The following is a 268,159-nucleotide window of genomic DNA, read 5'->3' on the forward strand; positions in this document are numbered from 1 at the left end:
TTGTTCTTCCATGTGGGTACGAATGGACCAAACCAAGGAAGACTACAAAGCCCTGGGGGAGCAAGTGCCCAAGTCGTCATCTCCTCTGTTTTACCAGTTGGAGAAAAATGGGCGGCCAGTAACAGACGAATAATGCAAATGAACTCTTGGCTACGTGGCTTGTGCTGTCATGAGGGTTTTCCCTTTTATGATAATGAGACTTTCCCCAGCAACCATAGCTTGTCAGGGAGGGATGGAACCCACCTGTCTAGAAGCGGCAAGGAAATCTTTGGCAACAGCTTGGCCAAATTGGTGAGGCAGGCTTTAAACTGAAGGACTCGGGAAGCAAGGCCCAAAGTGGCAATGCTCATGCCATCACATCCAATGGAGAAATAAGCCAGGCCAACCAGAGGTGCCTTAGCTGCCTCACAAGATGACAATCGGAAAACCAACCACCTCAAGGGTGTGTATGGCCATAGTGAATCATTGTGCATCCCTCCAGGGAGACAGGTGTGTTCTGTTTCCTCTCTGAAATGCCTGTACACCAACACACACAGCATGGGAATAAACAGGAGGAACTAGAGACCTGTGCAGTCACAGGGCCACAATCTCATTGCAGTTACAGAGACATGGTGGGACAGCTCGCATGACTGGAATGCTGTCATGGATGGCTATGAACTTTTTAGAAAAAGCAGGCTGGCAAGGTGGGGGAGTTGGTCTTTATGTGAGGGAGCAACTGGACTGTATCGTGCTCTGCCTAGGCATGGAGGGAAGACAAGTCAAGAGCTTATGGGTAAAGATCAAGGGGCAGACAAATATAGGTGAAACTGTTGTGGGAATTTACTACAGGCCACCTGATCAGGAAGAGGAAGTTGACCAGGCCTCCTACAGTCAGTTGGAAGTAGCCTCAACTGCAGGCCCCGGTTCTCATGGGGGACTTCAACGACCCTGATATTTGTTGGAAAAGCAACACGGCGAGGCACGCACAGGAACCAGGAGGTTCCTGCAGAGCGTTGAGGATAACTTTCTGACGTGGGTGGTGGAGGAACCAACGAGGCAAGATGTGCTTCTAACAAACAAAGAAGGTCTAATTGAGGATGTGAGGGTTGGGAGTAGCCTTGGCTGCAGTGACCATGAGATGGTGGAGTTCAGGATGCTGTGTTGTAGAAGCTGGACAAGTAGGATTACAACCCTGTACTTCAGGACAGCTAACTGGCCTCTTCAAAGACCTGCTTGGACATTCTAGAGCCATGGGTTAGGGCTCTAGAAGGCAGGGGGGTCCAAGAGAACTGGTCCGTATTCAAGGACCACTTCTTCCAGCTCAAGATCGGTGCATTCCTGTGAGGAAGAAGTCAAGCAAAGGAGCCAGGAGATGCACATGGATGAGCAAAGGGTCTCTAGAAAAACTCAAATGGAAGAAGGAGGTTCACAGTATGTGGAAAAAGTGACTTGCCACTTGGGAGGAATATAAGAACGTCAGGGTATGCAGAGGTGCAATGAGGAAGACCAAGGCCCACTTGGAACTAAATCTGGCAAGGGATGTCAAGGATAACAAGGGCTGCTTCAAATACATCAGTAGTAAAAGAAAGACTGGGGAAACTGTGGGCCTCCTGCTGAACAAGGTGGGTGATCTGGTGATACAGGGAAGGCAGAGCTACTGAATGCCTTTTTGCTGCAGTCTTTACTGCTAAGGCTGGCCTTCAGGCATCCCAGCCCCCAGAGGTGAGAGAGACAATCTGGAGGAAGGAGGACTTTTCCTTGGCTGAGGACGATTGGGTTAGAGATCATTTAGGCAAACTGGATCCTCACAAATCCATGGGCCCTGATGGGGTGCATCCGTGACCGCTGAGGGAGCTGGTGGATGCTGTCACCAAGCCACTCACAATCAACTTTGAGAAGTCGTGGAGGACAGGAGAGGTGCCCAAGGACTGGAGGAAAGGAAATGTCACTCCAGTCTTCAAAAAGGGCAAGAAGGAGGACCTGGGAAACTACAGGCCTGTCAGCCTCACCTCCATCCCTGGAAAGATGATGGACCAGTTCATTGTGGAGGTCATCTCCAGGCATGTAGAGGAAAAGGTTATCAGAAGTAGTCAACATGGATTCACCAATGGGAGGAGCATGCTTGACCAGCAGGTCCAGAGAGGTTATCCTCCCCCTCTACTCTGCCCTAGTGAGACCACATTTGGAGTACTGTGTCCAATTCTGGTCTCCCCAGTTCAAGAGAGGGAACTACTGGAGTGAGTGCAGTGGAGAGCTACCAAGATGATCAGGGGACTGGAGCATCTCCCTTATGAGGAAAGTCTGAGACACCTGCGTTTGTTCAGCCTGGAGAAGAAAAGCCTGAGGGGGGATCTTACCAATACTTACAAATATCTAAAAGGTGGGTGTCAGGAGCCAGACTCTTTAGAGTGGTTCCCAATGACAGGCCAAGGGGCAATGGGGACAAGTTGGAACACAGGAAGTTCCACCTCAATATGAGAAAAAGCTTCTTTCCTGTGAGGGTGACAGAGCAGTGGAACAGGCTGCCCAGGGAGATTGTGAAGTCTCCTTCCCTGGAGACATTCAAAACCTGCCTGGATGCATCCCTGTGCCCCCTGCTCTAGGTATGCCTGCTCAAGCAGGGGGGTTGGACAAGATGATCTCCAGAGGTCCCTTCCAACCCCTACTATTCTGTGATTCACCCTGCTAATGTTTAGGTATTGTATTGGACCCAAACCCCAGAAGTCTAGCTGGGAAACCTAGTTACCTCTACTCACTTATTAACTATTTTAAGTCTTTTTAAGAAACTGGAGGTCTTGTGGAGCAAAACATCCTTGTCTGAAGAAAAAAGGATAAATATGGCTCTTCTACATCTGCCTTCAGTCTGTTTGATCCAGCTCTTTCCATCTGAAAACATCCTCCCAGTACCATCAGTTTGTAGCTGAAAACAAAGCCATGCAGGAATAATACAGAGTTCCTACACTTAAGTTTTTTTGGCCAAATTCCTGATTACCTTGATATAAAAAAACAGATGAGCCCCTATGGGCAGCATTCAGATATTTCTAAGAAGTCATGCTTCTATGGTGTAAGGTGGCATTGGCCTCTTTTGAAAAGTGGTCTGAATTTCTTTGGGTTTTTGTCTCAACCTTGAGGAAGATGGGGTGCCCCCTAGTCTAATAGTTGTTGAGGACAGTGGGAGGATGACTGTTTTCTACTAAGCAGGTGGAACTTGCCATCTGTGACACCTGACATGGTCGGTTTGGTTGAAATAGACCCCAGAGCTCAAAACTTATTACAAGATAACGAACATGCTTACGCAGTGTGATTGCTTAAGCTTGGTTTCTCTGGGGAGCCTGGTTGGAAATACTCACCAACACTCATCTTTTTCTCCACAGGATTAGTCTCCCTAAAATCTTTATGCCCCCTTTGAAGAAATGAGAAGAGCAATGACTGAGAGCTAGTTCTTAGAATGGAAAAAATACTGTGTGCTTTCATAGTATGCTGACTATATAATTTTAATGGGGGGGATCTTGAGTGGCTGGCTTTGTGTCTTTTTTTTTCTTTTTTGTCTGTTTTTTATTCAGAACTGCGATGCCTTGCTGAGTGAGGAGCCAGGATGTACTCCAGTTGAAAGGGATTTTCCTTTTTATAGGTATCCGATTTTCAGCAGGAATTGTTCCAGACCAGGAAAAAAATTTATATACAGCCCATTGTGGTTCTAATTAAAGAACTGTCGTGTGTGTTAACCCAAGAGATAAAGGATCCATTTTTTTTTTCCAACCAGTGTTAGCTGACAGAAGCATATACACTTTGCTGCATAAGCAGTCCTGTGCCATTAGTAGCTTCTGATACCTTAGTTTTTCTTGCTGGTCTTTACCTATGCAAGAGAGGGCAACAGCCTACAAGGGAAGAATTCCAGTCGAGCAACTTAGAGACTATTTTGAGGGCTCATTACTGTTGCCCCTTGAATGCTTCTAAGCAGCCTTTTCTTTCACAACTTACATCCTTCTGAAACTAGCTATCTGGGGAAAATAAGTACTTAAGAATGATTGAAGAGTTTGTTGTATGTAGGGAATGTTTTCCTTTATTGCATGTCCAGTGTTTTGCAGGAGGGTCCTACAGGGTGGTAGGAAAAGATTTGAATATCTCCTTTAAGTAAGTGGAAGCAGGCTCATAACTGATGTGGGCCAGTTTCTGTTACAGTACTTGTATATCATCCTCTGATGGTGCAAGTCCAAATAGAGGCCTATTCTTTTGGGTCTTTAGGTGATTCTGCAGCTGCAGAAAGTCTTCTGTCTGTATGATGAGGTGGGACTTAGGAAGACAACAAAAGGTGACATGGGAGAAATCTTGGGAGCTGGACTTTTTCTGTGAACTACATTGTGGTGAAGGTGTTCTGTAGTGGCTGTGCGTGTGTGACAGAAGCCAGTGTAATATGTAGTCTTGCAAATCTCTTAAGGCTCAAGATAATAGCTGGGCCAGGATAAGCAGTGCATATGATTAACAGTGTAGAAGAAAATTTTTATCTAAGCTTTGAAGGTTCAAAACCAGCTGACTTGCAGGTGATAAATGCTTATGAAGTGCTTCTCATTTCCTCCAAGTTAAAAAAAACACCTCCTCTTCCACAGGGAAACCAACACAGCTTGGCCCCTTGTGTATGCTAGCAACTTCCTAGTTTATGTCTTTTCAGTATTTTTCACATAAGTGAACCCACTTTTAGTACTCCTGATGTATATGATCTCTTTTCTGCAGTACCCAGGGATACAGAAACCTGTGAGCTGAGAGCCAAATTCTGTTCATGGAGTGGAAGGCACTTTGCTAACATTCAAGAATGTGAGGCATTGTCAGGATGCAAGTTTGAATTTATGACATCCACTGATAGTCAAGTCAGAACAAAGCTAGGGGCAAACATAACTGGTTTGTGTCTGTTAGCATGGCTGAAGTGGAGAATCTGTTCTGTGCTGCATTCCTAGTGCCATTGATCTTGGCCAACTGAAGGGTAAACTCAGGGAAATGTTACTCATCATTTAAGCAGAGTTGAGAGGACAGCATAGCAAGGGCTCTGAATATTAAAGGCACAGAGAGTTCCGTGGGGCTTCTGTGGTGTATTGCATCATTTTATGTGTGATACAAGTGTGTCTGATGTAATCCAGCAGTTATTTTCACATAAAAAGTGTGAAAAAAGTGTATGTACCTGTTGATTGAAGGGGAGAAGAAATGCAGTAAAAGGAAAAAAAAAAGAATAGCAGTGAAACAGAGAAATGCTTGATGCATAGCTGTGTACAATACATCTCCATTGCTGAATTTAGTCTGTCTTTTTGTCTAGAAGTTGAAATAGTGAATCAATGCACTCCCCTGTTTCAAAATCAAACTTGGTACAAGGCAAAAGAAAGCAAATAAAACCAGAAACAATGAATAAAGGTCTGCATGTGTCTCAAGGTAAGTCAAAGATGCTGTCAGATATAAAGGTCTGTAGAAAGAAATGCACTTTTTGATTCATGGATGATCTCCTAGAAGCATGTTCGGGTCCTCTTTAAGAATCCCACAGCAGAAGTAGTGCTGAGCTCAAAGAGGGCCTGGCACCTGGTCATCAACAGCAGCATGGCAGGTAGGTGGCTTAGAAATCCTGGTTGGGCTTGTGAGAGGCAGGTGGTGGGGCTGAGTCCTGGAAACAGACTATTTTATCTGGGGGGAAGTGTTGTCTCTTCCAGGAGCAGAACAGTGCTCACTACCTTCAGCCAGCTTTCTTTGTAAGTAGAAAAACAGCTGCATGCTGTGATGGCATTGCTGTTTTCCATGGTGAGGGGTGACTCGCCTTAAAGTCTGGGGGTGGGGGTAAGGAACCATGCTGCTTTGTGTGAAAAAAAGAAAAAAAAGAAAAAAAAAAAAGACAGAAAAACACCTTCTGCAGCTGGTATTGAGACCTGAATTTGAACACCACCTGTTGTGCTTTATTTCTGCTGATTTGTGTCAGCCAGCCAAGTGGACTCTGTGGGGAGCTTTGTTTCTTAATGAGATGTTAGGGAAGGGGTGATTGGTTTGTTTTAATGAAGTGCTGGAAAGATTTTGCTGACTAAGAGAATGTGATCTGAAGACTGAATCACTGGGCTGGGGGCAGATATATTTGTTAACTTCCTCAAGTGAGTCCCCAGAAATGGAGTTTATCTTCCTTGTTGTACTGTGATGACCTCTCATAAACAATTTTTTTTCTCTGGTAGGGCTCTGTCTGCTACTTCAGTATAATAGCCAGATTCCCAAACAAAGCATTATCTCTGAGCAAATTAACTTAGTCACAGAAGCAGTCTGGTATTCGGTAATAAGGAGCCTTGTATGGACTAATCTGGCTTCTCAGCTCTCTTTAAAGCTGGATTGGGTATTTCATACTGTTCTCAAGACCAGACACACTATGATATCCCATTAAAAAACCACTTGGCTTGTCCTACAGATGTCTCTTCATATGTACTTAGAATTCCTGTAAATCATATATATTTTTATATATATATAGATGCGTTTTTTATTTCTTTGGGGGGCAGTACATGTTCAGCACCACATTTTTCTATTGCAGGTTCTCTTCCACATACTATAAACCATTTGTATTGTTCTTCATAAAAGTACAGGTGAATGCTTTGCTGTGGAAAATATGGTAGCATGTCAATTTTTCAGCCTTTCCTTCCTAAAGAAGTTGCTGTGTAAGTCTGTTGTGTTACCTCTCACATCTCCAACATCAGTAATGTTTTTGATATTGTCAGTCATAATTAATGGGACTGTTAAATCCCTGGGGAAAGTTGGGACAGAAATTCTAGCTAATTTGTGTAGGCCATCACTGGTAGCCCTTTGAAGGCTAAGCACGAAAACCATCTCTGAGTTTTCTCGTTTTAGCATTAAGATCATTGAAAAAGTTTCCATGTTACCTCAGACCACTCTTATTACTGATTTTACTTTTTGTAATGTATTTTGTTCAAATAAACTCAAGTGCCTTTCAGAGCCAATTTTGTACCTTGGCAAAACGTGCATGGAGTCCAGCTGTGCCAGGGTTGCTTTAGGGTGACTGTCAATCTGAGTTTCACTGCTCTTTTCATCATCCTAAGACAGGCAATGCTGCCTGTTCCCCTTTTGAAGAGCTTAAGTCCAGTAGTTTCTCTTCATTTTTCACATCACATGTATGTTAATTTCTTGTACACCTGACAAACCATGCATAAAAGAATTATATGAGACTCCCAAACTTGAATTGTCTATGCAGTAGTACTGTAGGCAGCAAATATGCTTTGGATATCATCTCTCTGCCACATGGCAAACTGAGAACTGGTTAAAGAAAATCTGCTGGAGTGCTGGCACTGGAAAGTTAAGTACCTTTTGGTACTTCACCTTTGGTACACCCATGGTAACAGGTACAGCATCTGTGCAAACGCCACACAGATTACTTAGTCTGTCAGAAATGTGACTTGCTGGGATCACTTCTCACAGCAGCAGAGTATCCCAGTATGTTGTGCAGGTGCATTGTGACATGATCATATATCATCTCAGCATCACAGAGAACTGGCAGACTCTGAGTGCGTGCTTCTAAATGTATTCCGTGTCTCTGACGAATATGGCGATCCCAAATGCAGATGTTAGTCATGTGGCCAGAAGACATTCCCATTTCTCTTTGTCCTATTTCTTTTCTTGTCTCCTTTTGCTACAACTCTCTGTTCTAACTCCTAGAACGTTGTTTGTGCCTTCAATAATGGGTAAATCCCATAGAGTCCTGAGGTAAACCTTTGCTCCAGCCACTGCTTTTTCCAAAAGTGGAAGGATATTTTGCAAATGGCAAAATTGTGTCTGAATGTATAGTTAATAACCTGCCTTAGTATATAGATTTAGTTAAAGAAGGTATGCAAAGGAGTTCAGAAAGTATACAAAGGAGTTCTGTGGTTCTGCTTTCCCATTGCACCAGTAGTGCACCTGTCTGTCATCACAGCTGCAGCTCTGCCTTCAGCTGTGCATGCTGTAGTTGTCTTTGCAAGGAGCAGATTATTCATGAAGAGCAGTCAACGCTTGAAGTTACTGTTCTTGCCTTGAAGTCTTGACAGAGGTGAAATGCAAAGCATCAGTAAAGGAGCCTGATTTTGGTTCCATCTCTTAACAGTGTGAACATTCAGGCCAAGCTCACTGAAATTGGAGCCGAGTGCACTGAGCATCTCGCATATAACAATTCTCAATCTCCTTGAAGTGGGTAAGTCAACTTCAATGAGCTGAGCAAGCCTGCAGGAGTCTTTTGGAAGCTGGACAGAGTTAGAGGGTAAAGCAAAAGAGAAATTGGCTAGGCACCATGGAATGATTTTACTTTCTACATAGATACTTTGACACTTGTCAAGCAAATAAATTTCTCATGTCAAACAGTTGTGGGTTTAAAAATATCCTGGCCTTGAGTGGTCAGGAGTGCAGCAGAACTGTAGCAACCATATCTTCTTGCATCTCCTTGTGTCCTCCCGTGTGTGGCCTTTTCTGGGATAAAGAAGGAAGACTGCCCCCAGGATATGGCCACTACAGGACCATCTGAAGCTGGACCTTTCAAGCCTATTGGAGCTGGCCCCAAAGAGCTCTGGCAGCTGATTGCATGTCACCTTGTTTGTCTCATAATTCACCCTTACTGTGATGCCACACAGGCTACTGGTATGTTCAAAATAGGGACTGTCAGTCTGGACATACAGTCTGGTTTCCTGTGCTGTCTGTCTGCTGTCATTCTATTGCCTCTTAATATATAAATTGCAGGTTTCTTGAGGTCAAATCTCTCTTTAGGTTCTGGCATTGGTCAGTGTAGTCTTAGTATGCGACAAGGCTCTTTTTTTAGCAGTTAGTTCTCTAACAATGAATAATAATGTCTCAAAGACTAGTGACCTCTGACTTGATAGTTAGAATAACTGGCCTGGGTCTCCTTGATGTATCCATAAGAAAAAAAAACCTTCATTTACAATAAATGAAATTATGAATGTTCTAAAAAAACAGGTGTAACACTGCCTGGTAGCTCCTAAAGCTGGCTGTTGGTATAATGGCATGAAGGCATCATTCCTAGTTCTACTGTGGAAAAAGTTATCACACTAATGCTACAGGTAATAGGGGACTGAGTGGTTATCAGGAGGCATTTCCTCAATAGTAGTGTTCCTAGAGCACCTCCAGTCTTCCCATCAGCACAATTCAATCATGTTGCACAGTGCCCTAATGGAAACAATTTCCAAAACACAGCTACCTGCTTTGCTTAGCTTTTCTCAGTGAATCATAAAGCATTAGCAAGCAAGGTTAGATTTATGCAGGAGCTTTGTGAGCCAAGCATATAGTTAAACAAGCAAGATTGTCCATTCATATGATAATTATTTTGCATTCATCTTCTTTTTGTAACCTGCTTTTTCATGCACAGCTGCTTTTTCTTCACAGCAGAGCCCCATTTTTTTTGTTTGTTTGTTTTGAATCCCTGGATTACTGTAAGCATTCATCAGTTCTTGTGTGCTGTGATAAGTCCTTACCATGATTGTTTTGTGCTCGCCCAGGCTGCTTGCCCTGGGCCTTCTGGTTTGTGGCTTTTGGATATAAACTGCTTGTCTAATGAAGTGTAGCACTGGTATGGTGATGGTTGCTTTAGAAATTACCATTATCTTAGGGCAGGATTCAACAGAAACACTTACCTAAGTGGGATTCGTGTGTCTAGCCACATGGGTGTACTAGTAGGAATGTTTGACTTGTTTACCTTAAGAACATTTACCATCTTAGTCCCAAAATAACTTCTTTCTCTTTTTATTATTGAGGTTCTCTCTTATGAGATAGCCATTATTTACATGTCTCTCGTGTGACCAATAACTTGATGTTTTACAGCACACAGGGATAATGCAATTTTGAGAACCATTTTCTGTTGTTTTTTTCTGGATTCAGGCATGGTATCAGAGACTCCTAGAGATACGATAACCTTCTGTACTCCAAGGTTATAGAACTGGGCAGAAAACAAGTATAAGCAAGGGAAGGACGTAGGTACCTTATCATTCAAGATCTCCTGGCTGCTCTAGCACAATTTAATGTGCAGTCTTGCTGTGTCATGTTGTCCAGCTGTCTCATTCGCTTAATTTGTTGAGATTTGCCAGTGTTCTTGGTACTAGGCAAAAACACAAATCAGCACCTGACCCGAGAAATTTATCATCTTAAGTGTGCAGAGAGATTGATTTTATTACATTCCAGTCAGTTTCTTTTTGTAAAAATTCACCTTGAGGCCCAAAGGAGCTGTGGTGTGAAAGCACAGCTGAAAGGCTAGAATGGAAAGAAGTGAGTTTTATAAATGGTATCTTAAAAGTAGTAGAATCTCCCCCTTCCTATGGAAGTTGCCTCTTGCTGTGAATGGATCAGCTCCTCCAGGAGAGGGATACAAGAAGGAAATGTGCCAAGCAGTTGCAATAAAGTCCTTGTGAAGAGTCTGGTCGAAGGGTAATGTTTATTTCAAAAGTTTTCTTCTCCATCTAGCTCTTGCCTTGGTCTTTTAAGCAGCTTTTGGTCGTGAATGTGTGTTGTGTGAGAAGGCTTCAGGCAGTTGGGGGTTTTGGTACACATGTGCCTGTTCAGAGCAGAAGTAGGAAGGTCTGAGTTAGGCTGGTATAAATGCAAACTGGGGGCCTGGCCGGGTTAAGAGGTCTGAGTAAAGTGTGATAAAGCTCGAGTCAGGACTTCAAGGGTTTGCATTTGGCTTGTGCTCAGATGATGGAAGGGGTCGTCTTGCACCAATGGTTGTGCCTTGCAGATCGGATGCAGTTCACTGTGGGAGCTTATTTGTAGAATCATAGAACAGCTGGTTGAAAGGGACCTGATAGGATTGTTGAGTGATATGAAATTCCTCCAAGAAACTGCTGTCATCAGAAGTTAAAAATAGTGTTTGGGGCTTGTTTAAATGTATTGTTTAAAAGTTAAGCCACAGAATGAAAAGTCAGTGCTTTAGTGCATGATTTGGAGAAGTGGGTTTGCTTTTTTTCCTCTTGATTTAAATGATATCCATGTTTTTTATCTATAGAGGAAGCATGAGTTTGCTTAACAGGGAATCAAACAGAAAATAAGGCAAGTGCAAATACTTCTGCACTTTATCGTGTCATGTCCATATCTGTTTTTATTCCTGTACTGTATCTGCATTCTGCATGGGGCTTCTGATAGGAATGAATAGACCTGCATCGGATTCCAACTTACAAGTCATATGGTCATGCTGTTCTTTGATTTCCCTTTTGTAAAATAGTGGTGCCAGAATTCATTTTGTTGATAGTATCCTGAGATTTTCTGATGGATAGCCCTGTGGGAGCTCTGTTTTGCAATGGTTTAATTTACAACATGTTTTACTTCAGCTTAAGTAATTAGTCCTGTTTCTGAAGACACCACTGGAGTAGTAAATGTGGAGTTAGTATCCACATTTTAGACATGCCAAGTGACTATTTCAAGGCTGTGGTCAGTGCCATTGTCACAGGATTGAGGGTCCAATATAGTAGAGTCTCTTCAGATCAACCAGATTTGAAGGCACATCTTTGAGAGCATACGCTCCTAATCAGAAAGGTCCTGTGCTGCTTCAGAAAGCAAACAATACCTTCTTTTGGTGGTTTCAGGCCTTTCTCAATGGTTACGGCTCTCTGCAATGTGACAGCATGTCTCTTGGGGATGCAGAATAGAAAGAATAGATCTTATAGAAATGAAAACATGAAATCTGGGGAGCCTTCACATTTTGTGAAGAAAATTTTCAGTATCTTCAGAATCTGCAGCCATTCCAGATGATGCTGCTTTGTGGCTCATCTTCTCCATAGGTATTGTCTTGTGAGAAAGGTGCTTAGTAAGACCCACATAACAGTAAAAATTAGTCCGAACCAAAACAATTCATATCCAAATTAGCATAAAGTGGAGCCTGAGGCATAAAGCTGTAACTCAGATTTTAGAATCACTAACAGTACTTAAGCCTATTCTGTTGCACTGTTAAACTCTGAGAAGAGAAAAAATTTTCCTGCACATATCTCCTGTTATTTTTGTCGCTCCTTTTCCAGGAGCTTGAGTACTCCTAGAAAAGATTTGGGGAAACTAAGTTGCTTCTGTGCACAGGAGCCCCTGCTCATACGCACATTGCAGGACTCAGAGAAGATTGATTTGTCTTCATAAATGTCTTGGGTACTGTTATGTCTCCCTGAGTGCCACTGTTGATTTAAACATTCTTTGAACACAGCTGCTGGCTTAGCAGTGGTGGTAAGGGACTGGTTCCAGAGTGTTATGGAATTCTTCCGGTCACCCCATTTGCTAATGCAGGGAACAGAGGTGTTGGGATCTTCCGTGTGTGTTCTCAAGGTCAACTCCTGTCTCCCACTCACTTTCAATAACGTGAGGCACCTTTGTCCTTTTTTAGGACAGGACTCAGGATTCCTGATAATTGGGAAAAAAGGAAGGTTTCATCATGAGATCCTGATGTCTGTGCTCATGTTACAGTCACTGAAGGTCTAGTCACATCAGAGAAGTAACAGAAAATGAGACAACTACAGTTAGGGCTTTATAATAAGAACTTGTAGGTTGAGAAATCATGCAGTTGATTCAGATGATAGAGAATTGAAATTTTTTTTCTTATTTGTACTTTTTATGTATGTTTAATCTACCTTTATTCTTGGTGAGCTTGGGTGTTTGGTGGAGGTGTTTTAGTGTTTGCTGTTACATATGATTTGCCATTATATCTTGCATGTGTCGGAGCCTGTTTTAACACTCTTAGCTAGCTAGCTTCCTGGCATTAGCAAGCCAAAAATCCCCCTTCCATGCTTCTGACGCTTAAAGAGTGTGAAGGGTTACCAGAAATGGTGAGCAAGAAGCTGCCATCATTGGTGTTCTTGTCTTAGTATTGCTGTCTTTCTGCCTGGGTGAGGGAAAATAATCACCCTGCCTTTTTCCTGTTCTGTTTTTGGTGGCGTATTTTCATGTATCTCTTAGGCTACTTGAACTCTATTTTATCTTTATGCTGCTCAACACTTTGAAGTCACAGTCTCTTAACTAGTGATTAATATAATAGTGAAGTATAAAGAACAATGCTGTGCTGCTCTGAATGTCCTTTCTTGTGTAAATTGTGTGCACCTAATGAAATTCACTTTCGTAGATGTAGCAAATACTGAAGTAAACTGCCTCCTTTTCCTCAGTGCCCACCTACAAAATTAGTTCCTATTAGCTTTGAAGATCCATTCTGCCTGCTGTCCTACATAGCTTTTTTTTGTTTTTAATTGCTTGATTCTGAACACACCATCAAGAGAAGAATGAACAAACTTTCTAATCCCAACTTCAATTTTGCTTGTACATTTTCTATATACATAAAAGGAAAACTGACTTTTAGGCTTGATGAAAGGCTAAAAGAGTTGATGAAAATCTTTTCTCCTAAATCCAGTGGGACTACATCGGGCTTTTTTGATCTAGAATGCTTAAATTACAGCAGGGGGAACAGAACAAAATGGAAAATTGCATGAAAGACACCAGAGAGAGTTTTCTTAGGCTCTGTAAGTTGAAATCCATTTGCTGCCCTGTCCTTTCCTGGCATTGACCTCTATAAAGCATTTGGAGAAATGTTTGTACATGAAAAAAATAGTTCAGATTTTTTTTTCTTTCCAGTTTCCAAGTAATAAAATGCATCTGTTTTTCACTTGCCACATGTGGTTTTTTTCCCAGTTGCCTACTGTCCCTTTTCACTTGGAAATGATAGCTATGGTAAATTAAAGTCTTTGTTTAATTTTTATTCAAAAGAATCGGAAAATACTGATGGTTTAATGATTGTAAAGGGTTCATTATTTAGACAATATAGTGCCTTGGGAGTAGTTGGAATATTTTGGACCACAGAAGAGGTTGTGGGCAAAAAGTAGTTGTGCTACAGACCTGTGTGTGAAATACAGTGCATGCAGATCAGAACTGGAGATGCATTAGGGGTATATATCTTGAAGTCATTGCACAAAATCTTTGCTAACCGACATGGCTAGGAGAAAGGAGCCTTTTACTTTGAATATATTCAGTGTTAATTGGTGTAGTAAGCTGAGTGCAGGTAGTAAGTTAGAGTAAACAGTCTGGCTCAGGGTGAAATCTGCAGATCACAGACACGTTTATTTTGACACATTAAACCTGATTCTTGACACCCAGTGGGTTTTCTATTATGATTATTAAACAAGAGGCAAACAGTTCATAAAAGCAAACAGTTGTTCAGACTATTTGTGTTGCTAGTGGAGGAAAAGAAGCGCTACAGACAGAAGCATTTACTTCCCCCTGCTGGTTTTTTTTTTGTGTAAGAGCAAGATTTGCTCTGGAAAAAATGAAAACCACCTACTGCAATTTGGTAACTAGAACTGACATGGTACAGTGCGGGCATCTTACTGGTGCATAAACTGTGTGTTATTTCTCTTCAGTGATTCCTTAGGACTGTGTGAAGGGGAGAGACAGTGCAGCGTAAGTGTGCAATGACTGGTAATAACTGGGAAATGGCAAGCTTGTTTGCAAGAACGTTGTGGGGAAATAAATGTGGATTTTTTTTTTAAATACTCCAAGGGCAAAAGGAGATACCTCTTAATTCTCCTTGTAACTCCAGCATTAAGTGTGGGAAAATGGGACACAGAAGCTTATGTCCATTAAAACAAAATTGAACATTGAAAGCTGAGAAAAGTAGAAAATTTTATAACAAAACTAAGAAAATGTGAAGTGAAATTAAACCTCTGATTTTATTTTCAGTGGCTGTAGAAGTTCAGGCTAGGAAACTGGGTTAGGTGGAAAGAGGCTGGGCAATAGCTATTGTATCTCTGATCAGTACAGGCAGCACGAAGGTCCCTTGTGCTTTCAAGCTGGAAATGATTGTGCAGTTTTGCTTCTGAGTTCAGTACTGTTTGGATCTCAAGTCTCTTCTAGAAAGCGATGTACTGAAGGTGAACTGCTCCGTAATCAACTACAGGTTAAACTGTGCACCAAATTGAAATTATTCAAGCAGTATATTTTTGTTAAAGAATCTAATGACTGTGGCTCTTTCAGAAATATGTGAAGGAATGTTGAGTTGTGTGAGATTGAAAATGAGGCAGCTGAGTGCATTGAATGAGTCAGACATCTTATACTAATCTCCTGTGGAAAAGGCTGGGAGCCTGCCAGCTCATTTCATTGTGTGTACAGGTCATGGATAGAAAGACATAGAACATTCTTGGTAACTTCTTTAAATGGTATCATTTTTATGACATAAAAGCATTCCACTCCTGTTGGGTTCCAGAACATTAGGACGAATCTCCCCCTGGAGACCAGTTAATCACCTAACATGCCATATGCCAAGACCTCTTCCAGCAAAGCTGTGTTGTAGGAGATCAGACTTTAAGTGTGATTGAAAGCTATCCTAAATAGGAATTTGATACAGGATTCCCTCTCTCCACAGAAAATTTTCTGACAGAGTTGCAGCGTAGCAGTCAAGTGTAAAAAAAGATTGTGCGACTGGCAGGTAATTAGAGCATTTGAGCTGCATGAACCGGGTCTCATAAAAAAAGTATTATTATATATTAAAAATGTATTTAAAAATATTTTTCAGTGTGGAGGTGAGCAAATCACCTTGATTTGTTCAGTAAATTAGAAATTCTTTGAATTGATTTGTACCTTATCAGTGTTAATTTTAATTTTTTTTACATTACGTATATTTGAGATACTGCATTCACAATCTGACAGGGTTATTTGGGAAGGTGTGCAGAAGTCTTTTCTCATATTAAGTCTTCCAGGAATTAGCTGTACTTGAAGGAAACGTAAAGAATCTGTGACTCATAAACCTGCTTAAAGTCAGATTGCTGTGGTCTTCTGCTGACTACAGAATTCCAGTGTTGTTTTGGGGTTTTTATCCTTTTGACAAAAAATTTATATATGAAATTCTTGTTGCAAAGGACCTGGTCCAGTAGTTAGTCTGTCTAGATTGGTAAACACAGCCTCCTCGCTCTTCCATCGGTACACAGGCCCACACAAAATGTGCGAGGCACATCATTTAATTTCTTGCCATCTTTCTTTTTTCACTTAATGCCTCTGAGACTGCAGCCTTTGGAAGAAGCAGCTGTATGTCTGGTCCTGGTACCTAAGAGTTCCTTAAATGGCTTTTTTTCAGCTTCTAGGCAGGGGGTTGGGAGGTTCTGTCATACAGGTCTGTGCTGTGTTACTGCTGCTTTAGTGACATGCCTTTGTCCTGATGTTCAGAAGTGCTGAGTTCCCCCAGCTTCAGCTGGGTTTGTGGATCGGGTTAGCCTTGCCAACCTGTCCCTGGGTCACTGGCCCCATGGGGCGGACCCACACAGCTCAGTGTTGCCACAGCCATGCCTTTATGACATCCTGGCTCCCGGGGGACATAGCACCAGTTCTTTCAGGCAGAGCTAGAAGGTATGCATGGCAGTAGGTCTCTCATTAGGTCTTCTCTCTAATTTTTTAAAGCATTCCCTGCCTGGAAAGCCTATTTGTGCATCAAGGAATAGGGACTCCAAGGAAATTGTTTGCTTATCTAAAAGTGGGGGAAAAGGGCAGGCACTTAAGCCTCCTCTCCCTTCCATCAGTGTAGATTGACAGGAACCCAGAAGATAGCTGAGCAGCCAGGGCAGCAACTGGAAGTTCAAAGTCAGGTATTTCATCATGGACAATCTGGTATGAACCTTCAGGAAAGACCACCCACAGCTATCCCTTATGTTGGCTTGTATTACCACAGGATTAATTGCTGTGGGCAGCCTAGTGGTTATGATACCACTACACGAGAAGCTGCTGCTGTCTGCAGGGTTGAAAGCTAGCAGGTTGAAGAAACTTGGGTTTCTTGGTTTGCGTTCAGAAGAAGAAGAAATTTGATGTCAGGAGAAGAAGTGGAAAGGATCAGGTGACTGGGGACTACAAGGGCTTGAAAAGGCTTAATTACCTTATTGTGCTGCATGAAGCACTGTTTCATCGGTACCGCCCCCTTAAAAGTCCACCTGCCTATCAGAATCATGCAGCTCACTTGAAAATTAAGGCCTCAAAAACAGTCATAAATGCTGGGTTTGGTGTATTTGCCTGTTTAAATTTTGGGTTGTGTTTCTATAAATATGGTAAAATTGTGACCTGTTCCCAGAACAGTTCTTCATTAACTTCTGGAAGATTTCAAAAGTTGTTAACATAACATCCACAAGTTCAGCTGTATCCATCCTCTTGAGCATTCCTTTTACAGGCAGCTTGGGAAGTGCTTATAGGCTTGTCTTTGTAGTACCATCCCTTAGCTGTCATTCACAGAAAACATAGTATCTTTGACCTGGCTCTCTGTACATACAATACAGAGGATAAGGGACACTGAAGCTGGTGACTCTGTGTGCTGTTCTTCTGCCAGTCCTGGATTTCTCCTATTTCCTTTTTAGGAGAGAAAAATGCTACTGCAGCCTTAACTCCAGAAACCACTTTGCTCTGCAAACTGGATGCTGTGAGTAATTTTCTCTGCAAGAAGTCACCTCACCATGCAAATTGCAGGTAAGACCATTTTTATGCATTTTAAAAATTATTATGATTGTGATTATGATTATTATGATACCAGCCTGCAGTCTGTCAAATTAATTTCAAGTGGAGAGGGTAAGGTTCCAGGAGGGCTTGCTGCTTATTCAGCTGTAAACGTAAGTCTTCTTGAGGAGTAGGAGAGCCATGTAATTCCTCTTGTTTGAGTGTTCTGTAGTGATAGATGTGTGCTGTAATCCTAGGTCTCTGCCGAATTGTGAGTAGCTTGGCCAAGTACAAATTCTGTGTCACGTGCATGATATTTCTCTATTAGAAGAAGGGTAGAAAAAAGACTTCCAGAGGTGTGACTTGTGGCAGCAAGGACACATCTCCAGCATAAAACTGCCCCTTTAACTCTGGTTACCACCTTGGAAGTATCTTTCCCTGTAGAGTTGACTGGCTGGTGTGAGCAAGTTCGACACCCAGCAGAGCAGAAGTGTATCAAAGCAGAGACCAAGGGCTAGTGTGTGGTTAGGAAGTAGTGCTACCATTGGGGCAGTTATTGATTTTAAAAATAGCTTTTTGAGGATTTCTTGAAGTTTCCTCTGAATCAGCTGCCCCCAGCAAGCAATTGAAACAAGATCAGACAGAGGATCGGCATGAGCTGATGCAGCAGTTGCAATGTATCAGGCGCAGCAAACCAGCATGCAGACGTTGCACGTACTAGTCACTGTATTTCTGTAAAACTCTTAAAAATAGAAGGCATTTCAAAGCGTTTTGATATGGAGGGCATCTGTCCTTCTTACCTCAAGCCTGAGAGTTAGGACAATTAAAATGTGTCCCCAAAATTGTGCACCTGTCTAACAGTCCTGTTAGACAATCTGCTGACACTTAAAATGAAGACAGGAGAGAGTCCTATACGATCAATATTTAAATAAAGTTGGAAAAAGCAGCTTTGAGACACTGAGTAGCACTAAATTAAAATTTTCATTTTAACTCCAATGAGTCTGAATTTAGACTTGGAACGTCCTAGGGTACACAGATGTTACTAAATGAATTACTTATTTTCCTGTTCTTCCATACATTTCAAACTAATAGCTGTCACTAACATAGTTGCTGTTGCTAGGAAAGAATTTCTGCTGAAGAAATATTACGCTACTGAAACAAAGGTTGTATTAGGTGTTGTCTTCCTAGCTGTAAGACCTCATGGTGGTATTATGCTCTTGTATTTCCTGAAAGTTGCTATTTGCTCGTAATTACTTGACTGTAGGAGCCAAGTGCCTAGGCACTGGTCATGCCTTCATTGAGTGTTTACCAGTATGAGGTAGGTTTACTGCAGGATCTGTGATGAGATAAATTTCACATACTGTTTAGTTATTGGCCTGACCTGTTCAGTAAATCAAGAGGGCCTACAGGAAGCTGTGTGAAGCAGAGAGTATTGTGGAAGTGCTTTCTCTGGTAAGGTTTCTCTCCTGTGTGTAAGCAGCATATACATCCAAAGATCTATCTGCAGGATCTGGCATAGTTTTTAGGAACATCTCTCATTTGTGATGAAGCCTGCATATGTATGTGTAGAGGCAGTTCTCGCATAGTCTGATATGAGTCATGTGGTGAAAATGTTTGCTTGTTAAAAGGAAAAAAAAAAAGGCGGATGGCAAGACAATATTTATGTCCAAGAGGCTTCTCGGTCCATCAGCTCTCCCAGTGTTTTTGTTGCTACTGTTTTGCTTCCCACACTAATGAACTGCTTAGGAACACACAACACATTTGAAGATAAGATCCTCCTCATTTGCTTCTGGAGTTTGAGCAGAAGTACAAGACAAGAACTTACAAGTCTTGCACACATACTTGTGTGATGATGGGAAAGCACGTCTTTGATAAAGTAACTTCATTGCATCTTGCTTCTGTGCATGAAAATTTACTAGTTAATTGGAAAGAGTTTGTTTAGGTAAGGTTGGCATGCCTGAACCTTTAATGTGTAGGTATTAGGTAGTCCTTGAGGCAGAGGAGGATCTAGGCATCCAGCAGCCCTTGCACTACACAGCAGCCCCTGTTGTCTGACCCTACAATGACATTAAAAAGCAATGCCAAAGGGCCTTTTATTTCCCCCCCAAAGTACACCTCTCTTCCCAGGGAGGACAGCACATTCTTCCATCTCCTCTTCATTTATTTCTTAGCTAGGTAACACCTTTCTGAGCTATAACCTTTCTTTCGTAGCCTGTTAATAGTGTAGTATAGGGGGATGATACTGGCAGCCCAAAGCACACTTGTTTCTGGTCTTTGTACTGCCAGAAGCTCATACTGCTGGAAAAGAGACAGTTGAGAGAAGAAAATCAGATCTGTGTTAAGAGCAACGCTTTGTACCCTCTTCTGTGATAAGAACTACAGCAGCTCCTCTGTGCTTTTACTAAACAACGCCCTTAAGCGAGTACCGTCAGCTTCAGTGGGTTGGAAGCTGGTTAGGAGTCCTGGTGGAGAGGAGCGCTCCCTGTGACTCGGGTGAGGCGATCACCCGTCAAGGTGGCTGCAAAGCTGTGGTGGGAGGTACTGTGAGGGTTGCAGTGCTCTAGGGTAGAAAATCAGCCTGCATCCCTTTCCCCTCAGAAAATAACCGATTTTTTGCGTCAGCCTCAGTTTCAAATTAGCAACATTGATTCACCGTCTGAAGGAAAAGGTGAGGCAGTTAGTTCTGGAAGAAGCACGGTTTCTTTCTGTTGGGCTGCTGGATTCACTGGAATCGTGCTCTCGTCCTGCCTTTTGCTCGAGCCTGCAGGGCAGTTTTCAAACCCATTCTTCACCCAGGTGTCAACAAAGCGCAGCACGGGGCGATGAGAGCGCGCGGCGGGGCCGCCGCCGCCCTTCAGCTGCTTCCGGAGCCCCTCGGGGGGGGCGGGGCCCGGCCGGCGGGGGGGCGGCTTGCCCCGGCGCCACCGGCACTGCCCGCGCGGCAGGAGCGGCCGGCGGGGGCGAGCGGCCCCGGCAGCAGCCGCCGCTGCTCCCGGATGGGGCGGGCGGTGCCCAGGCGGGGGTCGGGGCGGTGTCCGGCCGGTGTCCGGCCGCCCGCGCGAGCGCTTGCGGCGTCTTGGCGAGCGTTGCAACGGCACGGCCCGCTGTGGTGCGGCAGTTGGCGGCTCAGAGTTGCTGCGTTACTACGTGGAAAGTGCGGTTAGGCACACAAGGGCTGTGACTGCTTAGGTTAGCAAGGTGATAAGTTGAAACCCGGCGTGTTCGCGGGAAGGTGTTTCATCGGGGTTGTATCCCGTTTCCCCGACAGTTCTGCCCGACTGCCGCACAGCCTGCGCCGCCCGTTCGCCCCCTGCCCCGCCTCCCCCCGTTGTGTAAGTGGGACCTTGTTAGCTTGGGATCTGCTTGGGCAAGGAGCTTATCCCGGGTATTTCTGCTCAGGTGAGTAATAGCACTATTCCCACTCGGGCATGGGTATTAGTCGGTGTTACAGTTGAGCTGTAGTACTCTGTGACTCTAGAGGAAGCTGGTAAAAGCGTATGTGGAAAATCCCAAAGTGCTGAAGTGAAGTCAAAACTATTTTTTTTTTTTAGTTGTAATAATCCAGAGTTTTCTGTGACTGTACATTGAGATGTCCCTTCAAATAATTTTATGTATGCAAATACATCAAGTTTTGCCCGTAATAATATCATACCCGTATTAGTAATAATAGTGTTGAAGGGAAGGGAAACTCTTGAGATGGGTACGTACAGTTTAACTTTCCAAGCAGCTTCCGTGTTCCATCAGAGGAGCTGTTTGCCCATGGTTTGATGGAGAAAGGTAGAAAGAGGAGGAATATAAATATGTCCAGCTAAGGGATAGAGAAATCAGTTTTGCCAAATACAGTGCTGTAAGAAACTTGTAAACATGCAGACGAGGGCCACTTGGGTGCCTGCTTTCATTTCCCTGGATGCTGTGGCTGTCTATGAGAATAGCTGTTTTAAAACTTTTTGCAATTCCTGGGATACAGAGTCGAAGTTTTCCAGACTCACCTCTAACAGGTTTTTTTTCTGTTCATGATTACTAGTTGCAGCATTCCAATCTATTTTGGGTTATAAGGTTGGTGCATTTATAAGGTTGGCTTTTCATTATTAGTAAGTTTTAAGCCATGGTACTATCTGTATGTTTTACTTGCTTCCAGATAGTTTGATGGGAAATACAAAATAACATTAAATTTGGATACATCTTCTGGTAGATTGGTAGAAAATTGCTTATTGGTGGCAAACTTAACCCAATATTCAGCTAAGAAGTCCAGCTGCATCCACAAGCTTTGGAATGCAGTTGTGAATTTCACAGCTTGCAGAGCTATGTTGCCTTTCTTTCATTAAAGTTTGAGCTCCTGTCAGTTTACGAGCATTTGTCACCTCTCAGTCCATAAAATTACCTTCCACAGCTAAATCCATGTCTTTATTACCTGTTGAAGATGCACAAATTATGTTTGATTTATCTCCGTGTTGGATTGTATCTTTAATTTAGACAGACTTTCCTTTTAAAGGCAATACAGGTATGTTTTCTATTAAAAAAAGTGGGATTTAATGTAATGATCTAGTCAGTCACAAAGCAGTCTTGTATCTTGGTTAGGTTGTGATGAGGAATCTAGAAACTTCTTAATATATTTTTTTTTTCATTAATTTGTGGAGTCGTTGGAACAGAAACTGCTTGGTGTTGAGTTTCTGATGGCTGTTTTGCTGAGGTATGCAGCTCAGGTGTTGGCATTTGAGTAATTAGCCCCCAACTGCCCTCAGCCCCATCGATTAGGAGGCATTGTTGGCTCACCTGGGGTTAGGGATAAATGTGGACAGTTTCTTCCCCTGGCAGCTCTCCACGTCCTCAGCTTTAGTTAATCTTTCGATTAATCTGTACCGAAATAGTTAAAGCAGAGCTTGGCTCCCTAGGGTACAGTACGGGTGGATTATGAGCGGCACCTCATGGTCAGGAGGTGGTGTACTGTCTCCTCATGCAGTGTGGCTGCAGAGGCAGGGTGATTTTTGTTTCATTCTCCAGGTGCCATCAAGGGCTTATTTATAGTACTTTAGCATATGCTGTGATGTGTAGTGTTAATCTTTCCTCAGTCTCATTTAAGAGTTACAAAGTATCCTAAGTAGTGTTATAATTGCTATTTCTAAGACTTCAGTAAAGCAAATAGCAAAAATGTAACCTTTTCTGATACCGCAAACTCTGTCTCCTTTTGCATTGCTCATTTTTGCATGACTGTTAGTGGCAACAGTTTTGGAGGACAAGTTAGCAGCTTGTATAAATGAAAATAGAAATTAATGCTTGTGTGCAATCTGAAATTCTTCAAGAATGAAACAAACAAAAAAACCTACTGAAGAAACAAGCTTTGCAAAAATGGTATCTAAAAAGCTATTTCCACCAGTCTTTTGCAAGGGTGCTTCCTTACTGACTTGGAAGGAGAACTTTGGCATCCTAGAGTCCCTGTAACATCAGGGAGGTGTGTGGAGGGCTGCAGGGCAAGAAGCAACACACATTACTGAAAATGAGTGAAGGAAGCAACTATTTTAAACTTTTCGAGTAAAAAGTACTGCTAATAACAGAAGAGTTGCTTTCAGAACAAGAAAATACATCCTAACTAAATTAACCAGCTAGGCTAATTGACATCAGAGAGGAAAGCTTGTGTTTATAAACAAAGTTTGGTTGTGGAAAATAAAAGCAAAAAGCATTTGTACCTTTTTGAAATATGTCATATTAATAATGCCCATGCAACCTCAAATTCATGCTGCATCACTATGGTTGAAAACCTGGCCCCCTCAAAGGCATTTGCAAAGCTTGTAGGTTGTTTAGTGAAATCTAGATTTTACTGCTGGGCACTCTTTATAACCATGTTAAGGATAAGTTGGTGACAGAGCAGGCTTCCGTGCCACCCTGTTCAGTTAAATGTGTGCATGCATCTCTATCTGCCTATGTTATCACAATGTGAGGTCCATGCATTCACTGAGGAAACTCCTCTGAACATGTGAAGACCAGGAATGTAGAACTGAATAAATAAAAGTCGAAAGTTGGAATGACGACTTCTAGTACATGCTTCCTACTTCTCCCACCTTCATTTACTTTTAAATTCAAGTGGGTACCTTGTTCTTTTAAGGCTGTTTATTCACCAGCTAAGGTTATGGTTTGCATGATTCGTAGGAGGGAACTAAATTAAGGGTTTGTTTGCTTTCAGATCTGTACTCTAAACTTAGTATGCATGTCTATTACTTAGTCTTCTAGCTGCAGGTTGAGGTGGGTTTCTGAAAGGATTCCTATCTTTAGTGGCCTGTGTCTTTCTGTGGCTTGCAGAATGCTCATTTGATGGTATCTTACCTGGGATTAAAATCACAATCTAGAGGTCAGCTGCTTCATCTAATCATCAAAGCATCTGTGCTCCTGGTTAGTATCAGTTGCTCTAAGTAGGTTCACAAGGCTTCATATAATGCTACTGTAGCCTGCCTCCCTGCCATAAATCATTTTGCTCCCTCAGAAGCATGAGATACTGCAAATGAATGTCACAAATTGAAATGTAAACATTTTCCGTCATATTTCTCTCTGTTGGAGATCTTTTGTTTCTGCTGAGATGATCTTTCACTTTAATCTAGGCTTGCCTACCGTGTCTTTGTGCTTCCAGGCATGTTTCTTTTCTTCACAAGTCCTTGTAGACCACATCTTAGCTGCACAGGGCACCCATGCAAGCAGGCATCATGAAAACTATTTTGATGTCATCAGTTCTGCTTTGCTTTGTCTGCGCTACTGTGAACTGAAGACAAATTGGGGCAGACAGGATGGTGAGAAATAGGTGTTGGATATAGTGAGTGAAGAGCTTTATGTGAGAGTATGTTCCGAGTTCAGCTTCTTGTCTGGACATAAACAAGGGGAGCACTTTGAAATTTGTTTTCTGTGATGAGCCAAAATGGTACTAGCTATGTAATGGCTGAAACATTGCTGTCGGAGGGCCCTGCTAGGTGGAACTGCAGTTACAGTGACACGAGGGGCTCCTTTTCTTGCAGTAATTGCTGCAACATCCTTCCTTTTCTGTTTCCTCCTTGCTTCCCAAATGCTGCTGCATTGAATTTTTATCCAGTGTTACCTTTTAATCTATAGTTGTATTTTTAATGCTTGTTTTTTGACTTCTCTCCTTCCCCTTTCCGCATATGTTTCCATTCATCAGAGGGCTATTTGATTGTCTGAAAGGAGTGCCCTAATGGCATACTTATTCTTAAAATTGAACCAAATATCCTGGAGCCTGTAGCAGTAGCCTGGTTTGTCATGCCTGTACAAGCCAAGCACGTGGTTCTCTAAGAGCCAACCTTAAATGCAGTGTCATTGCTGGGAGAAGGGGAAAATGGATATCTTGGTTCTCCTATTCTTAACTACATATGATCCATATGTTTGGATCTTATATATTTAGGAGCACTGCAATGACTTCCAGCTGGACATTCCAGACTCTGTGCATAGCATGTCCCTGGAGAACTTGACCCAGTCTCCCTCCTTGAGGCAGGTACTCATCAAGCAGCAGTTTAGCTCTCTGTTTTCAATGCTGAAGAGCTCAGCAGGGATTGGCACAGATGCTGGCTTAGGTAGCTGCTAGTCCTTTGAAAAACCTGCCGTGAGAGTCAGTGTCACATGGTGGTTTCTGCTGTTTTGCCACTCCAAACAGATGATTACTAAATGTATTTTGTTCCTAGACAGTTAAGGCCGATTTCTGCAAACACTCATTACCATATAGTAATGAGTGTTTGTGGCTGTAACAGGTCTCTCTGAAACACAGAAGTTTTACAGGAGCATTCCCAGCATTTACAAGGTTTCCCAGAGCTCAGTTTCTTGAACTGTAATTGTGTTTGATGCAGAGATTATGCCTGTCTATCAGTATTGAGGACTGTGGAGAAAGCTGTCAACCTAGGGAACAGAAAAAATTCAAACTATTTGCTGCCTTGGGTAAGCAATCTATTCTTTAGGTTACATCTAACCTTCCTGTTGTGTAGTATTTCACACCATCACCCTGATCATAATTGATAGATGATTTAGACTGCTAGGGAGAATTGAGGGATTTGCACGACTCTGAAAATATCTCTGGGAGAGTGTTGGAGGGTGAATATTGTGTATCTTTTAATTTTGCAAATTCATTTTGGAGAGTTAATTTAAAATGGAGATTTTGGATGTAACGCACATACAAACCTAAATGCAGAGTGCGTGCACAGGCACCCAGAGACAAAGGAAATAAACATTTAGATTTCATATTTTATTTGCTGTAACAAACATTCTAAACATCACTATACTGTAATGACTTGCTACTTTGGAAACTGAAGATTTTTCATGTTTGCTTATTTGGCTCTCACTTTTCTCCCCTCTGACTCTGAGGAAGGATGTTCCTGGGTTCGTGTTTGTGACTGTTGAAGCAAAGCTTGGGTGGTATCTAATGAGTACAACGTGCTGTTCTGATGTAAAAGAGATGTTGAATGTCTGCTTTTTCTCTTCCAGATGAGCCGATTCAAATGGAAACATCATAATGGAACCTACAGATGACCAGAGCAGCAACAATAGGTAGGAATTAATTTGATGTAATCCTGGCTTCCCAGGTGCTGTGACAAATTTTGAGATGGCTTAAAAAACATAACCCCCGCCTCAGTGCAGGAATCATGATGACTGAGTGCGAGAGGAAGAGTTTCAGATTTAATATACTGTCTTTTACCAAAGAATTGATGCCTTTTGTAACTTGAATCTGTTGTGAAATGAACAGTGTTTGACACTGGGTCTCAGTGGGACTCTCACATAGACGTGGCACTTAAAGACATGGTTTAGTGGTGGACTTTGTAGTGATAGGTTATTGGTTGGACTCGATGATCTTAAGGGTCTTTTCCAACCTAAATGATTCTATGATTCTCACTGACAAGAGTGGCCCCTTGTATTGTGGAAGCTCTACTCAGCACATGGAATCGAGGTGTTTTACTTATAGCACATCATGCCGTGACCTCTAGTGCGCCAGCCCTGGTGCTTCATATCCTATCCTGTTTGCAGCCTCAGTGTAGCAGGAGACAGCATCGCCATCTCAGTGATCTGCATGAGGCAATCCAGCCCTTAAAACAAACATTTCTACACTCTTAACACATTTGAGTTGAGAGAGGCAACCCTGCACTGACTCAGGGCTCAGTCTTGCAGGCACACATCTTTGGAAGTTTGGGCAATGAGGGTTTTACACTTAGACACCTAACTTCCAAAATTTATTGCCCCTGCCCTGCCCCCAAGGGGGTTGTTTTTCTGCAGTTCCCATTTCTTTCTCATTTAGCTCTTTACAACTGCCAGTATGCTTTATCGAACATTACCACAGGCCAGTGGTTTTTTTTCCATTATACACTGCATCCTGAGGTATGAAAGGAGAGTGATCACTGCACAATCACATTAAGGGGGTAGGCGTGCATGGACAGAGATATTGCAAAGACATCCAGACTCTCTACTGCACCTCCTCTGCTATCACTTTCCAAAGTACATCTAACTTCATGATTTTTTTTTCCAATATATCTGCAAGGATTAGACCTTAAAAAATAATCTGTTTTCTGGATGGGTTCTGGTTGGAATACTGTGTATAGCAGCCTGATCAAAAAGCAAACCAAAAGTCATGGGCCTTTACTTGCTTAGTGCCCTACATATGTTTCTGCCTCATCCAGGGATTGGATAACAGCACAAAATGAATCTGACAGCTGTAATGAATCTGAAGGGTACATTGTGTTCTGTACATAGATGTTATCTTGATTCAATTGGAATATAAATCAGGATACTTAACACTCTTCATGGTGTGGTTTCTGACACCTCCAGTGCCAAAGCCAACAAGGACTATAAACTTCTTTCTGTTGTTTTTAACTGTTTGTGAAAGTTCATACCGGTTATGGAAAATTTTAAGATATTCAGAGTGAGTAATGCCAAGGAAAATGATGGAAACTGTTCCTGATGGCTGTCAAAAACTAGTAGGGTGCAGCCTCTAGTGCAGTCTGGCTCCTGGGAGAAGGTGGTTTCTTTTTTAAATCTGTTTCCTTCAATTTAAATATTGAAGAATGAAGGGTTGTTTTCCTCTCTTTTCTCAGAAATGTTTGATTCCTAACATCTGTAGAGGAATTTGTTTCATAAGAGGCTGCATCCAACAGGTTATAATCATTTTGGTTATATTCTTCTCGGCCCTTTTTTTCAGTATTGTGCTCAGCTCAGTTTCCTTCCTTTGCCCTGCTGCTCCTCTAGCCTCACTGTAGCTATGCTGTGTGGGTTAGACCTGGTGAAATCTAAGTGCTTTTCACAATTTTTCCAGCAAGGATGTGCTGCCGGCAGTCAGCTTTGGTTCTGGAAAGCGCTAGGTTTAAGAAGGTGCTATAAAGCAAGCCTATGGAGAAGTGCTTTGCTGAATCAGGGTCAACAGAAAGTTTGCTGCCTCAGCCTTCTTCAGACTTGCCATTGCTTACAGCGCAGAGCTTCATTTACCTTGTTAAACTGGTTTTTGTGTATGCTTGCATATACAGGTTTCTGAATTTTGCTTGCTTTCCAACCTTACTCTGGAGGCAGGAGTCAGATTAATCTTATCCCCAATCTCCTTTCCTCCAAGTATGTGGACCCCTTGAAGTTTTATGGTTGTAGCCTGTGCTTTACAGTAGCAATGTATTTGTTGTGTGGCTAGTTCCTCAACTACTGGGGGAGAAAGACACAAGAGTATCAAGCTCTTGACAGGTTTGTGTAGGGTTTGGGATTGCCAGAACATAAGCAAGTCTTTAAAGATTAACCTTTCTGCAGGCGTGTAGCCTCTCGGTATCGAGGAGATGCAAGGAAGAAGGATGCTGACAGTTGGGGAGGCTTGTGGGGCTGACAGGTTAGGAGTTGTCCTGCTGGTCTCGGGCAGCAGAGCCTTTATGGAGCATGATCCTTGCCTTCTGACCTGGTGCAGGAGTCCCCTTTGCAAATGAAAAGGCTCCCCACAGCTGGCCGGAATCACAATATCCATTTGACCCTTTTCACCTCCAAATGGGAAGGACTCATCAGTGGCAATAAAAGGCAGTGGTAAGATGGATTTCTTGTCAACAGAGCTGGGAGAACACATTTTAATTAAAGGACAGCGGTGACTCTTGAAGACTGAAAGTAAAGGGGTGTGCCTGTTTAAAAAAGCCTGATGTGGTATAGTGCAATGGGATGTTTTGAAATGCTTGGTAAGGGCATGAATTTGACCTATTTATGGGTATAAACAAATACATGTTTTACTTTACAGCAAATATATTTCAGTAAATCTTGCTGGCCATGTATTTAATCTAATGGTTTTAATACAGCTTGGTATCTATTCCTCCTTCATTGGTACTCTCTGCTTGATTAATTGTTTCACTATAGTGTAAGCTTCTGGATGGAAACTTAATGGATTAGCATATGTTTATTAGTATAATGTCATATTGCATTTTTTCCTGAGTTAAGGGATGCTGTATTCCCTTTTGAACCGTCCCTGATTCAGATTTGTTGGAATCTCACAACAAAAGCTAGGTACTGTTTGCTGCTGTTAACAGTTTTTTAATTTTAATTTATTTAACACTTCTTGAAAACAAAGAAGTACAAACATTTCTTTAATAATACCACTGCCATGCATGCCCACCCAAACCCTGAAATAGCATTATAACAGAAAAGGCCCAGGAGTAACTAAATTTCATAGCAGGTGAAAAATTACTAACTCAATGAATGGCTTAAGCTCTGTGGAGATGTGGAAAACTTTCAGATCCTTCAGGAGGAATAAGCTGACTAGATGAACAAGGCTGGAGATAAAATACCATGTGATTACTTTGAAAGTCCATGGGTATGTGAACTGAGTAGTACTGAACCAGCTCTTGGGGTGTGGCATGCATTGTTAGTGGTGAGCAAAGAGATACCGATCTTCCTTCTGTAGGAGTGCCAGACACTGTCGTAGGTACTGTTTTTGGCAGTGTATCAGCATCTGCACCTTACCTGAAAATGTTGTTGCCTTATGCTTGAAACTTCTGAGTCTTTTTTTACCTTGTAAATCTCAGCTTCCTTTTGGTCAACATATCCAGGAACAGGTAGGTATATGTCCAGGTGAGATGGTGCTGTGTACATAAAATACACACAATGTATCCACATCCTGTGCTTTACCACTGATGCCCGAGGTCAGTAGTCTGGCGTTTTCAGGAATTCAAAATTAAGAAACAATGGCATCCAGGTTGCCTGCACACCTCTGGTTTTCAGTTGGATTTGCATTTCTATGCAGTGTTTAGATCACAGGCTTCATCTCTGGAGGACTCCATTCTCATTTAGTGCATATGTAGGTAAGAGTGGATCTTCTGAAATTAAAATGCTCATAAATAGCTTAAATATGTTTGAATTATGAGCATCTGTAGGAAGCTTTTCCTGTTAGGTTTTTAAGTAGTATTAGTTTTGTAATCCTTTTCACTCAGGAGTGCATTTCTGAGCTAAAGATGAGCTGAAGAGTACAAAAAGCTTATTTTATTGATTTGTTGTGTTGGTGTTTTACTTAATGGAGACAGTTTCCTTCATTTGTAATACCTCTTTCAGAGACATGGACCTGAAAGAGGGGAAACTTGTATCCCTGATGGTTAAAAAAGAAAAACAACCCCACAAACAACAAAATCAACAACAAACAAAAAAAATGGGGGAAAAGCTGCAGTTTGCTAATCTGGAAAACAGATGTAAGGGAGGGGTCTACAGCTGACAGGATATATTCTGACAGAAAGCTTTCTTTGGGGAAACACTGATTTGTTGGACTCGAAATGTTCCACAGGAACCTATCAGTTTTCATCAAATCCTCCAAGAAAAATGGCATAATTTTGTTCTTAGGGCAGCTGGTGAGCCAGAAACCAGAGGTGGGGAACATGAGGCCTCTTGGCTGTTCCATTGGTTGTGTGTCTGAAATTTTTAAAAAAAGTATCAGAATGGCATTTGCTTCATGTGAAATGTTTGTGGCATAGGATTTCTGAGGCTTTATTCTGGGTGGGATGTTCAATGCTCAGCTCCCTTCTCCTTAAAAATGGAAAGTGTCTGTCGGCACAGCTCTGGAATTATTACTTGTCTCTGTTAGGACAAAGCATGTACCTGTCTGTCTTGGCTCTTTGGAAAATCCCAGTACGTAAGTGGGATTGTTGGGATGTTTTAAAAAATCTGAAAGTAGTACAGTGTTGTTGTTCAGTTCCTTGTTAAAGTTTTGGCAGACAGAATGCTCAGTTTTATTTTAAAATTCCTTTTATATCTTCAGCAAACTTGAGATGCTGTTTTCCACACATGACACTTCAGTGTTCTTTGCTTTTCTTTCCCTCAAGACATCTTCCTAGAAAAGGAGAAAAAAAAAAAAAACCCTACAATTCAGCATTAGTATGTTGTTATATCACTGTAAGCAGTACGAGGGGAAGTCCAGTCCTAGTGTTGTTGCAAAAATCACCAGATTTGATTATAGTAGAAATAGAATGTTAGAATATTGTGTGTTTTGAAACTCATAACCATAGAAGCCTCACTAGGTAGCTACTGTTGTTTATTATGAAACTAACAGAAACTGAATGAAGCAATGAAGAATTGGATAGGGGAGTTTCATTTGAATCCTGTAACTCTAGGAACTGTATTTGTTAGTAGTTATACTTGTTAAGTCTTGTGGAACCAAGGAAACTTGCTGTAGAAGTCTGTGCACCAGTGATGCTGCTAGGAAATGCCCTTACCCTTCCCATCTTGATTTGAATATCAAGAATTCTAATTAGTATACATTAGAGAGGTGACCAATGATTATTTTGGGATATGAATATTGATGAAGTGATCTAATCAAAGAAACCAATCAATGTAAAGGTTACATTTAATAGCGAACATAGTATGCATTTATATGTTAAACAATTTATGCAGTAGTGACTTCACAGAAAAAAGTGTACAAAAACTGGTAAATTTTAATACAAAGGTGGACACGTGTTTGGCAGAGGTATCCCCCGTGTCCCCAGCGCTTGAATAAAGAAGAGCCTGCTCACCTATGCTGTGTAGATGAGTTTTCCTCCTACAGATTTGTAAGTGTCCTAGTCTCCCAGTCATTTCCTGCTGCAACTCCTGATACTGTTTTTCCTCTGTTCCAGAAGTTGGCAGGATCTTGATATTCCCCACCTATTGTGTGATTTTTTTTTTGCACTAAGGTTTCAAACTATTTGAGTATCGATCTTACTTATAAGCTGTCTTCGAGGGATATGTGTAGCATGATATTATGGTGACTTTCTTAATCTTTTTTAACAATTGATATTAATCCACTTTTTATCTGAATTCACTGTTAAACCAAACTCAGTGTGACACAAATTGGGGGAAGGAAGACGACCATGGGGTAAAGAATGCCATATATCAAGATTTAGATGGTTTAAATATGGTTCGAGTAACAACTTAGTGACAAAGGCAAGCTTTCCCAGGGTGTTTGCCTTTACGCATCCCTTGGTTTCTCTACCAGCTTTACCACTAAATGCTGTTCTGTAAATACTGCAGGGTCCCTAGAAGTCAGGAGGTCAAAACCAATGAGGCACAGAAATTTGGAGATGAGTAGAAGGTAATGACTTCTGCTGCATTTGTTGCTTGGATACTGCCAATAAAATAGCCTTTCTGCCAGGTACAGCCCCAGATATATCAGGGCCTGTAGCACAGCATTGCCAGGGCCTCTTGGACCAGCACTGTGTTTTTCATGGCACCGGTGCTCTGGGAAGGCTTGTGTCTAGGACCCACTCGGGCTAGTGGTGCTACTGCTGCAAGAAGTCCAGCTGAGCTGTGGACTGAGAGGAATGAGGTAGAGGCTTCAGGAGAAAGACCCAAAGAGCTTGTTATGAACATTAACTCCCTTTCTTCTGTAAGCAGGTGTTTCACTCCCAGGATAGGTTTGTCCGGAGGACTAACAATGATTTCTAGGTGGTTTGTGGTCATGTCTTGAAAGACTGTATCGTCATTGCCTGGGCATCAGTGATATTTAACATTTCTTAATGTTTGAGTGCTTGTCTTCATAAAAATAGTAGTATCCTTGTGACGGATGCACTCAACCTCTTAACCAAACCAGAGGTAGTTTGGTACGGGCTCCAAAGGAGGTAAAGGCCTAAGCCGTAAACAGCCATGAACTCCTCCAGTTTCAATCTGTTCCCTGAAAACCCACAAAGGAGCAGGGTGACACAGTGAATTGATGTGTGTGAGCTTGGAACACCAATCATGCGATTGACACATGAATAGCAAGTAGCTTTGCCAAGACTCATTTATCAAGGAACAAAGTAAGTTGTGGGTACAAGGAGTCTCCTGCATACCTTTTCCATTGCATGTAATTTGACTACAAGCCAACTGCTTTATTCTATAAATATGACAGCCTAAGTGAGCCTTTTTTGAGCGCTCTCTGCTAGGCAGTGTGGCTGCATGGCGGTGATCTCCCCTTGAGCTGGGACACCTTTCAAGGTTGCTCTTCGAGGCAGAGAGACATTTTACCAACGGCAGATCTTTGGTAAGCGACTGATATAGCGCATAACCTTGTAGTATGGTAACTTTGATTTTTTTTTTTCTTGGTAACCTTGATTGCATGCTGAATTGATGCTAATGAAACATTACATAAACTTTGCATGTACAATCCCTTAGACATAAACTGTTGTCCAAGTCTGAGACTGATTGGACCTAGCTGCACCTAAGCTCCATCAGGAGTTTAGAAAGCAAGGGGGTCCACTCTGAACCTTGTGACTCAATGGGAGGGCCCTTCTTACCCCTTTGTGTCCACGGTCTCTCTGTGCATCATTCTAACTCAAGTGTAACTCAATTTTCCTTTGTATGTTTCTTCTATGCAGTAATTAATAGAGTGAACCTTGCCATTGAACTTTATCAAATCACACTTTTACAACAGCATATTAAAACCATTTTTGCTAACATCTTTGTTGGTGATTCCTTAAGCATTCTAAATTACCCATTTGCAGCAATCCTTTTCATCGCAGTGTATCTGTGTTTAAGGGGTATGTGTTTAAAAAAAAAAAAAAAATAAAGCCAGCAGCTATTTCTACGCCACAGTTTTATTTGGCCATCCTTTTGATTTACCTGCAGGTTTGCAATCTCTTCAGAACCTCAGCAGAGGTCTCTTCTGTGTGCTTTGAAGAAATTGATGGTAGGCAGTCCTTACCTGGCAGTGTGAAGCAGGGTTCTACTGTCTCAGAGGGTTTCATAGGCATTTGAGAGATGAGTGCTGAAATAGAGAAGTTGAATGACATGGATGTTTGTCTCCTTCTCCCCATTTCCTCACAGTCCTTGTTCTCTTGGAAAGCTTCTGTGCTTCCAGTGCAGGTGACTTGCCTTGGCACAGCCTTTTATACCTTGGATCAATGCAGAAAAGCTTGCCATAAAGACAACGCTTTGTTAAACATGAATCCCTTTTCACAATACCAGAATCAAGAAGCACTTCAACAAGTGGTTTTCAAGGCAGGACGGGGTAGAAGACTGCTAGAAACTTTTGATGCAAACAAAGCATATTGTTCTTGACATTTTTTTCCTAGAGGAAAGCCTAGCTGTTTTGGCAAGTCTATATATATTTTTTCCATTATCTATTATTCTGCCTGAAAGAGCTGAGATGAATTTTATTTAATCTTTAGGGAGACAACCTGTATGGAAATCTTCAGTCTGAGCTGTCTGTATTAAGAAATCTTATATAATCATCTGGAGGGGGGTTTTAAAACAGAAAGCAGCTCTGCCTGTTGTTTGTTAATCCTTTTTCCTTGGCCTTTTTTGCCACTGGAAAAGAATGATGTCCATGTGTTAGTACATATGGAGACAAGTGGAGCTACACTTGTAGCTGGTGTCATCTTAGGCACTACTGTACTATAACAAATAACAAATTAAGCCAGTGATAGATCAGAATAATGCTTTAAGAGGTGGAAGATGCATTTTGTGGTCAAAAGTGACTGAATACCATAGAGTCACGGAAGAGATGGGAGGACATAAGGAAGGGAAGTGGGCAGTGTTTTCTGATCTTTTCTTACTTTTGTTTCCACCTTGCAAATTCTTTCCTATAGTGAAAGTGCTTATATGACCTAGAGACATCCTCATTCTGCCCAATTTAAGCATTCCTAAAACAGAGTAAAACCTACATATGTTGTGTAAGTATATCTGCATACTTTAGGGGTTTCTTGATTGTTTTCACTGTGTTCTCCCCTTCTTACATGCTAGGGAAGAGGTAGCAGTGATCTCTTACTGCTTATTGATTCTAAAACTATCAAATAAAAATTTAATTACATTCAGTATCATATTCAAAATGCTAGCTTTGCTTATGACTAGGTGATTGTGTATGCAATGAAATATCGTATTGAAACTTTGAGTTGTTAAGAGAATGTGTATTTAAACTTCAGAGCACATAGCGAATGCAAGACTGCTGAATACATCAAGTGTGTGTGTAGTTGTATATAAAGTTGGCTTACTGTATTTCACTGCATAAATTTCTAAATGGCATGATATTAGATGGTGTATGTTTGTCTGCTTCTAACAATGGAGACTGTTACCAGCCAGAAGACGACAAATCACCTTCCTTAAAATTTCCTAAGCAGTGTATCTGTGCAGCCTGTACAGATAAAAGCTTTCCTTAATACTGAAGACAAGGAAGAAATTTAGAAGTATATAATTTCTAAAATTTTCTTGACTAGAAAGCAGGTTCCAGCCTGGTTAAGAGCAGGCAAAGGGTTGAAAATATTCCATACTGCTTTGTTAGATTCTTCATACTGGACTGAAGCATCCAGGCATGTCTTCAGGAAGTTTGACGCTGATCTTATGGAAAGAAAGTGGACCTTCTTATTTAATTATTTTTTCAGACATTACACATCTGGAAATGTCTGGACTGTGGACTCTGCTCCAAATTAATTTCTAGTCAAGCAGATTTGACATGTGGTCAAGGTCTTGATATTTACCTAAGTGCTTTGGAAGCCTAGAGTACTTAGCATTCTCTTTGCCTGGGGAGGTGGCGTGGAGTTAGTTGGAGTGTAGGTATTGGAGAGAAAAATGCTGAATGTCATCTCTGTTACAGGATTTCAGCACGACAGACATGAAGTAATTTGATTGCCTGATTTGTGCATACACTTACCCTTGTATACAATGGGAATATTTTGCTATATTTGCAATATTTTGTAGCAGCTTTGATTCAAGTGCCAAATCTCTTGTAACATACAGAAAATAGTTACAGCCCTTGTGGTTGAGTAGCTGTGGAAAACTCCAGTTAGCAGGTTCTCAGGGAGGTGTGGATTCCACAGGTCTTAGCAAGAGGTGGGATCTGTGGGGTAGCCAAAAGTGTCATTCCCCGTGTTGGTATTCTGCATTTGCAGCACTGGATGTGCACAGTGTTCAACTTAGTATAGCAGTGCATTTTTGTTTCTTTGCTTAAAAGGCAGAATTGCATCTTGGAGGAACCTTAAATTAGCTAGCTTGATAAAGCTTTCTTCCTATCAATAGCTTACAAATCTTTGAAAGTACTGTAACAGTCTAGATATAAGAAAAAGAAACAAACTGGATGTTGAAACTTTGAGATAGAGGCATAGATTTCAATTAATTTATTTTCTTTGCACACTATCCCTTCTTTCAAAAAGGACAGTTTTGTTATTGCTTGCATCAAAGGTATACATGAAGATGACTAAATAAATTCTTAATTACTTTAAGTAGATAGTTTTAAATAATTAAATGACTCCCTTTCCTCTTTCCCTGTTTTCTAATCTCTTCAGCTGAAATTGTAGAAGATAATTACATATACAACTCTTGAAGGCAAATAGGATATTTGCTTTTGTTTGAAAACCCCCTCCAAAATGTTGGCTGCATAGGCGGTTTTGGTGCTGGTGTTAACATGTTTATCAGTGTTTTCTTACTAAGTATAACCAAAGCTTCTAGCAGCAGTTAAATATATTCTGTTCTCTGAAGCTCTCAGATTCTCAGCATTGTTATTTTCCACAGCTTTTTGTAGGGATCAAAATCAAGTTCCTTGGAGTGATACAGGAGTTTGAGAGAGGATGTAGGATTATTTTTTTAAAGTAATGATTTAAAATACTAGCATTAAGACCCTAAGAAGAAAAGTAGTACACCTTTTGAAAGGTGCAGTTACTCTTATTTTCTTTTTGGTAACATTGCACTGAATCCCCCACTTTGCTATGTAAGGCAGGCTGAGTGTCCTGGTGAACAAGATGAACAGGAGTCATCACTATGCCCTTGTAGGAAACCATTGCCGGGGCTGTGTTAGCAGGAGGGTGGCTGGCAAGATGAGGAAGGGGATTCCTTCCCTCTGACACTGGGGAGACCACATTCCCTAGTAGAGGAAAGACACTGAGATGCTACAGGAAGTTTAGTGCAGAGCAGCTACCAGGACAATGGGGCTGGAGTGCACAAAGTGTAGGAGAGGTTGAGAGCGCTGGGTTTATTTTCCTGGGCAAGAGGAGGACAAGGGGAGTTTATTCTTGTCTGTTGCTACCTGGTGGGGGTAGAGAGCAAGCAGGAGCAGGCTTCTCTCAGGCATGAACAGTGAAAGGATGGGAGGCAACAGATGCATTTTGCAACACAGGAAGTTACAATTAGATAGTAAGGGAAGGGACCCAGAGAGGCTGTAATGGATCTTGAGCCTCAGGACAACTTGATCTAAGGTGGTTGTGCTTTGAGAGTAGAAATTGGATTAACTGATGTCTGGATATCCCAGGTACCTATGGAAAAAACAAAAAAACCAAACAAAACCCCACAACCCAAAACTTATTAAGACCTGTTGTCAATTTATAATTTGTTTAAATTAAAACTTTTGAAATATTTAAGAAGCTTCAGTTTCTTGTGCCCCCAAGTGACAGCCTCAGTCTCTCTTCCTTCCCTGATTGCTATCTAATAACTTGTCAAAATGTGACAGCTGATTAGGAGAGACCAGCAATGTTACAAGGGCTGGGGTACTCATCTGGGATTTTAAACCTTTTTTTTAAGCTTGGGGAGAGGGGAGATATTTCACCTGAGAAGAGTTAGCCATTTGTGAATCCAGCTGCAGCAGTGGTTAGCCTCCACAGCAGTGCTTGGGGTTTTGTTGTTGTTTTTCAGGGTTTTTTTTGTCGTTGTTGTCAGTGTCCCATGTCCCGTCCCATCCCCCCGTTGTAAAGTGCTGAAAGCCTCCTGCTTAAGCTGCTCTCCCTTGTTCCCCTCAGATTCCTCTGAATACACGGTTAGACCTATCATTAAAGCAGAATACATTCTAATTCCAGTTGGCCCCTCAATGATAACTGGTGAAACTTATAATAGGTATGGGAGCACAAATTTCAACACTAACACAACAGGATGCAAAGAAGCTGGATGTGCAACCTGGGTGACAGTTGAAGTCAATGGAGTAAATGCAGCAAGTGTAATTTGCCAAACTGAAAGTTAATTTATGGCTTCTCTTAGGAAGTGCATGTTGCCTGCTTACTTTTCAGTTAAAAAGCACAATGAAAATATTTTGTGTTTCAATGCTTTGACCAGACAAAACTGACGCTTGCTAGATGGCAGTGTGTGGTTCTTTGGTACAAGTACCAACCCCAGAAGAAATTGGGGGGCTACAGTGCGTGTACTTTGTGTAGCTCCTGCACTCCCCAATTCAAAAATAACCAATGTACTGCAGTATCTGATTTCTGCTGCGGAACAAAATGGAATTTCTGATGTAATAGCAGACTTAGAAAAACAGCACAATATTTCTAGAACCTACTCCCCATATATTTCACCCATCTGGCCAGTCTGAAAGCTGGATGGACGATGGCATCTGATGATTATTGATGCCTAAACTCCAACATAGCTCTGCTAACACCTGCAGTAGCTAAAGTTGCAACTGTAGCAGCCACACTACAAGCAGATGCACATCTGTGGATGGCAGAGCTAAATGTAAAAGATATGTTCTTTATGGTCCCCTTGTAGGAGGAGAATAAAGAGAAATTTGCTTTTACTTGGAAAGGTATACGATAAACCTTTAACACACTCCCACAGGGGTATAAATATTCACCCATGATTGCTCATGCTGCACTTGCTGAACATTTACAGACAATCTTCCTCTGTCAAGATGTGAAAATGTACCAATATAGCAATGATATTCTAATGGGAGGGACCTCCCCTGAAAAGCAGAAGTGGCAGCAGCAGTGTACCTTGATTTACTATATAAAGCAGAAGTTGTTCCACCTGAAACATACCAGGTACTTGGTGGATTGCAGGTAGTGCAGCAATTGGACCAGGCACCCTAAGTAAAATAGCAGATGCCCCAGTCTAGGAAAGAATTATAACAGCTTATGGGTACTTTAGGGTACTGGAAGAAATATATATATGGATTTTCTATTATTGCTTGTTTACTGTACTAACTTTTATGAAAGGTAAAACTGTGGAAATGGAACCAGAATGTGAAGAGGCAGTCAAAACTGTAATATAGGAATTAAAGACTTATCAGTCACTGGGGTCAGTACACCCCCATGACCCTATTACGGTAGAATGGGGCTTTGCAGAACATGGTACTTGTTGCAGCTTATTCCAGATGGGGTCAAGTGGGCCAAAAAGGTCTTTAATGTTTAACTCTACTGCATTTAAAGAGACAGAACAGAGATATTCTGAGTGGGAAAAGGGACTCTTGTCTTTAGTCCAAGCAGTTAAACAAGTTGAGCTACTAAGGGGTAACCCATCTGGAAAAACGCTGCCGAGACTTGTATTGTTTTCCCTTTCCAGGAACAGTACCAGGAATGATACCAGCACACTTCCCCTGGAGATTGGGTCAACCGTGAGAGGATTGTTTATCCTTCTTACAGGAGTAGTTATCGTCAGCATGGACCATATTTGGCTTATATGCCAACAAACCTGATGCATGGGGTGGAGACCCTCACTTCCTTTATTTGTGCTAATCAGTATGGTAACTATAGTACATTCTGCACTATAGGTGTTTCTCAGCTGTGGGTGCAATCTACAGTAACAGCAGTTATAAGGGAAGGTGATGAGGGCACCTTGCCCACCGACATTCGGAAGGTAATGTGGGATAATGCGACTCAGTTTGAAAAGAATTTCCAATCTTGGTGGTACATAGTTAATTTCACTTACAGTAAAGCCACAGCTTTTGTTTTGAGAATGCAAAGTGCTTTGCTATACACCACATGCCAAATCATTGCACTGACATTAAATCACCATGGAACTGTCCTCTGTCCAGACCATAGTGTATGAACCCAACAAAATAGGAGGAAATGTTGATGTATGCGTCGTACATGAACAACAATTTGTTTGTGAATGTAATACCATTAAGGCCCAAGACATTTGTCTTGTAACTGAACAAAATGTTCACCATTTTGAAATATATCCTGCTGAAACCCCTGAGACTGTACTTGTTATATGTTGGAAATAGATGTATTTGTATGACAACCTTTTATGATTCTGTATTTATAGGCATCACTGCTGTAGAATCATATAATAACTCAATATCTATATTTGTAATTTTACCAAAATTATGGGGTGTGACTTTAATTCAGCTCCTGTCACAACCAGCCACTTGCTACAATCTAATTATACATTGTATCAAGATTTATTGCTTACCATTATTGGAATGAATCTCACATCGGCAAGAAAACTGTGGCAACATGATGACCTGAGTCAATTGCTAAAACAAATTCATCACAAGGGACAAAGAACCCTGACTACCATCCATCATGATGCAGAGAGGATACACCGTGTCCTAGAAAGAGTAAAGAAAGATGAACATCACTGGTGGAAACTCTTTTTGGGTGGTCACCAACAGCAACTGGCATTTTTAATTTGATGCTGCATCCAATTGTAGTTTTGTTAGTTTTGACCTTATTGCTTCCAATCATTCTGTATATCAAAGTTTGGCAAAAGATGAAACAAATTATGTCAATCCAGCATGTAAAATGCATACAATCAACTGATTCTGTATGTGAAATGGTATATAACTAGCATTTATTGCATCACTTAAACTAAACAACTTATCAAATAATTGTACCCTTACCACTGATCTGCAATACTCCTTATATTTATGATAGAGGCGATAAAGTAGCTTGACTGTAGTCATGGGGTGGAGTGTGACGGATGACTGTATCATCATTGCCTGAGCATCAGTGATATTTAACATTTCTTCATTTTTGAGTGCTTGCCTTTGCAAAAATAACAGTATCCTTGTGATGGATGCACTCAACCTCTTAACCAAACTAGCAGTAGTTCAGAACAGGCTTCAAAGGAGGTAAAGGCCCTAAGCCGTAAATGGGCCGTGAACTCCTCTAGTTTCAATCTGTTCCCTGAAAACCCACAAAGGAGCAGAGTGACACAGTGAGCATCAAAGCATATGAGCTTGGAATAGCAATCATGCGATTGACACATGAATAGTAGCGGGTGGCTTTTCCAAGACTTATTTATCAAGGAACAAAGAAAGTTGTGGGTACAAGGAGTCTCATGCTGTATTGGATTTGCGTGGCAAGGTTTTGGTACCGGGCTACAGGGGTGGCTTCTGTGAGAAGCTGCTGGAGACTTCCCCTATGTCTGATAGAACCAGTGCCAGCTGCCTCCAAGATTGACCTACCACTGGCCAAGGCCGAGCCCATCAGCAAGGGTGGCAGTGCCTCTGGCATAACATATTTAAGAGGAGGGAACTAAAAACCCCTGTACATTGCAGCCAGAGAGAGGAGTGAGAATATGTGAGAGGAACAACCCTGCAGACACCAAGGTTAGTGAAGGAGGAGGAGGAGGAGGTCCTCCAGGCACCAGAGCAGAGATTCCCCTGTAGCCTGTGGTGAAGGCCATGGTGAGGCAGGCTCTCCCCCTGCAGCCCATGGACATTAACAGTGGAGCAGGTATCCACCTGCAGCCTCTGGAGGACCCCATGCTGGAGCAGGTCTATGCCCAAAGGAGGCTGTGTCCTCATGGAAAGCCCATGCTGGACCAGGCTCCTGGCAGGACCTGTGGCCCCATGGAAAGAGGAGCCCATGCCAGAGCAGGTTTGCTGGCAGAACCTGTGACCCCACAGGGGACCCATGCTGGAGCAGTCTGTTCCTGAAGGACTGCACCCCATGGAAGGGACGCACGCTGGAGCAGTTTGGGAAGGACCCACATTGGAGAAGTTAATGGAGGACTTTTCACTGTGGAAGGGACCCCATTCTGGAGCAGGGGAAGAGTGGCAGAGACAACATGTGATGAACTGACCACAACCCCCATTCCCCATCCCCATCCATCTCTGGTGGGGGGAGGAGGTAGAGAAAATAAGGAGTGAAGTTAAGCCTGAGAAGGGGGGAGTGGTGGTGGGAAGGTGTTTTAAGACTTGGTTGTATTTTTCATTACCCTAGTCTGATTTGATTGTTAATAAATGAAGCTAATTTCCCCAAGCTGAGTCTGTTTTGCCCATGAGGGTAGTTGGTGAATGATCTCACCCTGTCCTTATCTTGACCCATGAGTCTTTTGTTATATTTTCTCTCCTCTGCCCAGCTGAGGAGGGGAGTGATAGAGCAGCTTTGGTGGGCATCTGGCATCGAGCCACCACATGTGCATACATTTCCCATTGCATGGAATTTGACTACAAGCCAACTACTTTATTCCATAAATATGACAGCCTAAGTGAGCCTTTACTGAGCTCTCCCTGCTAGGCAGCATTGGCTGCATGGTGATGATCTCCCCTTGAGCCTTTCAAGATTGCTCCTTGAGACAGAGAGGATTTTAACAATGGCAGATCTTCAGTAAGCAACTGATACTGTGCATAACTTTGTAGTATGGTAACTTTGATTTGTGCCTTGGTGTGGAATAATTGCTGGAGGTGACTTAGAAATTGAACTTATATTTTTAGAAAACGTACAGCATTGAAGAAGCTTTCAGGGTGAAGTGCAGCTGATATGTGAGGAATCTGTTCCATGGAAGTTCCCTAGGCCTGTAACCTTAGATATCGGTAATGCCAGGAGAACTTGGTGTACTGACTCGTAAGAGGAGTTGTCCGGAGGGTAGAGTGGTGTGGCGACATCACAGCCAGGCTCTGTGATAAATGGGAACTTGAGGTACCATGGAGCTGGTACGCTGCAGATTTGCCATCCTGGGCCAACAGTCTGTCATGCTTTTGACAAAATGCTGTCCTTTTGGTGAACTTTGCTCATTATGACATCATTATAATACCAAAACACACCTCCATCCCAAAAGCTACCCACCTCTAAGGTGCGACCACCTCTCACTGGGCATGTGCTTTGAATTTTTCTAGTCTACACGTTTAAAAGCAAAGTGAGGAGATTTTACACCAATCATAATAAAGGTATGTATGACTAGAGTCACTCAAGCTCCACCTGAAAGGTAAAAAATAGTATAAAATAGTTTAAGAGAAAGAGGCTGTTAGGGAAGATACCATTGCATACCACTCTGACTTCTGGGACCAGTGATGGGCTGAGGCTCTCTTCCCCCCCACTGGACACTTGGTTATACCAAGTGTTTCCCTGGGAAAAACTTAGAAACCTCTATATAGAGTCACTTTAAATATCTAATACATTAGCCAAAATGCATTAGATATTCCCAAACAACCTCTTTCTCTTAAACTATATATTAAACTCATATATATTTTTTTTTTTAATGCACTTGTAGCCAAGCAGTGTTACTCATATCCTTGGTATTTCTGTGTGCCTTGTAACCAGCAAATATTATCACAGGTAATCCAAACAACCTGTGTATCTGTTGCTTTAACAAATTGTACTATTGATTAGCCACGATAGTTCTCATTGAACATGACCGGACTTATAATGTTAAACTGGGCTTATAACAAATTAGTTACTAACAACAAATACCCTGATGAGTGGTTGCATCTACAATCCTTAGAAAATAAAACGTTGACCAAGTCTGACACTAAGACTGGACCTAGCCACACCTAGACTCCTCTCAGAGAAGGAGTTTAGAAAGCAAGGGGGTCCGCTCTGAACCTTGTGACTCAACGGGAGGGTGTCCCCCAAGCCACTCCTCAGACTCCTACTAATAATGCAGCACTTGGTAGTTTTGAATCATTGTTCATGTGATTGTGTCGTACAGCAATAGAGTGAGGCTTGCCATCGAACTTTGTTAAGTCACACTTTTACAACATCATATCAAAACTACTTTTGCTAATACTCGTGACAGTGGTTCTTTAAGGAATCTAAATCGCCCATTTGTGACAAAGGCTTGCACATCATGTATTTGCATAGCATTCCTGCCTTGCTATTGCTGTCTGTGCTCATTTGGTCCTTTCTTGGCAGAAAAGGGGCTTGAGGGTAGGGTGTGTTTCCTTGGGGTTGTGTCTTATCTGGAGGTGATTAGAAAATCAATGAGTTCAGCTTCAACAAAATAAAAACACTTAAAAGAAGCAAAAAGTCCCGTCTAGGTTATGATACAGTTGAAGGCAACAGTAAGAGGATGTAGACAAGACTTTTCTAGCTTGTTTTTCCTGTAGTACCTCGCAGAAGAGTTTTAATTCATACGATACAGAGAATGGCGAACTCCAGACCTGGAGCTGAGATGATTGGAACCATTCTTCAAATACAGCCAAGGAGAAAAAAAAGTCAAGACTATAATTTTTACCATGTGGGATTGTAAAATGTGTTCATCTGATAAGTGTCAATATGGAACTGTTTGTGCTTGTGTAACCGAGGGCCGTTCAATTGACTTGCTAACTGTCTTAATGGTTGGAATGTTGATTGGCGATTTGTTACTAACAGTGGAAACATCCTGATACAAAGGAGAGTGCCAAGATAAGGGAAGGCCACAAATCAGCCAGTAGTGGTAACAGGGAACTTCTTGGCTCAGAAGGCGCTGAAGCATGAAAACTGGGGGAAAGGTAATTTCGGCAGGGGGAGAATGCGACCACCGACCCAATTCAGGACCAAAAAGACTTGCTCCCCGCCCCGCCCCCCCCCCCCCCCCACCCCCACCTGTAAAGAGCATGCGTGCTAATCTACATGGCAAGCGTGGCTAATTTACATACGGCTGACCAACGTCAAGTGGGATGCTTATCACTGACCAATGAGTGTAAACTTAGGCGTGTTTTTACTAATTGTTATTAATTAAGTAACTGAATATAAACCCTGTAGTATTGTATGAAGGTATGCACGTTAGGTGGAAGGATCCCCCGTGCATCCAGCGCTGCTTGCTTGTCTCTATTCAATAAATTGTAAACTTTAATTGAAATTCCGTTTAAGGCTAAATTAATTATAACAATTGGGGGCTCGTCCGGGATGGTCTTGGTTCCTGAATTCTGACTTGATCTAGGAGTGGCGCCCCACCATTTGGTGGCTCCTGGTCAGGTTGGGTCAGGGCTAACGCCATCCTGAACCCGAATAGGGACAAGCATAGAATTTAATTTTTATAAGCTCCCTTGCCGGCTGCAGCAGTTTGTTTTGCCCATAATTCTGCGCGTGAAGATCCAAACGAAGACGACAGAGTCGTAAGTATTTAGGCTGTATACCGTTTGGTTGGGTGGGATTCGGTTGCCTGTGTGTATAAGAGTGTGACTGAGACGGAACCTAGTTCCGAAGTGATTGTGGAGGTCTTCTAACCGCGGTTCCAATCTCCCGCGAGGGACTTGGCCGGTGAAGGACCGAAGTGATTCCTATAGGATTCGTGGGAGGGTGATAGGTCCTAAACCCCCTGCAAGACACTCTTACCGGTAACCAAGGGCTGTAGGAATTGCCACAGTAAAATTCCTAGATGGGTCAGACAGAATCGAGGACCCAGGACCAGAAGAAAGGGAGTAAACTACCAGACATACCATCAGAAAGATGGTTGAATGGCCGAAGGAACCTTTAAGACCACTTGTCTTTTGGCCTGTTTTTGGATCTTTTGAAGACTGGATTTGCCAGGCCTTGAATATATATGTTAATTCAAAGGAACCTTTTAGTCAGGAGGAAAGTGATTATGCGGGATTATGGATCAGGACTTCACGTCCTTTTCCAGCCTCAAATACTTACATTAAAGAAAAGAGATTAAAACTTTGAGGAAGAAGGAGATAAAAATGAAAAAGAAAGGGAAGAAGATGATAAATGGGAGCCACTGGATAACCTGCCGCCCCCATATCCTAATAATCCACCTCTGGTAGCGGCTTCCCCTCCAGTGGCCGTAGTACCTCCACCAGTCCCACCGTTATCCCTGCGTCCCCCACCAACAGCACCAGAATTAGATCAACCGCCGGCTGCATGTACGAGAAGTAGGACTGCCATATCTGAGGGGGCTTCTCTATATCCCTTACGAGAGGTACCCCTCGGAGGCAATCAGGGAGACATCAGGTTTGTGGCAGTCCCATTAAATACCACAGATGTAAGAAACTTTAAGAAAGAAATGGGGACCCTATTAGATGATCCCCTCGGAGTAGCTGAAAAACTAGATCAATTCCTAGGAACTGCTGTAAATGGGAACAAGATGAGAGAATGTTTAAAGAATAGGGTGTCAGGGGCTATATCTTCTGGGGACTTCAACATCAACAGAGCCCTTGATAAAATTATTAATTGGTCCCCATAAAGAGGAAGTTTTATTTTTAGTAGATACAGGAGCCCAGAAATCCACCATTCAAAAACTTCCAAAAGGAATAGAAGAAGGGAAGAGCTATATGTCTGTAGTTGGGGCAAAAGGAGAACCTTTTAAAGTACCTATTTTGAAAGATGTAGAAATAGAGACAGAAAAGAAAATTTACCTTAATGATTTACTTTTGCTCCCTGAAGCGGAGTACAATTTATTAGGAAGGGATTTGATTTTGAAGTTAAATTTGGGCATTCAGAGTAAAGGGGATAAATTGCAGATTAAATTATACACTTTAACACAAAAAGACAAAGAAGCTATTAACCCCTCAGTGTGGTATAAAGAAGGGGAAATTGGAAAGATAGAAATGGACCCCATAAGTGTTCAAATAATAGATCCTTATCGCCCAATTAGAATCAAGCAATATCCTATACCCAGGGAGGGCCGAAAAGGATTAAAACCTGTAGCTGATAGACCTCTGGAAAAAGGAACTTTGCAACCATGTATGTCACCCCATAATACACCCATCCTCCCTATAAAGAAACCGGATGGGTCATACAGGATGGTACAGGATTTAAGAGCTGTAAATCAGCGAACAATCGGAACAATCGCCAAGTTCCCTGTGGTGGCAAATCCTTACACTTTACTGAGTCATATTTCTCCTAGATGGACTTGGTATAGTGTAATAGATTTGAAGGATGCTTTTTGGGCCTGTCCTCTGGATGAGGAATCCAGAGATTATTTTGCCTTTGAGTGGGAGGACCCCGAAACAGGACGAAAACAACAATTAAGATGGACTGTACTACCACAGGGGTTTACAGAGTCACCAAATCTATTTGGACAAACTTTAGAGAAAATCTTACAAGATTTTACATTACCCAAGGAGGTAAAATTATTACAATATGTGGATGATTTATTAGTAGCAGGAGAAACTGAAGAGGGGACCCGAGACGCCACCATTAAATTGATAAATTTTCTGGGGGAGAAGGGATTGAAGGTGTCCCGATCAAAGCTACAGTTTGTAGAACAGGAAGTAAAATACTTAGGACATTGGCTGAGTAAAGGAAGGAAGACGCTAGATCCTGATAGGATATCTGGGATTCTATCCTTGAGACCCCCACAAACTAAAAAGGAAATTCGACAAATATTGGGATTATTAGGATACTGTAGACCGTGGCTTGAAAATTATAGTGAAAAGGTAAAATTCCTATATGAGAAATTAACTAATAACCAACTCAAGTGGTTCATAGAAGATGACCAGAGATTCGAGGAAATAAAAAAGGCATTAATACAAGCACCTGTATTGAGCCTCCCAGATTTAGAAAAACTTTTCTATCTTTCTGTAAATACATCAAACCAGACAGCATATGGAGTTCTTACTCAAGACTGGGCAGGAATCAAAAAACCTGTGGGGTATCGCTCTAAGTTACTTGATCCAGTAAGCAGAGGATGGCCTGCTTGCCTCCATGCTCTGGTTGCTACAGCCTTATTAATAGAGGAAGTTCGAAAAATTACTTTTAGTGCTCCTTTAAAGGTGTATACCCCGCACAATGTCAGAAATGTTTTACAGCAGAAGGCAGAAAAATGGTTAACAGACAGCCGGATCCTAAAGTATGAAGCAATACTAGTAGACTCCCCTGACTTAGAATTGAGGGTGACTTCTGCCCAGAATCCAGCACAATTTTTGTTTGGAGAGCCATCAGAGGAGGAATTACAACATAATTGATTAGAGGTAATTGAGGCCCAGACTAAGGTGAGGCCAGATCTAAGGGATACTGAGTTGGAAGATGGGAAGGTGCTGTTTATAGATGGTTCCTCCCGAGTGGTGGAAGGGAAAAGAAAATCAGGATATGCAATAATTAATGAGGACCTAGAACTTGTGGAGTCAGGACCTCTGAGTCCATCATGGTCAGCTCAAGCTTGTGAGCTGTATGCCCTCTGTAGGGCCCTGGAATTATTAAAAGGCAAAAGCGGGACCGTATTTACGGATTCTAAATACGCATATGGGGTGGTCCATACTTTTGGGAAAATTTGGAAAGAAAGAGGTTTAATTAATACTCAAGGGAGAAATCTAATACATCAAGAATTAATAGTAAAAATTTTAAAAGCATTAAGAGAACCAAAGGAAATAGCAGTGGTACATGTGAGAGGACACCAAAAGGGATTAGATTACCAAACTCAAGGGAATAATTTAGCAGATAAAGAGGCCCAGGAAGCAGCCCCGAGGACTCAGGTCGCTAAAATTAATGTAGTACAAACACAGGAGGACATCAGCAAAAAAACACAGGAGGAGAAAGAGAAGAAGTTTGCCCCTGAAGAAAAGATAAAATTGGAAAAAATAGGGGCTAAGTTAGAACAAGGAAAATGGATATTGCCCGACCGGAGAGAAATGCTGCCGAAAGACTATGCCAGACAAATATTGGAACGTTTGCATGCGCAAACACATTGGGGTACAAAGGTGTTAAGTGATCATTTCCTTAAACAATTTGGCTGTATTCGGATTTTTGAAATAGCAAAGCAGATTACACGAGGATGCTTAACTTGTCAAAAGGTAAATACGAAAGTGTTTCGACAAGTGGCAATAGGAGGGAGAAAACCAGCTTACAGACCTTTCGAGAAAGTACAAATAGATTTTACTGAACTGCCTAAAGTAGGGAGAATAAAATATTTATCGGTAATAGTAGATCGTTTGACACAATGGGTAGAGGCTTACCCTGTAGCACGGGCTACAGCACAGATGGTGGTAAACCTGAAAAGGCCATCATCAAAGAACATAAGCTAAGTTGCTGTGGGAATTTTATTGTGACTACTCCTGTAGAATTTGTAAACTGAGAAGCTCCTAAATTAATACCCATTAGGGAAGACAATTTGTCAATAACAAGGAAATATTGGTTCCTGGGAATAGCAATAGGCTATCCATGGTATACACTGGATTTTTTTGAGACATAGCATGCAAATTGGAAAAAGCCAATCCTTAAATACTCAGGAAAGGACACCCCTTAAGATTAAGGAAGAGGGCAAGACTGGATAGGGAACCGGTGCTATGGTTTGAAAAGGTCTGCCAAGGGCTGCAACCCATTTGGGCCGCGACCGCCAATCACTATGGCCCTTACCGGACCTCTTCTAGTCCTACTTGGGGTGAGTTCCTTAACCCTGGCTATGACAAACAACTGCAGTCAATGTGTAATATGACTGTAAAGGCCAGGAAATAGGAAGCTGCATTATGCTTTATGCAGAGAAGGTAACAGGACCGTATGCTATGATCCAAAAGAACTCGCAAATTCGGAAGTAGGAAGACTAATTGGCAGCATAGACTGTTCGTGAAATAGAAACAGGAGTAAAATATGAAATTCCCACAGTTGCTAAAAATTTATTTGTAACCAATTGTTATGTTTGTGCATTGAATGTAACCAATTGTTATGTTTGTGGTGGAACAAACCAAGGTGAAAAGAAATTAAGAAAATCGCATACGTCCAGTTCAAACTTGGAATGGAATCAATCTAGGAGAATTAGGGGGGAACTTTATGGACGGTCTGTATTGGGGATATGTGGAGGACTGTTAATAATTCCATGTTTAATACCCTGCTTTACTAGACTAATACACTCGGTTATACAAGGAATGCAGAAAACTGCAACAAAAGAAGCCAATTCAGCAAGTATTAACTCGATTGGAAACAAAAACACGAATCAATGCCATAAAAAAAAGATGAGGGATTGTAAAATGTGTTCATCTGATTCGTGTCAATATGGAACTGTTTGTGCTTGTGTAACCGAGGGCCATTCAATTGACTTGCTAACTGTCTTAATGGTTGGAATGTTGATTGGCGATTTGTTACTAACAGTGGAAACATCCTGATACAAAGGAGAGTGCCAAGATAAGGGAAGGCCACAAATCAGCCAGTAGTGGTAACAGGGAACTTCTTGGCTCAGAAGGCGCTGAAGCATGAAAACTGGGGGAAAGGTAATTTCGGCAGGGGGAGAATGCGACCACCGACCCAATTCAGGACCAAAAAGACTTGCTCCCCGCCCCCCCCCCCCCCGTAAAGAGCATGCGTGCTAATCTACATGGCAAGCGTGGCTAATTTACATACGGCTGACCAACGTCAAGTGGGATGCTTATCACTGACCAATGAGTGTAAACTTAGGCGTGTTTTTACTAATTGTTATTAATTAAGTAACTGAATATAAACCCTGTAGTATTGTATGAAGGTATGCACGTTAGGTGGAAGGATCCCCCGTGCATCCAGCGCTGCTTGCTTGTCTCTATTCAATAAATTGTAAACTTTAATTGAAATTCCGTTTAAGGCTAAATTAGTTATAACATGGGGTAAGCTACATACTATAAACCTCGCTGAAAGTGGTCACCGGTATCAAGTTGTTATAGTTATCAAGAGCCTGAATTAGGTTTCTAGGGAAGAGAGGGATGCTCTGCTTCCTTCTTGACAGAGCTCTAATATTTCTACAGTGCTTTGAATTTATAAAATGCTGCAAAATACGAAGCATTAGCTAACAACTTTAGCAGCTCTAATACTGGTAGATAGTTTGCCTCTTTGAAGACCCCCACTGCAATCCGAGATGCTTTTCTTCCTTTCTAGGCTTTGCTGTTGGCCACCTGGGTGATGCTGGGCATGTCGCAGCACCCATCTTCCGTACCCTGTTCATAACCTGACGAGACCAATAGTGGTCTGCTTGGAAATGCCCTTGTTAAAAACTGTTGTACAAGGATTTCATGTTCATCTTGTTACCTCCAAGCCACAGAACATATGCAGTAATCAGCTCTTGCTGCCTTCTGTGCTATCTCATTTACATATGAAATTTGCACTAAAAAGATACTTCTGCAAGCTTAGTTTTAAGTTAAAAAATGTGTATGGGAGCGTTTGTACGTGGAATATCTGCTTTGCTGGGAGTCAGGGGTTTTGTGTTACAGTTGCTGTTTCCAGTGATGGCTGTCTGCTGCTTGGATAACTTGTTCTTTTATTATTTTCTCCAGACCTCATGGGTTTTCTTATTTGTTAATTGCTGTGAAATTGTCATCTTGACTTCAGAGATTATAGCAGTTTTACCAGCACTTTCAGGACTTCAAACAATTTCACAAAATGCTGGGTGTGGCTTTTGTTTTTGTTGGTGTGTTTTTGGTTTTTTGAGGGTGTTTTTTTGGAGTTCATGGAAGACATTGTCCGTTATCAAGGAGACACCTCAAATCCCCAGTCACTTATAAGCAGTTGAGTCCGTGATTATCTGATATAACAATGGTATCTGCTTTCAGTCAGAGCCACTTGTTCTTTTGCAGTTTTCTATTTACAATCTTTCCTATTTAGGTAAAGACAAGGAATGGGAAAACCCCAAACATTTTCTAATTGTTTTTATATTCTTAGACTATGTACGTAAAAGTATAGGCTTGTAGAAGCTTTATATAAATGGCCTTTTAAAATTATAATTTATTATTTGCCACAAATGGGGTACAAACACTTCTCCTGGTATCTGCTGAGTACTTCGACACAAGTTGTGCTTTAAAACAGAAAAGTAGGAGTTCTGTAATGTTGTTGCAAATGTGGGTAGAAATCTTAGCTATATATAGTCTCCTGAGAAAAGTTGAAGGGATCTTGGATCAATGTTTTTGCCTGCTGAATGCTTGGTTAATTACTGGTTGAAAGGAGTTGCGGGAGTAGTTTGTTTTTATAATTATGCCAAGGAACACCCAGAGCAAAGGACAGGTATTGCTGCTTTCTGAGTGAGTCTACAAACCGTGGTCAGGACTGGAGTCCAGAAGAAATTGCATAAGAATTTTCTTTTTTTTTTTTTTTTGTGTCTTAGCCAGCAATTTCAAGTACGGGCACCTGCAAGTTCAGCAGTATACCCAGTTTTCCATTTGCTACCTCTGGGTTCTGGCCAGGTGGGATGCATTTTTACGTCTGGGTTCTACATTTTTGTTGACAATTTTGAAAACTCTGTGATCCACTATCTTTTGTTTCTCCACAGAAAAAAAAACACAAACCCCACCACCACCACCCCTGGGACGCGCCAAACGGCGGGGCGCCGGTGCCGGGAGCAGCAGCCGTAGCCGCCCCATCTCCCGGTTCCTCAGGCGTGTTCTCTCACCCCCCACTCCCCGCCGGCGCCCCGTTCCCAGTGGGCGCCCCGGCTGGGGGAGGAGGGTGGGTAGTGCTGCGCCGCCCCCGGGGCACGGGCACGCGCCCGCGGGCGTGGTCTCCCCGCGGTCCAGCAGCGCCCGCGCGTTTCCGACCCAATCCCGCAATTTCTTACCCTGACAGCACAGCGTCCCCATTTAGGGAGGTTGGGCCGTACCATGGGAGCGTTGCCGAAGAGGGGTGGGTGCGCGCAGTGCGGGCGCCTGGGCGTGCGCTGCTGCACGACCCGCTCGCCAAAAAGCGGCAGAGGAATACCAGAGCAGCGGGCGCCGGCGGCGCGGACGCTCCAAGCAGCGAGCCAGCCTTTGGCTCTTCAATGGGGCTGTCTGGTTGTGTGTGTGTGTGTCCCCACCACCCGGCCCAGCTGAAAGGGTGAGGGCCGCATCGCCCTCCCCGCCGGCCGCAGTGCGCCGCGCCGGGCCGGGGGAGGGCCCGGGTGCCCGGATGTCGATGAAAATGAGGGTGATCCCCGCCTGCGGCGGGTGGCCCGGGCGCGGGCGGCGGGGGCGCGGGCGGCGCAGTGACGCCGGAGCGGGAGGGCGGGCGGCGGGGCGGCCGGCTGGCCGGCAAATGGGAGAGAAGGCTTTGGCAGGGGGGTAGAGCCTGGAGCGCTGGGAAAGAGCTCATGGAGAGAGGACGCTTGGCAGCGTAAGCTTTGCGATGGCTGCCCAGTCGAGGTACGGCATTAAATAACTTTTACCGCTGCTGGTGGATTTCACTGAGGGCTCTTCATAGCCCGGTGCGGTGGGGGATGCCCGCGGTCCTTTTCGGGCACCGTCCGCTGTTGATTTGCGCGCTGCGTTCCGCAGAAATGTGTGTGGAAGCACGTCCTGGGTGGGCTTAGTTCGAGTGTTCTGTTCATTGAAGTGTCCGCTGCCTCCTCCCAGCATAAATTTTCTTTTAACAGGAAAAATAAAGTCTTAATTGCTCCCTGTCAAATCTCTCCCTATCCGACAAGTTAATAGCGTGCTGAAACTGATCTCCTTCTCCCTTGTGGACTTGCCTGTTGTTTGTGTGGGGTTTTTCCCCTCCTGTAACCAGCCTAGTGTAAACAGGCTTCTGTGATTGCTTACGGCAATATTTGGAAGGTAAATGGTCTGTGTTTGGTTGGATGGGAGAGCTGGCTGTGTGGAATGGAAGCGGGTTGTGTCTGCTTGTGTGCAGACCTGCTGGGTGGCTGGGAGGCTAGAAAATGGTTGTGGAGAAGAGTATGAAAAAGAGTGATCCAATGTAGTTGCTGTCAGGGAGCAAAATTCAAGCAAATGCACCAGTCTTGGTTAAATACTTTTCAACTGTGGTTTTTTTTAAAAATTACTTCTTACCTGCTGGGGGGGGGGCATCCTGTCTAAAGTAAATTTCGCACTCAGCATGGGGGAGGCAGCTTTTCTTAAGTCACAGTACTTGATGAAGCAGTGCTATTTAAGGTACCTGTTAAATGCCTGTTAGCTTTTACGATGCTTTAATGGGCGTTTCAGAAATGCCGGAGAGAGAAACTCCTCTTTTCGGTCTGTAGTCCCATACCAAACAAGCTCCCCTGCTCCCCTTTCCTCCGGAGGGGTGGGGGGTGGTTTAAAAATGGTGGCATATCCTACACAGAAGTTTGGCACTCGCAGTGTATCTTCTGTCTTCACAGTGGTGCTTTTCTGCAGGTTTGAAGCCAAGAGTTGGCTTTAAATTACAAACTGCAAAATGACAGAGCCCTGAGGTTTGGGGAGGAAGGACGGGAAGATTGATTGCTTCGTTAACAGCTGAACTCTTTAGCTCCGACTGCCTGCTCTCTCTGCATGTGGGGAGACTGGGCGTGCTTAACAAAAAGGCAAAGGTTTATTTTTTTCAGCATCTTTTTTTCCTTTGTACGATCACTTATTCGCATGATTTACTGGCCTGCATTATCAGCACGTTGCTGTAATAGGTCTGCATGCTAAGAGAGGATACAGCATAAATCTTACTGCTGCTGGCTGGCCTTTTGCAGTTTGGCTTGGCTCCGAGGCCAGGGACACGCTTGATGTCTCAGAGGTCACACAGCCATTTTCTTGGGTGGCAGGAGGGCACATGGGAGCTGGGTCCCAGCAGTAGCCCCCAGCCTCAACATACTGGCTGAGAAAGGGCAAGGCGGGCATTGGGGTTGGCGAACCACATCCCTAACCTGTAAGGTGCCTGGTGCAGAGGATAAAGTTTTATACATTGAGTGGCTCAAACTGAGATTGAGGAGAATGGACCAAGGGCTGGGTCCATGGGGCTGAGTGCTGCAGGGCAGGTGAAAGGTCAGGACCGTGCCACACAGCTACTGTTTGAGACAGACATAGAGACAAGATGTGCACCCGCCAGTCTGTACCCTCCCTTCTCCTTCGTGTGCATTGGCTTTTGCTTTTGTCAGGATGCTATGAGGTGCTGAAGCTCTAAAACAGCGTCAGAGCATTTCAGCATAGTGAGTAAGAAGGTAATCTCTGTATGCTTGAAGATCAGTGTTAAAGTCTCTCATCATTACTCGTTTTAAGACATTTAAGAGAGTAGGAGTGAATATGAGCAGCAGAAATTAATCTCTTGCAGGAGAGAGGTTACATTTGCCAGAAAACCTGGTGCTTGTGGTATTTCTGTTTTGGCGGCACAGGTCAGCAGGGGTATCCATCTCAGTCCAAGAGATTTGTGCTTTGTGGGTGTGCAGAAGCTTTTATTAAACAGTGAAGGATGAATTAATATTAATAGTAAATAATTGGAGTTGTACTGCGTGGGACTAAGAGGCCACATGTCTCCAGAATTCATTTGCCAAAACGTGTCAGAGGGTTTACTCTGCTAGGTAGCTGACAAAAGATGTGGGTGAGCTTTTGGTGTGCATTTCTTCTTTGTGAAAAATACAACCAGTTTCTGCAAGTTCGGTAAATTACTGATGCATTGGTATGATACAGGGCACTGTAGCATTTTGGGTATCACTCTGTGTGAGGCCTTTGGGCACTCCTCCATCTGCTTGGGTTTGCTATTTCTCACATGCTGTATGTTGCAGCTAGTGAAAGGGATGTGACATTGGGGATGGTGCTTGTTTGGTAACAAGAAAATCCTGCATCCTCTCTGTAGCTTAAGTGCTGTGATCCTGAGCAGCTCACCTGGCATTTGGGTTTCACTATTCAAGGGGTAGAAGGGTAAGGAAAAGAAGGTGATGAAACATGCTGGTTGCTGCTCTTCAGCATTTTAAAAACTGTAATAGTGACGATTGAGAAACCGATGAGCTAATGGATGCCATAACGTTTTTTTAAATAATAAATCTTAAGAAATAATTATGTGGTGAGTTGGGTATGCTTTATTTCAGCAGTTTGAGAATGATCAGCTTCTACCAATGGCTGACGTAGAAAGCTTATATCTAGAGCCATTAGGTGGAGAAACTATCTTCCAGTTAGCATTGTTTTGTGTATGATGGAGATTTTTTTTTTTTTTGTTAAGCTGCTGGTTGAGCCGTAGGTTTGCAGTTGTAGCTTTCTATGCACTCACTTCTGGAACGGGTGGATGATCTGATGCCTGTAGTGTCCCTGGTCAACAGGGCTTGTGTCAGGTTTTTATGGTATATTCAGGAATGTATGAGCAGAAGCAGAATTGATCTGAATGAGGACAAGTTTACTTTCCTGTTAAATGTGGTGTGATATTCATGACATGCTGTTCAGCTGCTCTGAGATACCACAGGACCCCTAGGAGGTGTGTGGGACAGACTGGCACCTGCGCTCACTACCAGCTACTACCAGTGATCAGTGAGGCATGAGGATATGGCTCTTTAACTGAGTGGTGGACCCCGTCTCTCTTCTGCTTCCTTCTTCATTAAAATGTGTGCTCTGCTGCACCAATTGCAAGCTGAGGATCTTCAGGTGTACAGCTGCTTTTTTGAAGATGTAGGCTGCTTTTCTCAGGCTGGTTGGGATCCACTAACCTTGTCGGTTACACTTATTTAAAATTGGTGGATAAGTAAATATTTTGTTGTTATGGATGCTAAGAATTTCCAATTGTCATATAACTTGCCATTCAAAGTGGTCATGATTTGTATGATTGTAGGTATGCAGAGTGAATGCAATTTCCTAATCTTTGTACATAGGTGAATGCAGTAGTACAGTCAGAGCAACATGAAATCTGAGTGTTGTGCTAGCATCCCCGCTGGTCTCACCTTGCTCTTTATCCTGAGTCAGTCCTGCAGGGAAGGGTAGTGATGGATAGCAATCTGGGAAGCCCTCTGTTTCTGCCCTCTAAAGCCAAGTCGTACCAGCTAAACCCAGAAGAGCCTTGAAACAAGGCTGTACCACTCATTTCGGTAGAAAAAGAAGGTGGTGCTGTGCAGAAATTAAAATGTGGCTATATCTGCATTTAAAACATGATAAATGCAGAAAAACAGTTTCTTCTGAAGGCTGAGGCTTTTCCCTGAGGAGAGGCTATGTTGAATGATGCCATTTGATTTCATTCCATGTCATTTCACAGCTTTCCAGGCCAGATCTAAAGACATATTTCATAACTTGTTTGTTTCATGGGTCCTGTTGATACAGGCAAATGCCAGTATTGGTGATGCTGCATTCCAGTCAGCTGAGGTAGGTGAAGGAGGGCTGGCTGAAACAATGTCTTGTTGGATTTTACCTGTCTATTGAAAGCTAAAATATCCTGTGAACCCCTGTTGTTTTTCCTTGTACACTGCTGCCAGCTCTGCTTGTAGAAACACAACTCTGTTTTCTCCAGAATAAAATGCCAGCTGATCCATTATAGCACGTTTTGTGGGCTGCTGGGGATTTTCAGCTCAGAGTTACTTTCTGAGCCTGGGGTCTGTTGGTTTGGGGCAGGCCTGCGGCTGAAGCTTCCCCACAGAGAAGAGAGCACAGGGAGGTGGATTTTTCAAGTAGGTTTGCTGGGTTTTGTGTGTGGCTTTGTTTTGGCTGGTTTTTTTTTTGTTTTGGTGTTTGGTTGGTTGGTGGTTTATTTTTTTTTCAGTGCGGGTTCCAAGTTGTAACAGGCCCTTGAAAACTCTGAAATACTATTGTCATGGTATACTTGAGCTGGTATAGAAGGGAACATTTCCTTAGATCACATAATTTTCATGGGCCTGAATCTGAATTGTAGAAAGAGGCATCTTCTCACTGCTTTTTATGAGAAAACAATTTGCTAGTCAACTGCAAGATGCAGTATGAATAGCAGGAAACAAGCCTTTTAATGAGCTGTATAAGTTCTCCTTAGCTCTTTCCTTCTGAGCGTAGTCATAGTGAATGATGGCATGAAGCTTTTAAATGCCTTTAAAATATAGAAAAGCTGTCTCAGTAAAGTACATAGGAATGCTACGAAGACATTGTTCTTCATGAGGCGGACTGCAGTGAAGTGAGAAAGAGTTCTCCACTGAGTGCAGGGTGTCCTCGTAAGACCTGGCTCAGGTGCAGGTTGGTCAGAGGCCCAGAGGCTGGTTTACTGCCTAGCTTGAGAGCAGCATGGTGAACAAGTTACTTTAATGTGGAGATGCCTGAGCCTCAAAAAAAACCCAAACCAAAACACAAAAAAAACCACCCCACACATCCTGTTCAGACTTGAACACAGCGTGGAGATTTTTTTCCCTGTGGTATGTTATAGTAAAAGAAGTACTGCCTACGTTATGTTCTGCAGTTTTGGCTTCTGCAGTTCATCTGTGTCCATGATAAAAATGAGAAGACACACGTAGCACTGGCTGGGGTGGAGCAACTGGCTGGGGCAGATACTGCTCCAAAATGCAACATTTTCATAGGTGGTATAAGATAGAGCTGCATTGCTCCAGCAGAATGCTTTTATGAGAAATGGGCGAGCTACTGCATGTGCTATAAGCAGATTTTCCACAGTTGCATATTCACGGGCAATTTGGGGAAGAGAAGTTACATTCTAGATCTGTAGAGTCAAGCAGCTGTGGAAAGCAGTGAGAGACAGAATCCTTCCCACATGTCTTTCAGCTGGCTGCATTTGGCAGAGCTAGCTGCCAGCTCCCTTGTACACTGCAGAAATTGGTGATCACCTTATTTTATTGCACAGGTTTAAGCAGTGCATTTCTTTTGCTGCCTTATTCTTGTAGGGGATGGAGAGGTGGCAGACAGGGAGAAAAAGCAGGTGTGTGGGCACAAAACTGCATTTGAGGAGGCGCTCTGCTAAAATTAGTAGTGTTTTCAGCATTGTCAAGCTGAGGTGTCTAGGCAGGTTTGAATAGGCAACCTTCATCACAGCTGCCATATGTTTCATGAAGATGTTAGTCTTCTGGATTAGTTTAGGTTTAGATATTGTTTAGTGTATAGAGTTGTAATTTTTAGTTGTACTGAGTCTTTATTGTACCAGTGACTTTTAAAATTTTCCTTTAGTGTTGTTTTTTCAGTGCTACCTGTCAGGTTAAGAGAAAAAAATATCCCTGCTTTAATTTTTAAAGGAAGTTCAACAAGCAAATTGTTAATGTTTAACCTCAGAGGTAACAGATTCTGAGACTCATTCTCAGAACTGTAAAAAATGTGAGTTTCATTTTTGTACTTGTAGAAAAAAAAGCAACAAAAAACAACAACAAAAAAGCAACAAAGCACAGCAACCAACAAAAATACCCCTACCCCCAGTTCACCAAAACGTAAGCAGGAAGAGTACAGCAGAAGCCCTTTTAAAAAAGAAACAAAAGAGCAAACTCACAAGCATATGGAGTATTTTTATTCTATACATATTTTTTTTTTTTGCTTAGAATACCATATACTGTGTAATCTATAAGCAGCAAATGATGTATTCATCGATGTATGAACAGCTCCTTCATGGCAGAGTCTCGTTCAGCATCTGGTGTATCTGTGAGTTATGTGAGAGAGTGAAATAAGGGTATCTGCTAGCATCTGAAATTGAAAGGAATTATTAAAATGTATAGCGGTAAAGGGATGCTTACATCTTTGGAGAGTTGTAGGCATATGGTAAGAAATTGCTTTCAGTATCCTTGTGCTTCTGCAGTTTGTTAGATTGTGCTTAAAAAGATATTATCAAGATAATTCATCTTTGCAAGTATAGTTTAGAAACTCTCCCTCATAACTGGTCTGCAGCTATTTCTCAAGAATCCTCTTCCCCCAGTAGGCTGTTTTGGAAAAAACATCCTAGTTTGAAGACAAGGAATATCCTGGCAGTTTAGAAGTGCTTTGGTGAAATGCTCCTCTTTTCCCTGACTCCACAATCCTCAGCAGAACAGGCTGTTCTAGTAAAAGTTGTTTTCCTGGTGCTAGTAAGCCTGTGGTTCTGCTGGGAACAGGCTGTCAGTCTAGGGACCTATTTCTTCATACCATGGCTGAAATAACCTATGCTAACAGAAAGATAGCGTGGGCTAGCTGAGCTGCAGAGCAGGGAGGTTTGCTTGTTTTTTTTAATGACTGGGAGCGGCCATTACCTAGAGGCCCCCATCCCTGATGGCTACCATGTCTGTCTGTCACTGACTGCAGCTTCGAGGCCTTGTTTACCCTGAGAAGTTTTGCAGGCATAGCTAAAAGTACAGGCAGCAAATATACTGCAGAGGTGAGATAACTGTGTTGGCCAAAGGTTAGTGTAAACTCCATGATAGCGGTGAATCAGGCTGCTTCTTTTGGCATATGGTTTCTGGGGGGATGGGTATGGGGGATGGTGGATGTAAGCTGTGTTGGCTGAAGAGCTCTTCTGGACCACCATGTGTCCCTTCTTTGCTGAGACCCTGCAGACCCCTTGTAGTGGGATAGTCTGCTTTGTCCAGCTCTTAATTGGTGAAAAAAAAAACCCATCTCTGTCCTATGGGACCATGGTGTTTCCTGTAGTCCAGCCTGAAAGTCTCTCTTTAATTTTACTGAAATGTTACACCCACCTTTTAATGTTGTTTTTAAACTTACTTCTAGAATTGTCCATCAATATAAATTAAAAAAACCCAGTAGAACCTCTGTGGTTTATATAGATAGAAAAATGAAGATGCCTCACACATAAATCACTAGGTTCATAGTATGTGCCTCCTTTGGAGAGACTATTTTTTTCCATTACTGGTGCAGTATAGTCTGACACGAGGAATGCAGTTACTTCTCTGTTCCTGCTGGGTGTCCTTTGGCAAAAGTAATTTGTACGGCTACTCTTCCTTTTTTTTTTTTTTTTTTTAAACCCTTGTGTTGTATCTTCACTGTGCGAGTGAAGTGATTGCATTTGGTTCTGGTACTTGTTTGGGGAGGTGGGAATGGGGGGAATGGAGAGCAGTCACTAGAAGTAACATAATGATACTTGAGACTTTGTACCACATTGTCTCTTGTGATTCTTGTGCTAAACTGTGGTTACTGCCTGCGTTAGCACATGAGAAATAAAACTCATCCCCCTTCTTGGAGAGGCTGTTTTGGAGCCTGCCTTTACCAGCGTGATACCTGGTTGTGCTTAGCCTGTTTGCTGTTTTCTCACTTGTGCCTCTCTTCAGTATTTGCTACCAGAAAGCCAGGCCCACTTGTAAACTTCAGTCGCAGCCCGGCTTGCAGTTAATTCTCAGTCTGTGCTGCAGGGTGATCTTGCCTGATGGGCTCCCAGATCTGAGCTACATCACAGTCTGGAGAGGGAGCTTTGCTGTAGGATGCTTTCCCCACAGTTGTATCTTTTGCAGGCTGATAGGAAGCTTGGCAGTACTTGAAGTAGTGCTTCGCACTTCAGAAATAGTTATCCAGTTTTAAAGCTTTAATTCCACCAATTCAGAAGCATGTGGAGTTCATATGGGTTTTTTTTCTTGTGTCTGTATGTTTTATGCACATTCATTTTTGAAAGCTCATGATTTTCAACTTGTTTAGATGCTCTGGGTCTCAAAAATGTTTAAATATATGAAGTGTCGGGTTTCCTTTTGGGTTTCTGGTTTAACACATGACATTCTATAACTTTTATTCTGGAAACAAGATGAACAAGTCTCTTAATATTTAAAGGGAATGTTATCACTTTGCCGAGGTTCTGGAACACCATTAAAGATCTTTGTCTGTTTGCAAACCCCTATCCATTTTACATGGGCTGGCTTCAGCGAAGTAATAATAGGCTTTCTTTGCTTAGCTAGTGTTTGTGACACTCCTACACTCCTAAAAGGAAATACCTGGTTCTGTGTAATGGACTACAGGAGTAAAAAAACTACTAGGCTAGAGCTTAAGAAAATTCTGTGTAATTGCCCAAATTGGGGAGAGACAGAAAAATAGGTAGAGTTGTGTTCTGTTCTTTGAGAAAGACTAATCTGCTTTTAGAAACACCATAATAATGAGATGTGGTATTCAGAGACACAGGGGATTTTTCCTGTTGCGTTCTGCATGAAAAGCAGTTGACTCATACACTGAGGCATTAAAAAGAATGGACCAAAAAAAATTCGTAAATTGGCTAACTTGGAAAAATTCAGTAAGTCAGAGTATCACCTTTGAAAAAAATACTTTGGTCATTCAGTGAATTAAGTGCCACAAAGCTTTCCCTTGCAGTTCTCTTAATTTAACTGTAAGAAAAATGGCACCCATACTCCCAGACATAGAAGCATGTGCTAATAAAGGAATACCTGTATAGCTTTTGTTCTTTTAGGTATAGGGGATTTTTAATGTCATCAAGCTATCGGGATAAAAACGATGTGATATATAAAGGAGCTGGCAGAAATTCTTCCCTGCTGGGAAAACTCAGCGTTTGTAAGTCAGATGGTATAATGTAATCAAGAAATAGCAAGTAAAAAAGCAGGAAGAGAACATGGATGACACTAATAATGCTGTAAATATGTGCCATCTAGCTATAACAGGTATTAGTGTTTTTTCCATGAGTTACCTATGGAAAAAATGCTTATTTTTAGCATATCATTCAACAAGTTTCATTTTGGGAGAAAAACAAGCTTTACTTTCTTAGCAGGATACCAATGTTTGTATTGAGCAGTGTTGTAGCTTACTAGGGAACCATTAACAAGAACAGCTGAAGGGAAAGTTACTAGCTTAAATTCATATCTTAAAAAAATTAATTTCTCTGAGTACAAAGGTGTGCATAAAGTTTGATTGTGAGTAGTTATACATTTTACCTACAGACCGCAGCCTTTTTTGAGAGAATAAACTGTGCTGGAGACACATTTTTTAGCAAAGACCTATGCAGATACGTGGAATTGTGCCTACAAGGCAGCCTAGCCGGTTTGGGATGAAGAATTTAACATGGGAAAGAAGAAGAAAGAAGAGTTTTGGGTTTTGTTTTGGGTTTTTTTTTTTTAGCAAACATTAGACGTTTCCTCTGCAGATGCCCTTAACTTTTTGTTAAAGTTGTTCCCTCCTTCTTCCAGACTAGCTTCAAACTCATGGTGGATAAATAGGATGACCTCAACCTTGGTTCTGAGTGAACCAAAATGAGACCGCCCCAAACTGGAATTTCTGTACCTATTTTAGCATGTTGCTGAGCATAGCATAGTGTTGTTGCTTGGTGCTGTGGTGCATGGACGGTGTAACTCTGCACAAGTAGGACCACAATGGATTAAAGTGAATGGAGGAAAATGTCAGTCTGCAGAAATGATAACATTAAAACTTGGCTTCCAAGCTGGATCTTCTGTTACTTAAATGCGTTAATCAGTCTGGTTCCTAATGATTTGGAAAGTGTGTAAACTGAATGAACTGACCTAGAGTAGATGGGTTTCTTTCATCACACATCCCTTTTTTGTGTGTCTTTGGAGGAGGGACTATTGCTTTTCCTTTCTTTTACAATGTAGACAGCTGATGTAGTCTAGCACTGTGTTTCACAGCCAGAAACGTCCTTCTGTAATTCTTAAATGAAAACACTTTGTAATTATAACATAATCTGATAATTGCAACCAAAATCTGCTCAGGCTCTGTTTTGGCAGCTGTGTTGGTGTGTTTTGATGTTGTTTTACTAGTTTGAACAACTTGCAAGAAAATTTAACATGAAAACTTAGGAACAGTGCTGTTTAAAACCAAAACAAAACACCCCAAAACAATGAAAAAAAAAACACATGACCCCCCAAAAAAGAGAAAACAAACAACCAAACCCCACTACCACAAAAACAACAAAATCAACCTGTCCTGTAATGCTTCTAAAACCAGATGTGATCTCGGTTAATTTTTAAATCTAATGACCATTTAGTTGACATTACGTCCATTGGGCTGAACCTTGTGTTGTTTTGTGGTCAAATACAGTTGTTTCAGTCCTTACCCCTAAGCTGACTTGGTATCCGCCCTGTACTTGGAGAGAGACATGTATGGAGTGTGTGGTGTCTCAGTCAAGGGTCTTGCATTCAGTTCTGTTTCCACGATAGAAAATGGTATGTTGTGTGCCCTAAGAGTGCTTATTCCTATAGCTTTCTGATTTGGCAGTAATCATTTGGGCTAGCCAAAACTGCGGGGAGGGGAAGGAAAAAGTCCTTTTTTCAGCTATAGCAAAAGAAAAACTCAGCCATGTTTAAAAATATTCCTCCCCCCTTGAAAAAGTCTGATAGAAATGATGTCTAAAAGAAGGTATTGTGAAGAAAACTGTTTTGTGTTCCAGCCCCATCTTTTGCTTTTGATGGATTTCTGTGTTAGCCTTCCTTTTCATTTTTTCCTACAGCTTTCTAGCTGTTAAGTTGGTGGATGAGGGATGTCATGCATGGGGCAGATGACAAAGGATGCAACTTATGGACAGTGGAAATACTGGGAAAATTACTTCTTTACTTCCCTGTTCCTTTGTACATTGATCAAATATCAAGTTAATGGTTTCCTTCTTAAAGAATTGCTTCCCTGAAGCAGGGCCGTCCTCCACCCTCTCAGCCTAATGATGGAAATGTACAGATGATACTGATATAAGCTATGTTTGCTTGAGTGTAACATCTTTAAAGACCGTTTATGTACTGTAATCTGCCAAGCAAATAATGATTTGGTTTTGTCTATTCAACACTTATTTCTTCTCCCTAGAGAAGCCTCTGAACACACAAGAACCAGAATATGAGGGCTGAAGAACCAGCAGCAGTCACTGGGGTTAATATGATGGGTTTAGAATGTCTTTAAGTCACGTAGTTTTCTTAGAAAGTCCTTGAACTATTCTTTCACCCCTTCCTCTTCTCTTTCCCTTTGATGAGTGGGCGCAAGTGAGGTGCGGGCTCTGACTAGATACAGATCTTGGATCTTGCTGACATGCAGCGAAGTTTCAGTGGAAAGTAGGAAACCAGATGAGGGTTGAAATGGCTTTTGTGAGTTTGGCCTGCCAAGGGCGTGCTGGAAGCTGAGACGGTGGCAAAAGGCGATGCGCCAGGGCTCAGCAGGGTGTACGTGCAAGGTGTTGTTACAGCTGCTGCTCTGAATTTCATGGGTTTCTCTGGGTTTTTCTTTGTTGGTCTCATTCTGGGCCAAATTGTAGCCTTCTGCATGCACGCTCGGTTCCAGCTGATCTATTCCTTCCACAACTTTTGAGAGTCTTAAACTGTGTATTATAAGGCAGTGAACTACTTTGAAAGGAGGAATTTAGACCAATATCTGTTTTTCTAGTTTCCTTTGGCTTTAAGCTTTCAAGTCCAATTCAAGAAAGCATTCCTGTTAAAGAGCTGTGCACGAGCTTGTGCTCAGAATAAATTCTTGACCTGGAGATTTCACACAGAGGATGGTTTTTGCATGTGTGTCTGTATAAGCAGGTGCTCAAAATGGGTTCCTGATTCACAGCTTGAAATTGAGGAATGACTTCTACATGTGTGCATGACAGAGAGAGAGAGAGATGTGGAGAGCGGGGGGGATATTAACCTTACCATTTCCTTTGTTCTTTCTCTGTTCTGTGTACTGCTACAAGCATCATATTTCTAAGCAGGGTTGTGTTAAGTGAAGAAACGTGGGACTCTAAGGCACAATAGGCTGGCTGAGGAGGATTCTAGGAGTTGTTCTGAGGATGGATAAAAGGAAAGTTTCAGGTGGAACAGGAAAATGTAGAAATAGCGACTCTCTCGGTTCTTTCCTTCCTCCCATTTTTCAAGTGGCTTCCAGAAACACTTATGCATAACAAGTTTGTTGTGCAAAACATCTACTTTTTTGTGGCTGCATGTTTAGTAACTGTGACAACTAAGCAATTGAGTAAGGTGGAAGAGATACAGAATGTATTGGAAAGTGTGTGCTGAGATTTTAGGGGAGATTTAGTTATCCTCTGGCTTAAAAGAAAAAAGGTTATTCTAAATCCCTATGATCAGCTTGTGCTTTCTTGAAAATAGTTAGCTTTCTACAGATGACTTGGCTGGATGTTACTTGGGTTATTTGGGGTGTTAGCTGGTGCTGGAGTTGTTATTCATCATGTTTGTGGATGCTTCATTAATGAATCTCTGGGACAGCAAGAGGCTACAGAGAGAGATGGAGCAATCCAGAGGAAGCGTGTCCCCATGATGACGCAGGAAGCTGTCTGGTTGGAAGCAGGTTGTTCAAGAGGCTTACCACACTTGACACACTGGTTGTAGCTCTAGACAGAGTCAGAGGTGAGGGAAAATGCAGTAGCCTGCACGGAAGAATTTAAAACAGTCTTCAGAGGTTTGACACAATGGTTACTGTAGGGTATCTGCTTGGTCCTCTGGAGAGCAAAGCACAGACCTCCTGCCCGCATGCTCAGGGCGATGAATAAGTGTCATTAGGAGCATGCGTGGGAGGGACAGGGAAGAGGAACCCCAGGAAGAGGTGGTGCTGATTCATTCTCCTTCCAAATCATCTGTCGCCACCATAGCATTGAGGACAGGGACTTGACGAGGCTGGTGGTTGTTACCATGAAAATACTCATAAGGGCAGAGGCTCTGATGGGTTTTATTAGAAGAGGTGATGTATCCGTGGAAGATGTCCTGAGTTCACCATTGAGTGGGCAAAATGCTGCACATGCCTGGTGAAACTCCTCCTATGTATTCCTGCAGCACTTTGGTGTAATTTTCCAGCCTTGGTCACAAACTTGGCACAAAATCACCGCCATTATTGTCTAGGCAGACGTGACTTCCTTTAAGAGTGGTAGTTTCCCCGGACAAAAGGACAGCTGGTTGAGAACAGTCTTGGAAAGATACCAATTCCTTAGAAGGTTATAACTGGAAACAAAATGATACGTCTGGAAGCCGATGAAATAGAAGAGCTGTAATGTAATTAACAAGTACTTTGACTAGTTGCCTTTTACCAGTTGGCTGTCAGGTTTTGCTCCTTGAAGAAGGAAAGAAAAGTTGCTGTGATATGACTGTATGTTCATTCTTATAGCTGAGACTGGCATATTTTTAATGGAACTAAAGTTGAGCTTCCCCTCTGATTTTCATTTGTTGGAGTTACATCTAACATCTGTTTGCTCCATGTGCTTCCTGCCAAGGTCTGAGGAAGAGCATCTTCCTCATTTGTCACAGCCGTTTACTTTGCAAGGGCTTCACTGGTACTGACAGTTTCTAAGGGCTGAAACTTCATGCATGTGATGAAGAGGGGGGCTTTCACTAGTAACCTCCAGTTCTCGTGGGCTTAGAATGGATCAGGCAGAGGGCAAGGACTTTGGAAAGAGCAGCAGAGCTATGCTGTGGAGAAAGAAGGGGGGGGGGGAAATCCCCAAACGAAACACTAAACTAAAATGGGGGATGAGGGGAAATTGCCACAGAAATGGCAAACATATATCATTGTCCAGTTTTCTTGGTGGTAATTTTTTCTTGGTGGTAATTTTTTCTTGGTGGTAATTTTTTCTTGGTGGTAATTTTTTCTTGGTGGTAATTTTTTCTTGGTGGTAATTTTTTCTTGGTGGTAATTTTTTCTTGGTGGTAATTTTTTCTTGGTGGTAATTTTTTCTTGGTGGTAATTTTTTCTTGGTGGTAATTTTTTCTTGGTGGTAATTTTTTCTTGGTGGTAATTTTTTCTTGGTGGTAATTTTTTCTTGGTGGTAATTTTTTCTTGGTGGTAATTTTTTCTTGGTGGTAATTTTTTCTTGGTGGTAATTTTTTCTTGGTGGTAATTTTTTCTTGGTGGTAATTTTTTCTTGGTGGTAATTTTTTCTTGGTGGTAATTTTTTCTTGGTGGTAATTTATTTACTGAGGCTGCACGAATGCTGGAGATGCCTGAGCCCTGCATGTGTACTAAAATGTAAGGGATGGAAGTGGTCACTTTTCACAGAAGTAAAATTTCCTTGACATTTCTTACTCTGCTCTTAGAGGCACAAGCAATGATGCCGTGTTTACAGAGGAACTCATACCGCACATGAGTGCCTTGCCAGTGACTCTCCCCTGGTTTCCCCCAAGCTCCTGGCAGGCAGTCAGCTCCTCCATTACTTACTCCACATTGGCCCATGTGTAGTCATGCTAACTGTCCTCTCCCTGGTTTAGGGACCCAGCATGAGAGGAGGGTGTATCTGTTGACCCATGAGCACCGCTTGCCCTTCCTGGGCGGCTTCACAGGGGCTCTGCCTGACAGGCATCTGCTCTTGAGACTCCTATGGTTGTATTACATTTGTTGCTCAATGGTTTAACAAAGTGCTTTTAACGGAAACGTAAAACCGGATAGAAATACAAAGCCTAATGGAATAATCTCTTAATTGCAGTGCTATAAATGACTATTCAGCACGATTACTGTACTTGCAGGGGGGACAGTGGGGAGGAAAGAATATTGAATGAAAGACGCTAAACACTTCAGCTGCTAAGAACGATGATTTATTGCCAATCTGAGCATCAGGCTAAGCAGGACAAATAAACTGACAATATTAAGTGCTTTTGGAGGTAGAAATTGCCTCATTCAGGGTATTCACTATGTGGGGCACGTAAATTCTACCAGGATAAATGCACAAAGAGCAATTAATTAATAGCAGTGAGATACTCATGCATGCACTGTCCTTAGGCAACCCAGAAAAAGTATTAATCAGCACATTGCCCAATTATTGGCAGATAACTCCTGGTATGTAGTGGTTTGCCATTTCAGCTAGAAAATGCATTGTCCCTCTGTGCCTCCCTGTAAAAATCATGGCTTTTGCTGTCACAAAAAAACCCTAATGTTTTTAAACAGCAAAGGAGATGCACTCAAAGGCACATTGATGTTACCATTTTTTGGTACTGCTGCAAGCCTTTCAAGACATGTTAGTCCTTACAGAAGCTGTGTCCATCTGTTGAATATCTCACCTAGGTTAGGCAGCAGTAGGTAAAAAAAGGCTAGCTCGGTATTGAGCTGGCAGCTGATATGGTGTACAGCTGCGTGCTCTCCACAACAGAGCATGGTTATCACGGATTATGTGCTCCAAGAGTACATGCTGCTCAGGGAGGCAAGGTAAGTGCTTTGGAAGTGTCCTTGCTGGTTCCCACCAGTACTACCCTTTCCCACGGTTTACTGCATGCTTCCCCTGTGCTGCCTAAGAATAAGGCCTGACTTCATGTGCTTGCAGAAGCCCTTCTGTCACTCAAGCCTTTCTTTGTATGTTTGGACATCCCACGTGCCTCTTGCACTCTGTCTTTCTCTGGTGCGCACAGATGCAGAGCAAGAACTGTGCCTGCACCAAGCAAGTAGGAGAGATTTCCAGTGTTTGCAGTGGGTCTTAGCGCTGCCAAACTGCTCCTGTCCCGTGGGAACTGGAGCTGGCTGTTTTCGATCTGAGCCAGAGTGTGATGTTCCCACTGCCTGCACGCAAGTGTTGCAAATGATGATAAAGCTGAGTGGTTTGCTGTTTCTCATCTGGCTTCCAGTACTGGGGAAAAGATGGGAGCTTTTCAAACAGAGGTTCAGATGATGTGAGGAAAATAATATTTTTTTTTTTAATCACAAAATTAGGAAAAAGTTGAATAAATGTATTAAGAATTGAAGGGGAAAAGTATTTGTAGCCTTTTAAATTATTATTCTCTTAAGGGAGTGGCTTTTTGTAGTTGCTAAAAGTAACAGCTTGTGTAAAATGAACTGCATGTAAGTATTTTTAAAAAGCAGGAAAAAGGGAAGATAAGATATTTCAGAGGGTATTTTGGAGTGGCATATGCTTTGCAATGTGCATTAGGCACGCATCGGTACCTGCCTAATGCACCCTGTCATGGATTATTGCTCTTGCATAGTTTGAACGCTTTCCAAGTCCTTTTGAATGACAATGACATGCTTTGTTATATAGACATCAGGCTAATGATTCAAATGCAGTTTGAAACTCCAGCATAGAGAGGTACTCAGATATAGAGCATGCGTGCCTCAAAAAAAAAAAAAAAATTGAACAACAGTTACAGACAATAGGAAAATTAACAGGTGCTTGTGTGTGTAGATGGAAAAAATAGGAAATACTTCTGGAATAATTATAGCCTGGCAAAGACTGCAGGAAATATTTTTAAATAGGCTTTTCAACATATAAACAGATCTTTTCTACAAACATTGCTAATCTCTTTCTGTTCCTACTTAGTCCTTGCTATGCAGATAAGACTTGTCCAACCTGTTACTGGGTACATGCTTGTTATGTAAGTGGAAATTCAAAAGAATAGGAAACCTTTTCATTCATGCATGATTTGTTTGCTGCTAATTCTGATGAAAGTATGAAAGAATTGAGGTCTTTAATATTCTTTAATTTTTTCTTAATCTCAAATTAGTTACAGTACTGTCCTTTTCCTGTTCATAGTACATTAGGTCTGATTTAGTCAATTGTTTGGGAAGGATTTACACAGAGAATATGTTTCCCCCAAAATACTATAGATTTACTCATGTGCTTAATAGGTTGCAGGGGGTTAAAGATTCAGGAAGCGGAATTGCACATATTCATATTTTTGAGACAGTTTCAAATGTTTGTATGTGTAGGTTTTGCTCTTGTTAAGCATCACAGCAAATGAAACCACTGATAGCATTTGATATGTAGTTTATTCTTTAAACAGCTTCAGGTTTGCAGTCACAAAAGGAACAAATGCGAAGGCTGATGTTACATTCCTTTTTATGTTGGGCTTTATTTGCGTTAAGCTGTAGGGCTTCAGGAGTACACTTTAGCCCACAGCTGGGATGGTAGTAGAGGGTAGAAAGGAGGACCCTTCCAACTGTGCAGGAAATAGAAGGTGAAAGGCTCTCAGGCTCTGCAGCAGTCTTGCTGCCAATCTTGCAGACTGACAGCATTTAGGAAAGGCTGAAATCAGGTCTTTGAAAAACAGGGTTTTTTTGGAAGCGTTTAAGGGAACAGGCTTACATGCTTTACAGTGGTATGGATGGCTCTGTTGCCTCAAGAGGAGAATTGACAAAAGATAAGTTGTGATGTATGTGCATGTATTTGTGTGTCATGCAAAGCAGGACGAAGTAATGCTGAAACTGGTGCTCCACCTGCATGACATGGTGCGGGGAGTGTGCAGGGGCTCTTTGTGGAGAAATGGTGCTGAAGTTGAGCTGCATGTGAAATGATGTGATACACTGTGTGGCAATAGATGTATGATGTGGCATCTGTGGAGTGCATGGCAATATGGCTGATGGACTTCTGAGCTGCTCCACAGAGCATGGACAAGGTCAGTTGATAGCAGGCTCCTACGGAAAACCAGTGATATATTCACTTGGCTGGATGTACAGGGATGTTAGCTATGTGCAGAGGAGTATTACGGGAGAAGAGTTTTAAAACGCAGACACATGAAGCAGCTGCTCACTGAACATTTCAGTTTCTTTTTGACTATATATCTTGTTACAGTTCTTTGTTGGTGTAGTGGAGAAAAATAATTTTTTTAATAGCATTTAGGAAGTCAGTTCTATGCAACCAGTGAACAAAAGGCATGTCTGCTTGAATAATTTTAATGTAGTCTTAAAGTAGGAAATTAATTGCATTTGACTTCTTGCACCTGCAGTGAGCATTTATGTATATGCGAAGAACTGAGGAAGAAAGAGATTGTAAGACTTGAATCCTTGATTTAACTTTCAAAATTATTAAAAAATTATTAGAAATTATGAAAAATATAAAATTTAAAATTAAACATTGTTTTTTCTGAAATGTAATAACTGATATAATTTAGATTTTATTTATTCTACTTTGCTGTAATCTACTTTTTTCTTAAGACCTTTTAATTGGGATGGTTCTTTGAAAGGCTTATAATTTTTACGAGGACCTTGGGAAAACAGCAACTGGGTTGGGGGGAACCATTGGACTTTGCTTTACTGAATACTTCTGTGCTAGGTCAGGGATAAAATGTTTGGACAGTTGGTGTGAAGAAACAGTAGGTCTAAGCAATCATGGTTTCATTTCCTACAGTCAGTAAGATGGAAACGTGTGTGAATCAAAATCTTGTAGTTGTCTAAAATGAATTAAAACAGGTCTGGGAAATTAATATTAAAGGCAGAACTGGTTTTGGGGTTTTTTTTTGATCCCTTGATTGATTGTGTCTTTCTCAATCAGTATTAGTTTGTAACAGCCTTTTACCTAATCTCTCAGGTCTCCAAGATGTCCTGGTAAAAGACATTCTTTTGGAGCCTATTTTAAAGAAACAGAAGCCTGATTTCATTTTTACATTCAATTTTTTGTAGATTGCTACCAAGAATGCATGGCTCTCTTGCTGCCTTTAAACCTGTTACCAATAAATTGATTGTACTGAACAACAATAACAACAACAAAAAATATTTCAAGGCAAAAGCAAATGATCAGGTAGGATAGGTCTTATATAGGGTAGCATGTAGGTTTTACCCTATGCATTTCCCCAGGCAAACCTGGAACAGTTCATCTGAGGTGCTGAATTTCTGCTGCTGAGAGGAGGAATTCAGAGGCAGATGTGTGTGGTGGGAGATTTCATGCAGCACTTTACTGAAGAAAGCCTTCAGATTGATTGGACAGCAGCTGATAACCACTTCTGTCTATTCAAGTATGCCTTGTCAGCATTAGAAACAGTGATATTTTGCTAGTGCTGAGTTGATAAAACACTGCAGTCATGGCCTCTGCATTTCCACTGGGGAACACCTCCTTACTGTGTTGGGCAGTTGTGCACACGTGCATGCAGCAAAAGGCTATCCCTGCTCTGAAAGGCTTGCTGATTACCACATAGCAGTTACGCTGTTCTTGTACTCATATAATTGACTTAAAGAGCTGTAACAGAAAGGTTTGGCACAGAGATAATAGCTGAAGTGGTGCACTGAAGGTACGGGGTGCTAGAGGATCCACCCAGACTTGACAAAACTTGAGATTTGGCACTCTTCCACTGATTTTACTTCAGTCGCATAATTGTCCTGAGCTGGGGTTTGTAAGCTAACACTTGAGTTAGATATATTAATGTATCTCAGGCTGACTTAAACAAATGGGAGGAGTGCATGATTGTTTTTGTTATGAGTGGCGTGCAGATAATCAAGAGGGAGAAACGTTGTGGGAGGGGATAATGTGACGGAGCAGTCTGTTACCGAGTGGTGAGAGTTAGTGCGGGTTCTGTAATCCTGGTGGAGAGTAGGTGGTGTCGAGCTGCGTCTCTGTGTGTGCTCACCTTAATTTTTCTTCTTGCCCTTATACTGTCTGAACACTGACTTTTCCAAACAAGTTGCCACTGTGCTGCTCTAATGTGGCCACATTTGAGTTCATTTATACATTCTTAACTCATGGCAGTTGCTGAGTGCTTTACCTATTTTCATCAAGGGGAAAAAAAACCTACCACCTTGCAGCAAGCTCCAGATGCTGCAGAGGCAGGGTTAGTACTACAGAACACAGTTACTTAAACAGCAGCTGATGCACAGTAGCTTGTTACCCTGCTGCCAGCATGCCTGCGCTTGCCCTCTGGCAAGTTAGGAATAATACGAGGTTGCTTTTTGTTGATGGGAGACCATATGACCACCTTTGACTTTTAAATCCATAAAAATGGGAAAAGGTCACTTCTGAGAAGTAGATCTTGATCTTGTGTTCACAATGAGTTTGCATGTCAAACAGATGGTTTAAAAGCTGAGCTCTGGCTACAGGAAGATTTATCGTTAACTGCAGTAAGTTTTAAACAAAATCAGACTGCAGGTATCACACTGAAGTAGAAGTCTGGTTACTTTTTCAGAAGGCTGTCTACTATGACAACAGTTCTTTTGCAACCCTGGGTTACTACAGTACATCTGTCGTTACTTAAACACACACTTTCCCTAGTGAGATTTGATCCTAGGTCACTTCCTTTTAAAGTTACTTTGTATCTATGTTGTATTGTAATGTTTAGACTGGGTGGAGCAAGATCTGGCCTGATCAACCCCGGGAAAGTGACTGTGCCTGGTGTCAATATGTTTTTCAACTGTCTCTAGTTTCTTCCTCTCTATCTGAGGAAATCAAAACAAGAGCACATCATTAGAGATAATTTCTCGCTTGCCCATTGACACTTTTTTTGGCATATTTCTCAACATCTGGCATTCTTCTAGAAGAAGAAACCCTGGAGAAAATTCTGTGACTTACTTCTCCCAGTCTTTTTCCTCATTTCCTTACTACTTCCTCACGTCATGTTTGCATTAATTCTGTAGAGGTGTGCGTGACACTCAGTGAGGGCTTTGTGACAATTTTTTTTAATGTGTAATATTTGTTAGAAGTCTGGGCTTTCATCTGGAAATATGCCACAGTGTTTACATGGGGAGATCTGCTGGCTTTAGGAAGGCAGGTAGAAATATGTTCATTTTCAATGGTATAAGTTCTAGTAAGGTTGCTATCTTAGTGTGTGTGGCACTTGGTAGGTAAAAAACACAAAAAAAGGAGTAGCTGTTTTTTGTGATAAAGGGGACTCATAGGCTTTTAGGGATAAGTTTCCATAGCTATTGATAATATGTTGTTCATAACTGGGGAAAGCTTGCTACCAGGGCATAGCTTTATATGAGATGTCAGTGCATGTGCATATGAAGCATTTGGTCAGAAATGACCCTATGGTGGGCAGTATTTTAAATGCAAAATTGACTGTACCTTCTGCATACAAGTCCTTTTTCTGCACTCATTTTTCACAAAACTCTCTTGAAGGAAAAAAAAAGTAAATGGTGTTGGGGTTTAGCCCCAGTCAGCAACTAAGCACCACACAGCTGCTCACTCATTCCCCCCACCCCAGTGGGATGGGGAAGAGAACTGGAAGAGCAAAACTAAGAAAACTCATGGGTTGAGATAAGAACAGTTTAATAGTAATAGGAAAACAGAGAGAGAGAGGTGAAACCTGGGGGAAAAAAACCCAAGTGATACAACCTCTGAGCAGCACTGACCAATGCCGCCAGTCCCTGGGCCACAATTGCTGCTTCCCCCGGCCAACTGCCCCCACATAATATACTGACCATGATGTCATATGATACGGAATATCCCTTTGGCCAGTTTGGATCAGTTCTCTTGGCTGAGCCCCATCCCAATTTCTTGTGCACGTGGCAGAGCATGGGAGGCTGAAAAAGTCCTTGACTAGTGTAAGCAGTACTTAACAACTAAAACATCACTGTTGTCAACATTATTCTCATACTAAATCCAAAACACAGCACTATACCAACTGCTAGGAAAAAAAATAACTCTATCCCAGCCAAAACCACAGCAATGGAATTCTTGTGTTGATTGTCATACTATCACAGAGTCACAGGTTGGAAGGGACCTCAGGGGTCATCTATTCCAGCCTTTCTAGGAAGAGCACAGTCTAGACAAGATGGCCCAGCACCCTGTCCGGATGACTCTTGAAGGTATCCAACGTGGCCAAGTCAACCACTTCCCTGGGGAGATTATTCCAATGGGTGACTGTCCTCACTGTGAAAAATTTCCTTCTGGTGTCCAATCGGAATCTCCCCAAGAGCAACTTGTGTCCATTCCACCTTGTCATCTCCATGTGACTCCACGTAAAAAGGGAGTCTCCATCTTCTTTGTAGTAAGTACTGGTACATGGTGATGAGATCCCCTCTAAGCCTCCTTTTCTCAAGGCTGAACAAACCCAGTTCTCCCAGCCTATCCTCGTATGGCAGCTTTCCAGCCCTTTGATCATCTTGGTGGCCCTTCTCTGGACCCCTTCCAGCCTGTTCACATCCTTTTTGTATAGTGGGGACCAGAAGTGTACACAGGACTCCAGGTATGCTCTATTGAAAAAAAAAATATTATTTTTTGCTTTGTTATCTTAGAATAATGAGCACATGTTAGTCAGAGTTTCTTTAAAAAAAAAAAAAAGACTATCAACTCAGGAAACATGCTTTACAGGATAGGAGAAGGGAAGGGAGAATAATGGAAGGATATAAAGCCATCCACCAAGTATATGCCCCTCTATAAACTAAACAAACCTATTTAGCAATGTCTTTTACCTACTTGTCCACTTAACATCAGAATCTGCCTGTTTCTGACTGTTTCTTAGGCAAAGCAACATAGTATATGCAAAGAGTGTGAGCTACTACAGTAAGTCTGTGCATAGCAATTTCCAAGATATTTACAGCCATCGGGTATGTCAATGAAAAGTTCTGTTCCGCTCATGTGAAAAGCATTTTGTGGCCTTGAACCAACAATGTTTCCTAACTGGTTCAGCTCAGCTGCCCTTAGCTTGATTCAGCCAGGCAGCTTGTGTCTTCTGGTCATCTGATGGACCTGCTGGGGCTTAGAAGGAAGATGAAATGTTGGTGATGGTTGCTCTGTCCTGCAGAGGCACTCAAGATGGTGGTGTGAATGCAGATGCTCTAGGCTGTGTTATGCAGCATGACTGTTCTCATTGGAAAATAAGCTGACATTGGAAGGAATTTGCCTCAGCACAGATGAACCATCAGGAAGATAACATCTGAGGCTTGTCAGAATGGGGCCTAAACTAATGCAAGATGATGCCAAGACAAATGCAGAAGAAAGAAGAATGATAGATGAAACTCAAATGTGATCCTGCAGTCACTGTGGTGATGGATGGTGCTTAATGAAGGCTACGCTAGGAGTCTTTGAATTGAAGAAGTGATTTCTGAATAGCTTATGAACCTGCTTGCTGAAGCAGGTTTTGGGAGGGGGGCGTGAAGTGCTTAGAAATGGTGTGAGTGTGGGACCACTTGAAAGAAGAGAAGTTGAATGGAGTGGGATAAGAATCTGAATTAGCTGCATGACCACTGTGGGGGCAGCAAGAGGAACAGCATGGCTGGCCTTTAAAATCTGTTCTTCCTGTGCTTTGACGGTAGATGTTTTCTCTCTAAGCTAAAATTCCAAGCAGATCCAAAGTTTACATTCTGGTAGAAAGGCTACACCCCATATATTTGTTGATAGTGCCAAGGCCTTGTATTTACTTCCAGCAGCCTTTGATCTAGGGAGGCATGATGTAAGTACCTTTGAAGGGTAAATGTCTTCTCTGTTTGTGTGATCGTTTCCTCAGGCCTTTTTGCAGACAGGTCTTGGGGTGATCGTGGGTGACTCAGAGTCCCTTCCCTGCTAGAGCAGGATCTGCTCAGCAGGGAATGCCGTTTCTCCAAACAGACCGATTCTCAGACAAAGCCAGGATGTAACACGCTGTCAGAGAGATGTGGGTGTACGTTTCTCAAAGTACCAGCTGAGCTTAACCAGACTGGTCTTGGGTCTGAGTGTGCGCTGTGGGAGCGCCTCTGGAGGCACTCAGGTCTATGTGAAAATGTTTGCTCAGCTATGCACCAGAAGAGTGTAACTGTGTTAGTGGCAGACTGAAGTCTCCCATTTTCATACAAAGAGTGAAGTTTAGAATAACTCATTCTTCACTGATGCTGCTGCAAAGTAACTCCAGTCATTTGGGCATGTGTCTGCATCCTGACCAGGCTAACTTTTTAATCCTTGCTGGTGAAGGTAGAAGAGACATGGATGGGCTCCTCTTGTCTGCAAAAGGTACTCACGTGTAAGCTCAGTCTTGTCACAGTTGGGTCACCACAACAAAGGCTGCTTGGTGTGCAGCTGTGAGGGGGCGGTGCTCGGAGCTTGGGGAGTGGTCCTGCACTAGGCTACGTATCTAGAGCTGCTCCGTCAGTGTGGCAGCCAAGACACCAGCAGCTTTGTCTGAATCTTTCTGTGCATACTCAATTACTGAAATAGCAGTCTAGTTGCAGACCTTTACTCTCCTAGCCAAAAAGACATATGTACCTTCAGGGATGAAAGGCAGTCAGACCACTTACTTGGCTTGGGGAAATCCTGATGAATTAGGCTGCTGTATACAGAACGCCTCGTCTCTAAGAGGCAAAATGGTCAGGATTTTTCATTGTACGTACCTGGTGGTTTAAATTTTTCACATTTCCTCCTTTGCCTGCCACATCCAGATCAAACAAAGCCTTAAATTCATCATTGTTCCAACGCCTTGTCTGCTCTCCTTGTAATTAGACTTCACACATCCACACCTTCTTAGAAGCCCTCCTAGTATATTTGCATTTAAATGGAGAATGATAACTTTCGTGTTCCCGGTGTAACTTATAATTAACACCTTTTCTGACAGCATTCCATTAACATCAGCATACATGGGGTGAGGTTGAAAGCCTGTGTTTCTTTAGAGACTTCATTTCTGCAGCATCACGAGTGGAGAGACTGCCACTTGGTTTGTTCAGGTGATTCAACTACGGCAACATAGTTAAGTGCTGTTATTGAAGACAACTAAGTGAAGATTGTATAAACTGAAGTAATTGTCACATTTTTCCAAGTTTTCTAAGTTGCTGCTGTATGCGGCTGTTAAGTGAGGCTGGCCCCTCAGCATGAGCTGCTGCTTTTTGTTGGGAACACCTTTCTGCTGTTGGGTTCTGTTTGCATGCTGTATTCTGGCCTCTCTGAGGTTCACCACATAGGGAGTGGGTCGTTTGTTTGTGTTTATATATTAATTGGGAGGCTTTCTTGCCTCTTGCACTCAAAATGTTTTCTGCTTTTAGCGTAAATGGTGTGTCTGTGGAGACTGAGGTGTGAGAGCTGCTGCCACTGTGGAGAAGAGGAGGAATAGGATAGACCTGTTGCTTAGGGGAGCAGTGCAGCTTGGAGCACTACTGTTGGAAGAATTTCTGGCTGGAGAGTGCCACACCTTTTTGAAAGAATCTGAGGCCTGCCTAGTACGATATTGCTATAATGGCTTTCATTTACAACTACATAAAAATTAGATCTTAAATATTGCAGTACGTGAGGGAAGACCCAGGTCATAAACCTTTCGATTGTTTTGCTTCTTTTAAGTAGGCGGAGAAGAGACTGTTACCATCAATTATTTGCATCTTTTCACAAATCTCTTTCCTCTTCTGAGCCTTCAGTGGTTTGTAGACCATAGGCTGAGAAATACCGCTCTGAATCCTGGGGTGTGTTTTTAAGCACAATCATTTGAGTATTTGGGGGTTTTAGGCTCAGTTCTGTGAAGGGTTTGCAGTGTTTGATGAACATCTGAGAGTTCCCAATTCCTGCCAAAGTCACTGGGCGCTGCAGGGGCTCAGGTCTTCTCAGGAAATGTTCGGGCTTACTCCTGGGAACTGCTTGATGAAGAAAGGCCTATTGATGCTGAAAGGAAGCAAAAACCTTTTAATGGCTGAGTAATTAATATATTTTTAAACTTGGCAACATCAATAGGAAATTAATAAATAAGAATTTAAACCCAAAGATTACTCTGGAAGAGGCAGAATGAGAAGATGCCTAATGGCTTTTGCCAGGAAAAAAACAACTTAGCTTCTGCTTAAGCAAACTGGAAGTTCTCTGCTGCCTGTTATAACAACCCACACATTCTCCACTTAATTTTTTTTTGGAGTAATCGAGAGGGCTGTGTATTTAAAACATAGGAAGAGGTGCATTCAGCATCATCTTTATGTTTTGATGGAAAGCTTGCCACAGTAATGGATTTTCTTGGAACATTATTTTTGTTCAAAAATATTTGCCAGGAGGTTTCTTAGAATCATTGTGGAAGTACAGATGGGCTGTGAGGCCTTGATCTCTTGCTTGGTGGTCTAATGCTGCTATCATACAGTCAGTAAACAGAGCTGGATAGGCTTGATGAGTTGAGGGAGCTAGAGGAAGCAAAAACTTGAAAAACAAATTCCACTTCGTATTTCTCCAGAGTGAATATATGTATTTTTGGAAAGCATATACCAAAGCTGGTTGATGATGGTGACACAGAAAATAGTTGACCATCTGTTGCTCTTCTGCCGTATGATTTCCTCTTGTCACTTGTTTCTGTTCAAATTGTGTATGTTCTGTGAAATAGATGTTGATGTGAAACAGAACTTAAAAATATCCAGCAAGTCACAACTTGATGATGTTTCCATAAAGGAAAGGAAGCAAAGGTTGGGCCGAGGCATTTCTGATGCCGTTTGTTATTAACTTTAATGTTGTCCTTCCATCTGCTTGTCCTACCGTCACTGTCAGGCAAGCTGCTTAGGTGATACAGTGTGAAAGCCGAACACATCTGTGATGCTTGGTAACTTCCTGTGCCATGCGTTTATCTATGTTTCTTTTCAAGTTGGTGGGCTGATGAATGAAACTGCATATTTAATCTTTGTAGATGTGATCCTGGCTGTATAAATTGGTGACAATTTTTCTATGGAGACTTTTAGAGCAGCAGAGCCAGGGCGCTGCAGCGAGGCTATTACAGAGCATCCCTGTCATTTCTGTTTAATCTTTTTAGGGGGTGATGTGTCTTGCCTTGAAATTAAACAAGAATATGTCTCTCAGTCTTGAGAAACGTTGGTCAGTAGCTTCTCATGATAAAGAGTCCATTTAATGACAAAACAGCTTCAATAAATTTGTGATTTCCTGCAGTTGTACTGAAAGGAAATGTTCTCTCTTAATGTTTCAGAGGGAAGAGGTCCCGTGCGTTTGGAAGGAAGTGACCGGTCGTTTGTGTTTGCTTTTTAGCCTTTCTCCACCCCCTTCCCTGCTGCTGGAATAATTTCTTTTGGGGCCCAGCAATATAGCTTATTACTCTTAAGACTAAAGCAGATTTTTATTCTCATTTCGTTGTCATTTGGAGAAAACACAGGACAGGAGGAGAGGCAGAATTTTTTCCTGCACCACTCTTTCTTGGAAATGTTGTCATGGGCTGGATTGTTACGTATCAGTGTTTGAAACCCTGTAGTAAGGATTGTCATGCCACTGAGAGTGGCTTCAGAGCACATTGGTATTTTCATAGTTTGTGTTACAGACCTAAGCCTGGATGATGTCATGGGTCAGGGTGTATGCTTTGCTGAACTTATAAACCAAATCTCTCATAACTGGAGCCAGTGGACTACCTTCTCCAGCATGGGATGCTTTGAGCCTAGGAGTATTTTACTGTCTCAGTCTGTTGCAAAGCATGATTTGGTGTTTTTTTTTTGGGCGGGAGGGATTTGTGCATGTGTTTACTTCTTGTGGAGCATGTTTGAAGATGTTCAGGACTAATATTTCAGGGCAGACATTCAGTCTTATCTGCCTGTTTGACCATACTGGGTGTTTGGGTTTTCCTGGTGCCATGTCAGGTGTAGCCCAGCTGCAGAGAGTGCAGCACTGTTTTTAAATATCAAATGTTGAACTGTTTTCCTCCTGAAGACAGATGCAGTGGGACCATGGAGTCCGCCAGTTCTCAGGCTCCCATGTGCTTGGAATATTGGTGCTAAGCAAGCCTGGAGGTCCAGTTTCCCAAAGCATTTCTGCAAATCAGTAAGGAAGAGCTTGGGCGTGGTTTTGGTTTTGAGGTTTTTTGAGTTTCCATTCTCGGAAAATCTAAATATCAAAGGTGCTGATCTGGAGAGGTTGCCGAAGAACAGGAGCTGGGGATTCGCCCTGCAGCTTTGGCAGTAGCAAGGTTAGGGCTCCGTCTGCATGTGAGAGGGACAGCTTGCTGGAGCCTGGCAGGCGGCTTCGCTACACAGGTTTCCTCTGATGGCGCCTGGCAGGCAGTGGAGACCTCCTCTCCTCTTGGCACGGGTCCACGCAGGGCCTGGCTGACTGTGGTTCTCCAATGCTTTCTGCCTGGCTTCCTAACAGTGACTCTGGGGAAAACTGTGCAGTGTTATGTGTTACAGCATAACCCAGGTTTCAAAAGCTTGAAGGAGCATACTGACAAATACCCTACATGGCCAGGTTAATGGTGGACAGAAACAGTGTCTCCACAGGTGTTGGGACTAGGATAACTACAGGCTTGCATTAAAAAAGGGGACATTTCAGTAGGCAGCAGATGCTTCTGTTTGGAATTAGAATGCTGTCTAGTACAATACAATTTATTTGTTTTTAAGTAAAAGCAGCTCAGTATGAGATGAAGTAGCACGAATGGAAACCTGATAACCTACATGGTAAAATATATGAATTAAAATGAGTTTTAGCTGTTGTCTTCAGGTAGTTTAAGAGCTTGCCTGTAACTTAGAGAAGGGAGGGCTGGTGCTGTCAGCTGTGTGACCAAATAAGTAACTACTCAGTGTTTATTCCCATATCCTTACGGTTTTAAAACTGTACCTTCTCCTGTGCACTGAAGCTGGAGGAAAGCTTGCAACAAAAATTAGTTTGATCTGCTTCAGAAGGGGAGGCAGAGGGTGGATGGTGATCCTGAACAGCAAAATGGAGGGGAATGACCCCTCGCTTGGCTGAACCAGTCGCCAGCTGTGCATGGCCAGCAGCCTGGGCCGCTGGTCACCATGACAGCATGAAGAGGTCTGCAGTAGTAACAACGCGTGACTAACCTCGCTGAGCAGTGCCCGCTAGTCCTGTACATGTGAGAGCACCCGTGTCTGCTGAGCTGTCCCAGAGCAGGCACGTTCATCTTCTTTTAAACCTGCAAGAACTGGCATTGTGGTAAAAAGGCGGTTTCCCTTCCCCTCCCCTCCATCCCTCCTCTCTTTCTCTTCACACACTCTTTAAAAAGAATTTATTGCTGGGAAGAGAGCTTGGGGTCAAGGAAGGTTCAGGGAAAGAAAAGGCCTTTAGAAGCTATTACAGCTGCTGTTTTTGCAGCAAGTGGCATGTAAGATGTTTTACATTCGGTATTGGGACACATATAGGAAAGATAGCTACTTTGTATCATAAATATTATTGTTGCAAGAGATACCAGTTACAGTTGTTTAGGGTTTTCCTTTTGTTTTAAAGTAATCAGAACCTCTGAATAAAACAGCTTGATTGCTCTGAATTTGGATGCTCGCCAGCCTAGAAATAGAAGGATATCCGTAATCCACATGGACATAGCACAGTGTTTTAGAGAAAACAATTTGCAGGATCATAATACATGACTTGGGGCTGGTTGTCTTCTGGGTTTTTTTTGGTTCTTTTTTTTTTTTTTTTAATTGCTGCTGTTAGTTTTTAAAGTGCTTGTAAGTTACGGTTTCTGTTGCTTTAACTTGAGATCTAGTGAGCTGTTTACAGCAAGGCATAATGTAAAACAAAAACCCTGATCGGCCAGTGCTTACAGCAGATTTTATGCTGGGAGAACAAATAAAAATAGCCCCTGAGGTTTTCCCCAGTTCCTCCAACATGTCAGACTGATGTTCTGCTTGCCTCCTTTCCAGTAAATTTTTGCTTGTGCATGCATGTGTACATACATGTTCTGTTTTGTCTTAAGACTTGATATTATTGCTAGAGTTTGTGGTAAAGAGGCTGAAATATTAGTAATACTGTGCTAATGCTTTGGTTTGTGATTAACATTTATGAACTCAAACTTCTAATATTTCAGGGTTGTTTGGTTGGGGGGTGGGGTGGGTTTTTTGTTTTGGTTTGTTTTTTTGAAAGGTGCAGAAGCTGAACCTTGTGAGCTGATGTAGTGTCCCAATGATGACTTCCCTTCATTTTGCCGGAGGTTTGCACATGTGTGCCCAGGTCAGGCCTGTTTTGCATGACTGAAGAATGCTCTCTCATTGCCCAACACAAAGTCTGTTCAAACAAATACGAATTCTTTGCCTATTTCAGTGGGCTTTGGCTCACTCTCCTGCTCTGCAAGTTGAATCAACTAAACAAAACATAAAACTTCTCAGTCAGGATTTCCACTTGTTTGTTTCACAGCAGGGTCTCACTGTGGAGTGATTCAACCTCTCAGTGCTCTTCCAGCCAGGAAGATGGACATGTGGTTACACTGATATTTGTAGATCATCACTAATGCTTTTCGGTGTTGGTTTACTGCTGATAGTGTCATGCTGTTTTGTATTTTCCTGCTAGAATAGTAATCTGGATAGTTGATGGCTCCTGCCCTTTTTACCCAGCAACCATAAGAAAAAAAACCTTAAAAGGTTTTTTAAAATACCAAGTCATGTTCTCAGTAGGTTTATCATACAAAGTGAGAACACGGGTGAACATGTGGATACCCTCGGACTCCCCATCTCAGCTTGTAACTGGATCCGTCTAACATATTGTATATATTTTTTTGTTTGTTTAAGAAGGTTGATCTACATTATCTCCTTGCTAATAAATCTTATGTAAAGAAGGTGATCAGAGGAGCAAATTTTAGATTACTGCTGAAAGCTAGGCAAGCAAGGGGTAGTGTAGTCATTACAAGGATAGGATGCTTGACTCTGGTAGTGTGCAGAGGTTGTTACTCAAAAGTCCTCAGTGTTTTGTAGGAATGCCCACTACTACAGTAATGAACCTAGAAAGATCTCAAGTATGAAATACTATTGCATGTGCCTTACTAAACAATAATGCAGATTATAAAGTGATGTGGTATGCTCTAGTAGTGACGTTAGAGTTTTTGCAAGGTAACCAAGGTTGTTGGGGAGGTAGGGAATGGGTCTGTTAGAAGAGAAGTTACTCTTTTAGTCTTGACAGCATTCCCCAAGATACTTGTGTTCAACCTCATGGCTTTTATGTCTTTCTCTGTCCCCTCTGAAAGAGGCAAACAATCTCTTACCTGGGAAGAAAATGACATTGGCTTATTTTAAAACAATCTGTGTTAAAAAGAGATGGATTTGCTGTGGCTTTTGTCCTCATGTATTGTTTAAATGAGCATTTTAAACCACTTTCATTTCTTATAATCTTTGGGTTCAGCAGAGAGCTATGCCAGCTCAGCAGCTTGTGTCCAGGAGGCCTGGATCTGAAGTGTGCCGCAACAATCTGCAAATTGCAGTAGCAAATCTATTCTGGGGAAAGCTAGCACAATATCTGTGGGTGCTGCATACTCCAGCCAACACCATGAGTAATTTAATAAGTACTAGGGAGAAAAACAAACAAAACCAAGTATGTATATTTAATGTTGAAGTTGTATTAATAAAGTACTGTGTAGGTCTGAGTGCTTGGCATTCATGGTGTGGATCAAGACAGAAGTAGCACCAGGACAGGCTAAGATGTAGGCAATGTTGTTCAGACCAAAATGTGTATATCAAAAGATGCAAAGCAGGAGAAGGACCTTGCTCTCTTTAACACAGTTGTCACACTTGTAAACAGTAGGTCCCCTTTGTGTCTTTTAATTTCCTTTATGTCCCTCTGTCTATTGAATGGTGAAAATTATGGCTGAAGAACTGGCAGGGGAAAATATGACTGGGAAAACTGAATACTATTGTTAGGCTCAAAAATATACTTGGTGGTAGCTTCAAAAGGAAAGAAGTCAAAGTGGGTGGGGGAGAGCTGGAGCTGAGCACCTGCTTGCAGTAAGAGTCTTGATTAGTCTGAACACATCAGAAGAGCTCCTTGCAAGAGACTTGTATAATTTGTTAAGGGAAGATATTGACAGCAGGGCAAAGAGGCTGGGAAATGGCAAGAAGCAAGGACTACCGCCAAGGGCAGTGGTTTTGTTCCTTTGCCCTCCCCACTGTGTTGACTTGAGTGGTCTGCAGCCGTGGGGGAAATGAACTGGGGACTGAGGGGGAAGAGGAGCTGATTGATCCAGGTTAAATTAATGCCCTCAAAAAAACCCAACCCAACAAAAACAGCAAAAAATTTGTTCTAAAGTTGGCATTGGTGTTCCTGACAATGGGCCATAGTGTCACAGATTGGTGAAGAGGATGTTTCATAGGTTTCCTTCGTGCTAAAAGCCAGCATCTCAGCTTTTAAAACCATCTTTTGTGGGGTGTTTTGGTTTTTTTTTTTTCATGCTTGCTGTTAAGGGAATTTTTTTGAAGTTTATATAAAGGATATATACAGATCATTTTTTACTTCCTGGAATGTTTGGAAAACGGTATTTCATTCAGTAAAAATTTTCCAGGTAATTTGAACAGATATGTTTTAAAAATTCTGTCAACTTGAAATGCATTTGCTAAAAATCCCATTTGCACACATACAATTTCAAGCAGCCGATGTAGCCAAGATTGTTTCTGGTTTGCTGTATGACTCCTAATTTTTTGTCTTCAGTAGTTGATATCTCCCATACCTGGCTGCACAAAGTTTTCCTGGCACGCAGAGGGCAACTGACCAAGTAACTGATTATAGATATGAAATTACTCACATGCATAATGACATCAGATGTGAAAAGGAAATGCTTCTATATTGTTTGTAACAGAAGGATTGTGTATATTTACTGAATCAGTGATCTGTGATTCCTTTTTATTTTTAAAATTGTATCATTTGCAGAAGTGGAGTACATAGCAAAACAGAAGTTTCCAGTAAGCTCTATGTTTGGAAACAGTTCAGTACTAACAAAGTTGGAAACTATTTCAAATGTGCACAGACTAAGCCCTGAATATGTTTTTCTGTCTTAATGGCACAAGTACATCCTTGCTGCAGTTCCATATATGGAAATTTGCCATCAGACAACATCATTTTCCAGCACTCATGTTGAGTCAGGAAACCCCCTCTGCAGTAGTCTTGGTTAACTGTTACAGCAAAGCTAATCCTCTGCATCTGCTTTTGGGATGATTAAACTTTCTGTAGATTATGATGCGTGTAGTATTTGACAAGATGTCACTCGTAGGGAAGACAAGGCTCTTCTCTTCCAAATAGGGACACTTGAGAAGTTGAACCCACTAAGAAGAATATAGGAATCGTATGTATGCAGTAGAATATGCAGTAGAGTCGAAATAGGAGAGAAAAACCTGCGTCCACATACTATGCCTGCATGCTTTTTCTTCCCAAATGTCCATAAATATTAAAGCAATAAATTCCCTTATTTTGCAGTGGTGTTTCACTGTAGTATAGTTTAAAGGATCTTGTTTTCCATGAAGTCATCCTGCTGTGCATGTAACACAGCTTTATTGCTGTTCTGATGCAGGGCTGGTGGAGTTGAGTGCATGTGTATGTGGTTGAGGAGGAACAGCGGGGTCTGACCTGGTGTTTTCCAAATTTCTAAAACCTTCTCTTTAAATATATTTATGTGGTCGCTTTAAATGCAACTACATAGTTTGCCATGTAAGCAGCTTTCCAAATGTCTGTTTAAAGTAGAGAGTAAGTTATCAGGCCTGTTTATAAAGTAGGCAAAGTTCAGTCTCTGAAAGTGGCAACACCGTCAAAATAGTGGATTCTTTTTTACTCTCGGGTGAAGAGTTAGGGCAGAAGTCTGGAGGAGAACAAAACCAGTAGTTTTCATATTGATTCCTGCAACTGGATTTGCCAGCTCATGCACTTATCACCATGTTGACTTCTTAATTTGTGTTTCACAATTAAATGGATGGATAGTTTTCCCCTTCATGCCCTTCTTGATATATGCTATTGAGAGTAGAAATCACTGAGAAGGATGCCATGCTGTACCTTGTATGTTACATTATTATGTGATATGGCAAATACTTGACATAACTGGTTCGTCAGCTATAACCACCCTGTGGATTTCAAAATTACTTTCATGCTGGACCTATACCATTGTCTGAAAACCACGGTTTCTGCACGAAGTAGATACTAGTTGATAACGCTGGTGTAAAATGTTAACCATCCTTTCTTTCTTTCTTTCCTAAAGCTTGTACAACGAAGACAGGAACTTGCTGCGTATTCGAGAGAAAGAGAGGCGAAATCAGGAGGCTCTGCAGGAGAAAGACAAGTTCCCTGAGAAGACTCCCCTCTTTGCAGAACCCTATAAGGTAAATGGTAGGGGGGTGCATGGTGGAGGGAGAGGAGGAAAGAGGGTTGGGGTGGAAGAGGGTAGCTGTGGCCTCTGCATATGGTATCATAGACTTGAGCATGATACATGCAAACACAGCATCTTCCTGTCTGCTTAACTTAAATTTATCAGAGTATGTGCTTAAAGCTCTGTAGATGGTGCAAGTAGAGTATAGACTTTGGGTTGGGCAGATTCATTTGGGAGCCTCCTGTAGTCTGGGAGTTTGAGGGAGGGTGTTCAAGAGTAGCTTGGCTGCCTGCCTGCCTGCAGCTGTGGTTGAAACAAACTGGCCTGATGTTAGAGCTCCTGAAGACTGCAGGCACACCTGCAATCTTGGCTCAGAAGAACTAATACTGACTAGAGCAGTCCCACTTGCTTTGGAGAGACTGCATACAGGATCAAGATGAGCTTGTGTAACTTCACTTATGGTGATGCACAGTGATAAAAATAAGATCCTGAAGAATGTCTCTTCTTGAGCTATTTCTTTTGGGGGGGAAGGGGGAGGGAAGGGGTCCATGCTTTTAAAATTTCCCCCTCTCTGTTCTTCTGTTGCAGACTACTAAAGAAGATGAGTTGTCAAACCGAATTCAGAACATGCTGGGCAATTATGAGGAGGTCAAGGAGCTCATCAGCAACAAATCCCATCAGAATCTCATAGGGATTCCAAAAAGTGTTGCTCCTCTGATCCCACAAGGAAAGCCTGATCGTCCATACTTCCCTGAAAAGACCAGCCATACATTACCATCCTCATTCCACCGCACAACCCACCATCCACCCATGGGACCTACGGCTGTAGCTCCTCCCCCTCCAAGCCACTCCGTTCACTACCAAAAGGCACAATCAAGAACAGAAGCAGCTTCAGGTTTGCACACCAAGAGTCATAGTGTATCAAATGGTCAGAGCCAAGGTCAAGAACACAATCGTGGTGGCCAGGAGAGTCATGCAGGTTTTCACCACAAGAGAAATGACAGGCATGCGGTTGGTGAAGGTCATGCTAATGAACTGCAGCCTTCCATTTTGGCCCGTTCTCCATTGCTGTCACCTGTGTCTTCTCCAGTGGCACCCCCGTCACCTCTACATTCCAGCCAGCATAGCAATTCCAGGTCACAGAACAGCAGCAAAAGTCATGGGCCAACCCACAGTCAAAAAAAATCATCTCAGGACCTAGTGACAGGATCACAGGAGAAGGAAAGTCAGGATAGCTCAGCTGTTACCCTAACCAGCACCACTCAGCCTTCCTCTCAGACTTTTCCCCCACCATTGCCATCAAAAACCAGTGCAATGCAGCAGAAACCAACTGCCTATGTCAGACCAATGGATGGCCAAGATCAGGCACCAGCTGAATCACCGGAGCTCAAACCTCTCCTGGAGGAATACCATGGAGAACCTGATGAAAAAATCTTAGATTTGAAGGCGAACACTAAAGCCAAACTATCCAAATTGGAAATCCCTTCTGAGCCTGTAGAGGTGAGTGCAATTGTTGCAGGGCTCTGTTGCTGGCAGGGTAAGTTCAGCTGTGGAAGAACAGGTCATCAAAGGGCAGAGACTACTGGAAGCAATGATGGCTATACATGTGTTGTCGTATTTAGAAGGTGCATTGTGAGGTTGGCTTTTGCTGACCTGGGTGACAGAACTGGATGGTGAAAATGGAACACTTGCCATGATTCTGATTTTCTCAGCGAAGCTGCAGCTGCTTTTGTGATTAGACAGAGTGCTTCTGTTGCTGTGATTTTTGTTTTGCCTCTAACGATTGTTGAAAAGGAAAAGGGGGAAATTACGTGCAGAGTAGGTCGAGTGGTGATGCACCTGAAGTTAGTACATGCAGAGAGTCCATACTCAGACTGAGTGCTGGTGGGTAGAGGCCCCAAATCCTCACTGAATATTGGGGCAGCTGACTATGCAGTGAGTTCTGTGGTCACCTGGTAGGCTGAAGGTTTTGGGGCTTTGTGATAAGTGACTGGGAACACCACAGGGTTCTTCTAAGTAAGTTTGTAAGTTCTCACTATAGACCCCCAGGAAAATATTAATGTGGGAAAAAAGAGATCCTGTAGACTCCTGCCATGTTGTTCTTCCTTGGGAAACACAACAGCATTCTGTCTCCCATTTCATCAAATGCCTTTTAAGCAAGTTCTGAAGGTAAATTTAGTGCAGAGGTGGAATTCTCAATAAGGAAGATCCTAAAAGTTCTGTAAAACTTTGCATTCAAGCAAAGATACTTTCTTTCTTGTCCCAGCTATGAGCAAAAATGAGCAGAACTCTGCTATGTGTTTGTTCTTATCAGCAGAAGACAGCCTAGGCATCAAGCTTGAGCATACCTTCGTTGCAGTCACTAACATTTGTCCTTTTCTGCCAAGGACTGAGAGAGATGTTGCAAAAGACATGGGATGGGAAGCTGCAGTTGTTGCAGTGAAGAGGTGACGGTTGGACCAAAGACAAAATGTGTTGCATGTAAAACTGGTTATTCCTACTCATCTGAGAACAACTTCCTCCTAATATGTAGTATTTTCTTGAGAGTGAAAAACTAGCTTATTAATTTGCTTCCCCCCCCCCGCATTTAGAAATTAATAATGTTTTGGGGCTTAGATTTCAATCTTCAGTTAGAATCTGCAATTTCAATCTGCAGATAGATTTCTGCCTTCCTGTGCTCTTTCATCTTTCATTGTGCTTTTTTGGTCATTTTCATGGATTGCTCTTTTCCAGGTTGAGTCATTTCAATTGGTTGCAGCAAGGTTGAATGCAGGGTATTGCAGATTAGCAGGTGCAATTCAGAACATAACACTGTTGCTCTTGTACTACTTCAGTGGCCCTCTTGCCAGAAGGAAGAAAACTTCAGAAAATGGGGATTTTTTCATATACTTTTCCCTGCATCTTGAGTTGGTTAGAGATCACATGGAGTGTGTGGCATAGGCTGGCGCAGTTGAGTTGGGTTAGATTAGTCTGTTCTAGCTTTGACTTGAGAGACAAGGAAAGAGCAGCAATCAGAGTGGTTGGGAAGGCTTTTCTGTAGATTTCAGAAAGCATCTCTCACCTACGTTTGAGCCCTGCTGTGAAGTCCAGTGGCTTCACAAGGAGCAGGTGTGTTGTTTAGGACACTATTAGGAAACTTCAGGGGAAGGGGAGGGCTGGAATTATAATTGCTTCTTAACCAGGGGCTTAAGAAGTGGCTCCTTCCTTTACAGTTATTTTGATACAGCAAGATTCCTTGTTATACTCCATCTGTTTTTGCTGATCCCAAGACCACCTGTGTGGTTTGTCACGTGCGGTGGCGGCAGAAGCCTTGGATCTCAGATGTGCTCTAGGTTAAAGCAGCTTGAAGCTCGCACTGATAAAGCAGTGGGAGAGGAGCAGCGCTGCTGTTGGTTGTGTGGTATTCAGCAAATGCGCGCTCTTCTTCGTTGTGCCCTTGGAAGCATGTTGTGTGCTGGTGGTCCCCAGCTAAGGGACCAGTACATTAATTCTGCCTGCCTTGTGGTTCAGCTTCCTGCGAGTTCAGACACACTTGGTTCCCAGGTACGTTTGGCAGTTCTACCACGCTCATCCTTCAGCGCTGAGAATAGTGCTACGCCCTATGGGATGTAGGATTCCACAGTGCTGACCTAAGGCAGCTGAGCAAGGAGAACTACAAAGATAGTTTTCAAATTGTATTTTGCCTTTGTTATAAAAAGGGAGAGTGTGGGGGCAGCCTGCTTGCCATGGAAAAGGGTGTTGATCAGCTGCAAATGGCTGTAGGCAATTTCTTGTGGAAAATGAGAGGAAACTTGCAAAATGACATTGTTGGGAAGTTGTGAAAATACTTTAATGCTGGGAGACTTTATTTGCTTCAAAGTAGGTTTGGCATTGCACATGGTACCTCAAAATAGCACGTGCACTGTGATCTGCATTTCATTATTTGCTTGACCGGATATTTTACTCCTGGAGGAGAGGTAAAGCAGTGCAGGGCCTTACCTTCTGCATTACCCATTCTTTATTATCCATTGCCAAAATGATAAAGGGCATTTCTGGGTTTAAAACGTGTTTAAAAGTTTAAACCTAAAACTAGGTTTAAAACTGCAGTTCCTGGGGTTTGGGTGTAGGTTTTTTAATATTTTTTTGTTGAGAGGCCATGCTTATTTTTCAGAAATTAGACTTCCTCGTTCTTTCCCAACTCTCCTGATCCCACTTCTGTTTTCATCTTATCTTTTTTCCCATCGCCATGCTTTTTATGTCATCTCGTGTATCTCTGGTTTAATATGGTTTTAGGTAGGGCAGCATTAGCGATGATGCTGTATGATGAATGAAACTTCTTTCTCACTTTCCATTCAGCACAGGACTCTGAATCCAAATGCCCATAAAAATCCTACAGCTGCCAGAGCACAAGTAGTGTTACCCATGCTGGTCGGGGAGTGCTAGTAGATCTGCGGCAGAGTAAGAACGTAGTAAAAAGGGAATTGAAGGTAATGAAAGAAATGGTTTTGCACAAACCAAAACCCTGGTTTTAATTATATGCTTAGTCCATTTCAAAGATGATAGATAAAACCTTGTGTGAGTATGCTGAATGATCCTCATTTGAGGCAGATATCTCTAGATTGTGACCTCTGACTTTTTCTGTGCATAGACGTTTTGGAAAATGGCTCTGTAAGCTCTAGTGAAAAATCCCGTTACTTCATATTCTGTTTGTTTCAGGCTTGTCATTGTCATGTGTACTTATTTCTGTTTGGTTTCAATGGTTAACATATATTTGATGATACAGTCTTTCAGTGCTAAAGCCTGGGGAGTGAAGAGGAAGAAAGTGTGTGATTGCACACCTGGATGTATTTCTTGTGTGCTGGATGTACAGTGTGAGAGAGGTGATTGGGGAACAGGGCTGGGTTGGTTTGCATTTAGGAAACATCCACTGAGGTATGTTGCGTGCAGGTGAAAGATTTATGCAAAGAGAGGATCTTGGGAAGGCTAATCAGGGGGTCCTTTGGCTGAAAAGTTGGTCCTCCCTGTTGGTTTTTGGTGAAATATGAGCTGTGGGGAGGCTCCTGCCCTCCCATGACCCTGACAGTGAATAGGTCTAGGCTAGCACAAACTGCTGTTCTTCCCTCTTACTCCCAGGAACTGGGAGCATGGTTTTATAAATGTTATAATTTGTAACTGTTTGGCCTCAGTTACACTGAACAGCCACATGCCAAATACAGTTTTTCCTATGATCTCCCCTGGCAAAATTGAGGAAAGCCATTTCTCCTACCACATGTTTTTTGGCTAATTGAATTTCTAAGGCGTGTGTCACCTGCAGCTGTGAATTCATTATTGACAGCTTCTGTTCATGGCAACACTGACAAGTTAAGCCTTTCAGTCTGAATAGACAAGCAGATTCACTGTAGAGTGAATTAATCCACAGTGGATAACTGTGCAGTGACTCACTTTGCATTCACATAAAGAAACTGAACAGTTCTTTTCCCTTTTCCCCAAATAAAAACCTTTGCTTTCAGATGTCATCCCTGTCTCTTTAAGGCATCTTTCCAAACTTATTGAGAAGGCTTAAAAATATAGCATATGTGAAGCTTAGATGTATCCTTTCTCTTAATGTTGCCAGGTTTTACCTCTTCCCCCAGCACCTAAACAAAGATGCTTTTAAAGCCATCCTATCTTTTCATGTCTTCAGGAGAGTGCAGCACCAACAGAGACCCTTGTATTACACCCATTGACAGAGACTGTGATGTCTTAAAGGGAATTTGCTTGTGGCAGGGCCAAGAAGCAGTGAGGCTAGTTTGAGAGTGTTTATAAATCCTCAAGCATTATTAAGGGTATAGTGTCTGGAGGAATGTGTAGTACTTGATGCTTACTGAAGATTTGGCTTTGTTTTCCTGGCAGTTTCATAAACATTAGGGAGTAGCTCCTTTTATCTCATCTAATGAGACCTCATTGGACTCTCCTCTTTCACCTACAAACTGGGAAGCAACCAATTAAAAAAAAACCAAACAACAGTGAAGGAGCCCAGATATGTTAAGTCTTTTTGGTAACACTGTATTATCCTTGAAGCACAGCATACACAGAAAGATCTCTGTGTTGGAAGTGGGATTGCTGTCATCGAGCTCTGTTCACCTCAGTAAACATTTGTGAATGGTTACCAGTTAAAACATGATTGTTTCATAGTATATAGAAATGACTAACTACCTAGAAAGAGGTTTGGGTGACAAAAAGAAAAAGTCCATTCTAGATAAAACATTTTTCACTGACTTTTCTCCATGGCAGCTGAGCTTTTCTACTGGCAGGAGTAGTCAGAGAGGTGAACCCTGTAAACTAGAAATAAGTGTATTGCTTTAATTCTGCGTCCTTTAAAAATGAAAATCTTTAAAAATATATATAGCACTGTCATTTGGTCTTACATAATGAATACAGAGTATTTAGCATTAAGCTACTGTTCTTTTCTTTCTACCAACCTTATATTTATTTATCATTTACTGAATAGAGGGGAGATTGGGCTTTTTTTTCCCCCCCTCTCCCCTTTGTATTCCTTGTTTTGATTCTTCCCCCCCCCCCGCACCAAGAGAGGTAGCAAGTTGTTATTTCTGTGTCTCCTCTGCTGCGCTCTCTATAGTCAGAAGTGCCTTATGTGATTGGACAAAGGTTTCCTTGCTTCATGATGAGCATTGTGTAAATTTGTCTTTTTGTTGGTGTGTGACTCCTAAAGAAGCAGATCAAACACACAAATGACAATTGTTACTACTAGATTTTTAATGTTTGTTTATGGTCTCCAGGACAAAGAACGCTCTGGAAGAGCTGGAGGGTTGGGGGCATGTGGGGCAAGGAGCAGGTGGTTGGTTCAGAGGCCTAAAGGACAACTGTTACTTCAGTTTAACTTGACTCTGATGTTCAAAGTTCATGCGTCAGACTGCAAAAGCCGTAAATTAGAAGTAGTCTTGTTCATCTTCCTCTTTGATGCTTGGAGAAGGTACACTCAGGTCCAGTGTTCAACTACCAGCTCTCAGCTGCAAGGCTTTTCAGGTTTGAGATCCTTGCTTGCTTGCTTAGCAACAGGGCCTGGACTTGGCTTTTATGCAAAATACCAATAATAGGGGAATTATTAAAAAAAACCAAAACCCACAAACAAAACACCAACACCCACAAAAACATAGTGCTGCATTCAGCCATCAGGCCACCAGAAACAGGTGGTGTTTGTTCTTCCTGCTTGGAAGCCCAGCTAGGGAGTATCAGTGTGAAGAAAGGAACAGGGGTCCTGCATCTGCCTGGAGTGTATGGTGAGGAGGGGAAGGAGGAGGTGCCACAAAACAGTGTTTCCGAGAGAGTGGTTGAGTCCTCAATAGGTTCTCCCGTCAGGTATGGACAGACTGAGCTCTTTGGTAAAGCCAAACCCGACTTCTTTCCATAGAGTGTCCCTGGGCACCATAGCAGGCATTTGTCCAAATTTGGTTGCTAAATTCAAAAAAGTAGTTAGATGGGGATTTGCAAATCCTGCAGAGAGTAAGAGAAAGATAGATACAGATAAGGTCAGGCAAGAATTTCCAAAAACTTCATTACATCTTTCGAGATGACTCAGAAGTCAGTGTCTCATCCAGACTGGTGTGAGAAACTCAGGCCTAAATGAGTTGTCATAGCATATTAATCGCTGGGAAGTTTTTGGTTGAGGTTTTTTAGGTGGTTGTTCTTCCTATGAAGGGCTTGTGATCAGCCATCCTTACTGGAAGCAGTTATGATTCCAGCACTGCATTTGGACCATAGTCTTTCTCACTGGCAACTGTAAAGAGTGCTGAGTTTAAAAAGGAGGGACCAAAAAAACAAAAACAAAAAAAAACACCACCCCACAACCCCGCAAAAAACCAAACCAAACCCAAAATCCAAAAGAAAACCTGTGGTCCTCTGCAGTTTGCAAAGTCAGGGGACAACACACTGAATTTAAGGACAACTTAAGCACACTTCTGTTGTTAACTACTGCTGTGCAGAACAAAATCAGTGCTTGTTAAATGTTGTGTATGTAAACAGCTAGCTTTTTCCTGTAATAACCCATTTTGTGTTAATGGCTGCATGTTAATAAGTAAAATTAATATCCTGCAGTTGTGGCTATGAGTAATTTTCCAAACTTTCATCTGTACAACAGGGACTAACACACACAAGTTTTACGAAGGTAAGTGAATAAAAGTGTGGAGAAATATTCAGATGTAGTAATCCTGAGAAGGTGTCAAAATGAAATTGATAACCCTGTTTTCAAAGCAGAGGGTTAGTAGTGAGCTCTGGTAAGTCAGACAAGAAGCAGTGGTTTGGAAGTGAGGGGAAGCCCAGCAAGTGCTGTAAGCTGCTCTGTAAAGCTCCCTCTGTCCAACACAGCAATGGAAAAACATCTATATGGGACAAATTCTCATGTTTCTCCTGAGCGCTTGATGTTGTCAGGTTAATATTTTTGAAACGCAGGGCAATTGGAATGCAGGAATGAGTGGCTGGCTTGTGAGCGAGTATGGAAAACATCAGTGAGATGGTTTTGCTGGATCCCTCAGGTTTCCTAACTCTTTTGTGAGCCATGGATGTCGAGAGCCAGCTGTGTAGAGAGCAAGGGGAAGGTAGCACGTGCCACTGGGGCTGCAGTTACGTTAGGGTAAGCTGTGGTTTGAGGGGGACAGCACAGAGTTTGTGGGCTTTGCTGGTGCTGCCCATGAGTCCCAGGGAAGGAAGGAAGGAGGCATCATTTGAAGGTGGCTGAAAACAGGTTGTCTAAGAGTCTGCTCTATCTTGCAGGGGTTTCGTATGAGGATGCTTTCCTTGTGCTATAATTGCTAAACAAAACCAAATCAAACCTGCAGAGCTTGTCCGCAAGCTGTGCTTAGCTTGAGGTTTGTGGTCTCTATTTTAGTCCTTCAGAAAAGCTTGGGTGCCTGAAGGCCTGACTTGGCAAATCGCTTTAGCAGAAAAACTAGTAAGTAGTAGTATCTCTTTCTGGGAACCTGGAATCATTTGTCTTGAGAAATATCATTGCTTCACTTTCACTGATTGTAATGGTTATACTGACAGAATTTGAAAGAGGAGTAAACCCATAATGCAGTGAGCTGTATGCTGGGTATTTTCCTTCCTCTGAAGGATATATATTTTTTTTTTTTAATTGGCTCTTCAAGAAAAGCCCCATCTTCTACCTTGAAGGCTTAACCATTGCTGTCATTACTTAAACCAGTGCCGCCCACCCCTCCAGTGATGATGGTGAAGTCCTTTGCCAGAGCTGCTTAGCATAAGTTAAATTTTGGCGGAAGGACCCAGCCTGGAGGCCAGCATGAATTACCTGACCCTGAACAGTATTCTGAATTTGAAGCCAAACATGAAACTCCACCTTACAGGAGGTTGCATTATATCCAGATTTATTAACTTCTGAACAGTAACAAGTCTAATTTTAGTTTGGTGAATGACAAATGTTACTGCTTCTCTAGAACTGTCTTAGAATTGGGAATTATTACTTCTAACTTTTTAACTAATGAAATTTGCTGTACAAATCTTTTAAGTGCAGAAGCAGCCTGTGCCTTTGCAGACGAAGCTTAGCTGCTTTGATAGCAACTTAAGGAAAGCAAATTCAATGAAGGGAGCAGGCTACAGAAAAATATATATATTACAAAAAAGTGTATGGGGGGGTAGTTTGGGAATGGAAACAGTATTCCCCAACTGTCAGGTGGGCACCGCAGCTGCATCAGCATTACTGGTTTGTGAAGCAGCTTGTTTGGGACAGTAAGCTTCCAAGGGAGGAAGTGAGCTACCAGCTGCTGGGTGGTGTGTCAGGGAGGGAGGGGTTAGTTGGTTTTAATGTTTTGTTAAGCTGAAGTGGTTGTTTTCAAACCTTGTGTGGATAGTAATAGTTTGTAGTAATTGCCTGATGCTCCTGCTAAAAATCTGTGTGGAAACAAGAAAACTTTGTGTCATCCTTATCTTTGGTTATTGTTCATATGGGTCTCCCATGGTGACTGCTTGCAAAACTGTTGTCTGAACAGAGTAATATGTACTCACGTAGTGGTATCTCAAAGAAGGAATTGTTGTGGGGAAGGAGCAGCAAGTGAAAATAGAACTTGGGTTCCTTGCTTGTGCGTGCATGTCATGAATGAAATTCAAGGAGGTTGTGATCAGCAGCAGAAACATTAAAAGGGGCATTTCACACTGCGAATGCAATGATTGTTACTGCCCAATATTCTGACAAACAAACAAGAGAAGTGATGTGGAAAGCCTGAGGAGAAGTCTAAGAGCAGATGACAGCCAAACCTTCCAATAAGGCAACTTCAAAGCAAGCACTGAAGGCAGGGAGAGGTGGCAGGCAACGTGCATGTTAATGAGCTCAAAACAAAACACAGCCACTGGCAGCTTATCGCTGCCAGTTTCAAAAGTAAAGCCAGACATTTATCTCAGAGGAGGATACTGTGGTGGCCTCAACTGTTCCTCTGCCTCATCTCCAGACTCCATTGTCCTGCAGTTGTAAGGTCTTTGATTGTAAGAGGTATAAAAAGTTTTGGGTTGGTTTTTTCTTTTTTAATTTTATTTGTTGGGGTTTAAAATTAATTTTATTTTAGCTGTAGTTCTGGAAAGAATAAAAAACGAAACACAAAAACACGGTCTTTTGAAAATTCATGTCATGCTTGATGTTAGGCAGCACCAACAGATGATTTTTTTTTTTTTTTTTTTAGCCTGGGGCAATAAGCTTGTTAAAATGAAAAGCTGAGCAGCAGCTTGAATTCTGGCCTGATATCCATTTAAATGTGAGATATGTCTAAGGTTTGTTTAAAAATGATTTGTTATTTATTTAAGAATTCCTTTGGAGATTAAAGTAGAAAATGTTTCTGTCCTGGACATGGCTCAACCTGTCAGTCCTCTGCAACCAGACTGTGTTGGTTGGGGCATATTTCAGAACCTTTAAGGAAAACTGCAAGCTTCAATGGAGCCTTGAAGCTGCAGTATTTTATCCTGTGTTAAAGTAAAATGAAACAGGCAAAAAAAAAGATAAACAGCTCACTGGAGACCATAAATCACAATACCTTCACCTCTTTTCCTCCTCCTCTCCTGCATTTATGTTGCACTGGGTTTTCCCAGTGTTCCCTCTCCTACCCCCTTTGGTGGACCAAGCCAGGGGGCAGTGGGAAGGGCATAGTGTGCAAGGTGAGGAGGGTTGAACATGGTTGGCAGCTCCTGAAGTTATTTTTCTGTAGACTAAAGTATACGTCAGATTTTCATAATATACAGTTAGCTAGCTATTCATCAGCCTTCCTGTTACAAGCCTCTCTTAACAACCAGGATGGAGTTTGTCACTGGAGTTTGTATTGTGGTATAACATGCCTAAATCTGGGATGGCACTTGCTCTTAAACACAAGTCATTTGCTTAGAAGATACTTTGACTCCATCACTATCCTCTTACTGGGCATAGTGGTTGGCACCTTGGAAGACATTATGGGTGTTCATCTGCATCTTTGTAAGAGAATGGATTGTATGTCTTTCTAAGAGGACTGGGGGGTTTAATTACTTTTTAAAAAATCACTCGACAAAACCATATATTTTTGAAGTTTTTTCACATTATATATAATGATACTTTAATACTCAGTCTTGTTGTAATAGCACTTAGCCTGGTCGACTCCATTTTATTTTTCTGATTCTTTTTGTATTAAAAGATAAAAAAACAAGGAAAAAACCCACCTTCAACTTCACTATGAGGACTGAAACTGAGCTACATCATTCCCAGTGAACATCCCTGATAACTTGCATGTAAATATGCAAAGCTGTGTGGTAACCCTTAGGCATTGTGGTAAGTGTGAGCTGAAACAAATTGCAGCCAGAGGAAGGTTAACTAGAGGATTCTCTGCTGCTTGTTACACCAAGTGCCCAAAGACATATCTTGAGTCTTCTCTGTGGCCCCTTCTGGCTCGCAGAAGTGAAAGTAGTTGGTTCCTTTTATGCTCTTACATTATTTTCATTTATTTTTCCCCTTATTTGCTGTAGCAGCTGTATTGCAGGTATGTCCAGAGGCACTGACCCTGATCACTGCTCCTTGGGGTGGTTTCATAGACACAAGCAGTTTGGGGGTTTGGCAAAGCACTACTGGTTATGAGGTCAGAATTGTGTACAGCTTTTGCATTTTAAAATACATAAACAGATTTCAGCTTCTCTAGTTTTCCGTTACCTGATCTGCATGCAGTATCTTAGGAGTAATTGAAGTCAATCCCAGTGGACAGGTGGACAGAGGAGAATTATGTGGCCGTGCTGTGTTTTGGTTTGTTTGGGTTTTTTTTTGTTGCTGTTTTTGTTTGGTTTGTTTGCCCCCCCCCAACCCAGCCATAGTATGCAGGTATTATAATGTAAACAGGAAAAGCTACTTGTTGTATTTGATTTAATAGGCGAGTCCCACTGGATGCAAGAGACTTCTTTCCCTTGTGTGCCTCTCCTTTGGAAGAAGCCACATGTTTTATCCAGGCTGGAAATAAAACAGCAATAAAATGCCAAAGCAGCTCTAGTAGTTCACGTGAAAATCCTCCACCAACCTGTTTGTAGATTTTTTTAAACTCTCCACAATGTTTCTTGCACAAGTGGAAAGTGCCAAAGGGACAGATGTTGCCAATTTGAACCATACAGGGGGAAGGCAAATATTGCTAAGCAACCGTGTGCCTGAGAGAGCATTTTTCGGAGAGGAGCCAAGGGAGTTATGCCTGGGAGCGCTTGCAGCTTCTCATGGCTTGGTGCGAGGGAAGAGATTAAAAGTTCTTTCCTGTCAGGGCTGATGCCGCCAGCACAAAAGACACCGTAACCTATTGACACTGATTAGGGCTGACAAGGGAATGTATGAAAACAGGAAATCTCCCCTGCCATGTAGGAAGGCAGTAAGACATGCTCACAGAGGTAAGTGCACCTCACAGATGTGGCTCGGCACTAAGCCACCTCTGCCTCTCAACGGGAGGAGGTGAAACCTGGGCAGGCAGCCAAGCCCTGTGAAGTCTAGGGGCGGGGGGCCTTGCCTGTGTCCAACTTTCGTGTCTGGCTGGGAGTAGGTCACTAAAGGATGGGCTAGTGGGGAGAAGGGGCTGTTTTCAGTAAGTCTTGTAATTGCAGGCTGTCTCATGTAAATCAAGTTAACGTATCTAGTTATCTGAGGATGAAAGAGCTTATAAACAAGACAAGTCTTAAAATGCCTGTGTATAGTTGTGCTTCTCGCTAGCCAAGCAGCACTTCATAGCTAAGTGCCAGGCTGGGGGTCATTCTTCTGGTGGTCCTGAATGCCACTGGAGATGTTTCCTCAGAGAGTGAATTTGCCTCTTTCAAACCTCTGAATTATTCTGGCAGTATACTTCTGGTGTCTTGTTCGAGAGATGTATTTTCAGGAATAAAACATAGATTCATCTTCCTACATTGGACATCACATTAACACTCTCCTAATGCTATTTTGAGCACCTGGTCTTTGAACTGATTCTTTCTATTGTTTGAGTGAAGGGAAATGGTCAGCACACACTTTGTGTTTTATTTCTTACGTCATGGGATTTTTACTGGGTACCAGTGAACCACAGTGGAAGTAGCCTTTTTGTGGCTTGAGGATGCTCCATAGGCATCGTCTGCATCAGCACGGTGATGCATCTTATGAGTCTGGTGGTACTGCTCTTGCTTCTTGGGCTCTGTGGTGATTGCAGTGCTCTTGCCCTGTACAGGTGCTGCAGCAAGAAGTTGCTACACTGAAATGTTGGTCAGCTCTCTGGTTTTCAGTGAGCATGAGTACTAAGGGGAGAAGAGTTTTCCTGCTGTTTTGATGACGAGGAGCTTGAGAGGGCAGCTGTTCTGGTCCTGTATTGCAGAAGTGATTCCCAATGTTACCTGGTAGGGTGTGAGATTGCCAGAGCCTACCAAAGAAGGCAGCAAGTAATCGCTGCTGCCTTAGGGGCAGCAATATTGGCTAGAACACAGCTCTAGCATCCTTGGCAAGGATGGGCTCATAGTGAGGGTCCAGATCTCTGCAAGCAGCCCTGTGCATAGGGACCTGACCCCTGCAGTCTTCAGCACTGGCTGCTTCTGAAGCTGATGGCTGATGCTGAACCAGTGGTACACCGATCCTGAATTTCAGCATCTCTGGCTGACGTGCTGTACTGTTTCCAAATCTTGACTGTACCAATATGTCAATTTTTGAAAGGACATTCAGAAAGTAGTGGTATTCTTGCCCTGGCATACCACTCAGAGTAGTCTGTTTTCTATCAGTTATGCCTCCCTCTCTTGTTATTTTCCTTGTGTGGTTATTCTCTACTTCAAAGTTTCAGGTCTCATTTTTCATTTTCACTGATGTCTAATGATGTTGCTGACTGAATTATCTTTAATATCCCCCTAACTCCCAAGTGTTAGCTGCCAGTTCTCGTCATCATAATGATAAGCATTTATTACTTAGACAATAACTTAGTGCTTGTTATAAACAGCAGAATATTTTAATTCCCAGTTGGAAAAGATGATATTCCTACTTTATTGATCTTCTGCTAAATCCTTTTTCTAAACTGCATTACATTTTCTTTTCAAATTGTTCAATAGGTCAAACAGTTCATAAACATTATTAGATATTGAGGTGCTCTTTTTGCATGCAGTCAGGTGTAGCAAATAGCGCAAGACATGAACTTGGCAGTCCATCCTGCTCCAAGCGAAAGGTCTGGGTACATCTCCCAGAGAGGCTCTGCTGTCAGCCCAGCTGCCTTTGCATATATCCAACCACATGGAAAACAAACTGCAGCTGCCTGTGGACATGACTTAGCGTTCATTTCAGACCCAGCAAGCGCTTGATGCTGGAAAGCGTCCTCTGCCTCCTCCCTTCCCTGCAGCTGCCTTCATCTAATAAAAGCCATTACTGCTTTCTATGAGTCCTGCTTCTCGAGGATGCTGAATTTAATCATTTTGGTATTTCTGCCTATTCTTAAGATGGAGCTTTTCTTGAGTCAAAGGAGGAAGGTACAAGTGTGATGTTTGCCTTGGCTGCTAAGGAAATAGAGCTCAGTTGTGCTGGACTCATGGACTGATTTTTAACAGTTTAGTCACCTTCGAAATTAGTAAAAAAATAAAACTTCACCTAAACTTGCATTACTGACAAACTCCAGTTTAGGTGATTTACCCAGATGTGCACTTTCTTTTCAAGATAAATAGTAACTATTGCTATCAAATACATTGCTGTATAGTTTGGATTACACCACAGTCAGAAATACTACCTTGGCTGGCTTATTAAGCTTTATCAAGCCACAAGAAAAATGTGTCTGTTAAAAAAACACAACAAAACTAAAACTTAGTTTTCAGACCTCTTTTCCTCTTTCACTGCTTGAATTTAGAAAAAACAGTGACAGCATAGCAAGACTTACTTTTTCCTTTTCTTGAGAAATGTTGAGAATATTAAGTTTCTGTATTAGCAGAATTTTGAGAGGACTTACTTGTCTTGAATTGGAGCCTAAATTCAAGTATTTGTTTTAATGCACTATTGAATTCAATAAACAAAGCACCCCCAAAGGGAGAAATTCCTTAAGTTTAGAGCTCAAACCCACAGAAATGGAGAAAATTTTGAGTGAGCACTTCCCAATAATTTTGAAGACTAGCTGCTGTATGTATTTACAAGTATTTTTCTGTGTCTCTAGAAGGGACACACTGGCAGGGTGACTGCGCATTTTAAAAATCTATTGTAAAATAAACAATGTGTGGAATGATTCCTTATTAATGCTGTGGTATATATTTCTTTTAAAGCTTGTAGGTTTGCTGTTTTGCGGTGTTTTTTTCTTTTTTAACATGGCAGAAGAACACTAGTTTTTTTAAATATGCCTTATGCACATTGTATTTTGAATATCAGTGGCATATGAAGAATCCTATGGGTTTTGGAAGATGGAGGGTGAATTCATGTAAGAGGAGACAAAGTCATGTCAGATTTGGATCCTGCCAACCTGCTCCTTCTATAAAGGAATATGTTGGTTTCTTTCATCAGCCTGCCAGCTCATTGCTGTTCCAACTAAGTTGTAATTCAGACTTGGTGGGACATCATCTGTTTGCTAAAGGTGAAAGGTGCAGTATTTTCAGCCTGAATGTTTTCACCTGAAGTAAGCATTTTACTAAAGCTGCTCTTGGCTGTTGTGTTGTCTATTTGAAGTTTTGCTGTGATAATCCTTGGCTGGATGTGCTGAAAGAATACCATGTGCACTTTACAGATGCAGAAGACAGGCTGACTTCCCTTGTGTCCTTGGGTTTGCTGTACTGCAGAGCAGGGTCAGCTCCATTCCTTCCCCTCTCTACTAATACAGCATTCATGTTACCACAGTAATACTACACATTTCCATAACAAAAGCAAGAAGAGAAGCAGTGTGGTATTTTTTTTCCCCCGTTTGCTATGGTAGCAGTAACCCCTTGGGTAAGTCCTACCCTTTCCTTAGACATTTCCTCAGAGTCCTATAGCCCACATGTAGGGAAATGCTTGCCCAGCTTGCAGGATTATTTAGGGATTGCATGTGAAGCTATCCTGATGTAGAGACTTTGCCTGAGAGGACATAAAGAACAAACTGCAGTACACAAAGGTGTTGAGCCCAATCTGTCATATGACTACAAATTATTAACCTTCTTGCTCACATCCCTGAAGTATTTAAAATGGTTTGAGTATTTTGCCACTGATTCATGGGAACTTTTCACGCAAATATTGCCATCATATGAGCAATTATGTATGAAGGAAAGTATAGGCAGCAAAACAGTAATACAGAAAATCTGGAAATGAGCATAGTGGATGACAGCCACAAGTAATTAAGTCTTCTCCAGTTCGCTGTCCCCAAAAGCTGCTTCAGGGAAAGATGCAGAAAGCTTTTCCTTAGGCAGAGGTTGGCTGGTGTCTTGGAAATTCTTGGAACCATCTCCCCTTGGTTGGATTTTAATTATAAGCCATTCAGATGGTATGTTAAATAAGAAAAAAAAGTCGCTTCTTCCCTCCAGGTTAAACAGACAAGGAAAGAAACAGCGAACTGACCCTCTCCTGTCCTCTCAGTATTGCTTTGTCTTCTGACAGCTATTGAGCTTGGGAGGCTGATGGCCCATAGCCTTCCTAATATACCTGACTTAGAGGGATCACTTCTCAAATGCCAGCCAGGTACATAAGCTCAGCACCTCCCACCTCACTTAGTTGTGGGTAAAAATTGTATGTGACAGCTCTGCAGCACTTAAGCCTGGCTGTAAAGAATTTCTGGGATTTGGGAACCGCCATCTTTAATGCAGAGTTTGTGAGATGATAAAAATGTCCTTTAGGGAAGCTTACATTTTGAGTCATAACAGAGGCAAGTATCCTCTACATAGGGATTTTAAATATTAGTTGCAGACTGGTTTTTCTAGGCACAGCACAGGCAACGCAGGCCCTAGAAGGCTGTGTCCAGCCCTGGCAAACAAGCTGAGTGTGCTGCAGGCTTTACACTGAGTGTGCAAAGCTGTTTACTGAGGGGAGGATGAAAGTGTCTCTGTGTGTGTTCAGTTGAGTAATAATAATCATCTCCTAGGAGTAGGCCTTGTCAGCCACGGACACTGCTTTTACAGCTGAAAGTTTAAGGTAAGCTACTCCGAGAGATAGTTTGTATGCTGGAAAGGGAGACCAGTTAACTGGTGGACAGGACTTGCTGTGGCTTCCAGTCTTCTATGGCAAGATAGGGGAGCTTTCTAAGAGACTTGTCCAATACTTATCTCAGGGAGGATAGCTTTCATCTGTGTATACATGACTTAATAATAATGATTATAATAATAATGCCCTTTGTCCGAACCCCAAAGCATCAAATCTAGAAATATTCTGTTTGCATTTAGGTCAGTTGTAAAACAATGGCAAAAGTTACCTTTATAAGCAAAAGGATATCCTGATGTTTTTTTCCCACAGGTTAAGTTCCTTGGTTTGGAAGCATTTAAAAATATTTCTTAAATTTCCGTTAAGGTTTAAAAATAGCACCTGGGCTCTTTCTCAGTTAAGAACTGTCCTTTCTTAAGGAGAGATATAAAATTCCTGTTCTTTCAACACACGTGTTTTCTTTCTTCTTTTCTTTTGGGAATTCTATCCTTGGACCCACTAACAAGCATCCCTTTATTTACTTCCCTCCTGCTTGCCTTCTTTGTTGATGCACTGGTGCTGGTGGCTGATGACTTCCAGCTCCCCTCCGAGTTGTGTGGTCTGTCCCAGGTAGCAGCATGGAGCTGTGCCGGGTGCTGGCCTGGGGCTGGTGATGCTGCTCCAGGCTCCAGCCTGCCTCTTCAATTCCTTTGTTTTCTAAATCTTGATGTGCAGTGGTAGCAATGCAGAGAGATGGCATGGGGTACTGCTCTTCAAAACAGACAGAACAAATCGAAGGTCCCAGTTCAGAAAAGCAGTCCTATTAAATATTAAAACAGTGTGAGGGTCTGCATCGCTGTGTCTTGTGTACTGAGTCATCACTCAGTAAACAAGATCACAATTCACTCAGTGAACAGGACGTACAGATCACAAGTGTCACCACTGCCATCATAAATCTAACTGTGCTCATTTTCCAAGGGGAAAGTGGTGTTTGGAAAGGGAAAAAACTTGAGAGAGATGGCAGCAGTTAATTATCCGAGGTGATCCCCAGAACAACAGGACACCTCTCAGCACTAAAAACGCCAGTTTCCTTGATGGTCTTAACAAATGTAGTTACTGTTTTCTTACCTTTTTGTTCAACTCAAATGAAGATCAGGACTTACTATCAAATTGTTTCTCAAGCTCACATTAGGGGATTTGGAAATTAAGTCTACTAGCTGTAAAAAAATAATGCCTACTGCATTACTATTTCCATAGAAGGGAAACCATACTAGTGCCAAAATTATGGTTGACATCAGAAGTCAGCCTGCTTGGAGACTGTAGTTCCTACGTGATTTGAAATTACTTCTTGTATAAACACCCAGGGTTTTGCGATGCTGGCACTGAGAATCCATAAGATATACAGTAGTGGTCAAGAACAGAATGGGAAAGAGTTAGAAGTCTGGGAAGCATGTGTAGGTTTTCAAGTGTTGCCAGATTTTTATCTTTTTTTTTTTTTGTCAAAGCAGTTGATTTGAGAACCTAGGTGCATCCTTTGTACTCACTCATATTGTTAACAAGTATCTTAATGCACAGATTTTTTTTGTTTATTTGTAAAAACCCCCAAAAGGTAGCTATGCTTGGCTTGTACCCAAGTGAAAAGAATTAATTTGTAAATTGCTATTTGCTTTTAAGATCCTAATTCCTGCTGACCTGCAGCAAAACATGGACCTTTAAATGGTTAAATCACTTTGGGAAGTAAAGCTAGAGCTTCTGAGAAACTTGAAATCTTTGAGAGATATACCCCATCATTTGAATTTCCTATCTTGTGCTGCATATTTATTTAATTATGGCACTTCCTGGTTTTCAGCTTTGCTATTGTTGATATATCATACTTATATATGTATTAGCCTTGATACAACATTCCTACTAATGATCATGTGTTAAATTTTGCAAATAACTTTGATGCAGCCTAATATATGATTTCATGCCTTTTTTTTTTTAGAAAAATGTTAAAAATTACTATCTTTCAACCAGGTCTGAGCTGTTTTCCCTTCCAGCCCTGAGAATAATAATACCAAAGCTGTGATTTTACTTCCTGCCCTGCTCCTTTTCTGTGACTATTTTATATTAGCCAAAATCCATATGTAAACTTAGTTATGTCAGCAGAGTACAGATTTATTTTATTTATTCAACTGACACATTATCAACAAAAATCTCCTTTGACACCAGTTCTGTTTAGTTCTGCTAGTTGTACAGCTTCATCAGTATCAGCTGTTTTCTGGAGTAGGCTAGGAGTCAGGCTACTCAAAATACTGTAAAAAGTATGTCTAATAGCATAAATTGCAATGAGGTGTTATTGGAAATTAGAAAATACCTGAAATCATGGCTTGCTGCTCTTACTCAAATGCTTTTCATACCTTCAATACTTACATTGAAAGACACCTTGTGTTTGTTCTGAAAGGACCAAGAGAACACAGACTCAGCCTGTTACGGACAAGTACTATAGATTCATGTTAAGCAGTATAAAAAAATTCTTTACTGGAGAGACTTTAGGGGGACAGTAGGTAAGAAAGTTGCAGGATCAAGGGGTCAAAATTAAATTCTTGAGAGGTACTATTCAGATGGTAGTTACAATGGGGAGGTGCTTTTGTGCAAATGTTCTTCATGTAAAGCAATTTACTATTGAAATAATCAGCCTTGTCTGGAGTTCTAGTCTACATGGCTATATGCAGGTGATGCTGCACTTAATTTTCATGTTTAGTTTGTTTGGATTTCAATTATATTATTATTAGATGAAGGCTAACAAGTTATGCAGGAATTGCCTTCAGCAACTCAAGATTTTTTATTAAAACATATCAGTAGTCCGTTCCCCTAGAACACAAAACCCTTTGTTCCTTCAGACAAAGGAAGACAAAATAGCGATTTTTTTTTTCCTTATGCTGTTTGAACACAAGAAGGAGGCCCATGCACTTATTTTTAGATTGAGCAAAATAATCCATCTCAGAGTTACAAAAGCGTGTAAAATCTTCAAAGAATGTTTTATTTCCTCTAGGTGCCCACGCAGGAACACGACAGTACAACCATTGTTTATTCAGCATTTTGATGCAAAATGCTTAAATTGCCAGGATCATTCAGTGTCAGCTGAAGAAAGCAAGAGTAGAACTCTAGTTGGTGGAAATGGTTTGATTTGTTTTCAAACCTGCGATGAGGGTGGCAGCAGGCCGGAGCTGCTGTCTTCTCTTGCGAGCTGGACTGCTGGGTTGATGGTGGGGCAGAAGCAGGAGAGCGCCTGGTGGTGTGGCATTGTTTTGGTGAAATAACTTAAGCCTTGCCTTGGAAAGGAGAGGATTCAAATGGGTTAAGTGCTCTTGTGAAATAGTCCCCAGGGGACTTGGCTACATGCACACTGCTGGTTAAACACTGGTGCTCACAGAGGACTTGAAACAACACCCAGATAAATTATTTTAGAAGGCTCCTGTCAACTTTGAGACTGGTGGATTGGATTTGTAATCTACAGTGAAGTCTTGTATGTCAAAAGCAAACAAGCAGCATAACACAAATGGGAAAACAAATGTAGTTTTAATGTAATTTTGAAGATTTTGTCTAACTGGATGAGGGAGAGCCTTTCTGTACATTTCTTTGGTGCTTCAGCATTGTTTTAGTGTGCATACAGCAAAAAGTATAACAAGGTTTTTCATTAAATACAAAAGTGCAACTTAATGCCGTAAACAATGGCAAGCAGATCTACTTTAGCTTTCCTTTGATTTGCTGGAATTATTCCAGTCTCGCTTCATTATGATCAAGAACTAAGTTGGTGAGAGGGGAGACATAGGATGCTCATCCTTCACCACTAAACCCACCCAGCTGCCTACCTGAAGCTAGAGCAAAAATTAAACAAGTGCATCCCCAAACATGTATTTTTTTACAGCTGCTGCAGTGTGCAGTGCCTTGTTAGTGCTGCACTAGAAAAAAGTTTCTTCTGTTTCCACAAAGACAGTCTGATAACAAGGTTTTTATAAAATTGGTTTTCTATTTCAGTTTTCTTTGTGTTTCATTTCCTCTTTTTGTTCCTTTCTCTGCTACCTTATTGTGTCTTTTTTTCGTTGTAGTTGTCATGTTTTTGTTGAGATGAGGTGAGCTTTCTTCTGCGCTAAGAATGATGCATCTTCCAGTAATTTTTAACCTCCTGTGAAAATTAATCCTAGTCTTAGGCAACCTGCTGAGAAAATTGCCTTCTCTTCTCATGGGTTTGTCATTCTCTGACAGCAGCTTCCTGAATTTTCTAGAACAGCTCGAGCTGCTGTTACAGGGACTTTGCTGCCAAATAGTATCTGTACGTTATTTTACGGTAGGAATGAAACCTCAGGCAACATTCTGCATAACAAAATGGCCTTTAAAATCTGTAGCTATGATTTATGAAGAACATATTTAGCTCTGTACAATTTGTGATTTGAAACAAATTATATCAACAAAGATTTCATTACTAGATAATAAAAGTCCCTTTTAATTGTAAGTTTCTGAAATAAACATTTTTGAGCTTAATATGAAAACAGCACCAAGGAAAACCTGCATCTATGCAAGTATTCCCACACTGAAGTCAAGGAAAGGATCGTCTCATCCTTAAAATACAGCTTGTTTTGAAGTCTCTGCATGCTCTTTTATCTGATTAGTTACTGACTTAATCCCAAGCTCACAGGCAACAGTGCAAAGATTTACTCATCTCAGTAAGTTTTAGCTCAAATTCCATCTTTTTTCCTTTAAAAAATGCTAACATGTTTTTTGTATGAACTTTTAAAAAATAAATAAACAAAAACTCCAACCCCTACAATTTGTGAACCTGAAAGAAATCAGAAGAAAATCTTGTGTTAACTACCTGCCTGCACTTCTGTTTTATATGATGCAATTTTGCTGTTTTTGTTTGCTCTTCATCAGAGTTGCCATTTTCCCTGTGTAGTCAGTTCTACTGTGGTTTGCAGGGGTCTTTTTTACTGCAGCAGCTGTGATAGTGATGTTTTCCCTTCATATATTCTTGCAAAAACACAGATGTTTACAAATGCACGGGGCGTATCTGAATAATTTTGACTTTTATGTATACGTGTTTTGGGTTAACCACATGCCCTTTGAATCGTCTTCTGCTGCTTCTGAATCCCCACAGTGTTGCAGGTGGTGCAGGAATGCAGCAGAAAAACTGCTATCCCAAGTGCTGGCTGTGCCTTCCCTAGAGACCATATTGCTGCCCGCTCAGCAGAGCTGCTTGCTGCACAGCCGGGATGCTGCCTCTCTGAGTTGCTGTTAGTGAAGCCCTGCAGAGCGCCCCGGGCTTGTTCTGTACTGTTCCTGGTGCTGTGGGCTCTGCAGCCCCACAGTGCTGTGAAGAGGAGCCAGCTGGCTTAAAAATATCTGCTCCTTGTGTGTGGGCTCATTACCAATCTCAGTCCTCCATCAGTGATGTTGGTGCAAGGTTTGCTTTTGACTTCAGGTTGCTCTCACAAGCCGAGGAATCCACCTGCGAACAGGGAAAGTTGGCATGGTAGCAGACAGTAGCTGTTTGGTTTCTCCCTCAGTAGGTGAAATCAGGTTCACCTAAGTGGTTGGTGGTGCTAGACCTGAACAAGTTGTATTATATTAGAAAGGGTAGATGCTGATAAAACCTGTGGGTTGGAAACGAAAATGTGGTTTTATGCCCCAGAGAGCTGTTGAGGTTAATAAGTTTCACCAACACATCCTGCACTTCAAAACCAAGTCATCACTTTCTTTTGTTTCCAATCTGTTTAGCTACAAGCAATTAAAAAAAAAAAAACCCTGAACTGTAGTTCAGAGTACTGAGGCAAAAAAAGTGCGTTTGGCTAGGTTAGTGCATGTGAGAAAATAGAGCGTCATGACACAATCTTACCTATTTGCGGCTTTCTAGGGAGAAGGAAATTTGCTGGTAGCAAAACATACATTGATTGCATAGGAGGTTTTCCTTGTGTCTTTTTGAAAGTCTAAAATACCAGGTCCATAAAGTCTTTGAAATGATTATTTGTAAGTTATGCAGTATCAGATGCAATATAAAGGCACATTAGATTTGTAAAATGTAAAGAATTGTAACAATTTTTCCATGCAGTTCATGGGAATTTTACCACTGTAGTAGCAAGGTTAAGCTATGAACTGTGTGCTTACAGAGATCATTTTGACTGTACAGGTTGGCTCTGGATCCAAATGGTTTACCAAACATTGGAAGCTGTCTAAAATGAAGACCTTTGCTCCCTCCAGGTGTGCTGAGCATTAGTGGAAGTGTGCTCGCCTTCCCCCTCAGCTGCACCACTTTTGATATTCATCTGGTACCATGGCCAGGTGATCAAAGGAGCTGAATCAACAGAAAGGGAATGATTGTCTGCCAGGGTAAGTCCTGGAGTGTCTCAGTGCAGGCTCAGGCCAGTGGCCAGTGCCAGGGGAAGGGAAGGGCAGCAGAGGAGTGCATGTGGCTGGGGCCCATGCAGTCACTCATCCTGGCAGCCACTAAGGGCTGCATCGCCTTCCCTGCATTGTCAAGCCTTGCTCTTGAGACTCAGAGCTTTTTCTGTTTCAAAATTATTTTTGCTTTGTCTTCCCTCTCCTCCCTGGCTTCCACTCGAGGCAAAAAGCTCAAAAACAGAGTCCTGTTCTTGGTGACTCTGCTGATGGCTGACTTGCTCACCTGCCCGAAAGACTTGCGGGGCTGATTTTTGCCTCAAGGCTACTGTTTTAGTTGGGATTACTTTATGGCAGTTCCTTTTGTGACTTCTATCTGAGATTCATTACTGCTAAAACAAATATTGTTTGCTCTAAGGTTCATGCTTAATGCTGCCAGAGATCATACAACACGAATTGAAATGTAAAGCTCATAGGCATGATAATGTTAGCATTGCTATCTAATCAGTCTTGGTTTGCATTTCTGTTCCCCCTCACCCAACCCCACCCCGCCGCTTTTTTTTTTTTTTTAGCATGTCTTAACAATTGCTTTTCATAGTAATAAAATCTTGTCAAATTCTCAATTTGGATACTGTTTGAAAGATTGTTAGGGAACCTGCCTATCTGCAAAATAAACCTTTATCTGGTTGAATTGGAAAAACTTTTTGTTTGCTCTCCTAAGAAAGGGTTCCCTATGCATCAGACACTTTTGGCAATCAGTAAGTGTGTGAAAGAAAAAGATCTGTTGAACTATGTCTGCAGCAAAATATAAACATCTTTTAAAAACATGTTTAACAACTACCTGTACTGCTGGCTTTCTTGCAGGATGGTGGCTGTCTGACTAGAAATTATTTTAATCACAAATATATTCACACAGTCTTCATATTTGTTCTGATAAATGCTCTCCTGAATAGATAACTAGGAATTGTTGCTTCAGCTTTTCCTGAAAACAGCTTTGTCTCCACATCATCTGAAAAAGTAAGCCAGGTTTCAGATCATTGGACCTGTCTTTGTATCATAGATGTGTTTTAATGTTATACGGAACATGTAAACATCCTTGGCAGAGAACACGCCTGGTGTCTGGTGTTCCTCAAGATTGCATGTGAAAACCTTTTTTGAATTTTTGTGTTTGTGTGTTTGTTTTGATCAACAAGGTAATTTGAGTTTCAAATTTTGGCAGCTTTTTTCAATACATGCCAGAACAATACAGCATCCATAATCAACCATTAGTAGAGGCTTGTTTAAAATACCTACTGTCTTTTTTGTTGGCTTGTTCATTTTGGAAACATGCTCTGTGTGTGTGCATGCAACTTGCATCTGTGTGTAGTATGGAGAGGGGGGATTTTAACTGCACAAATATGCAGGTGGAAAGTTGCTTTGAAGAGTAAATTAGCATGTTATCCCTAGCGTGACTTCTGTGTGAGTAAGAGAGACCATCTAATATGCAAAATCTCGTGCATCTAATATGCAAGATCCCGTGCTCTGAGCTGGTTAAGCGTGTATATGTGAAGTGAGGGCAGGATGGTAAGTTTTAGCCTGATTTTTGTCCTGCCTGTTTTCAAACTAACCCTATACGCATGTGCAATTTTGTGATCTTTATTACATTCAAATGGCAAAAGCCTGTGCAGTTGAGGTGAAAAACAAAAGTAAAGCTAAATATATTTAAATATAATATTAAATGGGAAGCATTTGTAAATGTGACCCTTTGGGGTTTTTTTTGCATGAACAGGTGACCTTCTCTGCTCATAGTTGCAGTGGCAAAGCTGTAATTATGAAACAAAGAAAACTGGCAGCACAATGAAGGGCATGGAACTCATAATTTGCTTTTCTCATCCTTGATGTGCTAATAATTTAGTCTGAAATCAGGTGAAGAACATGCTGTAGCTGTTCTTCACCTATGCTGCCTGGATATCTACAGGCACCAGTTTCACCTGAGATGAAGGAGACGGAGAAGCAGGGGACTTGTTCGTGCACAGGATGTCAGAGGGCAGCTCTAAATGGGCTGTGACAGCAGACATGCAAATAAGCAGAAATAAGCAGTCAGGTGGAAATTACTGAGACGAGAAGGAACAGAAAGGTCCGCAACACCTTAATACTTGCCTGAAAGGCAGGCTGTATCCGTTCCAGTTAATATCTGCTTCCAGACCTCCTGTCCTCATCTTTGCACGATCTGTACACTGTTACTGCCACTGGCCTTGTTTGAGCCCACACATCTTAGCAGTGCCACTCGGTGACTTCTGAAATAATGTATGGCCTACTCTCTCCTGACAATGATTTTTCTGAGAGCCTGCTTGAAACTATTCTGCCACAGCCTCCTGATGAAGCAAGCTATTTAAAAACTGGGAAGAAAGCTTCAGCCCCCCACTTCCATGCATGAGAGGCATATGGTCCTTGAGCTCCATTTGGCACATGTGGCAGAGTGGGATAAAAATGTGTGCTGTAATTTTTAAGGGAATAGCTTTTAAAAAAAGAAGCAACCTTAGAAGCTCTTCAACCCCATTCTCATTAGCAAAAAAAAAAGACTGCTTATTCCTTGTAGTATCTATGACAAAACCTTATTTTTAAAAAGGTGCCCAGTTTTTGAGCTTTGGCCAAGTGTTGACTGCATTGTGCCAGAGAGGAGAACGCTGGGTTTTTGCAAGGCTCCTTTCAATGTCTCTCTCATTTTCCCCTTCCCCCTCTATCTATCATGCTGAGACTGAGCAGGCTGCTGGTCCCTCCTGCTGTGACAGTCTAGCGGGTGTAACTGTGTCAGCAGGAAAAGAGCACAGTGCAGGAGGGTTGGTGCAGCCCCCTTCCTGTGTTACTCCCTGGTTGGGGCACTGCACCGCTTCTGGTTGATGGCCGGGGGTCTGGCCTACATATTATCGTGGCATGACATTTGTGTACTAGGTGGTTCCTCAAGCAGTTTAGCTGGGTTTTGGGTGATTTTTATTATCCTGATTTCCTCATTCATCCCTCTTAAGCGTGTATAACAGAGCTGTGCGAGGCTTGGGGCATGAGCAGAGCTTTGTGCTCATGAGGCACGTAGTTTTTTGGAATTGCTTGTGAAGAGAGGACTTGAAGGTATTTCTGAGAATTTCATCACACAGTTGCTATGCAGCTTGAATTGAGTGCCTGTGCAGATTTTCAATTGTTTTCTAAATTAAGAGCTCCCTCTCTTCATTTGTGGGTATGTGCACTTGTGCATTTTTGTAAGCCTGTTGTAGTAAAGGCAGACTAGTTTCTCATGTAACTTCTAGGACTTCTTGTGTTTGTGTAGATGCTTGTTGTTATATTGGCCACAATCCTGAAGTCCTCTTCAGCTCAGGATCGAAGTAGTACTGAATCCTTCAGTGGCTGGACTTCTAATGGGCAAGGGTAAACCCTATCGCATAGTCAAATCAGCAGATCACGTGCTACCCTAGTATGTATGGGGAGGGGATCAAACAAAATCTTTCACAGCCAAATTTCTAATAGGTGCTTTAACTGCTAATTCCACTTCTTTTTCACCTCCTTTAGCATAAGGAAAGCTACTTTTCATGTGATTGAATGCATTATGGTACAGGAGACAAACATTTAACTTCTTCAGGGGAAGCGTGATGCTATAGAGCAAAGCAAAACACGCTTCATGTGGCCAGCTGCAGTAGGTTATCATGTAGGTAGTAATTCCTGCAGGTCTCTAGCCTTTGAGTTGTTTATGCTCTGATAAAGTGAAAGCATTAATGTCTTTATTACTCAGGTAAAGAAACTACATAAAATTTATCGCTGAAGCATGTGGTATTTATATGCATTTTTGCTTTCTGTACGTTGGCTTTCTGGATATGTTATGTTTTGCTGTGTGTGTAACTGAGCAGAAAGGTAGTTGCTGGAATCTGTAGGAATTCATCAATTTAATCTCTCTGAAGTAACTTCCTCAACTGCATTTTCCCAGAAGGAAAACAAGCATAGTAGTACTGTCTGAAATTACTCTGAATTGCATGTCCTTCCCTACATTATTATCTGGGCAATGCACTTGCTTATATCAGAAGCTTTTAAAGCGTTGAGCCTGCAGTAGATGCTAAATGAAACTGTACAACTTCTTTGTCAAAACAACCCAAATGAAAACAACCCCTCCCAGAAAATCCTGAAAATATATGGTACCTTTATTTTATTTAAACTTTCACAGGTTTTGTCTTGGCTGAGGTCACTAGTAGTGAGGAAGGAGGAAGTGGGTGATTTTGTGCAACCAGCAAGGGGAGAGAGTGGATGTGGGATTTAGGTGGTGCTGGTCTGACCTATTATGTTGAAGTTATGTTGAACCAAAAGGTTTGAGTGAAGGCCTTTTCAGACAACTTCAGCTATACTTAACAGTACTTCAGGCATATTGCCTTGTAGTAGTATTTTGTTAACCTTGAGATGATATGTCTTTGCAAAATATTACTTGGCCTTCGTCAACCAGTTGTGCAGGTTGGTGAATTGGAAAAATAATATTGCAATAATTATAAAAAGGAGATAATGTGGCAGTGTCTCACCATTTTAATAGCATGACGCTTTTTCTTTAGTAACTGAGAGAGGCTTAGAAGTCGTTAATGGTAGTCTCTGCATTTTTCTGTAATCAAAATTTATTCAATGGATTTGGCTTTATGTTTATCCAGCTTTTTGTTGGAGAAACCTTAAAACCAAACTTATCCTTTACTTTGTGAAATGTCTGTTACGCCACTTAAGTCCGTGAATCCTTATCAAAGAGATACTTGATTTCGTCTTCATGACCTTTTTAAACCTTTCTCTTAGCTTTTTAAGCTTGCAGGTAAGGAAGTCGTCTGTTAAATTAGCCTTGCAAAACTTATTACGGAAATGCATCAGTTCAGGTTCTGCTCTTATCATACATTATCGTATGAGTATAATTTTAAATTTGTCCCTTAAATCATTGGTCATGTAACAGGCGTGAACCATGTTACATAGTCTGTGTCTATCCGTTCCTGGGATTTTTGTGGGTAAGCACTGCAAATTATAAAGGCGGCAGTTTCTTCTGCCTGCTCTCTTAGAGAAGTTTTCTCTCTTTCTGAACAAGATTTCTTTCCAAGTTACATCCATTTATTTAACCTCCCTGGGGCCTGTGGGCCCGCATCAGCAGAGAAACTGAGCTGGAGTCTTGGGTCAGATGTGAGTAGCTGCTTGTGGCTGGACATGTGCCTCTGGCTCTGGTGGTGCCTTGTGCTGGAGAGATGGTAAACAGAGAAGCATGCTACCCTGCAGACCTTTTTGGAGGCTGCAAGATCACTGGGAGTTTGGCCTTCACTTGAGCAAAACCAGACTTTTTGGTACATAAATTAGTATTATTGCTGAGAGGGGTGGCTGATATTGAAGTACAGCATCAGATTGGGTGGGAATGTTGGCATTAAAAAGCAAAATCAAAATAAAAACCCAGCAACCCAACGGTTCTGGATGTCCTATGATTGCGCTTGACTTCAGCCATCAAAAGGTTTGAGTGGCACTCGGAGACATCTGCATCATTCCCAAACTGATAGAGAGTATGAATGTGGCATGAGGAAATCCTAGCTGCAGATTGTGCCAATGTCAGTGTCAGCCAGCAAATATACACAGGGCTTAAATCAAGCTGTCTATGAGGAGTACATTACAGTGTTCCCTGTAAAGGCTGTAAAACTGCTAGCGGGGATAGAGAGCAATGTAATATTTTATCTTCTACACCCACAATCCTCAATAAAGCTGATATCATTTCAGTGATTTCTTTGGTTTTAGGGCTTTTTAAGTCTTCTTTGAGCAACACTGTATTTCTCCTTTTCCCTAAACTCTTCTCTTAAATCTGTCAAGGACAGTCCTTGCTGCTGGATGGCAGTTGTGGTTTAATGGTAGTTTACAGGCTGAAACATAGCCAAGGTGTGACTTGAAGAAAAAATGACAAAAAATTACTCAGCATGCAGAAAAGCCCAACTCCCTCAGGCGCTGGATGCGTAGCATTGTAAAAGATGAGGAGTCCTCGGACACTGCAGCTGGATGGAGTGAAAGGGTATGTGCCTGCCCTGTCCAGGACTAGCAGATTTGGGGTGCAGGGGCTGTGATGGGCTGCACCCTCACTGTAGAAATGATAGTCACAGTCCTACCTGAGAGACAGGAGGGTTCCCCAGTGCAGTCAAATGGCTCTGATCAGTTTTGTTGTGGTTTTGGCACTGAGAACAAATTGTCTGTGCATGTCCCGAACAGTATGTGATTTTAATCTCTAGAGCAAACTTTTCACCATGTATTTGATACAGGTGTTGCAAGTCCATTTGTGGGCAGCAGTTTTGTTTACCTGTTGCACAGTTTACTGCTGGTGAAAGTGTCGTTCAGGTGCAGCAGGATAGCAGAACAGAAATTAAAGGTGCCTGAAAACCCATGCTCTTCAGGGAGAGTCTCCAGCAGGGGGATGGGCTTCCTAGCATGTCCTAATTTAGTGGCTCTGGGAGTAAACTGCTAGCCAAAGATGAAAGCAATCCTGACCATCCCTGATACCTTATGTCCTGTCTCCAGAGCTGCACATATTTTGAGGGCAGGTACTTAAACCTTGTGTCTTAAAAAGGCAAAAATAGAGGTCCTTGTCCTGCTGATGCAGACTTCTGTAGTGCTCGTTCAGTGTCATGTGTTTGCTTTTCTTTAAATTTTGTGCCATGAGGAAGAAAGTGGCTTCTGCTAAGCCACTGAGCCTGTGAAGAACAGCAGTCACTGAACAGTGCCCTTTTGGGGATACGATAAATCCTCCTGACAATTGCACTGTAAGTTCTCATTGTATGTAAACCTGTATCAATTTCAAAGCCTCTTCAGGCTTATCTGCATGTGAGTTGTTTGGCAAGGATAAGAGAAGTCCAAACTGGCTGTTGCAGATATTGACTGATTCTCAGGTTAATCGAATTCCACTTTTGTCATCAGTTATCACCTCATAAAACTTTAGTTTCTGGAATGGGAGAAGCAAACGGATTTTGATTTGTTGTAATCAATCCATTGTAGAGAGAGTTTTTGAATACTTTGTCCAAGCAGGATCTTGACTCCTTATCTGTTTTGTGGGAAGGGTTTTTACTGTGGTGCTCTCATGGGATATCTCAGGAGGTTTCTGAAGCAATCTGCTAGTTGAATGCTGCTTTTGTGTACAGCAAGGTGCAAGTTTCTGTGTCTGCTGTTCACCACTTATTAAATTAAGTAGTAAATTAGCTGGTTAAGCTTGCTGGGAAGAAAGAGAGGAAAAGAGGGACCCCTTTTTGGCACAGTGAGTTACGAAGCATCCCAATTTCTTGCCACGTGGTAGAAGTGCCCTGCTGTTTGCTCTCCCTCTCCCCCCCTGCCTGCTGTGGGGCACTTCTGCAAGCCTTGCTAGATCCCAACCCCCTGCTTTCATTTGTGTGAATCACCTGGCTGTGCCTCAGCTTCCATTTGTCTTGGGGTGAGTAAGTCAGAAACAGCTATCCATGTGTGATTTCTCTGAAGAAAAGTCAAATCTCTTGTCAAATGAGAGCCTTATATAGGCACAGACAAATGAGGTTGCAGGGAAAGAGGCTCCTCATCTCCTCCTCTCCCTCCAATGTAAATAGTGCAGCATATGGGAAACAGATGAGTGACCTTTCTGTGAGAGTGCTAAGGACAATGCTTTTTGACTTTATTAAAAGTGTTTCCTTGCATTGCTGTTTACCTTTTTCTGGGGAAGATCCTTCTGATTGGGCACTGTAGCTCACTGCCCTCTTCCTTTAACGTGAGGAACATCTTCCTGGCCTTTCCCTTTCAGCAGTTATGCCAATAGCTGGATGGTTCCATTGAATCTCTTGTTTATAGGCAAGAAACTGGTCTTGGATGCACTTTGCTCACTCTAATTACGCAGCTTTTCAGTAGTTTTTCATTTCAATTTCCTTTAATGATGTCAGTTAGGAAAGGATGCATAAATGACAGGTACTTTCAAAACACATGCCTTGCTGGTAGGTGAGAAGCCAGTCTGTCAAAGTGAAGTGGTGTTCCCCGTGGCCAGGTGGCAGGTCAGTGTGTGGAAGCAGCACGGGTCCTGCTGTGGAGCACCCCCAGCACCTAGTGCTGTTGCATCCTCTCCCACTGTGCACAGCCTGGCCATGGAGCAGGTGAGCTCTGTTGGGGACGTGGCTGTTCGCCCTGGCTGTGCGGCTACCCCCATTGCCATGTTCCTGGGGAGCAAGAGGTGTTCTCTGTGCTTGTCCCAGCCCTGCCATGCCCAGCAGTACCCATGCTGCTGTCATGTGGTGTCGCATGTGTGCAGGGGGGTGTCCTGCCAGGAGCCGCTAAGTAGTTTTGCTGATACATTAAAAGCGGGTTTATGTGTTTGCACAAGCTGCAATGCCTGCTGTTATATAACTGGCAAATATTAGCATTGCTTTTGCTTTGTACACTTCCCCAGAGCTTCATTGTGCCTGGGCTCGTGAGCCTGGTTGAAGGCAGATGTAGGTGCTGCCGTGGCTATTTCCTGGTCCCCTTCAGGAGCATTGGTGGAGTGCCAGGGTTCCACCAGGCCTCCCTTCAGAGGTCCTCACTGTGCTTGCGTTGGGGAGCCCCAAACCCTGCCTGGCAGGCATGTGATGGTCACTGCCTGGGCTCCAGCAAAATGGGTGGGGGAGGTACAGGGACAGTCCCTTGATCCAGATCCAAGTCTGGAGGCTTTTCCAGAAATCACCTTGTTGCTCTTACTCAGAGATATGTTCAAGGTTATATTCTGAACTGCACAAGTTACAATTCTATTGCTTTTCTATTTTTTTAATGGCATTTGATGTTCCCATGAGACCAAGAACTGGCATTCAAGGGCCTGGTACATGATTCCTCCAGTTAAACACACCTCTACTTTGCCTTGTCCAAGCTTAGGGCTTCATACTGGCTTCTTTTTCTGCTGAGTGCACATGGGTGCATAGAAGAATGCAAGTCATGAAACGAGGAATCCTGTCAGCTGAATGAGCACCATTGTTTAATGAGCTCTGTTGCTCTTTGTTATTTCCTTAAGAGATGCTGTTTGGAGACACTTTCTTTCTTTCTTGTCTGTCTTAGAATATATCTTCTACTAAAGACTTGAAAACAACAGGCTTTGTAGAAGTGTATTATTAACTGCCCTTCTGATGGGGCTTTTAATTCTTATTAGCACTTTATTATTGATGGACTTCCATGAAATTTATAGAACCATTGGTAAGCAAATGTTTGAGTCATCTGTTTGCCTCATTTCAGTTTGTAAAAACAAAACAAACTCATGCCGTTTCCCTCTTTTCTGTTGTAGCAAACCTTCCCCAGCGATGTCCAGTCTATTGAAGAAATTTTGAAGGTAGGTCCTTTTAAATAATAAAGCTCTGTGTTTGCTTATATTTTGCATGTATTAAAGTAGTGTGTGGGGAAAAAATACCACTCTGCTGCTGGTCTGTCAGCAGATGTTGCAAACACTAAAAGTGTGTTTTGGGGTACACTGTGGGGAAGTAAAGATAAACATTAGCTTCAGATACAGCTGAAGTTGTAAGACCTGTCTTTCTATCAGTATGGAAGTGTAATACAGTCTGGTACTGTCCAAGAGCAAGACTGACAAGTCATCTGAAACAGCTAGAGCTGCTCGTTTGTCAGGTCAAGGACTTGCCATTACTGAATGCATTTCTTCCAAAGGCGCTGGGCATGCTGCCTCTTGTCCATGCTGCCAGCCCCAGGAGCATGCACCTGCGTCCCTCCCACCTGCAAGCACGTGGCACTGCTGCTGGGCCTTCACTGTAATTCTGGTCCATTCGTGCAAAGCTAAGCCAGCTCTGATGCAAAACTCTCTCTGTAACTTTGTGTCAGAGCTGGCTCTGTGAGCAGCGCACAGGCCCCCAGTAGGTGGGTCTGAGTACGTGTCACCCGTTCACTGTGCACGGTGTGAAAATGCACTCTGATCTGCAAGCTGGTCATGTTGATACTGAGAAGACAGTGCCTTCGTGTCGAATATTATTTTGAGACATTGAAGTCGTAATGGAAGTGTTTGGTTTCTGTGATCAATTTCCCTCACTGTTGCTTCAGGTTGCAAAATCCTGATGCCTTTATTGCTCTCACGAAGCTGTTGTTGGGGCAGCTGTTGTTTAGCTGAAAGGTAGCTGTGCACAGGTGCTCACTAGCTGCACAAGTACTCCATCTGGAAGTGTTTCCTTTCATGTTTCATGAGACATTCTGTTTTCTTGCCTGTTAGTAATGCATAACAGTCTTTTTGTAGCAACCACAAGCAAGCATGTACAAATACCTGAAGAGGTGTAGTGCAGTATATTGAGGAGTTTATAATCTATTCAAAGATTGCATAGCTAGTAAATGAAGTGAGCAATGAACTGGACAGTGGGAGGCAGAAAGGAGAAGGCAAGGGTGGTAACAATATGATCAAATAGTTAACCCAGGTTAGCTGTAGGCTGCTTCTAGTTCTTGCACAGAAGCCCCTGTAGGTTGATGCCTGCTTATAGAGCCAGAGGTAGCAATGTGGTTTCATTCCCTGTAAATCTTTGCATTCCATGTTATTCCTAATAGATACAGAAACTAGAGACACTTCTGAACTTTCATATTTGTACCTTGATGAAAGAATGGCACTTGTAAATTATGACACAGTAGAGATTTTCACACTTCAGTCTACTTGGTGCCAAAGGTACAAAAACAATGTACTTTGCACTGACACGTTCCTCATTAATTTCTTTTAAACCCCTGAGCAAACTGTGTGTGGTGCATGTTCATCATGAGATGTGTTCAGCATGAGCATAATTCCTAACCTGAGCTGAGCAAAGTGCCAGTATTGTGTTACTCTACATACTGCTTTCTTGAGGAAGTTGCCAGGGAACAATTGTGATGACAGAAACTCTGGATGGGGGTGGTGGGTGCACACATTGAGTGCTCTTGGGCTGGGGGGTGTGGAATCCTGAGGTAACTATTCCCGAGTATCAGGAGCCAAGAAAAGTCTGTCTTGTGTGAGTTCAACAAGGTGGTTCTGAATTTGACTTCCCCAAAGGCCTCTGCATTAACCCCCATTAAGATATTTTAGTGCATGTTCAAGGCAGATCCTTGTCTGTGCTAGGCTTTTCATGTGTGTTCATTGCAGTGCAAGCCAAGGCTTTAGTATGCTTGTCTGGGCCCAGCTGTGTAGAAGAGGCAGGCTGGAGGTTGATCATTCCTGCCAAACCCTATCCTGTTGCCATGGTATTTGTGCTCTGTTTTCACCTGGACCATGGCTGAATCCAAGAAGCTGGGACCTGGTAGTAATGGTGGGTGAGAGTAAGAGCAGGGGAACAGGGCAGAAGGACTCCTAAAGACACAGCACATTGGGCGGTCTCTTTCTTCAGTTTGAAACCACATCCCAGAGCTCTGCGTCAAAGACATCTTTGTCGGTCAGAGCAAAAGCCAATGTTTCAGGCAGAATAGCATGGGGAACGGCTGGCAGTCAGAGTTCTCTGGCTGACCTCCTCGAGTTATGAAAAGCTTTTTAGAGTGCTGTTGCTGTAAGGGGATATAAGAACTTCCGTAATAGGAAAGTCCTGCGCTTTGAAAAACCCCAGAACTACTCATATATGGCTTTTATTTACTTTTCCCTTTATTAACTCTGATAGCTGTAAGGCTGAGGCCTAATCCTGCAAACACAGTAAGTACTTAACTCTCCACAAGCTTCACTGAGATTGCTGTTACTTGGGCAATGCAAGTATGTTTGCAGAAAAGGAGCAAGTCCTCGCCATGGTCTGGCTGCTGTGCTCAAAGTAGCGCAGCAAGAAGACCTGCTGTCTCTTGGGTTTACAGTTGGGTCAATAAAGACTTCTCGGTAGATCCGTATGAATCCCTTAAGCATAAAACTTCACCGTCATGTATCAGCGAAAATACTGTAAGCTGCTTCTCTCAATCTCTTTCCAGGAAATGACCCACTCATGGCCACCTCCCCTGACAGCTATTCATACGCCTAGTACAGCAGAACCTTCCAAATTTCCGTTCCCAGCAAAGGTAAAACACTCTCTTTTTGCCAGGGCTTTTGATAAATTAGAAAAGGGCCTTCTGGTTTTTGCATGTGTTTTCATCTGATTTTGTCCCCATTTTATAGCTAAAGGCTGTTAGGGGAGATTAATTTTAGAAGTCAGATAAATTAAAGCACAATGGATCTTGAGTTGTGTAACAGCTGCTTGCAACGCATCGTTTTCCTGAGAATTAGATCAGATTGTGCTTCTGAGTAATTGTTTTTGAGTCAGCTATATGGTAGCATAATTATCTTTCCTCTTTTTTATTTTTTAAGTAAGCTTTGTATTTTTAGAGTTGTAAGATGTTTGAGCCAGTGGGGAGAGGGATGAATGAATAATGTTTCAATGACTTACACATTTGTTATAATCATGGGCTTCAAATGTGACTGCTTTTCAGAAACATTTTAAGCATCTCATCTCTGCAGCACAAAAAACCCATTTTATCTTTATTGTCAACTAAAATATTTGCAGAGTGTGTTAAACAGAAGTGTTTGGCAGCTCTTAAAATTTTTAAAATATTTATTCAGAAATGCACATACCACTAGTGTGCTAGCAACACATTTTTGGTGGCCGTAGTACATATAATTTCTGTTCGTGCTAAGCTACATCAGGCCAGCTATGACTTTGAAGTGTCCAGTAGTCTAACTTTGACAAATTAGTCAAAGTATTTATTACAATAAGTAACACGTGGAAAACAAATCAGTGATATGCTGCTATTAAGAGAGAGCTGATTTATTTTATTCTCAATTTGCACTTTGTCCTTTCTTTCTAGGAATCACAGCATGTTGGATGTGTAGCACAGAATCAGAGTAAGTGGAAATCCAAAGAAAACCCACTGTTATGTGTGTATTGACAGATAGTGTTGTGTGTTACACACTGAGAACATCAAATGTTTGCATTGATTAAGGAGCATGATTTCCTGTGCTCCTTTGAACAGTGATGACTTTAGAAAATGCTTAAGAGATTGTGTACGTTCATTACCTAGAAATTAAGGCAGCAGTTCAGCAGAGAACAAGCAGTATTTCATTAGGAAACCCCATTTGGAGTGATGAATAATCTCAATGGCAAACAATTAGACCCTGGAAGAAAGTGACTTTTCTAATCTGATGCTCAGAGACCATAGGGTAAAATATGTTACAAGTGAGGTAAATAAAACCAACTGATTCATTTTTTATTTACAGAACAGTATGATGCACCTTCAAAAGCGTTGCCTAGTTCTCTACCAAGAACATCGTAAGTAAACAGACTCAGTTCCCATCTCTACTGTGCAGTTACTTAAAGGAACCTGGAATGAATTAAAATTTGCTTTACTTGATGATTCTGAAGACTAAGGTTTTATCAGTCTGATTTTTCTCAGAAAATTTCAGTGCAGGGAATTTTCACCAACAAACATCAGTGTTTCATCATTGTGATGACTGTTAAAAACAAAACAAAACTGAAGAAAAAAACCACACCAGCTATTAATGTACCAGATTGAAGTGGTTTTTTGCTCTTTTCATCTGTGGCTACTTAACATCTCACACTTAGTGCTAGTCAAACTACTAATAATGCATTCAACTGACATAAATTATAAAGGATACAAACTGAACCTGATCTATTCTACATATTGTTTTGAAGCCTATGAGGTCTAGTAAAGCTGCAGCTATGAAAACTGTGAAAACTACGGGTGAAATTTAAAAGCTATGGTATAACTTTCTGCAATTGCCCAAGGAAAAGTTTTCTAAAAAGTGTTGTCTTAATTTTGTTTTTATTTAAACAAACAAAAAACCCTTTCATGTGGACTTTCTAAAAACCTCAATTTATATTCTAATAATGTTAGCTAGTTGTGAAATGAGGTAAAGATGAAATGTCTATAGCTTTTTTTAATAGCAATGATATATTTCTACTTTTCTTTATGTATTTCTTTTTCCTATCATGTTTTCTCTCAGAAGAAAGCTTCTTATAATTTGAGTCTCAGTGTAAGTTGTTTATGCATAATCACTACAAAAGTTTTACAATCCTGTGAAAGGAGTGCCAACTAATAAATGAATCACTCCAATTTTAAGTTGGTGGATGAAATAACTTGGTATTGTTCTTGTAGGTGAAAGTGGTTTTCTACTAATTAGGTTAATTACAGGAATTGCTTGGAAGTAGTTTTGTGGGGGCTGATGTTAGTCTTTCAGGATTAACCTGGCCAGATGGCAGCATTGATAGGTTCTGAGCCCCGAGTAACAAATAGATATCTTTTCATCTCTGGAAGGCTAAGGGGTCCATGTGCAAGGCAATTGCTAAACCATTAAATGCCTATCAGTTCATATAATATATAAAGATCTCATGTTACTCCGTGATGTGTTGTTCCATGGAAGGCTGCAAACTACAGACTACAAAGCTTACTTCATTTGTTTTGCCTTTACTTATAATGAAAAACTTAATTAAAAAAACCCAAACCGGGCTAGTCACAAGTCAGAGGAGGAGCAGCTTTCCATCTTGGTTGAGATTGTAGAATTTTGCGGTCAAGCTCTGTAAGATCTGTAAAACAACCCTTTTCATACTGTTCCAGCATGATGCAGAGGAGCCTTCGCTGGCTGGGAGTGTGGGATACTGTCTTGCTGAGCAATCAGCTACTCCCTTAATCCAGCCTTTATTTTGCTCCTCCTCCTTCCACCCCAGCTTGCTCCTCCTGAACTGTTTCTGGAAATTTTCATTGCACTATGAAAAATACTAGTTTCAGTTGCTCCAAGCTCTGTCTTCCTCCTCAGCTACCCTACAACCATCATCTTTATTTCAGCTCTTCCTAGATGCTTGTAAAAATCCCTCTCGCTCTTCAGTCAGTTGTACAGGTGGCAGAGAAAGAAGAGACTTACTGTAGATAAGGATCTGAAAATACTCCTGTCTTAGCCCAAAGGTCCAGAACTATAAATATGGCATGGTACATAGCTCTGTCCTTAGCCAACCTCCCCTCTCTGCTCAGCATCCTTGTGGGCGCTTTAGAGCCAGTGTTCATCTACCAGGGACATGCATACCTACAACTGACGAAGGGAGTTGAAGCAGGAGGAACAGGCTTAGGTTTATATCCAAAACGGAGTGAAGTGAGATTTGCTGAAGGACTTCTCTACGTCTTTGCCTTGAACTGATGCATCCCTTGGTGGTTTTTTTTTGTTGTTTTTTTTTTTTTTTCCGTTGTTGTTGTTGTTGTTTTCATTTGCACAACAGGGCTTGCTTTCTTTGCTATTCAAAGTGCATGTGACTGTCTGAAAACTCAACTGCCTGGAGTAGCTCATGTTACAGAGTGTAGCTGGCTGAAAAGAAACAGCGTTTGTGCTAGTTAATTAGAGGTTGAAATCCCGGTGCATTTGTGTGTCCAAATGAAGCATTCAGGTTTACAGAGCATGCAAGGGTTTCCCAGGTGGCTTTCATTCTTGAATACAGGCCCAAAGTTAGCACCTGACTGCGCTGGAATGGAAGTAGCCCTTTTAAAAGGGGAGATCCCAAGCTCATTCTTGGTTGATGCATCTTTAACCTGGCTGGCAGAGAGAGACCAGCCTGTATTTTCAGTGGTGGTGTTTGGCAAGTGATATTAACTTTAGTGCGGCTTCTCTCACTAAAAGAGCTCTTTTTCAATAGCTTTACAGGGAGATTGACAGTGTGTATATAAGCTGCAAATGAACAGGTCCTGCAAATAAAAACTTGGCATCTATTAACTCCTGAGCTAATCAAAGCATTAAAATTGTTAACGCAGATTTATTTTCTTTAACTAACTATTTAACAATTCGTTGAAACCTTGTTTTGAGGCAACTGGCTTTGTCTATCCTTACAGAAGTATGACTCATTTAAAGTTTTAGTGTTCTTTCTTGATCCTAAACTGAATGTAAGTAGTTGCAATGTTCTCTTATGCTGATGCATTTTATTTACCAGAAGCTCAGGTGAAAAAGGCAGTCCTTTTTATTACAAACAGTTAAATTAGATTTAAAAGAAGACCTAGGTAGTGTTTCCTTGCATTATCCTCTTACCTCTAAAGGAAATGCATCTATAGTCCACAATTCTTAAAGCGAAACAAAAAAATGAACTCTTTTAGCAACTTTTTAGCGTCCCTGAAAGTTTATTCACTATCACCTTTGAAGGACTACTTCCCCTAATGGGTTGGGAAAAAAAAAAAAAGAGTTCATTGAGATGCCAGTAGACATTGGCCAAAGTGCCCAGGAGTGTGGAGAGTGGCAAGTTTGGAGAGTGGCTGTATTGTTGCTATTTCTTTATTTCTTTCTGTGTCTCAGCAGACTGGCAGTGAGCTTTGGCTCTAGCCCGCATGCAAAGTTGGTGCATGCAGGATTGCTGCAGACTGCATACTGTTTGCCTTCTGTAGGAAATTCAGGGTCCTTTTTTTCCGAGGTGGTGTCTCATAGTGCTTCCCTTCAGTGTTTACTCTAAAAGAAGAGGCAAGAGGTGATTTCCACTGAGAAGGTGTGTGAGGAAATAAGGCAGTGGAAGCTGGGAGGTGGAGGAGGATATTCACAGGGGAATGGCAAAGTCAAAATGCCTGAACAAAGAAAGCACATATGTGTTTGCGAGTATAATCAGACAGAGCCCGTGTGGCACTGAGAGCCTATTCTGCATCAGTGAGAGGTACTTGGGGCCTGTGGGGTCAGTACCATTGCAGGAGGCATCACCTGTGTGGGAGGGGTTGGATCTGTACTGGTAGACACAGGAGACCTCTGGGGTTTCTTCATGCTGTCCTGCTCTGTGGACAAGACCAGATTCATCACTTCAGGTTTGTGGAATTGTCATTCGTTGTGAGACCGTGGCCAGCTTTGGCAGTAAACATGGTCCTATTTCAATGAAATAGGAGCATGCATGTCAACTGCTTTGGTATGAGTGTAAAAATAATTTCTTTAGTTAGTGGGGATAGTGTTTAAATAAGGGAATCACTTTTTTATTCAAGGTTTTTACTCTTTTGTCATGGAATCATAAAGGGAAACTGCTCAGGGTCATTAGAGGTGACCCCCAGAGCCATAAATCTTCTTTGCTTTGTTCATAATTTGACATGAAGGCTTGAAAGAGTGTGAAGGTTTTTGTAGTTTTCCTTTTCCTAACAAGCGTCAGAAACACTAACTCTCTCCACACTTTTCCAAGGTGATGTGGTTCACTGGGAATCTTTCATGTTTGTTTTCTTGCTATAAAATGTGTTGTCATGAGTGGTTGGAGGCATATTTTTCTTATTTGGGCATGAGAACAGTTTCACACAGAGAATCCTTAGTTTTGACCTGATTGATTAAAATCCTTGTCTCAGCTCCCAGGCTTTTTATCCTGTTTTTAGAATGAAACTTCTCTGGGTTGAGGAGTCAGTCTCCAGCTAGTTTCAAGATTTGAATCACTATAGTTTTGAGTAGAAAGAGTTTTGCCTGTCTGTTTTCCAGCTCCTTTTGGGATGCCTGAATGATTGCCAAAGAGGGGGATAACAATTTGGGAGAACTTTTGGTCCCTCTGCTCAAATCCTTCCCCTCCAGCCTCTTGAAGACCTGGTTAATGCACTGAAATTGCAAGCAGTAGTTACCACCTGCAGGCAGAGGAGTAAATTGTGCTTTTGGAAACATTTGCAGGCAGCCTGCTCTCTAGCAATAGTAAAACAGAGTTCATGCCTCCTCACTTGTAAACTGCTTTGAGTATCTGAACTGCTCGATGTTACAGTTACCAGTGAGATGTGCAGGAGCATGAAGGTTGTTGTGTAGTGAAGAAATAGGAGGTAGGCGTGACCTTGGCATTTACATACGTGTGACAGGAGACTTCAGCAGCAAAAAGAGAACCCCTGTGACAGAAAAATTATTCACGGCCTCTGAGAGCAGAGAGCATGAACACGCACAGCTTCTGGTGCAAAGACGATGCTTTCTGCCCCTTGGGCAGCCAGTGCAGGCTAATAGCAGGCTAGTCTATTGCTGTACAAGGATCAGACTTCTTCCACCCCGCCCTGCTGTGCTAGTGTGTTAGGTAACCTTTGTTGAGGAGCATTTCCCTCACAGAACTCTTTGTTGTCTGTAGATGGCAGCCAATGATACTGACCTCCATTGCAAAATGTCCTGAGGTCAGCTGGAAAGCACAGTAAAATGCCTAGGTTGTGTGTTATCATTTTATCATTCATTCAGGTAAAGACATGGTTTAGCGGACTGAGCATGCCGAATGTTCAAAAAGGATGTGGGAGGTTGGTTTGTTTTGGCAAGCGCAAACCAAGTCTTTTTCAGTGTCTGCTGCTTGAAAATGTGTCTGCCTTGGCTGATATTTATCTTCTGGTTGTCTTTCAGAACGCTCCAGGACGACCTGCAGCTCAGTGATAGTGAAGAGAGTGGTGACGACCAAGTCAGTTTTAGATGTTTTATACACTAGGCACACAGACATCCCTTTAAATCATCACCACTTGTTGCATTGTTCTGAGTTCCTTAAGCTAACCTCTCCTCTTTGTTTTTGTGAACAAAACAGGTTGTTGAAAAGCCACCTTCTTCACTTGCTCCTCCAAGGTACAGGTTTGTTCCCAAACTACTAGCTAGACCAAATAAGGAGGGAAAATAAAACTACTTTTTATATATAGGGTGGATGGGTAAGGGTTCCTGGTTTCTCTTGTAGATACAGGCTTTGGTTTCTGGCTGCCTAAAGCTGCTGTTGACAATTGGCTTTAATTGTGTGGGGGTTTATGGAAAGCTCCAATTAGAAATGAATAATCCAGGCATGCTGGATTTTGCCTATGAACCATAATTCTATTTCCCCAACTGTTCCTTCTTTTCTCCTCTTCCCCTTGACCCAGTGTATATGTAGATCACGCTGGAGCTAATGGGATTTTCAGTTGTAGTAGTGATGGGTGAGGTGTAAGTCCAGTTTTAGTTCAGAAGGAAGCCCAAATCAGCCAAGTGGATGAAGAAAAGGGTTAGGTATACTTACTGAGGCTGTTTCAGCTCCTCCTGATAAGGCCGCTGATGGTAAGAAGTTCCTGCCATGTATTGTAACTCAGAAGCAATATTCAAGGTAGGCTGAACAGCCACATGCCAGTATTAGAGGAAGAAAGGTGGAGAAGCTCAGAATTTTTCCTATAGGAGAGCACTGACACATTTTTGGCGTAATATATGTATTATTCAAGCACAGGGTAACGGTCTACAAGGTTGGACTTGCAGAAGGGCATGCAGACTCTTGGCATAATCTGCAAGCTCTTGAAATAGTGTTCTCACGATATCAGTCTGGATCAGTAAAGAGCTTGCCTCCATATCATACAAATGTGTTGATACTGACATGGGAAATGGTTTTCAAAGTTTTAAAAAAACATTTTAAAAAAAATCCACATTTTGATTTCATAAGCCCATTTCAAAACAAAAAGAAGCTGGGCATAAAAGTCATGGCTGTCCCTCAGTTCCATCCGCTCCTATTGTCAGTGCTGGAGGAACGCACCTTTGAGCAGGGGACAGTGTTGCAAAATATGCTGCTGCTTGACATGGCTGTTAATGAAATGGTGGCAGCACCTTGACAAAGTAATACAGATGAAGAAGTGAAAACTCAAGGGGGAGAATACAAAAAAGAGAAACCATCCTGGAATGTATGTTACTATCTTGTTAGCCTTTATAGGAAATTTTTCTTTTGAGGGTTGGGGCTTTCAGAAAAGCACTTGTCAGTGTCGGTTGTTTATTAAACTTTGGTTGGCTAAATGCAGCTTCATATTGTAGCAGTGATGTCCTGTGTATGTATTTGTCTGATTGTGTTGGAGTTGAAGATTTTATTATTTCCAGAGGTGTTTTATGCTGGTACTTTATCTTTGAGTATGGCAGTGTATTCTTTTGGCCTTTTCCCCTCTCATCTAAGTGCCAAAGCACAGGCTTTCAGTTTTATTTTTGAATGCTGCCATGTCGATATAATAAGTAACCTTCACCCATGCTGCTTTCTAATTTTATCGCATGGTGGCCTTGCAGTGCCCTACAGTCCCAGCCCAAGAGTGTGGCATCAGCACATTCCAGCAGCCCGGAGTCAGGGAGCACCAGTGACTCAGACAGCTCTTCAGACTCAGAGACGGAGAGCAACTCGACTGACAGTGAAGCAAACAACCTTCCGAGAGCATCAGCACCTGAGGTGAATGCAAATAAACTGTAGAGGCTGCTGAATACAGCCTCTTGCCTGAGACTCTGCTGTCCAAATGCAGTCAGGACAGGAGACATGAAATAACTGTCATCATTCAGGTGTCCCCTTTACATCTTTGCTGCACCATCAGATGTTTCTTGCCCTTTGCCTCCCTTCTAGTTTGTCAATTAAATAACCCCTAGTTACAGCATAATTAGACTTTTACATGCCTAAACTTGAGGTGTTCCTCCTTCTCCTTTGGCATCATTGTCTAGCGCTCCTGGAGGAATTAGTGCCTTTGCTGGCAAGGCACAAGCAAGGTGCAGAGGAGAAGCATGGCTTGTCTTGGGTGTTTGGGGTCCACCTCTGCATGTGCAGCTTTTTTGGGTTCCAAGGCTATGGGCTCCTTCAGGATGAGACCCTCATATGTTAAGAAGAGCTGCTGCCTCCCTGCAGCTCCTGTGTATGAGTGACAGGTTCAGCTTCTCCCAGATCGCAACTAAAGTGATCAGACCTGCAGGAAGGGCTGGAATGTGCTTAGACTCGCTTCTGTTGAATTTGGATCAGATAATGCTGTGCTGGCATTTCTGAAGCTTTCATTGGGAAAAACAGACAAACAGAACTTGGTGCCTTAAAGTTTCATAATTGAGACCATGCATTTTTTTAAAAATCTGCTGCGCAAGTACTCATGTTCCATGGTTTCAAACAGTTCCTCCAGCTTGCAAAACATTCTCAGGCCAGTGGGAAGCATACAGTTATGTCCTATGGACCACAGTTGATGTAAACCAATCTGCTGACAGTTTTGAGGTACTCTCACAAAGTCCAGAAACCTTGTAATTTATTTCTCCCACCTCCCCCAGCACTAGCTTTCCTTTCTTTTACCTTAGAAACACATGAAGAGGGAGAATTTTCTATGCAGAAAACAAGCTTTGAGAAGGCATGTCTTTTAATCTCACATCTAATACACTTTACCCTCCAGCAGTTCAGTTACAGACTTTGCCCTCTGCAGTGTGGGTGTCTTTGGAAGGAATCAGATGTTATACTTCTCTTTTACCAAATCCTGCCTGGTTTGTCATAACAATAATATATTGCAAGATCCTTCTCACTCTATTGAAGCCTTCACTATTTGCCATTGACCATTTTATCCTTTCTTATTCAGCAAACTGTTCATCTGTGGTGCTCAAGGAGCAAGTTAGTGCATGTGGCCCATTTGTTTAGAGTCAGTTCTTCACATGCAAAAGCATAGACTTTTAAGACCTATAGACAATAGTTCCTCGGGTTTTTTTGTGTTTGGCAAACATAATGAAAACCTGTATGATGGTGTAGATCACAACCAGGATAACCAATGGTAGAAGTGCTGGAAAAGGATTAGAGTATGCCACTGTCTGATAGCTACCCCAGTTATAAACCAAAGTTTCCTAAGTATTTTGGCCATGTGTTTTTTTTTTTTTAAAAAAAGATCTTCAGTGGCTTCTAAGTAAAAATTCTAATGAAAATGAAGCAGGTTTTTGTTATCTGAAAAGTATAATGGAATTTGTGGTTTAATTTTACTTATAAACCCATGATAAAACCAAACTCTGTTTTTTAAACCAAGTTTCTAGTTTGACTCACTCAAACACAGTTGAAGACATGTCTTGTTATACATGTTGTTCTACAGTGAGTTGAGTCTGGATAAAGAAGAAAATCATGGCAGAAGGGATTCATTAGTCTTGGAAAACGTTTCATGTACTAGGCTTTCTCTTTTTGGGGAAGAGTTGTGGCTTTTCTCAGAAGGAAGTATTGTGGTTGGGGAGAATCAGTGAAGGCAGTAGTGTAGCTGTGTTCTGATGGTGTCCAAATAATGAACTACACATTTGAGTGATGCTGACATATACATGCTATTTTTGTAACGGCCCCCAGAGAACCATGCCCTTGATTTGCAGCTTCTGTTGCCTGTTTTAGGGTTGGTTTGGGTTTGCTTCTCTCATAATTTGTCAGGCTACTGTTAGGCAGGTCTTGTAGCAACCATGTTATGTTATCTGGCCATGACTCCAGAGGTCTTCAAACCTTGGTTGTTGCTCATGCCTTCTTGACCCAGGAGGAAGTGAGTGTTGGGTTGTATAGGCAGAGGAGTCAGAAGGGGCTGAACTTGTTGTGCTAGCCATACAATTTCTTTTGGTAAATGGTTTTCTTTTGGTTAAACTACAGGAGCCTGACAGCCTGCCTATCAGACTTCAATGAGATGTGCTAGCTGGCACAGCCCCTCATCTGTTTTGAAAGCAGTGCTGTGTACAAATAACTTTCTAAAAGCATTGCAAGGACAGTGCCTAATCTGTGTTTACAATTGCTGCTTTTTTCAAATGTTGTCTGATTGGGCAACAATGTTGTTTAGTGGCAAACCAAGATGAAGCTTTCATGTAGACTGGTCTCTTACTGAGTGACAAGTAGGGCTAGAAGAGATCCAGGAGTGTTTGTGCAACATATTTGATCCTGTGCAAAAACAAGGCCTGTGTTTCTGAAGTAAATGTTGATGTGCATGCATTAGAGCATCCCCACTGTCTCATGGTCTTTCACTTTCAAGCTCTTTTAACAGTAAGGGGAAATTTTACCGGATTCTGGTAAGCTGTGCTAGGGTGGAAATAGTCCATAAAGGCATCAGTCTTGCATCCTTCCTTTCTTTTTTTGTCTGCAGCCTGACCCACCAACTTCTAATAAGTGGCAGCTCGACAACTGGCTAACCAAGGTGAATCCACCAGCAGTACCAACAGAGAGTCTCAGTGAAATTGCCCATGGGGATGGATGTGAGGAGGGCAAGGAACCCGAACAGGGTGTCAGCAGCAATTCCTCCCACCAGCACGTCGAGCCGAGGGAGCCTCATCACGAGAGCTCCAGCCAAGCAGGCGGGGCTCCTGAGAATGCTCATCTTCCGACCAAACACAACTGCCAGAAGTCTCCTTTGTGCGCCGAGGAGCCCTTGCCCAGGCAGACTGCGGATATCAAAAGGCCCAGCAAGGCCCCGGTGCATGAGGTGCCCAAGGGATGCCTGAAAGTGGAGAGTGACACTGGTCCCTTTGAGGTCAGAGACCAGTCTTCCAGAGACAAGCCAAAGGTCAAAACGAAAGGGAAGCCAAAATCCAGTGACAGAAAAGACCTGAAGCCGGCACTGCAAGAGCCCCCTGAGAGCAGAAAGCACAAGAGCTCCCACCAGGCCAACACCAAACCCTTCTTGGACCTCAAACGCATGAGAGAGGTTTTGTTTGGCAGCACCCACGGGCATCTTGCTCTCAGTGCCCTTCCTGAAGGCCAGGACAAAACCCCGACCAGGACTAGTGGCCACAGGCCTGCCATCGTGGCCAGAGAGGATTTTCACAAGGAGAAACTTCCTGTCCCTATCAGGGAGAAGAAGTTGCTCTCACCAGCAAAAGACTCTCCCACCCCTCAGTCCCTCGTGGTGAAAATAGATCTCAATCTTCTGTCAAGAGTCCCCCAGCCCCCTGGGAAAGGCAGTCACCAGAAGAGACCAGAGGCCAAGGAGCTCCCCAGTGCAAGGAAGCAGGACTTGGAGAAGAAAACCACAGACACTCCTGACAAGTCCCTTCAAAAGAGGAAGGTGAGAGGTGGAGGTGGATTTGTACAAGGACCAAAACGGTGTTTGAAAAACCCACGCAGAGAGTTCACTTGCACTTCATAGGTTGAGAGTGGACCCATTATGCTCCTTGTATAAAGGTGTTGTCAAACTTCTAAAGGGAATGTATATCAAAACTGTCTACAGATGTTTCTTGCTGGTCACAAATCCCCTGCTGAGCAAATGAAAGGCTCTGTAAGCTGTCTAACAAATGCTTTGGTATTTTAAAACATTTTTTGCTGTGTTTTCTTGAAATACTAGTTTTCTCAGACAGCAAAACCCCAGCTGTCCTATGTCAGAGGAGCTTTCAGCAGCAGGCTGTGTCAGCATGTGGCTGGCCAGCCCCCTAGTAGCATTTGTGGGTCTCTCTGTCTTTCAATCCAAGCAGAGCTTTGTAGGGCTGTGGTGTCCCCTCCCCCTGCAACCTTTCTAAAAGCAGCACAGTATCTGAAGTGCCTCCCAAACTGTGCAGTTACCTGCGCTATCCATTTAATGTCTGTTGTGGGAGAGCAGCGTGCCTGCAGTTTGTGCAGGTGCCCAGAGGAAGAACTGACCCAGGCAGCCCTGGTCTGCGGTTTTTCAGTTTTGTCCACATATACACCTTCTGCTGCCTTTAGCCATGCAACCTCAGTCTGAGTAGCATAGTCTTTTTCTGTGTGGAGTCATTTATTTCCATGGAACAGTTGTGATTGCTTGCTTATGCAAAGAGGAACAAATTCTGCAGGTGTGAACTGTATTATTACTAGGGGTGATGGCAGCAGCCCTGTGCCTTTTGCTTTTCCATAAATGCAGACTTCTAACTGAACCATGTTTCACTGATAGTAACAGTCATCATTAAGCTCTGCTTTGATCTCAGCACTTGGATAAATACATAGGAAACTTCTTTGGTTTTCTCTAGAGCTGCCGTGGTGCTAGTAGCGATGCTGATGCTTAAAAGATGCATGTGGCCAGTAAGGGGCCTTCCAGAGACCGCTTTGCAGAGTCCTTCACTGGTGCTTAGGGATGTGGTTTAGTGGTGGACTTGGCAGTGTTAGGTTTATGGTTGGACTTGATGATCTTAAAGGTCTTTTCGAACCTAAATGGTTCTATGATTCATGTGTAATAGGTGCTTTCTGTTGAATTACAAGACTGCCCTTTAACTGAGATAGTTGCTCACAAGTGTTTTTTGGAAAGCTGACTCCCAAAGGGGACTGCAAATATACTTCCAGACAGCTGGTTCAACTGCACAAAGAGTTGGTTGTAGGGCTTATGGTGAATGGGTATTCACTGTGGATATTTCAGTGCCTATACACCTTTTTGGTCCACCACACAGAGCAGGTAGCTTAACAAGTGTGGGTGAATAACCTTGGTTCCCACGTGGGTTTCATTTATTCTTGTCATTTTCCAAACTTCCTGTAGTTGTGGGGGAGAACTGAGACAAGCAGGGAAATGATGAACAAACTTGAGAGACCCCAGCAGTCCCCTTCTTGCAGAGCAGCAGGAGAAAGGTAAACAGGCAGTAAATCTGTTGCTCCTCCTGTTGTCTCTCAAAGACCCAAGAGAGGAGCTATTTGATGTTAGACATGTCTTTCCTTGCAGTCTGAGTGTCTGATTGCAGGAAAACCCACCTCAGAGCCTCACTGCCTCTGTTATGTCAGTGTGCATCAGTGTCCTTGGAGGCTCAGGCTTCATCACAGCCAGTGAGATCAGGTACAGCTGTCAGACATCTTTTGCGGCAGTGTGGAGCTCAACCTGAGAAACAGTTTAAGGACATGATCTAGGTGCTGAAACCTTGCCCCGAGCACACCACCAGAGGTAGACTCTGCCAAGCACAACTCACTGAGTTCCATCACAGTAACATAAACCTGGATGTACTCTTGGGAGAGAGACAGTAAGTCCTGGAATGCTTTTGGCTACCACCAGGCACACTATGGGTAATACTGACTGATAAGTGCAGTTTCTTTTATGTTTTCTTGGCTTGTAGCAAATTATTCTGAAGTTTTTCATTCAGGGGAGCTGATGATTTGCAGGCTTTGTATTGTAAGATCTATGGAGTACAGTTAAAGAGTATTATTTATTACCTTTCTGCTTTAATGGTTCCTGTTCTTCTGGAGGACAATGGCAGTGATTTTTAACTGACTGTTTAAAATTTCACCTTAATCAGATTCTTGTTAATAAAATCAAAACCCCTGCACATCTGGGGAGTCTGAGTGATATCCTGTTACCGCAGTTTCTTCCTTCCCTTTGATAAGGCATATCACAAAACACAATTGCATGCAGTTCATGACTCTGCCAGGAGGAATCTGAATACATTTCTGTATGATTCATGCTGAGTAGGAGAAAAAAGAACAGCTGAAATGCTTATTGTTCAGCAATTGAAGTGCCTTAATTTTGATTCCCATTAGCAACAAGTTTAGCAGTTTTACCCCCCGCTACTATGAAATAATTAATCTATCCAAGCAAAACTAGATGAAATGTCATTTTAGGATACTTGTCAGTGAGCCTGAACTCTATATCCACTGTGCTCTGGGTTTCCACTTTGTCAGTTCTAATATCTTATCTTGTCTTTTTTTTTTTTTTAAACCAGAATTGATAAAACTTAGCTGTGTTGGTCTGTACTTTACATGAACTTTCAAAACCTGAGTGATTTTTTTTTTCCTTTTTTTTCCTTCCTGTTAGAGGCAAGTGGAGAAGGAGATTGATAGGAAGAAAATGAAACCAGAAAAAGAAAAAAAATCATTGCAGTCTTCAGCTAACGAAGACTCCAGTAAATTGAAGTAAGTATACTGTGGTAGAATGGCAGAAAGATGCATAAAACTGAGTCTTTCTTAAAAAGGTTAAGGTGAGGAATTGTATCTCCTGTCCTTATACTCGTGAATTTGCTTGTCTCACAATGTGCCTTCTGAAAATCTGCTGCAGATTTCTCTTTACATCCAGGAAACAGCCATGTGGCTATGGGAATGTAACTTACTCGCCTTTTTATTTGTTGCAGATGTGAAGTGATACTCACCTATCACCTGTGTGTCACCTATTTTCCTCTCCCTTCTTAATGCTGAGGATTATGGTTCCAATCATTCAAGCACAAGCTGATGTTTCAGTGGTTGGTCGTCCTCCCATGCTTGGTTTAAATCGCTACAAAAGTGCTGAATGCTGTGGCATTTGCCCTTATTTCTAACAGTTGAGATGGGAATGAAGACTTCACTGTTTTAAACACAAACTTGTCCATCCTACAGCTTATGTTGCTGCATGCTCTGATCAGCACATTACGCGTAGCTCAGAAAATCTGTTTATGCTGCAAGAAATGTTGTGCCCGTACTCCTTTTCTTTCTAAGTGGGTAGGCAACCATTTGTACTGCTGTTTTTCAGACCAGATGCAGGAAGTGAATTTGTGCAAAAAAGTTATATATTGTTTGAGCTGCAAACAGTGTGGTAGACTGCCTGCCTGCTGGGATGCAGGAGTCATTTCCCCTTCGCTGTTCTGCGGGGAGTGGCAATATGCTTGTTCTGAATGATAGTTTAGGTGTTCCAGGGGATGGCAAGAGAACTTGCCGTCTAGTTGAAGATGTCCCTGCTCATTGAAGGGGGGTTGGACTAGATGACCCTTAAAGGTCCCTTCCAACCCAAACTATTGTATGATTCTATTATATGATTCTAGGTGAGTAAGACTTGAGAGTTCAAGTAGCAATTAATTCTGCTTTCATGAGAAATGGAACTAGTCTTAGTATGCTTTTAAAAAGGGAGTTGAACTAGATGATCTTTAAAGCTCCCTTCCAACCCAAACCGTTCTATGATTCCATGAACAACTTTTTCTTTGCCTTTGTCTTCCTCATGCTGGGTTCTGCTGTCATACTTTCGGGGAAGTTTGTGCTCTCACTGCATGAGAAGCAGCAGAAAGCTTTTTATCAGATTCATGATACTTCACATGCATTTAAAGCTTAGTCTTTGTAAGGTGAGAAGATGATGCGAACATGTTTCGCACATGGGAAACTGAGGGGCAGGCAAATTGAGTTGCTTGCTCAGACTCCTGCTGCAAGCAAGTGAAATAGCTGAAAGTGTGGTCAGAAGTCAAGAGTCTTGTTGCTGTGACTGAGCAATCATGTCCACAGCAGAGTGAGTTCTGGCAGCCTCTTGGGAAAGGATATTGTACTAAGTGTAACTGTACGTCCATAAATTTTGACTTGGTAATCATTACTCTTTTCCTAATTGGACAGGTCCTGCTGAAAGAAAAACATCAGGTGTTAATGCTGATCTCAGCTGCTTTTGCTGTCACCGGTTACCGGCTTTGAACAGCACTTACTGTCTGGCTGCTGGTGCACACGGTGTCTGTGCTAGGTGGGACCTGTCTTCTCCTAGCTGAGAACACAGAGGTGGATGTAATGTATATTGGAGGGCTCTGCTTTCTCACCTTGCTGCCATGCCAGGCTGCTGAACTGGGATGCTCCAGAAGCATGAGGATATGTAGCTCCCCCTTTCTCTAATCAAACCAAGATACCGCAGTGCCAACAGGCTTTTTGCTGTGACTGACCCAAATTTGTATAGGGGTGAAATGTGCAAAGTTCAGTCCAGAAAACAGATGTGGGTAAGGGTAGGGAGCATGTCCCCTCTCCACTAAAATCATCTTGTTGCCTTTGTCTTTTCTATATGTGACCTAACGGGCACACAACCAGCCTGTCTTTTGAATCACAACTCTGTCTGGCATTTCAGGTGGCCTTCATGGCCAGGAATTTCTCATTTATTCCAGCATAGCATTTGCAGTGCTTCTGGTAGATCTGTTGAAACTTACCCCATAATTTGCATACCAGTGTACTGCCAGCATTTTGGCTAGGTCTTTGTTCGAGCGAATGCTTCCAAGAGCATGCCTTCAAATGGGCAGTGTTCCTGAGAGGGGAGGCTCATGTGTCAGTCATGGGCTCTACTGCATTCAGTTCCTGTTTGCTTGTGGCTTGAATTTGAGGTATTGACTTGGGTTGGTATGCAGTGTTGAGGTTTGTGTCCTGACAATATCAATGAACTGCTTTTATGCAGAGAAAGCATTGATGTACACTTAAAGCACTGAGACATTGGGGCTAACATTTAGTTGGGTGAAGGGATATTTCAGTTGTGGTAATAATGGAAGGGCTTTAATTCTGGGGTTCATTCACCCTTTTTCTCAGTGAAAACAAGCACTGCTTTTAGCCACGTTCTGGCTTTTGGAGTGGGAAGGATAGGATGCATTTCTGGGTAGAGAGGGCTCTGGATCGGGTCATGCTGCTGTGCTCTCTGTAAAATAATCCTTTCTGGAACATTAGCTGTACTGAGGTAGTGAAGCTGGGGAGCATGTGTGCAGTGACTAGGGACTGTACCATGGGAAAAGTAGTTGTGGAAGAGGGGAGCGGACTGTCCCATGCACAGCAGAACAAAGCAAGATATGCAACGTCACACTTCGGTCTTCTCAGTGCGTTTAATTTAATTTCCTCCTCTTCTGATGTTGCAGTCCATGAGTTGGTATTCACTGCTCAGTGTTTTCTTGGAAACTTGGAGAAGCTGAATAAAAATTGTGTAAATGAGCAGTAGTGAAACAAGGTTTAGAGCTATTTGGTGCTGGTTAGAGCTGCCAGTGTTCCCTGGTAATCGTAACTTCAGATGATCAAAAATCTGATATGCCACTGTATTAGTAAATGTGATAGTCTGCCATTTAAAAGCACAGCATTTTAAGTCTCTTTCGCTTGAATCCTCTCAACTTTATAAGTAGTGTCTAGTTGAGCCAGCAAGTCTTAGAGGAAAAATTCAGTTCAATTCTGTCAAAGCACACACAGTATCAAGTGTCAGGGTTAGTATCTCTGACCATAGAAGATATCTTCCACCATAATGGGGGGAGAGAGGCAGTGCTGCAGTTCATTTGCTTTATTGGGTGATTTGTCCCAGGGATTTTAGTCACTGTAATTACCTCTCTCCCCCTTTCAGTGAAAAGGGGCTGTGTTGGATGGATGCCTTTTTTGCAACATCCTGATATTCTGGTTGCAAGCCTTTACTCCAAGGGCAAATTCTGAGGCTTATTCTTACTTGAAAAGCAACTTGCTTGTATGTTCTTGGTAGCTGAAGATGTGGTATCTAATGCATGATGAAGTTCCTGAAGTTTCATTTTGGTTTTGTTGAATTCTTTATGTTAACAAATCATTTCAGACTTCCAGAGAAACGTAAACAGAATTGGTACATGATGTAACTAAGTTTTTTAAAAATCCCTACATTATATGTACACCATATTTATCCCAATTGCTGAATTCATTTCCCATCTCCAGAGCATCAAAAGCTTCATTTGAAACCCAGAAGAAAGATCTCCTGCTACCCCCGCCACTGCCACCCATGTCTCCTGCACAGCCTGCATCAAAGCCAACCAAGATGGCCCAAAAGAGACCCAGAAGTGAAACCTGTGAGCTGCCGGCCATGGATAACACTGCCAGTAACAAGAGCAACCACAAGGATCCTTTGTTCTCCAAGCACAAGAAAGTGGAGAGAAATCACGCTGAACTGTTGAAGGGCATCAAAGTAGGTATCCATTATAACTGGTGGGATGCGACCCATGGGTGCTCTATCAGTCTCTTCAGAAACATGCTCTGAGGATATTAAAAGAAGAAAGATAAACCAGCCACCAGAGAAAGCTCTTTGAATCGTTGTTGCCCCTTTAATGGCTCTCTGTGACTGTATGTTGCTAGCCCCAAAGCCTGTGTTGTAACTTCTCTGCTGACTTTCCATCTTCTGTTTTCATCTCACTAGTGAAACATAGTGAGAAGGGGTCACCATGTAAAAACCAAAGGCAAGAGAATCACGTTTCTCATAGTAACTGTTTCTGACTGTAGGCAACTGCAAGTACAATATTGGTTAAAAAATTGGTTAAAAATAAGTGTGTTCACAAAAAGAAAGAGTGGATTGCTTAAAAATAAGAAAAAAGCAACCTGTGTTTCTGACTGCAACATGGGAATAGCTTGCTTACAAAATCGTTAATGATCCTTGCAGCTGGATATTTGGGTTATATAAAATTCAATTATATTGCCATTTACTAGTGGCTGGGTGTGTGTGTATCATGTTGGGGAGTGTGTGTGTGTGCTAAGCCAGACTGTGCACGCTGTGTTAGCTGGCTTCTAACTCATTGTTTTTTCCTGATAATGTGGTTAGTAATGGAGAATCAGCAATCGCTGTGCGGTTAATCTGGAAAAAAGTGTGAATGGATATTACCCGTTCCTGCCTTGGCTAGTGGCCATAAAAATGTGCTGCTTGCAGCCTTACTGCTATCTTAGCCATTGTTCAAGGAAAGCTGCTACTTAATTTCTCCATGTTTGGGAAAAAATTGATTGGTATTAAGCCTTACTAGCAGTCAGTTAAGAAGCCAAGTTTCCGTTTACATTACTGGAGAGGGTGCTGGGGAAGAAGGTAAGAAGAGGGGGAGAGCCTGGAGAATAGGCTATGCCTGGGACAAATAAACATTTTATCTTGAAATATAGGAAAGCCAAGCTTTGCAATTGGTTTAGATGTATCTTTCTAACCAGCCTTACCTCCACTCTGTCGTTTCTCAGGGATCTGCAGGGGATGTCACAAATCCTTTCCCAGTGCCTTCTTTGTCAAATGGTACCTCCAAGCCAAGGAGACCTCAACTCAACTTTGAAAAGTAAGTTTTGATTTTATACCCCTTGTATGTGCTTTCTGAAGGTACCAGGCAAGGCTGGCCTTGCAGCCACCCTGGCTTCTGCTTCTTAATGAGCACTTCTTTTGGGAGTAAAGGGAGAGGAAGACGTGTCTGGGACCTGCCCTGTACTGCTTTCTTGTGTCTGGGACTTAGCCCACCCACTGCAAAGCAAAGGTCTCATTACAACAGCTCTTAGTTTGAGGGAAGCTACTCTAGAAATTAGGTACTTTTTAACTTTTGAGAGGACGTGTCTCTTGTGCCTGTCTACAAGTGATGGGGTTTGCTTTGTCTGATTCTTGACAAGTGGCAAACTCCTCTGTGACAAGGTGCTGGACAGGCAACTGAGTTATTCTGAGAGAGCATGGCTCTACTTGCTCATTTCATTATTGCACAAGTGGCTGTGTGCCATTTGCACGGCGAATAGATTATCCCAGTGCACAGAAAAGTGAGTGGTCCAGCTTTATTGTTAACGTGTTGATTTGAGACCAAGACCTGTAGAAGCCTTGGTGACCGCATGTCTTGTAAGCAGATAACTTGAATGCAAGCTATTTTGGTCTGAGATGTGTGTGGTACTGCAAGGTTTGCTATATGTTTCAATCAAAATGTGTTTGTGGTGTTGTACTTGAGGAATGACAGAAGATCATATAAGTACTGTCTTTCCATGGGAGCAGAGAAGTAAACTTGGCTTCATAGTAGCCAGCCTCCAGTGGTTTTTTATTTCAGAATGTAAGTTTCCGGTGTTACTCTAACATATTTTTTTAAGAAATCAATTTTATCTGTGGATTCAGTCGCTGTGTATTTCTGAACATGCAGACAACATTCATGTAGTGACTATCATAATTGTAATGTGTGTTTGATAAGGCTGTAACAGGCTTACACAAACAGGATGTTTGGACTTATAGCATCCTCTATATATGAAGGTAAAACTGATAATTGTCCTACCCTTTTTATCTGTTTTCTGTTTTTCAGACAGCATCCAACAGAATACTACATAGAAGAGGCCAAGAGGCTAAAGCACAAAGCTGATGCAATGGCAAGTCTTGGCCCTGTGCTAGAAATGTTAACCAGCTCTTGCATTTGGACCTGATAACTGAGTGCATGTGAATAAGATTCTCTGGCTAACATTATTTCTGTGCTCCATACTGGAGTATGCTCAAGTAATATGTGGGGAGGCTGTCTTTACTTGCCAAATGTTCAGACATTTCCCTTTGTTATGAACACATCTGGTGAATATGCCTAGAGAATAGGATTCAGAACTGACATTGTCTGAGGTTAGCAGGCCTGTTTGCTTTGCAGAGCTATCACAAAGTCCTTGAAAGATAGATGGAACAGTTACTTTTAAGACAGTTTACTCTGAAACGTCAGGATCCTGACAGTAATTGTGTTGCTGGTGAGCAAGACTTGGAAGTGCCCTTTGCAGATGTAACAAGCTTTCTCTGCTATGTGCAGTTTAACAGTGTGCATGGCTGAACATATTTTTTTTCTAATTACAGCTCAGTCAGATAATGCACATTTGCTACTTGCCATTTACCTGTGAAAATGAAGTGGGGGGATACTGCAGTGGGAAAGCCACATCTACGTCTCACAAGACAGGCCTCCAAGACCAGACAATAATACTAAAAAATGTGAAGATAATAAATTACTCAAGGCAAACACTGAGCAAGAAGAAGAGATACAAATAGCCAGAGCACACAAAGCTGATGACTGGGACTATATTAGGGGATCTGCTGAGAGCCCTTTAATTATCACCCAGAGGCCTGACTTGCATCTTTTTCTTTCTTCAAATCCTACCTAACTAGGGAGAAACAAGGGAATTCAGGTACACTTGAGAGAAGTAGTTTTTGTCTTAGTCTAAAAATTAGAATTTTCTTCCCAATAGACCGACAAGACTGGAAAGGCCTTTCAGTACCTAGATGCTGCCCTTTCCTTCATTGAATATGGGATTGCCTTGGAATCGGATGCACCAGTACCAAAATCAGCTTACAGCATATTCAGCGACACCATAGATCTCATCAAGTAAGCCGTTTTCAAAGCATGGTGGTTAGGTAGCATGTTTGGAGGGGAAGGGTTAGTTACATTGCTTGTTTGCAACTGTGGCTGCTCTGGATTCCCACCACAGAGCAGAGTTCAGATTGCCATACAAGCATAAGACAAACAGACCATCCAGAGGCACCAAAGACAAATCCTTGGAAATGTTTCAGCATTGCTCATCGGAAGAAGTAGGCATCATGTCCCCCTCAGCGTTTGAGCCTTGCAGCTGAGGTACACCAGAGGACGCTGGTTATGACAATCAAGGACATGAAGGAGTTTTTACTTTATCCGCACCTGAAGTTGCTTTTGCAAGTGAGCTCAGTAGCATTTAAGTCAAAAAAAGCAAAGTAGCAATATAGCGTGTGGAGGAACAGTTTGCAAGGCCTTTGGGGCGCAGCTTGGTTGAAGGAAGGTTTTACTGGTTTCTCCCATGTGTCTTTCTAGCTGTACACTTTATTGGGTTTTTTGAAGAAACACTTGAATTAGTATTTCACCTTCAGTAACAGGGGCACCTCTTCTGGGGGCCCCAGGCCTGTAGGTGGCCCACGGGGGTGGGACATCTACTTGTAGGGATGTTGCCTGTTCATCAGTGGAAGAGGAGAGTGAGTCACATAAGGGGCCACATCTGTTCCTGCTGCATGGAAGACAAGGTGTTTTGAGGCACAGTCCTCTGCTCAAGATCATATAAAGCACTCGGTGCCAGGACTAAGGACTCGGGACAGGTTGCCTGACTTCTGGACCAGTGTTTGAGATAATGACATGCATTGTTTTTTCATAAACAGTGGGACTTGAGAGCACTGATGGCTGACAGGAGTCTGTTTATTTTGTTTATTTAGATTCACCATGGCACTGAAATCCTTTGCGGACTCCTCAGCATCTTCACATGAAAAAATCTTTGCTGTGTTATGGTGCGTAACTATTTCTCTGTTCCCTCATATTCTGTTTTTAGACTTGATAGAGTGTAAGACCCATTACTTTCAGGGGTGAAGGAATGAGTTAAATGGGAACCAGAGTTCTGCAAGTTAAAAATGACAATCTAAAAACCAGAATCAACTAGAATATCTCTGAAGTGAGCTGGGATATCACAAGGGTCCACATGTGGAAGGCACAGGCTCTAAAATTTGATCTGCTTGTAACTTGAGAGCGCATAGGGCTTTCACCTAAGGTGAAAGAATGTGATTTGGCTGCCCATGTCTGAGCCATGTAACTGAAGCTGTAGTTGAACATAGCTGAGGCACTTCTGGATGGGGGCTTACTCAGCCTGTGGCATCTAAAAGAGGCTGGGCACCTCTTTATATAAAAGACTAGATGTGGCCCTTCCCTGTTTGTTTTTTTTTCCCCCCCTTGTGATTTTTTCACAGAGTCTTTTTTAAGATGAGCAGAAGGAGGAGAAATTCTGAGCTATCTTGACTTTGCAGCACAGCTCATGAGTGCCTGCCGCCATCCCACAAGGCTGATTACTACTAAGCAGGCAGCAGTGAGCATGAACACTGACGCTTGGGTGTGTTTCTGTTCACAGCATGCGCTGCCAGTCCATTCTGCACATGGCAACGTTTCGTTACAAAAAAGATACTGCAATAAAGTATTCCAGGATCCTCAATGACCACTTCAAGGTAGGGCAGGTGTATTAGCAAACTGTCAGCTGGATGGCCGCGGTAGTTACTGGTGTCAGCTGAATAGCCCAAACATAACCAGAGTTATGTTCCTTGCTGCAGAGCTCTTCCAGAGTAACAAAAGCACCTTCTCCATGTGTTGCAAGGTAAGATTTAGAAAAACATATGTTGTAATGTGTCTGTAAGGGTGTGAGTGAATACAGTAGCTGGAGTATTTGAGTTGCAAGCTGCATTTGAGAGTGCCTCTCCACTTGCTCTTTCTTGCCATCTGAAATCGTACTGTTAGGGGGGCACGAGTATGTTTCTGCTCTCTCTTTCCTGTCTTTTTTCGTTGGAAAGGGGTGGGGTGGGTTTTTTGGGTGTGGGGTGTTTTGTTTTGGGTTTTTTTTCTGGTTATGAGGTCCAGGGTTACTGTGTATCAAGCAGAGCAGTTCACCACCAGAGAAGCAGGTCAGAGGAGCAAGGAAGGTATCGTCACTATGCTGTTTCAAAGCCTCCATTGTTGTCGTCTTTGTTTGTTAGAGATTCTTTGAGACTTAATAGGATACCATGGCCCATCTCCCTGGCCACTCTCCAGTAGGGTTATACCTTCACCCTGTGGTAACATAACTTTGAGGTGATACTTTAATATTTTTCTCTGTAGCTCAGTCACCAATTAAGAAAAAGGAAGCAATTTTCTAATTTGTGAGTTTTCGAACATTTTGTCTTTTCTATGTATCTGCAGCAATGTTGCTGTGTATGTGGCAGCAAAAGTAAAAGGCAAGCGGTCACGTAAGTGTTTTGACCCGATGCCCAGTAAACTGGGACTGTGTTTTAAAGACAGTAAGAAAGAGTTTTTCTGTGTACTGTGGTAATTGCATTTGGCAGATAGCTACCCAGCTCCACATCTGTCCCTTTTAAGCTCTGCAGTTGAGAGAGGGTTGCTTGGTCTTTATTAGTGATGCCGAAATTCCAGTTGTTTTTCTGCCACCTTGCACAATACGGTTTATTGGAAAGTAAATGGTCTCCCAAGAGCAGTGGTGGAAGCCCTCTCATACTAGTGACGAAAATTAGGTTGGGTGAAGTGGTGGGGGTGAAGCGATGTGATGAAGCCAGCCTGTGTCTGGAAGGCAGACAGCTGACTGCTTTTAGCTTCCCTAGGTCTATAAATAAGTGTGTGTAGGCTGACCTGGCTGCTTTGACTAGCTGTCAGAAAGCTCCAGCCTCCATAGGTGGGGAGCTTCAGCATGGCTGAAATGGAAGCCATTAGGAAAAAGCACTTAAATAATCTGGTGAAGGCTTCCACAAGTAGGTGTAGATTTTCAAAGGTGGATGGGTGGCCCTTTCTGATGTCTGGTCCTGTGTTTCCTTTTGTCAAGAGGGGTCCTTAGAGTCACAAATCACTTCCAAAACCTTGGCCTTGCACTCAAAGGACAATTACTTGGTATGTTGCTGAACACATGTCAGTTTTCAACACTCCACTCCCAAGACTTTTAACTCTGAAGGTAAACATTCATGATGGTTTTTCCTTCTCCTGCAGAAGCACAGGCATGCCTTCTCCTCTTTCTCCAATGCCCTCTCCTGCCAGTTCTGTGACTTCTCAGCTGGGATCAAATGCTAGCAACTTCAGTGGCAACAGCATTGGTTCTTCAGTCACTGTCCCTTATAACATCCCAAGCATCACCTCTTCCTATGTCAACATCACTTCCTATATCCTCTACGCATATGATATTTGGGAACAGGCTGATGCACTGGCCAGGAAGAATAAGGGTAAGTTTTTTGCCCTCTGGCTCTTCTGTCTTATGTGTTGTGTTTATGTGTTTGTACTTGCTTAAATCCTAACATTCAGTGTAGCAAACACCATACCTAAAGATCAAGGTATTAAATATGTTGAAAGAGACAGCTATGGCATATTGGCAGGTTATTGGCAGAGGTGATTGATGGTGATACATTGTTGAGTGTTCCAATTAAAAGGTGGTCCTGGCATCCTCAAATCTCTAAGAGCTAAAGGATGAGGGTATCAAGTGCAGGAAAACAGCCTACTTGCTCCATGGTAACACAAGAAGCATAAGGATTTTCTCCTGTTTTTCCCTTTGGGGTACTTAGCTTTTCTGAGTTGGTTCACTTTCTTTAAAAACAGCTTTTTGGCCTGTAGCCTTGTGTTTTAGTTTGTTTGTCAAACTTCCAGGTATTTTTGTCTTGAAAACAGTGAAGCTGGCTTCTCCCTTTAAGAGAGAAGCAGAGCAGCACTTGACTTGGAGTCCTTGCTGGGCACATGACCCATATTTGCTGGTAGCATTTCCTAAAATTGCTGCTACTTTTTTTTATTTTACAGTTTTGTTGTTAAAAATGTTGTATTGTCCTGTGGTACAAGCAGTGGTGAACAAGCAAAAGCCCTAGCATGGGTGCAGTTCAGCCTGTAACTTGCCATCCCACATGGTTTTTGCAGTGCCATTTTTCATAAAACACAAAGTTTTGTGGGCTGCTATGGTTGAAGGGGTGTGTTGCCATGATCTGTTGGCAAACTTGCGAAAGAAAATAAGCATGATGTGCCTGGCTGAATTGTTGGAAGGCTGTAAAAATACACTAATGAGGCAGTTGCTGAAATTCAAAAGGCTTTGCAAGTCACTTTTGAATAAAGTAACTCTGGTTGTTGGCTGTCCTCTGAGCAAATCCGTGCTCGCAGCAGTAATTCATTTTGGATTATATCCTCAAAAGGCTGATAAAAGACTGTCACATAGGAGTGGTGGATGCTGCTGGTAAACCAGAGGAATGAGTCATGGAGGAAAAAACAGTGGGAGGGCAGCCTGAGCACAGTCTTGCATCAATCAAGCCTAAATTCAAAACCTGCTCTGTGTTGTCATTTTAATGTAGGGGAATGATGACTGGGGTGATAAATACTCCTGAGGGAGTGGATCTGTGCAGGAGAACAGTAAATACTCGTGTAGGCTTGGCAGTTGTTGTCACTGTTGAGGACAGTGGAGGAGTTTCAGGACTGGAACTTGCTGATATTCATTGTAATGTACAAATGCTAAGAGGTACAGAGAGTGAGTACGTAAAACAAAACAAAACAAAAAAAACCACACCCAAAACAAAACCCCTATGAATTGCAATAAAAGAATCAAGGAAGGGGCTAAGAGCAGCAGTGGCCTTCAGCTGTTGAATTCCCTTAAACAGGGAGGTCATAAGTTAGTGGGAAACAGTTCATTGTACCTGATGTCTGAGTCGCTTGTGCAGAGCCTAAGTGCTTTCTGGTGTGTACACAACCAGGTGCTTCAGCACAGGACCCAGCTCCTCACAGTAATTCAGAGCAGTGCCATGGATCATGAGGCTGTAACAGGTTATCTTCTGGCCTCTGATCTCCCACAGCGAGGACAAGCTGCGGTTACATGCGTGCACATGAAGTTGCTCTCCATTTACATGGTGCTGTGGTTACAGATCAGGTTATCTTCTGTTTGCTTAGACAGGGAGGGTTTGGACTCTTTGTCTGTGCTTACAGCTGTTCTGTTCCCCATGGCGGGAATGGATACCCATTTTGTAAACAAAAGCAGGAAAATCGGGGGAAATGTGTTCTCTGCCTCTGAATCGAAAAGTATTAGAATGAAAGTGTTGTGCTGTCTTCTGAAGAGTTCCTTGCACAGCCAAGCAGAAATTTTCAGCCTCCAGATTCAATCTTTATGTGTAAAAGAGGAGAGCTGAGAACGGCCGGTTTCTGAAAAGGTACCTGGCAAAACATGATCGAGGCTGGAGGGATGGAGGGACTGGGATGAGCCCATGTCACTGGACGGCAGGTCATGCAGGAATGTCATGGAAAGGTGACTAGAAAGAAATAGGCATGATAATTTCCCGTAACTTGCTGTCACCTGCACGGGTGATTGCCAGCATGGAGCAAAGCGTGCAGCCTGCCAGCACCTCCCAGCAGGCTCAAATATGCTGTAAAAGCCATCTCCTGCCCATGCAGGAGGAGGAGGATGGTGCCTGAAGCTGGTGGCAGGATAGGACGACTCTGTTAAATCTGTCTGATGTGCCTAGCTATAAGCGACACAAATCAGAGCTGTATAGCCTGACAAGTGATACAAATTTTTAAACCTGTTCAGCTGAGAAATCATGTCTCCAACATTTGAGGATGGATGAAGGGATCAGTCCAGTGACAGCTGTGTGTGCTTCCAGGCATTGCCCAGAAAGGCACTCAAATTTGGCCTATTTGAAATTTGGGGGAAGCACGTGGCAGGGACTGGGGTGTGAACACCCAAACTTTTTGCCCACGTACCATAGAGTCTCGATGTCCTTTTAAAGCCAGCCCCTGGGGAGGTGGTTCAGTGTGTGTGTATGTGTGTGAGTGCGTTCTCCTCCCATGTGCCCTGCCTCGCATGCTTGTTACACTTCCAGCCTTCTAATATTGCTCAGCTCTCTGCATTAATGATGTGTTCAACGGGACTTGCCAACTGACAGCATGCTGCTGTTGTCGCTCCTCGCTGCCCCCTCGCCTGTCAGATGTGCCTCTTGTGTGAAACCAACCAAGTGTTTTCTCTCTCCCTCCCCTTTTTCCAGAGTTTTTTGCTGAACTCAGCACAGCGACATGCGCTCTGGCACTGAACAGTAGCATGACTGAACTGGTACACTACGCTAGGCAGGGTTTACAGTGGCTGAGACTGGAAACAAATATGCCTTAACTGGTGCTTAAGGTGGTTAAGTACCTTGAACTTTTTTGCACTTTTGAAGCCTCAGAAAGTCTGACTTGTTGAATCGTTGGATACAAAGCACCTGCAAGGGAAAATAAATCAAGGTGGAAGGAATCTGGTTACACTGGAAAAACTGAACTGTGTTTTTAGGGTAGCACTTTGCTGCCTTGAAAAAGAAGAGTTGGAGGAAAGCCTCAGCATTGATGGCACCTTCCTTTAAAACGACGAAGTGCAATGAATTGTCTGAATGGCTCAATGTGTTGATGGTCTATAAACATTTCTATTACAAATAACCAGCAGGACAATAATCACACATGAAGAAGTGCCGACAAGAAGGAAATCTGCCTCCAGAGGTTATTATGCAACATACCACAGTCTGCAACAGTTGTGTGCCCAGAAGACGTGTCAGAAGTGTTTTTGCAAGCATGGATGCAATCTTTGGTGTCTTTGTTCCTCAGATGGCAAGTAGCAACCTCATCAGCACCAAACAGCGTTATGTTACAATAAAAACAGCAAATTGGTCTGCCTTGCCTGCTTTCCAACCTCGCCCTCTTGCATCTGTCAGCCAGCTGCTGTCCTGAGAACTGGGGGAAACCACTGCCTTTAGTGCTGGAAGTTCACTCTTTAAGTCATGGCTGCTTCGGTCCTTCTCCTTGCCATGCACTCATGCACACACATGCCCTTAGCCCTTGAACTCTGTTACTTACGTCCTTGCTTGGTTTAAGCCTGGTAAGGCAAACACAGTTGGGGCAGCAAAATGAGCAGGTGTGGTTGGAAACAGCTCTGCCTGCCTTCTGCAGTGGAGGGGTGTCACTCACATGGACAAGTCTTCATCCAGTTGCTTTTTGTCATCTTGATGGGTGAGGGTGGATAGCTGTACTGGGTCACTGTGATTGCTTGGACATTGTTCTGGGTCTTACATGGGGAAGAACTGCTTCTGTTTAAGGAGGGACTAAGTCGCTGAGTGTGGAACAAAAGACAAATTTTGCATTTGGATATTTGCCTGCAACCATTGCTGGTCTTGGTGAATATTGATTTGGTACCAAAGTAGGGCATCCTTCATGTGGGAGATAACTAATGCTTTTTCTCAACCAAACTACAGGATGGGCCCAGTGACTTAGAGATCTGTCAGGGGAACAAGAAAGGGAATAATTAGCTGTTTGCAAGCATTTTTTCCTTGTCAGGAGTTGCATTTTTGAAATTGTGATTTTTGCAAGTGACAGTAACAGTGAAGGCAACATCTGCGACATTCAGTAAGATGACACTGTTCTCTACCCAAAGATTTCCTGTTGTGTGACAGCAGTGTCCTGCCATACTCCTATCTAATAGCGTGCCTTAGCTCTCTGGTCCCCTCTTGCATCCCTTGCTCTATCTCTGACAGACCTGTGGGAATGGTGAAGAGGATGGTATCACAAAATAATTGTGCTTACAGGAAAGAATTAGGTCCCTCTTCTGCATTATTTCAGGATGGAGGAACAGGTCTGCACGCATGCATCAGTACCCCCTTTGTAAAATACTTGCTTGTGGCTTCTGAGGCTCACAAAAATAGGCAGTAAATAGATATCAGCAAAAGGTCGGCATTTCCAAAAGTAGTTTCTTTAGAAATGCCCCCTGCTGTGGGAAAGCCTGGAGTCATCTTGCCTCTGGGAGGAGCTGATGGGAGCCTGTGGCAGCTCTGCCCTAGTCCCAAGCACAAGAGAGCTCTCCTCTCACCTTCCCTGGCAGCACAGGATCCTGGCTGGGTCTTCCCACACCTTCAAGGGACTGTCCTTTTATGTTCACTTTATTAAAAGCCTTAGTGCATTTCAGGGATAAGCTGTCCTAACCAGTCGAAGGAAAGTCCATGTCCCACCCTCCCCATTTTACTTCGCTTGCCCTCCTCTTCCCTGGAGAAGCAACTGCTCTGAGAGAGCCAGGGACAGAGAGAGGCTCAGTGGTAACTCTTTTGTTCTCAGGAAGCACAGGGATGGCCAGATGGCCTGAAGGCTTGACATGCACTTTGGAGCTCGATTCCAGACTGGTGGGTCGATGCCTTGTTCCAACTTTGTCTTCAAACAAAGCTAGTTTTAGGATCACCAGCTGAGGAGGAGGAAGGAAGGAAGAAAGCTTTATTGAACCTGAAAACCTCTGTGGGAGTCTTCAAGAACCATAGCAGATTGTTAGGGGTAAGCATAAGGTGAAGCAGGATGTGGGTCCCCCCTATACTTTGATTTCACGTACACCCATCTCCCTCCCTGCTGCCAGGCCAGGTTCCCCTCAGAGGGCTGCTGGCGCATGGCTTTCCTGCCCCAGAGGGGACTGTCTGCTGCAACCTGCGAGGCAGGGCGTGCAGCCACCCCCATCCTGCATCCAGCTTGGTGTAGCCCACAGGTGCACCAGGTCCTGTCCTCACCTGCCCTCTGGGCGCTTTGCCCAGATAGTGGTAATCTGTTGCCCTGCTCCTAGGAAAGCTCATGCAAGGGTGTTGGGCAGGCAGAGTTGGTAGGGAGACACCCAGTGAAGGCAGATGAACTACTGGCATTTGCTGCTTTACAGTTGGGAAAAGGCAGCACGTGCTGTGGTGCTATGTGGAGGTGGTCATGCAAGGGCTGTTCCCGCTCCCAGGGCAAACTACCCCGGGCGTCATAGGAAACAGAATCACAGGCAGTTTGTGTCACACACATGTGGGGGGCTAATTCAGGGCTCTCATTTCAAAAGTCATCTGTGGAAGCATCATTACCAAGCACGTAGCTTGTATGGTACCTGCATGTACCATAGCAGGAAGCTATGTTTTGTTTCAGGTCATAGGGAAGACTGTTTAAATAATGGGTAATTTTTAAAAAGCCATCATATTTCAACCTTGAGCCAGGTCCAAGGCCTGCAAAGAGTTAGGAAAGATGCTCATAATTTTCACTTGGGCCTGTTCAGGCCTTTAAAAAAAATCTAAACCAAAATATAAGTGGAGGAAGTAGCATTTGCCATTAGGAAACAAAACCATGAATCCAAGGAAGAACAGAGGTGATGGTTGAGTCCAGAAGGATAGGAGGCAGCTATGGTGGCAAAGCAGCATCATTTCCATGCAATATTTATTTAGAAGAAATAATACATGTGTTGAAATTGTGAAATGTTCTATTTTTAAGATGCCATTTATTTAATAGGTGAAAAACCCCACTTACATGGAAATAGAAACCTCTTCTGTAACTGAAAGTCAAAGTCTGACTGCAATGTCCTTGTTTTTGGTTTTGTCCTCTCCATTCCCTCTTGGTTCCTATTATTAATCTGTACAATTTAAACTTATTTTGGGGACTTATGTCCCTCTTGTAAATAACTTTTTCTGCCCTGTGTGTGATGGAGTTTCCGAGATGGTTGATTCAGTCATATGGGGAAATAAACAATAAATGAAGTAGCCTGTTTGTTATGAGTTGTTGCAAGAGTCCTCATGTTCTCAGCTTCTTGTAGAGAAATTGTAATTTGCCTGTTCTCTCTGAATGGTCATAGTGTTTCCCTTCTGAATGAGGTTTAAGTATGAATTTCTGTACAAGAAGTCTCTGTTTCAGTTGCTCCCCTGTTTATCGCCCCTTGCCCTTTCCTTTAGGAACAAGAATGGCTGCAAATCTAGATACTCAGAGTGGCAGGAGGTTCATGGCTCAAGACATCTGCCTCCTGTCCTCCCGAAATGGATTCGGGGAAGACTGTGCTGGGGTCAGCCACTGATGACCAGCAGAGCCTGGCTGTGAGCGCTCGCTGACAGGAAAATCCCACGGGTTGGTTTCATGCAGTCAAACAAGTTAAATAAGAAAACAAGGAGCCAAGACACAGAAATGGCGGTTGAAGCATACTGTTCCATGTTTGCCACAAAGGTGTTGCAGGCTCGGTGCTGGGAGGAGGGTCTGCTCAGGTCTAGTTCACGGACACCTTTCTGAAGCATTGCGAGGAGGATTTCCCTCAGGGAATCCCGCAGGATTTCATGCCCCATGGTAGCTCTGCTTCTCAGTGGTCGTGCAAGGTGTTCTCTTTGCAACGGCCTTAAACTTCTCATTTGAGGCTTCTCCCACTTTTTGTTTTATGTTGGGCAATGTAACTTTCTTGGAAGAATGATTTTTGCATCTCTCTATGCACTATTGTGATAGAATTTGTGTGTATAATTCAGGTCCTTTCTGTAACAGGCATTGCACCTAAGATGTTTGCTAATAATGATGTGGTTTTCTAATGTAGTATGTAAATTGTAGAGGATACTGAAACCTGTTTTAATACCCACTAGATATGTTGCTGTTACAGATGTTGTATACAGATGTTGTATACAGAAATGTACACTTGTTTTTTGGGTCAATGCACTTTTTCACTGCACACTTAAAATCCCAATGGCAATGTTGGTATTAAAGTAAGAATAACAGGAAAAACATCTAGTTAAAAAAAGAAAAGTGTCAAACATCTGCAGATCAGCATTTGTTGGGATTTTTAGCTACAGACTAGACAGGAGGAGCTTGGTGGTGCATTTGTTCAGGTGAGGTGGGACTGGCACTCAGTTCACTGCCATCAGTTAGTGTTTCAAGTAGTATGAAACCAGGTCAGCCCCAGGCTGGTTGCAAGGTGCATGGATGGTAAAAAAAGAGCATGGGAATATAGCTTGTGGTTGTGGCCATACATATGTGGATTAAACATCTGTGAATTTTGTTCTGGTTTCGGTGGGGTGCGAGGGGTCATTGGACACGTGCTGTCCTGTCTGCTGGCTGGGCTGGAGCTGCTTTTCCTGAGTAATTCATGTCCTCTGTCCTACCATTTTCTTCCCCCTTGCACCCCAAAAGGTATGCTTCCCAAACTCCTCACTTGGGGCAAAAGCAAGGAAGGTTAGTTCTGGAGGTGGGAAGGAGATGGGGAGTGGACGGAGGGATGCAGAGGAAGGAGGTGCAATGTGCCAGCAGGGAGGTCATCCAAAAGCCAGGGAGGAAGGAGAGGGAGCAGGAGGCAGTGGAGCTGCAGCAGGCATCAGCTGCCCCGATCAGCTTCTGCCCAGGGCAGTGGGCCCCCTGTCTAAAATGGCCAAAAATATTTTGGGGTGGTTTTCCAATAATATTTTGTTGTTCTTTATTTATTGAGCTTGTATTGACCAAACCTAATTTTGCAACCATGTTTAATTTATTTTGAGATTTGTTGTACGTTATAGATTACCTTGCTTTGTCTCTCTGGCTTGGCTTACCCTTTTCAAAAACAAATGTTATTTTTGGCAAAACAGCTGCATTAAAGTTGATTCAGTTTCTCAGCCCTGTGCTGCTCTCCAAACACTAAAATATCCCATTGGCAGTCTGGCTTTCTTTATTGCACTTTTAGTAATCCCTGTCACTACCTGAAACCAAGTGTTCCTGGGCCATCATCAGCATTTCTGAATGTGTTTCCATAAACTTTGTGTTCCCAAAACAAGGACTTGTGTGTGTTACAACTGCAGCATGCAATCACTGCTGTTTTGCGAAGTGCTTTGTCAAGGTACAGGGTTCCTGGAGATCCTGCTGGGTTTTTCTCCTCTCCTGCTCAGTGTTGCTGAGGTTAAGGTTTTCTTTGGGTCCAACATTTCATATAGTAGCAATACAAAAATGTTGTCCGCTTCTGTTGAGCCAGCAAAGCTGCATCCCAAACAATGGGGTTTTTTCTGTTCTCTTTCAATATTTGGAGGCATGTGTCAGCCTGTACGTGGTCTGTGGCAGCTGAAAGGTATTTCTGAAAGTTGCTCCAGCCTGTGCACCTTTTTGTTTGCCACACACCAGGTACAGCAAGTTCTGAACTTGCTTGCGAGTTCTCTTCGCTGTTCAGAGAAGAACTAGTTAGGATTCAGGGTCAGGCTTTTGCTTTGTCTTGTTTTTCCAGAAGGCCCTGGGAAATGGGGTGAGTGAGATGCAATCTGCAAAGCAGGGCAGGAGCTGAAGGTTTCGTGAGTGGTGTTTTCTTTGCAATGGAAATGTGTACGGTAGTGCCTGGGCGCCAGCGGGGCTCATGTCATCAGGTCTCTAGATGGCACGTGAATCATGGCATGCTGGTGAAGCCGCTGCTTGCCTGCTTGGTTGCCAGCCACCCTCTCCTTGCATTTCTGGGTCGATTCAGTGGGATTTCAGTTTCAACTGTTACCATACAGGGTTGGGTTGGTTTTTTTCACCCCACATTACTCATCAACTTAGAGTGTAAATAAAATCTGGAATTCTTACTGAAAACGTCCTTAAAACATAACTGTCAGGTTTCCTGAACATGGAACACTGGTCTTAAATCTGTTAAATGTCCCTTATCCTGTGGGGAGTGACATGCCAGTCCTCCCTCTCACAGCAGCTCTTCACATGGTGGGACACAGCAGTGGCCTGGGCTCAGGAGCGGCACGATGTCTTAGAGCCCCATGGAGAAATGAGGATGCCAAATGTCTTGCAAAATAGTCTCCAGTGGGAAAAGATGTGCAAATAAGTGAGGGGAGGAGACTGATGTGTTTGACTTCAGCACCGAATCTGTACTCTGAGGCTTCTGTGAATAAGAAATAGCTGCCTTTTTTTGTCTTTTTTCAAGGACTATAAATCAGATCTGTGATACAGCTTTAAAAAAAAAGGCTTAAAAAGAAAAAATAATCTCCAAAGTAATTGTGCCACAGATCTTATGTTTGTTTGTCTTCTGTACTGAGGATGAATTGCTGTGTGTATGTGTGTGTATATGTATATATATAAATTAAAATATGAGTTTTGACTTGCTTGTCCTCAAGTTCTTCAGATGAAAGAGATGATGGTCAAAATTGTAAAGATGAAATTAAAAACAAGTTGCCTGGGGAGGGGGAATTTCTTGTTTTGCTGACCTGAAGCTGAGATGTCTCACCCTCTCCTGTGCTCTGCTCACACACAGTTGCACAAGCACAACTGGGTGCAGTTTTGCTCGGAGGTGAGGGTTGATGTGGCCATGCAATGTGTGGTTGTGCCGTGCATCTTCCTTAGCATGCGGCTGAATTTCTTGAAATATTCAACAGCACAAACTTGCCACTGTCTTCACCTCACTGCCACCTTTTGAGGAAAGATGTTTTGAAATGTGTGTGTTACAAGTTTTTTTTAACCTTGAAGTTTGAAATTCAGGTGTCCATCCTGATCAGACTGTGATGCTTGGATTCATTTGTAAGTACTAGTTTGGCAAAATATTCAAGCATGTTTTCAGATCCATTTATTTTGCGTAGGACTGGGGCATGTTTTACTGGGTCAAGAAGCCTCCAGAGCTCTGGATACCTGATACATATGTATTTCCCTTTTTTCCCCTCTCCTAATGACTACACGCATAGTGGTTCGATGCTGCCTCTGTCTTTTGGTTGATAACATGAAAAAGAAGACAGAATTAGTTTTTTGTTTTACTGGTTCATTTTTTTCTGACAGCTTTGACCTCCTTTCAGTGAGGAAAACTTTAATTAAGGGCGGTAACTAACCTTCTGCTAAAAACCAGTCATCAGTAGGTGTGTGTGAATCGGCACCAACACATGCAGAGGGATGAATCTCAGCCTGACACCAAGGGATTGGAGATGGCAGTGCCCTGGCTCTGAGGTCGTGATGAGGGCTAATGATTCCAGCAGGGCTGTGCTGTGTGTTGCTGTGGCCACAGGCTTTACAGAGCAGGGCAAGTGTATGCCCCCATCAGCTTTCCTTTTTTCCCCTGTGACAGGCTCCGGTGGAGTGAGTGTTGGCATGCTTTACAGCAGTGTTAGTGCCAAGGTGAAATGGGCTTCATCTGAAAGCCGAAGTGCATGTGTGTGTAGATGCTGCAAGCAGGAAAAGAGAGCGCATGGAGCAAAGGGTCTGGCCCTTGGGGGAGCATGTAGTTGCAGATCTTTGGTGGTAATTAAGCAAGATGGATTATGGTTAGCTGACCTAGGAGTGCTCCAGCAACCAACATTGGCTCGGGAATGATAAAAAGCAAGGAAACCAGCTGGGGGTAAGCAGAGCCAGGTGTGAGGGGCTGGGAAAGGAAGAGGTGAGAGATACATGGTGGTCTCTTGGAGGTAAAAGGAAGACCTTGGGAACCAAAGAGCAGTAGTGAGAGCAGCTAGGGTGTCCACTGAGGATGGGAAAAAAGAAGGGCCGTTTGGCTCTGCTCTTCCCTTCTCGTTCTTTCTGTCCTGCGCTGACCAAGATTTTGGCTGGGGAGCTGGCAGCTGCTTGTACAAAAGAAAATTGAGAAACAGGAGGAAAAAGTTGCTATGTGGCATAATGTGTGATGACGTGACATACAAATGCAATCATGTTGGCAGCTGTAATGTGCTGCTTGTTTCATCTGGCGGCTGTTTAGTTGGAGATCTGACTCAGACTGTGTCAGAACAGTGCATGGATTTGCAATTACTTTCTCCCAGCAGCCTGTGCTGAGTTAGGTGTCCTGACTGCACTGTCTTATTTTTTTTTTTCTTTCTTGGAAAACATGTGTAGGGGAAGATAATTTGCTGATGATTCTTGGCCTGAGTTAAGTCTTACCCGTCAAGCAAATAAAGACACAAAAATGTTTCTCATTGGCTATGTAGCCAGAGCTGTGCCTTGCTGCCACTCCTAGGGATGGCTATAGCCACATAGTTGTAGGCTTAGAGTATTAATTTTCAGGACCATTAATTTAATAAGCATCAGAGAAATTCTCCTGTGGGACACTGCCAGATAGCAGGGGTGCTTCAGAAGCCAGGCAGGCAGCTGTAGCCACGTGTGCCATCTCATCACAGCCCAGTGCACGTGTGTCTTATTATGTCTGTCAGGACGCTGGCTGCCACACCACCTAAGGTAGGTTGTGTGCACTTCTTGAAAGACTGAGTCACCGTTTTGGTGGAACAATTAAAGCAGGTATGTATTGCATGGGCTTTTTGCTTGAAGTGATGGAACACGACAGCCCCTGCAGACCACACAAGTCCGATGGCAGAAATTACATAGCTGCTTGCTGACTTTTTTTTTTTGGTGTGTGCTGGAACAGCTTTAAAATGAAACTATCTGGAATCCAAGGAATTGCGTTAAAATGCCATGAAGTGACAGCAACACTAACCTTCCTGACAGAGCCAGGAAAGAGTTACAAATATAAGTTTCATCTCCTGGCTAGCAGTGCTTTATTTGCTGCCAGTTCCAGTTGAGAGAACATGCAAAGGTTTAGAAAACAAATACAGATGTGGTAAAAGCAGCCAGCAAAAAATTTAACTGGAGCATCTGGAATAAAGTACTCAGATTCGCAAAACTGTGCACTCTGGCGATGTTTAAAATAGTTTTAAAAGCAGTTTCAGCCTAAATGAAGATAGAAACCCTCATTTAACTGTGGGAATAATCTGGAGTTATGGACTTCCCAGGCATTTGTTCTAATTAAGCGTGGCCAGGTTGACTGGCTGAATTTTTATTGCCTGATGGCAACCTGTTTGTAAAATGAATCTCAGTGTCATTTGGTGTGAGGGCTGTGGTCCCATCACACAAGATCACGCTGAGTATCCTGCAGCTGCCTCAGCAGATGGAGCAGACTCATGGCAAACAAGGTAAATGCAACCACTTCCGTTTCTCATTATGGTTCAGGGCAGTTACATTGGGCTGGAGTTGTTGGGAAGCTGCAGAATTTGCATCCTGAGCACTCAATTTTTAACAAACCTTTATTTACTCAGAGTTTCCCTGAGTCAGTGAGGCCTGTCCCCCACTCCGCAGTGTTTGCTGCTGTAGATGTTTCTTGCCTGTTGACGTGAATTTTCTCATGCAGCTTGTCTCCAACTCCTAGAAGAGATGGAATCACTCCAGGGTCAAAATGTTGCTGCAAGTGGAGGCAAGACACAGAGCTGAGGCCATGCAGTCACAGAATCACAGAACGGTAGGGGTTGGAAGGGACCTCTGGAGATCATCCTGTCCAACCCCCCTGCTTGAGCAGGCACACCCAGAGCAGGGGGCACAGGGATGCATCCAGGCAGGTTTTGAATGTCTCCAGGGAAGGAGACTCCACAGCCTCCCTGGGCAGCCTGTTCCACTGCTCTGTCACCCTCACAGGAAAGAAGTTTTTTCTCATATTGAGGTGGAACTTTCTGTGTTCCGACTTGAGCCCGTTGCCCCTTGTCCTGTCGTTGGGCACCACTGAAAAGAGCCTAGTCCTGACACCCACCTTTTAGATATTTATAGGTATTTATGAAATCCCCCTTCAGACTTCTCCAGGCTGAACAAACCCAAGTCTCTCAGCCTTTCCTCGTATGGGAGGTGCACCAGTCTCCTGACCATCTTGGTAGCTCTCTGCTGGACTTGCTCAAGCAGTTCCACATCCTTCTTGAACCGGGGGGCCCAAAACTGGACACAGTACTCCAAATGTGGTCTCACCAAGGCAGTTGGGATGCAAGAAGGCAGTCTGATTCTGGGTAAGTGCACATAAAAGTTCAGAGCAGTGAAGTGAATCTCATAATTTCCTGGGGCTTTGATAGCCTTATTGCTGCTGTCTGCATCTCTATTGCTAGAATTTGAATGCAGTTGGATCAAGCATTGAGGAAGAGGCTGTTCAGCCAGAGCTTCAGTTTCAGAATCTGCTGCTGGTCATGCTGGTGGCAATTGTGCTTTTATTTAATTACCTTCCCGCTGCTCTAAAAAACCAAAAATCTGTTACTAGGTCACAAGCAAGGGAAGTTCCTTGGTTTTGATGAATAAATTGCTTCTGATGTGTTCAGTCTGCCCTACATGCATGTGTGCTACATGGATTAACAACACTGATGCTGAAATAACCGCCCCCAAGTCCCACTGCACCTGAAACAAGATCCTGGAGATGGCCACGCGGGATGCCTCCAGTGGGATGCTCCAGAGCCTGGCCGGGATCATTGTCACCTCTGCTTCTGTGCAGCAGCCTGAGGCCGTTGGTTGATTGCTTGTTGCATAAATACATGGCATGCTCAAAGCCCTCTGCGAAGGCTTGTTTTTCTGCAAGGCTGCATCCCCCTCTACAGGTGGACATTTCAGTGAAATAATTTTCTCAGCCGGTGTTCAAACAGGAGGAAAGTCTGTAGTCTTCCTGATGGGACTTAAGAGTACATGTGTATATTTTGTTGATGTTTTAAAATATGCAAGTAGCATGTGCATCACCTTCTAAAGTCTTCTGTCCACATCTGAATATTTTAGCAGGATGTCTAATCCAAACATTTTTGCTGCAAGGTTGGCTCTATTAGGAATGAGATGCCTTTGGGGAAGAACAATATTAAGAAGTATTCAAAGCTGTGAAAGTATAACCAAATTCTCACAATCCCCTTTGAACGTAAATAATAAGGTATGATTTTAAGATTATTTTGAAAGGACATAATTTTACAAAATTGAAATAAACACTAATACATCGTTGCATCACCATGCTGTTATGGCATGGCCTGAAAAAAATACAATCATAAATTACTATTTTAAAGCAGAAAGTAGAAATCTAATTTATAGGGAAATCTTTGTCTTTGTATTGATCTTCTATACATAAAAGGCTCAGACTAAAACTTCCCTAAGACAAACATGGCTGTGGGTGGCACAGCAGCTGATGTGCTGCCCGTGGCAGTGGTATGGTTTGGGAGGGGTTGGGAAGCCACAGTCCAAGCCCTGAGGTGAGGAGCAGCAGGAGACCTGGACAGGGAGGCAGTGTGTCCCAGAAGCGGGGGCAGCAGCGGGGTGGGCAGGAGCAGGGTGAGTGGTAAGCACTTGGCTGCACATGCGTGACTGGAGATATACAGCCATGGGGGCTGGTCAGAAGTCGTCCAGAGCCTGGTCTTGTTCTTCCCAAGTGGTTAAAACCAGCAGGCTGGAAATTCTGATGTGAGTAACTGTGATGACACTTGATGCTTTCAATATTGTTTTTTTTCTTTCTGTTTAAAGGATGTATGAAATAGACATCTTTGGGTTTATGATTTTTATGGATGAGGTGAAGGCTTTTAGATGCAGGCGAAACATTAGCAGAAACAGTGACGATTCCACATTGGGATAAGACATACATCATGTTTAGATGCAATCATTTCATGACCCTGAATGTTTAAAGACTTCACTTTCACAAATCCTGTGTTTAGTTTTAAATTAGAAGATGCGGTGGAAGTTAGGGCCTGCTGCCACTGGAGGGCTGCCTCACCACGGGGAACCAGGGTGGAGTGCTCTGTTCCCTTAGCCTGCGGGGGTGGGGTGGGGGTGGGGTGAGGATTACTACTTTGTCATCATTATCCTGTCGCCAGTACTGGAAGAAAAAAAGAAGTTTGCTGGTGTTAAATCTGCAGCTTTGTATGACTTACCTGCAGCTTTATATGCAGGTAAGTCATTACAGTTGTTTGCCACAGTAATCCTATTTTTTATATATATACTTTGACATCATAATCACGTTTCCAGCAATAGTGTTTCTAAAACCAGCTCTGCACTAGTTCCAGTGCCATCTAAGATTAATAATGGGGACACCACTATATTGACAACAGGGTTGTTCCTTGTAAACCGTTTTTGCAGTTTTCCTGGCAGCCCTTACCAATACACCTCCAAAAGCCTGAGCCCAAACGTTGTTGGGGCAGGAGGTGCAAACTGAAATACAGAAGTGCCTGTCTTAGTCGTGTTCAGACCTGGTACTGTTTGACTTCCAGCTACAGGGTTGACAGCAGAGCTGTTCCCACACTGGACAGAATCCCAGTGCATTTGCTGTAACCTTTTTTCCCTGCTGAATCTGTCTCTCCCTTTGGTGCCTGGAAGGTGATTGCTGTCACTGTGATCCTGATGGGTGTGAGTTACTCACAGGCTGCACCCATGGATGCTAGCACTTTTCCCACTAAGACGAGAAATGTATCAGCTGGCCAGCAGGACTGCCAGGCTACTTGGTTTCAGAGTCAGTATTACTTTGTGGAAAACTTGCCTTTTTTATTTTTTCCCCTTAAGTTTTCTTGTTAGCCAGGACATCCATAGAGGAACCTGTTTGGTTCCAGAGAGGGGACCTGCACCTCTTCTTTCCATTGCTCCTAGCCAGATCAGAAGCCGTAAGTACCACAAGGGTGACCACATCCTTGCACAGGGGCAAGGGCAGTAGCAGGGCAGTACGGCTTGCAGCTGTAACACAGGTTTTTTCCTGCTGACAGAGGCTTCCTGTTGAGAATTACACTCTGCAGAAACAAAAAAATAATGCTGTAATGTTTCCCCACAATGGCATGCTCCAGTCACAATATAACAAGGTGTTCTGAAGTACAAATATTTTATTGCAACGTTTCATTATTTACAGTACCGTTCCCTTTGTCCCTGGGCGCTACCAAAGTGCAAGCCATTCCAAACAGGAAAGCTAAATGATGGTAACTCACCAGCAAATATGACTGTGCCTTATGCTCATACTGTCCTGCCTCTTCCCTGGTACTGAATGCAGAGAGGTCTGCTGCTCTCCCTGGTCACCTGGAACAACTTGGGAAGGTGAAACTTTGGTCACAAAGGCTTGTCTGTTGGTCTGTTCAAGGTGATGCAGTAACAGGGATCTGCAGCCTTTCCAGCTGGACTTCACTTGGAATTCAGGGTTTCTGACTGTAACAAGACACCTTTGTACACAGCACTGTCAAGTTTACATTTCAATTTTTGATGTAAGTACTCGTTTACTTCCAATTCTTTTTATTGCTTCTTCTCATTAGTTTATGTAAGCTTTAAGCCATTTGCCTGTTTTGAGGCTAGATCTTCCTGGCTTAACTATCTTAGAAGAGCCAGTACCTCTAGAATTACCACAGAGTTGCTACTGGATACTGAAATTGGAGGTGTCATCTCCTAGAATTGCATTTAAAGGTCTTTACAGAATACTGCAACTTCTCTTATGCATTTCCACTGACGTCTACATCTCAAAGTAGGACAAATTACACTGGTTACTTCAGGGATGACCTCTCAACAGGAACTTGCCTTTTGGCGGGCGGGTAGTTACTACAAATTTTATTGAAGACTGTTCTAGTGGCTAAACTCAGGTCAAGAATCTTTTCAGCCCTCTAACAAGTGTATTAGCTACTCTGATAGACAGGTTTCAGGCCGAGTACCTGCAATTTCCACTGCTGCCAGCAGTCCCTTGGGAGATGGGCAGTGAACTCTGCTCCAGTTACCTCAGTGTGCAACGGGGATGTTGTTACCTTCTAAAACTTGAGACGCTTTGTGTTACAAAGCCCTTGCACAATTACGAAATGTTTAAGACTACGTTCCTGAAAGTAAGTTATATTAAATGGCACTCGAGTCCTCCAGAAAACGTGTAGCAGGGCTGTTGCGTGAGGCTCAGCAGTACTAACTGCTGCGCTTTCCCCTCACCCCATGCCTGGTTCACAGTTCAATAATAAGCCCCTGCAACAGCTGCCTCAAATGATTCTGAAATTACAACTTCTCAAAAATGGGATGACTGCAGCTCTGGCAGGTTTCCTCCTGTAAGTCATGCTTTTATTCCATGTTTTCACAGGCTTTTCTGTATCACTATTGACAGAAAGCTCCCAAAAGCTTTACAGTTGCAGAATGTAACATTTTCACAAAGAAAATGCATTGTTTTTATTTTTTAACCCACCATACAAAACATGGAGTTTAAAAGCTCTGCAGTGCCTCCTTACTATCATTCCTCTGGAAATTGGAGAGGCAGCAGAGCTCACATGCAGTCAACAACGTTGCTGGATCCTTGGCCCACGTCCCGGATCTGACTGCTGAGACAAGAGCACACAGCCACGCCTGCCCCTGCCCTGCAGTGTGACACGGAGCCAACAAGTTCCCACCTAAAGAGATGGCAGGGAAAAAAAAGTAAGTTCTTGTCCTTTGTAAGCAACTTGAAAGTATTTCTTTTCTGTTTCTGAAATTCTATTATACAGCCTGTTTATTCTGCACAAAAATACACCCTGCTAGTTTATTCTTATTACTTCCCTGGTAATTTAGTGCAAAATCAGATTGAAACGAACAGAAGAGTGTAGTTTCTTATTGAATGAAGGAAAGAAGACAAGGGATGGAGAGGAGGAGGAGGTGCTTCAATATTTACAAGAACCTAGTGGCATAAGCAGCACTGCTGCATTGCTAGTCATGGATATTGCTCAATTATTACCAGGAAACAACAGAAAAACTCCTGCTGCACGCTATTTCTATTATGCTGTGTTTTCATATAGGCAGATTTCATTGTCTTATTAGGCCAAATAAAAAATGTACATTACCTATTCACTACGGGATCAAATGCTTCCACTGTATTCAGGTACGCGTTGCCATTATGACCTCCAACTGCAAAAATTTTACCCATCAGTGTCGCTATACCAACGCCACCCCTTGGAGTTGTAAGCTCTGCTACATACTCCCATTTGTTACTGCGTGGGTCAAACCGCTCCACCGAGCTCAGTGGAGAGTTGTCATCAAAGCCACCTGCAAAGAGTCATCACATGATCAGTTTTTAGCCACTTCTAGTGGTGGTGATATCCAGGACTGGCACTATCAGGCTGTTCTCAGCATTCAGTGGGCTAGTGTCCAGCTCTATTTCTTTATGTGACTTTTACAAGCTCCTTGAAATTAATCTCACAACTCTCCCTCCAGTCACCATACAAGCATCACCAAGAGTGACAGTCGGGTTCTGTTCAAGTTGCAAGGAGAGCTACTTCTATTGTGTTTTTCATTTTAACGATGTGTAAGATTAATTTAAGGAAAAAAAAAGAGTTTCTAATTTGGAATAGAAAAAAAAAAACCTAAGACCAGTAAAAGGGTGGTCCTGATCTTATTTTGACTTAAGCAAAGTCTTGTGGTATTTTCAAATGACAGCATTGCTGAATACATGAGTAGGAAAAAAAAAAACCTCAGGTAAGACTTTGGTGGTGCATTTCGCTTGCTGGGGTGTAGCTGTCAGAGGGGCATTTTACTCAAAACCTTTTTAATCCCTTAGGATAATACAGAAGGCAGAGCTCTGCACCTGTCATCACGGCATACCTACCTGGCATCTTCCTCTCTCAGGAGAGCAGGTGAATGCAAGGTAGAGCAGAACAAGACCGGCCTAGGACAACAGGCTGTGGAATAAGTGTAATCACTGTGCAAAAAAGCTACTGTTGTCTACGCAGAACTAGTCTAAACAGAACTAGTGCGCTTTGACAGTGCGTGAATGTAAGAATCATTTTCCTAAAATGAAACTCAAGATTAGTGGATCCTGAGAGGATTTTCTATATAGACGTGCTGTCCTGGACAGTATATATAGCCCTCCTGAAATGTGGGTTAGGAACTGCTTTTGATTTCCTCGCTAACATACCTTTGTTTAAGCGTGCCCTGGTTGTGCTTGCTTTCTTCTCCTGCCCAAGAACACAAAGTACAGGTCAGATCTATCTGTTCCCGTTCCTCTAGCAACAACAGCCTCTTCCAAATGCCAGTACTTGGCAGAAACAGCACTACAAAATGCTACATCCCTACTCACCGACAACATACAAGCAGCCGTGGAGCTCACTGACACCGTTGCCAGCTCTTCGCTGACCCATCTCTTTCACTTCTATCCACTTATCCAAATGGGGATCGTATTTCTCCACACTGGAAAGAGATGCTACACCATCATTGCCACCCACAGCGTAAACATGGTTCTGGAAAACAGTTGTATAGAGAAAGATTATTGTATTTGCTCAGGTTTTCATAAGCAATGCTAAAATTATAGGAAAACATGGGATATCCATACAGTCCTAATTAAGTCTGCTGTTGGAATTCTTAAATAAAAGTAAATAATTATTGAACAACTCGTAAACATTATCCTCAAAGAAGTGAAAAAGTTACGTAGTGTTGCAGATACTTTGCAGAGTAAGCATGGCAACAGGGGTATTAAAGTGCAGATGCATTCAGTACCCTTAAACATAGTAACTATGACAAACCAGTCTACTGAATGAGACAGGAAGCATTAGCCTGATGTTATTAGAAGGGTCCTGGTACTTGCTCCCAGTACCTCAAATACTGTTGAAACAGGGAGCAGAGTTCAATTTGATATTACTATTACTATATGATAAGTATCCTAAATATCCTCACCTTTTGCACAGTTCCATAGGATTTTGATGACTGGAGGCGCTCAGACCCACCAGCTGCATTTTGTTTAAAATCTTGTGTTCTGCCTTGTAAAATCAGATTTGAAAAGCCGGTTGGTTCCTCAGTTGGCCCTGACTTGGGAGGAAACAGTCACTTACCACAAGGGCTACGGAGCCGACTCCTCCTCTGGGAGTGTTCATTGGAGCAACTGCACTCCATCGATCAGAATCAATGTCGTATCTTTCCACATCGCTGAAGCAAGTGTTGTCATCTAAACCTCCTATTGCATAAATGGGGCCACCAAGGGAGGCAAGAGCGATTCCTCTCCTAAGGAAACCACAGGATCAATACTTCAGTGCAAATCCTTAAGGAAAGGGAATGGAAGAGACACATCAAGTGCAGTGTTACCTGACTGGCACCTTTTTCAAACTATGAGGGGGAAAAAAGTAATGAAAATTTTAAAAGTGAAGTTCATAATAAATAATGACCAGTAACTGTGGCTGGCCCTCTCCACACCTCTGCCAGTCTTGCAGCTTTATCCTGAAAGTGTTTTGTATGTTTGTAGCTTCTCATTAGAGGGGCTCTAGAGTTTCATCTTAACTTCATCTCAGCTTTCCCAGGCACCTGCATGTTATTGTGTGATCCATGAACAGGACTGTTGCAGCTAGAATGTTCTTAGACTGAAAAAATACAACGCTCCTGTTTAAAAAACCAATTAAAAAAAAAAGGCAGGGGGGCATGGAATACTGTTTTGACTGAATGTCACCTAAGGCCCAAGTCCTCTACTTACATGCTTGGATATATGAGATTTTCTTAGTTGTTTGATTTCTCTCAGTACTGAATTTTACACCTCCTAGCCTGTTTTATTGAATCTGATTAAGAATGAAAACCTGCTGGTTTTAACTTTGTTGGTACAGCTGCTGCCACAATTTGGAAATTATTTTTTTGGGGAGTGATATTAATATACATTAAAAGGCAAACCTGTGATGGATATTAGATGACTGAACTCTAGCAAGATTTTAATTGCAATTTCTTCCATTCTGTTATTTTCTATTAAGCCTGTGTTAAAATAGTTGTCAGACTTTTTTTTTTCCCTACTGAATCTACAATATGAGAGTACAAACGGTACTACAAATTAAAAGTATGGTCTACAATGTAAGCATTAAGTTTCTGCTTTAACTACCAAGACAGATGATTTATCATTTCACTGAGAACATTCTTGTCTCATTACACAGAGAGCAGGCCCACAGATACCTGGGCAGGAATGATGGAGGCACAATCTTTCTACAGAATAAACATTGTGGTGATATCCTGGGCTCATCTTAAATTGCCTCAGCAGGTAACGTAGTCACCATCAATGGTAGCAGGGTTGTTTGGTTTTTTTAACCAAGTATTCCGACACCACCTCTGTGGATGGGAGTAGTGGAACATAGCCAAGGCATAGCAGCGTTTTCATTTACCAAGGTACTGAGTAAGAAATGTCACAGAAACCTAGGGGCGATGTTTGCCGATATGTCCTGGGGTGGTGGCAGGAGGGAGGAAAAGGAGCAAGAAGCCATTCTTAGGAGTCTGGGTCGTCTTTGATTAGGTCACAGCTACACAGAGCTTTAGGACTTAGCCATGCTCAATATTTTCCTCTTGCTTGTACATGATGCTTTTAGAAACAAATAACAAAACAGAATGTAGAATTAAGGAGGTTGATTTAAATGACAGCAGAAACAAAAAATTCTAGTTCTGTGAGTCTAGTAGCTCCTTAAAAGAATCTTACATGTCAAAAGGCAAGAAAAATCCTCGGTCTGACTTTTAGTGTTTTAGTGCTTCTGGCCTTTTGTGGCAAAAACATAAGCAGCTATTGGTTTTCTGGGCATGAAGTATTTATCTGTGCATGTTATGCTGCTCACTCTTCAAAAAAGAGCAAAACAACCCACAGAGCCAGTTAATCAGTTTCAAGTTCTTTACTGGGCATAGCAGAAAGGCCCTAGATATCAGAATGTAAGCACAGCTGGAGTAGAAGAGCGCTCTGCTCCAGAAGCCAGCCTCCTCTTTCCGCCCCCCCAACCCCCCACCCCCCCCCCACCCCCCCCACCCCCGAAAAAAAGAAAAGGGTAATAGAGTGACAAAAGAAAGCCAAAGTGTAAACATAACCAATGTTACCAGCCAGGGCCTCTCCCTAGAGAGAGGGATTGTGCAGTTTGGCACTGAAATACTAACAGTATGTTATGCACAACTTTGCCTTTGTGCAAGTATGTGATGTATGCAACTATGTGATGCAGATTTGTATTTTACTTTAAGCTAGTAAATAAAGCCCTAAAATAAGAAAAAAAAAATCCTAAAAGTTGCACAGTTTTGAAACCCAAATAAAGGCAGGACAGATGATTTTTTTCAGTATGAGCAAGAAATGATATATCACAGACTAGGACTTAAATTTTGAATCACAGGACATGTACCTCTTTGTGTTCATTGATGCCTTCATCATCCACTTGTTTGTGAGGGGATCAAATACTTCCATGCTTCCTAAGTGTTCATTTCCATCATGTCCACCTACTGCGTAGACTTTACCTGAAACACACACACATCTTTCAATACAGAGATTGCTTGGCAACACTTCAGTTTTCATTTATGTGATGTCCCTGCCTGTGTGGAGACAAAAATATCAAAGGTTAAAGTTTTCAATATCAGGATTTTAATAAATATGGACTTTATATTTTAATATGCTGTACTCAACCAGAAATCTGTTCTAATGTGGACTTTTATAGAAAGCTTGAGATACGTAGAAAAAAAAATCTTCCCATAACTTGAGTACTGCAGGTCAGATCAGTTTTGGACATTTGTATCAGTCTCTCCAGATTTTCTATGGGGGGAGAAAAAAAATCTCTGTTCTGCTGCAGCAATGCGGGGACTACTGTGTACAAGAAGTTGCATCATGGGTGCTAAGTTGCTCTGGACTGCACGGACCTGGTGTCAGAAGATAGAGACCCAAAAATAAAGGTAGGTCTGCTCTCGGAAGAGTTATGGTCTCAGTGACTTGCCTGTATAGATTCAATATGAGGGGAGGTAGCATGAGTACTAGCAAATTCTCAGTGACTCTGCTGTGTAAGGCCATTTCTTTATAAATGGATTAAAAAAAATTAAATCACCTATTAAAGCAAGAGGCTATATATAGTTCACAGAATCATAGAATGGTTTAGGTTGGAAGGGACCTTTATAGGCCATCTAGTCCAACCCCTCTGCAGTGAGCAGGGACATCTTCACCTAGATCAGGTTGCTCAGAGCCACGTCCAACCTGACCTTCAATATTTCCAGGGCTGGGGCATCTACCACGTCTCTGGGCAACCTGTTCCAGTGTTTCATCACCCTCATTGTAAAAAATCCCTTCCTTGTATCTAGTCTAAGCCTACCCTCCTTCAGTTCAAAATTATTATCCCTTGTCCTGTCTCAACAGGCCCTACTAAAAAGTCTGTCCCCATATTTCTTATAAGTCCCCTTTATGTACTGAAAGGCTGCTATAAGGTCTCCCCAGAGCCTTCTCCAAGCTGAACAACCCCAACTCTCTGTTTGCAGTAATGTCTTTTCAGTAACCATGCTCTCAGATTTTTTCAGAATCAAAAACCCTTTCACAGGGAAGAAGCTTTACTAAATTGAAGAATATACAGCAGTTAAGCCACTGCAAGACAGATTTATTTAGTAAAAGTACCAATTCCAGCAAAAGCAGCAAACAAGTGCCTTCTGAATAGGGTTGCTTGAATAGGGTTACTGACCTCCCACAGAGATCACACCCACATGCCGCCTTCTGCTGTTCATTTCAGGGCCAAAGAACCAGTTGTTCTTACTGATGGAGTAACATTCAATGCTGCGAAATGGGTCACCTGATCCACCTCTACCACCGACACAGAACAGCACACCTGAAGAAGACAAAACATGTTTCCAGAACACTAGCAGGAAGATGGGAGATAAAGTTGCATAGCAGAGTGAACTGAAAATTATGTAGTTCAGGAGAAGTTGTATTTCACTTCGGCCTCAAGGGGCCCCCCCTTTCACAAGGGGCACAGTCATTGCCCTGTATAACTGGATGCTGGATTTTGGCCTTTGCTTGGCATGCTGCTATGGCGATTAACCATCTATGCTTTTGCAAAAACATATGTAAAATATGCTTTGCTTTTTGTGATTTTGCTTAGGGAGATGCACAGATTGTTTGCTAAATGTAACAATGTAAAAATTAGGATTTGCAGTCTGATATTCATCACTTACTTTTGGTGTAGGTTAGCCAAAGAGTTTAAAAGTTAGCTCAACCTTCTCACATCAAAAGGTAAGTGTCCACTGTTTTCAGTATAGCTTTGAGCATACTGCCTGGTCATAACATACTTAACAGTTCTAGTTTTAGTACAGATAGAGCCAATCAGGATAAATGCTTTAAAGAAAGAAAATGACTGCTAAAGTTCTGCTAGAAAAATGCAGACCATCACCTAATTACTAGAGAGGTACACAATGGCTTCCCCAATTTTGCATGAAGTCGTTAACAAACATTTATACCAAGCTATCTAACCCTGCACAGATGCGCCACCTTTTCTCCACGCCACTGCCTACTGGATAATCAGACACACATTTAATTACCAGCAGTCTGCTTCCTTGGTGTTGTGCGAATGGAGTACTCAAAGTCTGGCACTGCCCTGCTGCTCAGGTGAAGGTGGTAGTTTCTTGCTTCATCCAGCAAATCCCTACATTTTAGATTCTGCTTGACAATCTCTTCCTTTGCCACAACACCCATAAGGAAACAAATGGGCAAGAGAGGCAGCCGTACCTGACAGAAATGAACACAGTTGGAGTAACGGCCTGAACTGAGTCTCACGATTTACAGAGATGCACGCATAACAGATGGCAGCTTCTGAGCCAGCTGCCAGCTCCATGCTCTTCACTAAAAAAAGCTATTTTTTTTTCCAGAATAACAGCAATATGAACAGTTCTTTTTTGTAACAAATGTTTGCTACAACCATTTGCATTTAAGCAGCAGTGGAGAACTGTCTCTTGGCCCAGGCTGAGCAGAAGTAGTGCCGCTGCCTGTACTGCACCTGTGCCTGCCCAGTGTGAAGCAGGCGGCATCTGTGGCTTTACCAGGATAGCCTGTGTCAGGTTAGTCTGCTGAGGGTATGAATTTTCAGCCCATTGCTATGCCAGCATAAGAAGGCTTTTGCTAGAATGGTTCATTTTCTTTGGCTGGCAGGTCAAGAAGGAACCACTGTCAGCATGAGCTAAGTGTCTATTGAGGAGGTATTGCTAGTGCAGTAACACCTTTCTCTAGCATGGATATGACAGACTAGAGGATTAAAAAGAAGAAAAAAAGGTTGAGAGCTAATTGTTTCCTTCCCCAAATCCTCCTGCAGTTCCCCAGAAGAGAGCTGGTGACCAGGCTGAGGAATGGAAGGCTTTTTCTGGGTGAGGCCCAGGTGGTTGCTGCCCAGAGCAATCTCCAGTGAAAGGTCAGATCTGAAATAAGGTACTCCTCCCCAGAGTCATTTATTTCAGCAAACCTTTCATTTGTCTTTGAGAGAAACAGTGAGGAATATGAAGTACAATCATGTGCAAAGGTGGGACAGGTGTTAGCAGGGGGTGGAACTGAAGTAAACCACCATCTGACTTCCTAAGGTTTGGAGTCTGCTGTCAAGCACCGCCCAGCTCAGCAGCAATGGTGTGGTCCAGTATCGCCAGTGCTTCTCAGAGCAGCAGGATGGTGCTGTTATATGGCTGACAGGTGTCCCTGTCTTTAAGCAAGTGTCTCTACCAGTTCGTCCACGCACTTGCTTCCAGTCCCACTTCTGCCTTTACTTTGGCCTGGCTTATTTTAAGCTGATGAAAAGCCCCACTGTAGCCCTGCTAACAGACTTGTGAGGTTAGTGGTGTGGAAGGAACTCAAGGCTGACAAATTCAGAACCTCATTATAACAGTGAAACCCATAAAAGGCTGATTACGATGTGGGTAATAACTGTCAAGAAGCCCAGTCATGTTTTCTGCTAGCAATAATGTCCACATCAGTTGATGGTTCCATATACTGTGACAAATATTTACAGGAAGGGGGTTTACTTTTTAATTGCTTCATTCTAGACTCCAGCTTCCCTAAATAGAATAAAGCTGTTAATATCATGTGCTAGCACAACTGGGCAACAAAAATAAATTTTTTTTAATCTCAAATTATCTTGCCTGTAAATCTAATTATAGTGTACTAAAGGTTTTTTGTACCAAAAAACCTCATGCTAGTCTAGACGAAACCAAAGGCTTTTTGGAAGACAGTTAATAAACAGTTGTGATCTTTTACCAGGAAATGTGAAAAAATGATGCATGAAGACAACAGCAGCAGCATGTTAGTGGATCTCTCATTACGCACATGATGCCAACATTAGCAGTTCTGCCAAATGTAAAATACTCAAGTTGGAGTTCAGTGACAACTGAAACAGCACATTTGATCCTATCTGCTAAGATACATAGGGCATTTTGCAGCACATGGCAGGTACCTCCCTCCTCCCCAGCACCAGTTCTCCATGCCTGTCCAAATACTGTATTTTAAACTCCCATAATCAGCACATATGGAGCTTGAGTAACTGAAGTACCTAACGCTTTGACAGGAGGAGGATGAGTGTTTAAATAAGTTCAGCTGAGTGACCTTTTGATACCTATTTGTGTTTCTTTCAGAAGCAGTGGACTCACATCAAGTCTAGACAATTAAACTGCAAACTCCTTTCAGATACTACAGGTAACAAGCAGTGCTAGTCTAGTGAGCATTAAGGAGTCTAGCATATGTTTCCTAGCCTGCCTGTAGGTCTAACACATCCTGGTCTTCTGTTAATTAAATATATGGAATATTCTGTAAGTAGCACAACTTGATGTGACACATCTCCATTACAGTTTTACTTTCCTAGCCATGTAAAAAACCCCCTCCACAGCTTTGCTCTCCTTTCTTAAGCACAAATACTTACCAGCAAGGGAATTGAGCATTTCAAGTTGTAATAATATCAAACCAAGTGAAGTGGTGGCTTTATGTTCTCCACTGTGTGTAAATCTAGGAAGTTTCTGCTCTAACACACATGCAGCTTTTTGTTGGCTCCCCACCCCCCCAATAAGGAGCATAAAGTGAGTACTTTTCTCTCTACAGAAACTGGAGAATATGCCTTCTTCCTGATAGTCAAGAGATCTGACCTGCTTCCACTGTCAACTCACAATTGTGACTACCAGATAAGACACCAAGTGCTACGAACATTTTTCATCCTGAGATCTACCTAAGTACAAACAGTTGATTATACAACTAAACCAGTGATGAGACAGGCACCTGGCGCCTCGGTCTGCCCTACCTGTGCAAGTATTTCATCCAGCCAGGTAGCATGATGCTGTGGATTGGCTAGCAGCCACTTGATAGCAGCATTGTAAACTTGCTTCTCATTTTCAATATTCAGGTCATTGGAGGACAGAAGTTTATGGAGGTGCTGTGGTGACACACTCACAAAGTCTTCGCACTCCACCACTTCTGTAAAATGTTCGCAAGCATACTGATCGGCCATGTCCATCAAATCAATGCGGTTGTGACTCTCTGCAAATGCCCTGACTGCCAGGCAGTTGGAGGGATGGAAGTGCAGCTTCATGTATTCACAGCACGCCTTTGCTACCAGTTCCACCTGAAGAATGCAAGCAGCATACAAGAGAGGCTGGACGTTATCCACTGTCAGAGTAAGCCGGGAGGAGTACACAAACTTCACGAGGTCTTCTATTGCATCACCATCGAAGTCCCTGATCTCAATTAATGTCTGCTTGGCTTCAGCCATTTCCGAAAGAAACATGGCTCTGAAGTAAGGTATAACACAAGCTAGCACCAGTTTGTGGCAGGAGATAAGCTTTGAACCAACCTGAAAAAAGGAACAAAAAAAACCAGCCATCTTTTACTGGAATGTCAGTTTCAGCTATGAAATAATGGACAGTTAAGCTGAAATAAGAATTCTGAACTTGATATGCATTGAGCTACTGTATTTTGTTCAAACAAATTAACTCCATTTGCCCTGTACTTCTGACATTAGTCAATGTATCCCAAACAGACCTGAGTTGTAACTTGGCCGCCAGAGTAGGGCAAGGCCATAACACAAGGAAGCAATAGCACCGATGCACTGAACTAGCTTTTCTTTTGAGAGCCATGCCCTATTTTTTTAAAATGAAACATCCTTTCATAAGGATACCTAGAAGGGTATCTAGAAGGTTCATAGGAACCTTCTAGATGCATCTTGGAGAAAGGAGGAGACTGCTAGGCATTTGTTTGGTTTATGTGTATGCAGAGACTTTAAAGTGTGTGTGGGGGAATTATAAAGTGACATTTTTAGACTACTTAATTTAAACCTCTGGACTTTTACTGCTGTTTATAGGAACAAATTCATGTAAAAATGCAGTAATAACAACTACTGCAGGGATTATTAGAAGTTACCAATCACTTCAAGATTTTTAAAAGCTGTTTAGCCACAAAAGCCAGAGTATTCCCCATAAAAACAATGCAAAGTAAGCTTTTTCACTTACAAAATTCTAGAATTCAGTTATATTTAAAAGAGAATGTAAATACTGAAGGTAATAAACAATCCACTACTTGTTTGTATTACAGGAGTGCTTTCTTACAGCCTTGGTCATTCTGCAGTCTGGACTAACATAAAGGGATGGCTGACTTAAGCAACCAGTTTCCCTGACAGACTTGAATTACATGTTCATTTTCAGATGAAGGTGTTACAGTCAGCTGTCTTGCAATTTTAAAAAAAAAGGATATTATTATAAAAGATAATTTGGAGGTTTTTCTAGCTCTGATTCAATACACAATTGTTCTAGCCTTTTTAAAAGTATGTATTATCAACACAAGTGTAACCTGCCTGGTGAGCTGCAAGCTGAGTACAGAAAGCAAACACACATAAAAGAGTACACAGATTAAAAGAGAGGAAAAGATGGATGGCTTAGTGTGAGTTAATTAGATCACTCCAAAAGGGACAATTCGGAGACCTACCAAATGAACAAAAAAACCAAACCAACAGGAGAAAAGCAGGTGGTATGCATCTGCCACTTTCTGTCTTCTGACAGGAAACTGTAGGTATCCCATTAGCAGTACAATAGGTGAATTCCAGATTTTAACTCTTTGGAACAGAGGAAGTCTCCCTCTGTGCTCGCACGGTTTACCACTGTTATGGTGTCAGCACTCCAACTAATTATAGTACTCATGCAAAAAGATGCTTCCAGCTGGTCTGCTATATCATGGAAAGCTAGGCCATTCTCACCTTAGGAGATTTTTTATTCTGCCCATCATCCCACTCTCTAACTAGATCTTTCTTTTGAATTAAGTGTCTTCACTATTTTAGCCAAGTCTGCTTCATTTTAAATATCTTGCATGCTCTTGGTATTTTGAAATCAGAGTTCCCCTCCTGTTATTAATTATCATATTTTAAGAGCCAGCAGTTAAATCAATAATTCATCTGACAACAGCAATGCCAGAATTGCTCACCATCAGAGGTCATGCACAAAAGCAGAAAGTTCAGTAGAGAAGTAATTATTCTAAAACATGAGAAATGCCTGAGCTCTAAAGAAAGAAAAAGAAAGTCCTCCAGAAGATTCAGTTCAAGATACAGTTACCAGTTTCTTGAAAATCACTGATTTAGGAAGCTTTATGGTAAGATGTACGTAGGTTGCTCTAGCCTCTATAGATTATATTCTCTAGTTGAGGACTGGAAGCCAAGTCATGCAATCTAATATTCTTAAATTACCAAGTAGCTCCACACAAGTAATACAAATGAACTTTAATACAAGCTTAACTTAAGGAAAGCTAAACTGCAGCCACAGAAAAGTACATTTTCCCAGCCAGGTTTCCCTAGCAGGGGTGTATGGTTAACTGTGTTTATAAAATAAGACTTTCTGCCCTTTTTGCAAGTATGGGTAGAAGGGGAAAAAGGTGAGGATGAAGTCAAGAAAGGGGAAGAAGAGGGTTGTTAAGATTTCTGACATGAACCTTTTTCCCCAAAACACCTTTTAAAATGGCAGGTGTAAGAAGACCTAACAATGACCTCTCAGGCAAGTTCTATTTCATGGCTCTTGTGCTGTCCAGAGCAGCTTCAGTATTGTTATTCAGGGTCCTGTGAGCATTAACTAACCTGTTATGAGCCACTGGACCTATTCGCTGCACCATCTAGTGCCTGTCTGGTGACAGGCAATTTAATACCTGCTGTGAAGCAGAACAGAAAAATGTTCTTGCTTATTCTGCTTCTGTTGTCCACTGGGGTGGAAGGGAGAGAAACCCTCTTCCTCTCAGAGAGTTCCATTGTCTCCAAAGTGTTTTAGAAAGATGAGATGCCTACTGGTGCAGGGGCACCAGGAACACACATCTGTCAAGCATTTGCCCTGTTAATATCCAATAGTAAAAGTGGTAGGCAAAAATTTTCTCCTAAAGGCATCTGTTGTTTGTTGTTGGTACAGGAGCTAGGCTTCACCTCTTTTTCTTAAATAACTGTCTTGCTAGACAACTAAGATGTCTAGCTAAGCAATACTTAATATTTGTAGGTGCTGACAACTACTGTTACAGATGCTAGACACAAATTTAGTGTGATCAGGATATAAGTAATATATAGCTGAGTTACAAAGAATGCCTTAAAGCAATGCTATGCAAGAATCAAAACTGGTTTCCTTTTCCTCCTTTACTCTTTGATCAGCTGTAGAACATAACTGTCTGGGTTCTTTTTTTTTTCCTCTCTGAGAATGCTGGAAATTAGAGTTGCTCCAGAAATCCTGTTTGTCACGAAAGATCTAGCAGAACAACACAGAATGCAGAAATAGAGATAAAATCAGGGATGAAAGTGTGTGAGAACAAAAATGCTATGAGGAGCTGAAATTGCACAGTAATATACTGATCAACTGTGGGAACTTGCTTGGAAGGCAAGGTGGGTGAGGTCAGAGTCATGTAATTCCTCTCTCCCACTGTCAGTATCTTAAATGCTTACATTTTAGTTGTAAACTTCCTAAATAAGGGAAAAAAGCATGAGCCTATCTAGAGATGCCTCAGATCCAACAGGTATTCTATGGCTTCCATACCCCTGCCCAAATTCACAGCCACCTCCAGCACACATATTTGTAGCTTAATCTTCAGACTGTTAAATGCAATGGATGTGTAACAATATCACCTTCAGTGTAACATCGCAGAGCTCTCCAGCTTCAAAGAAGTGAAGAAGAGAGCTGTGAAAATCCTTCCAAGCCTCATTTGCTTCAAATACAAAGACGTCATCTTCACCATCACTGTTGGAAGACCTAGTTTGCTGCTGCTGCTGCCGCCTTTTTCCCTTTATCAGATGTTGTTTTGCCTGCTCTGGGACCATGGATTCTGAAGCCATTGGCTGTTGTTTCTTTCACTGCGTGAATCTTCAAAAACTCCTGCCAAGACAAAATCCAGCCCATCAGGAGTTAAGTCCTAAAATGCACTTAAGTACCGTTCATCTTCCTGTTTAAAAAAAACACACACACAAAAAAAGCAGATGAGCCATTAGGTACTGCTAGTACTTAACACTTTTATTACATGTTATAAATACTACCTATAACCTTACTTGGGGAAGGTGGGAGGAGAAGGGGGGAAAAAGACCCACAATCAAGAATCCTGTGCAGGTACCTTTAGGAAAAGCCACTGTTTACGAACTCGTTGCCCATGTTTCTTGCAAAAGACATGAAAAAGAAAAGGCAAGGATGTATCTTCCAACATTCCAGATCTCACTGCTGTGGATGGCAGAGGAACTGAAGGAACATGGCCCACAGACAACTGTGCTTCTCTCTCATCACTGCTGCCACAGACAGACTATTGATGTGACCTGACAGGTATTTTGTATGTACTTATTACTTAGCTTTCCTAGGTCTCTTCAAAACCTAAAGCAATCCTTAAGTGTTTTGTGCGATGTAAGCAAAATATAAAAAGCATCTACAGAACTAGAGAACAAAAATTTACACTTATAGAAAAATCTTGGAATGAAAATTATTTTCTTTTATTTAGCAACCGTATTAATGCAACAGATTTATATTTAAAGCGTAACAATGAGTGTTATGCAAAAGTTTGCTTCTGATTGCTAGCTTTTATTTTTTGGACTGTTTACCCAACTTAGCTGAAGATATTTAAGGTGTCTAATATTTATACAGCTCAGACGAAAGGAATCTTAGCCCTAGTAAAGCTGTGATGTCAGTATAGCTGAAAGACAAATCAGGGAATCCACAGACAATGGGGAGAAGGCTTTCTCCACTTCTGTCATTCAGGTATTTTACTCTTCCTGCTATTTGAGCTTCAGTTAGGTTAAGCTTGAAGTCCACCTTTTTATTTGTAAATTTTTTTCCAGTTTGGTAACATATTTTAAGTTTCAGCTCTGTGTGTGTAAAAGCTGTGAAAGCCAACTCAGCGAGATTTAGGCTGTGCATGTGCATACTTTGTGGAAGATTATGAAGTCTACAAGGAAGTTTGAAAGCATGGAATTACTGAACTCAGCTTACAAGCAAGAGTTCTGTTAGACTTTGACAAGGGAAGTGAATGGATTTATGAGGTTTTAAGACAAAGCCTCTGGAGAACATATTTAATAGCGTGTTCTTCTCTTACACTGGCTAGCTTTGGTTTTCCTGTTTTCTGGTTAATTTATTATGCATTCATTCTTCATTCTACTCTAGGAGTTGATGATTGCTGTAGTTCAGTGATTTCTGCTCATGGACTCTGGTGTTGGAGGAAGTGGACTGACTAAAGTAACAAAAAATTCTTCTACAGTAAAAATCTAATGTCTGGGAGCAGAGCTGATTTTCCTTTGGGATATTTTGAAAGTGTCCATGCCTCTTATTAAATTTACAACTCCTCATGCATATGCATTGGTACTGGAGAAAGAGCAGGAAGTGACTTGAGGTGTTCATACTCATTTCTGCTGTAGATCAGAGGGTTGTTGCCAGCTCCATGTCCTGTGCAGTGACAAGGCTGTTGGCTGCACTGGGCCTGGCAGGTTAAAGCAAGATCAAACATGCCTAGAATATTCACTAATGGTGCTGTCAGCAAGGTAAGTATTCTTCCTTTAAAAGGTATCTAAGAGAAAGGGATTACTTCCTCCAGAACCACAAACTAGCTCAAAGATATTACCGGTCACAGGATATTTGCATAGTTTATAGCAAGGAACACCTTTTTCTGCTGAAAAATTAACTTTTATTCTGCCAGATTTGACAAATTACTATACTAAGATTTTTTTCTAGTTCATTAGGAGGAAAAAAATCTTGATTATTTTGTTCTCCTCTTTTAACTTCAAATTAATCCTCCACTACTGGTACTCACCACCCTTGCTTTGTTTAACATGCCCTTTGAAGAAGTCACTACTACCACAGAGATATAACACTAACACTGAGCTTCAGAGGCAACCTACTAAAGTTACCAAAGTGAACACAGACAAGCAAGAGGAAAAAGAGAGAAGCTGAAATACCATACAAGGGTTTTGAAAAGCATCATGTTATTATTCATTCAGAGGTAAGATACAGCACCTTTAGCCTATACTTCTAGGGAACTCTTGCTTATTTTGGTCCTTAACTGACACTCTCACTTCACTGTTCCCTAGGTATGCACACCTAACAGTATTTTTACAGCCAAGTAGAAACACTGCTTTCACACAGAACTGCCACTAAACTGCTTTCAGTCGGAACTCCAAACTAAACGATAGTTTGCAGCTCCAAAGTCGTAACGTTTTTCCATCTGGCATATATGCTACATTTATCCTCATCCTTTAACTGCAACTGCATGTATACTGTCTGAAACCATTCTGTGTCTCATTCTAAAAGAGGCTGATGGTGTACATTTTACCTGTTCTGGGTATGCCATTGTAAGCACCAACACAAAACCCATGAGTCTTATCGGTGCTGTTGGAGTGACTTTTTTTAATGTTTTAAATAAACTGAGCAATAACACAAAAGCCAAAACAGAACTGATTTTAAGCAATGCTTTTCATCTGTATCTGATGCCTATATCCATTGAAGCTCTTGGAGATATTCTGAGCTGTCACCTGTAAAAAAAAAAAAGTTGAGCACATATTTGGATTTATATATTTAGTACACACTAAGTACTCACTTGATATTGCAGGGGAAGAAACTAGAAATCACACCAGAGGAGACCAAGGCCATTACTCAGGCACATAGCCATAGATAGGAGAATCACATGCACAAGGGAGCTCCCAGTGTGGCAATATCAAATAACTATATGGGAACATGGGAGCAAGTCAGTTACTGCTCCTCAGGTAAAAATAAGTTTCTGTAACATGTTAAAAATTAACATGTTTAATATAACCTTAAGGAAATATTCAGATAGCAATAGTCTGACACAGTTCAGTTTCATTGTGATGAGACTTTGACAGATAATATCTTAGGTAAGATCCTTGGTCTTCCCCCAAGTCACCAATTCAGGAGCATTTTGTTTCTGTGATACATCTTGATCATCCAAATCTTTTTAGATATCTATCCACAACTCCTCCACTTGTCTTAACTATAGCATCTCACAGTTTCAGTCTTTAAAAAAATCATCTACTAAGGAAAGTACCAGCTGTAGCCATGAGACAGCTGTAAAGCTAGCTTTGAAGGAGGGCCAGGTTGATGTATATATCCAGTTTGCTGTTAATTGTATTTGGCTTGAGAAATAACACTATTATGAATTATATTGTCTATCTAAAAAATCAAGTGGTTTTCACAATCAGAGGTTTAAGGTAAGTCAAGAGCCACTACCATACTTAACTTCTGTAAAGAGCCAGGCTTATCAACACAGTGCATTACTAGAGTTAAACACAAAGAGAAGTAATATTACAAATGTAAAACACAATATTAAGATAATGTATTGAAGTGTGTGATATAAGCTATCACAACCCAGACAGAAGGAGAGAACAAGTGTTTAATTTGCAGAAAATACTGGTTTGGGCTGATGTGAATGCTTAGCTATAGTCCTTTACTGTTCTCAGATTTTAAATGGAACAGAAATGAGTTTTAGTAGTGCTGGAATCAAGATACTAAACTCTGGAAATCTGAAGGTCCTGCAGAAGTCACAAAGGCCAGTATATTTCAACTCCAAACCTACTCCTCCTTCCAGCCTGAAGCACAGTGGCAAATAGTTTTGTCATTGCATAGCCTTAAAGGGATAGCATATGAAAAGAGCAAGAAGTTGAAGTTGTGTTTTCAGATCTTTAATTATATACAAGTTCACTAATTTAGGAACCACTAGCTAGGAGGATTAACCAGCATTTAAGTCAGCATGCAAGATGCTCTGTTAATTATATGCTAAGAATCCACAAACTGAGAGAGAAAAGCCATTTACAGATTTGCTCCCCAAATCAACAGTAATGCAACAATAACATACAACTACTTGAGGTTAGTTTAGTACTGGGTGAATGCTGCAGACTTACACTATCTTTCCTCTCTAGAACAAAACACTGCCATGGCCATTCTAAACCTCAACAACATGTGCTCCCGTTTCATCTTGGCAGTTAAGTCTTCCAGCCTCCCTACAGTCTAGTATTTTGACTACACTAAGAGTGTAAGTGACCATCACAGAAAGTGACTGACTCTAAGGAAACTAAAGGAAGTGCCTCATTTTCATAACATCATCTGTTATCCCTTGTAGGCAGCTGCTTGACACTTTCCATGAAGGAGTAACTGTCTGAATAAAAAAACCAAACCACACATTGTTTATAGCTCACCACTGTTTGCTGAGAGCAGGTCAGCACTTGTTCAAGTCAAATATTTAGAAATATTGATGATGTCTGCTGTTTCCAGAGTACAGCCGTTCCCAGAGTACAGCTGTTCCAGACCCGATGGTGTTCTGGTCCTCAGGCAAGGGACTGAGGATCCCCTCCTAGCTATTCCTCACTATCAAACTTGGAATAGCAAGCAGGGATGGGAGGTCAGAGCTCAATCACGTTATCTTGTATCTGCTGCAATTCAGACAACAGTAACTTCCTAAAGTAAAGTGATTTGGATTGAGACATTCTAGCTGAATCTGAAACTTAGTTACGTTTAAAATTCCTCAAGTCACATAGAGTACTTATGTTCAGTAGAGGTAAAATACCTCAAATAATTTTGAAGCAAAAAAGAAATGGAAGACATTAGACAGAGGCAGGACACAAATGAACACTGCTGTTTTTCCCGTCATGAAATTAAACCCCAGGAATCCTGGCTGACAAGCCAGCCTAGATGTTGGAGTACATAGCCTCCTCCCCCACCAGGTACCCTAGGAGACAGTGCCCCAGAAAGAAGGGATCGTCCTCTTTCTTCCACTGACACAAGGGAGGAAGACATTTCAGTGATACAGAACAGAAACAAAACCAAGACTCCCACTATAACCACAACTAGGCAGTGTTCAGATGAGACATATTATGATACCCATAAATCCAATGCTCTTTATGAGCAGTGGTACTGAAGTTGGAAAAAAGAAGGAAGAAGTCCAGGAGAAATCAAGATACAGGTGGCATTTCACCAGCTATCCTGGATGTAGTTTTGGTTACCCACCCCCAAGATGAACAGAAATCACATTGTGACTTGTGCAGAGAAAGGCAGTTAGCCTCACTCAGAAAACAAAAGGACTTTTTAATTGAAGAAAATTAGAAATTTGCCTTCTGTAAATACAACGTTTGTAGCCCTATGAGCAGGGAGGTTTTGGAAGTGACTTGAGTATGAAGAGACTGCGTTTGTACACGTGGCTGTGTAAAACTAACTTGTCTAATATAGAGCCTGATGAGTCTCTGCGGGTAGTTATGCACTGGTGCTGCTGACCACAAGATTAGGTAAGCATATGCAGTGACAAGATCTTCTCCAGTTTAATCTAGCTAACACAACAAGTCTAGTTGATGTCCTGTATTGTACTAAGAAAACTTGAACATTTGAAAAGAGGGCAGCTGGCAGAGCAAAGGAAGAGACAGGGAGAGAAGTGGGAAGGGCAGGAGGCAGCTGCAGTGCAAACTGCAGCCAAGCAGCAGCTTTGGCAGGGACTGCACAAGCAAGCAGCTGTTCGCCTTCAGTCTGGTTACAGCTGCATCACCAAGAAGGAACATGGAGGGAAAAAACCTGATAGACAAAATAGTGTAGAAAAACCTTGGTACTCTCCCCTTCTCTGTTCACCAATTCCCTCAAAGGAGTTATGGAAGCCTCATGCAAAACTGCTTAGATGCCCATGCTAATTAGGTCAAAGCAGACAAGGTTGGAAAACATGGGAAAGTTCAAGTTACACACTGTATTACAAGCCTAAGCCTACTGTACTTTTCAGCAGAAAGTTAATTTAACAGAAAAAAAAAAAATAATCAGAAACCACACATCTAACTGGTTTAGCTTATTTAAAACCACCAGGCTTCCTTTTGTAGAAAATAATTAAAAATTTTCTTAGGCAACACTAATATAGAATTTCTAGATCCTTTCAGTATTTCAGAGGTTCTTTGTAGAAGAAACTGACATGTGTTATTGTTTGTGTTACTTTTCACACAGGTAGTTCAGAAAACAGTGAAATGGGTACAGTTGGCACCATCTTTAATCTGCTTCTATGAACAAAGCCCCATCAATGCTGTAGACACACAGTAAATGAGGCCAGCTCTTTCTTGGAAAAATGCAACAGAAAAAGGACAGAAAAGGTGTTTTGTAGAGCATGAAAAGCATAGTCAGATATAAATCTCATTTTGGAAGTAATTCTACCTGGCAATCCCTTGATATTGTTTTCTGACAGCTTCTTCCCTGCTTCATTTGATCCAATATATGAGTACGCTCAACAAAGTTCTACTGAGGTTTAATCCCCATTTCCATCAAACACCAGAAAGGCCAATTGTCTTCTGGGCTTTATGGGATGACAGGGTGATGATTTTGTTCAATTTTGCATAATCAAAACCAAACCAACAACCTAATATATCATGATTTACTTATGCTTGATTTACTTTTGCTTCAGAACCACCAAAACCCATCAGAAGCCCCAGAACAGCGAAGATGGACTGTTTTGCAGATACAGGTGTACTTAAGAAGCTATTTATTTATGCAAACTAACCATGGGAATATCCAAAAAGTAGAACACAAAAGGAAAAATACTGCAAGTCAGTGCAATTTTTGGGAGCATAGTGAAGTGTTAATAGATATGTAACAAAAATTTTAACTAGTACTTTACATTCATAAGAACACAGAACAGGCCTTTACAAAGGAGAGGCACTATTGTCTTCTCTGATGGACCTGATTAAAAATAACAATAGTTCAATGGTCTCCACAGCAATGTTTAGTCCACCCCTTCCTGCAAAGTGTTAACAGAGAGCAAAATAATTTCTAAGTTATTTGTCAGCTGCCCTTTATCACGGACATGTAAATCAAGGCATGGTACCCACCAGAGCATCCCAGAGCTGTAGCCAAACACTGTTTCCCATACACCCACCAGCCCCGTCCTCTCAGTGCTCTCTGCCTTAGCTGCCAAACGTCATCACATTCTCTCATCTAGAGTTGAGATTCACTGAGGCTGCAGCTTCACATTACACTCACAAGTTAAACTGCACAAACCATAAAGCAATACCATCTTCCTTTTGTCCCAGAACTGTAAGGGTCCTTCAAAATCTGTTTGAAATCAGTAGGGAGCAGAGGTAACATAAGACAAAAGGTTTCACAACCCAAGAAGCTATAACTATTGATGCAGGAAATTATTATTACAAAATCTGTTTGGTGAAGCCTGCTGAGGAAGAACTAAGACACTGGCTAACTGGTATTATGCTGCCTTGCATCAAATTACTGGCAGTAATTACACAATGCTTGTGTCCTCTTGTAACCACACTGATCAAGCTTGAATTTACAAATATATGGCTGACGAAAACTGGATGCCAGGCGACTGACATCTCACTAACAATTTATAAAATAAACCAGGTCATAGGGACACTGCTAATCACATGCTGCACAGCAACTATAGGCACAATCTTGGCATGTTACAATGCAGACACACTTCCTACATAACACAAGAGTTCACAAAGAGCTTACGGGGAATCAGCCCAAACTAAATCAAAAACCTCAGACTCAATTGCTTAAAGAAGGTGGCTGAACATTTTGCAGGTTAACCTCCATTACAAGCAACCAAAGCCATATCATAGAACCACAGAATTGTTAAGGTTGGAAAAGACCCTTAAGATCAAATACAACCGCTAACCTATCACTGCCAAGTCCACCACTAACCCATGTCCCCAAGCACCACGTCTACCCTTCTTTTAAATACCTCCAGGAATGGAGACTCAACCACCTCCCTGGGCAGCCTGTTCCAATGCTTGATAACCCTTTCGGTGAATAAGTTTTTTCTAATATCCAACCTAAACTTCCCCTGGTGCAGCTTTAGGCAATTTCCTCTCACCCTATTGCTTGTTACTAGGCTGAAGAGTCCAACCCCCAACCTCACTACAACCTCCTTTCAGGTAGCTGTGGAGAGTGATAAAGTCTCCCCTCAAGCTCCTCTTCCCCATGCTAAACAACCCCAACTCCCTCAGCCACTCCTCATAAGACTTGTTCTTTAGACCCTTCACCAACTTTGTTGGTGACACAGCTGTGACATATGTGACACAGCTGTTGTAGTTTTAGCTTGTTAACATTTGATGAGTTATTTTACCTGCTGTGGTACTTTTCTACCATGTGTGAATGTGAACTGTTTCTTGCTTATACTTGTTGAAGCCTTTGCAACAGACACAGAAAGCCAGGTATCCCTGAGTTTTATAACTTCTACTATTACAGAATATATAGGAACGACTAGGCAGAGGAAATGCAGATCTATGAACTAGGAGGCCCTATTTGGTTTGTGAACTACCTCCACACCCCTTATGGATAAGAGTTTGATTAACTGATACTTACCAGCAGCCAAACAATCGGCTTGAGTGGAGATGGGAAGGTGGACCCTATCAAAGCAGGAAGGAAACTCAAGCAGGCAATATAAAGAGCTGGTGGAGTAACAGCATCTGAAATTCTCATTTATATGACAAGGAAGGAGAGATTGGGAACTCCTGAGGCTCTTCCCAGTAGCAACAGGTAATTTTTTGCTGTTTTTTTTTTACCACAGGAAATGCTTGCTTTGGGATAACTGAAGTGAATTTACTTGTTATCCATTTTAAGATGTCAAGAGTAAGCTGACCAGGGCACTAGGTTCTCTGGCTACAGTCCCTGCAGTAGTGAATTACATGCAGCAGCTTGAAACGTTTGGACTCCCAGCTCAGTTTATTTGCGGGTTTTTGTCTCTGCGCCTGAATCGCGTGGCAATTAAAAGCTCTGTGAGCACAGGAGTCCACGAGTGCCTCCCAAAGAGTAAGTCCTCTGATGCTGAGGAGAGGCCAGCCCATGCAGCATGCCACCCTTGCGTGCTCTTGCAAGGGGCGTAATCCAGCCCTGAGTGATCTGCACCAATTCTAGGTTAATTTACAGGAAATCCACGCTCGGTTTGAGTCTCTGAAGCCGGCCGCGGCAATACCCGTTTGCAATGCCAGGGAGCCGGGCCTATTACCGTCCCTCCGCCCCGGGGCCGAAGGAGCGCTCCAGAAACGGCGTCCGGCGCTCCCACGCGGGGTGGCGGCGCGCTGGAGGGCACAGGGCGGCGTCGGGGTAAGGATGGAGCTGGGGGCTGCCAGGATAGTGGAAAACGCGCCCGCCCGCGCCAAAGCAAGCAGGACTGCTTGCCGTTACACCTGAGGGAGGGGGGCGAGTTACATAAAGGCAGGGACAGCCCACCATGGCGGTAGCGGGCCTTGGCAGAGGGCGGCAGTAGGAGCGCGGCCGCGGGGGAAGGGCCGGGAGAGGGGCGCAGCCCTCCCGCCGCGGGGAGGAGAGGGCCCCCCGATTTCCCACTGCCCCCCAATTTCCCACTGCCCCCCGCTCACCTGCGCTGCTGCGGGTCGCCGGGTTCCGCCGGGGCGCGCGCCCGCCGCCCGGCCGGCAGGAGGGGACGCGCGCCCGCGCGGGGCAGGGCGGTGGGCCGGGGCGCATGCGTCGGGGAAGGCGGGGCGGCGCGGCGCGTGGCGGCCGTTGGGGCCGGGTCCCGCCACCGTGTGCGGAGGTGGTCGTCGTCCCGCCCTCCCGGGGGCTGCTCCCACCGCCCGCGAGGTGAGGAGGTCTCCGTTAGGCGCCCCGTGCCGGCCGGGCCCTGCGGTATAAGGCTCCTTCCCACTCGGGCCCAGTGACGTTACGAACGCCCAGCACTTTTCCCCACACTCCTCCGCGCCGAGAGCACCGTAACGGGAAGGGAGGTTTGGTCCGTGCCGGGGCTGGCGCCGTAGTTTTACCTCTCTTGGCTTTTCACCGGAACCGCGCCGTACCTGGCCGTGCAGGAGTTACGCGCTGCAAGGGCTCGAGTGTGGCGCGGCGCCTGGAGTTCCGGGACCGCCTTTTAAGAACCGTAGGCAAAACGACACAGTGAGGGGGAGGCAGCTGCGTGCGAGGCTTTTGGTGCTGTGGAACAATGTGCTGGCAGAAAAAAAGGGAGAAGGCAAGCTCCGCGTTGAAAACGGGAGCGTGAACTCCGCCGCTATCGAACAGCGGGCCAGCAGCAGAGCTGATTTTAGTGCAGGCAGTTTATGGTGACTGCGGAAAGCAGCTGCTGCTGCTCCAAGGGCAGGCTTTGATGCACTGTTGCTGACGTGAGTTGCTCGCTCCGTGCGTTGCATCGTCTTCTCGGGCAGGAGAACCACCGAGGTGGCCACGAGCTGATGGCTGTTCAGGGTGGCTAATCCTTTCGTGCCAGTTCTGCTCGTTTGTCAAGGGGTGTATGGGAATAGTTACTCTTCTTGCTATAGTTGCTCCCTTACTTTGACTGTTGTCTTTCCATTAGAAACTGTTCTTTTTACATTAGAGAATGGTTTCTGTAAAAAAATAAGTTTTCCAGGTGAATTTAAAAAAGAAAAAAAACAACAGAATTTGCTCATGAGTAAAGGAACACGAGTGCTGCTGCAGCACATGCTAGGCATCCATCTCAGGACAATTTCACAGTGACCGTGAATCTGTTGGTTGCTATTATCTCATATCCATGTTTCTCTTTTCTGATTCAATGCCATGGACCAATACTATGGAGCTTACCTCCTTTCCTCTTAGCACGTAAAAAAGCTGCCCTTCATTGGGAAGCAGAGGCAGGCAGAACAATTCCCAAGAAATGCCGTCACCCTGTCCTCCCAAAATCTGAACTAGTTCAGTATCCTAGTCTACAGATCAGAGTATCCCGCTTCAGAGGAACTGCCCTCCATGAGTTCAGAGACAGGGGAAAAGGCTGTAACTGTTCCTTCCTCCCCACCTGTCCACCAGCTCTGTCCCATACAGTGTGTTTATATATATAACTGTCTCACACAGTGCTACCACACACCTCCTTCGGTGCAGGAATGTTTCCCCACTACGTACTTTCCCCCAAGTTTGTTTCAGTCTCTTTGTAGTGCCTGTCTCTGCCTGTGGAGCAATAAGGGTAAGTCTTTGTCCCGTTTGGCTTAAAGCTTGACTTGAGAACTTGAAAAGAGTTGGCTAGGAATGTTTTACAGCCTGTTAGAATCAAAGAAAGACCTTATTAAAGAAATACATGCCCTGGGAAGTACAGAGTCTTCTTAAATAACCGCCTTGTACAAAAGCAAGCACAGCTAGCCAACTGAAAACGCCCTCTGCCTCTAGCCCCCCAGCTCAATAGTTTTTCCAGTTACGTCTGCAGAGTTGAAAGCTGGACTCACATGCTGCATGCCAAGTTCACCTCAACAGATGTGCCTAATAATTCTAGGATTTCTTTTTTTCCTGAATAAAACACAATTCTGCTGAAAAGCAGGAAGGTGTTTTATAAATCCATGCTTATCTGAGAACGAGTGGCTGGAGTTTTACAGTTCTGCACAGAATACATGTATACTGTGTTTAGGAGGAGATGGAGATTTATTTTGGAGTTTTTAAAGGCAAAAATGTCCAACTAAGTAGCACTGCTATTTGACCTGGCCTGTTAGAGAAAGGACCAGACCTTATCTGTGGCAAAATGGGGATAATCGTTATTATCTAACTATTGAATGGGTTTGGGTTGTTATTCCCCAGCCCCCTGCCAGGTATTCAGAGGTCAGAGGTGGTGAAAATTCAGTAGGAAACAGCTGAAATGCTTACGTGATGCACTGAACTGCCCAGAGTGCACTAGTTTTGATCAACCCAGAACATTTTAGGTTTTACATAAATACATCTCAGAAAATTCCAGTTCAGCAATGCCTTAGTGGCTATTTTTCTGAATACAAAAAGCCAAGCAATCCTCCTCAAATCCATTCATGTGGTTGAAAGCTACTAACCTGTATGTATGTGGCAGAGATGCTGCTGGCCGTGAGCGGTTTCCAGAAGGCTGTAACTGGACAAACTGATGCATATGGACAGACCTCTTGGTCAGAAGGTTAAGAAGGGGGCTTCCCAGTAGACCTCGGGAAACATAGGCACACAGCCGATAGTCTGATGGGAGCAAGTTTTGCAGTTTTCTCCTTGCCTTCTATGGTAGTGCACATTTTCATTCTTTATTGGCCTCATAGTTTCTACACTGTACGTCCATGATGTCCAGCCTGGCAGCTGCTTTACTTCCCCAGACTGGTTCTCTTCAAGATGAAAGCTTGACACTTAAGAAGTTGTAGGAAGTCTTACCTCCCAGCTGCCTAAAATGAGTGCCTGGGATTGGCGCAAGGTCATTGCTCTGCTCTGTAAAAAGAAGGAATCAGTGGGCAGACTGCTATTCTAAATAAGAAACTAACACCTTTATGCTCTTGTTTCTGGTTTTGAAAGTTAGCAATACTGTTTGTAATGTATTGTGGCTCTCATCCAACACCCCTGGAAACCACTGAAAAGGCTCCCATCGACTTCAGTAATAGTTTGATCAGGCTGTCAATACACAAAGGTGTCACTGTTTAGTTTTGTTGCCATTGGGGATTTTGGCACAGTGCTCCCCTCCTGCCCTCAGATATATATATCTGCTGAGTCCTTGCAAGTAGTGATTTACATGTGTGATGTGTAGTCTCTGATGACAGAAAGAGGTTACCTTTTCCTGAATGCGATGAGGCTTTGAGGCTGGATTCCTGGCCGTCCATTATGACTGTTCTGTTTAGTTTCCCTCTGTTCTCTTAGTAAATATAAAATAATTTATGTGATTGGGTTCTCTTAAAGACTTGAGTTTAAAACTATACTGGCTCGTTGGGTTAGCAATTGTAGAATTGGGAAAATGTAGAAAATGCAGTTAATATTTATAAAATTGCACTGGTCAGGAAAGGAATTATATTTTAGGAAATGGAAATCTCATTAGTCTCCTAATGTATTTAATTAAGTTTACTCAGCCATTTCCTCAGCTCTGCAATAATAATTTAAGAACACAGAAGACTAGCCTGTGTATGGTATGCTGCATGATAGCAGTGAAAGGGACCTCAGACTCACAAGCTTTGGACTGTCTGAAGTTAGGCAATGTGGAGTCTATGGAACTGGAAGTTTCGCAGCAGGATTAGTGATCACTTAAAATAATCTACAACAAAAGAATAAAGCCTGGGTCGTCGCTAAGCTACGGGTCGGTTGGCTTTAAAGGATCTGTAAGACTTTGATACTTTATCTGCTGTAAAGGCTGACTATTAACTGAGAAATGCAACAAATTAAAACATGATTCTTAAAACTGGCCTTTATTCTCACATATCTTCTTTCTACTGTCTATTTTTAATACATCTTGTACCCAGGATTAATGTTAACAAACTAAGAAATAGTTTCCAACTGTGCCCACTCAGGCAACAGCTAAAGAGTTTTTATCAAGCAGAGATGCTTTGAGAACAGGAGTGCCCTCTGAAAAACTAATTTAAAAATATTGCTGTGCCCTGATAGCTAGAATTCAAGAAAAAAAAAAAGGCAGATCTATGACTGTGAAAGCTTAAATAGCTGATCTTTTTATCAGTGTTACTCTCTGGAGGGAAAAATGAAGTTCACTTGGTCCAAAAGAGAAATCACGACTTGACAGCTCAGAGATGGGACGTAAGCTTAGGTGAAAAATATCTTTGGGTGTTGAGTGACTGTGGCTTTGTGTGCTAAGCTCAGCTAAATCAATATATGTCAGATATGCCTGCAGGGTGATATCCCACAGGAACATAAGCACGTACCTTGAGGAATCTTCAGATAGAGATGGAATGCCAGATAGTTGTGTCTTGCTAAGAAGGTGTCATGCACTGAGTAGAGGTTTGCACTGTGGCACTTAGCATTGTCCAGAGATCCTCGAGTTAGCCGCTGAATGAAGCCTTTTGCAAACATGTTACTACAGAGCTGCACTAGCACAGGTCTACCACTGCTAGGCTCCAAGGTAGCAGGTAAGCAGATGGCTATCTAGATAGGCAAAACATCTCTCTCAGTGCCTTTGAGCAAGTGCTGTGGTAGCGCAGCATTGCGCAGCACAGACATTATCTAAAACTGCCTTTAGAGTTTTGAGGATCATGTTCTAGGATTTGGTTGTCTGCAACCCATATTATATGTTTAAGAACTTGAGAGGATCTGTGCTTAATGTAACTGTGTACAGACCATCCTAAGTTTCATGACTTCTGAGGCTACAGATGTAAAGGCAGTGTTGTGTGTGACAGGGCAAGACTGAAACAATCCATAGCTTGAAAAACAACTATCTGTAAAATCTGTGCTGCTGCTTTCTTGTATATAGGCCTGGGGTATACATGGACTTAAGTCACCATGCTAAAGGAGAATACACCTCTGGCACATGCTGCCATTCCTTCCTTTTTATCTGTTCCTTGCTCCTGCAGAGGGAGAGCATGAAGTAAGCTACAGCCATTCCTGCCGCTAAATTGGTTACCGATTAACCGCATGGATTAGGAACAAATAGTCTTTGAGTCAGGATTTTTTTATCTGGAAAACGAACATATAAAGTATAAGCTATGTTCATAAAATCTTGCATTTTTTGATGATTCTCAGCCACTCATTCCTGATGTTGTATCCATTATAATTAACAGATATAAAAAGAGTTTAAAAGGGCTCTTGATACCATTTTATGTCAAAGAGAGAGAGGAGGATAGAAGTGGAAAAGTGCCATGTGAACAAAGTGTTTAGCTGGGAAGATAACACTGATTAGGCTGTGGAGCTAGAACTGGGCTTAACTGCATGTATATGCTTTAAGGGTTTTAAGAACTGAGCTCCAGATAAATACTCTTCCCCCCACCCCCATTGTTTTTCATACCAGAGACACCTGAACCTTGTCTTTTGCCAGTATAATTTCAGTGTAACTACACAGAAATCACTAGATGAGAGTAAATGCACACCACTGCCTCTGCATAATATTAAAAACAGTTATTAAATGATCTTCAGGTTTTTACCTCTCTTGGAGTGCAGGTGTCAGTGCTATAATGCTCAAAGAACTTATGTACATATTCCTGGTCAACTCTTTGGAAGAAAGCAGCAGCATTTCTTCATCAAACCTATGTGGTCATCAAAAGATTAGTGCAAGTTCCTGCTGAGTGTTTGGTTTTGGGTTGGTTTTTTTTTTTATTTTCCCATTAGGGATTACCTCATGATTAGCAAGCTGGTAGGTACTAGTGAACATGAGTGTCTGGAATACTTTTATATAAAAACACAGTCACTATTGTCACTGGATTATTTTTGAGCAATGAGCATATCTTCCTGCTGCAGCATCTCTTTAACTAGAATGTTTCTTGGAAAACATTTTGATTGTGATGTTTTGGAAAATTATCAGCTACCAGCTATGAACGTTAAAGGGCTGAGAACGCAGAGGGGAAATAGTTTGCATGAGAGCGGGTTTACTCCTAGTTATACCTGGCTTGTTGGATAAACGTAAGCTTTCATACTTTGATAGAAGTTTTGCAGTAAAACCGTGATCCTCTTAGTAGTGAGCTCGAACTGTAGCGTAAGTACAGAAAGCAAGACACCTGCTTGGAAAAGAGCAAAATGCATGAAAGAATCTGAAAGATTTAGGGTACCAAAAATTTGTTTCAGAATGGAATTTTGCAGACAGTTTTGGAACGCTGTGAACAGCCAGTGATCTCAGATGCTTAATTTCAGTGGAGTGGGGTGGGGGGCGGAAAAGGCAAAACAAAAAAAACCCCTTAATTGAACTGCTGGATTCAGAAAGTTCTGTGCATTTAAAAATCAATGTTCTGAAATGCCTAAAATTGTATATTTTTTTTTTACACATGCTAGCATTACCTGCAAGCCTTAAATACTATGAGTATGGCCCCAGTCATAAGGTTGGGGCATCAGTCCTACCAGACAGTGGCAATAAGATGTACAGCCATGATTTTCACTTGTAAGAGGCCTAGGTTTGTGACAAGAAACACAGTTTGGGATGACATTCTGAGTAGGATTCAAGGACTTTGGAAAAATGCAGCAGAGCCAGTCTCTGAAGTACTCTCAGACTTTGCTCAAGAGACAGATCAGGCTGCAGTGCTGTGGGGAGCTTTAATCCATGCTATTAGAAATTCAGTAAGACTCATTGTGACCGAGATGAGCTGAAGCCATTTAGAGACTCTTGAAAATTTTATCTATCATGATGAAGACAGCAATCATGAATGTTAAATATTGTTGTTAAATGTTGGTTTTTCCAATAATAATGAGCCTCTCAAATTTCTGACCAGTCAGGCCTGCATATATAGTAGACAAAGGGAAACTATTACAGCTGCTCCTTTGTTTTATTCAGTGTTGATCTGGATGGTGTCCTCAGAAGGCTTCCATATCCATAAACTTCCACTCCTTTTGCAGAGTAGATGGTCTCACCCACACTGCCTGCCCAGCAGCTCTGTACCACAGAGCTCTGTACACACTGCCCCCACACTGTGCCAGAGCATGTGCTGCCAGACATGGTTACAGGCTAAAACTAAGCTGGGAAGTGTGCTAACACTTTGACAGCATGGATGACTGTGAAACAGTGCATGAGCGTGGTGCCTGGCCACGTAGCTTACAAACACAACTATAGGGCCTGCGATACCAATAGTTCTATTTCATGCCTCCTGCACTGGGGAACAGATCCTCTGTCAGCTAGCAGGGTGGTCACAGCTGTGACACCTGCATGTTGGGTGCAGCAGCTCAGTATACAGAATACGTAGTACATCTGGTCCATAAAAATCCCTGTGGGGTCCTGACACTCCTGGCTTCCTGACAGTAGATAACTGCAAGAGCTGGAGAATGAGAAAAAGCAGCATCTCCACTGACTTCTAGCCAATGTCCCAGTGCTTTAGCTGCACTGTTGGTCATCTTGTCTGCAGGAGACTGAGTCAGCTCCAGCAGAGAGATTCAGAGCTAGGCACTTCCTACTTTTCTCTTGGAACTTTGTTCTCTTCTTAATTAACACATCGGCGGTTGGGCCAGGCTCTAATTGCACAGCTCAGTGGTGCTGTCAGTTTCCTGGCGCAGGGCTCCAGTCAGTGCTGTAGCTGAGATGGAGGAGGCAGGGAGGGCAGGGAAGTGCCGACTCCAAGAGATACCTCAGAGGGAGGCAGAGCACGAGGCCAGAGCTGCTAACCTGACTCATGACGAGTCCTATGCCAGGGTGTGCAGTACCACTCTTCAAATTTGGGGCTTAGCTGTAGTGGCTATATGAACCTTGCTCACATAGGCTCCTGCTAGGCGTGTGTAATGCCCAGACTTTGGGATACGTTTCAGTTAGTTGTTGTGGCCAGAAGAACTGAGGAGCCTGGGAGGCTTGATGAATCAGTTCTGTCACTGGTGCTCAGGAGGTGCAGGCTTAAATCCTTGCTTTGGCATGTTTCTTTCTGCCAAGCAGAAGACTTGCAGTCTCAGGCAACATGGAGAAGATCAAGCGGCTCTCAGCTGTGACAGGTGTGTGGTCTTAGCAAGAGCTAAATATGTAGCTCAGATAAAAGCAGAAGCAGCACAAAACAACCTCTTTCAGAGTAGACATAGACATTAGGTAACTGTTCTCAGGTTTGGGGGATGCCTCCGAGGCAGAGAAAGCAGACTTACAAAATAACTCACTGAACATGCAGGCAAATTGGCCTCCTTTATCCTTCAGGACACAAAGAATGCTTCTCTCAAGTGTTTTGGGGTTTTAGAGGGTCTTGGTTTTCACTACAACCCGTGTAATATTTTTTAAGTGGCATTTATTTAACTTGTCTTTTTTCCATTTGCTGAAATTTGCAAACCCCTTCTTTTCCTTTCTTGGCTACAGGAGTCTTGCACTGTGAAGCAGAAGGTCCCAAGCTGGGAACTTGTGCTTTGACATGCCCTGAATGTCCTGTTACATGAAAGTTGCGTGAGCAAAAAGGAAACCTTTTTTCTGTCACTTAGCACATTTAGCAACCATTTGTGCTGCCGGCAGCACAAACTTCTACCTCTTGCTACATAAGAGCAGGAGGAGCTGGATGACGAGGGCTCTCCTTTTCCTGAAGAACCTCAGTTCACAGAACAACACAAAGTGCTCAGGTGAATGGGAAGGACTCTACTGGAAGCCACCCATTTCCCGCTGTGCCAAAGGTGGCAGCATGTTCAGGCCTCCCTTGATGGCTGTGACTGCCTGGCACAGCTGGGAGTTGCACAAGCAGGTGGAATGATAATCTGTGCTCTGAAGAGGTCTTTGACCTGTGTTTCATCAGACGCTGTTCTCTTGTATGACAGGCCAAAGACCTTTGGGAGTTTAACCTCCTTGTCAAGGTGGGTCCCATCAGAGCAGGCCGCTAGCTTGCGATGAGCTGTGGGAAGGCTCGTCTGGAACATTCCTGTGTGCACACTCTGGTCCCTGGCCTGGCACCCGCATCTAAGCCCGGGCCTTGGCCCCGGCCCTTGCGTGGGCTGCACTGTTGGCGTGCCATGCCTGGTCCTGTACCTTGCTGATCCTGATGTGCCTTCCGGGTGTGACTGGGGTCCTGCCTCACCCCTGCAGCCTGGCCTGGTGGTTGGCAGACTCTGGCTGACCCTTTCACTGTTGTGGCACTAGCTCAGCAGTGGGGCAGGGCCCCTTTGGTGTGATGCCTGTCTCACCTTCACCTTGGCACCTGGCGTGCATCCTCCTGCCAAGAATTCCTGTTCCACTGCTCCGCTGCACCTGTGAGGGGCAGAGCAGGGTAGGGAAGGTAAAGCGTTGGATCACACAGGGATGTTGTTGCTGCAGCATCTTCTCCAGTCAGTAAGGGAGTGTTTCAGAGGAGTGGACTATCTAAACCCTCAGTCTGGTGCATATCTGTTTGAAGAGGGAGAAGACACTGGAGGCAATGTGTTATCCAGTGTCTGTATGGGTGCAGCTTCATGCTATGATGAATGTGTTAGTCGAACTGATGATGCATACAGCAGTTTCTGGGAGTTCAAGCCTTCTCTTGGATTGTACACAAGTGTAATGCCCTGTTGACTTCACATTAAGCTCGCCCACTGCACATGAACGAAGGCCTTCCTTGCTCAGCATAACCTTGCTCTTTTAATACATGGGTCTGGTTTATGAATACTGAAGCAAAGAGACTAGAGAATTTTCATTAGGTTGGATTATTTGCCTTGTACTGCAAGGAGAAAAATAGTCCAGCTTGGTCTGTGTTCTCATGTAATAAATCACATTTTCCAGCAAGTGTGAAATGCAGGAGGGCACCCACTAATTTGTAGATAAACACTGCCGTTTTCACAGGAAGGTGTTTTAAAGGTGCCAAGGAATTGCAGATGAGAAGTGTGAGAAATGACATAGGGAAAGGGTGTACAACTTCATACCAAACCTTAAATCCACCTCTGGGATCTAGTTATGACTTTCACTGCTGAGAGACACCTCTATATTAAAGAACTGTATTTATTCAGAATAAGGCACATTGTTGGTGCTGAGGCATAATTGATGTAAGCAGGTATTACATTGCATGTAAGCCTGTATTATTTCAGTATACTACAAAATCACATGAAATGCAGTGGTTTTTTAATTTAAAAAGTGTTCAATTTAGAAGAGTATTTTCTTAAATTTAAAAGATGATTTGAGGTGAAACAGGCCACCCACCTCCTCTATAAATTGCTTCTTGCAAGGTACCTTTGCTCAGGGATGAGTCCAGATTAACACATTCTCAGGCAATCACTTTGCACTCAAGACAGGCTTGGTGGGAATTCATGTCTGCCTCAGCACTAGGAGATAGAGGCGATGCGCATAGAGCTAAAGCAGCCCTTTACACTTCTAGAGATGCATCTCTGCTTTGTTAACACTCCATGTTGTGCAGCTATGTCCCTGCTGCAGGTGTGGGATAAAACCTTAGGTGTGCTTGGACATGGTGGCCTGGAAGCGTTTGTCTTAGTTCTGCTCTGAGTCAAACCAGCTGAACTATGCTCAGCACACATTCTGTTTTCACTTGTGCCACTGGGAAATGAGAATCAAATTTAGCTTTCACTGAGTGCTTCTCTGCCCAATGACTGCATCAAACTTGACATTGGTCAACTTTTTCAGAAAAGCCAAGGCACGTTCTGGGAACAACCTGAAAGAGATAATACAGGAAATTACATGTGGGATAAGCAACTTGAACTACGGGGAGATGTGGCACTGCTGGTGAGGGAAGAGGTGATCTGGGAGTGGATGTGTGCACACACAGACTGAGACTAAGGCTTAGACTGGACATTATTTCCAAAGAACACAGAGCCCTTATCGGTCTCTATCTAGTTTAACTCCAATCCCATCCATCTCCTTTTATGACAGTTCCAAGGCCAGGCATCTGCTGGGCAGTATTTGGGTTGCAATATTGGTGCAGGATCCAGGAAGATTTAATATTGAACATAGACATGCGAGCTTGCCTTCTTTTTGCTTTCAAAAACTTATCTGGTTTATTTGGAGAATACTTGGGGAAGAAAATCCCCAAACATCTTTTACAGCCCCTCATAATGAGAAATTTGGGGTTAGACCCGAGTTTGCTGGCTTTCACGAACAAGAAATTACCAAGTGTTTCATGAAATACTGTAGAAGTTAACTGAAAACTTAATTTAGTTGTTCTGTTGTTAATTCTAGATTTGGAACCTGAGCTCTGATGAAAACTCCTCCTCAGCACAGCAGCTACACGGGATATTAAAGACATACAATAGGATAAATCTTGCTTTACATGGCAGAGAGAAGCAGTAGAGCCCTCTTGAAGCAACTTTCCAGGCTCTGTCATCTCAGTCTGTAGTGTTGATATGAGAAATGAACACTAATAAGCAGCAGGTCCTTAGCTCTGTCTGGAACTTCTCTGAGGCTGCTGTTTCAAAGAAGTGTTGCTTACAGGCAAAAGGGAAATGGCAACCCATTAAGAAAAAGTGTATCTTTTTCTCCTTCTCCCTTCCTATCAGCCTGTGGAGCAGAAAGCTGCAGAAAGTGGATCAAAATGACATATGAGAGGACTCAAGAAAATACTTGTGGATGATTTCTGCTATTGTCATTAGAAAGAACCACTGCACTATTTGTTTACCTTGTGATAACATTCTAAAATAAAACTTAATCTAGAATCAGATGAGGGTTGTACACTCAGCAAGTTATGTTTGATACATAAGGTGGTTTTTTTTGGTTTGGTTTTGGGGTGGTGGGCTTCCCCCCACCCCCATACTTACCTTTCAAAAAGTAAAGCAACACGTTGGCTTGACGGAACAAAAACCATTTTCTGGTTGGTTAGTATTCCTTCCATCAGGGCCTCTACAACTTCTTCAGTCTCCAAAATCTTTCCAAGCCTACTCAGGAAAGCATACATGTAAGAGCTATGATGGTAAACTGGGTGGTGCTAGCTGATGTAGGATGCTTCACAGATGCACAAACTCACTCAGGTAATACAAATGCAACCATTCTGTGGGTTAAATAACACCGCAGATTTTCTTTTTAGCCAATGATATATACTCTTTTTACATAGTTGGAATACAAGGCCTAAAGGTGGGGTTAATGTGTTGTGCCATGGTGCAAAGAAGGAAGGACTGGAAAGCAGATTTTTGATAGGTACCTTGTACTGGGGTTTTTGACAAATCCAGTGTTTATAAAAACCGGACAAAGGCACGTAGTTTTTATTCCATCCTTTCCCAGGGTAGACAGCTCCTCTGTCAGAGCTTTATGAAATCCAACCGCAGCAAACTTGCTTGAACTGCAGGAAGGGAAAAAGCATAAATGAGAAGGTAGAAGTACGGTTTCTAACTTTCTACATCTGCAAATGGCCTAAAAGATCACATAGAACTGACTAGGAGGCAAAAAAAGAAAGAGAATGTAATTGAGCTGAGAGGCAGGGCAAGAGACTCATTCTAACTTTCTGGAGCATAGTGCTGGATTAGATATTGCTGCTTGGGGAAGTAACTGCGGCGTGCAGCAGGGCGGGTGCCTTTCAGAAAAAGTCACCTTAGTGGTGAACAGACAAACAAATGCCATGGGTTGTTAGAAAATTATGACTGATGGGCTTCCTGTTTCTCCCACGTGAGAAGATTCTTAGTGGGAAGACAGCCCAAAACTCTACAATTAAGAAGGATGGGAGGAGCAGTAATAGAGAACAACCCTCTGCTGTTTCTTGTACCAGACAGGAGCGTGAGCTTTGAAACGGAGGAGCATTATGCATGTAAAATTGAGGAAAGTAATGCCACAGGGCATTACTTCATACTCTTGGTGCAGGCCAAGAGTATAAATCAACTCCAAAGAGACTAGAACCAGAGAGTGAGTTTACTGACCGCTATTGATATGGACAGTGTAATCCCAGTAGAACCCCTGGCTGGGGAGTTCCCATGTTGCCAGCAGTGAGTGACCCTTAAGAAGGAGTGTACCCAGGGGAAGGTTGCTCTGCCTGGAGCCACTGTTAAGAGAGTGCTAGATCTGGCACAGAATGGCAAGATGCAATCCAACAGTGTTTCTGTTCGTGCACCGTGGCTCAAGTGCTTCAAGTAGAAATTGGCAATGCACCGACCTCTCGGTGCATCAGTTCGGTTGCTCCCAACGCAGTAAGTATTATCCTGTTTTTAGCTTCTGAAAGGTAATTTTACAGCCAAAAAGCAGTTTTCACCTTGTGACGGCAGAAGTGTTTCTCCGCACTAGTCACTGCCACAACGGTAGAGAGATCAAAAGCTACTCAGTAGGGGTTTACTTGACAACACTACAATAACTCATAGGAGCGCTACTTTCTAAGAACGAGAAGGGAAGAGGATACCTTTGTTGCTAAGCAGAAGTCTGGACCAGTGAGGGAGAGAGAAAAGGAGAAGCCTTCATGAGTTCATGTATCACATGACTATTCCTTCATACAAGCATTGCTCCTGATTCTCTTGAAGCTAATGAGCAAATCAGCGGGAACCTCCAGGCACTCTTAAGTGCTGGCTCTTGTGCTTTTTTCCTCCTTAGCACCGTCCTTTGGACATACCGTATTCAGCAGGAGGATTATTTTGGTTACTCTGTGCTTACTGGTGGAGAAGATGCAATTAAAAAAAAAAAAAAAGAGAGCCAATTTTAAATCACTTACCAATAAGCCACCATGAAAGAAGTCCCAAAATGACCTGCTGCCGAAGCCACCGTGACAATGTGACCGTGGTTGTTGCTCATCATGGTTGGCAGAAAAGCTCTTGTGGTCTTGCAAGTCATTTAAAGCGAGAGGCAAGATTGTGGGGAAGGGGGAAAAGAACAATGTTTTCTTAGGCAGATTCAACACGGACCCTGACTCTCATTCATTATGCGCCCAATGCTATCCTTAATGCTGTGTGCTGCACAGCACCTCAGATTCTGAGAGGAGCTGACTCACATCTTTCCTGTGCTGCTTTTTGGTTTCAGGTGTCAGCACCAACACTGCCGGTGTCTCACCCCAGCATGCACAATAAAACGCTCATCCATCTGTAGCATCTCTTTTCTTCTGCTGCAATAACAGCACTCTGTAACCCCTGCTGGCAGCTGCCCTACCCCAGGGGTCAGCTGTGGCTGTGCCAAGGGCCCAAGACCCAGCTCTGATGGGGCCCAGCTATGTCACCTTGACTCAGGCTGCTGGCAGAAAGTTGTGAGAAAGCCCACAGAGAGGTGAGAGGTATGAATCACAGGGAGAGGCAGGGTGATGGGAAACAGGCTTGGAAGTACCTCAAGGAGCCAGGAGGGAAGGCAGTGACACAGCAAAGTACAAACCGCAAGGGGACAAGTACCCAGAAAGATTGGCCAGGTTGGTGGGTGCAGTCAGGGAGGGTCCAGGCCTCGCCCTGCCCTGCGGCTGGGCTGTGCTGGGAGCTGTGGGGCTGGCCCTCCGCTGCTCTGCCCGACCTGCCATACCATTTGGGCCGCGTGCTGGCTGGCTATTGTATGTGTCACCTGATGAAAGCATTGCTTTGTATTTTTCAGCTGTGTATCTTTGACCTGCAGGGTCTTGGTGCACAGCTGTGGGCGCCCAAACTACCTGATGCAATGAGGAACCCTAATACACCGATGACAGAGACCAACCCAAGCTGCAGACGAGGCTGTCACCAGCCAGCTCACACAGAAGTAAGAGAGAATGAAAAAACTGGGCCAGGCTCAGATCAGCAAGAGCTTAGTCAAGTTCCCCGGCAGTCTGTCTAGCTGGGTGCCCTTGTGCTCTATGTGTCCAAAAGATGCTGTTGAATTCACTGGTAGCAGGAAATAATTGTTGGTCTAAACACGCCTCCTCAACAATGCTCCCAAATGAACACAGGTATGAAGATGGTAGTGGCCCTTACCCAGATGTGAGCAAGAATGTTGACTTCAAACATTCTTTCAATCTGGTGGTCCTGAGTCGAGAGCAGGTCGGCAGCCGTAATCACACCAGCGTTATTCACCAGGATGGAGACATCCCCAATTTCCTTTCTCACCTTTGGGACAGAAAAAACCCAGAAACGTGCATGTCAGTCGTTATCAAAAAAATGTAAGGCTGTGGAAGATGAGCGACGTTTCATTTAATTCCTAACGTTGTTTCTTTTAGGGAGAGGAAGGTCGTGCCACGCTTCCAGGTGTGGCAGGAACCCTGCAGCAGTACCATGAAATCAGGTTTAGATCTGATGCTTCTCCCTTAATTACTGCCCGTATTGATAGTCTTCCACACGCTGCCCAGAGTCACGGTGTGCTCTGTGTAGCTGCAGCTGGGACTATGGACATACAGCTATTTTGAACCAGCTGGACCATACTGTTTACAGTAAAACCTTTCAGTTGTCCCCAGTGTTTTCTGTGTGCTGTTGAGGCAACTAAGAATCAGAAGTTCCTTCTGTGGCTGGAAGTCTAAAGAGGAAACTTGGCAATGAGGTGTGATATGCCAGAGCCTCACAAAGGAGGACGACACTGGCTGTGCTCTTGGAAGTGCTACTTCACCCTCTGTACTGAAAGCAGCAGGAAGTGGAGGGATTCCAAGGGTTGCACGGTCTGCGTACAACACCCCTTCTCTTGTTTTCTGGACTTTTCTGAAAGTTGAGCGCATTTGGGTAGACCTTTGAACGTGCCCTGGCTCCCCACCTTCTCTGCAGCGCTGTAGATTTCCTCCCTTTTGCTGCAGTCCACCACGAAGGCTTGAACAGTGGCTCCCAGACTTTTGCATTCTGCTGCCGTGTCCTCAACACCATGCTGTGAGAGGCAGAAAAGAAAGATACGTGTGCGCAACTGTACCCTGACCGCATGTTGCTGCTCGGGCACTGCGGCAGACTAGTTAGAGACTAAAGATTTGTCCTGATTGTGTAACGGCTGCCAAGGCCCTGAGCAGTTCGTGGCTACGCGGGGAAAGAGCTGTAGCCAGGGTTTGTGAGAGGACTACTGTTCTGACCTTAAATTTTGGTCCTGTGTAGAGCGACTGCCAGAAAGGTAATGCGGTAACAAGAGCGAGTTTGCCTTGGTGAAGCACATGTAGCGAGGCTGCAGAAAGGGGGCACTCAGTGACTTATGCAGCACAGCATGCAGACACTGTGACTGTTAGCAGAGCATATAACACTTAAAATGCATGCCCAGTTGACAGCCCTGAGATCTGAAAAGTGGCTCTACACGTTTCTGCATTCGCACCCTGGATGTGAGGAGAGAGGCATGCTCCGAAGTGCACAATGTGGAGATGTTTCTTACGAGAGCAGCGTTTGACACACACAGAACAGATGCTCCCCAAAGTTATTGCATCATTTTACTAGGGGAGGGCAGAAGTGACTTTACTGTGACCTTGTCCCCAGGTGCCAGAAAGCCATGCCACTGGGGACCTGTGCAGTGAAAAGCCCCAGATCAAAAACAACCTGGGACAGCTCAGCACTTGACATAAGCTGTGCAGGTCCTTGGGGTGGGAGACCAGGCAGCTCCACTCAGCCCTAGCTGCTGTTTAAGGCTGACAGTCTCGAGGGATGAGGCCTTTGTCAAGGCAGCTGGACTGGGGAAGCATACTCCTAAAATCTTTGGGATCCACCACCTCCTTTGCTGCTGTATTTCAGGGACTGCTCACACCCATGCTTACAACGTACTTTCTAGCACTAAATCCAGGTCTTGCTCGGTACTAAGTTTAATCCCTTTCCTCCATTCCAGCAAACATGGACAACATTTGACTTAGCAGCAGCCCTTTACACACCGATAGACTGGTGCCATGCCTTCTCCCACTCCTCCAGAGTCTGGCCTTAGCCATAATGGGCAGCATGAACAGACACTGAAAATTTCAAGCATACCCTCCCTACCTATACATCCCCTCACACTAGGCTTGCCTTGGGGTTGGTTGGTTGGTTGGTTTGTTTGTTTGCTTCCTTCTTCGTTTGTGGTGGGGTTTTTTGCAGCTTCAGGATGATGTGATGAACTCCTCTGCAGTTTCTGATCCACTGTGTCAGAAACCTCTCCGTGCACTGCTGCCGAGCCACTCATCCCCTCTGCACAGCCAATTGCTGCTACGCACAGTACTTTGCCTTGATCCCTACTGAACGACATTCTGTTTGTTTGTATCTGTCCATCCTCCACTTGCCAAGGTCTTTTTGCGCTCTAGTCAATTTACCTGAAATAAAGAGCTTGGGCTAGCATAAGCCTTTAGCAAGGTGCCACCTACACGCATAACTGCAGCAGAGGGCAGCAGGGCTCACACACAGCCTGTTAGTGAGAGTAGAGACGCACCTTCCAGCAACGTATGCAAAATACCTGAGGCTAGACAGAGAGTGGGCAGAAGGTAAACTTGCTTCTCTGTAGAAACAGGCTTCTGGTCTCAGTGTGCCTTTTAGTGCCAGCCCAGGCGGTTCCAATGGCAGCTTGCTGACCACTGCGCTTCCCTCCTGCAGGCACTCGACATGCTGTGCACGTGACCTCGCTGATCAGCACCGAGTAACTGCGGGACCGTGCGAGACACCTATGTCCTTCCATGAAAGTGGGGCCAAAGCCTCTGCTGGCGCTCAGCGTCCCAGTCAGCGAGCTGACCGAGAGCCGATGGGCGCGATGTGGAAGGAGGTGATGTGGATGCAGGCGCATGCAGCCCTTGTTACGCAGTTACAAACCCAGCGGCCTGGGAGGTGAATGAGGCAAGAGAGGAACTGTACCGTTACCTTACTGACGTCCCACAGGACCAGCCTGCTCTGACGCTTGGCGAACTCGAGGGCAGTTGCTCTCCCCACGCCGTGGCCAGCGCCCGTGATGAGAACAAGCTCTCCGCTGACAGACTTTCTCTTCACAGGGAGAAAAAGCTTCACGAGAGCCTCTAAGTAGGAGTAGATGAGCGTGGCCAAAAACAGGAGGAGATCCAGAAACGGGCTCATTGTTTTGCTGGGAGTCCTCTGGCCGCCTGACGGCGCCGCGGTCGCGCCTGACGAGGGTGAGGCTCGTTGCTCCACTCACGGCCCCCCTGAGCGCGCACCGCTCGCCCCGTCGGTCACGGGCCCCGCCCCGCTCCGCCCCGCCCCGCCCCGCCCCGGCAGGGCCCCAGCCTCCCTTCGCCGCCCGGGGCTCCGTGAAACGCGGAGGCCGCGACCGCCGAAGCAGGGCGGGCCCCTCGCCCCGTCCCTCCCGCCGGGGGCGCAGAGGCCAATCAGAGGCAGCGGTCGGGAAGGGGGCGTGCCCATGGGAGGGGAAAAGCCGGTGGGCGTAGAGCGCTCTCGATTGGTGGTGCTCCGTCCAATGGGAAGCGAGCTTGTAAAGGGGGCCGCCGGCGGCGGCGGGCAGTGGTTGGCGCCGTCGCCGGGTGGGTTGATAGAAGTGCTGCAGCCCGGACGGACACGGTGTTGGAGCGGGAGGGGACCTCACCCGCTCGCTCTGGAGCGGCGCTCGGGGAGCTCTGCGGCTGATCGGACGGGACGCAGCTCTCACAGTAGCAGCTGCTACCGGCGTGGCTACTGAGATGTGGCTCTTGGGCGGTTTCTGCCTTCATGGCTGTGGCAAACGCAGTCGCTAGACTTTGTGCTTTTTGCACTTGGTTGCGACGTTGCCGGCTGGCATCCATCAGTCCCGTTGTGTGACTGTTCTTGAAGAATTTCTCAAGACAGTGGGTACCACTAGGTCTGCTTTATTAATCACAGCTCAGAATTGGGCCAGCAGCTCAGTGTGTGGCAACGAAGAAGACACAGCCTCCAGGTTATACAGGTTTCCCTGATAATTATGTCATTGTCAAAGTCGATCAGGTTTCTACTGTGTTCTCAATTCTTCATTTTTCTGGTCAATTCTGGTCAGTTAAAAGTTCTTATTTTTCCACCTTCAGCAAGTTCTTGTCCTCATCTCTGTTCTGCTTCTGGTCACGAGCCTCATTGGTCCATTGTTAGTCCTTCGATCTCCTTAGAACGTCTGCCCGATGTCTTCTTTAAGTTTGCTAATTTCTGAGAAGATAACCTTCCAACCCTTATATTTATCTATTTATTCATCTAAATACCTTATCTATATACCTATATTTAGTTAACAGAGATATTACAATACGCACTTAAACTTCATGTCTAACTATAGTTCTCTATATTTATTCTTTCTATTGATTAGCTCTGCTGGTGATTAATCCAGCCATGGTTGGGGCGATACAGGGGACAGAATGAGCAGTACTCTGCATGGACCAAAAAGAATAGTTAAAAACCTGTGATAACACAACTAGTATAACAATATTGAATATGTTTATTTATCTAGTTCTTATTCTAAACTGGTGTAACAATGTCGAATACATTAATTTATCTATTTCTTATTCTAAACACCTATTCTAAGTATCTGAGCCGAAAATCTCTTAACAGCTATTTTTCTCCGCTTTGTTTGGCCCTGCACAGGTGGCAGTGTGGGCACCTTGCTGTTCTTGTCCCAGGCCCTCATGTCAAGAAGCATCAAATCATGTTCTTCTTTGTTGTTTGCTGCAGGTGGAAGAGACATAAGTGGCAAGAAAGTTGTTTATTCAGTCTCTAGCAAAAACATCTTGAGGGTCCCCTAAACTCTCTATTGCAATTCTGTCTCAAATCCTGCTGTGTGACTGCCCAGTCGCTCAGTCTCATGAGGTTCCCTGAGCAGTTTTCTTCATGGTGAGTCCAAGTCCGTCCTTCCTTCCTTTGAAGTTGTCAGCAGACTTTGTCACCTACCTTCCTCTTCCGGGTCGCTTAATGAAAGCAGAATGACACAAGTCCTTTCAACTTGTGGGACTCTACAGGTGAGCTCTTGGCTGGATGTTCCCTAAAATTCTGTCCTTTAGTTAGTTAGCCATACCCAGACCCATAGCATCTTAGGCTATGGCTGCTTAGTTTCCTCAAGTCCTTTGGAAAATGGCATTGACTTTACTAATTGGGTCATCCTTATCTAATTGAGTCTAAACTGCACAACTCACACTTAACTTGCCCATGTATAATGGAGTGTCCAGATCCTTAACCAGAACAGGGATACTTAGAAGAAATGGGAGAAAACCAATTTCAGGTGGCTTGTCCAGCTCTAACAATGTAACTGCATGGTCATCTTTGAAAAGGATTGCTGACCTCAGTCTTTTGCTTTTCAGGTAGAAAACTAGACGTATCTAGGTTGTGTTCATAATTCTACTTAAGGATTTTTTTGAGCTGCTTGGGGAAGAGTGAAGGTTGCATGAACATCTGTGCGATCACCAAAATCTAGCTCCACTTAAGATTAGAGTTGTTGAAAAAGATTGGGTTGTTTTGGTTTTTTTTTCCTGGTGCTTTGGCGGCACTGTTGGTCATCTTGTCTGCAGGAGACTGAGTCAGCTCCAGCAGAGAGATTCAGAGCTAGGCACTTCCTACTTTTCTCTTGGAACTTTGTTCTCTTCTTAATTAACACATCGGCGGTTGGGCCAGGCTCTAATTGCACAGCTCAGTGGTGCTGTCAGTTTCCTGGCGCAGGGCTCCAGTCAGTGCTGTAGCTGAGATGGAGGAGGCAGGGAGGGCAGGGAAGTGCCGACTCCGAGAGATACCTCAGAGGGAGGCAGAGCACGAGGCCAGAGCTGCTAACCTGACTCATGACGAGTCCTATGCCAGGGTGTGCAGTACCACTCTTCAAATTTGGGGCTTAGCTGTAGTGGCTATATGAACCTTGCTCACATAGGCTCCTGCTAGGCGTGTGTAATGCCCAGACTTTGGGATACGTTTCAGTTAGTTGTTGTGGCCAGAAGAACTGAGGAGCCTGGGAGGCTTGATGAATCAGTTCTGTCACTGGTGCTCAGGAGGTGCAGGCTTAAATCCTTGCTTTGGCATGTTTCTTTCTGCCAAGCAGAAGACTTGCAGTCTCAGGCAACATGGAGAAGATCAAGCGGCTCTCAGCTGTGACAGGTGTGTGGTCTTAGCAAGAGCTAAATATGTAGCTCAGATAAAAGCAGAAGCAGCACAAAACAACCTCTTTCAGAGTAGACATAGACATTAGGTAACTGTTCTCAGGTTTGGGGGATGCCTCCGAGGCAGAGAAAGCAGACTTACAAAATAACTCACTGAACATGCAGGCAAATTGGCCTCCTTTATCCTTCAGGACACAAAGAATGCTTCTCTCAAGTGTTTTGGGGTTTTAGAGGGTCTTGGTTTTCACTACAACCCGTGTAATATTTTTTAAGTGGCATTTATTTAACTTGTCTTTTTTCCATTTGCTGAAATTTGCAAACCCCTTCTTTTCCTTTCTTGGCTACAGGAGTCTTGCACTGTGAAGCAGAAGGTCCCAAGCTGGGAACTTGTGCTTTGACATGCCCTGAATGTCCTGTTACATGAAAGTTGCGTGAGCAAAAAGGAAACCTTTTTTCTGTCACTTAGCACATTTAGCAACCATTTGTGCTGCCGGCAGCACAAACTTCTACCTCTTGCTACATAAGAGCAGGAGGAGCTGGATGACGAGGGCTCTCCTTTTCCTGAAGAACCTCAGTTCACAGAACAACACAAAGTGCTCAGGTGAATGGGAAGGACTCTACTGGAAGCCACCCATTTCCCGCTGTGCCAAAGGTGGCAGCATGTTCAGGCCTCCCTTGATGGCTGTGACTGCCTGGCACAGCTGGGAGTTGCACAAGCAGGTGGAATGATAATCTGTGCTCTGAAGAGGTCTTTGACCTGTGTTTCATCAGACGCTGTTCTCTTGTATGACAGGCCAAAGACCTTTGGGAGTTTAACCTCCTTGTCAAGGTGGGTCCCATCAGAGCAGGCCGCTAGCTTGCGATGAGCTGTGGGAAGGCTCGTCTGGAACATTCCTGTGTGCACACTCTGGTCCCTGGCCTGGCACCCGCATCTAAGCCCGGGCCTTGGCCCCGGCCCTTGCGTGGGCTGCACTGTTGGCGTGCCATGCCTGGTCCTGTACCTTGCTGATCCTGATGTGCCTTCCGGGTGTGACTGGGGTCCTGCCTCACCCCTGCAGCCTGGCCTGGTGGTTGGCAGACTCTGGCTGACCCTTTCACTGTTGTGGCACCAGCTCTGCTGCCCTTGCTCAGAACTGATGACCATATTCATTGCTGAGACACACCTTTGGGTTGCAGAGCAGTATTTATTTGGAATAAGGAGTGTTGTTTGTGCTAATGCATAATTAATACACAATGTAATGATGTATTACATTACTTATAAGCCTGTATTATTTCAGGTACTCCCTATAAAAGCACATCAAACTGTGAGTGTCCATTAGAGCCCCTTTTTTTTTAATTTAAAAGATGATTTGAGGTGAAACAGGCCACCCACCTCCTCTATAAATTGCTTCTTGCAAGGTACCTTTGCTCAGGGATGAGTCCAGATTAACACATTCTCAGGCAATCGCTTTGCACTCAAGACAGGCTTGGTGGGAATTCATGTCTGCCTCAGCACTAGGAGATAGAGGCGATGCGCATAGAGCTAAAGCAGCCCTTTACACTTCTAGAGATGCATCTCTGCTTTGTTAACACTCCATGTTGTGCAGCTATGTCCCTGCTGCAGGTGTGGGATAAAACCTTAGGTGTGCTTGGACATGGTGGCCTGGAAGCGTTTGTCTTAGTTCTGCTCTGAGTCAAACCAGCTGAACTATGCTCAGCACACATTCTGTTTTCACTTGTGCCACTGGGAAATGAGAATCAAATTTAGCTTTCACTGAGTGCTTCTCTGCCCAATGACTGCATCAAACTTGACGTTGTTCAGCTTTTTCAGAAAAGCCAAGGCACGTTCTGGGAACAACCTGAAAGAGATAATACAGGAAATTACATGTGGGATAAGCAACTTGAACTACGGGGAGATGTGGCACTGCTGGTGAGGGAAGAGGTGATCTGGGAGTGGATGTGTGCACACACAGACTGAGACTAAGGCTTAGACTGGACATTATTTCCAAAGAACACAGAGCCCTTATCGGTCTCTATCTAGTTTAACTCCAATCCCATCCATCTCCTTTTATGACAGTTCCAAGGCCAGGCATCTGCTGGGCAGTATTTGGGTTGCAATATTGGTGCAGGATCCAGGAAGATTCAATATTGAATGCTGACAGGTTCATCTTGAGTGTTTTATGCTATGAAAAGCAGCAGGCCTATGGAAGGCTGAGATGCTATAACTTCAGTTTCCTCCCCTAGGATTTCTTCTCTTATTACTTATGTCACTGTGTCCCAGTAGCCAAAATTAAGACAAAAAAGCAAAGTTATCCTAAGGGCCCTGACAGCGTTAGGTTTGACTTGGCTATGTTTCTGCAGACTTGTACTGTCAGCATGCAGCTCTCAGATGCAAAAAGACTGAAAAGCTTTCTCCCCACTGTCTGATGTTGGGTTTTGCAAGCAAGATATTACTAAGTGTTTCATGAGATCTTGTAAAAGTTAACTGAAAACTTAACTTAGTTGTGCTGTTGTGAATTCTAGATTTGGAACCTGAGCTCAGATAAAAAGGCCTCCTCAGCAGAGCAGCTACACTGGATATTAAATCATAGAATCCTAAAGATGTGTGAGAGGACAAATCTTGCTTTACATGGCAGAGAGAAGTAGTAGAGCCCTCTTGAAGCAACTTTCCAGGCTCTGTTACCTCAGTCTGTGGTGTTGATGTGAAGAAATGAACACTAATAAGCAGCAGGTCCTCAGCTCTGTCTGGAACTACACTTGGGATGCTGGTTCAGAGAAACTAACTGTTCTTTACAAGCCCAGGGAATATTATGATCTGTGAAGAAAAAGTGTTTTCTTTCCACTTTCCACTCCCTCCCTATCAGCCTGTAGAGCAGTTGAGTTCTCCGCTGAGAACAGTTAGCTGCAGAAAATGGATCGTAATGACCTTCCTGAGTCCTCTCAGGACTCAAGAAAAAAACCCTTGTGTATAATGTCTGCTGTTACTAGAAAGAACCACTGCTATTTTATTACCTTGTTACGTGCTCTTCTCAGAGTGATATATTTCAGATGGGTGGGTGTTTAAAAAATATTCTCTTTTGCAGACAGTTACACATTATCTAGTTACAATAGGCATATTGATGTCCAGTCTGGATTGATAAATAACTGAGAATAGCGATGTCAAACACTGAAGATATTACAAAATAAATTAAGCTGGGCTAACTGTGAACTTCTGCTGTCCATCTGTCACTCCAGGGTTTCTCTACGCTGCCACACTGTATCTTTTATTACCATGCGTGCAAAATGCAGTTCACCATAAACTGTAACTTAATTTTGAATCAGATGTTACAAGTTTAATACTTCTATCATTCAGTAATTAGCACTGATATGTTATTCCATTCCCTCTCAACCCCTCTTTCTTTTTCTTTTGCTACTTACATTTCAGAAAGTGAAGCAATGCTTAGATGTGACGGAACAAAAACCATTTTCTGGTTGGTTAGTATTCCTTCCATCAGGGCCTCTACAACTTCTTCAGTCTCCAAAATCTTTCCAAGCCTACTCAGGAAAGCATACATGTAAGAGCTATGATGGTAAACTGGGTGGTGCTAGCTGATGTAGGATGCTTCACAGATGCACAAACTCACTCAGGTAATACAAATGCAACCATTCTGTGGGTTAAATAACACCGCAGATTTTCTTTTTAGCCAATGATATATACTCTTTTTACATAGTTGGAATACAAGGCCTAAAGGTGGGGTTAATGTGTTGTGCCATGGTGCAAAGAAGGAAGGACTGGAAAGCAGATTTTTGATAGGTACCTTGTACTGGGGTTTTTGACAAATCCAGTGTTTATAAAAACCGGACAAAGGCACGTAGTTTTTATTCCATCCTTTCCCAGGGTAGACAGCTCCTCTGTCAGAGCTTTATGAAATCCAACCGCAGCAAACTTGCTTGAACTGCAGGAAGGGAAAAAGCATAAATGAGAAGGTAGAAGTACGGTTTCTAACTTTCTACATCTGCAAATGGCCTAAAAGATCACATAGAACTGACTAGGAGGCAAAAAAAGAAAGAGAATGTAATTGAGCTGAGAGGCAGGGCAAGAGACTCATTCTAACTTTCTGGAGCATAGTGCTGGATAGATATTGCTGCTTGGGGAAGTAACTGCGGCGTGCAGCAGGGCGGGTGCCTTTCAGAAAAAGTCACCTTAGTGGTGAACAGACAAACAAATGCCATGGGTTGTTAGAAAATTATGACTGATGGGCTTCCTGTTTCTCCCACGTGAGAAGATTCTTAGTGGGAAGACAGCCCAAAACTCTACAATTAAGAAGGATGGGAGGAGCAGTAATAGAGAACAACCCTCTGCTGTTTCTTGTACCAGACAGGAGCGTGAGCTTTGAAACAGAGGAGCATTATGCATGTAAAATTGAGGAAAGTAATGCCACAGGGCATTACTTCATACTCTTGGTGCAGGCCAAGAGTATAAATCAACTCCAAAGAGACTAGAACCAGAGAGTGAGTTTACTGACCGCTATTGATATGGACAGTGTAATCCCAGTAGAACCCCTGGCTGGGGAGTTCCCATGTTGCCAGCAGTGAGTGACCCTTAAGAAGGAGTGTACCCAGGGGAAGGTTGCTCTGCCTGGAGCCACTGTTAAGAGAGTGCTAGATCTGGCACAGAATGGCAAGATGCAATCCAACAGTGTTTCTGTTCGTGCACCGTGGCTCAAGTGCTTCAAGTAGAAATTGGCAATGCACCGACCTCTCGGTGCATCAGTTCGGTTGCTCCCAACGCAGTAAGTATTATCCTGTTTTTAGCTTCTGAAAGGTAATTTTACAGCCAAAAAGCAGTTTTCACCTTGTGACGGCAGAAGTGTTTCTCCGCACTAGTCACTGCCACAACGGTAGAGAGATCAAAAGCTACTCAGTAGGGGTTTACTTGACAACACTACAATAACTCATAGGAGCGCTACTTTCTAAGAACGAGAAGGGAAGAGGATACCTTTGTTGCTAAGCAGAAGTCTGGACCAGTGAGGGAGAGAGAAAAGGAGAAGCCTTCATGAGTTCATGTATCACATGACTATTCCTTCATACAAGCATTGCTCCTGATTCTCTTGAAGCTAATGAGCAAATCAGCGGGAACCTCCAGGCACTCTTAAGTGCTGGCTCTTGTGCTTTTTTCCTCCTTAGCACCGTCCTTTGGACATACCGTATTCAGCAGGAGGATTATTTTGGTTACTCTGTGCTTACTGGTGGAGAAGATGCAATTAAAAAAAAAAAAAAAAAAAAGAGAGCCAATTTTAAATCACTTACCAATAAGCCACCATGAAAGAAGTCCCAAAATGACCTGCTGCCGAAGCCACCGTGACAATGTGACCGTGGTTGTTGCTCATCATGGTTGGCAGAAAAGCTCTTGTGGTCTTGCAAGTCATTTAAAGCGAGAGGCAAGATTGTGGGGAAGGGGGAAAAGAACAATGTTTTCTTAGGCAGATTCAACACGGACCCTGACTCTCATTCATTATGCGCCCAATGCTATCCTTAATGCTGTGTGCTGCACAGCACCTCAGATTCTGAGAGGAGCTGACTCACATCTTTCCTGTGCTGCTTTTTGGTTTCAGGTGTCAGCACCAACACTGCCGGTGTCTCACCCCAGCATGCACAATAAAACGCTCATCCATCTGTAGCATCTCTTTTCTTCTGCTGCAATAACAGCACTCTGTAACCCCTGCTGGCAGCTGCCCTACCCCAGGGGTCAGCTGTGGCTGTGCCAAGGGCCCAAGACCCAGCTCTGATGGGGCCCAGCTATGTCACCTTGACTCAGGCTGCTGGCAGAAAGTTGTGAGAAAGCCCACAGAGAGGTGAGAGGTATGAATCACAGGGAGAGGCAGGGTGATGGGAAACAGGCTTGGAAGTACCTCAAGGAGCCAGGAGGAAGGCAGTGACACAGCAAAGTACAAACCGCAAGGGGACAAGTACCCAGAAAGATTGGCCAGGTTGGTGGGTGCAGTCAGGGAGGGTCCAGGCCTCGCCCTGCCCTGCGGCTGGGCTGTGCTGGGAGCTGTGGGGCTGGCCCTCCGCTGCTCTGCCCGACCTGCCATACCATTTGGGCCGCGTGCTGGCTGGCTATTGTACGTGTCACCTGATGAAAGCATTGCTTTGTATTTTTCAGCTGTGTATCTTTGACCTGCAGGGTCTTGGTGCACAGCTGTGGGCGCCCAAACTACCTGATGCAATGAGGAACCCTAATACACTGATGACAGAGACCAACCCAAGCTGCAGACGAGGCTGTCACCAGCCAGCTCACACAGAAGTAAGAGAGAATGAAAAAACTGGGCCAGGCTCAGATCAGCAAGAGCTTAGTCAAGTTCCCCGGCAGTCTGTCTAGCTGGGTGCCCTTGTGCTCTATGCGTCCAAAAGATGCTGTTGAATTCACTGGTAGCAGGAAATAATTGTTGGTCTAAACAGGCCTCCTCAACAATGCTCCCAAATGAACACAGGTATGAAGATGGTAGTGGCCCTTACCCAGATGTGAGCAAGAATGTTGACTTCAAACATTCTTTCAATCTGGTGGTCCTGAGTCGAGAGCAGGTCGGCAGCCGTAATCACACCAGCGTTATTCACCAGGATGGAGACATCCCCAATTTCCTTTCTCACCTTTGGGACAGAAAAAACCCAGAAACGTGCATGTCAGTCGTTATCAAAAAAATGTAAGGCTGTGGAAGATGAGCGACGTTTCATTTAATTCCTAACGTTGTTTCTTTTAGGGAGAGGAAGGTCGTGCCACGCTTCCAGGTGTGGCAGGAACCCTGCAGCAGTACCATGAAATCAGGTTTAGATCTGATGCTTCTCCCTTAATTACTGCCCGTATTGATAGTCTTCCACACGCTGCCCAGAGTCACGGTGTGCTCTGTGTAGCTGCAGCTGGGACTATGGACATACAGCTATTTTGAACCAGCTGGACCATACTGTTTACAGTAAAACCTTTCAGTTGTCCCCAGTGTTTTCTGTGTGCTGTTGAGGCAACTAAGAATCAGAAGTTCCTTCTGTGGCTGGAAGTCTAAAGAGGAAACTTGGCAATGAGGTGTGATATGCCAGAGCCTCACAAAGGAGGACGACACTGGCTGTGCTCTTGGAAGTGCTACTTCACCCTCTGTACTGAAAGCAGCAGGAAGTGAAGGGATTCCAAGGGCTTGCACGGTCTGCGTACAACACCCCTTCTCTTGTTTTCTGGACTTTTCTGAAAGTTGAGCGCATTTGGGTAGACCTTTGAACGTGCCCTGGCTCCCCACCTTCTCTGCAGCGCTGTAGATTTCCTCCCTTTTGCTGCAGTCCACCACGAAGGCTTGAACAGTGGCTCCCAGACTTTTGCATTCTGCTGCCGTGTCCTCAACACCATGCTGTGAGAGGCAGAAAAGAAAGATACGTGTGCGCAACTGTACCCTGACCGCATGTTGCTGCTCGGGCACTGCGGCAGACTAGTTAGAGACTAAAGATTTGTCCTGATTGTGTAACGGCTGCCAAGGCCCTGAGCAGTTCGTGGCTACGCGGGGAAAGAGCTGTAGACAGGGTTTGTGAGAGGACTACTGTTCTGACCTTAAATTTTGGTCCTGTGTAGAGCGACTGCCAGAAAGGTAATGCGGTAACAAGAGCGAGTTTGCCTTGGTGAAGCACATGTAGCGAGGCTGCAGAAAGGGGGCACTCAGTGACTTACGCAGCACAGCATGCAGACACTGTGACTGTTAGCAGAGCATATAACACTTAAAATGCATGCCCAGTTGACAGCCCTGAGATCTGAAAAGTGGCTCTACACGTTTCTGCATTCGCACCTTGGATGTGAGGAGAGAGGCATGCTCCGAAGTGCACAATGTGGAGATGTTTCTTACGAGAGCAGCGTTTGACACACACAGAACAGATGCTCCCCAAAGTTATTGTATCATTTTACTAGGGGAGGGCAGAAGTGACTTTACTGTGACCTTGTCCCCAGGTGCCAGAAAGCCATGCCATTGGGGACCTGTGCAGTGAAAAGCCCCAGATCAAAAACAACCTGGGACAGCTCAGCACTTGACATAAGCTGTGCAGGTCCTTGGGGTGGGAGACCAGGCAGCTCCACTCAGCCCTAGCTGCTGTTTAAGGCTGACAGTCTCGAGGGATGAGGCCTTTGTCAAGGCAGCTGGACTGGGGAAGCATACTCCTAAAATCTTTGGGATCCACCACCTCCTTTGCTGCTGTATTTCAGGGACTGCTCACACCCATGCTTACAACGTACTTTCTAGCAGTAAAGCCAGGTCTTGCTCGGTACTAAGTTTAATCCCTTTCCTCCATTCCAGCAAACATGGACAACATTTGACTTAGCAGCAGCCCTTTACACACCGATAGACTGGTGCCATGCCTTCTCCCACTCCTCCAGAGTCTGGCCTTAGCCATAATGGGCAGCATGAACAGACACTGAAAATTTCAAGCATACCCTCCCTACCTATACATCCCCTCACACTAGGCTTGCCTTGGGGTTGGTTGGTTGGTTGGTTTGTTTGTTTGCTTCCTTCTTCGTTTGTGGTGGGGTTTTTTGCAGCTTCAGGATGATGTGATGAACTCCTCTGCAGTTTCTGATCCACTGTGTCAGAAACCTCTCCGTGCACTGCTGCCGAGCCACTCATCCCCTCTGCACAGCCAATTGCTGCTACGCACAGTACTTTGCCTTGATCCCTACTGAACGACATTCTGTTTGTTTGTATCTGTCCATCCTCCACTTGCCAAGGTCTTTTTGCGCTCTAGTCAATTTACCTGAAATAAAGAGCTTGGGCTAGCATAAGCCTTTAGCAAGGTGCCACCTACACGCATAACTGCAGCAGAGGGCAGCAGGGCTCACACACAGCCTGTTAGTGAGAGTAGAGACGCACCTTCCAGCAACGTATGCAAAATACCTGAGGCTAGACAGAGAGTGGGCAGAAGGTAAACTTGCTTCTCTGTAGAAACAGGCTTCTGGTCTCAGTGTGCCTTTTAGTGCCAGCCCAGGCGGTTCCAATGGCAGCTTGCTGACCACTGCGCTTCCCTCCTGCAGGCACTCGACATGCTGTGCACGTGACCTCGCTGATCAGCACCGAGTAACTGCGGGACCGTGCGAGACACCTATGTCCTTCCATGAAAGTGGGGCCAAAGCCTCTGCTGGCGCTCAGCGTCCCAGTCAGCGAGCTGACCGAGAGCCGATGGGCGCGATGTGGAAGGAGGTGATGTGGATGCAGGCGCATGCAGCCCTTGTTACGCAGTTACAAACCCAGCGGCCTGGGAGGTGAATGAGGCAAGAGAGGAACTGTACCGTTACCTTACTGACGTCCCACAGGACCAGCCTGCTCTGACGCTTGGCGAACTCGAGGGCAGTTGCTCTCCCCACGCCGTGGCCAGCGCCCGTGATGAGAACAAGCTCTCCGCTGACAGACTTTCTCTTCACAGGGAGAAAAAGCTTCACGAGAGCCTCTAAGTAGGAGTAGATGAGCGTGGCCAAAAACAGGAGGAGATCCAGAAACGGGCTCATTGTTTTGCTGGGAGTCCTCTGGCCGCCTGACGGCGCCGCGGTCGCGCCTGACGAGGGTGAGGCTCGTTGCTCCACTCACGGCCCCCCTGAGCGCGCACCGCTCGCCCCGTCGGTCACGGGCCCCGCCCCGCTCCGCCCCGCCCCGCCCCGCCCCGGCAGGGCCCCAGCCTCCCTTCGCCGCCCGGGGCTCCGTGAAACGCGGAGGCCGCGACCGCCGAAGCAGGGCGGGCCCCTCGCCCCGTCCCTCCCGCCGGGGGCGCAGAGGCCAATCAGAGGCAGCGGTCGGGAAGGGGGCGTGCCCATGGGAGGGGAAAAGCCGGTGGGCGTAGAGCGCTCTCGATTGGTGGTGCTCCGTCCAATGGGAAGCGAGCTTGTAAAGGGGGCCGCCGGCGGCGGCGGCGGCGGCAGGTAGTGGTCGGCGCTTGGGGGCTCCCGGCCCGGCCCGGGACTTGGGGCGGTAGCGGCAGGTCGCCCACCCGGCCCAGCGACCGCGTCTTCGGTCTCCCTGTGTGGCTGGTTTGGGCTCGCTCCCGCCGAGGTCCGTTCGGTGGCAGCGCCGATGCCGCTTCTCGCTGGTGCCCTGCGCGCGGCGGCCGTGCCCGGTTTCGGTCGGGCACTCGCCGCGTTTAATTTTAGTCTTGCGCTGTCTGCCCAGGCTGCCTGGTGTGTTGTCCCGCGGCGCCCGCCCCTCAGGTACCGCGGCCTGTGGGTGGTTAGGCGGGCGGTGCCAGGCCCGACTGGGCCGCCGCTCCCGATTACCGTAGGCTCCCTGAGACGGTGTTTCTGCTGGGGTCTGACTCTGCTGAGGTGGTGGGTACCTGTTCTTGAGGGAGCAGCCTGTGGCACAAGACGTGGCTGGGCCGAGATCTCACAGCTGCCGTGCCCTCCCCTGCTTGCTGAGGGGGAGCTTGGCACGGAGTGCGCTGTGTAGCCGAGGGTGTCCCTTTCAGAGATGGCAGAAACAAAAATAAGGCTATCCTTTAAAGCTAAGCTGATGCAGTTATTGAAAAACACAGAAGTGGTGTAACATTGACCTACGTGTGGAGGTTGGTACCCTATCGAGTATGCCCTTTTGCCCATCTTTGTTAAAGATTTTTATGAGCCTAAAGTGGTTCATGAGTTGAACTGTGCTCTTGACAGCATCGCATCAGCAGTGAATGTGCCAGTACATGCATGCTGTAACTGTGACCAATGAATTCTCAGCTTAAGTGTGAAGCAGAATTTACTCTCCTAGATAGACCTGAAGAGTTCTTAGCGTGAGTGAGGGGTTTAGAACTGGAAGTGCTGTTTCTGAAAAAGCCTGGCCTTTTTCTGCTAGTTATAACCTGATATTCATATCTGGGTTCAAATAGCAGGATTAATAATTAATTAAGGGTTGCTTTTTTCTTTTTTATCTGAAACTCATTGGTCCTGTCATCACCTTGTTCAGATGTTAAGTTGTTAAAACCTGGATGCATTTTAGCAGAGGAGATATGTTTTCTTATATGCTGAAAGTTATTCTTTTTTGATTAAAAAAAAAAAGCTTTTCACTAAATTGTCACAAAAATTTTGTGTCTTGTTTTTAGAGTATTCTTGTAGGTTTTAGCCTCTGATCTAAGATAATAATCTTTATTTTTGTAATAGTTAAAAAAAATCTGATTAAAGAAGGCTGCTTTGTGTGTTGAAGGAAATCTGTGGAGTTTTTAGGAGCTGGTGATCAGGCGCTGTAACCCATTCTGTTAAGTATTTTATTGTTGACTGGTTTTTCAGCTCCTGAAAACCCATGGCAAGATAAAATCACTAGAGGTCTCAAGTATTTTTTTTCTTTTAACGTAACTAGTTTGATAGTTCCAGCCTTCTTTGGAATTGAAAAACAAGGTGTGTGTTATAGTACTCAGTATGGCACAAAACGATGTTTTGGTCATCACAGCAACTTGTAGACCGGTGTTGCTCAGGCTTTTGGATATTTCATTCTTGCTCTTACCTGGTCTGCCACTGAATGTGAGAGCAGGACTGTTTTAAGGCTGGGTTGGTTTGTTTATGAAATGCCCACATGGAGATTTAATGCTCAAGCAGGCCTTCCTGCTGCATTTATGGTAAATATCTTTGAGGTGTTCCTTGTATGTGATTAATAACTGCTCAGCATTCCACACAGTCCACAATGGCAGTTCTAGTTCTCAGCTTCTCATGCTATGAAATCTTCATGTGTGTCTAGTATAGTTCTGCTTCAAGAAGCTGAAGGTAAAATTCAGAATTTGTTGGTTTAGGCATGCATTTGCATGATGTCTGAAAGAAGCAGTAATATTTTACTAAGAGCTGTTTAGTGGAAAAAAACCTAGTCTGTTCCACTTGCTGTAATGTATTATGCAGATGTGGGATTAAATAACAGGTTAAAGCCCAATGATTTGGATGCTTTTTTCTTTTTTCTCTTTCAGTAACTCATCTGCAAACTGTTGGTCTTGTCTTCGTCCTGTTAACATGTTCAACAGTTATAATGTTAAGTTTTACCACAGCAAAGCTCTCACCTCCCCGTATCCAGGATCACATGTTGAGCGTTGCCAAATTCCTGAAGATAAAGTGGGCTGGCTGATTGAGTGGAAGGATTATAATCCGGTAGAGTACACTGCAATGTCTGTTTTGGCTGGACCCAGTTGGGCAGATCCCCAAATCCAGTGAGTGGAAATTGTGGTTCTTTTCTCCTGTGAACATGGAAGCAGGAAATACTGACTTTATAAGATCGTCAGCTTAAGTGACATGTGATTCTACAGTGGTGTGTGAAAGTCAAGACATAGAAAAATGGTGGCTAGAGAACTGAATGGTTTAGGTTAGGTGTGAAGGTCTTTGACACATAATTTGACACAGACCTGGTGATTGGGATAAGGGTAGTGTTAATTGGAATAATGGATAGCTGTCGATGCTGTGTAGTGCTTCTTTGCTGTGTTGTGAGCTCTGTAAAAATCTCTTAATCCTCCTTAGGAGTTTGGGACGACTTTCAGAATACACTGGTTTGTTCATGGATTGAATGCAAGATAAGAAAGAATTCAAGTATAATTGTAGTTCTTGAGTTGAGTGCTCTGACTAGGAAATGTGACAGGTTGGATGCATGAATAATTATTTTTTTGGGAATGTGTGTATTTGTTTTTACTGGTTCTGTGAATATATTCTCTCAACGAATGCTGTATGCTTCTGGGCTAGGAAGTTAGATGCATGTCTGGTGCAACTTGTGATAATGTGAAATGGCGATTCCTGTGTATGCACATCTGTGTTAGGAAGATCAGAAGATAATGGCACTTGGGGTTTTAGCCTTACCTTCCCTGTTTCCCATTGCTGTGTGAACATGTGCTTCTGTGCTCTTAATTTGCTTTAGTATTCTGCTGATTGCAAGGCACACTACCCCTCAGACTCTGTAGGGCTGCTATGCCAGGGCATAGTTGGGAAAGTGTCAGGTAATCTTTCAGAAGGTGTTGGTAATACTTGAAAATACAGAGTAATTTTTTAGGTATTAGTGTAACTTTCCAAGTGAATTACATGTGGAAGAAGCTAGTCAGTAGTTTGAAACTTGTGATGATTTGAGAGGAATTGCTTTTGGTAAAGGAAATACACTTCTGTAGACAGGTAGCTGCTTCTCTACCAGTTTTGAGAGGTGCTCATGGGATATTGGCATTAAGCTAACTTTGAAAATTGGTGATTATTAGCTTGCAACTCTGATAAATCATATCTAATAAAAATTTCTGCTCATTTTTTTAATTGGCAAAACTTTTTTAGTTTTATCAATAGATAATGCCCTATGTTTTCTAATCTTAACAAGAACACCTCTAAAACACTATCTAAATAAAAATCTAGAGAGATGCAATGTTAAATACTTTAGAGGGGCACACTAATGTCTGCAGAACCAAGTCCAGAAAGACTGTCATCAGTAAGGTTGAGATTTTACTGCCTCCTATAGAAAAGGGAGGGCCTGCAGCTTAAGTTCTGGTGAAAACTGCTCATGGGTCAAATGGGTGTTGTCAGTCTCGTGGCTGGCCTTCAGGCTTTTGTAGGGGAGAGGGGTGTGTTGTGTTTTATGACTTATGGCTATTAAATTATTCTTTTCCACACAGTAATAAAGGTTTTTCTCCCAAATTCAATGAGAGAGATGGCAAAGTGGACAGGAGGAGTCTGAATGGCTTGTATGTGGTTGAAAATGGGAGGCCCCGGTGAGTGTGTTTTTTTTGTCTGCTTATTCATTTCAGTAATGTAATTTCAGAGATCTTACAGATCTATCAGTTTTGATACATGGTACCTGCTAGAACAAAATCAAGATAGTCTCTCCTAGAGACAGGAAAAATTATACCTCAGGCCAGAGAGTTCTTTCTGGAAGAAGGTTGTAGCAGAGAGGCACTGAAAGGTTAGCTAGTACTACCACAACAGAGGGTTGTGGTGACACTGGAGTCAGGGGAGGCCTAACACTGTTAACAGTAGGGTCTGTTGAATTAATTGCTTCCACAGTTTGACCAGGTGTTGGGCTCTGAAGCTTTTGTACTACTTGTGTTGTGGCAGAGTGGAAGAGTATTTTGTTCCACTGACAAATCCTGATAGCACAGGTGAGTGCTATCTCACCTAATCTCAACTAAAAATTTTCTTTCTGCCATTTGTACAAAATTGAATGCCCTGTGCATCTATAGTTTTGGAAACTATATTCCATTTTCAGTCAAGGTTGTGTGCACAATCAGAATAACACTTCATCAGGAGTAACGTGGGACACAAGATCTGGGAAATGACAAAGCCAGTTTCTATATTGCCTTTCTCTGTACTATCAAACACAAAAAGAGGTTGATGAAGGAGAAAACCATGCTTTGTCTCTTGCTCTGTAAAGCATATGGTGGCACCAAATGCATGTTGCTATCCTTTCCTTTGCTGTTATTTAAGCTTATTTAAAGCTTCTTTTTTAGAATACTTAGAGCATATTTTGAATATAGGGAATTAAATATGTTTAATGTAATGTGCCACTTATTTCAGAAATCCAGTGGGAAGGACTGGCCTCACAGGCAGAGGATTGTTAGGGCGCTGGGGACCAAACCATGCTGCTGATCCTGTTGTAACTAGGTAAGGGGCAGGTGACTGAAAAGTGCCCTTGCAGTATAGTAAAAAACCAGTGCATTTTGCTTTTTCTGTTGATCTCTGGACAGGCTATTGCTTTTCATGGGCCTTTTTTGCACGTCCCTCTATGTATAAGACCATTCAGATATGGGTGTCTGACTGGAGAGGTATATAGACACGTGGAACATGAATTTCATAGGTTTTTTTAGTCTTTGTCTCTGGAAAAGAGTAAGGGCTCACTGCTAATGACGAGGAATTGCTTCTGAAATGCTGAGGAAGCAGGTTTAGGGGAAAGAAAAACCAAACCAGGAAGTGTAATTCAACAGAAATACCTTATACAAATCTTCAATAATGAATTAAAAACTGAAAGGATTACATCTTACTCTGATACTGTATACATAATATGCCAAATGGCCTTAGGTGAGGTATGTTAAATTGCAGGAATAGGTTTTTCTGTCATAATGACTTAACCGCAAAAAAAAGTAGTATGCCTGCATTTGTTCTACGATATAATAACTTGGCCTAGTATATTATAGGAGGAGGTGAGGTTAGGTTCCTTTTTCTTTTGTCAGCGTATGATCTGTTTTAATGGTGCTTTTGCCAGCAGGATCTGTGTGTACCTACTATTTTGCACAAAGAAAGCATTCGGGAAATATTGTGTAGTTAACAAAGGTGCAAGCTAGGAAACGCCATGCTGAAGATAGAACCATTGTGAAAATCATCCTAATGCATTTTACTACTTCTCCTTTTCAGAAGGCTGCCAATGCTACTGAGTTATTTCCTTGAAAGTAAAAGAAAAGCTGTTTTTATTTTGTCTTTGTTTAGATAGCTTTTTGCTTTAACAATTGGTAGTTCTTAATCCTTTACTGAAGGCCATGGCAGGTGTTTGTGGCCTTGTGCTGGTGCTGCATAAGCAGTTTGGAGGTGTTGCAACCTGCATGTGTGTTCTGTTCTAGCAGAAGGCATACTTATCCTCTCATTATGGATAGGCACTAGTGCAGCTCAGTTAGTGTGGCAGCTGATAGGACAGAACGTAGCTCTCACAGGAGCTGCTGCTATCTGCAGAGCTACTGAAATGTGGCTCTTGAGTGGTTTCTGCCCTCATGGCTGGGGAAAACACAGTTGTTAGAGGCATGCAAAAAACCTGTGCTTTTTGTCCTCAGTATGACCTTGCCAGATGGCATCCATCAGTCCCACTTGGTGACTCTTCTTTCTCTGCTTTGTTTGCCCCTGCACAGGTGACAATGTGGGCACCTTGCTGTTCTTGTCCCGGGCCCTCATGTCAAGAAGCAGCATACCATGTTCTTGTTTGTCATTTGATGCAGGTGGAAGAGGGACAGAAGTGGCAATAAAATTGCTCATCCAGTTACTGGAAAAAACATCTTACAGTTCGTAGCTATCAAGAGGAGAGACTGTGAGGAGTGGGCCATTCCAGGGGTAAGACCAAAGCTCCAGAGACAGTAGACATTTCCTCATTGGTAAGGCCACAAGGCGATAACTGGTGTGGGCCTGATAAGTGTGCTTTTTGATGAATGACCTCACATTGCAGAGGTGAGGAGAAATGCTCCTTAAACTAGCTTTGCCCAGGCATCAGCTGGTATGCCTTCTGCTGTTTCTGCGTTGCAAGGTGGTATTCGTATTTAATTCTGACCATATCTTTTGCTTAATGCAGGCACAATTTAATCCATTGCAGGTTTTGAAGGATGTGTGTGCTTGCTCTTTACAACTAAGTGTGAAGTTCCTCCTGTGCCCAGAGTATGATACAGGTGGATGTCATATACTAAGAGCCAGTGAAAGGGGAGTAAAACCAAGTGGAATCTGAGGAATAGTCACCTTTTTCCTTTTCTTCCTTCCAAGGGGATGGTGGACCCAGGGGAGAAGATTAGTTCTACCCTGAAGCGAGAATTTGAGGAGGAGGCCTTGAACTCCTTGCAGAAATCACCTGAGGAGAAAGCAGAATTGGAGAAGCAACTCCACAAGCTGTTCAGCCAGGAACACTTTGTGGTGAGCTGTCTCTTGTGATAGCCTTTTGAGCTGTGCATGTATTGCATGTATGGAACCTGAAAAAGTATAGGTGAAATGAAAATAAGCTGTGATGCTCAGGTTGTCATGGTGTAGGAAATGGAAGGGGCTATTGAAAACTCTGTAAGGGCAAATGTATCAGAGGGAAAGAAGATTATCTCCAGATTGATTCCACCTTGCTGTGACATTGAGCTTGTTTTGGTTTGTCTGGGATCTTAGGTGTACAGAGGATATGTGGATGATCCCCGTAACACTGATAATGCCTGGATTGAGACGGAAGCTGTGAACTATCATGATGAAACTGGTGGGTATCCCCATGTGTGCTCTTAGTTGCCTTTTAGTCTATATGTTGGTTTGAAATTGCGAGGCATGTTGGGCTGAGATTGGCAATGAAATGAGGGAGCATGAAAGTCAGGTGCAAAATATTGGACTAAAACCAATGGACGTGAGGGTCTTTAGTCTCCCAAGACATTCAGCCAGGACAGGTAGTTGTCATTCCTGTTTGGTTTCTGTCAGTCTTGAAATAAGGCACATATGGACTTTGCCTGAAAATTATTTATTAATTTGTAGCTAGTTCTAAGCTATAGACCATGTGCCTTTGTATGCAGATTGAAGGGTTCATTCCTGTCACTGTATTTACCTTGAGTTGGTTTAATTTCCCTTTTTACTGAGTCTGGGGTGGAAGGATAGTCTGGTTCTTCTGTTATTTTTTCTTTAGTAGCTGGTGTGTGCTTCAGGAGCATTGGCTCTGGCTACTGGCAGATTTTTACTGCATTTATTCTTTGGTGTTGTAACTGCTCTGAGACCTTTCATCTCAGTTACTTTGCGAGAGTAAATGTTCTGTAAATCAGTAGGAATGGGCATATGTTGCTAGTTCTTAGATTTTTCTGTTATCTTTGATTCTCATCTCACCTTTTAAGATAAATTAGGTGATGTGGTTTAGCTGGCAGCTCAGCCCCACCCAGCTGCTCGCTCACTCCCCCACTGGCAGGATGGGGGAGAGAATCAGAAGGGTAAAGCTTGTGGGTTGAGTTTAACAATTAAAACAATAACAGCAGCAGCAATAATGCAATAGAAAGGAAAACAATGAGAAAGGCATGAAACCCAGGGGTGGGGCTGCTCACTGCCTGCTGACCTAATGCTATATGCCAATTCTCCCAGTTAATATAGTGGTCATGGCATCACATGGTATAGAATATCCCATTGGCCAGTTGGGGTCAGCTGTCTCAGGTGTGGCCCTGCCCCTCCCAGCTTCCTGCCCATGTGGCAGAGCTTGGGAAGCTGGAAAGGACCCTGACCACCACAGGCACAATGGTGAAGAGAATTAACTCTTTCTCAGCCAAAACCAGCACATCAGACTAGTTAGGTGTCTCTGACTTGTTCAAGTCAGAGACTTCATATAGTGATATTTCTGCTGTGTTTTGGGTGGTAGATACCAGTGGTGAAGCTTCATGTCACTGGTCCTTGATTTCTCAGCCTCCAGAAACGGTGAAGATACTGTTTTTTGGTCTTTGTTTCTAATACACATTTTGTAATACTTTTGTAAGCATGTCTCTGTCTCTGAAGTCCTGGGACTCTTTTTTGGAAACAGAGTAAGAAACTTTGGAAAGCAATCCAGAAGCCTTTCTGCACTCCTCCTTAAGTACTGTTTTTGATTTTGGGGCCTTTAGTTAAATTATAATTATTCTGGTTTTCCATAAACATATATTTCAGAGTTCAGTTTGTCCTGTAGAATAGTACCTGAGAAAGGAAGCAGTCAAATATTAGCCAAACAAAAATCAAGGCAGAGAGATTGGCTAAACTTGCAGTAGTGAGTACCTGTTGTCATAATGATTTCTAGTAACTTGTCATGCTGCTGATGGTACCCTAGGTGTGGTGACAGAGTTAACACCACTTCTGCCACTCAGATTTGCCTTAAAATAGTGCAAGTATGAAAAAGTTGCTCATTGATTCTGTGCCAGAAACCTTAATTGATTTCTCTCTGAGAAGCAGTTGAAGGTTGCTGCCTGCAAAGGAACCATGTGGAAGGGCAGAACTGATCAGATGCAAGAAGAAAAAGCAGGAAAGAAGATGCAATAGCATGTCCTAACTCTTGTTTTGTGAACAGGTGAGACAATGGATAATTTGCCTCTGGAAGCAGGTGATGATGCTGGAGTAGTGAAGTGGGTTGACATCAGTGAGAAGCTTGAGCTATATGCAAGTCACAGCCACTTCATTAAGCTTGTGACTGAGGAACATGGAGCCCATTGGACAGAGCATCCTGGTCCTGAGTGCTACGAGTGATGTAAATGAGGAGCTGACAGACACCAAGGGAGAATACATTTTCCAGCTTTGAAACAGATGATATTGTCCTTTTCAGTGGAAATTCACTGAAAATTCTATGAAATTCAGCTGGCAAAAACACTTGGCAGAGATAGAGGCTTTTTTGGAGACTTCCGGTTGCTTCTTTTGATTTCTCAGCTAGTGTGAAATGAGATTAATGTGGAGCTGTTATCTTGTTTTGTTTTCTTGTCTTCATTATTTGCAGCCATTTCATAATATCTGCAGATTTGCATGACAGCACTGGGATTCTGACTGGCTGTTGTTCAGAGTTTGTTCGCTTTTGCACGGATTTCTTGTCAGGAGTACAAATCCTTAAGGGTTGTGAGACTTGTAGGATCATAAAGTCAATAACGGCTTAAGTGCTACATAATAAAGTGAAATTTCTTTTCTGAGTCGTTTCACTTAACATGTCTTTTTGGTGATTTTTGTATTTTAAGAGATTAGCTTTCAGATTTAATTCTTTCTAGTTTGCAGTATGAATGGTATTCACATCTGAATGTCTGACGGTGCCTGTATCTAAAAAGATAACTGTTGGAGGATGTAATTTGATGACTCTTCCCACTGCTTATGGCAATATAGCAGTTGGGGAGACTGTACCATAAACAGGATCATGGGAAAGAGCAGTCTTGAAGTATCTTGTAAATTGTGGTGGTGTTCTACAGTTCATGTAATGTGAGTAACTTGCAGTTGGGAGGCTGATGTGGGCCTTCTGTGGCATTTATGCTAAGAGCTGCACAGTGGTTGCTGACGTGTCTCCCTGTGTTTTTAATCGAGGGGTGATTTCTGTTAATTGTGTAATAGTGTCAAGAGTTGGTGATAGTATCAGCTAAAAGTTGTGGTTGAGACCTGGGGAGGGGATCTTAATGAATTTTGAGCCATGTGTTGGAAGTAGGGTGGTAATAAATGTCATGGTCTGGAATTACCTTGTATAACAGTACTGTGACATGTTCATGCATTGAGACTGTTAGCCACATCCTGCTTAACTAATGAATGATTTTAGTGCTTGCTCCTTTTCAACACCACCTCTTCCTCCCAGTTATCTAACGAAATCTGGAGCAGTCGTGTGCTGTGTTTATATAGGGAACCCTGGGAATCTTGTAGAGTTATTAGTATGTTCCTTTCAAAGAAAAATAATGCTAAGAGTTATTAGTTTTTCTTTCAATCCTTACTCACCTCTTCATGAACATCTGGTTTATTCCGTGGTCTTACTAAAACAGCATGAATGCTTTCTGTTGCAGTAGAAGCTTCCATACTAGGTTTACACAAAACTCTTCAAATCACAGGTAAGATCTAGTGGTTTCTTAGGCAGAAGTGATTTTGATTAATGTGGCCTCAGCATAGTATGGAGACTGGGTAATGTCTGGTAGGGCCAGATCAAGACCTGAGAGAACCTCTGAGACTAAGAATGGACAAAAGTCATGGCTAGCTTCAGGAGTTCCCTCCCCTTTCCACTCCTGGCCCTTGGAAACACTGAAATGACTTGGGTATATTTTTTTCTTAAGAAAAGACAAAGACAACCAAGAAATTTGATGCTCAGCATTTATTCAAGCTTAACAAGTAATCAGAGAAGGTTTGAGAGCCGTGCACTATAACCCACACTGACTTGAGGTGGGCATGTGAAACAGGACTTGGTTGTTACTTATCCTCAGTTTCCAGTGCACTGCTGAGACAAAAGGTGGGAAGGAGCTGTAGCAAGTTAAAGATTATCTAGAAGCAAGTGTTCCCCGGGAGACATCCATAGTTTTCCAGGTATCTGCAGAGTAAGAAGAGAATGGCAGGTTAGAATTAATAGCAGCTAATTACTTTAGTGTGCAATTAATACATTATGCAGTGCAGGCCCCTGCAGTGTAGTTGGGTTTTGAAAGCATGACTGCAAGAGCAGACCCTTCTTAAGATCATGGGAGGTGAATGTGCAGCTCATCATGGCTGAGAACAAGGGTGACCATGCTGTGGCATGTCAAAATCGCATGATTTTCTTTTTGTTGAATGTTACTGTTTACATATGAAGTGCTCAGTATTAAAGATGAAAACAGGAGAAAATTTAAGTTCTGGAAGTACCATACTCAATAAGATAGAAAAACTTCACTGTTTCTGTAGCCAGTGTGTTACTCTTGCAAAGCAAAGCTTCTGTAAAGAATCTTTTCAGTCCTCGCCTGTCTTGTGTTAAAGCCCCTTTTTGACAGGCTAAGTGGACTTGGTTATGTGTTTTTTGATTGTCTTGTTTCCAGGAAAGCTTTCTGGTTAGCCAGTCCTCAGTTGGAGTATGTGATCTTAGATGGTATGCTGTACAGAATGCAATTACTTTATGTGTATCCCAGTACCTTACTAATCAGGTCTTGATGCTTGCTTGTGCCCTGAAATTTATTGCATAATTACAATATTGAAAGTTTATAAGTAATCAAATGTGGCACTTCTTTTTGCTTGACAAATCTTCTGGAAAACGGTCAACTTCTTTATATGGGTGATGTTAGGTTGTATATTAATGCAAGTTAGATGTGTTGGAAAGTGTTATTTCTCAGCCCTGTGTGTTGTGTTTCTAACTTATCCTCAACAACTTTTTAAAATATCTAAGATAATCTATCCCAAGGATTGGGATACCCAGACAAATACTTAAAGAATATCTAAGGAACAGCAGCAGAATTTTGAGAAAGTTAGTAACTTCATTTCAAGCTGAAGAAATGGAGGGTTTTTTTTATTAAAAAAAAAGATATCCCATTGAATGCATGTCTGCTAATTAGAAAGCAAAGCGGATTACTGTCATCAAGCTTCAAAGATAAATCGCAGTCCCTCCCCAACTCCCTTCTATGGTAGTTTGTCATTCAGAAGCTGTTCTCTCAGTATCCCCGATGGGGTGCTTCCTGGCCAGCTAGAGCTGCCTGCAATCTTATGTCCCATTGTACTACCGGACAGTTCAATTACCTCAGACTTCAGCTCAATAAGCCTGCAGAGCACCCTTCTGGTGTCGAAATCGATGGGAAGTGTCATAGTTTCTGTATATCTGTGAAAAGTAATCTTGTGTCAGTATTTTCCTGTACAGTACCAAAAATCTTCAATTAAATAAAAATGTTAAAACTAGTGAGATTCTGTTAAATTACAAAGAAGACTTACACGCTCTATACTGTCGAAACCTGAACCAGAGCTCTCGCTGCTGCTGCTGCTGCTGCTGCTGCTGCTGCTGCTGCGGTGGCTATGCTGTAGAAAAAGAATGATTTTTCTTTTAGAGTAACGTATAATTCCTCCTGCTTGTATTTCTTGAAAAAAAAAATTATCAAGTACTTCATTTAGGTTTTAATTTTTTTTCTGTTAGAAAGCAAAGATAGTTCTGCAAAGGCAATTTATTAATCTTCAATGGCTGTAATACTGTCAGCTGAAATAGCTAATGGAGAAAATATGGGCCCAGTTATTGACCTGGGTATCAGCTCGTTACTAGTGCTTAAATTTTTTGTTTTTGTTTGAAGTTTAAGGGGGCCTCAATAAGTTGAGAATCTGTAATGGTAGTAACATAAATAAGTTTAGGCTTGTACCAAACAAGAGTATTTTTAAGGATGCTTTGTTAGTTTAAAAGCATGTGATTTCCAGTTTACAGTGTTAACATTTCTCACACTGGATGCCTGTTTAGTTTCGTCTTCAGTACTTAACTGCGTTCACAGCAGCAGGAACCATGGTCAGAACACAAGAAAGCAACAGGAACCGCATTTTGAGAGAGAGTCCTGTGAAGCAGATTGGAAACAAAGAGTCCTGGTTTAGGCAAAAGGAAAGACCTGAGGGGAGTATGGCTCTCCTCCATGTAGAAAGAAAGGAAAATCAGACAGCAGGAACTGTCTGACATCTGACAGATGAAACCATCTGAAATTGGGCAGCTGGAGTATGGCTGGTGGTGTGGCCTTAAGAGTCACCTCTATTTTAGTTGCTCACGTGCATGGTCAGGATAAGTCATTATGGAATAAACCTTGCTATGCTTCTGCTTCTTGCTGCCTTGTTTGTGCTTTGACACCTTGTCAGCATTTTACTTCTCATAATTTTTGTCTTTGATTTTACTGCTCCCTGATTTTATTCTTTCCTAACAGTGCTTATGAAAGCCTTTTGCAATTTTTTTTAAGCAACAGACATAGCAGCAGAGCATTGATATTTCATAGAACCATTAAGGTTGGAAAAGACCTCTAGGATCAAGTCCAGCTGTGAACCCAACACTACCATACCTCCTAAACCATGCCCTGAAGTGCGACATCTACACATTTTTTTGAATACCTCCAGGGATGGTGACTCTGCCACCTCTCAGGGCAGCCTGTTCCAATGCCTGACCACTCTTTCAGTAAAGAAATCTTTCCTAATATCCAATCTAAACCTCCCCTGATGCAACTTGAGGCCATTTCCTCTTGTTCTATCGCTAGTGAGCTGGGAGAAGAGACAGATGCCCACCTTGCTACAACCTCCTCAGGTAGTTGTAGAGAGCCATAATGTCTCTCCTCAGCCTTCTCCAGACTAAACAACCCTAGTTCCCTCAACCTCTCCTCATCATAAGACTTGCTCTCCGAACCCTTCACCAGCTTTGTTGCCCTTCTCTGGACACAATCCAGCAACCTGATGCCCTTGTACTGAGGGGCCGAAAACTGAACAGAGTTTTCGAGGCGTGGCCTCATCAGTGCTGAGTACAGGGGCACAATCACTGCCCTGCTCTTGCTGGCCACACTATTCCTGATAAGGTCCATGATTCTGTTGGCCTTCTTGGCCGCCTGGGCACACTGCTGGCTCATATTCAGCCAGCTCTTGACCAACACCCCTGGGTCCTTCTCTGCTGGGCAGTTTTCCAGCCACTCTTCCCCAAGGCTGTAGCATTGCATGGGCTTGTCGTGACCCAAGTGCAGGACCCAGCACTTGACCTTGTTAAACCTCATACAATTGGCTTCAGCCTATTGGTACAGCCTGTCCAGATCCCTCTGCAGAGCCTTCCTACCCTCGGGCAGATCAACATTCCTGCCCAACTTGGTGTCGTTCTCTGAGTAGTTCTTGTGACATGTTCTTTTTTCAGACTCACAGAATGGTTGAGGCTGGCAGGGACCTATGGAGATTTAGTCTGTTCCCCAGACACGCTCAAACAGGGTCAGCTAAAGCAAGTTGTCCAGGACTGTCCAGTCATGTTTTGAGCATCTTCCAGGATGTAGAACCCACAATCTCTCTGGGCAACATATGCCAGTGCTTGACCACCCTCACTGTGGTAAAAAGTTTTTCCTTCACAGTCACACAGTCCTACAGCCATAACCCAAATCAGTTATTAAATTTAGTCCAGGTAACATAAAGCATCTGTATTACCTTTGGATTGCATGTCGAACAGCAGGTCAGTGGATCAGACGAAGTCGGCTGGCTCCAGTGATAGTGTTGTGTGAATGGCTGGTGTCTTTGTATATGGTTTTGAGCACTATGGCTTACATCAGAAAACCACAAGATGTCATGAATCATACCATCTTAATACCCTTTGGATATTTAGTTTACTTCTCAGCTGATAAAAAAGCCAGGTTTTTTTTATATGACACATACTAATCCTTGGAGGATTGATGAGTTTGGCAATGGAAGTGTGTGTGTTGTAAAAGAAATATTTGTTCTCTCTTTTTTTTTCAGTATAGATATTCTGACTGTAGGGTTCTGCACTTCAGTGATGCTGGAGGAATACTTGGGTCATAATGCCTAAAGTACTGAAGCTGCTAACTGAGAGGGAGCGTCGCAAATTCAAAAATACCTCCTTTTTCCTGAAGAAATGGGAATTTGTGAATTGAAGTCACTGCTATATTTTGAGGCCAGCTGTATACTGGCAGCATACTTGCAGTTTGAGAGCTGTGCTTTCTGACATCTGACTATGTGCAGGTTGAGCAAAAAGCTATTGAAAGACAAGTCTAAATAAGTTTTCAGTTACAGTGTTTGCTTGGTTCTTCTGTTTGGTGATTGTTTTAGTAGAAAAGTCTGAACCAGTAAATGAGAAGTTTAAGTCAATACGTGTATCTGGGGAAAATATTGTAGGATGCAATTCAGAAGAAATTAGCATTATGATGGATCTGTTTGAGACCACTGACATCAACAGCTCACCTCTCCTCTTTTATGGGGGACATGTCTGAGGGCGTAAAGTATAACACGTACATGTTGGATCACACATGCACTTGCAACTTAATAAGAATACAAGATGAACTGTGAATTTCTTACAGAGCATCCTATTTGCTTGTTGTGGAGGCAACAGGGTAGATATTGGTCGTAAAGCACAGGGATGAAAGATTGGAAAGAAGAAAACATGCTTTTTTTAGGATTTTCTACGTTGGCATGTTGGTGTTTGCACAGTTATTTGTTGTCTAGTTGGAAAGATTGTCCTCAACCTCAATGAAAATAACCATTAACAGTGACTGTAAAAAGAAAACCTAAAACAAAACCACAAAAAACCAACCAAACAAACCCAAAAAACCCCCCAACAAACCCCAAACCCAGATAAAAATGGAAATAGACTTCAGATATATTTGGGAAATGCACTGAAATGCTAATTGGCTCTTTTCCTGTAGAGTACACGCAAGGCCATTGAGAGAACATGTTGTCCAGAGTTTATAGCATAAGGATTTTTTTGGGGAAGCATTCATGCAAAGCCGATCAGCATTCTGCCACAAAGTGTAAAATTGTGACCCCCACACCTGTTGGCATGGACTGTTGAGCCAGAATCCCCAGGTGAGATGGTGGTCACCTCTATTTCCTTCTTTTTGGAGTCTTCTGTGTGGTCATGCAGGAGGACTGAAAATTAAACTTAATGCAAAGACATCTGGTATCAGTACAGCACTGATAATGAGATTTATCTCCTTTGGAAAGGGGATTCAGGTGGCCAAGTTGGTGAAAAGAGGTAAGCCAGCTTGCCTTTGGCAGCTATATCCTCCTGGTTAGTTTTGCGTCAGATGCTTGCTCCGTTTTGCACAGAGGGAACCCACTTAACTGAGCAATTTCACTAAATTTTGGAGGAAAGGTTTTGTGAGTTAATTGGTGTTTGGTGCCAGTTGGTGAAAACTAGACAGAGGTGGTTAGGTCAGTCCCTTGTAAGTTGGCCTTCTGTGAATTATATTTGATTGTTTTAAGGTGGTTTACTCTTGGCTGTAGAAAGAACAAATAAGCAATAGGCCTCAGTCAGCCAGAAAAAATGCTGTCAAAATTACTTTTTCCCTGAGACTTTTGAAGTCCCAGAGAAAGGATCTTTTTTCAAAAGGAATTAGTGCAAAGAATATGCTTTTGTACATGCACTCCAGGTTGATATATATACACTGCTGTGTGATGTTACAGAATGTGAAGGGGGTGACAAGTCAAGCTTATGGGAGAAACTATCAACGAAGCATATAGTGCAGCACCGTGATTCTGTTCAGCCAGGTTCAGAACAGGAGATTTTCATTTATGTCTTCTGCAACAGAGAAGAAGAAAATGTTATTAACGTTTGATGCCAAAGAGACATCACTATCAAAGAAAGTGATACACTAAAGTTCAGAGAGCTCATGTAGGGGAATGCTATCCCTAGCGAAAACCAAGTATGGTTCCTGCTATCATATTCAGGAGCCATTCATTTAGACCCTTCTTGATAGGTGCTTTCTTGTTTCTGGTGTTAGGTCCTCTTGATCTGTTTGTGAGCCAAGAATCCCCTCCACCCCTCTCTTCACAAATGACTGACCCTAAACCCCTTTTTGGAGGAACAGTCATTGGCAGTAGTACGTGTGTGTTATGATAACTCCTCGTAGCTTACTTCTACACACTATTTGTGACTGGTAAATTGTCATCAGAAGAGCTGGAAAAATTCTGGAGTGAAGGCTCTGGATGTCTGAGCTCTGACCAGAATCAGCCTCCACTTAAAATTAGGGAGTTGCTAGTAGGATTTTGAACACATTTCTTCAGTCTGCATGTTTAGCCAAATGCCTTCTGTTCTAGGATTAACCTGTGCTGCTGCTATCCTTCTTTAGTGATTGGCAGTATTGTTCAGCTGTCACTCAGGGATAGATCACAAGAAGGTAGATTGTGAAAGAATGCCTTAGATTGAATGTAGTCATGTAAATCTCCAAATTGCTATCATGACAGCTTCTGCTCAGCTGTTGCCTAATTCTAGAGGCATGACCAGCACAATAGTACCTAGCTTTTCACTTTCCTAGAGAAGTCGCTATGTGGATTGACCTGAATCAGACATATGGCTAGCCCATTTTGGATTCAGAAACTGTCCCTGTCTCTGCCTGAGCCTCCTGATGCATGCAGTCTGGTGGGCACCATCTGAGCATGTGTTGCATCTGATGCATTAGGTAAAATAGACTGTTTGGCCTGCAACTACAGCTTGATGACAGCATTTGTGTTGTATGTAGTAATCTAGAGGTGAGCTTAGTTACTTGATCAGTGAGAGAATTTGGTTGTTTTCCCTACTTGGCTTGAGATCTTCAAGTGCATTTTCAATCAATATGCTTTGGCCACTGATTTAAAAGTACAAGCTCACTTTACCTTTCCTTTGGCACTGAAGGATAGGATAGTGTTTCTTGAGAGACAGACATGGAGAATGTATACATTCAGACACCACACAGGAATGATTTGATGTTTGGTACAAACTACCTCCCAAATTTTTCCTCATGGAAAAGATAACTTTTTCCTGTCTTTATAAAACAATTCAGAACCTTGCATCTTTTGCAGTCTTTTTACTGTTCCATTTGCCTCTGTGCACAGTAGCCATGAGCTTCTGGCTATAATTTCTTTCCTGTATGTTGTGGTCTGAGAAGGTGCCTAGTCTTGATAGCAACATTTTTGTCCTGTACATCTGCCTGTTCTTTCAGGCTTACCTTCCTTAATCCCAAAGCAGTGGCACCATTCCTTCAAAGCAATGAGTTTGTCTTGGTCTCCATCACATTCTTGGAAAAAACGGGTTATGCAGTGTTCCATGGGAACAAGCGAGGCTCTCAAAGGCACAAGCTCAGAGTGTGTTAATAATCTGAAAGGAAGAGCAATTACGTAGAGCTGTATTCCATTAATAAATCGTCGGGATCATCAAAGATGATCTATGCTGCTAGAAGATTACAATGGTGGCTTTGACAGGTGCCCGAGTGGGTTCTGTTGTGGTGCTTCTGTAGTGAATCTGTCCCAGGTCATTACAATGATGCATAATACCTGTTAAACTAAAACGTTTTAACAGCTATTTGTTCGCTAACGTTTTTTTCTAGAACAAGTATTACTGTGACTTGTTCACAACTCATCAGTTGTGGAGTTTTGCCATTAATCTTCAGGACATCCAGCCTGCAAAAGTACTTAGCTATATTCTAGGACAGTAGGTGTGATGTCAGCATGAGGTATTGAGGTCCTGAATCCTTGAAATATGGATCCCACCACCAAGTGTTATGGCTAAAAGCCTGAAATGTGGGTCATGTTCTCAGAAGCTGGGGGCTTCCTCTGAACTGTGACACTGGTGCTGTCTACTGTATCTGCTCCTTAAACTGAGAGACTTCTGTAGTATTATTTGAAAACTATGGGTACCTCACTAGTGAATTATTGCTGAGAAGCCTCTACCTTTTTTGCTTAGTCTGTTGATCTTAGCTTCAGTAATAACAGGATCTCATGAGCCTTGTTGTCTTCCAGGATCAGGGCATCAGTAGCTATGAAGACGCTGTAGAGCTTAAGGTGTGATACATGATGATTATGAAAGGCAAAAGAATAGCAGGTTCTGACCCATGACATCACTCCAGCAAAACAATGAGAGAAGTTCTGTGTTAGAGATGAATGCCTCTTTAGAAAAGCGGGGATACTGGCTTTTAACAGTTCAGGGACTGGTTCTGTATGTAGAGAATCCTTCAAGTGGTTTAGAAAAGTAAAACAGCCTAAGCTTAAACAGAAAATTGGAACCGAACCTGCAAAGAATTTTTTTTTTTACCTGTCAACAGAGTGCTGATCAAGCTGGTGAAACTGCCAGTGCACAGGATACACATACATGTGATAATTTTTCTCAAAGTCATGCAGGAGCAGCTCAAATGTGTGGTCACCAGACATGAGACGCTTGTCATTCTGGTAGATTTTTTTGACCTGAACACAGAGAAATTGACATTTTTTATTTAGGGGTGAAGATCCATCCAGAAGAAAACCATCCAGCAGGAGGTGGTTTGGAGAAATGAAACTTGATAAAAAACCACTAGGAAAATGAGTCTTAGTGTTTGTGTCCACACACAGCATGAAAAGCTTGCCTTAGGTAGTCTAGATGATTTTCGTTGCTGTCCAGGTCAGCTTTGGTAGTAACTATAAAGGAAGTGAAATTCCTGTGGCCTAATAGTCAGACTCAGCTAGGTAGGGCAATAGCCTCAGGTTGGTAGCAGATGAAACCAATTTTACTACATTTGTTGATCTTCTGTCCTGAGGCAAGCAACTCAGCTTTTGGTGTGAAATAAGCTATCTCAGAAATCGTCTAATTTGTACCATTTCGTATGAGACGTCTCAGGTAGGTTGATATACCTCATAGTTACTGTAAGTAGTCTTTAGTGTTGCTCAATCATATTTTGTATAAACCTGTTGTGACCTACTGCATGCACCTCCTACTCCAGAATTAAAGCAGCCCAGGTCTTAGTTTAACTTAAACTATTTTCTAACAGTTATGGCTTTTTAGGCAGGTATGGCATTTATATCTTCAAAAACAAGCTACTGTCACTAATTCGCTTGACATTAATCCTCTAAAAAAAAAAAGGCCCAATGGTAATAGATGCTTACTCCATTTTAAGCTCATGTAGCGTGATGCTGCAGGTCTGCTGGATGGTAGAATAAAACTGAGCATTAGGCTTGTGTTATGTTATAGCCCTTGAATATCATGTAGATGGACAGCGTATGTGGCTGGATTAAAAAGTGCGAATGATACTCCTAACTGTTGAGTCCATTTTCAGGTACTTCTGTATTGATGGCCAAGTACAAGGTGTGACTCAGAAAAGGAGCTACTTTTGGTCAGTCCAAGGGAGGGATCCCCTGCCCCCATGAGGGTCCCTAAACTCTCTATTGTAATTCTGTCTCAAATCCTGCTGTGTGGCTGCCCAGTCGCTCAGTCTCATGAGATCCTGGAGCAGTTTTCTTCATGGTGAATCCAAGTCCGTCCTTCCTTCCTTTGAAGTTGTCAGCAGACTTTGTCACCTACCTTCCTCTTCCGGGTCACTTAATAGTAGCTGAATGGCACAAGTCCTTTCAACTTGTGGGACTCTACAGGTGAGCTCTTGGCTGGCTGTTCCCTATAATTCTGGCTTTTAGTTAGTTAGCCATACCCAGACCTTCCATCTTACGGCTGCTTAGTTTCCTCAAGTCCTTTGGAAAATGGCATTGACTTCATGAATTGGGTCATCCTTACCTACGTATCAGTTGATCTTTCCAAGAGGTTTGTCACAAAGCACTTCCCTGAACAGAAGCTCTTTTTTGTCTTCTCAAGCAAAGGATGTTTATCTAGGTGTGCACTAATTCTGACTTTTCTGCCTCTTGTCTGTAGAAACTGATTTCAGAGTAATACACTTGGCTTGCATTTGCTTGGACAAAAGGAACATTCATAGCAGAAATGTGTCTCAAGCTTAAATGAGTGCAAGGGGACATGTAAGTGTATTTTGTAACTTACGAATCTATTGAGTCTAAATTGCCTTGACCAGAAAGGGAATGTTCATAGGAAATGGGAGAACTCAGAGGATGTGAATCACTGTTTTTCACATGGTTAGCCTGACTCTAACAATGTAACTGCATTGTCTTTTTTGAAAAGGATTGCTGACCTTACTCCATTCCTTTTCAGTTAGAAATCCAAATGTATCCAGATCACGTTCTAATATTGCATAGGGATGTTTTTGAGCCAGTCTCGCATCCGGAGGGGGAACTGATCCACTTCATGATCAGTACAGTAGGGGATGTCTGTGCCAAACAGGAAAGCTTTTGTTAACAAGTGATCTGTTAAGTCCCCATTCGAGCATTTCTGAGCCAAGTTAATTTGATTCTCACTAGCAAACTTACTTCCAGTTAAGCTTAAAATTGATGGAGCTGTTAATACATAAAATGGGGAATGCAACTAATGGGCTCAGTTATAAATCTATGATTCTTTGGTGCACATGCTTAACCAGTTGTGCACACCACAACCTTTATATATCTGTGCAGTTTCTGAGCAGAGTTGTGCAGTGAAACTGTTATCAGCCAGTTGCATGAAAGGAGATTTCTTGACAGGAAAGAAATACTCTGGCTGAGAGTGAACTTTCCTCCCAGGGGATGCAGCAATTGAAGAGGTCGGAATTGAGTTCTGGCTTTTAGATCCTGACTTCTGCATTTGGCATCTAAGTAGCTTTTCTGTTGTTTGGGTTTTTTTAAATTACTTCCCATTTAATTTATTAACTGGCTGTAAATACAGGTTTCTTGGTCAAGGTATTAAATATCTTCAGATGCTATATCTACAAGACAGTGCAGGGGAAAGGCAGGGTTGACAACAAACTGATATAAGCACAGGAGGGATTCTTTCGGATTCAGATGCTTAATACCCTTAATTATAGGAAAAAGTTACTTTTTAGACATCTTTAGTTTTTGATGGTCTTTATTAGCAGATAATTGATACAGAAGAGGGACAGCACAAGAAGAAAGCAGATAACTTAGGGCTAGCTGGTGGGTAAGGCTACTGGCTCTTTATACCTAGATGAATTCTAAGTAGAAAAACAAGCCTTACATTTGCAGGAGCCCATATAGTCTAGGTGCAGCTGGCGTCCTTTTTTTGTCCCTTCAAGTTGACATTTGGTGCCAAAGAGTTGACATGTTCCATCATAAGTCTTATTATCCGTACCACAAACCTAGAGGAGGAGTAAAAAACAAAACCACCCCCACCACTTTGTTGAGAAAAGATCTGGTTACTCGTATAGGCATTACAATAAAAAAAACCAAACCATATGGTATCGCAGTTAGGAATACACCCAGGGAATACATGTGATCAGAAGTACTGAAAATTGTAGTTGTTATATGCCTACATAAGGATTAGTTGTCTGACTTAAACACACAGTTTCAAGACACTTGAATTTATTTTTGTGTGCTAGTATTATAGTTTCTGAGATGGTACAGGACTATTATACTAGATACGTACTAGTATGCAATATATGCTCTAAAACATCAAATGGATAAAGAGAACCTTTAGTGACAGGTATGATCCCTGAGAGACTAAGTGAAGCAAATCACTTTATGTATTATGTAGCCACATGTGTTCATACTATTCTCAAGCTATAGTCAGTGGGTTTGGGTACTTTATACTTTACAATTACTGGACTCACCCAAACCCACTTGCATGTTCTTTAGGATAGAATTATTCTAAATAATGGCAGGGGAATATGTTATCTTGTAAACATTTTGTTAGCTTTTCCCCATACTATACACTGAGTGAAATACTTACGTGCTCATAGTCTTTGGTGGAAGGGCAAGTAGCAGGATCTTGGCAAATACAGGTGGGTTTCCCTTGTTTGTCCACATGGCAGACTTTACCTCTTTTGCAGTGGAAGTTCCTACATGGTTCTAGCAATCACAGCAAGAAGGAGGGATGTTAGAGGGGATGGGATAAAGCCAAGTGTTTCTGTCAGATACTACTGACAGTCAAAGTACAGCCTGATACTCACCAAGATGTCAAATGCTTTTTGTAAGTTTATTAAAATGTAGCTGGATCTTGTATTGAATAAAGCAAGCTGAACTTTAAACGAGGATTTTTGTGAGACTTCTAGCAGTCCCAGGTTTAAATTGGATGGGGAAATAAATTTCTCAGAAAAAGCTATTTCTTCTATGGGGACTGACATTCACTTCCAGCTTCCTTTGGTGAAACATATCCCATCTGTCCTTGCTGAATCCAGCATTGGCATTTGTCCCACTCCTAATGGAATTCAATCTGCTGTTCTGAAACTGAACAGTTTCAATGCAAGGATATTCCCATTCCTGTAAAACTGACAAAAAATTTGTGCACTGTCTACAAAAGTTTTTCACAAATTAGTAAATCCGGGGGTGTATGGAAGGGATTCTCTGGGAACATAACTGCAATGCAGGATTATGCACAAGCACAGTTCAGTTGTGCTTGCTGCATTTGCTGCCAAAGGCAGAAAAGAAATGCAGACCAGCAGATTCCCCAGCCACAGAGAGTTAGCAGTTACATGATGGCATTGCTTGTGGCTTACCCAGGAGACCCTTCTCACTCCTGTTGTTTGCACTTTCCATCTCACCATAGGAACTGCCTGTAGTCTTAACCTGTATGGTCACAGAGACATAAGCAGAAGTTGTGGTAAAACTCGGTAGGAAAAAAATACTTGGGCAAATTTTTTTCAGATACAAATATAGAGCTGACTGAGGCACAGTTTGCTCTGCTTGCAGCAGAAAGAGGTTGCTATGCAAAATGCATGAGAAGGGCATAAAGCCTCTGGTAGTGTTAAGGTGCTCTGTTATTTGGAAAGAAAGTAGGAGGTGGAGAGAGAGAAACAAGCTCAGTAAGGCTTGAGGACCTGGATGTTCTGCAGTACTTTGACATACAGCAACAGAGTGCCTGGAGGTTGGCAGAATTGGTGCTTCAAGTCTTAGTTTGCACTGGGGCCCTCCAGGTCAGCGAGTATGAACTGCCTCTCAATAGTGCCTGGGAGCAGTAGCAGTGTGAGCTGCCAGGCCAGACACATGAGGCAGGAGGAGAAGGGAAGGATGTGTCATCAGTTCTGACCTTTGCTGTGGGGAGGTGCCTACCATCTTTCAAATTGATGCCTGCTATCTTTTTTTTTAATATTACAGATCCTTATTTAACAGCCACAGGAAAACTCCTTTCATTAGAAGAACACCCCTGATAGTCCACTGGTTATCAAATGGCTGACCAGGGTACAGTACATCTAGGTGCAACATCCTCCTTTATCTGAAGGGACAAAGCCCCATCCTTCATCTGTGTGAAAGTGCCATAGCTTCTAGGGTGGTAATTGTTATGGGGCCTCTAACCCTGCCTTTCTAAACTTTGATATGGTAGTGTTTAAAATCCTTGGGTGAGAGGAATGAACAGGCTTTCCTAGCTGGCCTGAGATTGGGTTCTAGGTTTTGTGGCTGTGTATCCGTATTCATTTGTACATTTCATTACACAGCCCATTGGGCCTGGAGCTCTTACATGAGCTGTGCTCGCTTGCTTTCTGGTACAATTCATCTAAAGGTTATATGTGAAATGACACAGCATGAACCAGATGAATAGTGAATAAAAGGGGAGATGAGACTTCTGCATACTGATGAATTATTGCACCTGTTTTCCCACAAAATATCCTTTCAGTCATCAGGAATTTAAATTTGGGACTGGTTCCCCCCACTCCTTTTTCTAGTATTCCGACTTTATTTTAAAGAGAATTTACCTCATCTTCACTTTCCATTGAATTCATGCTCTGAACAGAACTGCTCATTTCCAGTTGTTGCTCACTGTCAGAGTTAGGTGGCTCATGATCATAATCATCTTGTTCAGAGTGAATAAGGGCTTTAATCTTGACATCTTGGTAATCCTCAGTCTCTCTGTGAACTGCAGTGTCACCTTTGGTGGTTCCTCCCCCTTTGTGCACAGTACTGGTGCTCTCGTGGTCATTACTCTGGATTCTCTCCTCTTCCTCATAGGCTGCTTCTTTCCAGGTATTGCTGAGAGCTTCCTCGCCATCAACATCACCACTGTCACGACCAACATCATCAGCAGCATTACTGTCCTCTATATCTTGTCTCTTCACCACTGTGTTGTGATCACTCTGATAGTTAACTTGAATATTGTCTTTTGTCTCTTGGCTTTGCTGTTTGTCATCCTGATCTTTGTTATGGGTTTTTTGAGAGAGAGGGATTTCTTCTTTATAGGACTGCTTCTGGCTGTTCTTCCTTTCTTCTTTCTCTAGTTCAAATTTCTCACCATGTCTCTTGGTTATCCAGATTGGTTGGCTGGAATCTCTCAGGATTTCATCAGATTGCATACTATTTTCATTTTGCTGTCTTTTGTATTGGATACCTTGATTTGTCTGGTGATCTCTGTAATCAGTTACTACACTCCATTCTTCATCCTCTTTTTCCACACCTTCTTCATCACTTTCACTGTTTTTTTTCGGATAGGCCGATTGTATTTTTATTATATTTCAACGTGTTATGCTCACGATCAAGGCTGAGAGCATCCACTGGATTTTCTGCATTGACCAGAACATGTTGATTGGCCGTATTGCTGTGTTTCTCATGCCTGCTGAACTGGTAATGCTCAGAGCTGGACTGTTCTCTGCTGCTGCTTCCAGAGTCACTGTCGTCATTATCAGAAGCCAAACCTGATTTATTGTGCAGCACAAGGAAATTGATGCTTTTTAGGCTATTTTTTACTTGATGCTCACTACCAGTTCTTCCTTGTTTTCTAGTGGTCTGGGGTTCATCCCTGTGCTCAGTCTTTGGTACTGATACCTCTGATTTTACATTTTTGTGACTGGGCAGCAAATCACCCATATCTACATACCCTGCATTCTCTTCCTTTGGGGCTTCAGGTTTAATATCTTCAGTCTTAAAAAAAAAAAAAAGACAAAAAAGAAAACCCAAGTAGATTAATAAATCTTAAAATTTATTAGAAGTCAATGCAATGTTATTTTTGCCTTGTATTTCAAAGCATGACACTGTGATTTCTTTGCAAATGCTCCTCTTGAGCTAGCCCAGAGCATGAAATTCACAACTGATGTCATTTCCGTTTCTCAGCAAATTTGTTTATTTGACCCTTCTTTTGTTGTTGGAGTTCCTGAAGAAGTCTTTGCAACTCTGTTTAAGGTCTCATGGGAGACAGATGTATATGGGTGTCTTGTGAAATCTCAAAATGCTTAATTAGTAATTTAGTGTCATAACTTCAGGCACTTGTAGGCTGCAGTAATTATCACTTACCTCAGAGAAGGGGGATGTGATACTCATCTTCCTACACAGATAAATGGGAGGCCTGGGAAAAGAGGGCCAGTGGGAGAGAGAGCACCTTTCACAAGGTGTTGTGAGGAGTGTACTGGATCTTAACTGTTTAATAATCAATGTAGTCATCTACTTTGAGTCTGATACATCATTGCTTCCTAGCTGAATTCATCAGGAACTATTGTATTTGGTGGCAACTACTGTATCATAAGCTCACTAGCAGGAGTTGTAGGTGTTTGAGTGGCTTTCTTTTTTTTGCATGCTGTCAAGCCAATAGCAAAACTAGTAACTTCAGTGGAAAAGGTACAAATGCTTGAGGAGAAACCAAATACTAAAATGACTGTTAGCTCTTGCTGCAGCAATTGCCTTTCAGCTGCTGGCAGCTGCTGGGTGAGTACAGGCACTTCCAATAGCAGCAACATCTGATGTATTTCTGAACAACACCTTCAGTGTTCAGTGTTGCATATTGCTTACTACAATATAGCACCTGATGCTGATTTTCCTTAAAGCTTTTGGGGGGATTTATTTATGAAGATGAGACCGTCTCAGTGGCCAACTTGCTGGAATAGCATTTCCTTTAGTGTGGGCAGAGTCATGACTGCTTGGAAACACACACTCCACTAATATTTATACAAACATTAAAAAGTGGTAGGATTAGAAATATTAATTTGGCTCTTGGCAGATCAGCTATATTCTATTTCCTAATGTCAAGGTGGTATCTGAATGTTTTACAAGTTTTGTCTTCTGCTTAGTGTACTTGCTGATGCAGGAAAAGTACTAGGCAATATTAATGTCATTTCCAACTCTGACTTTTTCAGGGAAAGACTGTATGTTTGCTCAAATCTAACAAATTCAGTGAAGAGCTTTTCCAGACTAAATGCACATTTCTTGAAGTTATCTATGTGTTACCAAGCATCTCAAGCTGACGTTAAAGCATTTGAAGATTAAGTTTCAAAAACAGGGTGTTTTCATTTGTGTTTTTGGGCACTGCAGGGCACAACTTATTATATGTCTTTAAGCTTAAGTAAAAAGTAGTCTCTGTGAAAGGCTTCCAGTTCTATACAGTTAGAAGGTAAAAGACAAAACAGACATTAAGATTGTCTATTATGGGTGTGTGTATTTGAAGCAGCATGAAAAATGTGGCTCATGTCTTGACAGGAATCCTCATTATGTGCCACGGTCTTTCTGGATGTGGCTTTCAGCTGCTGCTTTTTGTTATACCTTTGTCCCCAGGATAAAATAAACTTTCAGAACTCAATTGCTTGTGGCGATACTTGGGTCTGTTAATATGATGGCAAATTTCAGTCAATGTAGCTGTAATTAGCTACTGTTAGGGGACAACTGGCCTTCGATAGATGTTGCATATTCACTTGGAACTGATGATTCATCGGGTATTGCAATGTTTTGTTTTGATGCAAGTGTATGAGTTCTGTATGAGTTGTTTCTGGGAGACAGCTGTAGGCTGCAAACTAGTGTTTATGCCATAATTTGTTCTGCTGGATACTTCAGTAAGAAAAGTTGATTTTTTGGCTGTCATAATGCAGAGCACCATCCAGATTGACATTAAATGCATCTGAAAGCTGTACAGAGTGGGATGTAATTAATAATTAAGAAAAAATGTTAGCACAAGAGTTAGGATTTCGCATTTCTTACTACAGGGCGACACGTTCTGAATTTAGTTGTTCCAAAATATTCCTTGGCTTGGAGCCAAGGTCCATTGTGTCTGAACCACTAATGCTCACCAGAATGGTGCAATAAAAAGGAGTTTTAATTTGGGTCAACCATGAATGCAAAATTTTGAGCTCTGTTGTTAGCATGGATTTATGGCATAGGGCTGCTGAACTTATCTGTCTGTGCCATCAAGGCTGTCTCTCTGACTTGTCAGCCATGGTGTACTTTTCCAAGATGAGCTGTATCTAATGCTCTCTATTGTGAATAATGAAACATATGGTGGCTAAAATTCTTACATGTTTGAGACTGCATAAGATCATTTGGTGTGATAAATTGAGGATTCCGTCCTCCTCGTTTACTGGAGCAGTGATAACCACAAGTTTGACTGTCAGTGGAGCTTGTTGTTTGTACAAATATGAGTGTAATGGTTACAAGTGGGGATTCATTTAAGGTAATTTTTTTTCAAATAAGTGAAACTTAGAAGTGAAGATTTTGTCCTGTTCTGTTTCTAGCTAGGTAATATGTGAGTCATGAGATGGTTAGTACTAATTCTTGGGATGAGGGAGCTTACATTTTTTTAACCTAAATCAATTTGCCAACTGCTACATATGTGCTAATGTGCTTTTTTTATTTGAGATGAATAATATAGATTGCCTCTTAATGTTTAAAGAGCAAGAAGAGTATCTTTCCTGGTACTGGTACATGGACAGAGTTTTCTGTCCATGGGTTCCCAGTTTGTAGCTTAAGGGATGGGTCTAGAATAGAAAATATATATTAAATATCTGCATGTAAGTAAAAATATTGTATAGGCCAATGGGATAACAGAGAGTATTCACAGAATGGGAAATTAAGTGCCTAGTAATAACAGTATGATGAGGACTTACTGGAATAGCAAAAGCTGATCCTACAAGACAAATGAAGAGGGCTACAGCCTTCATGCTTTTCAGGTCACGTAGAAGACAAAAGTTAGTGGTACAGTGATAGGGTTTAGAGGTTTCCTTTCTGTAAGCAACATGAAAAGAAAGTTAGGATTTGGGAATAATGGTCTAAAAATGACTGATGGAAGCAATATAGTGGCTGCTTAGTCTGAAGACCCACAAAATTTCTATGCAGTGTCCAGTTGTACATAAACTCAGGTGTTAGACCAGCTTATCTAGAGGACGCTTTGATCTTGGTTCTTTTACAGGACTTAAGCTGTATGCTGTGTTCACAAACTCCAGTGGTGTTACTAAAAGGCAGAGTTGTGACTGTTCAGCCCTGTAAATCTTTATCTACTCCTCTGAGATACTACTTTTTGAAAAATGTCCCTTTTTGTTTAGTTCTGAGACAATGGCTGATTGTGGCATCTCTAACGGCCAAGGTTTCTCCTGACTGCTCTTCTTTGTGGCTGTAGTAAGAAGAATTAAGTGTTGAAGTGCTGTCCAGGCTGCTTGAGGGACAGGTTTAAATCCTGCTTTGGAAGCAGCAAACCCAACTATTCTGCACAGTGGTGCGTGAGACAGATGGCTGGAAGAACATGCAAGGCATTAGGAATGTCTTCAGTATATGCTAATATCCTCATGTGAGTGAAAGACAGGCAACTCATTTTTACCTCAGATGTCACCAGCAAATTTCCTCACCTTTGCAGGGCACATGAACTATGAACTGGAAGTTTCTATGGCTGTGTCCCTGGGAGAAGCAAAAATAAACAAGTCATGTTGTTTCTGTCGTGTCCCCCCCCCCTTTTTTTTTACTGTATTGCTTTCTTATTCTTTTTAATTTCCTCCTATTCTTTTTGCTGTATTTGTATGAAATCAGTAGGATTCTCACTCTGCTTCTGCTTCTGCTCTCAGTCTACTGGCTGTTTTTCCTCAGAAATTGTAGTCTTGCTCTTCACACACACACCCCCCCCTTGCACTTTAAATATTTTTACTTTCCACCTAATATATATCCTTTTTCAATGCTTCCCCCTTTCCTAATGAAACACATCTCTGTGTCCTTAGCTGAAGAACATCGTGTCTTTTGCTGGTTGAACTCCCTGGCATATAAGAAACTGGCAGTGGTTTCAGCCAGTTAGGTCAACTGTATTTAATCACATAAGGCTCAGTGTATGCTTTTAAAATGTTCACCCAGATGGGTTTTCTTGGGGAGGGGGAAGAACCCAAAACCCCAGAGGGAGAATTCCAGGGGAGCTTGTGTTTATGGGAGCCAGACTGGTGAAGCAAGAAGGAAGGACCTTGAGCATTACATCGTTTTTTTGTTTTGTTTGTGTTTTGTATAGAAGCTTGCAAAAGCATCCTGGCTACCTCCATCCTTACATCTGAAGTGTACACTTTGGAAGATCCCTGTGTTACATATTATTTAATATCAATATCTTTTAGTTAATGAAGAGCAAAACACTTCATTAGTGGGGCATATCTAGTATGCAAACTATTTTTCTTGCAGTTAACAGATTTAGACCCCAAATTATCTCTTATCTAATTATCTGTTATCTCTTTGGTGTCCAGATTTATTTGTTTAACTTGTTTCCGGAGGGAAAGACAGACTAAAACAAAAGCCATTAATGAGCATATGCAAAATGCCTCACTGCACTGTGTAAGGTCAGTCATTTCAGATCAAGGCAAGTTTTGTTAGACCGAGGGTCATGCAGGCAACTTGCCAGAAGCGCAGGGGCATAATCCAGTTTCATGTGTAGCCCTAAAAACTGTATACTGTGCTTTCAAAGGCCTGGCAAGTGACTGAGGAAAGAAGTATTTGAATTAGTCAGGTAGTCTTGATTTCTGTTTCTCTGTTCTTGGTGAGCAACACAGCCCTGGGCATGTCACTTAACTGAGTTTCTTTTTCTAAAAATCTCATTTGTCATATTTGTTTTGGTAAACTAGTTTGAGAGTTATAAATGAAAAGCTCTGCATAGTGTATTTTATTTATAATTACAGTTTTTTAATTTGGCGCTCTCGCTGGCTGAAAAAGTTGCTGTTGCCACCTTTGGCCAAATAATAAAAAAGTGGTTGGAATAGATCTGAGTTAAAGTGGCAGGACAGGCTTTTGTATTTTTCTCATGGTAGCTAGCCCACAGTGCCCCATAGGAAGCATAAGCCTAATTACTGGGGAAGTCTGACCACCTTGAATAAGTGTAGAACATAGCCCAGTTGAATATCTTTTTTTTTCTTCTAGTCATGATACTCCAAATGAGTTGCAAGATTTATAATATTTTCTCCATTAGGATAGTCTACCCCAAACATTAAACAGCATTTCAAAACACACTCTTAAACTGTAATGCATGTGCCAGTATTGCCAGTGTTAATTCTTGGTTTTTGCCTTTCTGAATATGGCAGCAATACCAATTCCTGTGCAAAAAGTGTCTCCTCCCACTCTTTTCCGAGCAAGGAATTTTGGGGTTTAGATGGTGCCTCATAGTGGACCTGACTGCTCTAAATTAGCCGTGTAATTCTGCATCTCCTTCCTGTGATACCAGTCCCATTGTGCAGCCAGTACAGACTGCACAGTGTTTGCCACTGGTGGCTGGAAACTGCTGCAAAAGTTCAATAGCCATAGTCACAAAGATTTTTTCAATGCTGACTGTACTTCTGAATGGAGAGCAGTAGGGGAAGTTGGGCTGACTGTTATAAAAGCTGCAAACAGCCACTTCAACAGGGAGAAAAAAAAAATCTTCATACAATGGACTGTGGTCCCTTCTGTCCACCAGTCGTGAAAGGAGTGTTTCTGTTGGTGTCATTCCATGTTTAGTTAGGCTCCAGGGCCTTGGTTGTGCAACATGCCAAGGTCTTTTGCCAGAATCCAGGAGAACCTTTTTGCTTGCTACACGTAAGCCATGTGAAGGGTTTTAGGTGGTTTGCTGGGGCAGGAGCCAAGGGATTTGCAGCTTGAAGGGTAAAGCTCTTAGTGAAGGGAAAAAACCACAAGGAACTCTTCCTGCAAGCCTACAGCCCTTTTTGCTGCAAAGGTTGTAGCTCATGGCAGTAGGATTTTTGTACTTGCTCATTTAGTGTTTCAGTGTTAGAAAGGAAAAGTAATTTTTGCTGAAGTAATAGAATAGCCAGCCTGAGCAGGTGCAGAGATGAGAAATCTCTTGTGGATCGTACATAATATATGGCAATTAAGATGGTGATGGAGGACATTAAGCATCAGATAACTCTAATATGATACAAGGATCTGCGTTGTGACATTCACTTTTTTATGCTGAAATTTAAATGTGAAGAAAATTTGTTCTTGCTTTAATTTCCAAATTTATCCTACAGAACAGACTTTCTAAAAACAAGCTTTTGTAACATATAAGATCAAAAGAACTGTTACACAAGAAGCTATTTTAAAAGCAAGCAGATATCCCCCTGGAGAAATGCAGTCACTATACTCTTTAGGCAAATCTGTAGGAAAACTTACCCAAAAGATTAATATGATATTTCTTGCGTATGATTTTTTTTTTTTACCAAGAAATGAGGAATTTAAAAATACTTCAGCTTGAGGTATTGAGAAAGCAGCACTAACTAGGCCCTCCACCTCTTTTTCAGGCTTGGAAAGAAGAATATGTTTTGCCTGAAACTTGGAGGAGGCAAAAGCTCAGAGTTGTTTATTCCATCACAGCGGGTTCCCAGCAGGGTGCATGTAGCTCAGCTTAAAATGGAAAAAAAAAATATTGCTTTTCTTGATGTGGATGTGATAATTGCTCTGAGTAAACAACCTCTGAATGACCCTTTTTCAGAGGACAGTGCACAGCTGCTGAGCTCAGATGGAGCTAAGGGTGCTTTGGTGCGCTCAGTCTTATTGAACACAGAGGCAGTGGGCCATGTTAGACAGCTCTAAGGTAGGATCCTTCAGCTGCTGCACAGAGAAGTCAGTCCAGCTTGTGAGAGCCTCTGCCAGGGCTTGAGCAGAGTTTCTTTATGAAAAGGAGTTGCCTCTCTGAGCATGGGCTGCACACAACAGCACTGCATTATAATCTCTGTAGGCACCTGAGGGCCTGCTGAGCATAGCGAAATCAGTCCCAGCCTGTGATCATACTTAGAGAAATGTATGGTGGGGTAACTGAAACTTCTGATACATGAGTAGGTTTTAAAAGATTAAATGCTTATCCATCTACTTGGTTTGCTGAACTTGCAGACAGTAACACTTTCCCCTCCAGTAAGGAAAGCTGGGAAAACGGATCACAAGTTAAATGTCAGTTTATCCTTAAGATAAGTGGATTAACAAAAGTGCCGTTTAAAGGCTCATGATTGTGTGTCTTCTATTTGGAAACCCAAAGGTTTTAACTGAACAGTTCAAGTTTTAGCTGAGATGACTGCTTGTGTCCTTCAGCCTTCAGTTGTGGAGACTACTGCTTAGGGGTTATTTTACTCCTTGTGGCTCTGCAGTTGCTGGTATCTTTGCTGAAACTCAAGCAATACACTCTTGGGGATCAGAGAGACTACTTGTGACCTTATTCCTGACAGGAAGACTGCACAAGGGTTGCTATTCTGATAGTGTGTCAGTAGTCACTTGAAATACTGATCAATTACATTATTTTTGTCTAGAGGGCTTGAAGTAATGGCATCTGGCATGCCTGCTAGTCTTGCCTGTCCACCTCAGCTATACTGTACCACATGCATTTTGTACACCAGTCCAGCTCAGCCACCCAGGAATTTCACGGGGGTTCACTGTCATTGCTCATAGCAGGAAGTCTGCATCTTTAATCATAAATTAGAGAGAATTTCAAGAATAGATGAGATGCAAAGTGCAGTCTTTCCTGCTGTGTCTGTGTTTTGGTTTTGATTCAACATTGTTGTCACCACTGAAACAACAAACCTCATGCAGCTGCAACCTAGCAGGGTTCTCTTGCTTTTTGAAATGCCAACCAAAGTGATTAACTTGCAAAGACTATGGCTGAAGGTGACAAATACCTTATGTTTAACAAAAGAAATCATGCAGATTGACCTACTTTCAGCTCTAGCATTGGCAGAAAAATCTGTGTAGGCTTTTGTCATTAGACCTAACTCTAGAAGATGAAGCTGTCCGATCCCCTGCTATCACTAATGAGTGTAAATGTTGTCTGGCATTTAGAAAAGAGATCTGGAAGACAGTGGGTCAGCTTTGGAACTCTGTTTCTCATTGCGTAGAATAGGCACGAATGCTCATTTCATGAGGATGAGATCTGGGTAATAAGCTTTTGTAAAACCTTGAGTCAGGTAACATGTTTTAAGACTGATTTTCATAATTATTAAAATGACAGAGAAGTTTCAGAATTGAGCTTTCATTCATATATCTCAAGTATCAGTAAGAAACCATGTAATGTGATTTTTTTCTAAATCATCCCATAGAAACTTTTTTTGACTGCAATAAAATTGGATGTCTTGTAATTATTGTGAAAGGTCTCCACCTGCTGCTATGCCAAGCTTGTTAGCAAGAAATGCTGATGCCCATATAGTCCTCGTAGCCAGGTGAGGATCACAGCATGAGTACTCTGAGTGGATGGAGTTTTGTGTACAAGTAATTGTGTACAAGCGGAAATTCATGAGTGTGGAAATGGAGAGTTCTCCATGCAATGTCTGTTCTTTCTTTAACTAAGGTGTACGCTACCCTTAATGTGCTGTACCAGCTGCAATTTATGTCTAGGTCTGTTTCAAAAGCCCTTGTTAGAGCATGTGTGTACACATGTTATATATGTGTATAAACTGGCTCATGTGTGTACGTATATAAAAATAAAAGGCAGAGTTAGAGGCAGAGAACTGATTTGAGTAAAACAAGACATTGTAATAAGAAAATAAATACCAGAGCATAAAACTATTCCACTTATTCTGTACCAGCAAATAGCTGCTAATGAGAATTGATCCCTCTGATGCTACTAGTCTTACAGCTGCAAAAGCCATTGGCCATAAGTTCTTGCTGGCTGAATGCAAAAAAAAAACCTGGAACAACAGTATTTCAGGACATGTTAAAACAGTTTTAAAATAAAACAGTCACATTAACTTAATGTAATTGTTCAATCTGTAAACTTCCCTTCTACCATTTGATTTTATTTTCTTCTTGTTGAGGACTGGGTTTTTAGTCGAGGAGTTGTTGTTTTTTTTCAGAGCCCTGTGTAGTTTAAGTCCAGTTCAAGCCAAAAAGGCTTTGATTTAATTTGAGAAAGGTCAAAACGAGACCTCTTTTAGTTGTCAAAACTATTGTCTATATTTGATATCAATCGGTGGGTTTTGTCATCTTCCAGAATCTGCATTTCCTTCATGGATGCCCCATTTGCTACAGGTTTTTACCAGTTCTACTAACACCTTTGTTAAAGGTTCCTCCAAGATCAGCCGCAGTTTCTAACTCTCCTCTCCGTTATGGGAAAAGAGAAGGGTGAGTCTACTTTGTTGTGGCCTTGTCTATTGGATTAAGGTTCCTGAACTGGTATTACAGGAGACTGACAAATGTTGGGAAGTCAGGTTGCACTGTGGCTTTCAGCTGGACAATTGTATGCTTCTGCAAGAGGCATGTATTTTGTTTGACTCTTGTTGGCCATCGCATAATTCTTTATTGTTTTGCAGGATTATAGGGAAAATAATGGTCCCAGCATTCAGATAAAGATCATCTTCCTCAACACAATGACTATACAGTGTTTTCTCTTACAGAGAACATTTCTTTCTGTTCTAGACATTAGCATCTGAAATGATTTATCCTTAAAGCAAACAATAATACTCTATGAAAGCTTCAGCTATTTCACAGTAAATGAAAAAAAAAATTGCAGAGGGTTAGATACAAGCCATTCTAAGGTTTTAATTAAAAATAAAGAAGAAACAGTACCATAGCAGTAGAAGAGGTGTTCTTTCTTGATTAGCTGAACGGGAAATCCTTGAGCCTTGCAAAATCTTGCTGCTTTTCCTGTGATATATTTTGATGTCTGATATGGACTCTCTCAGCCAGTGTGTTTTGCTGTAAGCTTCAATTTGAAGGAAGATGGTGCTCTATGGTTCATGGTAAAACTAAAGGAAACAATCTCCTAGGTTTCCATGGGGTGAGGTGGGGGTAATGGGCTAGCGTAATTCTGCTGAATTAATTGAATCAGAAAGACCATTCAGTGTTCACAGGCTCTGGGCCAGTGGAGCTCAGCCATTGTACGGGAAGGACATATTTAGTCTTTTGTGGGGAGGGGAGCCAAAGGGAGCGGGTACAATAGTTTCTGCTACACTGGCTGGCCCCAGAAGAGCTGAACTAAGGGATCAGCTGGGGCAGTCACACTGTGGGCCTGGGGGAAAGTAAAGCACCAAGGATGCTGGTCCTTGCTAAACTTTTTAGCATTGTTTCAATATACTGTACATGGCAGATGTAAGCCTGTAAAAAGGAAGAAGGTAGAGGAGTGAAGAGTGAAGCTCTAAACTAATAATGTAAAAAATAAGATTGGCTGGAGAGTCTTGCATAACTCTTAGGCATCAGCTATTTTGAAGCTGTTGCCATGGCTGTGCTGTCTGATAGTGATGGTACAGAGCAAGCTGGTGTAAGTGTGAAAATCTCTACAAGCGATACCTGCCTGCAACAGATGCTTTGTGGCTTTTGGTTTTGTAATGATTCAGTATTAATAAGTTTAATCTTTCTTTTTTTCTTCTGATTTCATTATTCCATAAAATGCATCTCCTGAACTGGAATACTTTCTGGGAGGTTCTCAGATCAGAAGTAGTGGAGCAGTTGCACCAATGTCAGAACACAGGCACTTCCAGTGGCGTATACAGTAAAGTCAACAGATCAGACCTCCAATTTCCCATTCTAATATTATGTCTTATTAATGAGGACGCTTTGCATATTGTGCTGACATGATTGGAAGAGAGGTCAAAGTAAAATGAAATGAAGTGTATAAATGGTAAGAACTGTAATGCAAATGCTGGAAATTCAGTCATTTTAGATAATGTTTGAACATAATTTTTTTAAAGGTTACAGTTTTACTAGCTTCTACTCTGTTCATCCCAAAAGGTAATAGGCATTGTGAAGGTGATTAGACAAGATACAGTGAGAGATGTATGAAAATTTACCATGCTTTTTATGGCCAACTTTTAAATTTATTGTTAATAAAATTTAAAGGGAAAAAAAAAAGCTGAAATCACTGCTTGAGCCCTCTTTCTGTAGACCAAGCAGAAAATAAAACTTGAACAAAATCCCATGAAAAATTCTTTAAATCCCTTACCCTTTTATCTCTGCTTCTTTGCCTGGAAACTAATTCATGCCTATTGGAGTTGAAATTCTGCTGATCTGTCAGCAAGTCAGCATCTGAAAGAAGCAATGATATTTCAGAACTTCCCGTTTGTTTTTTCTTTTGTTGTGCATTACTAAAAGATGACTGTTTTTATCTATTAAAAACTTCATTGTGTGCCATGAGCATCCCTCTTTGTACTATCAGATTAGCTTTATCTGGGGATCAAAGATAAGTGGTTTTCTGTGACTTTTAAATACTCCAGGTATGAACAGATCCTCAGCTAACAGAAGAAAGAGATTCAGGTGCCTCCCCAGAAATTAGGACGAATATGCCAATGCTAATCTTACGCTAGTGAAGTATTTAGGTCTTTTTCTCATAAGATTTTTGGATAATGGCTATTAACACTTGCCTTGAAATTGTTAATTCATAAAAAAGTGCCAGACTGTGAAGAACTGTGCAGGAACTTGAAGATGAAATTTGTAGTGGTTTGAAGGTTATTATTGGAAAATATGTATGTGATTTCTAAGCTTTGTCTCTGTGTGTTTAAACAGCTTGCTTTGGAGTTACAGGGTGGTGGGGGAGGAAATACTTTGGTTTTGAGGATGTTGAAGGATTATACATTGTTTATCGAAGCTGTTACATATTTGCAAAATGGTTCATTAAATCAAAATTTCTGGTTTTGCATTTGACGACAAAATGCTTTGGCCAAGAAAAGATCCCTGGTTGTTTTCTGAGTGTCATCAGGTGGCTTGAGCTTGTCTCAGAGCCACCAGTACTAGTGAGGAAGCCTGTAGTCAGACCCACTGTGTCAGGTAGCACAATTTTTGGAAACCCTTTCATCGATGGATTAATAGTTCTCTCTCCAGAAAGAGGTGCTGTACCATCATGGTAAGGGGGAAACCAAGTAGCTGCTGTGCTGGAAAACTGCAGTCTAGAAATTTTTGTTGTTACTCATTAGATAATTATTCTGTTTCCAAGTGAAATAATATCCTGTCCGCACCTCTGTTTTACTTGGGAGGAAGGACTTGAGCACTAATGTGGTTGACAGCTAGATGACCTTTTCATTAAGCATATGGCTGCATCAATTCTGGCTCAACAATAGAAGGGCATGAATTAAATTAATACCAGTATTACGCCAGAGGTCTGGATATCCTGGCTTGATCTTTGCTTTCGTTTCCATTTGTGTTTCAGTGCTGTGCTTGTAGCCTGTGAGCTGGATACAAAAATGTGGGATGCATCTCAGCAGATGTGTCAGTGGAGAGCTTTCTCATTTCAGTAGACTGGACTAACCCTGATTTAATTAGTTAAGACCAGATATTCCCCAAATTGCCTGATCCATGCATAGCTGTTAGACAGCAGTGAATGTGACACATTCCATCAACATGTGCTTGAGAAGCATTGATGTATCACTGCAATTGGAGCATCAGTGGGTCCCGTTTTGGTTGTCTGCTGTACTGTGCAATTATTGATGTACCTCACATGAAATGCCTGGTTTCATTTTAGACTTCAGCTCTTTAATTGCAGCCTACACTGTTATGGTGAAGTCATGCATTATCCAGCAGGAGGGTGGGAAAGCTGGATATGTGGGGTTCTCTTTAAGAGTATTTTTGGGCAAAACGAGTGCTTACTGGTGAATAGTATGTGCTGGTCTTCAGTAAGTCTGACCTGCAGCGAGGAGGAGTATGGCTGTTGGAAGGAAAAAAAAACCCTACACGTAGAGGAAAAAGAAAGGGAGAACATGCAGCACAACAAACAATAAAGAAAGATTAAACATGGAAGAAAGATGACAAACAAGTGCAGGAAGGTGAAAAACTTTGATTTATCCATGTGTCACTGTGATAGCTGCTAAACAGACACTTGAAACAAAGGAAGAGGTAAAGCTCAGAGATGTTTGTGTTACATTTATTAATATGCCTGTCTTGCATTGTATTCCCTGGCAGGAAAGGTCAGTGGGTATGACTGTGGGAAGAAGGAGTTAGAATGAAAAGGCATTTGTTTTTATTGGAGCTGTCTGCACATCTGCATGCTTGGTACAGCCATAGGCCTTCAGATCTCTGCCCACAAGAGAGTGGTGTTGAGCCGTACGCTTCCATACCAGGTATGAGGGTTCAATTTACAGGTTTTTAAAATGTAAAATGAGAAAGCATATTTGCCTTCTGAAGGCTCCTCGTACCGAATTTGGACTGAAATTTTTGTACCCCGAAAAATTAAACTTCAGCATAGCTTTTTTGACTCTAAAAGCTGCCCTTCTCAGTTAGAGATCAGCAATATCCTGAGTCCTTTCAAGATTAGCAAACATCTCTTAAGATGGAGCATAATAATAATGCATATGGGCTGATGATTAATATTTTGAAACTGAGCTATCTCCTAAGAGGTTTTTGAGTGAAAGATCTCAATAAAATGTGGCATATCGTTAAAACTATTTTTAAAAATCACATAGAAACTAAAAGTCCTTCTATGTGTTCTTTTTAGCCTGTTAGTTGGTCAGCCCTGCATCTAAAAACAGGTTCAAAAGCCATATAGACTATGTGGTTTCACACTCTCACAGTTTATCTTATGCACTAGTCCAGGAGCCCCCCCCATCATCAGTGCTTTATTCCATATAGCAGGAGTTCTGTATACTTGCACATTATAATTCCTTTATTATGTGGTGTTTTCCAATCCTTCAGCAATCTTCATTTGTCAAAACCTTATATTGCTTTTTAAAAAATATTGTTGCTCTTTATTTCTTGATCTATCTTTATTAAATGCTGTACTGAATGTATTTCTGTGTGTGGTTTTCCTGATACCTGAGAAGAGAACAAGTGCCAGCCAGGACTCCTGTCACCTGAATGTACGGACACAAGTCGCACTTACAATGCATGGGAACTGACTCCAAAACAGGCCGAGGCTCTGATGAGGCTGCCCATGTGTTGCTGCTAAATCAGGCTTTTGTCTTTTGAGGCATGATGCAGTTAGTGTATTAGACACTCGCATCCTGTCTCCTGTGAGCTGTTGCGCTGGGCTGTGTCATGTTTGACCACATTGCCTACATAAGCTGAAATTAAATGTTTAAAAAAGAGGGAGAGAAATAAACATCTTTCTCAGCCGGGGAACATTTGACTCCTGTTGGGGGGAGCTATTTTAAAGCTCAGACTGAAGGATGGCTATTTTTGCCCTTCAGCCAGACAGACTCAGCTATTGGTCTATATTGTCTGAAACGTTTTGTTAACTGAATTCTTAAAAGGAAGGAAGGAAAAAAAAACCACGAAAAGTTCTTAAACCAGCAACAGGTAGACATGGCTCTAAACTGAAAAGATCTTACCTGTACCTGAACCCTTCTGTAGTTTTGGGCTGTGGAGATGTGCTTTGTCTTGCCATATTATCCAAGGGTGCATTTGCTTTAATAATGAGACGGAGAGTTTGAGGTCAGCATGGGCAATTCTGCTCAATGCGCTGATGTTGCACAAGGTGCGTGATCTCCAAGTATGGCTCAAGAGTTGGTGGTTATTTCACTTAATCATTTCAGATGCACAGTGCAGTTAGAGGCTTTTGGGGAAGCGTAACGCAGAAGCAGACTGTTACACAGTGGATGCTGCTGTCCAGATAGCATCAGATGTTGTTGCAGTTCATCCACCTCGTTGCTGGTGTTCAGCTGAGTACTTGCCTTAAGACTGCCTGTGTAGATGAATTTAAGTCTAGGGATGGGGGGTCAAACACGTTTCATATTATGGATGGATTCCATTTCATTCAGTATTGAAGCTGGTTGCCGCATGAAGCAGCTCTGCAGCTGTTTGGGAACACCATGAAACAAATATAAGTGGAGGAAAAAAAAGCCACTTGTGATGGGGAAGCTGATGTAATGTAGCTGTACGCTTCTACGGGAGAACTTATCTTGGGCCGCATATCTCCGGGACACAGGGCTCTACCCACCCTGGGGGCAGTGATGCGCAGACATCAATATGATGGATACAAAATGTCCGTTTATTTAGCTGCGTCACACGCTTATATAGCTCTTGCGCTTCCTCTTCCTGCCACTCCTATGGGGAGGAGTCTATCTTTCCGTCACATCCCGTGATCTTCCGGTCGCCGATCCCTGTCTATTCCCCTACAATGTAAAAAGCATGTTAAGACTTATAAAGGAGTTTGTCAAGACCTTTTATTAAGTAAGTGCTGTGACCTTTGATGGCAAGCAGCAAAGCCTTTGTCTGTAAGAAGACATAAAAATTGTGCAACATTGCACTTAATCTGTTCCTTGTTGATTCAGGAATGGCATCGCCTTAGCCTGGAGTATCAACATCTCCTGTTGTGGCTCTGATTCTTCTGCTAATATTTCATATAGCCTGGAAGAGGCTTAGTTCAGCTCTAATGCTGGGTCCCTCTTGCTCAGGAATTGGCAAAAAACAAGTGTGGTTTTGTACAACTAAACAAGCCCTGTCCGGCTCCTGGGCCCTTCTTACCTTGCCTCCGAGGCAGCATTTCAGGGAGCTTTGCTTGCTGCTCAGAGCTCTGGGGTGGCAGCTCTTGGGTTTTTTTTTCACTTGGCTGAGGGCAGCTAGGCATTGCCCTGGAGCGGGCAGCTGCTCTCAGGGGTTTGCAGGGCACAGGAGGGTTTTGGTATCCCCCACAGCATTGTGCCCCTGGCTTCTGCCCTGGGTGACTGCTCTCCTCTTCCCTCAGGTTTTTCGCTTGCTATGTGCATCCTTGACTTTGTGCAATTACCACTTCCTTAAATAGAAATAAATACTGAGGAGTGTGTGTTATTTATGATAGCATGAAGGTCAGGCTCCTATCAAGTCTGCCATTTGCGTGTGTGATGTCTTGCTGCTTACAGCCTCTTGCAAAGAAGTGTCTGTGGGCGGGTGGGTATAATGTCTGTTGTTCAGCAAGTGATGGGTTTAAATATACCACTTGTGAATTACCTGATGGGAGCAGTTTTAGAAGGCAGTCCACGCCTGCCATGTTTTAGTTCTCTGGTGGGAAAGGTATTTGAAGAGATGTTTACTTCAAAACAAAGTCAACTAAACATGAAGGGAACAGGGCACTGAGAAGAGATAAATATCTTGCAGACTTGGGCAGCATCATTGCCACAGTGACTGGTGGTTTTCATTGCAGTCCAAATGCATCTCTGGGGTAGCTCAGGTCACTGGATTTGTATCGCGTAGAGGGGAGCAAAGGAGCAACAAGACGGGGTGAGCTGGGAGGGGAATATGCAGGCAGCTTGCTTTTCACAGGGTGACAGGGACCTTCTGGCAAGAAGGGAGGAGTGAGGAGATAGAAACACTCTTGCCATAAGTTGTCCATCATCTCTAGCTCCCCCAGCACCAGAAACATAGAAGGTATTTAAATGGACTTGTTTCCCCTTTAGGCAAAGGTTTGGGATTAGTGAAGGCTCAATGTAGTTGAGCTGATTTAAAATGTGTGTCTGACTTGTCCTCAGTCAATTTCTTGGATTTTTACACAAATCCACCTCACCTCTTCTGTATGTGTTCTAAATGATTTTTTGAGCGAAGGCTTCATGGACAATTCCAGATGGTTGTGTTTACTCTGGACATTCAAGAAGTGTCTTACATAGTAGAACTTTTATTTCTATTTATTTAATTTTCTTGTTATTTACTTTTATTTAAAGAGCTTTGTTCGATCATTTCCTTGCTATTGCAGAAACACCTTGGTAAATTATACAGTACTGTTATAAATGTGTTTCCATTGCCTTTTGCATAAATGAAGTAAGGATAAAGAAGTAGAGCATTCTTTTGATAGGCCTTTTTTAATATGCTGGTTTTGGTATGTTTTATTAAAAGGGTTTTAGACATCTATCTTTTAATCAAAGACTGGTATTCATTTCCACGTACCCTTCTCTAGCGCTATAGCAACGACTTCCTGTCTGAACAAGTTACACTAATTTCAGTGCTAAGAATCCAAAAATAGCTGTGGGGAGAGGAGTCAAATTATAGTTTTACCGTGGGATGAGGTGGTGGGAAGGAGAAGGATGCTGCATCTTCTCCCTGCGTGGGCACGGGTGCCTTTCTCGCTGTGCTCAGAGGGAAGCAGAACCCAAACTGGGCGCAAACAGAGCGCTGTGCAGAGGCACCACCTTGCAGGAAGCTGTGAGTGTTGCCTGCTTTCCCCCAGAAATTCAGCTCCTGAAGTCCACAGCCAGAAAAAAACCAGCCTATTAGCAGCACCACACATTGTAGCACAAGGTCTCCATGGCTGTCACATCAGGATGTAATTGTTACAGAAAAGGAAAGAAAGAATAATTATTTAGAATATTTCTGTATGTAAAATTCTTAATAATACTATGCATTTGCTAGTTTGTTTGTTACCCGTAAAGCCAGAAGCTCTAGGCCCAAGCATTGGTGAGCTGTGCATAGCTGAGGGGTCTGCAGTGCCCAGCATGAACCCATCTCTTGCCCCCAATGTCTGTACACCTCCGTGCTGCATCCTATACCTCCATCATGGCAGCATTTCCCTACACTGCATCACTGCGCTGGAGTTGTGGCTGTAAGCACCTGATCAGCTGGAGAAATGGCCATCACTGCCAAACCTAGTACAACACACACTGCAGGTGGGTCAGGAAAAGCTCATTCAGAGCAACCCTGGCTGTTGTCAGTCCCCAGCCCATGCCAGCTCAGCAGAAAGTTTATGGCTGCCACCAGCAGTGCTGTGCTGTGGGACTGCCCCAGTACTGCACGCAGCTGGCATGGACTGGTTTTGCTAATGGATCTATGCTGGGAAATGGGTTTTCTTGAAAAATTCACAGAAGTGTTTTTTGTCCAATGCCTGTTTGAGTGCACCATTTGTATTAATTTTGGCCAGCTCTCACTAGCTTTATTTTGGGGTTTGGTTTTATTAAAAGGAAAAATATTAGGGAGGAGAATCAAACCAAAACCTTCCTTTATTCCATTTATTTTTCAGCTGTGTGAGCAGGTATTGGAGGGAATGGAAAGATTTGAGTGTACTTGCTGGAGCAAATTAGTCATATGAAGAGATGATGGCTGTGGGCATGGGCAAGATTTCAATATGCGCTGAGTAGTGAAGTGCTTAAGCCCGCAGTGCTGAGAGGAGTATGGATGAGATGAATAATTTTTTGTGATTCTGGTCCGCTTTCTTCAGTAAGGAGTGCATAGACTCTGCTGAAGGCAGAGGATGCCCTGGTGTGTAAGCTGAGGTGATGCTTCCAGGGATCCTCCAACTCTGACCCTGTGCAGCTGGGCAGGCAGAGGAAGTCCTTTTATGGCTCTGCATTCCCATTTGGGCTGTTTCAGGAGAGGTGCCTGGCAGAAGGCAGAGGTGGTGATGCCACTTCCTTATAGAAAGCCACAAAGCAAACTGCATAATTACATCTGGGCAGAGCAGGGCTGCTCCCACAGCATGGGCACCTTACAGTTACCATACGTGACTTGAGTAGGAAGACAGTGCCAGAGCTTGCAGACATTTCAAGTGACACAATTATTAGAAACCCTCAGGAAACCTTTTGTCATGACTTGAGCCCTGGCGTTATGTAAAAAAACCCAAAAAAACAGCCTGCAGAGGAGTGTTGTATACCTGCTCCAGCTGTGGGACTGCACAGGTCGGGAACAGGCAGTGGTTCTTGACCCTGCTTCCCCAGCCAGCACCTTGCCTGTGTTTTCCCTGCTTGGTTATCAAACATATCTCCACACCTTTTTGTTTGTGACTGGTTATGCAAAAGTGTGAATCCTCTGCATGAGGGTAATTGCTTATCCAGTGTTCATTTCTTACGAGCACTTTTTTAAGATTTCTGCTTGTATTGTCTCCTGTGCAATATTCTTCTACGCGTTCAGCATGCAGGAAAAAAAAAAAGAGCACTGTTTGACAAGAGGGGTTTCCAGCAGGAATAGTGAAGAGGAAATAGCCTGAGTCAGAAGGCTGTGATTAGCATGTGCAGTCACACATGTAACTCCTTTGAGATGTACCATTTAATTCAGCTGGAAGTTTAACAGAGTATGAATATACTTGTCCAGTAGAATGTGTCTGTTGTGTAAGACTTCAGTGTGACACTTATAGAGTGCTCATTTAGGTTGATTGGTACAGAATTACGAAGAACAACTAGGAAGGGGTGGGGGGAAGCTTTATTCGTTAATAGATCAAAGGAGGAAGAGCGTTGAAGTGATCACATTGTTGAGAGTGAACGGTTGATCAGCCCTATAACTGGTATCTGAATTGGGTAAACTGATTCCTGGGGTGAATAAATAGAAGATCTTCTAAACCTAGGTCTTAAAAGCAGTAAGCAATTCATATTGCAGTCTCTGTGAATGTGGAGCAGAAATGCAGATTTGTGTCCCAGAATCGGGGGTGGCTGCTGCCAAGTGCTGGGGTGATATTCCCGAGCTGCCTTTTAGTGCACTGGCAGTGGACTGTGTACAGCCTCCCTGGGAAATCCAGACCAGTGCTTTGGCTGCTGGTCAAGTGCTTATATGGGTTTGTCACCAACAACTCCACGTGTTGTTTTCAGGAAAAGTATTTTCACTTAATCATTCCAGGTTTTCCTTAGTCCCTCTGACATTCAAAACACTGCTGCTTTGCTGTGGGATGAGCAGTTTGGCTGTGTGGCACAGGTGCTGTGCTGAACGAGCTCAGCTCAAAGGGAAACTCACGCAATGCGTCATGTGGTACTACAGTTAGGCTTGGGTTGAGTTTTGAACAATGAGGGTTTAATTACTTTGTAAGCACAGGAGAAAATTTGCAAATAAACAAATGTCTTCTTGACTGTCGGGAACCACTTCTGCTGTCCCAGAGATTTAATATCTTCTGTCTTGCTTTTACTTTCTATGGTTGTATTGGTTGAGACTTCTTTGTTTTGAGGTTGGTTTTTTTAGGTTGTTTGGGGTTTGGTAGTGGTTTTTTCTTTTATTTTGGAGTGGTTTTTTTTTGTCTTTTAAAAGAGTTATTAACATTTTGAAGATTTAAAAAAAGATGAGTAAGGCTAAGGAAAAGCATGTTGTCAGCATTAGGGGAGAACATTTCAGGTGAAGCGTTTCAGGGATTTAGCTCATTGCAAACTGGACAAACTTGGAGGTAGAATTTATCATCCTGAGCCAGACCAAGGGTCTGGTAACCCTCATTCCAATGAGGCCTGGTGCAGGACACATCTTCAAGCAGTGTGCAGACCTTGTCACAACAGATGATGCTTTGACTATGGGGCAGGGTTTCCACTCACAGGGTTAGTCACTGATGGGGACCATCTTTCTCTGTTGTTCTCTGATGGAGTTGTGCACTCTGCACACCCAGAAGACTGGATGCCCCAGCTCACAGCTGCTCAGCATCTTGCAGGATGAAGCTCATAGTTGAGAAAACAACTGCAAACTGGCTTCTGTCCTTTGGAGGTATGAGCCAAATTGCTGTTGGTCTATTGCTCACGGCTGCATTGATGGTGTCTGTCCAGCTTTTCCAGGCTCCCAGGGACTGAGGTAATGTTTCCTGTCCAGCTACACTGAGCAGCGACCAATTTAGACCAAGTGAGCCATAATGACAGTACAGGAACCAGAGGAGTGCTGACCACCTTCCAGGAGGAGGGTCGTCTTCTCTGTACATAAGCCTTCAAACCTCGAGCTGCCAACCCTATCCTGACCTCTCTGCCCACTCCAGGCAGCCTGTGCCTTCACATCACCCATTTGCACTCATGCAGTCCCTATTTCATACAATCATTTCAATCAGTCATTTCCTTCTGATAGTTTTTTCCTTCCAACAAGACATCAGGATACTGTGAAACGTTTGTAGACATCTGATAGGCATGCACAGTGCAGCTGGTTGTATTTCAAACCTGCAACTTGGAGCAGGTCACCCAAGCTGCCAGCTTATGCGAGGGCAAAGCCAGCCCCAGCTTATTGCTGTATTTTATTTCCTGAGAGCACTGACATCACGCTGCTTTGCCAGTGTCTAGCTGGCATCTCTGCGATTCCAGTTGAAGCAAGGGTGAGTGCAGGGAAATGGCTGGAGAGGGCTTTTCATGCTAAGGCTCTGTTATTGAGCCTTAACAGCTTGTGATTGACAAATACTTATTGCTCCCACCTCCCAAGGGACTGACTTCTGAGCAGGGAATGATTGTAAAAGATATTGTACTCTGAATGAAATTTTAGGAGCTGTAATTACGCATTGCTGTAGCTATGATTACTGCTGTCAGTGTCTGTCCCTGCTCTTGTTTTGACCAAGGGCAGCAAGCTGCAGTTTTGCCTGTGTGCAGGAAGGTGTGTTAGATCTGACAGTGGCCAGACAGAAGCTAGGCACCTGGTCCATAGCTGCTGAAGTCATGGCCTCAAATTAGAGATTTCAGCCAAGCTGGCTGATGAATATGCATTTATAGGACCTGAGAGTCTGGTCACACACATCTAGCAGAGATGGCACAAGGTACCTGCCTAGCCATGACTTCCAGTTGCAATGGGTACAATACGAATACCCATTATTGCTCCATGCATTTCCCTGCGGCAATGAGTAGAAGCACAAACTGCAAAGTAGCACAGAACAGGTACAATACCTGTGAGCCTTTGTCCAAACAGACTGTCAAGGCAATGTGCTTGTTTTGTGGATCCCCTGCCCAGAAGAGGCTGGAGCCATGTGCGTGGAGACAGGGGTGAGGAGGGACAGGGGCTGCGGAGGAAGCAGCCTTGTCCTGTTCCCAAAAATGTAGGTGCAAGGGGCTGAGCAGGCCTCCATTTGTACTTTCCACCTGCTGCAGCCTTTTAGGAAGGGGCTTTCACTTGTGATGGTTGTGTGTGCCTGAAAACCAGCAGCTGGCAATAGGAGCATACCCAATTATTGACAAGTAGTACTTTCGGTTCCTGTAAAAGGAATGGAGCTGGCACCTGTTAGGCAAGTACACCTTGCATGTGGAAAAAGTAATCACACTGTTACTCCCACAGTTGTTTTTCATTTCAAGAGTTAATTGCTTGGCTCTGCATGGAGCCAGCCTACAGGGCTGGGTCCTTACTGTCCCCATCCCATCTGTCTGCAGCATCCAGGATAGATGGGGGTGGCCACACAGGTCTAGTTTTGACAAGTGCCTCTGCGTGGCATTTTCTTCTGAGGGAAAAACATTTGCAAAGAGCCTGGAGCCCGTTGCTCAGAGGAGGGTGGTATAAAAATGCTAGAAATGGAAGTGATGGGAGTGTGGGCTGGCATGGAGGTGGGGAGAGAGGGGTTTCAGGAAATTGTCTTGCACGTGTGTTGGGAAAGAGCATGGAACTCTTGTTGGTAGGACAAGATCAGCACAGTGGTCACCTTTCTTCAGCAGTGTCATGGAGACTTCAGTGTGTGATGTATTTCAACCTGAAATAGGTAACTGAAATAGGGCAAACGATTGGTGCCTTAAAACTGCTTATTTCTCTGGCTATAAAGGAAACTCCATGGTAGACAGCTATGGGTGAGTTAGTCATCCTACCCCTGTGCTGTCAGCGGGCAAGGGAAGAAGGCTGTTGGTCTTGTGCAGGGGTCTAGTGCGTGTCTGTAATCCAGGTCTCAGGCTCCTATGATGTGTTTTTTTTTTCCAGTGAGGAGAAATAGCAAATTTTAAAGGCTTAGCATAAACCAAGCTTGTGCCCTCCTCCGCACTGTGAAAAAAACACTCTGGTAACTTCAATCTGCCGTGTATTTGTAACTTTGAGGCTTGCGTCTGGGAGGAGTTGAAATATCAATGCTGTTCTCCAAATGCCTAAAATGTTATTATTTAGCTACTGCATTATGTGTCACGTTAATGCTATGAAATGCAGGTAATATTTACTCAGACTTTAGGGAACAGACATGACACCTTTGCTCAGATCCTTTGCATGTGTGGAGGAGACAAAGCTAGGCTGCTTCTCCCCCCTGCATCCACAGCTGCCAGCTGTGGTCTGTCCACCTGTGAAGCAGGTAGTGATGCGGGGACCTGGCTGGTCTGCAAGGCTGAGCACCCTTTCTTAGAGGAGCAGTATGGGAATAAATCCTTTGGGATTGGGTGCTGGGTAATTCCTGGTGCTAATGTGCCAGGTACAGAGGGAAACAAATATTTAGGCAGCAAAGTTTTCCCTGCCTACTCCAAATTGAAAATGCAGCACTGCATTGTATTCCCTGTCACCAGTATGTGCTCAGCAAAGGGATTTGGATCTGGATCTGACCATAAGGCAGGAGCTGATGTTGAGTCTTTGGGAAAGGGCCAAGGACATGTGCCTTGAGTCCTGTTCTCCTCCTGGTCTCTCCTGTACCAGTTCATTCATTGATCCTTTTCCTTTTGATGCTGCTGTCAAAACCCATAGGTATAATGAGAAGTGCACCAGCAACATGAATACTATGACAATACCTTGGACTTAGAAAAAGAAAAAAAAAAGAAGGAACAGTGTGTTTTTTGGTAAATATTAATTTATTGAGTTTTCAATGCTGAGATGTCTCAATTGACAGAGGAGAGCAGCCATTATGTGCCTCCACCATCAGCTTGCTCTCTGCAGTGCCATCTTCTATCTTGGTTTTGGCATCTCTAATCCCTTCTGCTGTCTGCACTCATATCTTTTCTCTGTCCTCATGAACACCGCACAGTCCAACTTGTCAAACAGAAAAGTTAAATTTCTGCATCTTTTTACCAGCCCTGCCAGGCCCCTTGTCTCTGACTCAGCCACCTCTTCCCTGGTAGGCTGAGGGTGCCAGCTTTAGCCTGGCCAGGTTTCTTCCATTGTCCTTGCCTTGCTGCTTCCCATCCCAGCCATCTCCAGCAATGTAGCATCTTGGGAGAGTAGGACTTGGGGAAATGTACAGTGGTATTTAGAACGCTAGTCAGACAGCTGTTTCCCTCACCCTTATTCCATTTCTCACCTCTGGTGTAACAACAATAATCCTAAATATTATTGTTTTGATGGTTTGGGGTTGGGTTTTTTGTTGTTGATTTTGTTTGTTTTTAAGGCTTATTTTAAGGTTACAATGTGTGGGCTGGGGTTTCCTTTCCTTGCAAAACAAAGGCAGAGCTGCTTGGGCAGTCAGGCTGATGCTGTGGGATGCTCTCTGGATGGGATCTGGGAGACAGACCTTGGTCTTTCAA

General features: G+C 42.9%; 6 protein-coding genes and 3 long non-coding RNA genes across 22 annotated transcripts; 4 read left to right on the forward strand and 5 right to left on the reverse strand.

Moving 5' to 3' along the window:
* The first annotated feature begins 20,516 nt into the window (after nucleotides 1-20,516).
* AFF1 (ALF transcription elongation factor 1) lies at nucleotides 20,517-153,484 on the forward strand. 4 transcript variants are annotated; one of them, XM_075090356.1, is made up of 22 exons: nucleotides 20,517-20,802; nucleotides 25,873-25,935; nucleotides 86,488-86,608; nucleotides 87,184-88,095; nucleotides 119,763-119,807; nucleotides 122,378-122,464; nucleotides 123,248-123,284; nucleotides 123,657-123,708; nucleotides 128,745-128,799; nucleotides 128,920-128,957; nucleotides 130,392-130,548; nucleotides 133,208-134,125; nucleotides 136,799-136,896; nucleotides 140,398-140,644; nucleotides 141,670-141,761; nucleotides 142,749-142,812; nucleotides 143,659-143,795; nucleotides 144,647-144,718; nucleotides 145,330-145,423; nucleotides 145,526-145,569; nucleotides 146,943-147,172; nucleotides 149,954-153,484. In XM_075090356.1, exons 2-22 carry the CDS (start codon nucleotides 25,901-25,903, stop codon nucleotides 150,073-150,075), a joined length of 3,657 nt encoding a protein of 1,218 aa, XP_074946457.1. In that variant the 5' UTR covers nucleotides 20,517-20,802; nucleotides 25,873-25,900; the 3' UTR covers nucleotides 150,076-153,484. The 4 variants fall into 4 exon arrangements, with proteins under 4 accessions (XP_074946457.1, XP_074946459.1, XP_074946458.1 ...); XM_075090358.1 differs by lacking the exon at nucleotides 133,208-134,125; XM_075090357.1 differs by lacking the exons at nucleotides 20,517-20,802; nucleotides 25,873-25,935 and adding an exon at nucleotides 52,527-52,675.
* Nucleotides 28,906-52,425, reverse strand: LOC142056105 (uncharacterized). 3 transcript variants are annotated; one of them, XR_012660220.1, is made up of 4 exons: nucleotides 52,114-52,425; nucleotides 39,931-40,069; nucleotides 33,530-33,719; nucleotides 28,906-30,706 (listed from the first exon to the last, which is right to left on the reverse strand). It is a non-coding gene; the product is annotated as an uncharacterized LOC142056105 (long non-coding RNA). The 3 variants fall into 3 exon arrangements; XR_012660221.1 differs by having other exon boundaries at nucleotides 33,530-33,592; nucleotides 52,114-52,420; XR_012660222.1 differs by having other exon boundaries at nucleotides 33,448-33,592; nucleotides 52,114-52,420.
* Nucleotides 153,485-163,136: 9,652 nt separating the features above from the next.
* Nucleotides 163,137-190,368, reverse strand: KLHL8 (kelch like family member 8). Of its 6 annotated transcripts, none has more exons than XR_012660219.1 (11): nucleotides 187,877-187,987; nucleotides 178,166-178,412; nucleotides 174,332-174,880; nucleotides 171,606-171,792; nucleotides 170,753-170,896; nucleotides 169,442-169,553; nucleotides 167,153-167,321; nucleotides 166,405-166,564; nucleotides 166,243-166,282; nucleotides 165,173-165,374; nucleotides 163,137-164,746 (listed from the first exon to the last, which is right to left on the reverse strand). XR_012660219.1 is itself a non-coding variant. In XM_075090363.1 (11 exons), exons 3-11 carry the CDS (start codon nucleotides 178,370-178,372, stop codon nucleotides 164,623-164,625), a joined length of 1,854 nt encoding a protein of 617 aa, XP_074946464.1. In that variant the 5' UTR covers nucleotides 178,373-178,412; nucleotides 186,861-186,904; nucleotides 187,877-187,916; the 3' UTR covers nucleotides 163,137-164,622. The 6 variants fall into 6 exon arrangements, 5 of the variants coding, with proteins under 5 accessions (XP_074946464.1, XP_074946465.1, XP_074946466.1 ...); XM_075090363.1 differs by lacking the exon at nucleotides 166,243-166,282 and adding an exon at nucleotides 186,861-186,904 and having other exon boundaries at nucleotides 187,877-187,916; XM_075090364.1 differs by lacking the exons at nucleotides 166,243-166,282; nucleotides 187,877-187,987 and adding an exon at nucleotides 190,289-190,368.
* LOC142056108 (uncharacterized) lies at nucleotides 164,690-169,982 on the forward strand. The gene is made up of 3 exons (XR_012660224.1): nucleotides 164,690-164,771; nucleotides 168,230-168,333; nucleotides 169,883-169,982. It is a non-coding gene; the product is annotated as an uncharacterized LOC142056108 (long non-coding RNA).
* LOC142056107 (uncharacterized) lies at nucleotides 171,789-175,613 on the forward strand. The gene is made up of 5 exons (XR_012660223.1): nucleotides 171,789-172,121; nucleotides 172,373-172,485; nucleotides 173,305-173,493; nucleotides 173,676-173,736; nucleotides 174,136-175,613. It is a non-coding gene; the product is annotated as an uncharacterized LOC142056107 (long non-coding RNA).
* Nucleotides 190,369-197,727: 7,359 nt separating the features above from the next.
* On the reverse strand, nucleotides 197,728-205,726 carry LOC142056102 (estradiol 17-beta-dehydrogenase 11-like). The gene is made up of 7 exons (XM_075090374.1): nucleotides 205,383-205,726; nucleotides 203,353-203,460; nucleotides 202,587-202,718; nucleotides 201,377-201,483; nucleotides 199,889-200,026; nucleotides 199,509-199,625; nucleotides 197,728-198,409 (listed from the first exon to the last, which is right to left on the reverse strand). The coding sequence occupies exons 1-7, from the start codon at nucleotides 205,590-205,592 to the stop codon at nucleotides 198,322-198,324; spliced, it is 900 nt and encodes a 299-aa protein (XP_074946475.1). The 5' UTR covers nucleotides 205,593-205,726; the 3' UTR covers nucleotides 197,728-198,321.
* Nucleotides 205,727-209,728: 4,002 nt separating this feature from the next.
* Nucleotides 209,729-218,192, reverse strand: LOC142056103 (estradiol 17-beta-dehydrogenase 11-like). Its single transcript, XM_075090375.1, has 7 exons — nucleotides 217,839-218,192; nucleotides 215,809-215,916; nucleotides 215,042-215,173; nucleotides 213,833-213,939; nucleotides 212,341-212,478; nucleotides 211,961-212,077; nucleotides 209,729-210,402 (listed from the first exon to the last, which is right to left on the reverse strand). Exons 1-7 carry the CDS (start codon nucleotides 218,046-218,048, stop codon nucleotides 210,315-210,317), a joined length of 900 nt encoding a protein of 299 aa, XP_074946476.1. The 5' UTR covers nucleotides 218,049-218,192; the 3' UTR covers nucleotides 209,729-210,314.
* A 213-nt stretch (nucleotides 218,193-218,405) lies between these two features.
* On the forward strand, nucleotides 218,406-227,856 carry NUDT9 (nudix hydrolase 9). 4 transcript variants are annotated; one of them, XM_075090372.1, is made up of 8 exons: nucleotides 218,406-218,586; nucleotides 220,463-220,699; nucleotides 222,128-222,223; nucleotides 223,026-223,112; nucleotides 224,432-224,543; nucleotides 224,964-225,110; nucleotides 225,348-225,432; nucleotides 227,236-227,856. In XM_075090372.1, exons 2-8 carry the CDS (start codon nucleotides 220,506-220,508, stop codon nucleotides 227,409-227,411), a joined length of 897 nt encoding a protein of 298 aa, XP_074946473.1. In that variant the 5' UTR covers nucleotides 218,406-218,586; nucleotides 220,463-220,505; the 3' UTR covers nucleotides 227,412-227,856. The 4 variants fall into 4 exon arrangements, with proteins under 4 accessions (XP_074946473.1, XP_074946474.1, XP_074946470.1 ...); XM_075090373.1 differs by having other exon boundaries at nucleotides 218,416-219,094; XM_075090369.1 differs by having other exon boundaries at nucleotides 218,416-218,741.
* A 6,386-nt stretch (nucleotides 227,857-234,242) lies between these two features.
* Nucleotides 234,243-246,961, reverse strand: SPARCL1 (SPARC like 1). The gene is given in 11 exon segments (XM_075090376.1): nucleotides 234,243-234,864; nucleotides 236,270-236,418; nucleotides 237,352-237,500; nucleotides 239,204-239,256; nucleotides 239,259-239,339; nucleotides 240,136-240,256; nucleotides 240,847-240,965; nucleotides 241,613-241,682; nucleotides 242,807-243,526; nucleotides 243,528-243,965; nucleotides 246,908-246,961. Coding segments are annotated over 11 exon segments (1,983 nt in total). The 3' UTR covers nucleotides 234,243-234,835.
* Between the last annotated feature and the right edge of the window lie 21,198 nt (nucleotides 246,962-268,159).

This window comes from Phalacrocorax aristotelis, chromosome 4 (genome assembly GCF_949628215.1).
Source record: "Phalacrocorax aristotelis chromosome 4, bGulAri2.1, whole genome shotgun sequence".
Lineage (NCBI taxonomy): Eukaryota > Metazoa > Chordata > Aves > Suliformes > Phalacrocoracidae > Phalacrocorax > Phalacrocorax aristotelis.

What these genes read in the sequence shown, in the direction of transcription:
- AFF1 (XM_075090356.1), top strand. Translation starts at nt 25,901, where the DNA reads ATGGAACCTACAGATGACCAGAGCAGCAACAATAG. An exon ending in AGTTCTCTACCAAGAACATC is followed by an intron (nt 123,709 to 128,744) that starts GTAAGTAAACAG and finishes GTTGTCTTTCAG; the next exon opens with AACGCTCCAGGACGACCTGC. An exon ending in AGCACAAAGCTGATGCAATG is followed by an intron (nt 142,813 to 143,658) that starts GCAAGTCTTGGC and finishes TCTTCCCAATAG; the next exon opens with ACCGACAAGACTGGAAAGGC.
- KLHL8 (XM_075090364.1), bottom strand. Translation starts at nt 178,372, where the DNA reads ATGGCTTCAGAATCCATGGTCCCAGAGCAGGCAAAACAACATCTGATA. An exon ending in TGGATGAAATACTTGCACAG is followed by an intron (nt 171,793 to 174,331) that starts GTAGGGCAGACC and finishes CATTTCTGTCAG; the next exon opens with GTACGGCTGCCTCTCTTGCC. An exon ending in TCGGCTCCGTAGCCCTTGTG is followed by an intron (nt 166,565 to 167,152) that starts GTAAGTGACTGT and finishes ACTGTTTTCCAG; the next exon opens with AACCATGTTTACGCTGTGGG.
- LOC142056102 (XM_075090374.1), bottom strand. Translation starts at nt 205,592, where the DNA reads ATGAGCCCGTTTCTGGATCTCCTCCTGTTTTTGGCCACGCTCATCTAC. An exon ending in TCCTGTGGGACGTCAGTAAG is followed by an intron (nt 203,461 to 205,382) that starts GTAACGGTACAG and finishes TGCCTCTCACAG; the next exon opens with CATGGTGTTGAGGACACGGC. An exon ending in GTCAAAAACCCCAGTACAAG is followed by an intron (nt 199,626 to 199,888) that starts GTACCTATCAAA and finishes TTTCCTGAGTAG; the next exon opens with GCTTGGAAAGATTTTGGAGA.
- LOC142056103 (XM_075090375.1), bottom strand. Translation starts at nt 218,048, where the DNA reads ATGAGCCCGTTTCTGGATCTCCTCCTGTTTTTGGCCACGCTCATCTAC. An exon ending in TCTTTCATGGTGGCTTATTG is followed by an intron (nt 212,479 to 213,832) that starts GTAAGTGATTTA and finishes CCCTTCCTGCAG; the next exon opens with TTCAAGCAAGTTTGCTGCGG. An exon ending in GTCAAAAACCCCAGTACAAG is followed by an intron (nt 212,078 to 212,340) that starts GTACCTATCAAA and finishes TTTCCTGAGTAG; the next exon opens with GCTTGGAAAGATTTTGGAGA.
- NUDT9 (XM_075090369.1), top strand. Translation starts at nt 218,608, where the DNA reads ATGCCGCTTCTCGCTGGTGCCCTGCGCGCGGCGGCCGTGCCCGGTTTC. An exon ending in TGGGCAGATCCCCAAATCCA is followed by an intron (nt 220,700 to 222,127) that starts GTGAGTGGAAAT and finishes TTTTCCACACAG; the next exon opens with TAATAAAGGTTTTTCTCCCA. An exon ending in TCAGCCAGGAACACTTTGTG is followed by an intron (nt 225,111 to 225,347) that starts GTGAGCTGTCTC and finishes CTGGGATCTTAG; the next exon opens with GTGTACAGAGGATATGTGGA.